This window comes from Kogia breviceps, chromosome 7, assembly GCF_026419965.1.
Source record: "Kogia breviceps isolate mKogBre1 chromosome 7, mKogBre1 haplotype 1, whole genome shotgun sequence".
NCBI lineage: Eukaryota > Metazoa > Chordata > Mammalia > Artiodactyla > Physeteridae > Kogia > Kogia breviceps.
In genome coordinates, this window is record NC_081316.1 from 32,094,559 (window position 1) to 32,382,916 (window position 288,358).

General features: G+C 35.7%; 1 long non-coding RNA gene across 2 annotated transcripts; it reads left to right on the top strand.

The window, feature by feature from the left end:
- Positions 1-21,966: 21,966 nt before the first annotated feature.
- On the top strand, positions 21,967-218,118 carry LOC136794574 (uncharacterized). Of its 2 annotated transcripts, none has more exons than XR_010841560.1 (3): positions 21,967-22,038; positions 102,852-102,931; positions 218,062-218,118. It is a non-coding gene; the product is annotated as an uncharacterized lncRNA (long non-coding RNA). The 2 variants fall into 2 exon arrangements; XR_010841561.1 differs by lacking the exon at positions 21,967-22,038 and adding an exon at positions 24,047-24,083.
- The last annotated feature ends 70,240 nt before the right edge of the window (positions 218,119-288,358 follow it).

Sequence of the window (288,358 nt, forward strand, 5' to 3'; positions counted from 1 at the left end):
GAGATCTACAGTGTAATCCAGGAATGGAGCCAAAGTCAAAAACAGAGGTGCTAAAGCTCAGGTCTGTGGTGAAAAGGGCAATTAACTCAGAGCCAAAGACTAAGAGCAGGTTGAAATAGAGGAATGGAAGTGGTCATGAAAGGTGAGAGGACACTGTGTCTTGCTGACTTCATGGCTTTGGGTAAATTGGCAATATCTGCTGCCTTGTGGGATCAGACAATTATGTCAATGTTCAGACCATTAAAAATTAGAAATTTTGCCTTGCCTATGTAACATCTGCTAAACAAAAAGCTTAAAACCATTAATATAAGTGCAGAGATCCATTTTTTAGCATTTAAGATCTATTTTTAAGAAATGTGCTTTATTGAGATAGGGCAGTCAAGTCAGGATGTACCTTTAATCTCTATAGACACAATGTTTTGTTTTGATATGCATTATAGTAAGAGGAGCCAGCATATGAACATAGAAATGTGGTCTTTGGCTCAAGAGATAATAACCATCCTTGCTTCCTGCCCAATCTGAGCATTTCACGTCTGTGTTTCAAAGCGAGATAGGCTTTGGCTCTGGGCCAAGACACTCCAAACCCTGTCACATTGGCTCTCTTCTCATTGTCACACTGTCATATACAAAAGAGGATCATGCTTAAATTTTTCAATGCCAACTGACTGATTCCATTCCTGACACAACATTCAATGCCATGACCTCCTATTCTATGGTGACAGAGAAGTGAAGAGTCAGCCAAAATGATTGCAAATAACCCATAGAAAGAGCCATTTTGTCTATATTCTTGTTTTAAAATCAAATTACTTATAACTTTTTTCACTGCCATCCAGGGAAAGTTTTCCTATTGTATTAGTTAAGTTCATGTATTAAAAATTATCACTTGAGTGTCATCTCTGTGTTGGTAACTATGCTAAGCACTGTGTATAAAGTATGCATTGATATATGAATATATTAAAATTAAAATCACTAATAGATTATATGAAGAAAACTATCAACTTGACGTTAGGGAATAATGGGGTGATGAAGGTAAGGGAACCAAGGACCCTGGCAAACAAATCCAGAGTGACAAATATGAAAAAAAATTGTGTGTGTGTATATATTTCCTATGTTTTATGTAGTCAGTACCCTTCTCCCCATATTCCACCACCCCTTTATCCTAGTTCTTTTAGATTTTTATCCTGTTTTAGACAACTTGACAAGATGAGGTCAATGCAAAGAAATTGCAAGTTTGTCTTATTTCTAACACATCCCTACAGACCATAGTAGCTGTTTCCATTACAGATGTTTTTACTTCTTATAAATATCACAAAATGTGAGATTGCTTAAACAGCCATTATAGCAATATATAATTTTGTCTTAATGATAAGTATTAGCTCCATCACACATGAGCAGAAAGCATACTACAAGGTACTCTGAAGGACCTAGTTATGGTCCTTACCCTCAAAATTCTGACCATTTACTGGAAAGCTTTATAAGTAGGAAAAAAAAATGAAGAATGATTTTAAAAAGTGTATTTCTGACTTCAGGTTTCTGATTCCCATCGAGAAGTTTGGAAATAGCTGTTCTGTCTAAATGACAAGTACAAAGCTGAACAGACTGAAAAAATCAACTCTTCTTGGATGCATAAGAGGTGAAGATACAGGTCAAACCATTGCCCCCAAAATTGGAGAGACAGGTGAACACAGGGAATCACAGCATACTAGAGCAGACTCACAAGTGAAAAACCTGTGGGAACCAGTACCAGAGTGGAAAAACCTGAAATGAAATTGACATTGCTGGAAGCTCAGTGTGGACAAGTCTGAGAGTTAAAAACCCCGGAGGACTTAATCATAGGGGTACACCACACTTTTGTGGGTTTTACCTGCAGGAGCTTGACCAGGTTTTCACCATAAATGTCAGAGAAAAATTCCCTCATCCTTCTAGCAATGAGAAAGGGAAATGAATCATTTTGAAACATGCCATAGCACTCTACTCTTCTTAACAAGGCCTGCACTCCAGGAGTTAACTGGAGCCTAAACTACTGGAGTATTACCAGAGACTGACTGGGAGAGGGGAATATTCAATTCCAGCTCACTCTAGCCATCCTGTTCCACCTAAGAAAAAAAAAAAAAACTCTGAGAAACATTTGGAAAGGTCGGAGTCCAGAGGCATAAGCTCACTAAGACTGAGAGTTAATCATAGGACTACAAAACACTTCCCCTCCCCAACACCTTGTCACCATGTTACTAAAGGCCTATTTACAGCAGTTCCTTTAACCTGGTACATCATGCCTGGTTATGAAGAAAAACATGCTAGGCACACTAAAAGACACACGCACACACACAAAAAGGAATAGAGCAAGCACCAGAACCACATGACAGTGATGTTGGAATTATCAGACTGTGAACTTAAAACAATTAACATGTTAAGGACTTTAATGGATAAGTAGAAGCACTCAAGGATAGATAGGCAATGTCAGCAGAGAGATGGAAATTCTAAGAAATAACCAAAGAGAGATGTTAGACATGAAAATCACTGTAACCAAAATTAAGAATGCCTTTGTTGGGCTTATGAATAGACCGGGCATGGCTGAGGAAAGAATCTCCAAGCTAGAGGGTATGTTAATAGAATCTTTGAAACTAAAAAGAAAAGAGAACAAAGTCTGGAAAAAAGAGAAAAAAAAGGAACATCAAAGGACTGTGGTTCAGCTCCAAAGGGCACAACATACATGTAATGAGAATACCAGAAAAAGAAGAAAGAAAGGAACACTAAGTATTTGAAACAAAAATAACTGAGAATTTTCCCAAATTAATGTCAGACACAAAACCACAGATCTAGGAAGCTCAGAGAACATGAAGCATGATGCATGCCAAAAGCTACACCAAGGCATATTATTTTCAAACTACAGAAAATTGAAAGTAAGGGAAAAATCTTGAAAGAAGCCAGAGGTGAAAAATCACCTTACCTCTGAAGAACAGAAATAAGAATTACATCCAACTTCTCAGAAGCCATGCAAGCAGGAAGATAGTGTAGTGACATATTTAAAGTTTTGAGAGAAAAAAACAAAAAAAACCTAAAATCCTGTACCATGAAATTGATCCTTCAAAAGTGAAGGAAAAGTAGACATTCTCAGAAAAACAAAATTTGAGGAATTTGTTGCCAGTAGACCTGCCTCACAAAAAATGTTAAAGAAGTTCTTTAGAGGGAGGAAAATATCATAGCTCAGGAAGTCTGATCTACGTAAAGAAGAGCATCAAAGAAAGAATAAGCAAAGGTAAAATAAAAACATCTTAATTTTCTTATCCATGGTTGATCTAATAGATAGCACTTTGTCTAAAATAATAATACTAACAATGTATTCAATTTCATATATGCTTATATATAAATGAAATGATAGCAATGGTACAAGGAATAGGAGTTAGGATTATTTTGTTATTTTAAGGTGTTCACACTACCTATGAAGCAGTATAGTGTTATTTGAAAGTGCACTTGGGTCAACTGTAAATGTGCAAACTCTATGGCAACCATTAAAAAAAGTAAAAAAGAAAAAAGTTTTAACTGATATGAAAAGATAGAAAATGGAATCATATAAAATGCTCACGTAAAATCACAAAAAGCAGCAATTAAGCTCATGGAGGGCAAGTATACCTTGGCCATCCTGCAAAAGCTACAGGAAGTCCACTTGGTGGTGTGCATGAATTCCAACTTCACACATGACCAGTCTCACCACCAGCATCTTGTGGAGACTCACCATCCATTTACAGGGTTCATGCCATACACTAACATGTAATACAAATAGTGATGGAGATAATACTGTTGCCAGAAAAATGGGTTCAGGAAGACAGTCATGTCGCAGGTCTCAAGTGAGTCCCTGAGACTGGCCATCAGGTAAGGGTCCTTGGCTTCATGCAGGAAAGAATTCAGCAGTGAGCCATAATAAAGTGCAAACAGGTTTGTTTAGAGAGATACACACTCCATATATTGAGTGTGGGCCATCTCAGAAGGCAAGAGGCAGTGCCGAAATATACGGTGGTTAGTTTTATAGGCTGGGTGATTTCATAGGCTAATGAGTGGAAGGAATATTATAATTATCTTCAAGAAGGGTCGGAGATTTCTAGGAATTGGGGCACCACCCACTTTTTGGCCTTTTTGGTCATCCTCAGAACTGTCATGGTGCCTATGGTGTGTCATATAACATGCTGACGTATTACAGTGAATGTGCAATGAGGCTCAGGTCCACTGGAAGTCGAATCTTCCTCCTTCTTGGGCCTATTGGTTCTAACCAGTTTTTGTTGTATCCTGTTCTTAATGGTTGTGTCATTCTTTTAATGGTTGTGCCCTGCCCCCCTCTTTCCTGTCTCAATACTAGCTGTGGAAAGACTTTATACTGTAATGTAAGAAATATACTCCAAGCGTTGAGTATCGTTGTACTTCTACCATTGGAAATGGCAGAAAAATGGGAAAAGAGAAAGTACCTCTATTTTTAATATTTATCCATATTTTCTTTTTTTAAAAAAATCTGCCTTTTCTCTGAAAACACTAAATCTGGAGCGTTTTGGCTTAATGAAACTCAAACAGAAGTGTGGCATAATAACCTCATTTTCAGTTTGTAAAAATAATGGTTTGGTGCTATGATCAAAGCCACCTACCCAACTCCTCACAGATGGAGAGGAGGTACATCCTGACTCCAAGTAGTTAGTTGACTTAAAAGGAGGAACAAAGTTTTGATTTAATTTGATCTGTTAATTTTGAGTGAAGCAGCTTTGGTACTGAGTCCAAGCTTGCTCTGCTTGCCACACGACAGGCCAGTAAATCAGGAGACGAGGTATTGAGGCAAGGAATATGACTTTATTTGGAAAGCTGGCAGACTGAGAAGATGACAGGACTAGGGTCCCCAAAAAACCATATCATCTGGGTCTGGATGTCACTTTCTTTTATAGAATCAGAGAGGGAGAGGCAGTGAGGAAGTGAAGTAAAAAGGCCATTTATCTTGCTAAACATCTGGCATGGCCTTCACTGGGGAAGGAATGTGTTAATTTCTTCTTTTCTGCAGCCATTCACAGGTGAGTAGGGTCAGATTGTCTCCCTGTGAGCTGAACAAAGGCACTTTAGTTTAACATTCAGGCACAGGGGCAGGGTTCCCTGAGGCAGACCATTTTGTATGATTATAATAACAAAAGCAATGAGAAGCAAAGGTTAAAGTCAAAGAACATGGAGTCAAAACTGGCTCTTCCCTGTTACAGCTTTATAATCTTATGGGTATGTTACATTTGCCTCCAACTCAAAATTTATTTGCTGAAGTCTATCATTACATTAACATATGTATATAATTTTAATGAACCTGAATGTGTGGGAATTTTCTGATTTCTAGGCTTGAGTGATTTACTATAAGTATACCATTTGTTGAAATGAAAATTAGTGTTTATTATTTCACTTGGCATATCACAGAAAAATGTAGGAAGTGTTCAGATGGGTTTGCTTATAGGATTACTCATTTCTCAAAAATGATATCAGAAAAATACAATTGTAGGGGCTTCCCTGGTGGCGCAGTGGTTGAGAATCCTCCTGCTGATGCAGGGGACACGGGTTCATGCCCCGGTCAGGGAAGATCCCACATGCTGTGGAGCGGCTGGGCCCGTAAGCCATGGCCGCTGAGCCTGCGCGTCCGGAGCCTGTGCTCTGCAACAGGAGAGGCCACAACAGTGAGAGGCCCGCGTACCGGAAAAAAAAAAAAAAAAGAAAAATACAATTGTTTCAGATAAAAGTCCAATCAATGTTAGTTAATATGTTCTAGAAAATTCTCTGTATATATTTGCATCAAAAACTTGCTTAGATTTATGTTGTGTGCTTATTTTTAACTCTTTCAATACTAGCAAAAATAGTTATAAATTTTGGCCTTAATCTCTATGCAGTCATCTCACACATAATATTAGAAATAACCTGAATAGTATAAATGAATGAGTATAGAGCCACCAGACAGATTAATTTTTCTTTACACACAAAAAGGTAACTGCTTTAAATAAAAAGTTCTAGCTGGGAAGTCCTCAGAGTTGGATAATTATAACGGTGTTATAGTGTGCTTAATTGACTGAGGTCTGTGACAAAGTCACATCTTTAATCTCTCTGTTCTTCAGTTTTCTTAGTCATGTTTTCATGGTGTTGTTATGAACATTAAATAAAAATAATAAAAGTAAATGCAGAAATAGAACAGGTGAAGTCTCCAGGAACCAAACCCCATCACAATGTCAACTGGAAAATCTAGTGTGCAGACTCTGTTACTCCTCCACCTTCAGCCATCAATTTTTTTTTTTTTCTCATAGTTGATCATCCCGGTTAGAAAATACATGCATTTGCATGACAGAAGTGGTGACATTTAAAATGTAGTAAATAACATTTCAGTGGTTAATTTCTCAATGGTTGTCATAGTGCTTAGAATTTTGAGGATAATTCCTTCCTGCTTGCTTCCCTCACTCCCTTCCATCCTTTCTTCCTCCCTTCCATCCATCCTTCCTTTCTACCTTCCTTCCTTCCTTCCCTCCCTCCCTCACATATTTAATAGATTATATGGAGCTCTACTAGAGTCCTTCCAAAACCATAAGGATAAAGAAACATTTTATGAATTATCTAGTCCTATACCTTCACTTGACCTATAAAGTGTCTGTGGGTCAATGCAATTGCCCATGGTTACACTGTCACTTTGTGGCTGAGTTTGAGAATAAATTTATTCACTTCTAGTTCATTTCTCACTTGGAAGGTTGGTTTATCTTTGCATCAGGAGGGATAAGATCTCTTCCAAGATTCAAAATCCAAATTATAAACACATTCTAAAATTACAGCCACCTCCTATCCCCTTAAACACTCAAGTTAAGATGAAAACACAAATGAACAGTTTGGCTTACCATACCATACATTGAGAAAGTGAGATCTTTTATATTGAGAAAATGAGTTGCTTGCCTTACATGATCTTACATTTTCAACTTTGTTCATATCATCACTTTATGTCCTAATTCACTTTCTTAGACATCCTTAACTAGTTTCAATTTATACTTATTCAAACTGAGAGAAATAAAAGATGAACCAATTAGTCAAAATCTTGTAGCCAAACATTCTTTCTTTCATAAAACTTCAGTCTTGCAAATATTAAACATTTAGGACTAATATGCCCTAAAACTTCTACATCATGTATAATTGTACTGGAAACAAATCTAATATATAAATTTAATTATATTTCTATGTCTTGATTCATCAAGAATCTCTGGTAATATATATAAATTTTAAGGGATCTCTGACATGCTAACCACCCACAGCTTATTCATATGTCTAGTGTTTCTCTGTTTTTTTTTTTCTATGAAAATCAACTGTAGTAACCTCAGGGAGAGTTGCCTGATTTACCAAATAGAAGTACAGAAAACCCAGTTAAGTTTGAATTTCAGATAAACAATAAATAATTTGGGGTCATACTTAAACTAAAATATTATTCTTTATCTGATATTCAGATTTAACTAGGCACCCTATATTTTACCTAAAAACCCATTTCCTATGGGCCCCTAAAAAGTAAGTCTGTAGTAAACTTGACTCATGTTGCAAATATGACCTTCTCAAGACATGGAATCTGGGTAATAATTGGGATGTCCCAATTTACCTACTCAAGAGACTTTTTCAAAGAGGGATTTTGGAAGTTCCTGCCCAAACATACATATAGGATCAAAGAATCTGCGTAGAAGATGATCTGAATATTTTAAGAGTGAAAGGGCTGACTTGTTATTCCCTTGAATGTATTATTAATTTAAAGTGGAGAGGGATATGACTTGATCAGAGATAAGATCCTCTTTTCAATTCTAGAGGGAAGCTTTAAGATGGAATAAGGAAACGTACACAGATATTTTTTTTCTGATCAAATGTTTGTATAGAATATTACAACTATTCCAGGAAAAAACAACTTCAAGTTTATTTTTCAGCTTCAGCATAAACTGCATATAATACACATATAGTATAAATTTAGACTTTTAACGTGTATACATGAAATTTTCACATAAGAAAGTAAAGAACATATTTACCATCTCCATAATTTTCTCCATGTTCCCTCCAACCCTCTTGCTTCCCACAGAGCTGATCTCTTTTTATCACTAAGGATTAGTTTATAATTTGCTAGAATTGTGTGTAAATGGAATAATAGGGCAATGCATTCTCTGTCTCTGTCTCTCTCTCTCTTTTTCTGGTCTCTCTTTTCTTACACAGTATTATACTCATGTTCATACTGGTATCAATAGTTCACTTATTTGTATTTCTGAATAGTGTTCCATTATATGGATATACCACAAATTTGTGTATCTTTTCAACTGTTGATGTTGCAAGTTAAGCTATAGATATTCATGTACAAGTATTTATGTAAATATTACTTTCATTTATTTTAGTAAATATTTAGGTGTGGAATGGCGAGTCATTTGCTAGGTATACATTTAATTTTCTTAAGAAGTTGCCAATATTTTCCAAAGTGGTTGCACCATTTAATATTACTGGCAGCAAGTTTTAGTGTTTCTGGTGCTCTACTGGATATACAGGTGGGTGAAAAAACAATGTTTAATTATCTGAGCCAAGAGTTTTTTACATGTGAATACAAAACACTTTGCACATTTTAATATACACTAAATTTTTTAGGAATGAGATAGTCATGTAAGTCAGCAAAAGTTACTATATTTGTAACTTTACTAAGAGTTGTCCTTCATTTTAGAAAATCTTGTTTTGAATTGCTAGTACAATATGTCAATATCAATGCGTTACTATGTTACAGCATTATTTCTGTGACCTTCATGGTACGTATACATTTCAGTAAAGATACCTGACTGCATCATTATGTTTTTCGTGCAATTGTGCCCAAATATCTGTGTACTCAAATGCATATTATTTTTATCTTAAATCATGTTCCTTTTATCTCTCTTATATACTGCAGTTAGGAAATTTTATATATTTAAAAATTATGAGCAAAAATAAATTTTATTTTATATTAATTTTATTTCACAATAGCTGTGTTAAGCTGAATAACAGCCTTCCCAAAATGTTCAAGTACTAAACACAGAACTTGTGACTATGTTATCTTACATGGCAAAAGGGACTTTGCAAATTTAATTAAGTTAAGGGTCTTAAAATTGGGATATTATTTTAGAATTTCTGGGTTTGCCCAGTGAAATCACAGGGGTCCTTATAAGAGGGAGGCAGGAGGATCAGTAACTATTAGGAGATTTAACAATACGAGTGTGAAGTTGGAGTGATGTGAGGAAGGGACCATGAACCCAAGAATGCAGGTGACTCCAAGAAACTGGAAAAGGCACTGGAATGGATTCTCCACTCAGAGCCTCCACAAGGAATCAGCCTTGTCAGTACGTTAGCTCAGTGTGACTAGTTTTGGACTTCTAATCTCCAGAACTTGAAAATAATAAATTTGTATTATTTTAAGCCACTAACTTTGTAGAAATTTGTTACAGTAGAATAGAAATATAATAAAGGGATCATTTAAAATTGTGGAGAAACTACATCCTCAGTGAGTTAAGAATTATTGCTTTAGGTTTACTGTGGAGACTTACTGTGGCATATAAAATATGTAAGAAGTGTGTTGTAGAGAGAGATCAAACTGGCAGGCTTGTCAATGTTGGGTTGGAAGGTGAGGGTAAGACCAGAGGTAGGGACCACTTGGGAACATGATGGAATGATGCAGATGAGAGCTATTAGAGATCGAAAGAGAATGACAGCTGTGGGAAAGGAGAGCAAGGGATAGATCCCTATTGTATTTAGTAGGTAGAATTGAGAGGCTTAGTGATTTATTAGACAACTTTAGAGCTCAAGTTTAAGAAGGCAAATAATAAGGGAAAATAAGTTAAATGGGGGCCAGCAAGAGTCCCTCTAATCCTTTAATGATTCTAGACTTTTCCAAGTAACTACAATATTTTGACTTCTGTTTCCATATAATTAATGAATTTCTAGTCAAGCTTTATGGATTCACTACATGTTTCACCTTTTCTTTGGCTACATTTTTGAGTCTCTAATACAATTAAGAATTTATTCTGCCCCTAATGAACAAGTTCATTCTGGGACTCCCTATAGTGCACACTGTAATTCTTCCTTATGTGTATGACGTTTTTGATTGAACTGGGAGCATATCAAGGGCAGGAGTCTTGGAGTGTTTGCCTTTGTTTCACCTACTCCAAATTATAGCTAGCATATAGCTAATTCACAGATAGACTTGACTTACTTAAGCTTACTGCTAAAGGTATTGATCCTGCCCGGTGCCCAGAAAGAAATATTTTTTTGTTTATTAATTCTGAAATACTTACCTTAGTATGTTTTTAAAAGTAATGATTGACTATCTCAACATGTTTTCTTGAAATTTAAACATGATGTCAGAAATCATGTTGTGATGAACTGTATTAATTTACTTATAACCAAACTGAAATTCCACAAGGTCAGGATCTTTATCTCCTTCGTTCATTGGTGATTCCCAAGCATCTGTAACAAGACCCGTTGGATACACAGAAGGCACTTAATAAATATTAGTTGAAGGGATAAATTATAAGGGAATCTGAGGAATGCCTCTGTATCTTGTCACTTATAGTACCTGAAACTTTTTCTGTTACTGTGCATTTCTTTTTCTGGATACACATTCACTATATTTGATTTAAACTATGTCATTGCATCTAGCATTGAGGTGTCTAACTAGATCAATTTATCTGAAGACTATTCTTGAAATTTCTACATTTTGTGTCAGTTTCTTTTTCCTAAAGCAAAAATGTGTTTTTATAAATTATACTTTCCATAAACTTTTTGCATAATTATGCCTATTTGGGCTAATCTTCCCTTTCTTTGGACATCTTTTTATAACTCACATTTGAAATTTATCAATATTTATGAGTGCCAACTAGGTTTCAAGCATAAATATTTCATTTAATTTTCAAATAATCTTAGGGGCTAATTTTTACATTGTATCAATAAAGAGTCTGAGATATTACCTTTCTTGACAGAAATTATACAAATAGTAAATGGCACAATTGAGATTTGAACTTGGTTGTCTATGTCTACCAAATGCCAGTTCTTTTCTCCATACCCCAGTGTCTTCCTCTTCCTCCTCTTCCTCCTTCTTCTTTTTATTCTACCCACCCTCACTTCTCCTCCTCCTCCTCCTCCTCCTTCTATTCATGCTTGGAATTAAATCTTTTATGTTCCAAAAGAATAAAATAGAAGGAAATGGGCTTAAGTTGCAGAAACAATGGTCTAGGTTAAACAGAGAATCAAGTATTTTGATGAGAAAGGTAAATAAATAAGGAAATATAATATTGAAGAGAGTGTGTAATCTTATTTCCTCAAGATGTCATAGAGCCCCATTACATAAGCATCCTTAGGAAAGAATTTAGCAACAAATAATATGTCATCTTTCCTTTGTGCCCAATACTTCCTCATTCTGAATAGATAAAACCCATATCATAACTTATCTCCAACAAACTTTATTTTGTACCTGCTAGACATCAGTTCCTGTGAAATATACAGGTGTGATTCCTTGCCTAATTACAGTCAAATCCAGCAGAAAAAGCATAAAATGTTTTATATATAGTGTGATTTAAAACAAAAAAAGAAACATTTGCAGATATAGTATTTGTATCCATGTGAAGAAGTGGTGACTCTCTAGAGGGAGAGGCTAAGGAAAAGTCTGACTAGAGAGACATCTCTGTTTAAATCCTTTTAGGATTCTCTTTGTCGTTGCCCACTGATCCTCCTGTGTCCTACAGGGTTGCTCTTCCTAAACAGGCTTAGATGCATCACAAACCAAATCTTCTCAGCCTATTATAAGTCATCAGTGAGTCTTGTGGGCTATAATTCTTAGTCTTCCTTTTTTCCTTTTCTGCCTCCCAGTTTTAGAAGTGTGTATATCAGCATTTGGCTTAAATGGTTGCCATGCAGTCCTCAATAGAAGTAGAGAGGTGTGAATAATGTTTCTTTAGCATCTTTTTATCTTTTTATTTCAGTTCTTTATATCCACCATTCTGGAAAAGATTCAATATAAAAATATCCAGCTGTAACATTTTTAATATTCATTCTTCTTCTAAGGAAAATGAGATTTAATTATGCTTATAGTTACTGCCATTGTATTCCCCAGTTTATTTCTAGACAATATTTTTTTACCATTCCTAGCCTGATTTGGAAAATACAATTTATTTCCCAAAAGATGTTTAAAAAAATTCTGGATATACCTTCTTTGGTACAATTAATAATACTCAAGAGTTTTGGGAAAATGGAGAATGCCTCTTTCATTACAGTTCTTTTTACCCATCTCTCCCTCCTTTATCTATAGACCTTCAATTAGGCTTTTGAGAAGGCAGTGGTGTATTGCCCACTAGCTCCAGGGTAGACAGAGGAAGACACAGGTATATGTAGGCAGTGCAGCGAAAGCGCGTAAAAGAAGAGCTGGTCTTTCCTGTTCAAAAACCAGAAGTAACATCTCTGTAAACTTTTAGAAATGCAATGTCAAATTCCTCCTAGGTGACAAATTGTGCAAAGTGTGATGAGAAACCGACTCATGCTAGTTATTTATCATTATTTATTCACACGATAAAGAAGGAAGCTCTGGGTTAAAGAGCCAGTATCTCCAAAAGTTTTTTTGTTTTTTGTTTTTTTCTGTTTTCCTGGTGATACTTAAGACCAGGGAAGGGGATTTCTCTGTCAGCCTCGGCTACCAGGACAGTTTTTAGAATAGGGAGAGAGGGAGAAATAAACAATAAACATATTTAAATTCAACAGTGTCCACCCAGCCATACTTTAGAAAAATGCTTTCTCAGCTTTGATTAAAAGCAACTTCCTAAGCACTCTCATTTTGAAGCTCTAGAATTCATTATTAAAAAATTCGAAGAATTTCACTTTTTTTCGTACTGAATTCATAATTTCCTGAAAGATTAAAACTCCCCTGAAATTAAAAATAACGAGCACCCATAATGCAGGAATGAGAACATTGTCAGTTTCCCATTGTCATGAACAGATTTAGGAAGCTTTCTTCTTACATTAAAATAAAAATGCCTTTATAATCCAAGGACATAATGCAAGGTTTTTTGTGTTTATTCTTGCCTTCCACTGTAATCACTTCACCTCTGTTCTGGTTCAGATCATCAATCACATGGTTTATTGCCCTGACTCCCACCTGTCCCCTTTGCTTCTGATTGCTTGTCTTACTTCCATCTCACTGCCATACTGTTTGTGTCCTTTTAAAAGTAACCATATGTATTACTCAGGGTTCTCCAGAGAAATAGAATAGATAGGATATATGTATGATTATATATTGCATATGTAATGTAGAAAATAAGCACAGTTATTTTCTTATAAAAATTCCTTATAATCTCTCTCTATATATATGATTATATATCATATATATTACATATACAATATATAAAATAAAAATACAATTTCACATAAAAAGAGATTTATTATAAGAAATTGACTCACACAATTATGGAGTCTGGCAAGCTCAAAATCTGCAGAGCTGATGTATCACATAAGGTCCAAAGGCCAGCAGGCTGCTGTAGAACCAGAAAGAACTGATGTAGTGGTTCAAAGGCCATTAGGCAGAAGAATTTTCTCTTACTCAGGAGAGGGTTCTTTTGTTCTGTTGAGGCCTTTTACTGATTGAATGAGGCCCATGCATTTTATAGCAAGCAATGTACTTCTCTCAGCCTACCGATTTAAATGTTAAGCTCATCCCAAAACACCCTTGCAGCAACACCCAGAATAATGTTAGGTCAAATATCTGGACACTCCGTGGCCCAGTCAAGTTGACATATAAAATTAACATCACACCATGTAATTCAGCTATCAGCAAACTTCTTGTAAACAGTCAAATAGTAAATATTTCAGGCTTTGCAGGTGATAATATCTCTCATACAACTATTCCACTCTGCTGTTGAAAGCAGCCATATACAGTATCTTAAACAAATAGGGCTTCCCTGGTGGCACAGTGGTCGCGAGTCCACCTGCCGATGCAGGGGACACGAGTTCGTGCCCCAGTCCAGGAAGATCCCACACGCCGTGGAGCGGCTGGGCCCATGAGCCATGGCCGCTGAGCCTGTGCTTCCAGAGCCTGGGCTCCGCAATGGGAGAGACCACAACAGTGAGGCCCGCATACCACAAAAAAACCCAAAAAAACAAATAGACATGACTATGTTCCAATAAAACTTTATTTATAAAAGTAAGAGCAGACCAGATTTATCCACGGTCATTAGTTTACTGACCTCTGATATAATTTATGTACTAACTACACTGTAATCTCTCAACTTGGAAACTATGGCTAACTCCTCAGTAACTGTAGTACCAAGTCCTTTATAATTTGGTCCCAACCAACCCTCCTAAACTTTAATATCTTATGTTCAGTCCATATACTTTGTACCCCATTCATACCTCTCTTAATTTATGACTTACAGGCCTAATGTTCTAAGTTCATTTTGTTCTCTCAGTTTCAAATGTCCAATAAACAAATTATTTTTCCAGAAGAAATCATTTCTGAAGCAGCTAGTCAAAATTCTGTTTAGGTAGAAAATGTTTTTCTTAATCACCAAGTTGAGTTGTTGAGGAAGTGTTACTCTCCCATCTTGGTTGAGGAAGAGTGTCCTTAAATTTTAGATTATATAGTCTGTATTTATTTTTTAATGTTTGCAACCAACACTTATAGACTTGATATTTAATGCCTTTTACATAAGCATTTTTATATTGTTAGTCTGCATGTTTAGTTATTTATCTTTTTTAAAAAAATGTAAATAGATCCGTTGTAATTGCTGTGTAAGTGACTGATTCACAAGCTTTCTTCAGAAAGCTATCTTCTGGGACTTCCCTGATGGTGCAGTGGTTAACAATCTGCCTGCCAATGCAGGGGACACGAGTTCAAGCCCTGGTCTGGGAAGATCCCACATGCCGTGAAGCAACTAAACCCGTGTGCCACAATTACTGAGCCCTCGTGTCACAACCACCACATTCTATAAACTAAACCATCTTCTCCTTTGCTGTGCAAAAGCTTTTAAGCTTCATTAGGTCCCATTTGTTTACTTTTGGTTTTATTTCCATTTCTCTATGAGCTGGGTCAAAAAGGATCTTTCTGTGATTTATGTCATACAGTCTTCTGCCTAAGTTTTCCTCTAAGAGTTTGAAAATGTCTGGCCTTACATGTAGGTCCTTAACCCATTTTGAGTTTATTTTTGTGTATGGTGTTAGGGAGTGTTCTAATTTCATACTTTTACATGTACCTGTCCAGTTTTCCCAGCAACACTTATTGAAGAGGCTGTCTTTTCTCCACTGTATATCCTTCCCTCCTTTATCAAAGATAAGATGACCGACCATATGTGTGTGGGTTTATCTCTGGGCTTTCTATCCTGTTCCATTGATCTATATTTCTATTTTTGTGCCAGTACTATACTGTCTTGATTACTGTAGGCTCATAGTATAGTCTGAAGTCAGGGAGCCTGATTCCTCTAGCTCCATTTTTCGTTCTCAAGATTGCTTTGGCTATTCGGGGTCTTTTGTGTTTCCATACAAATTGTGAAATTCTTTGTTCTAGTTCTCTGAAAAATGCCAGTGGTAGTTTGATAGGGGTTGCATTGAATCTGTAGATTGCTTTGGGTACTAGAGTCATTTTCACAACGTTGATTCTTCCAATCCAAGAACATGGTATATCTCTCCATCTATTTGTATCATCTTTAATTTCTTTCATCAGTGTCTTATAATTTTCTGCATACAGGTCTTTTGTCTCCTTAGGTAGGTTTATTCCTAGATATTTTATTCTTTTTGTTGCAGTGGTAAATGGGAGTGTTTTCTTAATTTGACTATCAGATGTTTCATCATTAGTGTATAAGAATGCCAGAGATTTCTGTGCATTAATTTTGTATCCTGCTACTTTACCAAATTCATTGATTAGCTCTAGTACTTTTCTGGTAGCATCTTTAGGATTCTCTATGTATAGTATCATGTCATCTGCAAACAGTGACAGCTTTACTTCTTCTTTTCTGATTTGGATTCCTTTTATTTCTTTTTCTTCTCTGATTGCTGTGGCTAGAACTTCCAAAACTATGTTGAATAAGAGTGGTGAGAGTGGGCAACCTTGTCTTGTTCCTGATCTTAGTGGAAATGGTTTCAGTTTTTCACCATTGAGAACGATGCTGGCTGTGGATTTGTCATATATGGCCTTTATTATGTTGTGGAAAGTTCCCTCTATGCCTACTTTCTGCATGGTTTTTATCATAAATGGGTGTTGAATTTTATCAAAAGCTTTCTCTGCATCTATTGAGATGTTCGTATGGTTTTTCTCCTTCAGTTTGTTCATATGGTGTATCACGTTGATTGATTTGCATTTATTGAAGAATCCTTGCATTCCTGGAATAAAACCCATTTGTTCGTGGTGTATGATCCTTTTAATGTGCTGTTGGATTCTGTTTGCTAGTATTTTGTTGAGGATTTTTGCATCTATGTTCATCAGTGATATTGGCCTGTAGTTTTCTTTCTTTGTGACGTCTCTGTCTGGTTTTGGTATCAGGGTGATGGTGGCCTCATAGAATGAGTTTGGGAGTGTTCCTCCCTCTGCTATCTTTTGGAAGAGTTTGAGAAGGATAGGTGTTAGCTCTTCTCTAAATGTTTGATAGAATTTGCCTGTGAAGACATCTGGTCCTGGGCTTTTGTTTCTTGGAAGATTTTTAATCACAGTTTCAATTTCAGTGTTTGTGATTAGTCTGTTCATATTTTCTATTTCTTCCTGGTTCAGTCTCGGCAGGTTGTGCCTTTCTAAGAATTTGTCCATTTCTTCCAGGTTGTCCATTTTATTGGCATAGAGTTGCTTTTAGTAATCTCTAATAATCTTTTGTATTTCTACAGTGTCTGTTGTTACATCTCCCTTTTCATTTCTAATTCTATTGATTTGAGTCTTCTCCCTTTTTTTCTTGATGAGTCTGGCTAAAGGTTTATCAATTTTGTTTATCTTCTCAAGGAACCAGCTTTTAGTTTCATTGATCTTAGCTATTGTTTCCTTCATTACTTTTTCATTTATTTCTGATCTGATCTTTATGATTTCTTTCCTTTTGCTAACTTTGGGTTTTTTTTGTTCTTCTTTCTCTAATTGCTTTGGTTGTAAGGTTAGGTTGTTTGAGATGTTTCTTGTTTCTTGAGGTAGGATTGTATTGGTATAAACGTCCCTCTTAGAACTGCTTTTTTTTTTTTTTTTTTTTTTTTTTTTTGTTTTTTTGTTTTTTTGTTTTTTTTTTTTGTTTTTTTGTGGTACGCGGGCCTCTCACTGTTGTGGCCTCTCCCGTTGCGGAGCACGGGCTCCGGACGCGCAGGCTCAGCGGCCATGGCTCACGGGCCCAGCCGCTCTGCGGCATGTGGGATCTTCCCGGACCGGGGCACGAACCCGCGTCCCCTGCATCGGCAGGCGGACTCTCAACCACTGCGCCACCAGGGAAGCCCCTAGAACTGCTTTTGATGCATCCCATAGATTTGGGGTCATTGTTTTTTAATTGTCATCTGTTTCTAGGTATTTTTTTATTTCCTCTTTTATTTCTTCAGTGATCTCTTGGTTATTAAGTAGCATATTGTTTAGCCTCCATGTGTTTGTATTTTTTACAGATTTTTTCCTGTAATTGATATCTAGTTTCCTAGAGTTGTGGTGAGAAAAGATACTTGATACGATTGCAATTTTCTTAAATTTACCAATGCTTGATTTGTGACCCAACATATGATCTATCCTGGAGAATGTTCCTTGAGCACTTGAGAAGAAAGTGTATTCTGGTTTTTTTTGGGTGGAATGTCCTATAAATATCAATTAAGTCCTTCTTCTTGAACGTGTCATTTAAAGCTTGTGTTTCCTTATTTATTTACATTTTGCAGGATCTGTTAATTGGTGAAAGTGCAGTGTTAAAATTCCCCTACTATGATTGTGTTACTGTCAATTTCCCCTTTTATGGCTGTTAGCATTTGCCTTATGTATTAACATGCTCCTATGGTAGGTGCATAAATATTTACAATTGTTATGTGTTCTTCTTGGATTGATCCCTTGATCATTATGTAGTGTCCTTCTTTGTCTCTTGTAATTGTCTTTGTTTTAAAGTCTATTTTGTCTGATATGAGAATTGCTGCTCCAGCTTTCTTTTGATTTCTATTTGCATGGAATATCTTTTCCGTCCCCTAACTTTTAGTTTGTATGTGTTGCTAGATCTGAAATGGGACTTTTGTAGACAGCATATATACGGATCTTGTTTTTGTATCCAATCAGCCAGTCTATGTCTTTTGGTTGGAGGATTTAATCCATTTACATTTAAGGTAGTTGTCGATATGTATGTTCCTATTACCATTTTCTTAATTGTTTTGGGTTTGTTATTGTAGATCTTTTCCTTTTCTTGTATTTCCTGCCTAGAGAATTTCCTTTAACATTTGTCTTAAATCTGGTTTAGTGGTGCTGAATTCTCTTAGCTTTTGCTTGTCTGTAACGGTTTCAATTTCTCCATCAAATCTGAATGAGATCCTTGCTGGGTAGAGTAATCTTGATTGTAGGTTTTGCTGCTTCATCACTTTATTTATTTATTTATTTATTTTGTGGTACGCGGGCCTCTCACTGTTGTGGCCTCTCCCATTGCGGAGCACAGGCTCCGGACGCACAGGCTCAGCGGCCATGGCTCACGGGCCCAGCTGCTCTGCGGCATGTGGGATCTTCCCGGACCGGAGCACGAACCCGTGTCCCCTGCATCGGCAGGCGGATTCTCAACCACTGCGCCACCAGGGAAGCCCTGCTTCATCACTTTAAATTATCCTGCCACTCCCTTCTGGCTTACAGAGTTTCTGCTGAAATATCAGCTGTTAACCTTATGGGGATTCCCTTGTACGTTATTTGTTGTTTTTCCTTTGCTCCTTTTAATATTTTTTTCTTGGTATTTAATTTTTGATAGTTTGAATTATATGTGTCTTGGCGTGTTTCTCCTTTGATTTATCCTGTATGGGACTCTTTGTGCTTCCTGGGCTTGATTGACTATTTCCTTTCCCATATTAGGGAAGTTTTCAACTATAATTTCTTAAAATATTTTCTCTGTCCTTTCCTTTTTCTCTTTTTTTCTGGAACCCCTATAATTCGAATGTTGGTGCATTTAATTTTGTTCCAGAGGTCTCTGAGACTGTCCTCAATTCTTTTCATTCTTTTTTCTTTATTCTGCTCTGCAGTAGTTATTTCCACTATTTTATCGTCCAGGTCACTTATCCGTTCTTCTGCCTTAGTCACTCTGCTATTGATTTCTTCTAGAGAATTTTTAATTTCATTTATTTTGTTGTTCATCATTGTTAGTTTGCTGTTTAGTTCTTCTAGGTCCTTGTTAAATGTTTCTTGTATTTTCTCCATTCTATTTCCAAGATATTGGATCATGTTTACTATCATTACTCTGGATTCTTTTTCAGGCAGACTGCCTATTTCCTCTTCATTTGTTTGGTCTGGTGGGGTTTTACCTTTCACCTTCATCTGCTGTGTGTTTCTCTGTCTTCTCATTTTGCTTAACGTACTGTGTTTGGGGTCTTGTTTTCGCAGGCTGCAGGTTCGTAGTTCCCGTTGTTTTTGGTGTCTGCCCCCAGTGGCTAAGGTTGGTTCAATTGGTTGTGTAGGCTTCCTGGTGGAGGGGACTGGTGCCTGTGTTCTGTTGGATGAGGCTGGATCTTGTCTTTCTGTTGCATAGGACCGCACCCAGTGGTATGTTTTGGGGTGTCTGTGACTTTATTATGATTTTCAGCAGCCTCTCTTCTAATGGATGTGGTTGTGTTCCCATCTTGCTAGTTGTTTGTCATAGGGTGTGCAGCACTATAGCTTGCTGGTTGTTGAGTGGAGCTGGGTCTTAGCATTGAGATGGAGTTTTCTGGGAGAGCTTTCACCATTTGCTATTACATGGAGCCGGGAGGTCTCTGGTGGACCAAAGACCTGAACTCGGCTCTCCCACCTCAGAGGCACAGGCCTGACAGACAGCTGGAGCACCAAGACCCTGTCAGCCACATGGCTCCAGACTCTGGAACTCCACACTCCAGAAGCCTTCCTTTCCTCATGCTGCTGAAAGAGTTGTTCTTAATGAATATCTGTTATTACATGCATGAAAGAATTTTTGTGTGTAGGGAGGGGCTGTCATTTGACCAGTATGTTGTGGCACATGAATGGCTGCAGCAATAGTCCCCAACCTAAAATCCTGTAAATAGAAATCTTGGTTATGTGATTCCATTGTGCTGATTAGTTAGGACTTGAGATTTTTCAGAGAGAATTGGTCAGCCATAGCCAGGGAGATTGTGAGAAAATAAGTCAACATATGAGATTTATTTATTTGTACCATTGCCTAGTTAGCAAAATGTCTAAAATGGTTAAACATTCTAGGCTTATATGGTTCTCCTTCTACCACTCTACCCAAAGGACAGAAACACTTTGTAAAATCCAGATGGCATGTTTTTTTTCCCCTAAGGAAGAGTGTTAAGCTGTGATCAGTACACTAGTGTAGTGATATATAAATCCTTTTCATTGTTAGAATTAATTCATATATTTCTCCTAAAATGGAATGAATTGTGATAACTACAGAGTTAACAGATAAACTGGCAACTTAGGGACTCCAGCTGTTTGATAGATAAGCACTAGCAGTTTTCAACAAGCTCCTGGAAGAGGGACATTTGTCATTTCTTTCTTTCCAAATTTTTGCACCTAAATAATTAATTAAGACCCACCTATTATCCTTGATTCTAAGTAGATAGGACTCATTTCAACATCCCTCACACAAAATTCATGAAACATAGCTCCTTATATTATTGGTGTGTCCACTGCCTCTGACTTTACTTTGAAAATGGGGGCTATTTCTGAAATGCACAGTTTTTATGAAAAAATAGAATAAATATATAAATGGAAAAATATCTAGTAATCATAAACATGCTGATTAAAACTATACACATGTGTATTTTTAATATACATATGTCTATGTACATATATGCATATACCTAAAACATACACATAGTTTTAAATGTGTGTGTGTGTATATATAGATGTGCGTGTGTGTGTGTGTGTGTGTGTGTGTGTGGTATATATATGATTAGCAAATATTTTTATATAGGTCAACATTCATTCATCTTGGTGAGTTTCTCAGCTGGGTGAGTTATCCTTCTTGTTGGTTTCCTGTGTAATTCTTTTATAAATTAATTAATTTTTTATTGAGATATAGTTGATTTGCAACATTGTATTAATTTCAGGTGTACAACATAAAGATTCAAAATTTTTATAGATTATATTCCATTTATAGTTATTATAAAATATTGGCTATATATTCTGTGCTGTACAATATATATATCTATAATGTATCCTTGTAGCTTACCTGTTTTATACATAGAAGTTTGTACCTCTTAATCTTCTACCCCTTTCTTGTCCCTCCCTGACTTCTCTCTCCCAACTAGGTGGGATAAATCTTTATTCCACCATTTGTATTAATTTCTCAGGTTTCAGATATGACTCTGGTTAGAAACAACAAACACTGACTTGGCCAACTTAAACACAGGTACCTTATTGCCAGAACTTTGGGAGTTCACATTACCAAAGAGACAATGAGAGAAAAAAGGTCTGAGAATGGACTAGAAAGAGCAACCCCACAAGGCCAGGGAGCCTGTGGGTAAGAGTAGTTTTGTAGCAGAGTACCCTACTTTAGTGAACATACCCAGCCATTTTTAATCACTTAATCCTCAGTTTAAGATTCAAATTCTAGGGAGGGAGACTCTCATATCTTGAATCCCCCTTTTGAGTAGGGCTTGGCATGTGATGCACCAAACTGTGTGGGATGCTCCACTTTATGTATCCTGGGGAAGAGGATACCCTCCAGAAGTAAATTAGTTGCTGGTTGGAAGGGAGAAGGAACAATGAGAAGAGATGTCCGTTTATTGTTTTTGTGAGTTCCTTGGGCTCAGTAATCATGTTTGTTCTTGTCTTTGTTTATAGGTTCCTAACATAATGCTGTCACAGACTGGAAGCTTAATAAATATTTTCTGACTCCTAGTGCCCAAGTAAGTAAAATTGACACATTTTGATAGCATAATTATAAACATTAAAAATCCACTTTCCTAAGCAACTAGTTTCCATTCTCCTCTTTATCCTAATAGTGTATCTTAAAATATGATCACAGAAGAAAAGCAATTTATTGAAAAATTATTAAGCTCAAATTATGCACTAGATTCAGCACATACAATAGTAAAAACAAACCAAAAAAAAGGCAAAATGTCTTCACTGTAGGGCCTCCCAGCTTATCCAGAGTGTGAGTCATGTAGACCAATGACCTGTGATGCTCGTCATCATAGACGCTGGTGCCAAGAAGACTGATACTCATCACAACATTAGCTAAAACAAACCCAAACCCAAACCCAAATCCAAACCCAAAACAGCCCAAATTTCCCATCACAGAGAAATGATTTTATAAATTTTCTTAAGTGTCCTCAATGGAGTATTATTCAGACACTAAGTATAAATATGAAGCTTATATGGCAACCTGGAGACATTAAAAACAAAATATAAAGTAGTATGGGTGATACATAATTGTGACTATGAAAATATGAATGTATATGACTGTATAAAAAACGTGGAGACAACACAGAGAAATGAAAACTGTTGTTGCTAGAAAAATAGATGAGTTTTATTTTTTCAGTTTCCTTTAGGCTGTTATAATATGGTTATATAATAAATAAATATGGTTACATAGGGAAAAGTTAGGACTATTTATTCAGTTTTCTCACTATTCAACAACAGCAAAATACTCTAAAATTGCTCCCTTACCTGATAATGGGATTTAATTCTATTATCTAACTATAGCTGTGATTTCTGCTCTGAATGCTTGGGGAGACTGTCATTCTGTGTTAGTCTTTATTTATTCTTCATGAATTCTTGTTGGCTTTGCTTCCTGGGAGCAACTGTACTTTAGGGGCTATGGAAAGAAATATGTCAGTGACTCAGTAGATTTTAGTTAGAATAAATAGCTGCTTTTGACCCTTGCTAATATGTTTTTTTAATTATTATTTTTATTACTCTCCAATATCACATCTCTACGTAGGAGTCCCAAGTGTTTTAAACTCTCTTTATCCAAACTGAAAACCTCATCCTCACTCAAAATCTTCTCTTTCCCCTGGGTACTCTATTTGTGTAGAATTCTCCAAAGTGTACAGGTTCTAACATTTGCTCCAAACGTAAGATCAGTGACCAGTTTCTGTAGATTTTGACATTGCCACTGTAGCCATATTAGTTCAGCCCTTTATTAACAGCTACCGTTTTAACAGTGCCTGACTGTTTTGCTCAACCTATTTTTTCTGTTCTAATTCTGCTTACACACCACTGCTACATCCTTCCGAAAGGGTCCAAATAAAATCACATCTCTGCTTTAAAATCTCTGAAAGGCTTCCCATGCCTTACTTACATAAGTACACATTCTATAGCTCAAACTCCTGTCCACTTTTGTAGAATTATCTTTCATGACTATCCTTCCTCTACCCTATAAACTAACCAAACTAGCCGACTTCCTATTCCTGGATCCCATAACTGACTCCACTATCTCTGTATCTTTGTCCATGTTTGTTTTTTTTCCCCCCTTTACTTGGAATGCCTTCCCATACTAGCCCTAATCCAATTACTACCTATCATTAAAAAAAAAAAAACATTAACAATTACCCATTTTATAATTTTTTGTTACTATTTAAGGTAAATGTGATCTCCTTTCTTTCAGTCCAAATTGAACTCTGCTGTGTCACTTTTTATAGTACTTAATCTGCTTTACTATAATCTAAATAGTGATTAGACTGTGCACACTCTGAGCACAAATACAGCACCTTTTTCATCCTTGTGTCCATGTGCAACAACTAGCACAGAGCCATGGCTTGCTTTTTATCTTGAATTAGAGGAGGACACCAAAATTGTTGACAACAATTCATAGGATTAGAGGATATAAATTTTTATTTCCAGTTTAACTACTTTTTTTTGTTTGTTTCACGGGAAAGATACCAATGGGTCATACATAAGGAAGAAAAGGAAAGAAAGATGAATGAGAGAGGGTACATCCTTCTAAAATGTAAGTTAAACTTTAATAAGTTTAGAAAAAGAGTCATAGCTTTCCCTGTGTGTGTGCGCGTGCGCGCACACTCTAAACCAATCAGTCTGGATATGTCAATTGAAGAAATATATTAGTGAAATATGGTGCTTTATTTTCTCTTCTGTCTCTGAATATTTTGACCAATTCATTTTTAATGATTTTCTTAAGAGACCTTATTTTTTATTTTATTACAGACATCAATTTTATAGCCAGTATCCCTGCTAAGGTATGTAGTTGCTTGTAAAAAGTGTCATTTTTGCATGGAATGCAGCACAGTTGAACAAGCCTGGGTAGATTTTCATGTCAGTGGGTCTGATTCACATTCTGATTCTACCCTCTAATGTCCACTCCAAACAAAATTTTAGACACAAGCATGTTAGGATTCACTGAATTGATTTTTCTTTAGGCTTCAGTAACTTTACTCACTGAAGTTATAATTAAACCAGCTCTGCTCAAGGAACAGAAGCACTAAACTGAGTAGCCATTCTTTCTCATTAGCTCTAAACTCTTTCTCTCACCAATGCAAAGTTTTTTCTCCTTATAACTCCAGGGTTGATCTTCACCCAAGGTCGAATCCTTCCTATGTTCAGTACAGTCATCTCTTTTTATCTTAACCTAGACAACAAAATATTTATTTCGAAGTATTTTAATTCTAGACTGTACTATACCTGTCCTTTCTGCAGAATCAATTGCAGGCTCCCTTCTGTTCACTTGTCATCTCATTTTTACGTTTTTACAGCCTAATATGGATTATCTCCCCCTGATTCTTGGACATGTTTCTCCTACTTACTGCTGGGTGAAAAAAAAAAAAAAAGATTAGATGACTTTTTTACATAGCAGTTAAAATTCATTTTTAATAATATTAAAAGCTAAGATTGACTAAGCATCTAATATATGCCAGATTCTGGCATATTTTACTATTCCTGTATTGAGTCTTCACAGTTAACCTAGAAGGTAGGTACTACCCTAACTTTAAGAAGGAGAAAATTGGGAGAGGTTAAGAAAGTTGCCTGAGGAGACCAAGCCAATAGGTCCCAGAACCAGGATGCATATACCAGAAGCCTATTGTAAAACCTGAGCTCTTAGTCATCACAAGCTTTTTGCATTCTATTTTGTTTGGGAATGCTAAGTCAGTTGGGATGGGTGGGGTGGGGTTGGCAAGATGTTCGGTCCCTTTAACACTTAGGATGTGATGAGATTTGTAATTCTCTTCTATGAAAGGGATGTTTCTCCCCCACTTTTTTCTATTAAGATTAAACAAGATCATCAGGGAAAATATTTCGAAACTTTACAGATGTTAATAATTGGTATTTCAACTTTGTAATCTCAAATCAGTGTTACATCCATCTTCAGCCTCCACAACCCTACCGCTTCCTGGGGCACCAGAGGGAAACTACACAAACAAATCCTCTTTTCCAGCAGCCAGGTTTTCATAGGTGCCAATAATAAGGAAGAATCGTCTACATTTATCTTTTTCTAGACCCCTCAATTTCATGTTCTCATCCCTACTGCCACTTGTCTTTGAGGTATTTCACTCTACATAAGGGGAGAAGAGATCTTACAGACAAAAGCCACATCAGTACATTATGTAGTCACAGACTTTTAGATCAGGAGCAAACCTAAAATAGGACTACTTAACTTCTGTAATGCTTAAGAGAAACTTCGACTGTTTTATAAATAAAGATCCAGAGAATTGGCAGGGTTAGTGGATTGACTGAGGGCACACAGTAGATTATTGGCAGTACCAATCTTAAAACCCGGGGGTTTTGAGCCCCAAACCAGTGCCTGCTGGACTTTGTCATGAGCTGTTCCTGAATAAAGCTCCAGCAAAGTGCAAGCTAAAAAAGAAATTTGGTAGCAATTAGTTGAACAGAGTCCAACTATGTTCTCCTGTTTCTTTCTTATGAAAAACAAGTGCTTCGTGGAGAAAAGCCTTTTAATAGACTAAGTATTTGAAATTTGATTATTTGTTTTACTCCTGTCCCTCATGCCACTCTGTACTGATTCTCCCAAGCCTAGGCATTGTGAGACAATGAGAAAAGGGCGAGTTCCATGGAAGAAAATTTAACAGTGCTACATTAGTAACTTGGCTGGACTTTCTGACTGCTCACTGCTCAGCCATTGCCTTAATGAAAATGAATCGATGATGGAATCAATAGTTTTCCTTTCTCCCTCTATAAAGAAAGTGAGCCCCTAGAATCACAAGCTTCTGAAGTGGCCTCTTTCTTTCTCTCCTGTTTCATCCCCCCACTTTTTAAAGTCTTCAATTTTGAGATTAAATGGGTCTCGGGAAATTTGCAATACACTTTTCAATAAAAATAAATAAATAAATAAATAAATAAATAAAAGCATATACCAGAAAGACACAATTATGGGATTTTTCTTTGGAATATATCCAATGTTTTGTAGCTATTTTTCTTTTTTTTAAGTTTTTTTTGACATGTACCATTTTAAAAATCTTTATTGAATTTGTTACAATATTGTTTCTGTTTTATGTGTTGGTTTTTTGGCGGTGAGGTATGTGGTATCGTAGCTCCCCGACCAGGGATTGAACCCATACCCTCTGCATTGGAAGGTGAAGTCTCAACCACTGGACCAACAAGGAAGTCCCGTGTTGTGGCTATTTTTAAATTAGGATTGTTGGATTGGTTTCTGGGAAATCATGAGTTTTCTCTAATGATGTATGCATTTTCCCGTATGTATATTTGCTGGTCATCTGGTCCACTGCTGATTGCATGCAATTTACAAGTTATCCATGGCCTCTCAAAGTAAAAACAAAACCAAAATGTAAACAGTAATTAAAGATGAATATTATATCATTATACTACACATAGAAATATGACTGTACTTGCAGAATGTCAGTGGGGCTAGTGCATTCTTTTGTTGAAGGAAAGCCTATACCAGAAACTAAATTATATTAAAATGTTTAGCTTCATGAACATGGAACTAGTGCAAGAAGTTTTGGGTAATTTCAATAGCTTATGTCAAGTTGCAATTATCATAGGACTGGACCTGCCAAGGGACTAAGGATATGTTCTTCCAGCAAGGATGACATACTCTTATCTAGACAGAGCTGAAGAATTGTTTCTTGATGATGATTATGATGATGACAAACGATTCTTAAAAGATGCATTTTTAAATAACATTTTGTATTTTCTATAGACTATCATTGTAGGTGGTAAATCACAGCTTGGAAAGATATTGAAGCACCAGGATGAGTGTGAACTTTAGTGTGTATCACAATGATCTGGACAAAATAGTCTCTCTGTGTATGAAGAATTTATGTGAACCCTTACTATGTCTTATTCTTGGGTCTACAACAGTTGAAAAATACATGATCTTACTTTTTGACGAGAAGAAAATTTAATGTAAAGTCTTACTATCCAGGAGATGGTAGATTGATTTTTTACAGACTTTATGTATATTTTTTTAAGGGAGAGAAATAGAAGTCATGTACTCAAGCAGTATTTAATATTTGATCTGTCTTTCAAAAGATACATTAATGACCATGTTAGCAAGTATGGAGCGTCAAGAAATTTAAGACTTAGGGAAAAAGAATTCAACATACCTTAGAGTGTTAGATGCATCATGGAATTCCTGGGAAGAAGAGAGTTTGGAAGTGAGTTGTAGAGGGCATTGAATAGTGAACTATGGAGTTTATACTTAGGGAGACAATGGGAGTTGTTAAAGTTTGCTTTATGCCCTATTTTCCTGGAAATAATAGAAAAAAATCACCAAATATGTTTCCTATGAGAGGAAATATTTGAAAAGCTCTATGTGTTCTGCTATTGATTTATTTAAATGATTTAAAGTCTCTGCTTTTCTTGTGCAAAATGGAACTTGCTAAAATCATGGAGTTTTGTTTTAATTTTCAAGTTTCTCACTCTCTTCTGTCCAGCATACATTCCTCTCTTTGGTCACTTGCCACCCATTGCCAATTCCCACAAGCCACCCAGATCATTTTAGTAACCTGCACTAATTGAAAGCTCTCTCTCTCTAACCACCCCTTCCAACTGAAGGGTTATGACACCAGTGCGATCTACTTTCAAGAAGCTATACTTTTTAGTGTAGGTAGTTTTTTGAAATGAAAGGTTGCAAAGTAAATATATTCAAGTGCAAAATGAATAATGCAAATGAGCAAAATGAACCAGGTTCATTGAATCTGCAACGTTAGATCAGCAGTCCTTATTGCTAACTGCAATGTCCTGTCACCCGGGGAGCTTTAAAAAGTTCCTGAGGAGATTTTAATGTGTAAAAAAGATTAAGAGCCACTATAAATCAATATGTGCACAGAAGAATCCCTGGAGAGTTTTGTGGTTTTTTTTGTTTGTTTGTTCATGAATATTCCTAATCATTGGCAAGAAATAATAAATGAAAGTAAGAGCTATGTGGATCCCAGGAACCTTTATTTTAAATAAAAAACACTCCCCATCTCCCACCCCCCCCACACACACACCCGTAATGATTTAGAGGCAGGTGGTTTGTGGACCACAGTTTGAGACGTATAGATAAACAAATCTCTTCTAGTAGAATAAGCATCAGGAAGTGTTCTACTTCTTCTACCAAGATATTTTACATCTTAAAGAGGGTGAAGCCTTCTTCCTTCTTAACTGTGGGTTTTCTGGTGAAGATTATAGACTTGGTTATGGTTTTTGATTATGGGTGGGTAGGATTTATCCCTGTAACCAACCTTTATCCATTATATAACTACTATATACATGGCCAGTTGTGTAATGTGGTTGTGAAATTCATCAAAAAGCTGACAGGGTATACCATTCATTTATACCTTTACCATAAGAATCATTGATCAATAGACTAGTGACTTGAGAAACAAAATGCAGTTTGGAGTGAGGATGGTACTTTCAACACAGGAGTCACAGTTGACCTTCTTGTTTTATATAATGCCCAGCATAGCACTATAGTCATATGGTCATTAATTTAATAATAACCACATTTAGAAAGAGAAGTCACAAGGCATTTGGGGCAGGGGAAGAATTATTTATTTATCATGTGTCTGCATATTACTGGGCATTTGCTGCTCAAGTTACATAGATCCCTTTATGTCATGATAACCTTTAAAATTTTTATTATTTTAATTTTAGATGCAAGGAAAATCATGCTCAGAGAAGTTGAGCACTGTGCCCAAGGTCATCTGTTCAGTGTTAGTTATCTATTCATACATAACACTTTCCTTCAAAAATAGAAGCTTAAAAAATCATTTCTAGGCTTCTGTGCGTGGAGGGGGTGGGGCAGGAATCGGAGCAGCTGCAGCTTATTTGCATGGTTCTGGCTCTGAGTTTTTCCCAAAGCTGCAATCAAGGTGTCAACTAATTTGCAGTCATTTTAAGCTTGACTGGGTCTGGAGGATCCACTTCCCAGCTCACATCATGGCTGTTGGCAGGAGATTTAATTTCCTTGGCACGTGGTTCTGATGAAATGGCTTTTCCTGGAGTGTGAGATGCAAGGAAGAGAGAGCAAACCCAAGATAAAATTCACAGTTTTTTATAACCAAATCTTAGGAGGAACATAACATCTTTTCTTCCATATTCTATTCAATGGAAGAGAGTTTTATCTACATTCAAGAGGAGGGAATTGAAAGGTTCACCTCTTAAGGAGAAGAATATCAAAGAATGTATGGACATATGTCAAAAATATTAAATTATTAACAGAAAGAGCTAACATAACTTAATATTATTTTATGCGTTGGGAGTGGGTTGTCAAAAAAAGTCCCATTGTTCCTTGTAAAATAACATCAGAATGATAAAAATATCTAACAATGTTCTATTTAGGTAACAGAAGCATTTCATGTGTTACTAATTGGAGGCGGACACAATTCATTTGTTCAACATAATTGGTTGGAGCTGTATTGTCAATAGTGTTGAGTTCTGGGGATACAGTGTAGTAGAGGAGACTAATGTAATATGAAGTGAAGTAGGTAATAGTAATGTTATGACAGGAAAGATCAAAGCACATGTGGGGGCACAGGAGAACTGGCCAATATTATGGGATGGGGCAGATTGGGGGAGGGACTAGGAAAGTCATTCAAGTGGAACTAATCCTTAAAAGAAGTAATAAATTAGGAGAAATTGTATGCAGAATGCACTTTAGTGCAAATGCACTCCCCCAAAAGAAGGAGAAGCTTCCAAACAAGGGAATAGCTTTCATGGGAGAGGATTCAGCTTGGGCAGAAAACCCAGAGAATCGGGGATAAATAAAATGCACTCCCCCAAAAGAAGGAGAAGCTTCCAAACAAGGGAATAGCTTTCGTGGGAGAGGATTCAGCTTGGGCAGAAAACCCAGAGAACCGGGGATAAATAAAATGGTCTGCCAGGTCCAGGGAACTCCTGGAGGTGTGTTAAGGTTGTAGATGGCAGGGGACAGGTAATGAGGTCCTAAAAAAGATAAGACCAGAAGTTAGGGAAATGCATGGAATACCTTGCTTCCCAGTGAGGAGTTTGGCTTTTATTCTAGACCAGTGTTTTCAATTTTAGTAAGGTATGTCCCGCCACCACAATTTTTGCCAAGTCTCTGAACTGTCTGTACTATTATTTATGCAGTATTTTAAACTACAGTCTAAAATCTTACCTCAATATGTTTACTTTACAATAGAACATTTTGAATTGTATATACAAATTTTATTTATGTTTTTATATTGCACATTAAATACAAAAATTATGTTGACAATTGAGTAGGATAGAGAAGGGGCTTTGGAAACTTTTAAGCAGATGAGCAGTATGATAAGATTTGTGTTTCATAGCAATCACTCCCAGACCTGTGTGGAAGGTGTATAGGAGGGGTACACATAGGACACAGCTTTCCAGTTGCATGTACCTTGAAATGTGCTGGCCCATGACTGTTTTCCTGAGGCAGAGTCCTGCTTAAACAAATCTCCTCCTTCTGCCTGAGGATCATAAGAGTCTCAAGCTAAGCAGCACAGAGTATAAGTAAATCTTGAACCAGAGAACCCTGCTGTTCCCTTCTATGAATTCCCAGTAGAAATAAGCTAATTCTGCCATATTCGTCTAGCCCATAAGAAGAAAGTGGAAACCTTGTTTGGAGTTATGCAAACTGTTTCTTCTTGGTTTGTCTCAATTTATCCAGAATACTCTGATTAGTGATAAACACTGGCAAGTGTATTGGCTTCTTTCAAACAGAGTGAAGTAAGCCAGAAAGAGAAAAACAAATATTGTATATTAACGCATATATGTGGAATCTAGAAAAATGGTACGGATAAACCTATTTGCAAGGCAGGAATAGAGACGCAGATGTAGAGAACGGACATGTGGACCCGGGGGGGAAGGGGAGAGTGGGGCAAATTGGGAGATTAGGTTTGACTGACATATATACACTACCATGTGTAAAATAGAGAGCTAATGGAAACCTGTTGTATAGCACAGGGAGCTCAGCTCGGAGCTCTGTGATGACCTAGATGAGTCGGGGTGGGGAGGGAGGTCCAAGAGGGAGGGGATATATGTATATGTATAGCTGATTCACTTCATTGTACAGCAGAAACTAACGCAACATTGTCAAGCAATTTGACTCCAATAAAAAGAAAAATATCCATTATGGCTGTTATTAGTTATTAACTTCATCTCAAAAAAGCTTGCCTAGCAATATTAATATTTAAGATACCTGAGCCATGGTGAAAGTTCCTAGGTTGCTATTAAAAACATGCTTAGTCTTAGATGTATTCATGGGTTCCTATAACTTCTGGAAGCCTGGCAGAGCCATTCAGAAAATGTCTTAGCTGTGGTTCTCTTTAATAGTTAGAGAAAACTTGAAATGGATCAACAAAGGCTTAAGGGAATGTCAGATTTTCAGTTTGGGATATGTTGAAATTACTTTAAAACGGATGGATAGTCTCAGCAATATTGCTTAAATGACAGCACTGAAGTGGCAAAGAGAAAGAAAAGGATGTAAGTGTTCCAACCCATTCTCCTTCAGCTTGTGAATGTGCCTCATATTGTTTAATAGTGTAGCAAAAATTAAAGAAATGATGCAGTCCTTTTTTAACTTAGGGATTGAGTTTTAGTGCTTGATTTAAATGGGTTTTGCAATGTTGCCAACTCTTAGAGGTAAAAACATTTCTTACTTTTTTTTTTTTTTTTTTAATGTACTGAGGAAATGAAAAGCAGCAATGGCTTTTAATTAGCCCTGGGGCCTCATGCACAGTTTCCTATGTTACACTTGCTTACACATTTCTGACCAGGGGGAGTTTATTTAACAGCATGGCATTGTCTAGGAACAATGGGAGGAGAGGGTATGTAGAAAATAAGTCCTAGAGCAGAGCAGAGAAACTTCTGCCAGCTTTTTAAAAATTAAAACTGAATTTGGCAATAATTTGTGAAATCCCTGTTTGCTGTTACTCCATGTTTGTTGTGTAGCATTTGCAGGCTTAGATGAATTGTTGGCAGATATTTGATTTTTAAAAAATCTCTTAGCCATTCATTTCCTGCTATATTGATCACAGACACCACATACCATTGTCTCTCTGGCTAAAATGCATCAATGCATCAAGCCATCTGGGAAGACAGGCTTCTTAACACAGCATTCTACTTACATGGTAGTTTTCAAGCCTTGTCTCCAGATATTGCAGACACGAGGGATAGTTTTGAGGTCTTTGGACCAACTGGCCGCTTTCTTCCATCAAGTATCAATCTTCACATCTACCCTCCTGTAACATATGGTTTAGAGAATGCAGTGATGTGATTGCATTCTTATGATCTTATGGATATCTTAAAAATAGTACTCATATTCATTTGGGGGAATAAAAGCAAAGCGAAATGTAGGCACCATTCTAAGGTAATTGTGAAAAGTGCAAATGTACAAACCCATAGATTAATCTGATCCATTATTCCTTGACTCATTCAACCAAGATACACATTGGCTTCTTCCTCTCTGCCACGAACGGTACTTAGTTTATTCAAATATTATAGCTGATGTCATCATCTACTTTACGTATTTGTATAAGTCTTTATTTGCTCAACTACCTATATAAGGTTTCTCTACTTGAAGTAGATTACAGAAATTTGAAAACATGAGCTATAGGAATCTGTGTATTCACTTCAGCGCCTACCAATAAATGTCCTTGCCCTTGTAGACACTCAATAATATTTGTTGAATGAAATTGCATCATTTTCAGCCTAGAGAGATCAGAGATTTCAACAAACTGAGCACTTTCACTTTACGAATGAGGAAATTAAAGTTCAGAGGAGTGTGACCTTTCTGGAATCACCTGGACAGTCAGTGAATAATCCTTATTAGAACCCACATGAACTGCTACCCCCCAGTCTAACACACAGTTGTCTCTCAGCTGGATTCAAAGTCATTTTTATGATTTAGCATCTTATTCTCCATCTTGAACCTTCCTTCCTCCTCACTATTATCTTTCCATTTCTGACTTTTGTTAATAATTATACGGTATTAAAGCAGTAGTTTTTAATGCATGTATAAAAGGTGGTATTGTTAAATACTGCTTTAATATGCAGAAGTACCCTAAGCAGTAGAAGACTTAATTCCAGTTTTTCCCTTTGAAATAAATTGTGCTTGTTTTCAACTGCTGATCCTTTCCATCTCAAATGAACAGAGAGAACTGGAGAATTTTTTGTCTTGTTTTGTTTTATTTTTTATCATGTCAGAGATCGTCCTTGCTGCTAGAATTTCTGATTGCCCAATTATGCATTTGAGTTAATTATGCTGAGTTTTAAAAATTTACTGGGACAAGGTCATAGTATTTCTAACTGGTCTCTTTTGCAATGTGTAACAAAGTGATTAATACCAATAGTAGGGATAGGGAAACGAGCAGGAAAAACAGAATCGAACCTCAAGTGGTACCAAGAATAACTGTAAACCACTCCACTTTATTTTAAAAAACTATTAATTCAGTTACAGGGCCCTTTGACATAGGCCCTTCTAATTACAAATGTTATTTTGTTTAAAAAAATTATGTTAGAGACAAAATGCCCCAGGCAATTGAGTTGATTTTATTCAGGCTGTTGCAATAGGGAGAACCTGCTAACCAAAGATGGGGGTGTCTCAGCTGGGTGGTTTGCCTTAAACTTTCATGGGGACAGGTAACAAATCGCAGGTGCTGTGATTAAAGCTGTGATTGTTTTACAATCAGAGGACATCTCATTCAGTTAGCTAAATAGGACATGCTTATCTCCGTGTTAGCTAGCGCCAGGGGGACAGAGTTCTCACTGTAATTGCTCATGAGACAAAGAGTGGGAAGGTAGCTGGGCATGAAAGCAGAAGGGTCTGTGTCTCGCCTTGTTTGGAAGTTCAGGCAAAAGGGGAAAGGTCTGTGTTCATCCTTGTCATTTCTAAATGGGATGTTTATGTTGAAGAGAAAGATGTGCATGAATCGAAATAGAAACCTTCCAGCCTTCGTGGGTAGAGTTTACCTTGAGGAAGATTTATTATTCTTCCACTCTCCTCCCCATCTCCTCAAGACATTAATATCAGATTAGCCCACTCAATCATTTTAAGAAATCTGTATTAGTTTCTTGTGGTTGTTGTAACAAATAACTACAGATTTGGTGGCTTAAAACAACGAAAGTTGATTCTTTCACAATTCTGGAAGCCATTGTCTGAAATCAGTATCACTGGGCCAAAATCAAGGTGTTAGAGGTCAGCCCTCCCTCTGGAGGCTCTGGGGGAGAATCTGTTCCTTGCCTTTTCCAGCTTCTGGTGGCTTTTTCCATTCCTTGGCTTGTGGCCTCATCCCTTCAGTCTCTAAGGCCAACATCTTGAAATCTCTCTCTGCTTCATCTTCCCGCTGCTTTCTTTGTGTGGGCACGCGTGCATGTGCCAGATCCCCTTTTGCCTCCTGCTTGGTGGTTACCAGAGGCAGTAGAGGTAGGGGCGTGGGCAGGAGGGTGAAGATTGGGTGAAGGTGGTCAGAAGGTACCAGTTATAAGATATATAAGTTCTGAGAATGTGATGTACAACGTGCAACATAATGACCATAGTTAACAATACCATTTTGTATATTGGAAAGCTGCTAAAGTAATAGATCCTAAAAGTTCTCATCACAAGGGGAAAAAAAGTTATAACAATGTGAGGTGATGGATGTTAATTAAGCTTACTGTGGTAATCATTATGCAATATATACATATATCAAATACTTATGTTGTACACCTTAAACTTATACAATGTTGTATGTCAGTAATATCTCAATAAAACTGGGTGAAATTTTTTAAAAAAATATTTATGATTATATTTTGAGCCTACTTGGATAATCCAGGCTTATCTCCATATTTCAAGCTCCTTAATCACATCTGCAGAGACCGTTTTTCCATAAAAGATAACACTTAAAGTTCCAAGGTTTAGGGCCTCATACCTTTGGGGTCCATCATTTAGCCTATTACAGACTCATGCATTTATTTCTCCAAATTTATAAGGCTAATAAGTGGTAAATGAATTCTAACCTCGGATGGGCACTTTGCTCTTTGCTTACTGTTAATTCAAGAAAGAAGCCAAGAGATTCCTTTACATTTTTGAGCACAAACTATAAATTTTCCAGAGTTTTGTTATATCCATTATTTCATTTTACTTTTTTTTTTTTTTTTTTTTCAGTACACGGGCCTCTCACTGTTGTGGCCTCTGTGGAGCACAGGTTCCAGACGTGCAGGCTCAGCGGCCATGGCTCACGGGCCCAGCCGCTCCGCGGCATGTGGGATCTTCCCGGACGGGGGCAAGAGCCCGTGTCCCCTGCATTGGCAGGCGAACTCTCAACCACTGCGCCACCAGGGAAGCCCTCATTTTACTTTTGTATCAGCATTTAGAGAATGATTAGTAGTATTCTTATTTTACAAATGAATAATAAAAGACAAATCAGTGCTTTCCAAGCACTGGTGCACAGATCACTGACTCACAGATAAATGCGATGATGTTCTCAATTGTCCAGAGACGTAAAAAATGACATGGAAAATGAAACAAATAATACACATTAGTGACATTCCCATGAATCAATCTCTTTCTCTCCTCCCTCCACCACCACCACTTTAACTTAAAGAATGGTTATTTATTTTGAAATTGGATCCTTTCAGTACTTTGGTTGTTAAAATGCCTTTTCTTTTCTAAAATAGTGTTGAAATATTCTTTGTTGGTTTGTTTTAATGTCAACACTTTATGTTGGCAATTTACATTTTGTTAATATGACTTAATTTTATTCTTCCATTAAATATCACAATCCAGAAACACTATGTCCATTAACTTACCACATTATCACAGCTAGTGGTACAGCTAGTATATAGTGGCATTATGATTCAAATTCATTTACATGGCTCCAAAGCCTGTTTGCTCCCACTGCAAAGGAGTCCTGCTGATTACTGGGGACAAGGAAGTGTGACATCTCCATTCCCCACCACATGTTATTGTGTGTTGTTTTCAAGGAAAGAAGTAAGTAATTAACAAGCAGGGTCTAACTAATCTACAGTTTTGTTGTTTCCTTGCCTATGTCGTGTTATGTTATCACATTTTGGCAGTTTGCAGTTCATTGTCAAAGAGAACAGAAATAAACCGATTATTCTGGTGGTGTTCGTGAAGATATGTATGTAATAAAGAGGAAGTGTAGTCATTTTAATAAAGATGTTCATGGCTCATCCCATTTCATAATTTACAGGCTCAACGGTGCCCTTCCCTAGGTCTCCTGTATAACTGAATGGGCGAGCTACATATTGAAGCAGCTGAATTAGTGCATGATTTCCTAATCAAACTGCATATTTCATTACTTGAATTTCCAGACAGGTAGATTGCTAATGAAGTTGAATTTTTGAATAACTGAGTTGATAGAAGTAGTTTGAAGAACTGTACTTACTCTTTGTACTATTTTGTGTGATTCTTGAGCTTGAATATTTTAATGTTTTGCTTTTTTTAATACAGAAAGTAGTTCCTTTGTATAACCCATCACCTCATATACCTCATCACATCTATGTCCATGCTTCATAAGGTCAAATCATATTGTTCATCCTATAGTAACAAAGAATAGTGGGATCTGAAAATCTCCTTTTCTTTAAGAAGTTACTTGGGAGTTCAGTTTGACAAAAGATATAGGAGGACACTGTTTCCATGCATTATTCCTGTTGAAAAATTATATTTAGGAAAATATATGAACCTGTGCCTTGCCCTTTAGGCCAACTCTATAAAAACAAGTAATTGCATTATACCTGGTCATACAAGTAGGTTATAGATGAACCATGCTTCCATTTTAAAAAGGAAGAAATAGAGTGATACGTAAGAAGGCATTTATGTTATTTCAAGTCCAATTGAAATGCCAAAACAAATTGGAAGAAAGAAGGAGAAGAAGAAGAAGAAGAGAGAGAAAGAGAGAGATGGGGGATGGGAGGTGGAAAAGGAGGCTGAACTTCAATATTATCAAATATCTAATATTATAAGCATCTATGCTTATATCACTTAAAACAATAAAAGTTATATATTTTTATTCTGATTTTTACTCATGATAAAAACTGAAATCCAAAGCAGTTAATTGTCTAAGGTCATGCAGCAAGAAAGCAGCAGGTCTGAAATTTGAACCCTGATCTAGCTGATGCCCATATTTTACCCTCACACCTACCTCACCTTGTTCTGTATTTTTCCCAAGATACTGCAAAAGTAGGCACTTTTCAGGAGGGAATGGCACAGTCTTTGGAATCGGATAGCATCATTCAGATCATTATTAGGTATCAGTATGGTACAACCAGTGTAAACATTCTTAAGCTGTTTAAGCCAGTTAAGCATTTTAGTTTCCTTCTCTGCTCAGTGGGGAGGAAAAGAGCAGAGTTAGATAACAGGGCAAGATGAGTATAAGGTCTGCTAATTTGAGAAAAAATAACTATAATGGTGTTATGGGCAGAGTGTAGGGTGTTGATGTTCCCTCAAAATTCCTATGTTGAAGTCCCAACTCTCAGAATAGGACTGTATTGGAGATAGGGTCTTTAAAGAGGTATTTAAGGTTAAGTGAGGTTATTAGGGTGGCCCCTAGTCCTTAAAAAGAAATTAGGACACAGACATGCACAAAAGACCATCTGAAGACTGATCCAATAGGGAGAGGCTTTAAAAGAAATAAACATGTCTTGATCTTGGATGACCAGACTCTAGAACTGTGACAAAACAAATTTCTGTTGTTTAAGCCACCAAGTCTGGTACTTTGTTATGGTAGCCCTAAAAATTAATACAAATTGTTTAACTTTAATCAAGTGACAACTTGGACACATCAGTTTCTTTATCTCTTTTTTTCAGTTTTACTACTATATAATTGACAAAATTGTAAAATATTTAAAGTATACAATGTGATCATTTGATGTATATATATATTGTGAAAGGATTTCACCCCCATTGAGTTAATTAACACACACCTTATCTCACGTATTTTTTTCTTTTTTCTTTTTTTTCGGTGAGAACATTTAAGTTCTATTCTTTTAGCAAATTTCAATTATATAATACCTGTTATCAACTATAGTCAACAGGTTAGACATTATATCCTCAGACCTTATTGATCTTATAAAAAGTCTTGCATTTGAAGTTAGTCCTTTTTTTCATTGTAAGGGTGGAAATGACTCTCCTTCTAACTCTCCATATATATCACTGGGCAGATGCCAACCTTTTCCATAGTGGATTTTTATAAGGTGTTTTCCAAAACTCTGGAACAGGGAGGCAGAGAGGAAAGGCTCTGGGATTAGATTAAGAAGAGATTAATAATGTCATGGAATGAATCACATTCAAACTATATTTGAAGAGAATTCTTCATATCAAAAGAGAAATTACCTCGAGGTCCAATGAGAAATTTTGAGTTCTAGTACTTTTTCCCAGCTCAGGCTTGTTTTTGTTTCTTATTTAAATATTGTGAATATAAGTAATGATTATAGCTATTTTAATTTGTTGTATGAATCATACTATGAAAAATAAATATAGAAACAAAAAATGGTATTTTCTTCTCATTTTCTATTCTTATGCCACAGAAAATCCAGAATTCTGGATGTTAAGAACATAATAAGAGTAGTATCTGCCAAAATTATAACCTGACTACAGTTAAACAGCCTCAAATAAACCAAACAGATAGGAATACTTACCTTACAGATGGATCTTGCTTATAGTATGAAAGTAGACTAAAGGGCGATTGGGAGAAAGGAGTATGTGTATGTGTGTCTGTTAGCATGGTGGGGGGAGGTCGACAGTAGAGAGCTAATAGATAAATATCTAGGGTAGAAAAACATGTCTTTGCTTTCTTCTGTAAAGAAGACAGTAATCTTTCCCCCTAGGAGCCTTCCTCTGTTTGGAACCCTGGAGGCTGCCATTACTAAGGATATTGGAGATGGTTGAAATGTTACGTTATTAGAAGGTGTTTCTGGGAAGCACTTGTATAGTTGAAGTATCGCTTGCATCTTCCAGAGTCTTAGGACAAATCTCAACACTACAGAAAATCTATGATTTGGAGCTTATTAATGATCTGTAATTAACTTTTGTCTCTATAAATTTGTGAGTGAATATATTAGTCTAGAAGAGTTGTAAAACCATAAGGTTTGAGGATATATCCACTTGTATATAAAGATTATTTATTCTTCAAACTTCCCTCTCAGTAGGCATTCCAAATAATGTGGGACACAGGTTTTTTTTGCATGTCATTTTGCAGTTTATACTATTAGCATAAAGCACTCTAATGTAGTTCTTGATCCATCAGAATAAAATGGCTAGTTCTTTTTCCTTTTTTTTAATTTATTTATTTTTTTTTTTTGCGGTACGCGGGCCTCTCACTGTTGTGGCCTCTCCCGTTGCGGAGCACAGGCTCCGGACGCGCAGGCTCAGCGGCCATGGCTCACGGGCCCAGCCGCTCCGCGGCACGTGGGATCCTCCCGGACTGGGGCACGAACCCTCGTCCCCTGCATCAGCAGGCGGACTCCCAACCACTGCGCCACCAGGGAAGCCCTCTAAATAGTGTTGAATGTGTTTGTTCCTCTCCATTCCCACCACTGTCACCCCAGGCTAAGCCACTGTCATCTCTTCTCAGGTTCTTGTAATAGCCTCTCCTACCATGTCTCCTGTGCCCGTTATTATTCCTCCTTCAATCCACTTTCCACAGCACAGATTCTTTGCTATCAGTAGTTCCTCATGTCTTTTCTTCTAAGAGTAAAAATCTTTAACCTTGCTTCACAGGCCTCCCTGCCTGCCCTGACTTCCCTCTCGGTGATCTATTCACAATAACATTACTTGTTTTTCAATTCTCTCAAGCTTTTTCCCACCTCAGGATTTTATTTCATGTTGTTTTCTCTGCCTGGATCATTCTTTGCCAGTACGTCTCACATACTACTTAAATTTCGCTTTCTCCCAGAAGACCCTTTGACCCTATATTCTAGAAAGCAAATTTATTATATTGAATATAATCTGGATGTTTCCTCAACTTCTTCAGCTACCTTGCTCAAGTTGTAACTAATGAATTAGTTACTTTTAGAATGATGTCTAATTTCTGTAGTCCTATCTCTACCACAAAATCCATAAGGGCAGAAATTATATCTCTTTTATCCACTACTCTATCACAATGAAAAACATAGCATCTAGAAAGTAAAAAGTGTTCCAAAAATAACAAAATTAACATAGCAAGTCATTTCCAGGTTATGAAAGCATTATGAGTAGGTACTAGCTGTGTTTACTAGCTGTGTAAGATTGTATTAATCTGGTTCTTTCCTCCCCTATCCCTGCTTTTTATAAATATACTATAGGAACAACTCTCCTTTCAGGAGAAAGCAGTTACCACAAAGGAACAGTTGGGTGATCTGTCAAGAATAACACTTTTTTATAATTGCTTTTTTCATATGCAGGCAACTTCCTTGAAATGCACAGTGTTTAGAGAATACATTGATTGAGAATGAAGCAGGTAAAATATCTTCACTCAATGCAAGTGTTTATAGAGAATAATGGGTGAATGTTTTCCATAGATACAGGATGAGATACAAGCTTGGGCATAAATGTAGGACAGACATTCTAGACTTCAGATTTTCATGGGGGCTGAACTTGTCAGGTAAGATATGCGCTTTAAGGAGAATGCTCATGTTATTGTTCAGTTTCCCTTCAGCACAGAACTTTGTTTTTCATTCTGTTTCTGTTCTATACAAATATAGAGTTTGTGTTTCTATGTCAAACTTCAGGCTATCACTTATCACCATGTCAAATGGGGAGAAATCTGAAGAGACTGACACAATGGTCATTAGATTTCTTAGAGAAAAGGTGAATGTCTGATTACTTTCAAAGATGCTTCTGGCTTCTAACAAATGACAAAGCAGAGCATTAACAGCTGCAGGCAACAGAGAGATCACTCATCTGATTCTAGCTTCTGTTTACTTGCCAGTAAGGATAAGTGGGTTTAAATTTTGACATACCACCCATGTCACTGGTAGAACCGGCTCACTGAATTGGTAGGGTGCCTTACTAAATACTTTATCTTTTAGGAATCTCTTGGTTCAGTGGCCCGATGTAGTCTTATCAATTACACATGTCTCTGAGCACTGGTTCTTTCCTTCAGTAGATTGGTATATTGTCCAATAGAGGTGGTATATTCAGAGATTTAAAACTCTATAGAAAACTTATGGTAATAGAATTGCAGCTACTACTGATTTTGTTATAGATGCTTTTTGAAGAATTTGAGAAGTTTAAATTTTTACAGAACAAAAGAAATGTCATGAGTTTTATGGCATAGCATAATCTAATGAAATGTCTCATAGTCTGTCAATTTTACACACTTAAATTGTGTTTATGGCTCTATATAATGTGTGTGTGTGATTCTAGAAGGTGATGACATAATCTGTACTACAGTACTGTTTATGAGGGTAGTAAAAACCTGGAAAAACATCAGAGCATATAAATGCTATAGGAAGAGAAGAGTTTGATTTTATGGTGGAGGGGTAAGGACCAAAAAAGGTGATAAGACAGAGTTCTATATTTATAGAAGGCACCTGAGCTATGAATGCAAATGTGCACAAGAGCGTTTCCAGCCAGAAGGTTCTGAGTCCTTGACTGCAGCTCCTCTTAAAGACTGTAATGCATTGGCTATGTACCAAGTCTGATGTAGAGAGGGCAGCTTTCTCCAATGATGCCTGCCAGGTAAAGCCTTTATAATCACCTGTGTAGTGCAAGCTTGAAATGTCCTGCATAGGTTTTTGGCCAGGAGCCATACTCCTCTTTGCCTGTTTTTGAAAATAGGAACATCAAATACCTAAAATAAAATGGGGTCCTTTCTCCAAGAACAATTCTACACTAAGAAAATGGAGAAAGAGGAAAGAGCAAGTGAAAGAATAGATCATTTAGCTGAGTGGATAAAATCAGATGCCTGTACATCTCTTTTGAGTTTTGCTTAGTGGAAGTTCAGGGGGAAAAAAAAGTAGATAACCACAATTATAAATAGTTTGTCTGGCATGTGAAGGAAAGATTGTAGCACTTTTTTTTCAAAGTTTTAATGTCATGGTATGGTGGTGTTTTACAGCAATGTTAATTAATAATTTCATTTCTTGACTGAGAGTTGGGGCTCTTTAATTCTGACACTGACAATTGAAAAGGCAATAAATAGACAGCCATTTTTTGAAGAGTAGGATGAGCTATGCTTTTGGAAATGGACATATTTAGAATAGTCTGGAGGGGAAGAAACAGGAACCAGGGGGACCATTTAGGATGCCATGTATATCGTTCAGGTAAAGATGATGTTGACCTGAAGTAGAACAGTTACAATAGAAGTGGATAGTAATACAGGGATACAGGGTATATTTTGGAACTTAATGCATATGCTAACTTAATTGATCCAAGAATGAAAGATAAAACAAATAAAGGGAGGTAACACAACAAGAGATCTGATCTTAGACTTGAGTTGGTTTCATGATTCTAACACTTAATAGTTGTGTGACCATGATGAATAAGTCATATGCTTTTCTTAATTTTAGTTTCTTCATCCATAAAAGTGAATGATTATAACAAAATGCTTCTAGGTTTGTTGTGAAGTTTAAATGTATCATAAGAGAGGCTTAGTCAATACTATTGTGTGTGTGTGTGTGTGTGTGTGTGTGTGTGTGTGTGTGTGTGTGGTGTAATATAGCTATGGATATTTCAATGGGATTATTAATCTTTTTTTAAGGAAAGGTGATTATATCTAAATTCTGATTTTCTGCACAATACAAACAACCATAGGACAATAGATCATGAAATTATATTCATTGTATATTCTACAGCCAAATCACAAATGACGGGACTCAGATCTTCAAGAACAGATCTTCAAGTGAAGTACATTATACTTACTAGGGAGAATTCTTAGTATTAAATATACACTTTGTGCTTACAAAAGTATTCTGGCAAATTGAATCCTCAAGTGTTCAATACTAAGATGATTTAAGGTGAAAATAGTCCATTATAGATGAAGATACAAAAATAAAGATGCATTAAAAATAAACATTGGGCACTGCACGTGGCCAACAAAATTATTTTGCCTATCAGCAAAATATGTCCTTCTATTAAGAAAATTGTCTCTTACAGATGCTGTGGATTACTGTATTGATGCAATACAATACATGCAATTATTGTATTGATCAGCAGACCTGTAGGACTAATCCAACTATGTAAATTAAAAATAAGTAATCATTTTGTATAAGTAAACATGACATGCATTTTCACATTGACCTCTGTTGAGAATGTGATCTCTTCATAGGATTACTTTTTTGCGGAGACAGCCCTGCTTTATTGGTGAAAACACTGTGCTACATGTGTAACAAAGAATTATGAACATTGCTGACTATTCCTCAAGTCTCCAGTCCCTTCAGTTAGTGCCACAGTTATAATTTAAATATAATCATGAACAACTTATTTACACTGCTGTCTAAATGACTGATATTCAGTCAACATTCATCTTATTAGTACAGAACTAAGATTATAAATTAATTGATTGTGAAGATGAGAAATGGGTGAAGATATAGATGAAACAAGAATGGCAGAATGTTGATAGCTGTTGAAGGTGATGGATATTGTGTTGACTTTTTACAGACGTAGAATTCCTGATGAGAAAAAGTAAAAAAAAAGAAAAAAAAAAGTATTGACTCTGGAGTCAGATAGATCTGTGTTTCACTTCTGGGTTTGTTGGTGACTAGTTCTGTGACCTTGGACACATTTCAGTCTTTCTAACCCTCAATTTCTTTATCTGTAAAATGAGGATAATCCTTCATAAAGTGTTGCTATAAGAACAAGTGGAGAATGTCTTTCACAGTTAAGTATAGTTCAGAGCCACCATTTTCCAATATGGTGTTTTCTTGTGTGTAAATTACAAAAGGTTTCCTTCTTCAAGATATATATTTTCCTGCTATCTTTCAGGGAAAAAAATTCTATATAAAAATTTATAGTACTGTGGCGTGAATAGTGCCTCTAGTGTCGTGTGGTACACACCTGTACAACTTTATGCAGTGGCACTCAGTTCTGACACATACTAAAGGCAGAATAGACAGTTGCTATAATTATCCGAAGCCATAGGACAATGATAGGAGGTTATGAACTTGGAATTTCAGATAAGTGAATGTACAGGAGAGAAGATTCTCATTAGGGCGCAGTATACCCTCACTCCTACCCTAACCTGATCAATTTTCTACTTTTTTAAGTAGTAAATGACCTAGTTAAATCTTGCTTGTTTTTTCGGAAATTAGAAGAATATGTTCAACTTTTGCCTATTACTTTCTTTAACTTCCAGGAAACTGTGAGGTGGCTTCTTAGTGATGAACACTGTAATCATGGCCTGTCCCAGGGAAGGGGTCTGGCAGCATGTTCAGTGTTTTCCTTAGAATTTTGTCCCTAATAGTCCTACTTTGCATCATGTCTGCTTTGTAAACTGCTTCAAATAGTTTTGATTTGGAGAAAATGGAATATGAATCCAAAATAAACACATTCATAAATACAAATTATATTTGAAATGGAAAATGGGGGAAGCTTCACATTTTCTGGAATTGCTGAGCAGAACACTTTATGAGTTATAGGACTGTGCTGAGAAGAATGCTAATGAGGTACAAGGACTCAAACTTAATTCCATGTTACTCCTGTATTTCTGAAGTTAGGATTCAAGGACAGAAGTGTTTCCCACTAAATGTTATTAAATGAATGACATTATCTTTGATATAATTATATATGTGCTTTGCAACTGCACCGACTAAAGGAACAAATGTTAACAAAACAAAATGCAGGGGAGCATTTACTTTTTACTGATTTTTAGATGCATTTAGAAAGTTGATAATTAAATTAGCTATTTTCTTAACATTAACTTTAGGTACAGTAATGTACCTCTATACATAAATCATTATTATTTTTATTTACATTGCTTTTTATTAGTTAGATATCACCTACTGAAATTAATTTTGATTGATTCCAATGATTAATTCATTGTTTCACATTTTACCACGAAGTCTTTAATGTTACCTTCAGATTTCTTCATAGTCTGTAACTAATGAGTTAAAGTCATTAATCAATTTGGTCTTAATGTCACTGATACGGCTATAATTATATATAATAATTATGTTAGTGAATCAACTAGAAGTGTACTTTTTAGCACAGAGTATAGCACTACAAACTGTCTATTTTACTATACATATGATATGTTTTCAATCTAATCAAATAGTGTTAAAACTATTATTTATAAACAATTACTATGTAGCAAAGAAATTTATATATGTTTTTGCTTATTTAATCCTAACAACATCCCCATGAGGTAGAGATCATTACTTTCCTCAATTTATGAATGAGATAACCAAGGCAAGAAATGAACTAGTAGCTCCGCTAAACTAGTAAGTGACAAGAGCCAGGATTCCAAATCCAGCCTTTACCATCAAATCCTCTGCTCCTAACATCACACTGTGTTGCCCAGTAGGTAACATGCCACTAACATGGGAAACCATCCACAATCTTATGTAAGTGGTGGCAGAACCTTTGGGACATTACGGCTTTTCTGTCTTCCATAGCAGAGAGCTGTTTCACATTAATATTATCGTTGTATCTCTATACATGAGAAAAAGTGTTAAGGACAAAATTAACCCAAGCCCTCTCTCGTTAACCAAATTAGGTAACTTAGTCTCAAGTCAGAATAATAATGGATGAGAGTAGGGACAAGACTTAGAGTCTTATTTAAACTGTAGTACTTCACAGGGATAACTCAATTTTTATGCTCCTTCACCCATGCCTCCACCCACTAGCAATAAAGCGAGGTGCCTGAACCTCAGGAAGGGGAGGTGGAGAAAAGAGAGAACATGTGTAGCTTTTAGAAGCTCCACAAGTGACCAAGATGCAGACTTTTGACAGGCCAATTGAGTGCCCCTATTTATATTCTTATTTGCTCAGTCGTATAATAAAAGGCAGAACCAAAGTGGAATAAGGTTGACATAGCAACAGTCTTCAAGGAGTGCACTGACTGTTCTGTCTTTGGAGTTACTAGAATGCTGATGCTGTTGATGGGCAGTAATTTAAATATATATCTTTCAAATACAGAAGAGATGGTTTAACCCAACATTATTTAAAATCATCATAAAGGACCATGAGAATAGCTGAATCTACATTTTAGAATGTCAGTCAATGAAACATGTATTTTATATATACTCGCCATGAGAGAACTGATATAAGATGCTTCCTCACAATGGAATTGGTGAAACTCACACGGGAATATGGCAAAGGCAAATAGCTAGGAGGTAGCATCCAGATTCTTTCGTCTAAAACTTGTCCAAATTCTAAGTCAGCCATTAACCACCTGATTCTTGCATCATTTTGCTTTTTTTTTTTTTTTTTTTTTTTTTTTTTTTTTGCAGTACGCGGGCCTCTCACTGTTGTGGCCTCTCGCGTTGTGGAGCACAGCCTCCGGACGCGCAGGCTCAGCGGCCATGGCTCACGGGCCCAGCCGCTTCGCGGCATGTGGGTTCCTCCCGGACCGGGGCACGAACCCGGGTCCCCTGCATCGGCAGGCGGACTCTCAACCACTGCGCCACCAGGGAAGCCCCCATCACTTTGCTTTTAAGTGGCTATTTTTTGTACTAGACATTCAACTCATTATTAAGACATGTTAATCTCTTTGTCTAGAATAGCTCATTAGGTGTGTTCTTGTTCTACTTACTCTAGCTCATATGAGATATTGTACAGCTTTGTGTAAGTCTGGAACTTAGGAGAGTTTTCTCAAAAAAGGTCCACAGGAGATTCCTGAAGTTCCACATCTGCGGTTCCCCAGAGTCAGAGTTGTAATAAAGGAAAACTTTTAGCAGGGGTTTATAAGTACCTTAAATTTCAAAGAAACAATTTATTCTACTACTTTATGTATTATAGGTACACTCCCTCTTCTCTGCTGCAACTACCCATGATTTGGTTGTACAATCATTTCTTGTACGTTCGTACACACAGTAATAATTGCAAATCGACACAATGGTCTTGGTTATTTTACTGTCTCTAATTTACTTTCAAACACTTTAGTATAAGCACTGTAATGTATATGTGTGTTAGTTCCAATCGGTTCTTCAGGGCAGTTAGTATCTGAAGCTGTTTAATCAGTCATACATTCTCTAAGATGAAATAGTTAAAAGTGCTTCGATTAGGACTATATGATCCTCACTTGACTATTCTTTAATTACTAAGTGATATTAGAAATAATGTTTTCTTAGGGAAAAGGCTGGTAGTCAAGATTTGTGGATTATTTTGCCCTAGTAAAACTCCGATGTCCTTAACTGCCTTACTATCAGAGTACAACTCCAAGCTTTGGGCTCAGATTTGGTCCCGGATCCCTATACCTAAGAGATGATTCTTCACTGATTGGACCAAAAATTTTGCTAAACTTGACACTGTAATATCATTATATGTACCTAAAAGGAACCTTTCAACAGACTTTTTGATTTCTGTGAGAACAAGAACTGAGACTTCACCTCTTTTACAGGAAGAGGATGTGGAACTCTTGTGTATATATGTCTGTGTATGTATGTGTACCCTCTTGCTGTTAAATGTCTCCATGTGCAACAAAATTCAGGCAGAGGTTTAAATCTCATCAAAACATACAACATGGTAGTGATTCTGTGGTGATAGAAAAATAAGAAGTCACTGATCTCTATCAAAAAGAACCCGACAGTTCAGTTCACACCAGTAACAGAAAAGAAGTGCTGTATCTGGATGTCCTGTGCTTCTTTCAACACATCTAGCAATTTTATTTGGGTATTGAAAATCTTAACACTCTTTTAACAGAGGTTAAAATGATGAAAATATTTGATCTATTCTCAAGCTGTCAGCATTCTCACATTCAAATTTACGCCCTCCTTCCCATGGTAGCTTTCTACTTCCTCTCCTTCCTTTCCCTGTCTGATGGGAATTTTCCTTCTACCAAATTCTACCATCTTCTCTACATTATTCTTTTTTTATTTTTAACATAATTATTGGAGTATAGTTGCTTTACAATGGGATGTTAGTTTCTGCTTTACAACAAAGTGAATCAGTTATACATATACATATGTTCCCATATCTCTTCCCTCTTTCATCTCCCTCCATCCCACCCTTCCTATCCCACCCCTCTAGGTGGTCACAAACCACCTAGCTGATCTGCCTATGCCATGTGGCTGCTTCCCACTAGATATCCACCCTACGTTTGGTAGTGTATATATGTCCACGCCACTATCTCACTTTGTCACAACTTACCCTTCCCCCTCCCCATATCCTCAAGTGCATGCTCTAGTAGGGCTGTGTCTTTATTCCCATCCTACCCCTAGGCTCTTCATGACATTCTTTTTTTTCTTAAATTCCATATAAATGTGTTAGCATACAGTATTTGTTTTTCTCCTTCTGACTTAATTCACTCTGTATGACAGACTCCAGGTGCATCCACCTCACTACAAATAACTCAATTTCGTTTCTTTTTATTGCTGAGTAATATTCCATTGTATATATGTGCCACATCTTCTTTATCCATTCATCTGTTGATGGACACTTAGGTTGCTTCCATGTCCTGGCTATAGTGAATAGAGCTGCAATGAACATTTTGGTACATGACTCTTTTTGAATTATGGTTTTCTCAGGGTATATGCACAGTAGTGGGATTGCTGGGTCATATGGTAGTTCTATTTGTAGTTTTTTTTTTTTTTTTTTTGCGGTACGCGGGCCTCTCACTGTTGTGGCCTCTCCCGTTGTGGAGCACAGGCTCCGGACGTGCCGGCTCAGCAGCCACGACTCACGGGCCCAGCCGCTCCGCGGCATGTGGGATCTTCCCGGACCGGGGCACGAACCCGCGTCCCCTGCATCGGCAGGCGGACTCTCAACCACTGCGCCACCAGGGAAGCCCCTCTATTTGTAGTTTTTTAAGGGACCTCCATACTGTTCTCCATAGTGGCTGTGTCAATTTACATTCCCAACAACAGTGCAAGAGTGTTCCCTTTTCTCCACACCCTCTCCAGCATTTATTGTTTCTAGAGTTTTTGATGATGGCCATTCTGACCGGTGTGAGATGATATCTCATTGTACTTTCGATTTGCATTTCTCTAAAGATTAATGATGTTGTGCATTCTTTCATGTGCTTGTTGGGAATCTGTATACCTTCTTTGGAGAAATGTCTATTTAGGTCTTCTGCCCATTTTTGGATTGGGTTGTTTGTTTTTTTGTTATTGAGCTGCATGAGCTGCTTGTAAATTTTGGAGATTAATCGCCCGCCTCTGCAGGAGACCCTCCAACACTAACAGGTAGGTCTGGTTCAGTCTCCTATGGGATCACTGCTCCTTCCGCTGGGTCCCGGTGCACACACTACTTTGTGTGTGCCCTCCAAGAGTGGAGTCTCTGTTTCCCCTAGTCCTGTCAAAGTCCTGCAATCAAATCCAGCCTTCAAAGTCTGATTCTCTAGGAATTCCTCCTCCTCTTGCCAGAGCCCAAGGTTGGGATGCCTGACATGGTGCTCAGAACCTTCCCTCCAGTGTCTGGACTTCTGTGCTGTAAGTGTTCTCCAGTTTGTGAGTAACCACCCAGCAGTTATGGGATTTGATTTTATTGTGATTGAGCCCCTCCTACCATCTCATTGTGGCTTCTCCTTTGTCTTTGGATGTCCATTATCTGTTTTGGTGAGTTCCAGTGTCTTCCTGTCCATGATTGTTCAGCAGTTACTTGTGATTCCGGCTCTCTCACAAGAGGGTGTGAGGGCATGTCCTTCGACTCCACCATCTTCCCCATATCTTCTTACATATCTTCAAACATATCTTACCAAAATTGTTTTAATATCCCCATAATGTTACTGCTTCTGTTTTGTCCTGAAACTATTCTCCACAGATCAGCCAGAGTAAACATTAATTATTGTAGAACTTATCATGTCATTTTGTTCTTACAAACCTTCAACAGTTTTCATTGCAATATAATTGACTGACATTTCTACCATGGCCTAAAAGATCCAACATGCAGCAGGTCTGATTTTTATCTATATTTTAATTTGAGTGGTCAATACATAATGCCACTTTTTTTTTCTTCAGCTGAGATTCAAAACAATTTGGAGAGAGACTAGGTAAATACAAAAGAAATTACAGTATCACCTTTATTATTGCTAATGCCTAGATTTTCATGGATGGCTTGAATCTGTTAGCCAAGTGAGTTTACATATATTTTTATTCCAAAATTAGGCTTAACCACTTCATAATGTGCTGTTATATAATGGCAGGTCAAACACATAGAAAGCTGTAGTGTGAAATTTTTAGCATGGAGGAGCATAGGAAATGGTGCACTTCTTCAGAACAATCTTTAGAGAAAAAGAGAAAGGAAGGAGTTGGTTCACATCTGTTCCTTTGTCCTGTTGCAATGCAAGAGTATAATTATTCCATAATAATTCCACTATTATTCCATTATATGACTGTCTACTTTCTTTACTGCTCCAGTGACCTTCTTTAAATTCCTTGAACACATCCTTTTCCTTTCTAGACCATGACTCAATAGGCTGTTCTCTCTGCCTTCTTCATCTAGTCATCTCCTATTCATCCTTCATATCTCAACAGGCCTCCCATTCATGTCATGTATATGCCATGAATGCCATATACTTTCTTAACACACTGTATTTTTTCCTTCTGTAACTTATCATAGTTTGAATTTTTTTTTTTTTTTTTTTTTTGGTGGTACGCGGGCCTCTCACTGTCGTGGTCTCTCCCGTTGCGGAGCACAGGCTCCGGACGTGCAGGCTCCGGACGCGCAGGCTCAGCGGCCGTGGCTCACGGGCCCAGCCGCTCCACGGCATGTGGGATCATCCCGGACCGGGGCACGAACCAGTGTGTCCCCTGCATCGGCAGGCGGACTCTCAACCACTGAGCCACCAGGGAAGCCCCATAGTTTGAATTTTTGTACTTGCATAGCTATTTAATTACAATATGTGTATCTTCTAATACATTCTAGGTTTTTTATGATCAAGGATAATGACATTTGCTGTATATTTTACTGCAGAACCTATCAGAGCTTGGCAAAGAGTAACTAGACCAAGTGTTCAATAAATATTTGTTGAATAGAGTAAGGACTAAATTAATACTCCTGTATTAATTTGCATTTGTTTAACTAGTTGCAAAGTTTTCAGATTGATATTGTATTAAACACTCTGGGAATATTAACTGGTTTCTTATAAGTAGATTTTTGATTTAGATATGCTAATAATAAACGAGACTAGTGTCTTTCAGACCCTTTGATCTCCGGGGCATATGGTTTGAGTGTATCGTAATTGCAAGCTAGCTACTTCAAGGTTCAATAATTCAATCAAAGCTCTTATTTCTTCACATTTACAAAGCTCCAAGAGTGTCTCTTCAGATTTTCTGTCTCCATTTACTATCCTCTCCAATGTATCTTTTAACTCATTCTCAGATTAATTATAAGGGTCTTATTTTTTTTAATTTTTCTTTTATATTGGTCTGTAACTGATTTACAATGTTGTGTTAGTTTTAGGTGTACAGCAGTTATACATATACATATCTCTTCTTTTACAAGTTCTTTTCATGTTTAGGTTATTACAGAATATTGAGCAGAGTTCCCTGTACAGTAAGTCTCTATCTGTTATCTATTTTAACTATAGTTGTGTGTATATGTCAATCCCAAACTCCAATTTATTCCTACCCCCCACCCACACTTTTCTCCTTTGGTGAACATAAGTTTGTTTTCTAAGTCTGTGAGTCTGTTTCTGTTTTGTGAATAAGTTCATTTGTATCTTTTTTTTGAGATTCTGCATATAAGCAATATCATATGAGATTTGTCTTTCTCTGTCTAACTTACTTCACTTAGTATGATAACCTCTAATCCCTTCCATGTTGCTGCAAATAACATTGTTTCATTCTTTGTAATGGCTGAGTGATATTGCACTGTATATATGTACCACATCTTCTTTATCCATTCCTCTGTCAATGGACATTTAGGTTTCTTCCATGTCCTGGCTATTGTAAACAGTGCTGCAATGAACATTGGGATGAACGTATCCTTTCAAACCATGTTTTTCTCTGGATATATTCCCCAGGAGTCGGATTGCTGGATCATATGGTAGCTTTATTTTTAGTTTTTTAAGGAACCTCCATGGTCTTCTTCATAGTGGCTGTACCGATTTACATTCCCACCTACAGTGCAGGAGGGTTCCCTTTTCTCCATACCCTCTCCAGCATTTATTGTTTGTAGACTTTTTGGTGATGTCCATTCTGACTGGTATGAGGTGATTTCTCATTGTAGGTTTGATTTGCATTTCTCTAATAATTAGTGATGTTGAGCAGTTTTTCATGTGCCTCTTGGCCATCTGTATGTCTTCTTTGTAGAAATGTCTATTTAGGTCTTCTGCCCATTTTTTGATTGGGTTGTTTGGGTGTTGTTGTTGTTGTTGTTGTTTTTCTTTTAATTGAGCACATGAGCTGTTTGTAAATTTTGGAGATTAATCTCTTGTCAGTCATATCATTTGCAAATATTTTCTCCCATTCTGTGGGTTGTCTTTTAATAACAGAATTGACAGCACCAAAAGATAATAACAATGCTATAAACATGTTGAAAGCCTATATATTAGTTTTAAAAAATACTTTCAAAACCTGAATTTTACTTCATCCTCACCGAAATCATAGGAGGTAAGTAATATACCAGGCTTAATGTAGAGTTAAGAAAAATATCATTTCAAAAAGTTAAGTAATTAAATGAAGATGACACAGCTAATAAGTGATGGCTCTGGGTTTCAGGTTCATACCTATCATGTTAAAATTAATTGATATTTCCACAATGGCAATGGACAGATTGAATATCCACTCAGAAATTAGCCTGTAGTCCCAAACTGAATTGTGATTGATCTTCTTTGAAGCATTCAATGACTATCTCATTTCAGTCCACCACAGCACACCCTGCTACAACCACATATTTTGGTCTCAGTCTATTTTGTCAACATCATCAGCACCCATCTTTAAACTTTATCATGAATATATTTATTTCTCTTTCCTTAAACTATCCCCTACAGTACTGATTGTTTTCCTCTGTCATAAAATCCATTTAGCCAGGGAGGATAATTCAACAGTTGCTGTATCCCACTGCCTGCCTTTAGCTCTCTCTCTCAGATATACAGGTAGATACACATGCACTTGCAAATTTCTTGTCTTAAACGAAGAGCAACTTTTATATTCATTTGAAGCCTCTTCTCCTAGTGACTTCTCAGACTTTTACTTGTTTATATTATTTTTTCTATATTCATCACATGTAACAATATAAAAATCCAGTTCCTGCTATCAAAGATGTTATACTTTTGTTGAAAAGACAGGCATGTACAGAGAATTAAATAATGCAAGGAATAACCAAAGAGTGGTAGAAATAATAAGAGATAGAGTTAGAATTTAAGAATAGTGATAGTGATAATAATAATGGTGACCCCTAAGATATACTGAGCAGTTAGTAAACAGGATACACACTGTCCTATATGCTTTGCATAAAAGTCTCATAAAACTTTATCAGAAAGCTTCTGAGAGTCAACATTTCAGGTGAGACAAGAGAAGTTGAGTAACTTGCTCACATCACACAGCTAGTGATAAATGAAGTCAATATTTCAGTACAGATCTGTCTGACTCCTGAGGTTGATTGAATGAGTTAGAACAGAGGAAACTCTGAGCCAATTTTTAAATCACATTGTTTCTGCTGGAAACTACCCTGCAGGAGGTAGAACCTAAGATTACCCTGAAAGTCATTTAAATTTTAGATTGATGGAGAGAAAAAAGAAATCAATCTAATGCAGCATTAGGGAAGGAAATATATTACCTCTGTATCTTAGTAGTTATCAGTCTTACCTTGGCAAGTATTTTCAGAGATTGTTGAAAATGTGAGAAGAGAATTTGACTTTAAATATTTGCATAATATTCACTGTTCCTAATCATGATTTGAAAGGAGGACAGAATGTATTTGAAAGATATTAGGCTCTTCAGGTTGATTCGGAACATACCATCTAGAAAAGCTTCAGGAGAAGTGAAAGAATCTGGAAACATTCCTTTCTTTGTCACTCATTGAATAAATGCAAAAAGGTAAATAAACTTTTCAGTTTAGTGTAATGCAGGAAGCCTCATATTTGGTACTGAAATATTGATCCTTCTTTCAGGACAGATTCATTTCCACATCTTGTGTATAATCCCATCCAATGCAGATAAAAATGTTTGTGGCAAACACTAAAAATAAGTCAGATTACTGAATAATATCATGACTTGTTCACAAAATACTATTGCAATAAGTATCAAGACATAAGTAATAAGACAGCTTGTGAAAGACAAGAAATGATAAAGCTTTGGAGTCCAAACCCTGACATTCAGTATGTCAGTGATTGGTTTCCAGTACTAATACAATACAGGAGGCAGCCCAGATGGACTGACGGAAGGAAACCTAGTAACAGTCAGCATCTGCTTCAGGTCTGTTTATAGAAGGGGATATATCACTTCTATGGCTGTCTCAAAAAATAAACCTATAGAACATTCCACCCAAAAGTGGCAGAATACAATTTCTTCTCAAGTGCACACAGAACATTCTCCAGGATGGATCACATCTTGGGTCACAAATCAAGCCTTGGAAAATTTTAAAAAACTGAAATCGTATCAAGCATCTTTTCTGACCACAATGCTATGAGATTGGAAATCAATTACAGGAAAAATACTGTAAAAAACACAAATACACAGAGGCTAATCAGTGTGCTACTAAATAACCAAGAGATCACTGAAGAAATCAAAGAAGAAATTAATAAAAAACAAAAAGCAAATGACAACGGAAACACGACGACCCCAAACCTATGGGATACAGCAAAAGCAATTCTAAGAGGGAAGTTTATAACAATTCAATCTCACCTCAAAAAACAAGAAAAATCTCAAATAAACTATCTAACCCTACACTAAAAACAACTAGAGAAAGATGGACAAAGAAAACCCAAAGTCAGTAGAAGGAAAGAAAGCATAAAGATCAGAGCAGAAATAAATGAAATAGAAATGAAGAAAACAATAGCAAAGATCGATAAAACTAAAAGCTGGTTCTTTGAGCAGAAAAACAAAATTGATAAACCATCAGCCAGACTCATCAAAGAAAAAAAAGGGAGAGGACACAAATCAATAAAATTGGAAAAAAAAAAAAAAGGAGAAATCACAACTGACACTGCAGAAATACAAAGGATTATAAGAGACTACTACAAGCAACTATATGCCAATAAAATGGACAACCATGAAGAAATGGACAAATTCTTGGAAAGGTACAATTTTCTAATACTGAACCAGGAAGAATTAGAAAGTATAAACAAACCCATCACAAGTAATGAAATTGAAAACATAATTAAAAATCTTCCAACAAACAAAAGTCCAGGACCAAATGGCTTCACAGGTGAATTCTAGCAAACATTTAGAGAAGAGCTAACACTGATCCTTCTCAAAGTCTTCTGAAAAATTGCAGAGGAAGGAACACTCCCAAGTTTATTCTATGAAGCCACCATCACCCTGATACCAAAACCAGAAAAAGATACCACAAAAAAAGAAAATTATAGACCAATGTCACTGATCAATATAGATGCAAAAATCCTGAACAAAATACTGACAAAAAGAATCCAACAACACATTAAAAGGATTATACACCATGATTAAGTGGGATTTACCTCAGGGATGCAAGGATTCATCAATATATGCAAATCAATCAATGTGACACATAATTTTAACAAATTAAGGAATAAAAACCATGTGATCATCTCAATAGATGCAGAAAAAGCTTTTGACAAAATTCAACACCATTTATGATAAAAACTCTCTAGAAAATGGGCATAGAAAGAACCTACCTCAACATAATAAAGGCCATATATGACAAACCCACAGCAAGCATCATACTCAATGGTGAAAAACTGAAAGCATTTCCACTAAGATCAGGAACAAGACAAGGATGTCCACTCTTGCCACTGCTAATCAACATAGTTTTGGAAGTCCTAGCCACGGCAATCAGAGAAGAAAAATAAATAAAAGGAATACAAATTGGAAAAGAAGTAAAATTGCCATTGTTTGCAGATGACATGATACTATATATAGATAATCCTAAACATGCCACCAGAAAACTACTAGAACTAATCAATGAATTTGGTAAGGTGGCAGGATACAAAATTAATGCACAGAAATCTCTGGCATTCCTATACACCAACAATGAAAAACCAGAAAGAGAAATTAAAGAAATTATTCCATTTACCATCGCAACAAAAAGAATAAAATACCTAGGAATAAAGCTGCCTAAGGAGGTAAAAGACTTGTACTCAGAAAACTATAAAACCCTGATGAAAGAAATCAAAATGACATAAACAGATGGAGAAATATACCATGCTCTTGGATTGGAAGAATCAATATTGTGAAAATGACTACAGTAAGCAAAGCAATCTACAGATTCAATGCAGTCCCTGTCAAGCTACCAATGGCATTCTTCACAAAATTAGAGCAAAAAATTTAACAATTTGTATGGAAACACAAAAGACCCCAAATAGCCAAAGCAATCTTGAGAAAGAAAAACAGAGCTGGAGGAATCAGGCTCCCAGACTTCAAACTATACCACAAAGCTACAGTAATCAAGACAGTATGGTACTGGCACAAAAACAGAAATATAGATCAATGATACAGGATAGAATGCCCAGAGATAAACCTATGCACATATGGTCACCTAATTTATGACAAAGGAGGCAAGGACATACAGTGGAGAAAAGACAGTCTCTTCAATAAGTTGTGCTTGGAAAACTGGATAGCTACATGTAAAAGAAAGAAATTAGGGCTTCCCTGGTGGCGCAGTGGTTGAGAATCCGCCTGCCAATGCAGGGGACACAGGTTCATGCCCTGGGCTGGGAAGATCCCACATGCCGCGGAGCGGCTGGGCCCGTGAGCCATGGCCACTGAGCCCGCGCGTCCGGAGCCTGTGCTCCGCAATGGGAGAGGCCACAACAGTGAGAGACCACTAAAAAAAAAAAAAAAAAAAAAAAAAATGAAATTAGAATACTTCCTAACACCATACACAAAAACAAACTCAAAATAGATTAAAGACCTAAATTTAAGGCCAGACACTATAAAAATCTTAGAGGAAAACATAGGAAAAACACTCTTTGATATAAACCACAGCAAGATCTTTTTTTGACCCACCTCCTAGAATAATGATAATAAAATAAAAAATAAACAAATGGGACTTAATGAAACTTAAAAGCTTTTGCACAGCAAAGGAAACCATAAACAAGACAACCCTCAGAATGTGAGAAAATATTTGCAAATGAAAGAACAAAGGATTGATCTCCAAAATATAAAAACAGCTCATGGAGCTCAGTATCAAGAAAACAAACAATCCAATTAAAAAATAGGCAGAAGACCTAAATAGACATTTCACCAAAGAAGACATACAGATAGCCAAGAGGCACATAATAAGATGCTCAACATCACTAATTATTAGAGAAATGCAAATAAAAACTACGATAAGGTATCACCTCATACTGGTCAGAAAGGCCATTATTAAAAAATCTAGAAAAAATAAATGCTGGAAAGGGTGTGGTGTAAAGGGAACTCTCCTGCACTGTTGGTGGGAGTGTAAATTGATACAGCCACTTTGTAAAACAGCATGAAGGTTCCTTAAAAAACTAAAGATAGAATTACCATATGACCCAGCAATCCCACTACTGGGCATATACCCTGAGAAAACCATAATTCAGAAAGAACCATGTACCACAATGTTCACTGCAGCACTATTTTACAATAACCAGGAAATGGAACCAACCTAAATGTCCATCGACAGATGAATGGATAAAGAAGATGTGGCACATATATACAGTGGAATATTACTCAGCCATAAAAAGAAATGAAATTGAGTTATTTGTAGTGAAGTGGATGGACCCAGAATCTGTCATACAGAGTGAAGTAAGTCAGAAAGAGAAAAACAAATAACGTATGCTAACACATATATATGGAATCTAAAAAAAAAATTGGTTCTGATGAACCTAGTTGCAGGGCAGGAATAAAGGTGTAGACATAGAGAATAGACTTGAGGACACAGGGTTGGGGGTGGGGGGAAGCTCGAGTGAAGTGAGTGTAGCATTGACATATATACACTACCGAGTGTAAAATAGTTAGCTAGTGGGAAGCAGCAGCATAGCACAGGGAGATCAGCTCGGTGCTTTGTGATGACCTAGAGGGGTGGGATAGGGAGGGTGGGAGTGAGACTCAAGAGGGAGGGGATATGGGGACATATGTATGCATATGGCTGATTCACTTTAGTGTACAACAGGAACTAAAACAATATTGTGAAGCAATTATACTCTAATAAAGATCTTTTAAAAAAAAGCCCCTTAAAATCAATAAAATAAAATAAAATAAACCTATTTTCATGGTGGCTTCTTGGAATTACCTATGATGGAGATCTTAAAAAAAGAAAGATAGTTTGGCAAAACCAAATACTGTGTTGCTGTGTTTTTGGGTTTTGGTTTTCGTAAAGAAAAAGAAAAACTGAAGTTGTTCTCTAAAATAAGTTACAGTATGAATTCTCTTTTTTTATATGTATGTATGTGTTTATTTAGCTGCACCGGGTCTTAGTTGCAGCAGTCGGGATCTTCATAGCTGCATGGAGGATCTTTAGTTACAGCATGAGGGATCTTTAGTTTTGCATGTACACATACACATACCTTCACATCTGGGGTTCCTACAGGGAGGTAACTGTCTTAGTCATCTTTGTAATATGGCACAATGTTGCTCCACAATGGTACACATGTTCTAAGTACTCACTAAACATGAAATGAATTAAATTATTTTCCCAGTGAAGAATGAAGACCCATACAGAGAAAGATTGGTGGTCACATCGACAGGCCTAGATGTCTCAAATTGTTCTACAGAAGAGAAAACATGGAACAGTTGCAATGGTCCTCATCTAGTCCAGATTCCTGAAACAAACCTTTCTTTCCTCGACTACGACATTTCAGTTTGTTTGGCCTCACTTGTGTGTTGGGCACACTTCTTGCGATAACATTAACTCTTTTAATCCTTATAACATTTCTATGATGTTCATGCTATGATAATCCACATTTGACAGATTAGTAAACCAGGGCACAGAGATGTAGGTAATTTGTTCCAATTTATACAACTAGTAAGGGGTGAAAGCTGTTCCATGAACCCAGATTATCTGGTCCAGAACTGTAGTCTTAAATTTTACTGTCCTAAATTCCAATCTCTGAAACTTTGGCTTGATCTAGGTCTGCCAGAAATGTTTTTCTTGTATCCTTCCCTAAAGTAATTCCCAGTCACTTTTCAAGGTTCTCTACGGGTGTAAGCTCTTTTTAGAAATATTTCCCTGAATTCTCCCACCCCAAGGTCCTCTGTGCTACTATGGAAATCAGTGTTAACAACCTGAATCACACTATAATTCAATTGCTTTTTCCTACTTTCTCTGTTTTTCCCACCTTGTTTGAGAACCTTAAGGGCAGAGATGTTATAATTCTCAGTAAGTATTTCCTGAATGTAAATAGTAATATGTGGAGATAACATGAGATAATCTGGTAAAACTGTTTTCTGAATCATAAAATACCATGCAAATATTACATATAATGATTATCCATTAATAAGGCACAAAGACAGCATTTTCTATATTGAAAAGAAAATAGGAAAACTTTGAAAGGAAAATAGTACAACAATGCAAGCATTGCTAATTTATGTCTGATAAAATAGAAAACATTAACTTTACTGAATAGCAGATATTACGTAAAGAGACTTTCTGCCAGTAAATATCATGATTTCATACCAGATGCTGATGAAGAAGAGTGACAATGCAGCCTAAATCCATTATACACTTTGTTGAATAGCAGAATAAGAAGGTGAGACAAGGCTTGCCACATCAGTGCCTTAATATATGCTGTGAAGATAGATATCTCTGTATTCCTGGGAGAATGCACAGTGAGAATGAAGGCAGGAGTGCCATAAAGGATCACAAGGCTCTCCTTCCAAAAACAAGTGAATTCATCACTGGCATCTTTGTCTAACGTGGAAGCAATAGTGGAGAGAGTCTGGAAGTCAGCTTAGAAGAAGATATAGTTGGTTTCCAGAGTCCAAGAGAAGCTCTTCTTACGATAGATTTGGCCCCTTGAGAAGGTTACTATCCACCTGTGGATAGTAATATCTACATCATCGGACTCTTGTGGAGATTTGAAGGTGATTATGTAGATTGAGCTGGACATCAGCAGATATATAATAGGCATTTAATAAATGTTAATTTTGTCTAATCTCCAAACCGTTGTTTTCCTCATATGTGTAGCGATCTACACTAATTAGTAGGCCAGGGTACAACACAGTTTTAACTATTGGGTTTTAAGTGATTGCAAATATAGGCCTTGTTTAAATTAGAGTTTCCTTTAAAACTCTTCTTAACTAATCCTATTTATATATGTAATCAAAATATAATTGATTACAACAGTTACCTGAGTTATGGTTGTATTATAATTACTCTCAGAAAGTGTATGAATCTACAGTGTGTCTAACCCTAATTCCTTAGTAATCAATATACTATAGCATTGTCCAAGAACAATAGAATTTAACGATTCACTGTTAGATATAACACACTTATCCCTAAGAACATCTATGACTGCAAATCATATAAAACATAGTAGTAAAGAAATAGACTGAGGAGGGCAGAGATTATTTTATAACTTCCATTTCCAATTTTAATAGGATATTTGAATTTCTATATAGCATAAACACTAGACTTAAACACAATTCAGCACTTATATCAAAAACAGTGCTGACTGCTTATAAAACAAAGTGTGGATTAGATAACATGCCTGAAGTGATGCATACTGTGGTTTAACCACGGCTCAAGGACTAGGAGTAGAGAGAGGAAGTTGAGAATTATAAAGCAGGACTTTTAATATGTATTCACTTTCACATTCATCATCACAGATAGCCAGGGAATATATTAATTTTTCCAATTTTTATAGATGAGGAAATAGGCTATAGAAGAATTATTGCACTGGGCCAAGCCACATGGAGATAAGGAAAGTCTCATGAAACTTTAGGGTCAGTAAAATGTTCATAATGATAACACTTAGTGTCTGTGAAGTGCCAGACACCGTCCTAGAGGTTCAAGATATAAAAGTCAGGGAGGCAAACAAAGTTGTTGATTGCACAGAGTTTTTTTTTCCTCCCCTGGGGAAGATGGGCCATAAAGAAGTCATCCAATAAATAACTAGCATAACTTTCAGAATGATAGGTGCTGTGGCATAAATAAATCTGGAAGAGGGGATAGGTCATGATGAGGGAAGCACTCATATTTTATATAGTTTAGCCATGAAAGCTTTTCTGAGATGTGAAATTTAAGCGCTACCCAAGGGATGTGACGCAGAAAGTCCTGAGAAGCCCTAAGGGCAGATGTTCTAGGTTGAGGCCCTTGGTAGAGATGAGCTCAACATATTCCAAGAATTGCAAGACAGGGGTAATGGGACCAGAAGGACCAAGGGTGGGGGGTGGAGATGATAGGCATTGAAGTCAGAGAAGGAAGCAGCAGCCAAATAATGCATGGCCTTGTAGGAACTTTGAATACTTTTAGCTCTGATTTGTGTTTTTAAAGGATGGAAAAATTATTGGATATCATAATTCCTAGATATCTCAGATTTCAGTAAGTCTTACATTGATCATTATATAATTCCTGGCCCCTAAAAGAAAGAGATGACATACTCCAAAACAAGTGTTTACTGAATGGAGGGTTTACCGAGGGTTGAATAGGGTTAAGAGCGCCCCAGTATATTCAGTGGTTTCAGATATAGTCTTTGCTCCTACCAGTAATTTCTGTTATATAATCATTATTAAGAACCTGGGCCAGTATAGTGACTCTCTTTTCTGCCTCACAGTTTAATGGCCTAAGGAGTCCACATGAAGATGAGAATGTTATATGGCTGTATTCCCACACTGAGGCAATTTCCCATTTGGGTACAAGGCTTCTCAACTTACTGAACCAAAAGATAAAGGGACAGGAAGCAAAAATTTCTCAAGGGAATTATTAAGTGAAATAGTGTCAAGAGCCACTCTCATTTTTAATCCCCGGATGCATGTGATGCATCTACAAGGGAGACTTCACCTTATGTTACTTACTGGTCTAGAGCATGTACTATACCCTTTACGTGTGAACTACGTGTCTACAGAGTGTTTTCTCCTAGCGGTTGCTCTAACTAAACTTTCAACACGTTTTTCTATGGTTCTATCTAAAGAGCTTCTTCCTGATGATGGGATTGAGATTGGAAAGCTAATGCCAGCCAGGACTTTAAATCTCAAGTGAGTGCATTCCTGTTGACCAAAAAAAAAAAAAAAAAAAAAAAAATCATACATGTGTTCATGATCCTTCTGATTCAAATTGGCAAGATCTTGTAACTTTTCTGTTGTATAGGCTAACTCCTCTTGGGCCAGGCTTTGTTTTTTGTGCCAGCCCTGTTGGCAGCTACCTCTCAGTATGTGCTTAGAGGTCATGAGAGAAGGTAGAAATATGTTCTCTTTAGCAAGAAAGTTCTGTGTGATTTAGATGTTCAAGTCCTTTTCCTTGGCTACATCAGATCAGGTGTTCCCATCCTATATCTCAGAGTCTCAGTCTTTCCCCTACACTATTGGAAAATTGGATGGGGAATTCCCTGGTGGTCCAGTGGTTGAGACTCCTCTCATTCAGTGCCAAGGGCCCAGGTTCAATCCCTTGCAGGGAACTAAGATCCCACAAGCTGTGCAGTGTTGCCCCCTCCCCCCCAAAAAAAAGGATGAATTGAAGACAGTGGATTTGGCAACTTTACAACCCATATATTCAGACCCAGAGATTGTTCCACAATCATTAAAACTGGTAAGTAGTTTTTTTCTCTCCTGTCCTGAATTGGGCATTAAAAGCATATACTTTGTCCATTTTACTGTGTAGCCTCTAGTTTTCTCAGAAGTAGCATCTTAAGCCACACTTTTTCTTTATTCTTCATTGTCATTCTAAGTTATCAAAGATACTCTAACTCTCACATCTTACACTCCATTTGCACTACTTTGCGTACCCTATCCTGTAAATTGTATAATCATGGTGTCATTGCAAGTCATATGCTATCAGGGTCCCATTCTCACCAGAGTATTCAGGCATTTGTCAAATATATGAAAAATCCAATCCCATATTCCCATTTTGAGAATTTCTTTCTTGGGTCCCCTCCTGGTATCATTGTATCAGGGTCCCAGCAAGAAAATAAGTGCAGGCTCAAAAGCGGTTATTAAATACCATTTAATAGAAGGACTATTATGAGAATATGGACAGTTTTAAGGAAAACTACCAAGGATTGATGAAGCACCCTGGGCTAGCAGCTGAGTTAAGCAATTACTACCTATGATTTTAAGGGGACAGAGGTGAGAGTTACTAGCAGAACCTGAGAGCAATCCAGCTGTAGATCCGAACCACCAGTCAAGAGAGGAAATTTTAACAGAGGAAATTATTCACTGCCAGACTAGAGCCCTGAAAGCAGAGAGCCTGTCTTTTTATCCCACTCTTCAGTCTCTTTCTACTACTTATCATTGGTCAAAACCAAATAGAAATCGGAGAGCAAAGAAATCATTTAGATAATACGTCTGGGACACCGTTTTTGTTCATGATATCTGGCGGTGTCTATGAAAAGAATACATTGGCCTTGCATGTGAAGCTTCAGCTACTGAGAACCAGGCTAAACAATTCTCGTTTACTCTCAAACTCTGAAACTTTTAGGTGTCTCAGTCCAGGAATCCACAGATTTACATGCACCCTGTGAGAGCTGTGCTGCAGTATAGTAGGTAAGCTTTAGAGTCATTTGTCAGGGACTGTGTTTTGTTATTGATTTCTTGAAAAACAATCAGGCAAGATGGGAATTAAAATTGCACCAATTTACTGAAATTGCTGTGGCTTTGGTAACTCCTCTATAGGCTGCAATTTGAAATGAACTGTCAGAGACAGTGTTCCATAGAATCCCTTATTATGCCAGTCTCTTTTCATGCTATCTATAATATAATTGAATAATGATAAAAAGAACAGGTTTGGGTATAATTCACTTTAGCAAATACATTCTAATCTATCATGGATAATTATTAACTGGTTGGAAAATTAAATATGATTCTCAAAAGGCATTCCCAAGAAAGTTTCTATAATTTAGTAAGGTGATTTTTTAAAAATCCAACATCATTTATTCAATATCTATTATATGTCTAACAGTGTTAAAAGCTGTCTCAAAGAACTGGGTAATTATTACATACTTCCTTTTAAAGGTTAATTAACTGACCCCCTGACACAGGATAAAGATACAGCAACTCATACTGTTGGTGTGGGGCACTGGACATCAAAATAGGTCTTTTTTTTTCATTAAAAACTCTATCACTTCCAATTTGATATTGTCTCCAAGGTCAAAACCTGTGTTTCTGTATAACACAAATCGGTTTTTGTTAATATATAGAGTAACTTTAAATTTTAAGTTATATATCTATTTTAAATACATATTAAAGAAATATAAGTAGATGAGTCAAAAATTTGAACCAATTTAAAGAAATATATTAAACAAACAGATAGTATGGAGATAACAGTATGAATGTGGTATGTAAATGAATAAAGTTTGGGAAATATTACCTTATAAAAAGCTACTTACAAGGGTAATAAAGATTACAGTAGGATGCATAGGGTGGAACATATTAGGAAAAATTGGTGTCTTTGGGGGTTTAGCATCTAACTGTACTAGGTGCAAACATGATGTCAGTAGTAGCCTACCAAATGATTAACAATTATTAGATGTTAAGTCTACTTTTTAGTAGATTTGAAATGCTAATTTCACAACCACATATAAATGAAATACATCATTATTCTAGATTGTGGAGAACAGTATTCTTGGAATCACCCAAAAGATTTTCTCTTCCTAGTTCCATTAAATTAAACAGTGAAGTTCAGACTTGAGAGGCACAGTAAAAAGAGATTTCAATAGGGAGAAGGAGTGTAACAGACATTTTTCAATCCATGATATTCTAATCCTTACAGCATCGTTGTGACTCTGGCCTAATAACTTTTTCATTCCTGTTTTGCCATGAAAGAAAATGTGGCTAAAGTAATATGTTTTGGAGTCAAAGAGACTTACATTACAGTCTTGGATCCATCACTTACTAGGCATGTGACCTTGGGCAGATTATTTAACCCCATTGACACTTAGCTTTCTCATTGGTGTAATCAAAATGCAGTTATGTTACTAAAATTCAAAGATATTCAAACATGCTACTTAGATTCTGAGATATTCTGAATAGAGACTTCATTAATTACAATAATTTATAGTTATAATGGATTAATAACATCATTAATAATAATAGGAACTGTCTCACTGAATACACAAGGATATAGAAGCTATGAAACACACGGGCTGCTGACATGTCCCCTTCACAAATAAACCAGTGATGCTGCTTCTTGTGATCATCTGCCTCTTCCTGTCAAGGAAGAGTGACCATATAAGGCTGCAAATGCTCAACACAACTGCTTCTCTCCCTGAGGCTGAGGGGACTGAGGTGACTTCTGTGGCTCTTGGGGAGATTCTCTGCAACTTAAGTTACCTTTTTTTCAAGGTTGATTTCATCCAGTACTTCTGTACATCACTGACATCAAAGAGAAATTTGGGGTTATGTGGCCACGTTCTTGCATGCACATTGAACTTGCCTTCTTCCTGGTTCCGAAGTGAGAAAGAAGAGTCACTGGTGAGCTGAACTCATTCATGAAGAAAGCAGGGCCTGTGTTGTGTTGGACTTGTCTGGTTAATAGGTGGAATTTGGAAGTGGATGCCTGATTTCTAGTACTGGTTTTGCCATGTACAGGCTAGGTAGCTTTGATTATGCTTTGGTCTCCTTCATCCTGATAGAGAGTTTATGATAATGTCCACCTTATATGGTTGTTGTGTGGATTAAATGAGATAGTTCATGTCAAGTGCTCGGCATAGTGCCTGGTAAGGAGCACACCAAGTTTAGCTATAACTTCTGTTGCTTACTTGCTCCTGTGATCTTGGGCAAGATAACTTTTCTGAGCCTCTACCTTTCCTGTGTCAAGAACCTGGGATGTTTAAATAGACTCCAGACTCCCCTGGGGGGTTAGTTCATAACCTTGACGGTCCCTTAAAGTTTTTAGGGAGCTTATAAAAATGTAATAGTAAAAGTCTGATTTAAAAGCATTACATTTAAATTAGCACTCAAATTATATACTAGAAATAATTAAAAAGTAAATAATTCCTTGTTAGGCTACACTGTGAGGTGATCTTTATTTATGATACTGTATCTAAATACAAAAATCTCAAAACTGAAGTAGAAAAGTGAACATACCTAAGCATAGCATTAGTGATGAGATGCTTCATATTCCAGGTATAACTCAGGTAAAGTCTCTTAAGGATAAGGTACAAGAAAGTTGTATCAAAGTTGAAGAAGTGGCAGATGTCCATAAAATCCCCTCAGGGGAGAAGCTGATCCAAATGTATCAGTTTGGCTTGGAATCTTTCTCATAAGGGAGAAGGCTGGGCATTTGTTTGGAAGTCTGTGTGTCTTTGGCCCAAGGCACAGCTTGAGCAGTCATCACATAGAACAGGTGAGACTGCTTTCATTCATTAGTCAAGTGCCTCAGGGCTCCATTTTTTTTTTTTTTTTTTTTTTTTTGCGGTATGCGGGCCTCTCACCGTTGTGGCCTCTCCCGTTGCGGAGCACAGGCTCCGGACGCACAGGCCCAGCGGCCATGGCTCACGGGCTCAGTCGCTCCGCGGCACGTGGGATCCTCCCGGACCAGGGCACGAACCCGCGTCCCCTGCATCGGCAGGAGGACTCCCAACCACTGCGCCACCAGGGAAGCCCCAGGGCTCCATTTTGAAGTATATTTTGTACTGATCACCTTAGACATGCCCAGGGGCAAGGTGGGAACCGTAAAATTATACAGGATCAACTTTAGGCCCGCTTCCATTTATCAGAAATGAAAGACATCCCAGGTCAGTACATCCAGTAAGGGATATATAAGACTTGGTCTATTTCAATGACGGGGCCAAAAGACCACTGGTGGCTTAGAGGGCCTATCTCTGGAAGGTCTTGGTGAGTCCATCTTCCTGGGGTTGGTTAAAAACAACAATTTCTTTTCTTTTTTTAAAAAATTTTTAAACTTTTATTGGAGTATAGTTGATTTACAATGTTGTGTTAGTTTCAGGTGTACAGCAAAGTGAATCTGTTCTACATATACATATTGTATATCGACTCTTTTTTAGGTTCTTTTCCCATATAGGCCATTACAGAATATTGAGTAGAGTTCCCTGTGCTATACAGTAGGTCCTTATTAATTATCTGTTTTATATATATATTAGTGTGTATATGCCAATCCCAATCTTTCAATTTATCCCTTCCCCTCAAAACACCAATTTCTGAAACATTACCAGTTTCTGTCTGTCTTGTCTTTGTACACATCAGAAGCTTGTAATTCATACTAATCTCCTGTCAAGCCTCTTTCTATAGCATGACTAGGTGCAGAGGGTCTATGGATTTATCATTGAGAATAAACTTCTGTGGTTTACAGGCTCCCTTTGTTTTCTGGCAGAAAAAAAGAAAACATCCTTTGGGATTTATTTTCAGTCATGTAACTTAAATATTGAAAACAAAATTAAACGTATTGAATTTTAAATGCAGTTTAAAATATTTGAATGTATTTACTTAATTGTATGTGAAAGGCATAACTATTATTCTAAAGCTCTTAAAAGTGAAGGTTAAAGTGACAACACAGCAGCAATAAGCACAGCTGGTACTTAGATATTGATTTCTAAATGCCATTTTTCAATAAAAGGAAGCAGTGTTATTTGGCGAAACAGATGCTTCCATGGCTGGGAGAGAAAAAAATAGAGGCTATTTTTCAGCCACTTTCATATGTTGCCATCGTATTTCGAACTTCTGTCTTTTATTTTATACCAGCGATGCTATTAAAGAGATGTTATTAACTTTCAGAAGGGATGAATTATCATTATCCTGTGTGAAGAAATTGTCTTCTCTAGGGTGTATGCCCTGTACCATAAGCCTTCATTGTAATAAAGACTTCTTTAACAAATCTTACAACTAAGGTGCCTCTTTGCAACAATACTTCCATTTTTTGAGTCTTAATTTGATTAACACTCATCTTACTTGAGTACCTAGTGTGATTGTTTATACTTTGTAATGATGCTGCTTCTGAAAGTAATTTAAAAATTTGAGTAAGTTTAGAAGTTTACAGAGTATTTATTCATTATTTCCTCAGTAAGTCAGTTTAATGTTCACTCTTCCATTACCTTGTCACTGGAATAAAGAATATGGGTGTTTGAGAGCTGACTTGCATGTAAAAATTTTAGTTTTAAACATCATTTTGCTAAAATTTAGCATTGTGATGCTTTCTAAAAAAAATATTTTGCAAATACTATGTCACTGCAAAATTTCCAAGACTGTATAGAAAAAAATTACAATTGGACAAAGACTGGCAATTATTTTGTAAAGAATCTGTAAATTACATGTAAATGTCTCCTAACATTCAAGAATTTTTTAAAATAAAAACTTATTTTTACCTAAACAAAAAATCTTGTAACGTCAGAAAGTAAGGACGTGCCCAAAAAACAGAATATAGAGGCTTATTATGAAAGGGACTGAACTTAATGACTTACTTCTAAATAATACAGTGTGGTAGGAGGAAAAAATGTAACTTTACAGTGGAGAAACCTTACAAGCGCTGTCTCGGCCAGGTAAGCAAGGCTAACGTCATCATGAGAAGCCATGCTGATACCCATAACCTTGATGTGATGTGGTAAGAGTGACACTTCACCTTTGTGGTCTTCCTCGAAAACCACACAGCCCAAGTCTAATCATGAAAATTACATGTCAGACAAATCCCAACTGAGGGACATTCTACAGAATACCTGACCAGAACTTCTGCAAATTGTTATCGAGGTCATCAAAAGTAAGGAAATTCTGTGAATGTCATCAAAAGAAAAAAAAGATTAAGAAGACATGATGATTAAATGCAATGTGGCATCCTGGTCTGAATCCTGGAATAGGAAAAGGTAAAACTAGTAAAATGTAAATAAAATCAGAAATTTAGTTCAGAGCAATGGACCGATGTTGATTTCTTAGTTTTGATAAGTGTACCATGGTGATGTAGGATATTAACAATAGTAGAAACTGGGTGAAGAATATTTGGAACTCTCTACTATTGCAATTTTTCCATTAAAAATGATTCCAAAATCTCTGTTAAAGGAGGATGGTTAAAATATACTTGACTGTGAAATATAAAGGCACATATACATTTATCAACAAACATTCACCATTCACAGAATATTGTAACTATGTACTTTTCCTGAGAAATTTACAAGGGGGAAAAAAAACCTTCAGACAACCAAGATGACAAGGGACACAGAAATAGAGACTGGTGTTCAGCATTAAATATCTACCTGTTCAGATAACTTAGAAATTCTAATATGAGTTTACACATGGTGCTTTTGAACCTGTATATATGTGTGCATGTATATAAATGCATATATGTATATCTACATGCATGTATAAATATAAGAAAGTATACAAATCCTTCTTGACTTATGATGCAGTTACATATGATAAACCTATCATAAGTTGAAACCTTCACAGTAATACACCTCACATACTGAACATCACAGCTTAGCCTAGCCTACCTTAAACGTGCTCAAAACACATTAGCCTACAGTTGGGCAAAATCGTCTAACACAAAGACTATTTTATAAACAGTGTTGAATATGTTATGTAATTTATTGAATACAGTACTGAAAATGAAAGAATGGTTGTATGGGTACAGAATGGTTCTACGTGTATTGGTTGTTTACCAAACTTCATATGGAAGTTCCCTTGCTTATAAAAACTGCCTGCCACCTAACAGTCCTGAAAGGTCTCTCTCTTTCTTTGGTCTCTCCTTGCCCTCCAAGTGCAGGGGCCAGTTTCAGATTTCATCCAGGAAAACTACTGAGTTTGCAAACCACCAATAAGGATCTGATCTACTCAGACCTTATAATGAAGGTAAACCAGGCCATTCACTATAGTTTGTACATGTCTCAATAATTTTGTTATCATCGCCCTTGCTTTATCATAATTTTATTTTTTTAGAGCCTTTCTTCATGACCCATGGAGTTTAATACCTCTTTCTCCAGCTCCTTTCTCCTTCACTGAACGTAAATGAACCAGAACAGGAGCTCTCCTTAAAGTTCAGATTCCTTGGCATTGTGTGTAACACAGCTCCCCTGGTGGCCCTAGAAGAACTCAGATCCAAAGGCCCTGAGCAACAGGTGTGTCACCACAGAGATTCCAGTAAACAGCTTTTCGTGTAGGGAGTGGATAGTGTATAAGACAAAGTGCTGAGATTGTGAGAGCTCAGAAATGGTGCCTAGGTCTAAACAGACCCCTCTCTAGAGCTTATGCTGAAGCATGCTAAAAGGAAGAAGCCCAATGATGGAACAGGGCTAGGGAGCTGTCTCTCATCCTCAAGACTTCTCTCTGTGTGGTTTTAAAGCCCAGAAACCTGGACGTTTACCTTGCACCTGAGTCAGCCAGGCCCGTCTCCTCATCAGTTCCTGTCAAAATGGGACACTTGCAGCCGCTGACCCCTCTCTTGTTGCTCTAGCCCTGGAAGTTCCTCTCATGAGCTCCCCTGCATCCCCACCCTAGTCCCAGTGTCTCCAGTTGCCACTGGCTGCTGGGAGCCCGTTGTTTTCTTAAATTCACGGAGCCCTGGGATCTGCAAGGAATCTGAGAAACCAAGCAGAAATCTTCTGTGAGCAGTGTTATGTGCACTGTGTGGCGGGCACACTCCAGCTCCACCCTGTAGATTCCTTCCCTGTGCCTCCAAAGTCTCACTCTGAGATTCCTTGGTGAAGATCAACCTATAAACAAAGATTGTGAAACTGACACTGCATCCTCTGCAACCACCGCTGCTCAGACAAGACACCCCAATGATGAGGGTAAGAATCACAGTAAAAGGAAGCCCAAGGTGAAGAGCAGAGGGGATGGGTGAGCCACAGAGCTAAGGCCAGTTTATTCTCCCACTCTATGAAATGTTGTTTCACATTTAAAAAAAAAACTTTGGGGCTTCCCTGGTGGCGCAGTGGTTGAGAGTCCGCCTGCCGATGCAGGGGACACGGGTTCGTGCCCCAGTCCGGGAAGATCCCACATGCCGTGGAGCGGCTGGGCCCGTGAGCCATGGCCACGGAGCCTGCGCGTCCGGAGCCTGTGCTCCGCAACGGGAGAGGCCACAACAGTGAGAGGCCCGCGAAACACACACACACACACACACACACACACACACACACACACACACACACACACACACAACTTTGTTCAAACATCCAATACCTCTGTACTTCTTCACTCTCATTTGCTAGCATCACTCATGTTTAAATGAGAAAACAGAAGCAATCAGATGAAAATGCTCCATTTTTCTGTTACCAGAATCTGTGACTATTTACTCTGGCACTCATCACGTTAAAACACATAAACTTTACCTGCATTTCTTAAAAGTCAACGGCTTCACTTAACTTTCTGGATCTACCCCTACTTCCTACTCAAGGACATCCCTCCTGCAACTAACCTCTTTCTTCCTGCTTTCTTAGATTTGTCCTCCTTGACCAGATCATTTCCTACAAAAGAAAAATATTCTGAGAAGGTAACCACTGTTTACAAATGAAACTTTATTGAGGTATAATTTTACATGCAATGAAATGCATGAATCTTAAAATGCCTTCACTGTTTAAGCTCGCTTTTTCTCCCCGCCTCCTCCCCGCCTCCTCCCCGCCTCCTCCCCCACCCCCTCCCCCACCCCTCCCCCACCCCCACCATTTAATTGCACAGCTTCACTTAGCCCCGTTGTTTTACAGGAACTTGTAGTCAGCTCCTGCCCTGTGATAGACAGCTGGCGCTGGTTGGGACCGCCCGCCCTAAATTTGGGCGGGCGCAGGTGTCTGATGAATAGCCTTTTAACTTCAGAGCTCCGGAAAGCCCACCCTCCCAGTTTGCTAAGGGAGTCCATTTGCGCCTGCGTAGAACACTGATTACCGTACCTTTTCCCCTACTTCCAAACCTTTCCCCACACCTAAGACCACCCTGAGTATCCCATAAAAACCCTAGCCCCCTCGCCTTGAGGAGGTGAGTTTGAGGCTTGTTCTCTGATCTCCCGGCTCGGCTACGTTGTGAATGAGCTCGTTCTCTCCCGCAAACCTCGCTGGCGTCTCAGCGTTTGGCTCGCGTGTTGGACAAATGGACCTGGTTCGGTAATACTATCTTTTCATTTTTTTTTTCTTCTTTCTGGAGCCTCTACAAAGTGTCTGTATTAACATTCTAATGCTAGTACAAACAGCAGCTTAAAACAGGTATTATTATATAGTACTGTAGGCCAGAAGTCTGACTAGGGTCTCATTGGCTGAAATCAAAATGGCAAGGAGGCCATGTTCCTTTCTGGAGATTCTTAGGGGAAAAATCCATTCCCTTCGTTCATTTTGTTGGAAGAATTGAGTTCCATGTGCTTCTAGGGCAGAGGGCCTGTATCCTTGCTGGCTGTCAGCTCAGGGCTGACCTTTAGCTTCTAAAGATCACCTGTGTTTCTTGGCTCTTGGCAACTCTCCCTCCATCTTCAAAGCCAGCAAAGGAAGATAGAATGTCTCACATTTGGAATCTCTGCTACCTCCTTTTCAATCATTTCATCTCTCTTGCCCCAGCCAGAAATAATCCTCTCATTTTAGGGATACCTGGGAATAAATTGGGCCCACCTGGGTGATCCAAACTAATTACCTTAATCACATGTAAAAAATGCTATTGAGAGTTTAAAGTAACCTATTCACAGATTCCAGGGATTAAAGTGTGCCTATTTTTGGATGGCCATTATTCTAAGTATCCCAGTGACCCAAAACACAGAGGCCCCTTCAAGTTTAGTCAACAAAGGAAGAAAATCCAAGTTCCTGGTAGTGGGATTCTCAAGGTATAAAATTAATTTAACAAGGGTCTAATGGCACTTAACATAAAAGCAGAGATTTCATAATTTTAAAATGCTAGTTTATGCCACTCAAACTATTTATATATGATATACAACCTTTAAATTCTTCTCATCAAGTGTAAGCAAATTGACTCTGTTAGAAGCACATGGGTTTCTCATTAAGAGAAACTGGGAGCTGCGATTTAGGGCTTTTAAGAAGATAGAGAGATGAGGGGGTGACTAGCAGGTTTAGCAACCTGCTATTCCCATAATCACTACGTGGAATATTGTTGGAAAAAGAAGTCAAGAAGTGCTTCTATAGTATTCTCTCCAGCAAGTAATAAAACCTGGACTACTGAAGCATCATGTTGAGGGAAGTGAGATTTATACCTTTAATTATAATAGCAGATGATTGTAACATGTGAAGCTGTGCCCAGTGCTTTGTCACACCTCAGAAACATGGTAAAGTTATAGTTCTAGGGCTTTGAGAGAATTAAGCTTATGGATAAATTTTGCTTGGACAACAGCAAATGTCAATGAGTACTGGATGTACTCAAACTCTGTCTTCAATGTGATTGACAAAATTGGAAACTTTTGCTGTTTGAAACTGTTTGTGCTTTAAATAAAATCAGGCTGGAGACTATAATAAGTCAGAATAAATAAAATAGATTTAGCTCCCTTTCTGTACTAGTTGAGATCCAAGAAAAAGTAAATTGCTCAACAATCTTCCTCAAATCTTAGAGGTTAAAAGCATATACGAATATAGTACAAAGTAGAACTTAGCAATGTCAGGGAGAGGTAAAAACTGATCTATAGGTTCAGAGGAAGGAATCATTTTAAAAGTGGGAAAACGGGAGGTAAGGAAGACTTCTGGCAAGAAGGAGCATTTGAGCTGTAGTCTAAAAAAGGATAGGTCTTTGATTATGTAAGCAAATGTGAAGAGGCAGGAGACTTTAGAGCAGGTAGGGGTAATTCTTTCAGTATAGCAAGAATGAATTGTCTGAGAGTAGATTAGTGCTATGTTTTGCATAGAGCCCAGAGTATCATATTCATATTGGTCCTTAATTTATTAATATTCACAATGATGTAGAAGGAGAGCTACAAGATAATTTAAGGGAAAACATTTTTTTTCTATGTGCTTCTACCTAGGCATTTTGCTAGGGCATCTCACATAAACCTAGTTAATATAATCCTGTTTAAATTTTGACCTTACGTACAACAAAACTCATCTCAGTCAGGCTGATCAGTGTGCCCAAGGTTGCATACCTGGTGTTAACCTATAATAGTAATAGAACATTATATGTTGAGACACAGTGCATATCAGTATGGTGATAGACCAGTAGTTCCCACACCTATGTGTTTATTAGGATCACCTGGAGATGTCCGTAAATCTCTAAATCCCAGATCACACCGCTAGAATTGTTAAGCCTTGATGCCTGGTGATGAATACAGGCATAAATAGTTTTCAGAAGTCTCAGAATGATTCCGCTTTGCAACCAAGCTTGAAAACAAAGTGTACTACATGATCTCCTTTGAGCCTCACACAACCCCAGGATATAAATTGTACCATCATCCGCATTTTACAGATAAGGAAACAGATGCCTAAGTTATGCCAGGTGTCTAAAGCCTCACATTAGAAATGATGGAGCCAGTACTTGACCACAGGTGTTTTATCTCGAGCCATTTCAGTGCTTTGCGGTGATAGTCACAGAGCACACTTTTGTTTCTCTTACAAAGCAAGAGATCTTTAGCTTTCTCATCATGCCATTTGCAGTGATGCTGACTTCTGTGCAGTAGAGAAAATATCTTGCTGAAGAAATTTAGTTTTTGAAGACTAAAGTGCTCCAACATGAGTATTAGTGTTGTGGTGGTAGTTTATTTTAAGCTGGCAGTTTCTTGATACCTATTTCCACGATTTCTGGAGTTTTCTTATCCAGAAGTGCTTTTGTTAGAGAATACCTAGGAAATTGTCTCAAATGTTAGCTCAGATTTTTAACTGATTTGGAAAGAGGCTTCATCATCACCCAATCATATATAAAGTACCGATAAATTTCAATCCCTTAAAAGTTCTGGTGCCATATAGACAGCAGCACAGGAGAACTAACTGTAGTAATTGTAGACAAAAAGGAGAAGTTTTGATTATTCAATGGAGCTTTAGTAATCTCTTTTCACCCTTACCCAGCACATCACAGAATGTGAATGGTATAGTGAAAGATCATTTGAATCTGGGTTCAAATGCTGTTGTGGTTTTTTTTTTTTTCTGGGTGACTAAACCTCATTTTTATCATCTTTTAAAAGTGGATAATCCCTTACCAATAGGTCATTCTGAGAGTGAAATGAAATAAACATTCATAACACCTGTTACGTGGAAGGTGCTTGATAACATGTTACAGTTAATTTTTATAATAATTATTTTATATCACCAGTTTAGATTACTAGGTACTATTTTTGTCCCCTTTTCTCTTTAATTTCCCTTGCCACTACTTCATGGATGGGGAGGGAATGCTGGGAGGGGCAGTAGTAAGAATCAAAATAAACCAAATCCTTCCATGCGAGTTACTTTCCAAAACTAGAATTTGCATACTGGCTCCTTGATAAATGTATTCCCTTGATTTTAGAGCACAATCTCAGTCTGAACATGTATTAAAATATCAAAAGTTGACATAAATCTAGATGTTGACAAAATACCCTGAGTTCCTGGAAAAGGCCTTTTAGGAAGTCATACAAATTTTCTAAGTCCCCGAGATAGCTTCATCTGGAAAGATTTCAGGAACCAAAGCTGCAGTTGTTAGTGTGCATTTGTACTTAAGGTGAGATTCCAGATGAGTCAGACTGGATTTCTGGGATCCTCATTTTATACATACCCTTGTACTGTCATTGTACAGTACAGTACATTGTACTCTGTAGTAGGTAGTGCCCACCTGAGCATTTTTGACCTGTGCACCAGAGAGGTGACACAATCAATGAAAGAGCTTACCTAAATTAGACTTGTTTGGGATGGTTGGAGTAGATTCTCAAAATCAAATGCCTCCATCATTCCCAAAGACAACATCAGAATGATTAAACCTTGTAGGGTTCTTATTATTTTGTGAATAAAAGCCTTGTATGAATTACTACTTAGCAGTGGACACTCATGGATTAATTCAATACAATTAGTTAAGTGTCATGTGTCAGTAACAATGCTGGCTGCTGGAGATTCAATACCCTGGTGAGGTTAGATGATAAGATCAGTTTAAATAAAAGTGGTATTGCAGAACTGTATATGATACACCTTCACAGCAGAGTATAACAGCCAGTGGAAATAGCAACAGGGAGAACATTTCAATTAAATATAAAAGTAGCTGTTTTTGAGAAGCACCTAGAAATAGAAGGAGTCACACGTAGAGGTAGTAAATTATATTATTATTATTATTTTTTTAACATACTTATTGGAGTATAACTGTTTTACAATGGTGTGTTAGTTTCTGCTTTACAACAAAGTGAATCAGTTATACATATACACATGTTCCCATATCTCTTCCCTCTTGCGTCTCCCTCCCTCCCACCCTCCCTATCCCACCCCTCTAGGTGGTCACAAAGCACAGAGCTGATCTCCCTGTGCTATGCGGCTGCTTCCCACTAGCTATCTATTTTATATTTATATATATATTATTGAATAAAGAAAAAAAATTCATTCATAGTTAAAGCACTGGGCTGTGAGGGGTAGGTAACATAAGGACTAGGTAATATAAACTTTCTTTCAACTCCAGGATCCAATGGCCATGAGAGACTACAGTGAAAGCTAATAGGAGCACCCTTGATATTTTAGTGAATTAAAAGCAAAGGAGGTGCATTTTGATTTTTGTTGGTCAGGCATGAGGCTGAGTCACATAGGGGAGAAAACCTTGAATTAAATAGACTTAGAATCCTTACTTTGCTTGTCCTTTGGACAAGTGGCTGTTATTCTGAGTGTTGGCTTCCTCATGCATATAATGTAGACTAATGTTCTCAAGTTTTAGGGTGAATTATAAATACGTGGTGAACTTGTAACGATGCCATGTACGTGTCTGCTGTCAGTGGTTTTCGTTTCACACTTTGAGAAATGTTGACCTTAATAAATTGTTGATTTGAGAGGTCACTAATAATAAATATTAAATACACAGTATTTTAACAAATATTAAAATCATAAGTGTCCTTATCAGTATATCAGTAACTTCTCAGAAAGCTGCTGTACAATTCCTAGACTTCTGAACTTCAAGAGCCATGGTTTGCCTCAGAGGCCATGCTTATCGTAAGATATCATCTTGGGTTCATTCCACATACTGTATGTATTTTCTGCAATCTGGTGGGGCCATTTAGAAAATGGCTTTTGGATTCTCTGGTAGTTTTTATTGAAAATAGACTTAGAAAACTTGAAATGGATCATGGAGAGCTCAGGGGCATATTGAATCTTCAGTTTGGGATATGTTTAAATTACTTTAAAATGACTGGTTATTTTCAGCAGCTTTTCTTAAAGGATAGTATTGGAGTCACATAGAGAAAATAAAGGCTATACCTGCTCCATCCCATTTTCCTGCAGCTTGAAATTGTGCTTCGTATTGTTTAACAGAATGGTACAAATTAAAGAAATTGCACATTTTATTTTAATTTTCATTTAGGGGTTAAGACTTAGTGCTCAATATAAACATGTTTTCAACTCCTGAAGGTAACCAATATTCATTTTGTCATAATGGGCTGAGGGAAAGGAAAGAAAAAATGACCCTGGGAGGCTTTGCTTGGTTTCCTGCAATTTTGTTCACATGCACATTCCTTACCAGGGGAGTTAGTCCACAGCAAGTCATTGCCTAGGGACAGTAACAAAAGAAAAATGTGTAAAAGTGAAGTCCTGGAGCAAAGAGAAAATTATGCCAGGGCTTACAAATTAAACGTGATTTTCTTCAGGGATTTGTGAAGCCCTCATTTGCCCTATTCCCAATAGTTATCATGTGTGTCACCACTGCAGGCTTTGAATTTTTTTTTTTTTTTTTTTCCGGTATGCGGGCCTCTCACTGTCGTGGCCTCTCCCGTTGCGGAGCACAGGCTCCGGACGCGCAGGCTCCGTGGCCATGGCTCACGGGCCCAGCCGCTCCGCGGCATGTGGGATCCTCCCAGACAGGGGCACGAATCCGTGTCCCCTGCATCGGCAGGCAGACTCTCAACCACTGCACCACCAGCGAAGCCCCAGGCTTTGAATTTTTGACATAAGCTTTTTAATTTTTTCTAAGCCAATTTGACCCAGAGAACACACTTAGAAACATCGCTCTGGCTGCATTACATCAATCTGAAGAGGTTACTTCATATAAAACCTTTCCATTACCGTGGTATTTTTTTTAAAAAGAAGCAGTCGTGCCTCTAAATGTTGCAGAGGAGGTAAGTAGTTTTCACATTTTTGAAAACCAGTAGCTATCCTGTATAATACCTGACCTTGGAGCATGTGATAATGTGACACATTTTATTTGCTTACCATAAATCTTGTGGACTTATAAAGATTGGGGTCAATTTGTTGATATGGAGAATATGAAGAGAAACTATGCTAGGTAAGGAAGTCACCAAGTCAATGATATGCAAATACAGATATCCTTAATTCTGTGACCTACGCTTAGAAAATGTTAGCTCTTTCTTCTGGATCCTCATAGGATTTGGATTATACTTATTATTTAGCCTCTTTCACAGATGAATCTGCATTTCTATTGTGTAAGATGTATTTTGGGCAATAGATTACAAGCAATTTGAGAAAAGGAACAATAAAAACCTTTGTATTTCCTTCAGCACTTTGCAAAATACATTATCAGGAGCTTAATGATATTTGTCCAATAAAAATATACAATTTTCAAGATACATTGAACTGTATATTTCAATAAATGTAACTTGTTCACTGTATACATGAAGGAACTAAGTTTCAGAGAGGGAGTGTGACTTGTCCAGAGATGCTGTCAGTTAGGGGACATCAGTTTCAGGAGGACTTACTCTTAGTCCAGCACACTTACCATCAGCCAAATCAACTAGAATGAGAAGCATTGCCTTAATTAGACATACTCTGTTTCAGTTAACTTCTTTTTCTCTTCTATTATTGAATTTCTGATTTAAAAAAATCAAAATAGTGATAAATCTGCACTTTCTAATAAGACAGCCATTAGGTACACAATAGTAATATTTCAGAAACATGGGCTCAAAATATTGCCTTTCCAAGCAAATGGTTCTTAACTACATGGTTTTTAAATGAAAATAATGCTTGTTTTTTAACCTCCAACCTCTCTTGATTCCTAGCTAATGCTATATGTTTGCCTCGTAGCACTGCCTTATGTGCATCCCACACATTTTGATATGCTATGTTATTTTCATTTAACTCTAAATATTTTCTAATCTTCCTTATGATTTATTTGACCTATGGTATACTTAAAAGGGTGTTGTTTAATTTCCAAATATGCGGCCTTTCCCAGATATTTTTCCATTTTTAAGTTCTAACTTGATTCTGTTGTGGTAAAAGAACATATTTGTGTGACTTCAGTTGCTTAACACATTGTAACTATTTTATGGCACAGAATAAGATATAGTTTATCTTGGTAAAGGTTTTATATAAAGGTGAAAAAAATGCATATTTTGCTATTGTTGGTTGTAGTATTCTGTAAATATCAATTAGATAAATTTGGTTGATCATATTTTTCAAACTTTCTATGCCCTTACTGATTTTCTTTCTATTCTAAAAATTACTGAGCATGTAATGTTTACATCTCCAAATATCATTGTGCATATTTCTATTTATCTAATTTCTCAGCTTCCATTTGAATATTGAAGTTTTGTTAAGTACATAAACATAGTCTCTTGATGGATTGACCCTTTTATCACTGTAAGCTGATAAAATCTGGTCATAAAATCTCTGATTTTTTTCACCATGCCTTCTGAGCAGAGAATTAAACTCAGATTTGTATTTTCTTTTAAGATCCCAGTGATGTCAGAATTGGCAATTCGGCCACCAATCCTGCCCTAATTCATTGGCTTCATAAAAGATCGGCAGACTCAGTACCACCTGTGACAAAGACTTGCCTTCATTATGCATTTTATTCTAGATCATCATAGGCTGATTATTTGGGTGACCATTTACCAGTCTTTTGCCATATCATGAAGATGGCCAATTGTATCCGTATTCTACCAATGCCGATATCTTAACCAAGCAGGTTTAACTGGTCAAATAACTGATCTCCTATTTTCATCTTTGTGGGTCTGCAGTTCTGCTTTCAAATACTGTATCAGTTAGAATTGAAAGAACAAAACAGAAATCACTAAGGGCATTTTAAAAAGGAATAGGAACAAGAAGAAATTTGAAATAAAAAGAATTATACCCTATCGAAACCATTGAAATGTTAGAATTGTTCCATTCTGGACTCCTTAGAACAGTACCCATGAAAACACAGAACTGGCTCTGCAGACCTGGACCCTTTGTCACCGCCACAGTCTTTACCCAGAAATTTTTTGGGTCCCTCGCATTTCTTCTGGCTTCTTCTCAAATGTAGCTATATCAGTGAAGCCATCTCTGACCACCCAATATAACAACCCACCCAACATATTTCATATGCTATTATATTGTGTTATTTTCTCTATAGTAATTCTCATCTGACATTTATTGTACATTTCTTGACTGTTTCTTCCAGTAGAATATCATTCTATAATGGGAGACTTTTGTTCCCTGATATATCTTCCTACTTAGAATTGTGTGTATCATATTGTAGGTTCATAATATCTGTAGTGAATAGATGAATGAATGGATAAATGAAAATTTATTCCTTTATCCATGGTCTTCCTCCTACCTTAAATGTGTTTTCCTCGTCTACATCTTCCTAATTTCTAAGCATAATTAAACATTCAGCTTACATCAGACATCCTCATGGCTTCTTTACACAATTTCCCTCCTTCCAGAAATCCTCGTTGCTTTTGTAGTCCATACCAGATTATTTAGGATTCTGCCATATATTTAATACATGCAAACACTGTTAAAACCTTACAAGGTTTGTGGGGGCAAAGACTATCTCTTTGATTTATCGTAACATTCTGAGAACCTTATGTTTTAATGAGCATAGTTCAATGCCAACTAATATATAAATCGAGCAAGTATGCCCTATTTTTCAAGAGGTTTGGCTATGTTATCATGCCAACAATAAACACTTTTGATTACTTACCATATGCCAGCTCTAGTTCTCCAACCCTTATATTTACTATCCTATACAACCATGACAAGGTAAAATAATTTTATGTATGGGACAATTTATTGTCAAGAATTTATATGACTTTGCTGCCATTAATACACATGGTATGTTGGGAGAAAGGGAACCAGACCTGGCTTTACTGCTAATGAGTATTTGAAGCAAATTACTTCTCTGCCCTGGTCAGAGTTTCCTTGCATGCCAGCTGAAGGAATTGACAGGATTATCTCTAAGGCCCCTTCCTGTTCTAATCATCTATAAATCTGTGACTTAGAAAAATTGAAGCAATTCAAGGATGCTATTTACAAAAGTATAAAAAGTAGAATGTTAAGGAGGATAATTCCTCTGAGGAAATCAGAGATCCCCCAGGCTTCCCTAGCTCCATTGTCTACAGTTCTATGACTCTTAGATTCACTCTCATTTTTCACAAACTTCATAGTTTAAATAAATTATCTCATAACTGGATATATATTCGAAAATGAAAGCTTAAAAATCGTTCCTAAAGCACAGACTAAAAATCTCTCTCTGAAGGAAATTTTAGTCTGTCTAAAAATTAGATAGAGACTAAACAAAATAATATTACTAGGAAGAAATCTTTTTTATTAAACTTCATTGATGAATGTAAGAGTTGGGGTCCTGACAGAAAAGAGGTCACACTCAAAGATTTCATGAAGGGCAACTTGCTGAGGTATAAACAGGGTAAAGAATCCAACCAAAAAATGTAAGCCAGCCACAGATGAACCCTATCAAGAAATTGTTACCTCATCTAGGCTTAAAAAGCAAGAGGAGGAAGTAAGGGCAATCAAAATAAACCATGGAAGAGGTGCCATCTCACAGAGGTGGTACCTTAGAATATAGCCATTGTCAGACCCACAGCAAGGCAGGCAGACACTGGCAGTAGCAGGTGTGAGTATCAATATCCCAACTTTTTCCCAGCCCTGAACTCCTGAACCCTGTCATTGTCATCCTTTGGCCAGCCAAGGGGTATAGATGCTGTCTGTGGAGATATGTCTCCTAGATTATAGAGTGGGATAAAGAAGGTGTTGAAAAGGGGTGAGGTAACATGAGATCAGATTATCAAATCAGATTCACACAAATCAGATTGTATCTGGTGTTAGATTTTCCTGATGTTTGCATCCTTGAAATCAATCAAGAGACTTAGTCTAAACAGGAAAAGGTCTGGCACATTCAGGGACATCCTAGGTTCTTCTTTATTAATGAAATAACCTGGGTAACTTTTAGTTTATGGAGCATCTCTATTCTATACCTCAGATGGTCACTATTTTTTATGACACTTCTAAGGATGCCAAGCCCCGTAAATCCATGTATCCCAGGTTTGTTTCCCATAAACAATTGTAGTTAGGGACATCCTTCTAAGATAATTTCATAGATATGCACTCTCCTCCTAGAAAATATCATTCTGTTTAGCAGAAGGTCTTATACTCTTAAAAAGAGATTAGAATTGTGCACATTCCTTCCTTCTTTACCTGGGAGTGTCTCTTTGATAAGGAAGAGAGTATTGGAGAGATGGTATATATGTTTTTATACTGCTAGCTGAATTTAAATTTAAAAATGAGGCACCTTCAGTAATTTTCATAGAGGACAATGGGTAAAAGGAATTAAAAATTAACATAAAGCATAGCTGCTTCATTGGCAGCTACAAGGAGGCAGACTTAATGCTCCTTTTTTCTACCACCCATTTCATATTACGCTTACCCATTCCCAACAGCTCAGCATAGTTTTTATTTGTTTTCTCTGCTAGGAAACCCAAATATTCAATGGACGCATATCTTTACATGACCCTATTTCCCTATGTACGAGTCTGTCAAGGCTGCGATAACAAAATTGCATAGACTGGGTGGCTTAAGCAACACATTTATTTTTTCACAGTTCTGGAGACTAGAAATCCAAGATGAAGGTTCTGGGGGGTTCAGTTTCTAGTAAGGACTCTCTTCTTGGCTTGCAGATGGTCAGCAGTACACAGGGGAAACTCTGGTCATAATGTTGAATGAGGTATTCTGAACACGTCCATCCACACAAACACAATACTGTTTTTTCATATCTGCTACTATCTCATTAACCAAAACAAGTCAGAAGGGCATGTTTCAAGCTAAACAAGGAATGCACACACTTCCCATCATGAAGCCAGACAAGCCACGTGGTTGAGCCCATTAACTGTTAGGATGGAATATACTTTCCATAGAGTGTATTTATTTTGGGGAGTACTGAGTTAATCATTTTATGCAGGAATTTAATCTATCACATTTCCCAAGTCTAAATAAATGAGCTCTCTTTCTGTCTGAAAATTACAATTCCAGATCTCATCCTGTCCCACACCATAAGTGTGTGTGTGTGTGTGTGTGTGTGTGTGTGTATAGCCATAGTTCTCATCATGGTATTATCATGCCAGAGCTAATCTGCCATATTGCTCTAACCTGACATTAACCTGACACAAGTGCCAGCTGTCAATGCCTACTACTCCAAGATTTGTTTCACAAGGTTATGAGATTTTGTCTCTACTACTTTTTGTTCTCTTTTACCACAGTGGAAATATCTACTCTTCATTTGCTATGCATCTCCCTTTCTCTGTTTTTCTAACCGTTTTCTCTCATTTACATCTTGGTCTCTGCATAATTATTTCTACCCTTGTGTTTTGGAATATTGATTCCATAAGAGGTGAGGTATTATCTCATTAGCTTAAAACGATTATTATTTATTGAGAATTTTTTAATAAATTAGCCCCCTGAGGACAAAGGTAGTTTTTTAGACATTCATGGATGAATGAGTAATTTCATATATATTATGTGATCCTTGCTGGTTAATGAGGTTTTATTTATTGTGCAATTTTCATTTGCTGGGTGGGTTTTATATAGTTTGAAGACATGTATATCGCATTAATTATATCATTTAATTGTATATATTACATTGGAATGTTGATGTACTTCAGAAACCCGAAATTTATAGGCAGCAAAGGAATTGTACATGGTCAAAAGATTGCAAGTGGCACAAATGTTATTTGAAGGCAGAATTTATTATTCCAAGTACCATGTTTCTTTTAAGTAGCTTAGCTGCCATAGAGTTGACTAATGTTCCCCTAGATTTTGCATGTAATAAAACTTTATATATTTTTAAAAAGTTTGTTTGAAAGATACTTTAATTCTATTTCTGTACTGATTTGAAAATTTAGAGCACAATCTTGCAACCAATGAACTTTGTTCCATTGTGATTGAGGGTCATGTCAGAATGAAGCCATTAATCACTATATTTCCACACAGAGGAGCCTAAAATTGCTAGAGAGTGAAGGTTTAATAAGTGGGAGATCCTATAAATGTCACTCCGGATGTGAACCAATGAAGAGACAGGTAATAATTCAATAGTGTATTTTTAAAACTATATGTAGGCTGACTTTAAGAAATACATTCGTTTTTGGAATGATTTTTATGGAACCAATTTCTTTGAAAATTGCAGCTGAGAAAACGGTATGTGTGTGACACTAATTTATCCATTTTTAACTGGAAGCCATAAAAACAAATGTTATTTGGAAGAAAGACATTAAGAGAAAACTCTTCTTCAGAATAACTCAGCCTGCATTTGATAGGTAATTGAGGGGTTATCTCTTCGAATAAATCAAGAAAAATATGAATAAAATTTTGTGACTCTAATTTCAAACCTCATTTTTATTTAAGTTTAAAAAAAAAAAAAAAGGAGGGCTTCCCTGGTGGCGCAGTGGTTGAGAGTCCGCCTGCCGATGCAGGGGACACGGGTTCGTGCCCCGGTCTGGGAAGATCCCACGTGCCGCGGAGCGGCTGGGCCCTAGAGCCATGGCCACTGAGCCTGCGCGTCCGGAGCGCCTGTGCTCCGCAACGGGAGAGGCCCCAACAGTGAGAGGCCCGCGTACTGCCAAAAAAAAAAAAAAGGAAAAATACTCATGGCTCATGCTCTGCAGATTAAACATATCACTGGCTGAAGAAGTATGGCGTAGCACACACTAAAAATGGTAGAAAAGCATTACCATAATTAAAAGTGTTTTTATTCTGTGGGATATGAGAGATTAATGTTGCTATAGCCTAACTCAGCAAATTTCTTAACTCTGTGGTCCTCAGTTTCCTTGACAATAAAACTAATCAGTTGTTTGAATTAATATATAAGATGCCTTCTGGCTCTGAGAAGTTGTGACTATTTAGACAACCTAATTTTATTATTAGTGACAAGTAGCTTTCTCTCTGGCAAAATCATTATTGGTTATTAAAAATAAAATGCTAATATTATACTTCTTGGCCTAAATAATTTTCCTCATAAAGAAAATATTCAGACAGGTCTTCTTTAAAATAGAAAAAATTAATTGGATGCTTTTTATATATATATGTATTTTTTATTATTCTTCAGGGGACTCTTATGAATGTCAAGTAGTTTGTTTTAAATAGGACATCAGTTGATTCTTCTTCAACAAGATGCTAAATCTTTTAAGTCTCTTTGCCCTGTGGCTCGTATACCATAAGCCATTAATAATAAAGTGGAGTTAAGAGAAACTTTGGTAAGGCAACTCCCAAATTAGTGACTGTTACTGATTTCCAAATTGCGTATTATTCCATCAAACTGCTGTGAAAATGGCATCCTATGGTTTTAGATAATATTTACATATCTGAAATACATTCATGAACACTGCTTTTCCAATAAAGCAAGCTATGAGTGTTTTATTGAAACTAAACTATAGAATCCCAGAGGTTTTCTATTCTAGTGCTCAAAAAATTTACCTGAATGAATGTAACAACTCATTTCTGAATGATAAAAGAATACTGCATAACTGTAAACTATTTCTTGATTTTTAAGGTAGAATTAGTCTTCATATTTTCCTCCCTAATCCATGTTTTTGTTTTTTTTAATTTTTTATAATTTCTAGAGATAATTCTCCTTTAATGGGGAAGTACATACTATGAAAAATAGTGTTTTAAAGATAAGCAAATTATCCGTTCTTTAGTGCAGGCAGTGGCTGAGATTGAAGCAAGTGAAATACTTCCTTCTAGGAATGGAATATGAAGTATTTATAGAAAATAGTGGGTAAATGTGCCTCTTAGAAGTGAGAGCTTAGAAATGAATGTAGAACAGAAACTCAAGACTTTGAATTTTCATGAACTGAAGTTGTCACGTAAAACAAGTGTATTTGGAAGAACACTCATGTTAGCCTTCTACCTATCTTCAACACAGAGCTCCTTTTTTTTGCATTCTGCAGCTGCTCTGTTTAGTTCTAGAATCCTTGGGTCTATCCTGACCTTTCAGGCAGTCATAACCAAATAGATTATCAGTGGTGTATATGCTTAATATATTCAGTTTCACCCTAAAAACAAAATATATTGCTGATTGCATGTTAACTTTAGAAAGGTTTTGATGTCTCACATTTAGACAAACCAGGCCAGGGGTATAGGGAACTTTAAGCTTAATTATAAAAGGCCAGTAGTCTTTGTGTTCATCTGGGAGTTTAAGGGTAAGTAGTATCACATAGAGGTGAGTTTAAGCTGGATATGGAAGGACAACTAGGAACAACTCTCTCTGAAATAGTTTGACATCCTGGCAATGGAACGTTATGTACCATGGAACTTGTGCATAAATATATGCTATGTTTTTGGAATGGTGAGTAGTTTAGAGAAATTAATTATCCACTCCATGCACTCACAGAAATATTCTGTCTCTGTCTCCCTCCTTCCCTCCCTCTTCCTCGCTTTTCCTCCTTTCTCTTCCCTCCTTTCTCTCACCACATTTAAGTAGGTAGATCTCTGGGATTAAGACTCTCCTTGGCTGCTGACTAGATTTGTTTCTTCCAAATTAGCATACAACATTATTATTATTTCTATATGTAAAGTGACTGAACTATAGGACAGTGATGAATTAAATAACTTTTATTTAAGACTTTGCACCCTGGAGCAAATGGGTTATTCTTAACCCCACTCTAAAAATTTCCACATTTAAAAGTTTTTTATTTTGTACTTTTTCTTCGTGTTTTTTATCCCTCTTATGTTGCTATTAGTTATATTGCAAAGACAATATTTTTCCAGTGTACATTCCTGACATAAAACTAAGTCAAATCCTGGCTCAATTGCTAATCAGCTGTAAGATTTTAGGGAACTTGGTTAACCTCTTTGGGCTTCAGTATCCTCATCTGTATAATGTGCTACTTTAGGTCTCAGTTCTATTCTGTAGCTGCATAAATGTGAGTGATAATTACCTCTGTTTTCTATTTAGAATAAATTGGCAGTCAAACAAAATGCTAGTACGCATCCATTATTGAAATTTAAGGTAGTAGAATTTAAGAGATTTATTACCACTTTTTGCATTCCCCTCTTGACATCATGTTAATATCTTTGAATATTAATGAAAATTGGAGTTCATGTTAAGACAGGTTATTATTTCACCTCATGGAACTATTGTAATGACAACAACTTCGAAGGAAGAAACAGTTGTTTCTTGAAAAGCTTGAGTTTACAAGTATTTAACATAAATTCTAAGTAAATCTTCTCCACTCTAAAAGGTAGGTGATATTACCCTCTCGAAATTTAGGAAAGTGTATTTTAAAATTAATTCCTTTCCTGAATCTCAAGGAACTGAAAGATATGTTTTGAACCCACTTCTGTATGGTGGCAAAGTTGGCCCATTTCATGCCACTGATCTGTGAAGTAAGAGTCAATTATGAATTGTTTTTGGTTCCTTCAGGAAGTTATGCTTTGAAAGCCCTTCTGATAGCCATTATTTTTTGGATAACTTACTTCTTTGTGTCTCATTTTCTTCATCTGTAAAAAGGAATATAAATTATATAATCATTATATAATTCACTTAATTCTGCTTACTTAAATCTAAAGCACTAAAGTGTTTTAGATTTGAATAATCAGAGGAAGAGGAAGGACGTTCTGGGCAAGGAAAACAGTAGATATAATCAAAAGCCTGGGAGAGGCCATTATTTTTTGGATATGTTACTTGTGTCTCATTTTCTTCATCTGCACAAAGGAATATAAATTACATAATCGTTATATAATTAACTTACAGATTTTTTGATATATAAAGGGTATAGATATTACTGTGGGGTCCTGGAATTGATTTGAGGATAGTATGGCCGGGAAGTCCCAGTCTTCCATCTTGGGGAAAAAAAAATATATGATTGTGGGCAAGAATTATTGACTGTAAATCTAGCACACTCAGTCAGAAGGGCTTGAGCTTGAGAGCAAGACTAGGTACTTAAGCAGTGATGAGAGTTAGTGAAGTCCATCTAATCTGTGTTCTGTTCATTCATTCATTCAACAACCAAATTCCTTTATACTTTCTGGGGAGAAGGTCCATTGGCTTCAGCACATTCTCAGTGGGGCTTTATAACTCCAAATTCATGTAGTGTTTAAGTCAGTTATCTAATTTTTTCCCAAATGGTTAGTCAGTTTTCTCAACACTATTTATTCAACAGTGCAATTGTGGTAGGCTAAGAAATTGCCCCCAATAAGGAAAGCTGGGGAGATCACCAAAGGAGACTTGCTTGGGCCCTCAGGTTTTCTCAAAGCCAGCACCTGCAAAGAGAGGGCTTTTACTGAAAACTCCTGGGCTGAGCAGACCCCATCTTGGAGGAAATAGCGTGGCACTTCCTGGCCAAACTATCCTGAAAACAATTGTAGGACCCCACAGTAATATCTATACCCTGTGGGGTCCCATTCATAAGTTTTTTACTTGCATGGTCTAAGCAAGCTCAATGATGCAAAAACTGGTAGTCAGCAGTAAGGATTCACTCAAAGTCACTGCCATTAACCATGAAGCCATAAAGTCTTCCAGGACACAGTATCCTTGAATCCAACCCTGCAGTGTTTTATGGTCTAAGCAAACTCAAAAATGCAAGAAATTGTAGTGAACAGTAAAGATAGTAATGATAAAATAAATCAGCCTCCACTGACACATGAATGCTTGGGAATATTAGCTAAATTTCTGTACCAAAAATCTTCTCCTCATAAAATTAACTCATTTTATATATCAAAAACTCTAAGATTTAAAAAATTTATATTTTCATGAGACAAAACAATTGTTTCCACAGTATCTATGGTTCTTGTTACTTAATGCTGTGTTTTACGTTCTGTCACATTTGATAGGCCATTGTTTGTTCTTTCAAGTTTAGGAAATTCACTATTTGTGGTTTTGGAAATGAGCTCATGAGTAATAATACACTATTTCTTATCTTGACTGTGTAAAAGGGATGGCCTAAGAATCAAGGACGACCATAAGACATATGCAGTGGTTCAGAGAAGGGGACTAAATAAATGTGAATTAAGAGGCATCTTCCCTCTCTGCTAGTGAACATGACCTTACATGAGTCTCAAAAATAATTTTTAGGGCTTCCCTGGTGGCGCAGTGGTTGAGAGTCCGCCTGCCGATGCAGGGGACGCGGGTTCGTGCCCCGGTCCGGGAAGATCCCACATGCCGCGGAGCGGCTGGGCCCGTGAGCCATGGCCACTGGGCTTGCGCGTCCGGAGCCTGTGCTCTGCAACGGGAGAGGCCACAACAGTGAGAGGCCCGCGTACCGCAAAAAAAAAAAAAAAAAAATATCCACTGTGGCTAGGGAATTTTCTCTTCTTGTCTAGTCTGGAATCTTCTTTATGAACTTCAGTCTTTGATTTTTTTCTTCATCCTCTATAAGTAGAATGTGTGTGTAAGACATTTTTAAGGATTGTATTTCCTTACGGTATGTGCTGATAAATTCTCATTGGTGCCTCCCTAGCTGTTTGCTTGACGCATACGATTTAACCTCAAACTGAGTATTCTGTTCTCTTTGCATTGAGTTCTAGTATTTCTGTAAATTGTGGCAAGAGGAAGGCTTATTTTATACTATCCCTGTTGATGTGAAGAATTGCAAAATGAATTGTAACCTGTAAATACAAGCCACTGCCCACCTACCTCTAAGCCCCAACTAAGAGTTTACCTGGATGCTCTGTCTCGCCTCATATGATAACATAAGTGCTCTTTACTCTCCCAAACAAGCTGTATTTTATTAACATTTTAATGCACAGTATCAAATAAGGTACATTGTGTCAGGAGGGATATGGAAATATGGATTTGTAAGAAACAAATGGAATTGATTAATTGGAGTCAACTAGGAAAATTAATTACTTAATGATGTGTCTGGCTTGTGCTGTACCCTTGTTTACTAGGTTATCTTTGAATAAATGTCATGAAATGATATTTACAGATTGTATGTGGAAATAACTCAAGACCAAGGATATTTATAACTTACGCCAGAAAGGATTTTCACTTACTTCTGCCCATGACTCTAGGTGACTCTAGGCACTAGCAATGCAGGATAACATTACTCCAGTTTTAAGAACTGAGCTTTTCTGAACCAATCTCTTGCCACTAGGTTGGACTGCATTCCTTGTAAGCGATAGTTTTTTTCTATCAGTTTTGCCCTAACTTCTGGGATTCAACCTCTTGTGTTTCACCTCAAACTGTGGGGAAGGAATGTAATCCAGGCTCCTGCACTGAGTTCAAAATTTTGTTCCCCTATATCCTTGAGACTGTCAGAAACAGTGCTGTCAGAAGAAATGCTCAGTCTTGAACTATCTTTCTCACACTGGCAAAGGAACACCCAGGACAAATGTAGCCTCAAATTCAATACCTGTCCTTCTGGATTTTTGTTCTTCTTTATCTTTTTTGTGGTAATTTCTCACTATTCTGTTACCTCTTTCTGTGACTAACTGAAGGTAGATAAGTAGGTAGATAGATACTATATACTCTATAGACACTACCATGTAAAACAGTTATGAAAAATACTGAAAATGTTTAAGTGTGATATCCATGGCCTTTTCCTTGATTCTCTGACTTCTAGTCAAATACCCCACCTTTTTTTTTTTTCCTGCTTTCTTGTTCTTGGGTCATTTTAAAGGTAAGTGTTAATGGGTAAAGAGAATTAAAATAAGCAAAAAAAAAAATCCTAGATAAAATTGCTAGATATATACAAATATATAATAATGTATATATGTAACAACTGATTTATGTATATATGCATGCATCTCTCTCTCTACATATATATATGCATATGTATGTATATATATAATCTTTTTGTTCTTTAGTCTACCTATCCAGTAATGTATTTTTTGTTTTATATACTTTTAAATTTATCTGCATTTTTTTTTTGCTTTGTTTCTTTACCTTTAACACATATTGTTACTTTAAAATGACCCAGGAGCAAGTAAGCACAAGTGTGTAGGCACTCTCTCTCTCTCTCTCTCTCTCTCTCTCTCTCTCTCTCTCTCTCACACACACACACACACACACACACACACATACACACACGGTATTTGACTAGAAGTCATAGGATGAAGGAAAAGGCCATGAATAATTATCCTTTAATGTTTTTAGTACTTGTCACAACTGTTTTAAGTGGTAGTTTTTATAGAGTGTTTTTAATTTCCCTCTTAACTATATTGTTGGTCCTATTATCCCGTAGAATTGTCAAAATACACTGGTCATGTGTGTGTATGGCCAGATGCTTTCATGGCTCAGGAAGCAAATTTAAGAAGTGTCACTTCAATTTGCAAAATATTCTCTGATGGGTTTTATGCAACATCCTTCTCGCTGCTTTGAAGATCATTTTTACTTGAAAATAATTTCTAAAGAAAGTAAGCTAGTAATAGTAAAAGAATATATTAGTACCCCATCCTACAAAGAATCTTCTGAAGCATATTCACTTATTTTCTATGTTCAAATGAACACTGAGAATTGAAAACTAGTCTTAAACATTAAAAATAATTGTTAGGTAAACTTCTTAAGTAAAAGCCTCTGAAAAAAACTTGTATTACAGTTTCTCTTTGCTCCGCCATCCTAGATTCACTGCCTTTCACCTTTGATGTGTCTTTAACATGCATTTTGCCTCTTTCTTGATTGTGTTTTTTGATCATCTTATCAGTGCAAAATAGATGTTGAGTGTTTATAAAAAAAAAAAAAAAAAGGCTAGATGGTCATCCATCAGGTGGATTAGAGGCAGGCTTTAAACATTTTATTAAAGGTAGACTGGATCATATCCATGGCCTCTTTCAATCATGAGATTCTATAATTTAGTGATTTTATTCTCATAAATAGCTCAGGATTTTAAAGAACTTTGATGTCTGCTTTTCATTAAGAGATTCCTGACTTCTTTGATTGCCATATTTCATCAATTAGTGTTTAGTTACTTAATTTTATTATTTTTAATTTTATTTACAATTCGTATTTATTGTCTCCATGTGTATGAGGTTCTTTTTCTTGAACCCAAGTTTGTGTGCCCAATACACAGTGAGCCCAAATAAACTGAAACATCAGAGTTTGGAGCAGAGAGAGGTTTATTGCAGGGCCAAACAACAAGAATGGGTGGCTCACGCTCAAAAGGAGAAGTTTTTAAAGGGAAGATGTTTTTAAAGGCAACATTTGGGGTGAGGGCTGCAGGGCACATGACTTTCTTCTGATAGTTGGTGGTGAAGTAACAGGGTGGTGTTCCAGGAATCTCAATTATCAGACTTCTGGTTCCACCCATTCTGGGGTCTCAGCATGTAGTTACTATCCTACACTTGGGTGGGACCCTTAGTTCCTGCAGACAAACTCAAAGATATATATCAGATTGTTATGTATTTCCCTTGAGGAGGAACTAAGACTCTATTTTATTGCTGAACTATTGTTTCCTGACTGCTTTTCCTTTGTTTCTACACTCCCTCACTTCCCTAATTAGTTAACTGCTTGTGCTTCAATCTGGATACTAAAACCCTTTTCTGCAAATGAGAAACAGGAGACAGGGAAAGTCTTCTCTGCCTGAGAGGGCCTCAAAGGGTCCTGCTCAGTTTCCTTTTGGAGAATAATGGTTATTACTAGTGACTACTTAAGCTAAAAATGTGAAAATTTGAAGGATGTTTGCAGCAGAGTAAATACGACTATTCTGAATTATCTTCGGCACTTATCCCAGCAACTTAAGGGTTTACATAGGAAGGGCTAAAGCCTTTGATTTATGGTCTGTCTGGACTCCTTTGGTGACCAACAGTCTCTTAGAAGTAAAAGATTCTGTGTTTTTTTTTTTTCCCCCTCATTATTTGCTTCCATACTCATCAGAATAATTTATAACTGATGCAAAAAATAAGTCTTATAAAATCATCTAATTGTTGTATCATGGGAGGGAAAAACATGTTTATGTACATGGTATGAAATAAAATTCATATTTTATGGCAAGACAAGAAAAATTTAAACATAAGAAATTTTCTCTGCCCTATGGCCTCCTCTCTCCCCGCTATTGTGCATTGTATATCTACATTATACATTGACCAAACCTCCCGCATTGGCAGAAATACCTGCTCAGTCTTAAAGAGCAACATTCTCCTAGTATCAACAAGACAACTCCTTAAAGATAACATTCCTTCTTGATCTTGTAAGGGGCCACTTAGATCTGGATTGTGCAAACTGTCAATAATACATCATTTAATGTACAGCCTTCTGTGTCAAAAAACTTATATAACTGTGCCTTGACTTCTGACTGGCAGTACAGTTCTCAGAGCTTTCTGGATGCTCTTCCTAGGTTATCATCCTCAAATTTGGCTTGAATAAAATTTTTCATTTCTTTCTTAGATTGACAGATTCTTTTGTTGACAGTGGTTACATTATTTGTAGCACAAGCAGAAATAATTTTATAAGGTAGCTTTCCTATAGAATTTTTTCATCTTTGGGGTTGACTTTAAGAGTCCAGTCCAGTCCAAGAAAAGTAATATTTGACTCAATAACCTTTCAAGCAGTGTTTAAACAGAGATCCAGTGGCTCATCTGTCTGAGACAGAATTCAAGCATATATTGGGATTGATGTTCTAAGTCTAAGGCCAGTCCAAGAATGAGAATTGCTAACTCATTAATTATCTGAAATCTCATGTTTTTCTCTCACAACTTATTTTGAATTGATAGCTCTAGAGATCACTTCTTTAAATCTCCTGGAGAGTATTGAATTTATTTACATTAAGAGTTTCCTGCCTTGTGTAATTATTGTCATTAATTCATTAATTAACATTTGTTAATTGCCTTAATGTTCACAGGACACCTAATTTTTTTTTTTAATAAAAGAAGCAAACTTTATTGAGCATTTTCTGTTTATCAAGGTCTGTGCTAAATGTTCCGCACACATTATTACAAGAAACTGTGAGGTAGACATGATATATAAATGACAGATAAAGAGCCTGAGTTTTAGGATGGTTAAGTGTCTTGTTCAAGATCTGGCCCAGCTGTCTAATTTCAAAGCCCTTACCTTAACAACTATACATTCTTCTCTCTCTGAAAAATGTATAATGAATAAAATGTCTCAGGTAGCAATATGGATTACAGCAAGAGCCCAAATGTTATCATTCCTTTGCCCCATATTTTCTTCTGTCACTGCATTTATTTTTAATTGGGGTATAGTTGCCTTATGTTGTGTTAGTTTCTGCTGTACAGCAAAGTGAATCAACTATATGTATATCTATATCCCCGTTTTTTTTGTATTTCCTTCCCATTTAGGTCACCATAGAACATTGAGCAGAGTTCTCTATGCTATACAGAAGTTTCTCATTTGTTATCTATTTTATACATAGTAGACACTTACCTAAATTTTTAATGTTTACTTGCTTAAATATGAAAGGTCTTTCTCTGGAAACAATTGCTTTCTTTTTCTTTTTTTCATAAATTGGAGTTGGCACTTGTAAGGGAGCAAAATTTGCCACGTCAAAATGTCTCTTTGACATGTGGATCATTTCAAGTTGAAAACAACCAAGACCCAAAAAACTCAGGAAGAAACTTTGACCTTACTTCTAACTGCCTGAAAGAATTTAGATAGAGGGCCTTTTCTGGAATAGAGCTTTCAACAGGGAGGGAATATTTGGGGAGGGAACTAGGCAGGGCCTAGAGATCAGAGTCCACTCTGTGTCCCATTTTCTCTGCTAGTCCCAGCAAACATTGGTTTACCAAACAGTTGCTTTTTCATCTCTATGTCAGTTGCCTTCCTCCCCCTTTGAAGTCCCAAACCACTACTCCCAACATCCTCTTTAGTCTTTAGCTGAAAGTGGTACTTAAGGTGAGGGTTTTGTCCTTTTAGTGAGTTACTTAGTTTTCCTGGGTTTCTCCCAGGTATACCTGTTATTAAGTTTTAGTTTGATTTTCTCCTGTTAATCTGTCTCATGTCAATTTATGTTTTAGACCAGCCAGAAGAACCTAGAAGGATAGAGGAAAATTTCTTCCTCTTCAACACACTTTCCCCAAATTGCTAAACATTTGTGTGTGTGACAGTATTTAATGTAGGTTTACTCACTGCATGTGTGTATTTGGAAACCTAGAAGATAAGGATCTTAAAAAGCAGGGATTTCGGGCTTCCTTGGTGGCGCAGTGGTTGAGAGTCCACCTGTCGATGCAGGAGACGCGGGTTCGTGCCCTGGTCCGGGAGGATCCCACGTGCCGCGGAGCGGCTGGGCCCGTGAGCCATGGCCGCTGGGCCTGCGCGTCCGGAGCCTGTGCTCCGCAACGGGAGAGGCCACAGCAGTGAGAGGCTCGCATACCGCAAAAAAAAAAAAAAAAAAGCAGGGATTTCTCAGTTATGTGAATGTAGGGTGGGCATGTCTCTTTAACTTGCTATTAAGCAATGATTGAAATTTTATCAACTTACCTGTTTGACAAAAACTTAATGAACACCTCTGTTCTGGTTTCTTGGAATTATTTAGAACAGAGTTAGTTAGTGAGCACAGTAAAGATCCATGACCTCAGGAAGTTTCTACTCTTCACCAAAAAGAAAAAATCGGGCTGCAAATAAGAGAAGAGTTCATTTGGTATCTTAGGAGTTGCAATTCAGGAGACACAGATTTGAGTAGCAACTTAAATGTGCTCTGAGGAAAATAGAAAATAGTGGGGGATTACAAAGACCACAGACGAAGACATTCTAGAGAAGTTACATAGGTTGTTTTACACAGCTGTGGCTGGTGCTGGCAGGCATTCAGTTACTTGTCAGCAACTGATTGCTTGCTAGCCTGCAGTTTCCAGGGAGTGAAGAAAATGAGTTCCAGGTGGCCTGTGGATGGCCTGGTGCAAAGTTCATATTGCATTTGGGAGTGGATGTGTGTAAGTGCTACGTCCCCAGTGGCCTCCTGATTCCATTGTAGATTCTTTTGACATAAGTGACTCCATTTTATTGTTCATAGTCCACACTATCCTAGTGAATTTCATGGATTATAGGGGGAAAGAAACGTCAAAGTCACTTAAACATTTATACATTTTTTTTTCTAGTGAGAAATTGTAATCTAAGTAGGGATTTTGCAATGTTTAGGAATACAGACAGAATCCTGTGGGAAGCTCTTAGGTTTAGCACATTAGATTTCAAGATTCTTGCCTCTAATAACCAAGTAAGATTGAAACAGTCCAGCATCTGTGTATTATGGCAATTTCTAGAGGATTATTTATATTGTATGAAAATAACCAAAGAATTTATAAGAATATTTGAATCCACATTTTGTATTAATATATATATATGTATAGATATAATGGTATTCAAATAATGTATAACAAACTAAAATGACAGCAGCACATAGTGGCCTCTGCTATGTCTCCAGCATGTCTTGTTATGGATAGAGAGTTAATTTTGGTTCAGTCTAAACCTGTGTCTGTGTACCTGACACACACAGACTGTGTAGTCTTGTCTCTTATGTTCTGCTCTGTATTCGAAGGCCTGCTCCTCGCTTTAGGGATCTTACTGCTGACAGTTCTCGCTATTTATTACCCCTGGAAATATTACCATGTTGCTGCAGTTTCTGCCTTATACCAGAAAAGTAATCTCCTTAAGTTCCAGAAACTGCATTTTCTCTACGGGATCAGATGTTTCTGTTCTGGTGCTAGTTGATTCCATTTTCTTGGTCCACACAATGGGATTAAATGTCCCTTTTTGTCTAGAAGCACCCCTTTTGCTTAGAGCTATAATTAAAAAGGTACCCCTTTTTGTTCAATAAGGTGAATGGTCTCTCAGGTAGTAGTATTTCTGTACCGAGTTATTTAGCCATTATTCTCCAAAGTGTGTTCCTCTATGCACTAGGCCTGTGCAGCATTTGTATAGGAGTTCTTTGATAGAATCATTTCGGGAGACACTGTATGGCATCTCTTCCTCCTGAGACTCACAGTGTATTAATGCATTAAAGGTTCTAGGAGTCATGCAAAAACAAAACAGTAACAACAAACTCAAAAATCTTTGTTGTCCCAACCAATTTTTCCAGAATTAATTAAGCAGAATACATTTTTTTTTTTTTTTTTTTTTTTTTTGCGGTACACGGGCCTCTCACCGTTGTGGCCTCTCACCGTTGTGGCCTCTCCCGTTGCGCAGCGCAGGCTCAGCGCCCACGGCTCACGGGCCCAGCTGCTCCGCGGCATGTGGGATCTTCCCGCACCGGGGCACAAACCCGTGTCCCCTGCATCAGCAAGTGGACTCTCAACCACTGCGCCACCAGGGAAGCCCAGAATACATTTTTAATGTGACATGAATGACATCTCAAACACTTTCAGTGGAATGGACTTTCGAAAATGCCCATGACTGATATTTTGTGTGTCATAGAGTCATTTCACTTTTTTTGATGCTTGTCATTTCTTTTTCAACCCAGGTACCTTTCATAGTTTTATTTTGATTTCAGGCAAGTTATGATTTTGCTTATTACTTGCTATTGGAATTTATTCTTGGATAAAAATATTTAGAAACAGTGGTAATATTTATCCTGAAGATATAAAGTCACTTAATTTTAATTCATTACATTAATAGCTGTCAGATACAGAATCATTTCTCCTTAAGTATCTCAAAGGTCGTATGAAGATGATATTGGAAGTGAGGAACCAGTGCATTATTGGTCCAGCAAGAAACAAAAGGTTATGTGTATATAAAGATTTTTTTAAAGTCTAGTCATGACAAGGCATAAATTCTATAATTTAGAATTGATTATAAGACATGACTGGTCATATTCTTAATATTTTATTCAAATAGACATAATGATTCATAATCTGGAAAGCTGACAAAAGAAATCCTGTAGTCCCAGGCTTCACAAAGCTTAAGTCTAATTTGAATGTTTTCAAACAAAAGTCGACATACAGTGATATATAATAGTAGCCACAGAAGTTAAAGGCTTTATTGTAAATATAGTAATTCTCAAGATATTGCTTCCAGATTTACTATTTTGGTAGTGTGTGGTGTCTGTGGATGAATTAAATATGATTTCTGTCCTCAGAGAGCAATTAATACCCTAAGATATGGTAGAACAAGGCAGATACACAACTATAAGTAATACTATGGGACTAACATTTATTTAGTATTTACTTTGGATTGGTATTTACATTTTCATTTAATCCTCACAACAAATCATCAAAGTCTGTAAGTGGCATATACTGCTACTAAGCCAGACATAAGTTCCTTCTTCCAGTATTTCCAATCTTGTGATGTATCAGGATTAGTCATAGCCAGTCAAGACAATCATGATCTGTGATTTCTGAGCCTTCCTGAAGCCAGGGGCTGTTTCACGTGTTTCACTTCTGGACAGTAATAACTAAGAGGAAATCTTCTGGGTAGTAGGGAGAATTTTAGAAAACTTCTGCTTTTCTATTAAAGGGAAGTCCAAACAGACAAACTTGGCACTGTCTCTCCTTTTCTGCTTCCTGCCTTGAACCCTAATAATAAAATGTGGAGTGGCAGACATTGAAACCACAAACAGGATAAAATTCAGCACACTAGGGCTTCCCTGGTGGCGCAGTGGTTGAGAATCCGCCTGCTAATGCAGGGATCACGGGTTCGTGCCCTGGTTCGGGAAGATCCCACATGCCGCGGAGCGGCTGGGCCCGTGAGCCATGGCCGCTGAGCCTGCGCGTCCGGAGCCTGTGTTCCGCAACGGGAGAGGCCACAACAGTGAGAGGCCCGTGTACCACAAAAAAAAAAAAAAAAAAAAAAAAAAGTCAGCATACTAAGGATGATAGGGTAGGAACACAAAAACAGTTTGAATTTCTGCTTGTACTAAAAAGAGGCTTAATCAACAGGTGCAGTGCCTTATATCTGGATTTCTTGTGAGAAAATTGACCTCTGTTTGCTTACATCAGTGATAGCTTCTCGTTACATGCAGCTGAACGTATTTCTAATTAATATGTTTTTGTAGGAGGGTAAAGGGAGAACTAAGGTCTAGAGACACTAAGTGACTCAAGGTGACACGAAAATAAGTGAGGGAGCTAAGATTTGATCTGACTCTAAAATCCATACTTATCCCATCACATATACTGTATTTTAAGAGGATATAACAACAGTTCATCCAGGAGATCAAAGAGGATTTCACGGAAATAGAATGGCAAGATCATCCCATGGGAAAATTCCACTGCTAATATTGAGAAAATTGTTGTCATTAGAAGACATTACTGAGGTCCAGTATTATCCAGAAATCTGGGACACTTAAAAAAAAAAAGTATTACTAAAGATTAGGGATTAGGTAAAGAAGTGCTCAAGCTTGGTGTACTTCGATCTCTTTAAATTTATTTTGCCAAAATTAAAAATTTTCTTTGCTTAGTGAATACTCTTATCTAAGCTGCTTTAAAATGATGGGTGAAAAATCATCTCCTATCTATGAAGACAACTGGACATCTCTTCGGACACTATCTCTCTGACTTCTCTGCAGCCAGTGAATGATTTGCTGACAATTTGTGTGAACTTGTCCCTGAGCGAAGCTTGTTGAGGCTGAGCACTGGTGTGTCGCTGACTGTGCTCAATGAAGGCCATTTTATCCTGTGTCTGTTCATATTGTCTGACTTGGTTAACCAGATGAGCAAAATAAATTGTGAAGCAAAGTAAAGCAGTCTGCAATAGCTAGAGAATAGATTGTGTAACCTCAGGTCATTCCCATCATGGATGTGTGTGGATCTGTGATTTTTCTTTGAGTTTAAAAGGGCTCTGTTGATGTAATTGTTGAAAACCTTATTTTGTTTGAGTCAGCTTTCTACAATTCTCAGCAAGCCTTTCAAGGTTTTTGTTTTTTAATTTTTTTTGTTTTTTTTCCCTCTCCCGTTCCCTTTCATTAAGATTGTTCATTGTATTTGTATTTACCATTCTTCCTTGACTTACGGTGTGGTGTGGTTACATCTCAATAAACCCATTGTAAGTTGGGAATATTGTGAGTCAAAAATGCATTTAATGCACCTAACCTAGTAGCCTAGCCTACTTTAAATATGCTCAGAATACATACATTAGCTTAAGTCATCTAACACAAAGCCTACTTTATAATAAAATGTTTAATATCTCATGAAATGTATTGAATACTTACTGAAAGTGAAAAACAGAATGGTTGAATGGGTGCAAAATGGTTCTAAGTGTATCACTTAGTTACCCTTATGATTGCACAGCTGACTGGGAATTTTGGTTCTCTACTGCTACCCACCATCACAAGATGGGACCACATATTGATAGCCCAAGAAAAGATCAAAATTCAGAGTTTGGTTTCTACAGAATGCTTATTGCTTTTGCTCTACCCTGAAGTCAGAAAATCATAACTCGAACCATTGTAAGTCAGGGACTGTCTCTAGTTACCTTCTGGATATCTGAGATTATTTTTCATATTTTTTTTTACTAAAAAACTTATTCATTGGCACTAAAAAGAAATGAGCTATCAAGGCATGAAAAACACACAGAAACCCTAAATACATATTACTAAGTAAAAGTAATTTGAAAAGGACACATACTGTTTGATTCCAACTCTATGACACTTTTGAAAATGCAAAACTTTGGAAACATTGAAAAGATCAGTGATTTCTAGGGGTGGGAAGGGTGCAATAGGCAGAGCACAGGATTTTTAGCTCAGTGAAGATATGCTGCATGATATTATGATGATGGACATATGTCATTATACATTTCTCCAAACCCATAGGATGTACAATACCAAGAGTGAACCTTAAGGTAAACTATGAACTTTGGGTGATTATGATGTGTCAGTGTAGGTTCATACTTGTTTTTAAAAAAGTCACCATTCTAGTGAGTGATTTTGATGATGGGGGAGACTTTGCATGTGTGGAGGCAAGGGGTATCTGGGAAATCTCTACACCTCCCTGTCAATTTTGTTGTAAACCTAACATTACTCTATATAAGGTCTTAATTTTTTTAAGTCAATACAAAATTTGAAAAAAATTCAAGGAATTGAATGTTATAACGTCTCTCTTCACCAATACTTGTGTTTGGGAGGGTTTGAAACATTTTTTATGCAATAAAAAATTGGACGCAGCTTTCAATTCAGTAAAATAGCCTAAAATAGAAAATTTTAAGTGTAATCTTAGGAGCTTCAAAATGTAAATTAGAAAATAGACTTGAGGATTGATAGAATTTTCATCCATAGGTCATTTGATTTTATAGTTATAGAATGGGCTTCAAGTATATTTTCTATAGCTACCATTTATGGAGTGTTTGTAACAGACAATATATTGTTTTCCCACCCAACACCTGCCAGCACCGCCTTGTGCATATAAGAGATTCAGCTAAATTTAGGCAGTTGCTGTCTATGCATAACCAGGGCTGGGAAAGTCACTGTATCACAATCAATCTGCCTCTCATAACTTTGAATTTGTTCCAAACGAACTGTGACTTGGGATGATCTGAAATCCCCTTTCAATTAATCAAATAGGTTGAGTTGTACTTAAGTTGTTAAAAATGCAGGGTACCTGTTTTATACATTAATATAGGGATACATACATACTATCTGTACAGAAGCTTGTAGCTTCTTCATTTCTTAGAAGTAAATAAATTTTTTAGCCAATATTTTTGTCTGGTCAAAGTCCTCTCCTTTCAGTGTGTGCTGATGCTCTTCTGGATAGCTTACAATTTTCCCACATCGACTCTGAAGGATTTGCAATATCCTTATTTATATTTCTCTGCGAATTGCACAAAATCTGATATTTGCAAATGCTCAAAATTTACTTTCGGATCTGTCTTGATCAGTTAGTTTCTATAAATGCTTTGCTTCTCTGTAATGCATTTAACAAGATGCTAACTTTTCCATTCACCTAGAAGTGATTTCTTAATCTTCATGATCAAGCCATTTTGTCTCTGTTTCCTTCTGCAGTCCTCATTCTATTCTCTGAGGCTCTTCGATGGAAAAGTGGGCCATGTCCTGGTATATTTGAGAGAGTCGCATCTGGATTGGTATGTATTCCAGAAATTTTGCTCCTTTTGCTTTATTGTCATGACTAACTCTATATAACACCATTCAGTGCTAGTTTTTAGCGGAAACTCAGCAGCACTTCTTTTAACCATTCACACTAAATCCTCAAGCTTCAACTTTTGCCCTGAGGACAAGGGTTGTTTGGTAGCTATTTGTTAAATGTGTGAAAGAACAGGTATGTGAGCATAGCATCTGTTGACTAGGTAAGAGAAGTTTAATATCAGTAACTCTAAAAAACGTAAGGAAGAGTTTTGAATGTTCACTGTTTCCTAAAAAATATACTGGAGACATAAGCTAACATGCATGTGATTTGATTTCTGACACTTGTGAACTATTCAAGAAAGCTTTTACCTGGCCAGGAAGATTTCAGACTGGCTCCTCCATTTTCTTAGGAGAATTAATTGCATGATTCTCAATGCAGTGAACTATCATTAGTTTACTACTGCATAGCAACACCATTCACATCCTCATGAACAGGCTTGAACAATGTTCCATTGTTTCCAAAGGCTTTCTAAGGGCTAAGTTGAAAGAACAGATCAAATAAGCCCCTGAAAGGACATTGAGGAAGATGAGGGAAATAAGAGGTCATTTTTGGTAGCTGTCTATTCATGCAGAACTTTCTTGGGTCAGAACATTAATTGATTCACTACAATACAAATCTGTTTCTCAGCCTTCAGGATTAAGGATATTTTTCCTCAGTCATTTCAAAGTATTTGAATCAAGGGAACATGACAATGGGAGAACAAAGGAGTCAGTGTTTTTTTCTCTTCAGTAACTGAAATGTTTGAGTTCTTTAAAAATCTGGAAATCCCACTAACAACCAGAATATCATTTTATAAATATACTATAAGAAGGTAGAATGTTTTACCTGGATTCTGAGAAAGCCATATGAGCCATTCCTACTCCACAGCACACCAATGTCCTTTGGATTTCAATATCCCAATCCCAGGGATGCTTTGCTTTGATGAAAATTTCATGAAACCTCTCTTTTGATGAAAATTTTAATGCATAAATATGGCATACAGTTTATTTGGTCATAGCCTGGACCTAATTATTATTAATGGTTATGATCAAGCTATAACTTATTATATTTTACCTTCTTTGTATTATAGCTTCATATATGTATAACTATGTTTTCCTTGGCTTATAGCCAAATTAATGCATTTTGCTGTTATGCCTCTTCATTATTCTGTGGGTGTGGGTTAGGTTAATTTCCATTGACATCTGCTCACATCTAGTTTAAACTTTAGTGATAAGTATAACTTAGTTATGACTGGAAATCACATATATGTGTTGCTTTAATGAATTAGCCTTTTGGGAACCAGGCTCCCTTTTATATACTTGAGTCAATTATGGAGTTCACATCTCAGTCTACTGAAGATAAGTAAGATAGTATTACTTAAAATTTGTATTCAATATATTAATATAAGATACCTCATGGGGTGTATGTTATTTTTAGATAAAATATGTATGAGTATTTGAGAGGGCAGTGACTTTAACTGATAAAGATCAAAACGCAGGAGTGTTTCATGTATTATTCAGAAAATGCGGATGTTGTCTTGGAAGCAAAGGAGGCCGCTGAACCATTCTGACATGCTTATATTTTAGAAAGGGCACATAGCAGAAATATAGAGTAAAATTTGGAAGTGATGAGAGGAGAAAGCAAAGGGAAGAGAAAGACGGGTAAGCGTCTATTGCAATGATCTGGTGAATAACTAATGTGAACACAAAATCACAGCATAGAGGGAATCCTGGGCCAAGTTTGGAAGGGGTGTATTAAGATTCTCTAGAGAAACAGGACCAAAAGGATGTATATAGGAAGATATTAATTCAAAAGTATTGGCTCATACAGTTATGGAGGCTGAGAAGTTCCACCATCTGCCATCTGCAAACTGGAGATCCTGGAAGGCTGGTGGTGTAACTTAGTCCAAGTCCAAAGGCCCAAGAAACAGGGGAGCCAATGATGTAGATTATATTCTGGGTGTCTGAAGTCCTGAGAACCAGGAGCACTGAGAGCAGAAGATAGGTATTCCAGCTCAAGCAATGAGGCAGAAAAAGCTGAATTTTCATCTTCTGCCTGTTTGTTCTATTCAGGCCCTTATTGGATTGGATTGTGTCCACCCACATTGGGGATGGCAAACCACTTTACTGAGTCTATGGATTCCAGTGTTAATTTCACCCAGAAACACCCTTAGACAAACCCAGAAATAAGGTTTTGCCAAATATCTGGGTACCCCATTATCTAGTCAAGTGGACACATAAAAATAACCATCACAAGTGGGAAACTGATGAGTAAGGAATTGCTGGTGACAGAAGTGACTGGGAAACTTGAGGCAAATTATTTTTAATAATCAACTACATTTTTTTCTATTTTCTCTGATTCACATAATCTCATAATTCCATTATGAGATTGGAATGATATTGGAATATTGGAATTCCAATATGAGATGGAATGGCATTCCATCATTATCCATTGCTATCTGTATAAAATATGCAATGCACCACTGCCTTGAGTTATTGGCATTTGGGTTGACATGGAGAAGAGAGAAGAGACTCTCCATGAGTCAAGATGGAATACTTCTAAGAAGTCAAAAGGAGTAGGACATTTGAAGTGGGAGTTGACCAAGAGACTCTTGGAGAGTTCACAGAACTATGGGTGAGGTCTTGGATTTATCATTATATATGGGAGGAGCTCCCCTTAGCTTTCTATATTTTTCCCTAAATATTAGGGAGATAGTGATCCCCAAATCCTAGCTAACATGTGGACATAGAAACTAGAGCTATTTAAGTTACAATTTTAAGAATAATTTGAAAGAATTTTTCATGAAAAAGCTTTGTACAAACTATGAGATTCTCAAAATAATGTGTGTAATATGTTGGGAATCAGACATGAGTTCCAGTTCTGTGATGCTTGTTCAGTGTAGAACTTGGGACAAATTAGACTGTCTCATTTTACATATCTTTTATATTCCAAAGTGTTATGATTATAAACACTGCAAAATGGTTACTTCCTAAAAGCTCTGAGAACACAGAAGATGAACATGATATGTGTCCTTCTTTCTTTATATAATTCCCTACTATGTCTCTAAACCTGGCTAAGTGTGCATTAAACCTCTGGCAGAAAGACAGTGACTCTGGAGCTATGATCTGGAAGGATAACCAGATGAAAATAATTATAGTGATCATTTACTGAGCAGCTATTGAATGCTAATTATTAATTTTGATAGCATTAAACTTCCCATAAACCTTATAGAGTAGGATTTGTTATTCTCTTCTTTTAGATGGAAAAATTGAGTTCTAACAGTATTTTAAAAAATGATCAAGGGAAGCTTCCACAATGTCCAGGGAATACTCCAAACTCTGTACATATTTCTGTTTGCCTCATCAACATGTCATTAGTTTCACCAGTTTTGTAGTACTCAGTCATGAAATGATATGACTAGATGTCTCATCCTGTAGTTTCATTAAACAACAAGGGGCTCCTTTTCACATGTAACAAGAAAATATAGACTCTATGTCTTATCAATTATAATTGTCAGAGTCAATATTGTCTATATTAAATGTAATGACAGTCTCCACCATCAATAGTAAATCCTTTTCTATACCCTAGGCATTGAGAGTTACTAATAAATTAACATTGTCCTAAAGTTATATGTCTTTCTGTATATTAGGAAGATGTGTTGTCCTAAAGTTATAAAGTGTTGCCTGAATAGCTTGGCAAACATGATAGATATTCACTATCAGAAAGGTTAGCTTTAGAGAAAGAGGCTTTCTGTATGGCGATGGGATCTTTCATAATAGAATAAATTTCTCATCACCTTTTTCAGCCCTCGATCCCTCTTCTGACTCTTGCAAATATAAACAATGTGCAAAATGACATAAGGGCACATATGTAACAGGGGAAAGAAATGAAAGGAAATTCCATGTGAAATATATGTTCTGTCACTCATTTTTGTCTCCCCTTGCTCAGAGATAATTTACTTGAGTATTTTACCAAACCAAAAATTAGCAACAACAAAAAAATACACATTAAAGTTTATTTGGCTTTATTGATGACTTCTGGGGATACTTTTCTGGTACTGCCTGACATGAAAATGGCCAGAGGAAGATGTTAACAGGTACCTACATTTTAAAGAACTATTGAGATGTATATATCTCTTCAATAATAGAGGCCAAAGGGAGCATCTTTAGCTTTGTAATGTAACTGAGAGTCAGGAGAAATAGTTCTCATTCTTAGCATATTAAATACTGATTAAGATGTTAATTCACAGGAAATACAGTCGAAGTTTCTTTAATAGTAGGAATATGAATACCTAATTAAGAAAAAAAAAAGAGATGAAGGTGAAGAGTTCAGAAAACAGATGTTCCTTGCAGTACATTTCTGTTTTGATTTAGGTACTGAATATGAGGAAAACACCCACACAGAAGGGAGAGCTAGCATTATTTCTTAAAAGCCCAGGTTTGCACCCAATCTCCACCACCATTTTATTCCCACCCTAAGAAGTCCAAATACCAAGCAGCCCCGCCCTCAGTTTAATGGCAGTCAATGGTCAAGTGACCTTTACTTTGGGAGGATGAGCCATTTATGGATGAAAACAAACTTGATTATTACTTAGAGAAGGTTGGAGAATCCCAACCCTATTAAGGAAGGCTCTAGTGGTAGGAAGAGGCCAGCTCAAGAAGGACTGTGAAAGCCATAGTAAGAGGTTCTGGATTTTATTCCAGGGGCAATCGACTTTATTTAGTAGGCATTGGGGAGTCAGACTTCTTGAGCAGGAGTGTGACATGATAAGAACTATACCTTAGAAAGAATAATCGTTGGTTATTTTTAGGACAGTTGGAAGGGGAAGAAAACAGAAGCAAGGACACCATTTCGGAGGCCATGTATATGGTTCAGGGAAGGATGATGTTGACCTGAACTAGAACAGTTACTATAGGAATGGATGTTAGCACATAGGTGAAAGATTACATTTTGGAACTTGATTCTATATTACTTGGATAGTTGATTTGGGCCAAGAATGAAAGAAAACAAATTTGAGGAGGTAACCTAAAAAGGGCTCTGGGGGGAAAAATACCTCTCTGATTTTAGAAAGACTTGGGTTGGTTATCTGACTCTGGGTGTACTAGCTGTGTGATCTTGAATAGGTTATGTACCTTTCTGAATTTTGTTTTCCTCAGAACAATGGTTATAAAGCCCAATTACTTGGTTTGGTGTGATATTTAAATGTATTCCCAAGTATATACATTCTGCAGCCACATTACTGTGGTTGAGAATTAGATATTTGAGATGCAGAAAAACTGGATTAAATCTCTTAGGGGACATTTTCCAGGTTTTCAATGTATACTTTATGCTTAGAGAAGGAATGGAGTCCTCAATTGAGGACTCAGCAGACTTTAGAAGAAAATGGTCAGTAATGGATGTAAGATATGAAACTGTAGACTTATTCACAAATGAACATTTGGGAACTCCAGTCTGGCATCAAAAATTATTTGAAATTATTTTATCTACCAGCATATCCTTGAATTAAAATAATTTGCCATTTCAGCTCAGTAGGAATGATTTTTATATGTAATTTAGCAATAAGTACCTTTGTTTTATAAGAAAATGAGTCATGCATTCTCAAATTGATCCCTATTAAGGTTGTAATCTTTTCTGAAATTTTTATTTGAAAAAAATTTCTGTTGATATATCTCCACTTTGTTATTGGAGATGCAGTGCCACATGTTTGACAGAGCATCAACGATTGTCATTACAATGATTGTATAAGACTTGTAATATATTTTAAATTTACTCAAATAAAATAATAGTAAAGCTATAATTTCCAAAGGGATCACTATATACCAATAATGACATACAGTATCTCATTTCATCCATAGTAGTCCCATGTGGCAGACTTTATCCTTAATTTACAGATAAGGGAACAGAGGTATGAAGAGTAATTTTTTCCCATGTCACATAGCTGGTAAGTTAAAGAACCCAGATTTCAATCCAAAGGTCTTCAACACCAAAGTTGATGCCAGTTTCCTCAAATTGAAGAATGCTGTTGCCTTGTAGTTAAGGTATCATCGATCTAAAGAATAAAATCATTTACAACCTCATGTAGTTGGAGCAAAACATTTTTCTGAGTAAGGATTACCTACTCCTGCAGATATATAACTTTTAATAATATTATTGTCTTTACATTATAGAAAAATAAAAATTGTCTTAAGGAAAAAAAAATCACATGAAAGCTGTAGGGTAAGAGCTCATACTTGCATAATCTAAAGTTTTCTACATGGACACTGAGATTCTAATGATCATCTCACCCTTGCCTCCACCCTACTAGGGATGGAGTGATGTACTTGATCCTTGGGAAGGGGAGGAAAGAAGACAAGACATGTGCAGTTCTAAAAAGCTCCACAGGCAATGGAGATTAAACTCTCTTCACTGGCCAGTTGGAGGCCACTGTTGTAATCTTATTTTCATGGTCTTATAATGAGACAAACCAAAGAGGAATATTGCTGATGGAGTAACACTCTGCAAGGGGTGAGTTGAATTGGGTGAAGCGGTGTTGACTGTTCTGTCACTGGAGGCATCAGAATATTGGTGATCAGCAATTTAAATATAAATCTTCAACTGTATTAAAACAGGGTTTTTAATTCAGTATTATGTAAAATCTCTAGACTGAACTAGGAGAATAATAAGCCCCTCTATAGAACTTGAGTTAATGCAAGCATATATTTAAATGATATGAACATAGATACACACACACATGTATATGTAAAAGGGGAGAAAAAAGAGACTACATTTTAAGTGCAGTAAAGTTCTGAAATTACCATCTTGTGCCTTCTCCTTAGGAAATTGGTGGGGCTGTCGGGGGATGAGGTTAAGGGAAAAAGCAAAAGCTGATCATACACTTATTATTTCTCCTCTAACTTTTCCTTAATTCCATGCATCCTCAGTCTCCTGATTTTTATATCATATTGTATTGAAGTGTCTATACATTTTATTAGGCCTTTTATATTATAAATAAATTTCAATCTGTTTGGTAGCACAGCATGGTCTTCATCATATGTTTATATTGATGATATTATGTTTATATATACATATTCTGCTTCCGTTTAATTACTGCATTGCTTTGTATGAAGCTGAAACTTAGGCCATATGGTGGTCATGTGCTGATACCACCACTTCTAAAGGTAGTCCTTATCTAATGGCTAATCAACCCAAGCCTCTAAGCGACTTAGCCAAAGTACACTGTCAAGAGCTGAGGGAAGTGCACATGAAACTGGATTCTGAGGATGATAGACCAACTAAGGTGAAGCATAGATTTAGATAAAATAAATTTTATCTATATAGGAGTACTCACATGGATTACAGACTTCAGCACCATGAACCCTGGGAGATGATAGAGATATGATGCTATGGTGGCTCCAAAAAATGTAGAGAAAGCAATGGCCCACACTAATGAGGCAAAAATGTCAAATTGTCATGGTAGACGGTGGAAGAAAAGATTAAAATGCTCATAGAAATGGGCTTCTTAAATTTGATATTATGTTAAGAAAAGCCACCAGAGGCCTGTGTTCCATGGGAAGGCTCAGAGGATCCTCCTTATACCAGTAAGAAATGTGTGGTTAGGGACATCAGGATCAACAAGAGGGCAGTGGTTGGGATGGTAAGGAGGGCAGAAAACTGGAACTCCCGAAATGACCAAAGGTGCTTATGAGACAAGCAAGCAGAGCTCAGGGGAGATTTGCATTGTGCTTTTACCTTATACTGCCCTTTCTCCTTTTCTCCCTCATGTCTTCAACATTCATTTCAAGTTCTTTCTACTTCATGAAGACCAGTCTGTATTCAACTACTTATCCTCTGTAATTCCTGTGTCATTATTCACAATATGTCAGATCTTTGCCACTATCTCCTGACATTTAGATAGCATTTAATATAAAGTTTGTTCACTTCATGGATTCAAGGATGTGGTTAGCTGACATTTGCTGTATCTTTTATTTATTTTTTCATAAATAAGGATTCTAGGCAAGAGCTCAGTTGGGTGCAAATGAGGAAGAAGAAACTTTTAAGGAGGAGCAGTTACATGAACACAGTCATCATATATGTAATATTAAAACCTGGGAAAACTGGAATTGTTGCTATCTGCTGACCCACCAAGCAAAATCTGACCCAGAACAGAGATCCTAGGCTTGTTTTTGATGTCTGGATATAGGATGCTGAATTCCTACCATAGCACTGTCTCCCCAGGGCTTATAAATCCAACCTGCTTATAAGTTCAACCCTCTGGGACACCAAATTCTAAAGTTTTCCACGTTTCCTTAGGGAGGAGAAGGAAATAAATCCCCAACTATAATGCCTACTTTTTGCTGTAAGGAGAATAAGAAAGGATGCTACTTGGGATATTATTACCCTTAACACACAGATCTATGGTAGTCAGAGCAATGAACATAGACTAGTTCTCATGACACTTGAGGTCTAGTCTCTAGTATGTCACTGACTGGATCGCCTAAGTGAGTAAATTCTCCTCTCTTGGTCTGTGATTCCTCTTTAAAATAACAGGATTGGTCCAGATACATTGCATCACACTAGATCAAACTTAGTATGGCCTCAAGTTGATTAACAGAACATAGGCCCATGACTTTATACTTCTGAGAGTACTCAAAAGAGATCATGGAAACCAGCAGTTTCCTGCTATAGAACTAGCTTTCAACTTTTCTGTTTCTCATACCCTTCAGAATGGTAGATATTGCAACACAGAAGGAAGAAGAAAAGGATTGTGTGGTGGGAAATTTACCTATTTCTCTAAAATTTAAAAAAATCTTAAAAAGTCTATAGCAAAGGGCAAAATATTAAAAGTACTACATCTTGGTCATGGTTTTATTATTTTCTGAAATTATATGTTTGGTATACTTTTAAATTAAAAGATTATTTTAGCGTAATTGCCAAAATGTGACCTACAGTCACATCAGAGAGGAATTTTATCTAAATGTATTTCTGAAATCACTCCAGTGGTCCACATAGGTGAAGAGATGAAGCTTTGTAGTTTATGGTGACAAGACTTGTGATCAGATTACAAAAAAAAAGATCAGAGATCATCAGACTAGATAAAATCTAAACCAAAGATAAATGCAGAGGTATATTAATATCACACAAAGTATACTTCAAATTAAAGCATATTCTTTATGATAAAAAGATACGTATCAAATGATAAGGTCAATTCAATGTGAGATAGAACAACCTTACATGAACATGAACTTAATGAAAGAGCTGTAATAGAGGTGAAGCAAAACTCAACTAACTGAAGGGAGAAACAAATATTCCATTTTAGTTGGAGACTGCAAACTCCTTTCTCAGTACTGAAGGAAAAGTATACAGAATTCAGTATGAATAGAAAAGAAAGTAGAAAACCTTATAAAGCAACTTGACCTAGTTGAAAATTATAGAACTTCCACACAAAAACAGCAGAATACACATTCTTTAAAAATAGTAATGATACATTTATTAAAATATATATTCTGAGCTATATAACAAATCTCAACAAGTTTAAAATAATTGAAATCATAAGAAGTGTATTATATGGCTCTTATATTAGCAATCATTAGCAGTCACAAACTGGAAAAACATCTGTATGGGTTATGGTTTTAGCTTTTCTGTACTTGTGTCTGATATATTTCTTAAGCGTAAAATGTTGAAGCATAACTGACAAAAAATAACCCATAACACCTCAGGAAGTAATTCCATTTAACTATATTTTTCCAGTCATCCCGGGGTTCCACACTGTCACTTATATTAGAGTAATAATTTTTTAAGAACCTTTCAATAAACAAATTTGTCACCCAATTTTCCCAGACTTTATGGACCTCAAGATCCCTTTGTAAATGGCATTCAAGATGTCTTTTGTTAGAAAGTTTTTAGAAAAGCTAGTCAGGACAAATAATTTTTTGTTGTCAAGAGAGATCTATCTTGCAAGTTGTTTGTGTCCTTCTGTTCCAAGAATTCCTTTCACAATATCCATCTTATAACACACAGTCTATGATTATGTGTGCTTCATCTACTAGGATTTCATCTTGATCAAAAATATTAGCAATCCAATGGCAATTCATAATCAGTTTGAAGATCTCTAGGGAAATATCTTTTAAAAAAATTTATAATTCTTCCATTGTGTGTCAGGTAGAGGATGTTTTTCTTTAAAGGTCAGAAGAAGTGTATATAAAGAATATCTTAGAAGTATGAACTACAAAGTCTTGGTAGACCTTCTATACAGCAAATAAGAAATCAAAGGCTATGAGTTCATCAAAACAACTTTGGGAAATCTAGTCAGTCAACCTGATATTCTGTTTAAAGATGCCAAACATAAATTATGTTGAGTGTTCAGACATACCTGCCCACTTGGTTTGACATTTTATTCAGAAACAGGTTGAAGACATTTATGAAGAATTTACTCAGTAATTAAAAAAAAAATGGTACCAGGTCTCATTAAGCTTGTATTACAATCTAATTTTGGATTTTTCAATAAATGGTAACATGATGAACAGTGACAGTTGAATTAAAATGAAAAAAAAAAGTAAATGTACTAATTGCTAAGGTGTTAATATCAGGTTCCCTTGGTTGTGAAACATAACAAAAAGTGAATTTAAAGGAGTTCCTGCTCTCAAATAACATATAAATGAATAGTACTAGGAAAAACAACTATATCTAATATTTTAGAACTAGTATTTATTAAATATTCCCCTTGATATATAGGTACTTCCATACATTCTCATTTAATTTTCTCAGCAATTCTGCAAAATACTTAGGAGTATCCAATTAGGGACCTGCACAATACCCGCTTCCCTCTCCAATCTGTCTTTTTTATGTCTTGGATCATGATTGGTCTGAGTCTACCATGAGTCATATTTCCTGATTTTTCAGTCGTCTTACTTCTAGACATGGCTATGTGGCCAGATTCTGGCCAGTGATGTGTAAGTGCAAGTCAATTTCCATTGCTCTTAAAGCCACGATCTTGTAGAAATTATTTACAGTTTTTCCCAACATATAATGTTCAGATTAAAGACAGGAGTTATTCTTAGGAATACAGAAGAGCTGCGTATATTTGAGAAAAGCAACATTTCTAAAAATACCAATTAATCCTTTATTTAACTGAATTTTGAGCGTTTACCAATTTACAGATTAAAAACTTACAAATAGAACTAGATTTTAAGAATTAAAATATTAAGAATTCTAGCACAGAATAATGTAGAACAAGAATTGTGAGAAAGCCAAGAGAACATCTGTAAAAACTAGAAGAATGGGAACATAGAGCAGGCATAAAGGTTCAATTCTCTTGACAATACTGGCAAAATACTTTAATTGCCACTTCAGAATGAAGAAATTGAATATTACTGCACTCACAAATATACTCCCTAGTATCCATAGTTTATACATATGTGTTTAAAATATATACTGTACACCAATAACTTGTAACCAACTCGATTAAGGTCATTATTGACATTACAGATAGCCCTATGTTATGATTAAGTTAGAATAAAATCCTAATTATCAGGATCAGTAACTGTGATATGGTCAGTTCCCAGTGAAAAAAGGCAGGAAGGGTCTCCTTGCACTGGAATTCTTATGTGTGAGTGTATATCGGTATGTGTGTGTGCACATGTACATGTTGCCGGATGTACAACACCGTGTCAGTTACAGAGTAAGCAGTCAACATATGGTGCTATAAAACCATGTTTGCAGCTCAAACGCAGTGCATGCCAGACAGACCTTGTACATACAGAGGTGTTTGTGTTTGTGTAGAGGAGTCCCTGTTGCTTAAGGCACACATTTTATGGGATTTTTGTTATACCAGATTGAGCAGACTAAAACAGATTACTAATACATTTTTTACCTCCCCTGGAGCCAAATTGCTTACATTTTAGGGTAGAGACTATTCCTCTTCCCCCGAGAGATTTATTCACATTCCAAGCTCTCTCTCCTTTTCTATGAAGAGGAAGAAGGAGAGATGGATTAACTCCTGTATAAGCTTTGAGGTTCATGATTTTGGGATGGTTCGCCTATATGTGCAAGGTCTGTATGGTACACACGGTGTTATGACAAGGAGGAAATGGGACATGGGACCTGGCACTAAGGTATTCTGTACACAAATAGCTGATCTGCCTCTGATCCAGAAACTTCATATTTACTGTCAGGAAAACATAAAGTAATATGGCTATTATGTAATAATGAATTTGGCTAGTCTTTGTCCCAGGCTCTTGAGAGGTAACTGCTATATATACCCTTGTAATTTCTTGAGTAACAAGAATGTTTCTGCTCCTATGTAACATGAGCTGTTCAAAAACCAAAAAGACTATATAATTAAAAATAAAAGCATAGTCTTCTGGACAAACTAAAGTAACAGACTGTATTTAAGCTCCCAACTGAAGCAATAATAACAACAACAAAACATACAGAATAAGTGAAACAATAGTTTTCATGATACTGGACATCAGTGATCCCTAAGAGGTAGGAAACAAATGAATAAATCTCTAAAAAAAATTTTCATGTTTCTCTCTGGAGAAAATTTCCAGATCAGTGTTTAGGAAATGGGAGCCCAGGTATGGTCAGTGGACTCCCTGAATTGAGACTGTGGAGCTGAAAGTCCAGATGGGTGCAGAACAAGTGGATTACAGAGGGCACAGGGAAATTTTTGGAGTGGCACGTATGCTCATTTTCTTGATTGTGGTGATAGATTCATGGACATATACATATGTCAAGATGTTTAGTTGTATACTTTTTATGTACAATAAATTGTGTATAAATTAAACCTCAATAAAAATGTTAACAAAAAATGAAAGGATATTCCCTTTCAGTGACTGAGATGACCTTAAAAATGAACTCTCCTTTCCTAGTATTGAAGCGCTTAAGAAGGATGGTTAGTCATTACATCATTGTTTGATGTACATGGCACTATGCAAGTGGGTAGTTTTTAGTTATCTTCAAAAGCCATGTGAACTATTCCTACCCTACAGTATAACGTTTGCACTCGTGTACTCCCATCCGGACTGCATGCAATTTTTACTCATAAAATATCAAGAAGATAAAATAAGTTATATCACTTGATAAAATGAGCATAGATATTACTAGATTGCTATTAACTTGTCATTAGTTATAAATAGGTAATGACAGTTTTTTGTTAGTTTAATACATTTAAAAATAATCATTATCGTAACCAGTTTGACACATTTAACTGTCATTATATTTCCTTGTTATATATTATGAACAGCTGCTCTCATCCTAACTTAGCAATTAACTCTAATAACTCATTTATGACTGTGTGTACTTTGCTCCTTGGTATTAAAAGAAGAATTCTGTTTACATTTCTATAATGAAATATTCCTTTTGGAATCCATGCATTTTTGTTATGGCCAAGCTCTGCTGCTGCCTCTGTTGTAGGTCAGAGGCAGGCACAGAGCCCAAGTCCTAAGTACTGCAAAGAATCTATGATGCACTTACTTAAAATTCTGTGGCCAATATATAACATAACTCATAAGAAATTTTTTTAGGTTTAGATAAAAGTATTAACTGAAAGAAACTTAATTTTGATAGGGGAGTTACTGGGATTGAAATAGTTATCATAAGCAGAATTATTCAGGATTGTTTTTGTGTGTTAGGCAAGATATAGATTTTATTCTGAAAGCAATGAGGAACATCGAAACACTTTGAACAAGAATTATATGAACAGACTTGCATGATAGAATGTACTTCCTTGCAGCATTGTGTAGTCAGTATTTACTAGTATGAGGAGAGTAGGGGAATTACAATCATAGTAATAAGGGAGTCCTAGGAGATATGTTGGAAAAAGTTAACAAATGAGAAATTTTCATGACAGGAGTGTCTTTAGGATGAACATACACACACTCATATATCTGTGCCTATATAACTACATAAATTCTTGTTGATCTGTTATATACTTTTATGAAAATGATTTAATAATATATCCCAATTCCATCATGATTGCAAACATTCAGTAAAATACACTATGCACAAATCTGTTGAGTTGATGAGCTTTGGGGGATCATTAAAGAAGCCCATATTTGCATTGATATTAGACAGAGAAAAGAGAATATGGGGAGTAGTTGAGAAAAAAAATAATTCCCCAAATTCAAAAAGAGCACAGAATTAGAGTGAGATTTATCCAATGGATTCTCTTTGGGAACTTACAGAAAGACCTGGAATTAACAATAAATGTGGAAGTAGTTCTCCACAGCTTTGTTCTATCTAAAAAATAAAGGAGGGGCTTCCCTGGTGGCGCAGTGGTTGAGAGTCCGCCTGCTGATGCAGGAGACACGGGTTCGTGCCCTGGTCCGGGAAGATCCCACATGCCGCGGAGCAGCTAAGCCCGTGAGCCATGGCCGCTAGGCCTGCGCGTCCGGAGCCTGTGCTCCGCAACGGGAGAGGCCACAACAGTGAGAGGCCCGCATATCGCAAAAAAAATAAAAAATAAAAAAAATAAAGGAAAAGATGATCTCAAAATGTTGGAGAACTTAAACACAAGAAAATTGGGGCTATATAATTTTTTTACAGAATTAATTAATTTAAAATTAAGGCTGTACTGAATACAATTTTAATGATGTAATAAAGTATATGAAAACACTAAGTACAAGTTGACATAATCAACATTTGAGTAGGCAGTGTAACAGTTGATAAATCAGAAAGTATTTATTCTAGTTACGTTTCCTGAGTTTGCTCGGTTTTGACTCGGCGGAAAAAACAATTTAGAATCTGAGTTTCATTTTACATTTCTATAATATCACTTTGTTGAAAATTCCTTACATAAAGAAAGATATATTATTTGTTCTGCTTTCTCCAACTAATTGCCAAATTTGTCTCCAGAGCTCTCCTTAGTTTGCCTGGAGTCACTGATAGGAAAAACAAACAAAAATCAAAACACCTTGATCTTTTGATTTAAAACAGTCTCTTAAAAAAAGTCCAGCTGAATGGTGACTATTTACTGAGCACTTATGAAAAGGTGACATTAATCAGTTTTAGCTTAATTGTTGACATAAATTTCTAGATTATCCTTTCTTTTTAATCATTTTATATAAGAGAAAAATAACTGTAATAGGGAGTATTCAAGAGATGATCAGGGAAGTAGCTTGTTTACAGCATATGCCATAGAAAGCAATTAGAAGGACATGTTTCATCCATAGAGTAAATGAAAAAATTATCTTGCCAAAAGAGTCCCTCTGTACTCTGTTGGCTCTGTTAAGGCCAGAGGAACTTGTGTTCCTAGGAGCTCTCGATTGCCTTCTAGATGTTTGTCAGCATTTTTATTCTAAGGCAGCAGCTTGAAATAGTGTGACAACAACTCTTAAGGGAATTGTATGCACACTTTCCAAAAATCTAAAATGTAATGCCACTTCTCAGGTGTCCTGGGACCTTTCCCAACTGTTAGTTTTATATATCTGCTTGCCTCAATTACTACTCTATTAGGTACAGCAGTTTTGTAGCACTGAGCCATGAAATAGTATGACGAGTTATTCCAGACCGTTGCTTCACTAAAGGACAAGGGGCCCCAGTATGTAATGTTACTAGAAAACTATAGAAAATAAGTCTATTTAATGATTATGAGTAAGATCAATCTTGTCTGATATTAAATTTAATGAAAAGCAATTCCCACCATCACTAGTAGATCATCTGGGTTTTCTTACTGATTTAGTTGAATTTGCTTAAAGGGCTTTTGGCATCATTGCATAGATTGCTGACTTTTTACATTACTCCAGTGACTCACAATTCAAAGTTTTGATATGCACAGACTGTTTAGATCAGCTCTCAGAAGGCAGGCGAAGTATTTCTAAGCCAGCTTAGTGAGAGATTCACAAAAAATTGTCCTTGCCATTATGAGAAATTCTTCATTGGGTTTTATATGGTTCAGAGAGTTATGAAGGCTTCTAACATTTTGATTGTAAGGTAATACCTCAAGCATAATAAATATTCCAAATTAAAAATAGTAGTAATGGCATATTCAGTGGGCAAAGTCATTGCCCATTAAAGACAAGGCTAATGGTATTTCTTTAATTATTGATTTATTACCACTCTTCTTTCTAAAAGTTTTTGAGGAAGTTGTCATAAAAGTTATGTGGAGTAGTATTGATGAGATGGAAATAAAACAAAATGACACAGAGGATATATGGGTGTTGTTGATCCAAAAATGGCTGGGCTGATATGATAACTGCAGTTTGGCCTTACATTTACCTCTGCTAAGCTACTTGGCAGTCAGAGCTGGATAGATGGATGGATAGATATAGACTAATAAAGTTTTCATATTTTCATTTTACTCATAATGGCTGGCATTATCTAGATATTTAACATTGCCTGGATATTGTGAGAAATAATCATCCTCATTTAATTCTCATGACAAATGTGATATCCTATGCAGTACTTTGTGTGGTTCAAAAGAAGCCTCCTCTCCCTCAATACACTTTACTACCACGTGCCCATAAATTGTTATAATAAAGTGAATGGTGCCTCCTAGAGTTGTGTCCTATACAACCTGCACAGCAATTGGCCACCCCCAAATGGCTGGCAAAAAGTAGGTGCTCAGTACATGGTTATGACAACAGTGTCCCATTTATAAAGCCTTCAAAGTGGGAAGAATTTCAGACTAGTCTGTGGAAGGCAGGTGAGTTTGGGTGGTAAGTCCATATCCTCCATGCTAAACCTGCTCTAATCAATTTTTGGCTTTTCTCTACCTAAAATTACTCAGACAATATGAGTTAGTTAAGCAGTACAAACAATATACTACAATTCCACCTATTTTTCTTTATCATCCTGGAAAGTGTGAGGTGGGTTCCCTGTGCTAAGCTGTCATGAATTTCCCCTGGGAGAAGGTACTAGCCACTTAGACAATCCTCCTGACTTTTTAGCTCAATTTCAATAATCTTTGTGGATTTATATCCCTAATTGCCCTATCTTACATTTTGTTTTCCCTGTAAGCTGCTCCAAATTATTTTGATTTGGAGAAAATTAGGTGTAAATACTAAACATATATGTAATCATAATTACACATTATGTTCGAAGTAGAGAATGAATTTAGCCTCCTATTTTCCAGAGTTAATGAACAGAGGCATGGTTTATGAATTGTGAGACTGCATGAAAGCTAATGAGGTAGTGAGACCCGGTAAACTTTATTTAATCTTCCTTCTATAATTTGGTTGCCCTGATTTCCTCTACATGTTACAAAATGACTGACTGCTTAATATTATCATATCTCTGCTTTGAAGTTACACTAACTAAAGGCATACATTTTACAAATTCAAGAACATGGTTGAAAATATTTTATTCGGTTTTTGACACTATGTTTAATTTACGCTAATGCATATTTTAGAAAATAATTTTAAATGTTGCTGTTTTTATTTGCATAGCACCAGAAAGTCATTTATCTTCATGAAATTAAGTCCGTTATTTTATTAATGTTGAATATTACAAGTTAACTACCTCTTAATGAAATAAATTTAGGTTAATTGAAATGCTTTATTTATTGTTCAGCATTTTACTACCAAGTCGTAAAGATGATCAGCTTTAATAAGTTGTACCATAACATTTCTCAATAGTCTATGGTCAAAATAAGCAGAGATTACGTTATACAGACATCACAGTTATGATGGAAAATAAAGTATATGTATATTTAAAACAAAGTATTCATATTAGAAAATAAAATACTTACTGAACATGTTTTCAATTTAGTCAAATAAGTAATAATAAAACTATTTTTCACAAGGTATTGTAATTACTGTGTTTTAAGCAATTTACACATACTATCTCATTTATTCCTAATGACAACCTTATAAAGTAGGCATTATTATTATCCTCAATTTACAGATGAGGAAATCAGACACAAATAGAACAATGTTGCTGCTTTGATAGGCAGTAGATGAAACTTACGTTTAACAACACCAAAAGCTCAATGTTACATGATCATTGGAACAGGGAATTAAGAATAATTGAATCCCCCAATATGGAATTAGAATTAATACAAACCTATAAAAGCATATACAATGATCATATATATGCTTATATTATATACCTTTGCATTAATTCAAACACAAGCATGCATGTTTGTATGTGTATATGTTCATAAGTGTGTAGAGAGACCTTCAATTTTAAATATACTGTTTAGTAAGTCCTCATATTAATATCAAGTGCCATCTCACTGGGTAATCGCTGAGACCATTATGCAGCTGTAACAACGAAAGAAAATAGCACAGATCTAAAGCTACCCATATCCCTTACTTTTCTAATGCATCATAATCTTGTATCATCCATTGATCTTCAGACACATACTTTTGCATTGAAAATGGCTATTTTTTATCCTCGAGTGTCTATATTGTTTATAAAGAGATCTCAGTCTCTCTGTGTTTAGTAGCTCAGTCAAGGTTTCTGTTGGCTCTTATATTGATTTGTCTAGTCTGGTCCCTATTAGCTACTGTGCAGGTTCAATAAAGCATAAACTTAGTAGAATCTACTCTTCTTCAAAAATGCCTATCACGCACCTGGAGCACCTACTGTGCAGCTCAGCAGCTCTGGGAGAGGTAACAGAGGCTAACTCTTAGCAGGAGGATCACGTCTAAATAGAATTATCTCCATAAAATGATCTTATTTTGTGCAGAAGTTATTGATACTATTACTTTGTCTGTTATAATAAGGCTCCCATCCTTCTCACTGCAACAGCCTAGGATTTTATACAGTATTTCTTATTTCCAGTCTTTCATGTGAAATAAAATTTTAAGTGATAACACTAATTTGTTAATTGTGTTGTTTGTAATTTGCTTTAAGCCACTTCAGTATAAGTGAGGTGAGATACCTGTGTTTGTTAGTTCTCACGTCCGCCTTGGGACAGTAAATTTTGGAAGCTTCTCTAATCAGCAATGTAGTCTCCAGTGGTGCTGTTCTACAAATGTTTTAATATGGTTATGTGATCTTCACTAGACTGTTTGCTAATTATAAGTGATGATAGACATTTGTGCATTGATGAACCAAATGGTATTAAGATACGGGAATTAGTTTGAAACATTGTATACTCTGATATTATTAAGAATATAAAAATCTGGTGAGCGTAGTAGCCAGTTCTCCCAAGTGGAGCTCTTAACCTAGGATTCCAATTTGGTCCTGCGTCCCACCACCTGTGCAGAGCTGTGCAATCCAATTTGATAGAAGCTAGCCACATTCAGTCACTTAAATACAAATGAAATAAAATTAACATTTTAGTACCTGTCGCTTAGTTTATATGGTTTTAGAGGCTGTCTGCTGCATCCACCCAAAACAACCCACAGTGTTGAAGTTCAAATTGGCTTATATCAGTTTATAACAGACACAAATAATAGACTGCATCTCTGGAATCCTTATTGTAAGCTAAAAGGTGCTGAGCACTTTGTTTGAATTAACATTTGATCTTTACAACAAATTTATGAGGTAATTCATATTTTATCTCCATTCTTCAGCACATTGTTTGAATTAACATTTGATCTTTACAACAAATTTATGAGATAATTCATATTTTATTTCCATTCTTCTGATGAGGAGAGTGAGGCACAGAAATATGCATATATATATGCACATACAACTGTAATTAGTACACAGATAGAACTTTATATTATAATTTCATATAAACATTACAAAAGCTTTTCCCTCGTGGTTCTCTATTTTTTATAGTAACTATAATTTAATACATATGCAATGTCAGTTGTGTTGAGGTGTGATTTTAATACTATTGTTCAATTTTTCATCATCTTTTTAAAAATAATAAATGATTCACTAATGAGCCTTTCTGTGCCTTAAACTTTCTGCTCCTGTTGAGCTATACTTGTTGAATAAATTCCCCAAGACAGATTATGAAATAATTAGAACTATTGCCACATATTACCTTGTTCTTTCAAAAAGTTTACACTACTTGCCAATGCAAAAAGTAGCATAGTGCTGCTCCAATTTTACTGCATCTTGTAGCAATGGGTACAATAATTATAATGTTTACAGTTTTTTAGTATAAAAATAATGCCCCCATATGCATTTTTACAGTTTTTTGATCTGACATGTACTGTTATAAACATTGTCATTCTTAAAGGTGAACATTTTAACTGTCCGTGTTTAGTATCTGCCTTTCTCATGTTAACTGAACATTTTGCGTTCATTTAACTTTCTAAATTTAACACCAAGTGTGGGAGATTAAAGGTAGACATTTTCTCTGTATTTGACAATTACAAACTATTTGTAAGAGTTTTTAAAAATAGGTTCACTTGGTATTTCCATGTGCAGCATTGCTGCACCTATTTGAATAAATAACACATCATGACAGAATGCCAGACATTTGAAAGATCTGTGGGAATGTTGGAGTATAAAATTCCTAGAGCATGTTGAGTGCTTCCATGATTCCAGAAGCTCTTCTGATAGAGTTGCCTTATTAACTGTGCTTAAAATGTTTAAAAGGCAGTAAAAGTGAAAGGGTAAAATTTAAACACTACCATTAGCCGTTTGTCTAATGCCTTACTTTTAGCACATGTTACAAGAGTGAAACTGGATCACAAATTCTTTGCTAACTTTCAGTAAACTTTGTTGAACTTTTGTGGTACAGAAGATACTCATCCAACACATAAAATCTAGGACAATGCAACCTTTAATAGTCTTTCTACATCTTAGAATTTATGATTCTGTCATTTCACTTTTTATTACTTAGACGGTCTTACAATGCTGAAAGTGGGGATGGAGTAAGGAGTTGTACAACCTTCAATTTAAAGGAGGTTGAATGCTGTATTCTCTCTGTAAGATCAAAATGGTTAGGATCTGGAAAGCAGAGTATATAGTCCCAAAATTTTTAACTTGATATATAAAAACTCCTTCAATCTTTTTCTGTTGTATTCTATTGCTCTTGCTCTGGCTCTATAGTAATTATTACTCAGGAGAATAAACACTCTTCATAAAACAAGTCTCATTTTATTTTAATAATCTTAATATTTATTTGAATGTCATGTGAGGATTCCTCACTCAAAACCCTGGCTATATAATTAAGGATCTTAATGATCCAATAAAGCCAATACATGGTTCTGTCCTTTAGGCCAGGGGTCCCCAACCCCCTGAGCCGAGGACCGCTATGGGTCCTCGGCCTCTTAGGAACCGGGCCACACAGCAGGAGGTGAGCGACCTCCCATTGCTCACATTACCCCTGAACCATCCCATCCTCCCCCGTCCCTGCCCCATCCATGGAAAAATTGTCTTCCACGAAACTGGTCCCTGGTGCCAAAAAGGTTGGGGACTGCTGCTTTAGGCTGAAATGAGGCAGGATGTGAAGCCCAGGCATTGGCTCATGCCAGAATTGGTAAGTAAGGCTTTTATGCCTGATAGTAAGGGCTATGCCTGAAAGAAAGAGATAAATAACTAGACGTCAGGCTTCTTAGAGCAGTGATGTTCTTGCACCTTTTTATAGCCCAGGCTAATTAGCTCAGGCCTGGGACATGGCTGGTTACCATATTTAGAGCTTTAACTAGAGGATCATTAAGCAGAATTAATAAGTTCTATGTCCCATTGACATGTGAAATGTAGAAGCAGAGAAAGTGTAAATTATGAGAGAGAACAGTTGTGGAACCTGTGATACCCAAAGTATGTATGGGGGAAGAGGTAGAGAGAAACAGAAAAATAATTTGAATTAGAGAAGACAAAATTATTCAGAAACAGACTGGATGACTATATGTTGAATTATTAATAGTTATCTTAATGGTATAATTGCTTGTTTCTTTTATTTCTCTTTCCTGTTTTTGTTTCATATATAAAATATGTGTAATATATCTATAGGGAAACATTATATTACCATATGCTCTATGATCTAAACCCTCATTTTCTCTCTCTTTTCATCACTACTCCTTTACCTAATCACTTCTAGCCAAGCCTGCTAAACTGATATTCAGTCACTTCCACAAATACGCTAAGGACTCTTCCATCTCAAGGTATTTGCCTTATTCTTACTCTTCCTTTTATCTGGATTACAGTTTCCCCAGTTCTCCATGTGACTGGATCTTCTTTGTCCTAAAGATCAGGACATGCACAGAAACCACATCTTGCTGAGAAACCACATCTAAAGAATCCCACTATGTCCCCTCCCAACTCCAGGCATTACCTACTAAGTCACTGATGTATTTTCTTCATGGCACCTGTCAATGCTGAATATTAATTTATTTGTTTATTATCCTCTACTCAGTACCAGAAGGAAACTCCTTGAAGCAGGGACCTTGTCTAACTTGTACATTAATATGTCCCACACCTAGAACAATATCTGGTACCCAGTAAATGTTCAACTAGTCATTGCTAGATAAAAAATGAACAAGTATATGTGTTTATTGTCATTTTAATATTCTCAAGTAGAGAATTACAGATATATCAAGATACAAACTTGGCAATTGAGGAAAATGGATCTGGTGTTTCTTTAACTAGCATCCTCTAACTTGGCTATCTAAATTAACCAAATTGACTTAATAGTTATTTATGTAACTATATTTCAAATAAATTTTATTCTTCCTTGGCAGAGTTGTGGTGAGGGTGGATAGGGGAGGAACGGTATTGTCCTTACCCAGGCTGGAGTGAAATTCATCTAGAGAATTGGCACTTTTGATTGCTGTGCATAGGCTTGGAAGGTAGAATCTGGAAATAGCTTCTAAATAAAAGTAACAATGAAAATAATAGTTTCCTGTGCCATTAGTGAACAAACTACTATATGCTAGGCATCTTGAATAGCTTATCCTTGTGGCAAACATGATCCCAATCTTACATCAAATCTCAGTGGGAGGCATCAGTGGTTACCTCCTAGAGAGGACAGATTGCTGTAGGGCTAAGCCCGTGCAAGCTTTCTGTTAAGGTTGACATGGAACTAGGAATATTTGATGAATTAAAAGCCAGGATCCTTCACCTACCTTGTTTTTTGAAGGTTATAATAGGATGTGCTATGATAGCAAAATTATGCCTTTTTCCTTCATTTGTCTCAAATATATGTGAGGCCATTTACCCTCATATAAATCATTTAGAAGCAACGGAAATTCCTTTTGCTCTCTTTGATAAAACCTTTTTTCCTCTAAGCAAACATCAGCAGAAAACAGTGTGCTTTCTCTCCCTTGTGGTGCAATCTGAATCTACTTAGTCGGCTAAAGATAAGCATCCCTCTAAAGCACAGGCCACACGGGAGGAAAAAGATTGATTAACATTGTGGAAGAAAACTATTATCTCTTCTAAAACTTCACCTTCCCTGTTTAACACCCACACTGAGTCTTCATTTATTTAATATAATTCTTAGCATGGAATGGAGCCCACCACTAAAATTTTAAGTAATTGGATCAACAAGGACCTGGTATATATAGATAAATTCTTTCCAGTGGTCTACAAATCTAACATGGCAAACCCCTTACTACTTTGTCCACATTTTCTACTGAGTAACCCCTCTTGGAATCTGTCCTGGACACACTGCCTTCCTTGCTGCCTTTTGAATATACTAGGTATGCTTTGTTTTAAGCCTTTACTCTGTTGTTCCCCTCTGCCAGGAACGCTTTTGCCCAGACATCCATCCCGCTCTCTCGCCAGTGTTCTTCAAGTCTGAGCTCAAATTTAAACTTTTCAATGATGCCCTTCTCTGACTACCCATTTTAAGTTGCAACTGAACCCTGCCCCTTAACTTACTCTACTTTTATTTTTCCATAGCATTTATTGTGTTCTAATATATACTGTAGCTTATCATTTTTATTGTTTATTGTGTATAAACAATAAACCCCCTTGCTAGAATGTAAGCTCCATTAGTACCCGGATTCTATTTTTTTTTTTTTTTTTAGTACGTGGATTCTTATGTACTTTGTTCATTGATGTATCTAAACTCTGAAAACACTGCAAGGTTCACAGTAGGCTCTCAATTAATATTTGTTGAATGATGGAAGTACTGGATAGCTTTCCTTTCCACCAAACAGCAAGTACTAACCAGATAATTAGCTAATTGTTGCATCCTGAAAGTCCTTCAGACAAGGATAAGAGGTATACAAGGAAAAATCCACAACAGTGGTGTCTAAGATCAAGAGAGTATTCTTTCACTGAAAAATGGCAGTAGCTTCTGGACTGAAAAAGAGACTATAATCCCATTGCTGAAATGGTTCCTTCTTGCAAAGGCACAAAGTGGAAATGAAAACTGTAAGAGCAATTTAATCTGAACCTCTTTTGTGTTTCTTCTCCCACAGGTTGATTGTTTTAAGGAAACTAACACAAGAGCACAAAACATGAATTTATTATGTATCAATATCATGGGAAAATACAGTGTTGGTGTTTCAACACTGACTCTCCACAGCGTACACACACACATGCATACACACTCAATCTCCACCTCCGGGATTTCATTGGAAATTACTTAATGAACTAATTAGAAAACTGGTAGTCTTAGAGTAGTTACATTTATGCATTTGACCTATTAAAAGAATGTTAATTCAGGAGGTATGTAAACAATAAAATCCCTTTCTACAAGCTACACATTATAAATAAGGGTAAGAAGGTCTGAGATAATGGAAAGATTAATATTCTGACTACCTTGTTCTGAGATAAGGGAAAGGTTGATATTCTAACTACCTTGATGCTTGCAATCATTGTCTCAACCCAATGTGAATTCCATGTTTGCTTTTCCTCCTCTGCTTCTAAGATTTGTAAGCTAAATTTTATTCTCAGATTCCTTCGTATGGCATGATCTCCTTCACACATTCTGAAACGTATAGCTAGCTCAGTGGCCATCAGTCTGTTTTGCTGAGGAAGGAAAATACAACACTTATGGTCGCTTTTTCTGTTTTGTTTGTGTGTGTGTGTATGTGTAAGTGCCTGTTTTTCCCTCCCTTTCTCCCTTCCTTCCTTCTTCCTTTTTTCTTTCTTTACTTCTCTCTTCCTTTCTGTCTCTCTTCCTTTCTCTTCTCTCTTTACCTTCCTACCTTCCTTTCTTTCTCTCTTCCTTTTTCTCTGTTTCACGTGCTCTCTCTCCCTCTCTTCCTCCCTCCTTCTTCCCTTCCTTCCTTCCTTTCATAGAGTAACTTTTAGTTTCACTGAGACTTCTCTTCACAGTGACAAGATTCCTGATCCTGTTTTTGGCCCAATGGCTTATACCCTCTATATAACAAATACATGTAATAATTCAATTCCTGCCTTTGATAATCTTTTAAAAATAGTTACAGAAATAAGGTTCAAATGTATGCATAATTAAATAAGCCAGAAAGATCCAGAGAATGATGTACGTGATCTAGGCAGAATTTAAGCACTGTGATAATCATGATGACTATAGTACAAATAGAGTATTTAAAGTGAACTATACACTCTCCTATGTGCTTTACATGTAGTTCTCTTAACCTTATGAAAAATGTGTTGAGAGAATTCTCCTTGTTCATATGAGGAAACTGAGATTAAAAAATGTTAAAATAAACGTGCCAAAATTACACAGCTAATGACAGATGAACTCAAGGTTTCAGTCCAGGTCTGTCTGCCTCTAGAACCAAATCCATAAATCACATTACTTCTGATGAGAACTAAAATGATCAGAATAGCTCCTTGTCAGGATAGAAATTGAGTAGGCCTTGCAAGTCATTAAGATTTAGGTTAGTGGAGAGGACAAGAAGGAAAAATAGCAACTCTGGCTCAGTGATAGTAAATTTATCACCACTGTAACGTAGCATGATCATGCAGCTTTCCCTTGTTTAGCAATTGTAGGGAACTGCACACGAAGTTATTTGAAAGTTTGGCTATAAATAAATATCTCTGCTTCAATATTTATTTCTGCTCATCACGGATTGGATGAAGACAATGAATTTGACAGATATTTGGTTTTCCAGGATGATTCAAATGCTGGAAAACCCACATGATTATTGAAAAAAAATGGAAGGGGTAGCTGATTCCTTTTTCTTGGCCTCATTGTATAAAAAGAAAAAAGAAAAATTAATTCACCCTGTCCAGCCAAATACATGTAACCTTATTTCAGTGCCTGAAGGAGTCATCATTCTGTCAGGCCAGCTGCATTTCTATATGCTGTTCATAATCACGACCCATACAAACAAACAATTTTTGATGGAGAAACTGAAGAAGCAACTCAAGTTAATGAAAGGTGTAGTCATGTGCAAAACAATAAGTTTAAAAGATGAGCTATGAAGAGCTGATAAAAGATTATAGACATAATAAAGTTTTGGAAGAGAAACCCCGGCATTCCAGGAAACACTGATTTGTTGGCATGAGTAACAGTGTGAAGGCAGTGACTCAGATGAAGCACTCAGGAGGAAAATCAGCAGAGCCATCAGCACTGACCCAGGTCCATTCATTAGCACAGATTATGCACTCCTTCCCTACCACAGAAAGTAAATCCATTTCAAGTTGGCTTTGCATTAACAAAGATGAGGATTTTGCTTAGCTATGTTCTCATAAATTGAGATAAACCCTGCATGCTATTGTTTTTTAAGAGAAAAAGAAATTGTTTTCCTTGAAGAAGGTAGCTGCTCCAAGCCATAGGACCATTCAGCCTGGTTCACTCTATGGTGAATATAAGGAGAAAGTTCATACCTTGCATTATGGATAGTTTAGAACATACTGGAATCCCACATCCCATCCAAAAACATACATCTGAGTTCCTTGAGGGCAGTAAATGTCTTAGTGGCTTTGTAGTGGTAATCCTAATAGCCAAACACACTGGTGTATACATTGTAGATGATCCATAATATGAAATGAATTAAAGTAGTTCCTTTTGAAGAATGTTGACCTCACCAAAAGGAGTGGGTGGTCTTTGACAGACTTAAAAAAAAAAACACAAAAACTCTTAGCTTTTGACACAGAGGAAAAAAACCCTGAGAGATGGAACAGCCCTTACCCTTCTCAGCCAAGTAGTCATGCTTTACAGAGTTGCTATTAATGATTTTATATTATCAGTGAATATTGTGTTTTTGAATGATGACATTGTCTCCTAGGCTTTTATGCCCCAGATCTTATCTGTGCAGTTTGTACCCCCCCCCCCTCGTTGTCTTTAACAATAAAGGATTCATTTAGATTCACCAAAATGTCACAATTATCACAGAACATTTTCCAAGTGCTAACACCTTTCCTTTTGAAAACTCAAGAAGACATTCTTCAGTTCTTTGTTTTTATAATATGTTTTACTTTAGATTAGTCTATGGTTATATTGTGTGTTGTCTCTCAAATACCTTGAGGATAAATAGAGATAATATCAATATAATAAAAACAAAACACAGGAGATAAAGGTGGAAATGCATGTAGATAGCAGAAAAATATACTAGTAAGAAAATAAGTAAGTAAAACTATTTTAACTGAGTGTCGGAGGCCAAAGCATTCCCAGCATATTAAAATGTCCTCTGGAAAAAGCAATTATAAACGGAGCTAATATAGAAATACTATTTTGAGGAGAATGCTTGGAATGGCTGCCCTCTGTTCCCATAAGTTTCCCTTGGATGGATACTGTCATGTAGAAATACATTTACATTGCATTTCTATCTTGGATGTGTGAATTCTTATATTCTCAAAACTACAAAATGGAGCAGATGAGTTACTGCAAAAATACTGTAAGATATAAAAGAAATGAAGACATATGATACACTTCTCTTATACTCTCACAGTTCCTGGCATAGTCTTGGGCGTTTTATGATAAACTGGAAACTCTAGCATTGAGAAATTCCTCCATTACCTTGTATCGTCCAGGTCAGCAGTCATCTTAAATATTTGCTGTGTAGTTATATGTGCCTTGGAACTTCAATACAAATAAATGCCATTCAGATATATTTGGGTTGAATGATATTCTAGAAATAAATGAGTCCAGGGATGATAGGTAGATACGGAGACAGATTCTCTAATTGATTTATTGAGCTTCCTGGAATACTATATTGAAATGGACTCTGTTAGGCTTAGGAAAACAGAATTTTGGGAAAGTTTAATGATGTCTCCTAAGGACATAGAAGAGAATATTTGTAACCTTTGCCCCAGATATTTGTTGTCACATATTCCATCGAAAAATTAATATAAAATTCACATAACATACAATTCACCATTTTAACTTTGCACATTTTAAAGTGTACAATTAAGTGGCTTTTAGTATGTTTGCAGTGCTGTGTAATCATCATCAGTATCTAATTCCAGAACATTTTCATCATCCTTAAAGAAACCCCATGCCTCTCAACTCCTCCCTTATTCCCATCCTCTGGAAACCACTAATCTACTTCCTGTCTCAATGGATTTGCCTATTCTAGACGTTTCATATAACTGACATCACAATATGTTTTCTTTTATGTATTGTTTCTTCCACTTAGCATAATATATTTCCAAGGTGCATCCACGTAGTAGCATATATCAGTATTTAATTTCTTCTTAATTGAACAGATATATCACATTTTTTGTCCATTCATACATGATTCAGTTTTATATTAACCAAGTAATATCCTTTGAGAAAAGATCATCTTTTTTGTAATTGTAACTATAACTTTTTATAATTATTTAATTAATGTACTTTGGTGGTATTTTAGTTGCTTTGATACTCGTATTTAACCCTTGATTTTTCATGGTAATGGAAAAGGCCTTTCACATAAATCACCTCAAATTAAAAAAAAAAAATTAGATGAACATGTGAATTAACCTCAGAGTCACTACATATTTTTTATGCCCTATTTGAGCTATGTTCAAAATTTGACATTAATGGATAAAAAATAAAACTATGGCTAAGTCTTCTCAGAGTGGCCAAAGAGGAAACAAATGAATATCCAGTTAATATAAAATAGAAATCATCTGCTATTAGAAATATCTTGTATATCTTATTAATATTTAAGGACTCAGTGCCATGGCTTAATGGAAAGAATACAGATTTTGGGGTCAGGCAGATATGGGTTTGAATGCTAGTTCCACTGTTTCATAATTATGTATTACTTGGCATGTTATTTTAAGTTCCTCATCTGTAAAATGTGGATAATAATAATCCCCCAAACAGGGATAGAGCAAAGATTAAAGGAGTTAATATATGTAAAGTAACTAGTACATGGCAAACAGGAGCTCAAGAAATATTAATTCCCTTCCTTTTGAAAACATTGCTTCTGCTTCATAATTAATAATCTAGTGTTATCTGAATGAACTACACAATCATTCCCTCCCTGCTTTTAATGCATGTTATTTCATTTTATCAGGAAACCTTTCTTCCGTTTCCATTGCTTTTCACTCATTTCTTTTTTAATCTTCAGAAGAAAAAACTGACAAAAACAAAAACTTTAATCACTTCTAGAGTTACTGGCATATTCCCTATTTGACTTCCCATACTCCTTGTGTTTTTTAAGGTCAAGGAATTTATCAGAATTCACAGTGAAGGCTGGTGCAGTTTTTAGCTACTTTGATATTCATATTTAGCTACTGAAAGCCCCACCAAGCTATAATCTCTTTGCAGAAGGTAACATGTTAAGTTTGAAGCTATGAAGACTCTGATACTTTACCCTACTTGCAATTTTCAAGCTAACAATTAGCCTGTCAGAGTGTATAGTGTATGCATGTGTGTGAGGTATATATGCATGCATATTATGTATGTATATACACACATACACACATATATATATATATACACATATATATGTATATACATTCTTATATATACTTATATACAAGAAACTTCTGTATCAAAGAACACACAATTTACTCACAGAGCATCTTGTGTTTCCTACCATTTCTCCACTCCCAATTTCCCCAGGGTGACCCATGGAGGGCCAGAGGTACCACAGGAGAGGAACTTGTAAATTATAAAACTCAGTAGCTTACTTAGGGCACTGGCACATCTGCCTTTCCTCTCCTCCAGAGAAAGAGATATCTTTGCCTTGGAACATAAAGCCTCTCTGGGAAGAGAAAGCTTTTCTATCTGGGAAGGAAGCAAATGACTCCAGGGGGAATATGAATTTAAGTCCCTCCAGAGCAATATATTATCTCTAACTTCCAAGGCATGTTTGTTATTCACTCATAAAGCCCAGACTGTGCAGAAATATGAAAATGTTCATGCAGCTTTGTCTCAACATAACCATGTCTGTCTGAAATTTGCATTTCCATTTCCAAAATGCTTGCTAGAAGAATGAATTAATTTATGGTGTTTTCTTATTCCATGATTCTCTGCTTTTCAGCTCTTCTAACTGATTTTAAGAATTCCTCTTGTGAACATTTTCTTTCCCTACTAGAGTGTAAATCCCTTGTAGCCTGAGCTGTACCTTATAGTTCTTTTGGAATTCATAGTGTTAATAATAGTGCTAGCTGCGAGGAAATTACACAGTAATACCTGGTGGCTGTCCATTTATTCCAGTTAGTCAACATAAAGAGGGAAAAAAAAATCTATGTTTTTGTTATTTTTATGTATATGATTTGATGATATGTTCTTAGAAGGTATATAACTCTTTTATTATCTGTGGTGTTAATCTACATGGTGTGTCAAAGCATCTCCATGATACAGTGCAGACGTCTGTCTGAATAGGAGTTTGATTCCATTACTTAAAATTAGTGACTTTTCAAACATGTTTTAAAACCGTAGCTCCCATTGAGTTAACACTTACTCTGTGCCTGGCCCTGTATCAGGCACCTTCGGTTTAAAGTAGTTGTTCTATTATTCTTTTTGGAATTTACTCAAAGAGATTAGTTAGGCAGCCCGACTAGAGGACAGTATAGGTACTCCATTCTTCTCGTACTCATGAACTTATTTATTCGTTTAAAGGAGATACAGTCTCTTATGCTACTGAGTGTATTTACAGCTTTGAAACGATGCCACACAAATTTGTAATTGCTCGCTGTGAAGGATAGTAGGGCAGTTCGCCATTATCAACTACTGTGGCATATAATTTTTCCCAGACACAGTATAAACTCTTTCCCATTCCAGAACAGGATGCATGGTGCTAAAATTCTGGAAACTAATATGTCTAGACATTGTGTCTAATCCAGTGTACAATGAGAATATAAACAGGAATATAAACAGCTTGGCATGTGAATCCTTGATTGCTTTTGCTTCTTTTCCCCTTCAAGATAGGATTGATGTTTGCATGTGTGATTATTTGTCACTCTTCTGTGCCTGTTGTCTTCAAAGTTTGAGTTTCTAGGCAGTACTGAATAGTCCATGCCAAAATTTTGTGACTGTTTTGGCTATTCTCTTTTATTTTCACTGACGTCAAGGTTTTTTCACTGACTTATTTCTGTCTTTGGAAATGCTAGGTTACTTTCAAAATAGACCATAGTAGGAATGCTTTGGGACATAAAATAACTCCTCTGTTAAATTAAAAATTTATTGTGTTTGATGATTATGATAGATCAAGATGGCAGAAAAATTATTTGACATCCCTAAGAGATAGGGCTTAATTCTTCTCTCCTTGCATCTCTACATTTGTTTAGTGCTGGAAGTGACATTATGTGCACTTCAAGCTAGGTCAAAAGAAGCTTGCCCCCAAGGAAAGTTGCAGTGTTAATCATTTAATGTACCAAGAAATGTATTTCATAATTTCTTATAGGCAAAATACTTCATTATTAAACCAATAGTAAACTAAGCTTGAAATAATTGCTCTAAAGTTTAAAAAAAATCTATACTAAAAATAAAACATATTTACTATGCTATCTACCTCAGTTGTCATATGGCCTTTCTCTGGTATTTAGATCACTATGAAATATGGGAAAAAATTGAAAGATGATAAAAGAAGTATATTCATTGTGGCTCTTTAGGAAAAAAATTTGGGATATATACTCTGGGAAGAGTATTCATCTCAAAAATAACAAATAATCTAAAAGCAGCCTCATTTTATTTATTTATTTATTTATTTATTTATTTTATTTTTTTTTTAAGCAGCCTCATGTTAAAAAAAGATACATACTTTATTACATCAACTCCAGTAGTATCAATACATGTGCTAGGATTTTTTTTTTGATCATTGCTGAGATTATTTTGCTGGGAACTCTTGCAATATTATCTTTTTGTGAAAAAAAAAATAAACCACATTGTATGAGAAAGCAAAGACTAAATAAGAAAAGCTAAAAATCTTGCACAGTTCAGATAGCACAATTCAAATTTAGTTCAAGATTCAATATAATTTATCTAATTTAAGAAGCTTCCTTTTCACTACATCTTGAAGCTTCAATAATTACCATCTAATTTGTTAACTGCTACAATTTCTGTTTTCACTGATTACAAATTGAAACCAATTTAATAATGTTAACTTTGAAAGTCATCATAATTAATGCTATTTATTGATGAACTACAGATATTTATGGTAGCTACAACACAAGGTTGGAAAAAAAATTCTGTGGGTGATCAAATCTGCCATTGTTTTAACCCTGAATCCTGTTACTAATCTGTGTGTCTTAAAATTGTGTAATGGTGAAATAAATTTATTATTCACTGTTAAAAATAAGTGTTTCCTAAGAAAAATCATACCAGAAAGACAAAGGGAGATTAGAAGGACAAGTAGGTTCTATTGCTTTCACTTTCAGTTTTAAGAGAAGATTTAAATTTTATGTAGCATAAATTAGACCAAAGATAATTGATATTTATATTCAAAGCAGTAAGGTTTCTGATTAAAAAAATGTGAATTAATAAAATTTCTGGAGCTATACATCCTATGGTTTAATTAAAGATTGGGGTTCAAGGAGATGGGACTGAGAAAATTGAAAATAAAAAAAGAAACTAATATACAACAGTATATTAAAAGGATCATACACTATGAGCAAGTGGGATTTATTCCTGGGTTACAAGGATGTTGTAATATATGCAAATCAATAAATATGATATACCACATTGATAGAATGAAAGATGAAATCATATCATCTCAATACATAATGAAAAATAATTTGACAAATTCAACATCCTTTCATGATAAAAACTCTCAACAAATGGAACATAGAAGGAGCATACTTAAACATAATAAAGACCAGATATGACCAGCTTATAGCTGACATCATACTCAAAAGTAAAAAGTTGAAAGCTTTTGCTCTAAGATCAGAAACAAGAAAAGTGTGACCACTGTCACCACCCCTTTTCAACCCTGTACTGGAAGTCCAGTCTGAGCTGGAGCATAGTACGGGAGATCCCAGCATTAATCAGAACATCAGAGAACACACATTCTTCTCTCCAAAAAAATATCCTGCTCCCAACCACCAGTATTATCCTTAATAAAATTTAAGATATCACATGAACAATAAAGTGCAGACTACTATCGTTTATGAATCCCCAACACAAAAGTCCTTAACTAAATTTTAGCAAATCAAATCTGCCAAGACCCAGCAATATATAAATAGAATAATATTCATGACCAAGTGAGGTTATCCCAGGGAATAACAACAATAAAAAAATGTGTTAATGTTCAAATATCAAAGAAACTCACGTTAAAAATATTATATATATTACAATAGATACTATAATAATTATTATAATAGATATGTAACTTTAATAAGGTGAGTTACTTTGAGGTTCATTTATATACACATATATATACAATCTATATATACAAGTATATAATTTCAATATTTGTATACAAAGTCTCTGACAAAATTTACTATCCTTTAATGATAAAAACTCTCAGTAATGAAGGAATGAAAGAGAACGTCTTCAACCTGATAAAAAGCATCTTTGGAAAATCTGTATCTAACATCACACTGAATACTCAAAGACTGCTTTTGCCTAAGATTGGGAATATAGCAATTATGTTTTCCCTCATCACTTTTATTCAACATTGTATTAGAGGTCCCAGTCAGTTCAATAAATCTAGAAAAATAAATAAAAGGCATACAGATTGAAATGAAGGAAGTATAACTATTTATTTATAGATAGCATTACTGTCATGAAGGAAACTTTGCAATATATGCTAGAACTAATGGGTTATAGAATTCAAGTTCAATATACAAAAATAAATTATATACCTATATAATTTCATTGGATAATCATACATAGAGATCAAAATACCCTTCACAACATAAAAAATATGAAGTCCTTTGGGGTCAGTATTAGAAAAAAAAAAGTTGTCCAAGATCTTTACACTGAAAATACAAGCTTTTGCTTGGTTAATTATGGAGTGCCTGAATGAATGCAGATTTATGCCATGCTCAAGCAATAGAAACATTTAATATTATTAAAATATCAATATTAGGGAGAGACTGTGGAATACAATGGAATATTATTCAGTGATTAAAAGAAATGATCTATCAAGCCATGGAAAAACATGGAAGAACCTTACTTACATATTGCTAAGTGAAAGGAGCCAATATGAAAATGTTCAATTAAAAATTAAAAATGAGGGCTTCCCTGGTGGCGCAGTGGTTGAGAATCCGCCTGCCGATGCGGGAGACACGGGTTCGTGCCCTGGTCCGGGAAGATCCCACATGCTGCGGAGCAACTAAGCCCGTGAGCCATGGCCGCTAGGCCTGCGCGTCCGGAGCCTGTGCTCCGCAACGGGAGAGGCCACAGCAGTGAGAGGCCCGCATACCACAAAAAAAAAAAAAAAAAAAAAATTAAAAATGTTCTACAAAAAAACAACCCAATCAAAAAATAAGCAGAAGACCTATATAGACATTTCTCCAAAGAAGACATATGGAAGGCCAAAAGGCACATTAAAAGATGTTCAATATCGATACTTAATTAGAGAAATGCAAATCAGAACTACATTGAGTTATCATTTCACACCTGTCAGAGTGACCATCATTAAAAAGTCTACAAATAATAAATGCTGGAGAGAGAAAAGGAATCCCTCCTATGCTGTTGTTGGGACTGTAAATTGGTGCAGCCACTATGGAAAACAGTGTGGAGCTTCCTTAAAAAACTAAACAGTAGAGTACCATATGATCCAGCAATCCCACTCCTGGGCATGTATCCAGAGAAAACTAATTTGAAAAGATACATGCACCCCAATGTTCATAACAGCACTACTTACAATAGCTAAGACATGGAAGCAACCTAAATGTCTATTGACAGATGAATGAATAAAGAAGATGTGGTACATATATCCAATGGAATATTACTCAGCCATTAAAAAGAATGAAATAATGTCATTTGCAGCAACATGCATGGACCTAGAGGTTATCATACTAAATGAAGTAAGACAGGGAAAGACAGATACGATATAATATCACTTATATATTGAATCTAAAATAGGATACATATATCCTTATTTACAAAATAGAAACAGACTCACAGAGGTAGAAAACAAACTTATGATTATACCTAAGGGGAAAGGGTGGGGATGAGATAAATTAGGTGTTTGGGATAAGCAGAAAAAAGAATTAAGAAGGTTCTATATGGTTCCAAATATATGATATTCTGGAAAAGGCAAAAACAACAGCGGTTTTTGGTATCTTCTAACAAATTCCCTCTTTTGACTAAGCCAAAAATAAATAAATTTGGCATATAAATATAATAAGCATTAATATTTCATTTAACTTAGTTTTATTTATTTTTGTTATTTTTCAGGTGAAAGCAGATAAGTACACTAGAGAGAGACTTGACTTGGGGACTGAATAGAAAGAACAAAGATACAGACTTTAATTAAATATAAAAATAAATGTTCTTTTACTAAGAAGAGTCCAATGAGGGAAATTCATATCAAAGTAGTAGGTATCTAAACAAACATGAGCTTGGTGACATCACCATGTGAAAGCTGTAGAGAAGAATACAACCTAGTATATGTAATTATTTTTGATTTGCAGTGAATTTGAATCATGTGCACAGCAAGATAGACTGAGAATTAGTCCAATGGACCACGCAGTATCCATATCCAATGAATTATTGCTTTCTCTACATAATATTCTTGTTTTATTAGGTTTCATTTTTCCATCTGTTAGAATTCACCACCTTTTAAAAACATTGATAGGTTTTACTGGTATTGGGAATTTTAACTTACAAGGTTTTCTGACATTCTCTCCATTTCTTCCCAATACCAAGAATTGAGTCTATATAAAACATAATTCCAGAAAATTTAGAGTATTAACTTTGGTGAAAATTAGACATATACTATTAATCAGATAACAGAAAGAAAATCAAGTGGTAAAAAAGAATTAGCAATGTTTGTAGAGTAATATAAGTAAAAATATGTGAATCCTGTTTTCACACTTTTACCTGGTAATCTTGGATGTGCCATCTCACCATTGGGAGCCTCAGCTTTCTCATATTGTAAAAGGAGGATAGCAAAACTAGTCTGGAGAACATATGAAAGATAAGGAAAGCTCTTTACACACTCTTCAATGTACACTATTCTTAAGCATTCTTATTCTTAAGTAGACCAACAGCAATATTAATAAACCTATGGCTACCATGAGATTGTCACAACTGTTGTTCTTCAGTGTGAAATACACTCAAACAGTATCTTGAATACTTGAACAATGGTTTACTTTAAAACCATGAATGGTAGTTGGACGACAGGTGCTTCTATAAGTATTTGTGGTGTTTGCTTACTGAAACCTCTGTTTTCATCCAGCATATTGCACTAGTTATTTAAATCTTTGCCAGCACAGTAGGCGATTATATATTATTCAGACCTTGGCCCAAGTTTGCTGCCTGGAAGTATTTTGGCCTAATAGAGTAATAATGGCTCAAAAGTATGACCAAATCCCCTTCCCATTGCAACTCTTATTCTCCTGCTCTCAATATTTTAGGAAATTCTGATGGCGTTTTTATTTCTCTTGACCACCTCTGGCTCTGATTCTTTGTTTCTACTGTAATTCTTATTCTCTGCTCCGCTACTTCCCACCTCTGTCACTTCTAAAGGATGACAATTCAGACAACGTGAAGGTGACTGAACTGATGCATTAAGTCTTTTCACCATCAATTTTCCTGTAACCCCAAAGTTATAACATTATGAGTTTAGTACTGGCTAGTTTTCCATGATAGTTTTCCATAGTTCATGTCATTTACTCTTGTAAATATCAGTGAGTGATGTTTTTGTGATGCATACTAAATTCTCCATTTTAGAGAGGGGGAAACTGAGGATCAGAATGGTTATGAAATATGATCATGTTAGGAAATAAGCAAAGATGTCCTACAGAATAGATTCCAACCTCTGATCTCCTTAATCTAGACCAGAAATGCTGTTCTTCCCCTATTTAAGTTCGTTATTTGACTTCTTCTTCAGTAAGTATGCTCATCCATTTTCTGGTAAAATGTTTTGTCCTTCCTTGTTATTTCTAATTTTATTCTCTCACTTTCTTTAATTTTCTTTTTGCAGATCTACAGGTAATAGTATTTCCTCTATTTTATATCCTTTTTCAGGCTGTATTGTTATTCTGAATGACATAAACACCAACCGAAATATAATTATAAATATTTCAAGTGTCAGCACACTGAAAAATTTTGATATCAGTAATTTCAGTTTCCTCTGTTTCCCACCAATTACAGTGTATAGCCAAAATCAAAACATTTTGCCAGTTAGTACCAGGCTTTCCTTTGCTTTAATTTTCCTATAGTTGAAGATGCTTGTAATTCTGAAAGATAGCACTTCTTAATAATGGTGCAAATGAAAATTGCAAATCTCACTTTAATTTGGTAAATTGTGGTAACAATTTAGGATATCTCATTTTCCACCCATTGTTGACCCACTTGAAAATGATGACAATTTATCCACAGTAGAAGCTAGTGCTGTGCTAAGAGGGAGCAATTATTAGAATTTTGTATCAACCACACATGCAGAATTTCCAAATTGTCAGCAAAATCATGTGCAAATTATCAACAGGATAAAATTAGCAGACCCGATAGAGATAAGCATAATTACTTCTACTCAGCATAAACATCTCGTTGAATAAAAAATGCAAGTTTATATTTTGGACTTTTGGAAAACAAGCACAAGGGTATATTTTTTCTTTTACTATAATATGTTTCAACCATTTTATTATTGGCCGAAGATGATCACTGTGTGTATTTACATGTTTGGTTATTTATAAGAAAATTAGGTTCAGTTTTGAGTATGTAAAGCAATACATTTCTCCCAAGGTTCAAACTATTTCAAATCATTCTTTGCCTTTTGCAGGTTAGCTGCCTTTGAGCTTAGTGGCTTCAGTATAGAATGTTTTATTTCTGTTTCAACTTTTCTTTTAATTGGAACCTCAGCTCATGTCCTAATAAATCCTACGATTTTAGTTATTTCACAGAGAAGTAATGTGGGATTGGCTGTATAACAGTGTGAGCTGATCTTAAAGTTTGAAGGGTGTGCTTTGGAATTTTGCTTTCAAATCTACAAAAGGCAAAGACCACATCAAACTTCACAGAACTCAACATTCGTAATTCTCCTGTGGTCCCTGCTTCACCCAGTACCATCATTTCTCATCCTCTCAATCCATCCTTCCTATTAGAGTAGAATGTGAGATTTGATATTACTCATATGTTATTAAAGCTAAGGAATGTGTCCGTTCACTTCACAGATGTTGAACGAGCATTATCTATATGCCAGAAAAACGCAGATGAACACGTTATTCCTTGTGAGAATTCCAGTGTATTATTCTCCTGGGGATCTTGTTAAAATGCAGATCCAGATTCAGTAGGGTTGGCATATGGTCTGGTATTCTACATTAGTAAGAAGCCCCCAAGGAGTAATAGTGCTGCTGGTCTGATCAGGAACCAAACTGTGAGTCACAAGATTCCAGGAAAGTGAGAAAGAGTAAAAACAAAGTAAGTGAAATAAATATTTTTCCAGAGAGTTTTAAGTGTACAAATAAAAACAAATAAGGAAATGACTATAGAATTTCAGGAGTAGGGTTTCTAATTTTAAATAGGGTAGTCAAGGAAGTCTCCACTGAGAAGGTGATATTTGAGTATAATCCTAAAAATTTTAGGTGTAAGAAGCAGATATTTGGTGGGGAGAGCCTTCCAGGCAGAATAAATGAAAAATAAAACGAAAAATGCTGGGCTTCGCTGGTGGCGCAGTGGTTGAGAAACCACCTGACGATGCAGGGGACGCGGGTTCGTGCCCCAGTCCGGGAGGATTCCACATGCCGCGGAGCGGCTGGGCGCGTGAGCCATGGCCACTGAGCCTGTGCGTCCGGAGCCTGTGCTCCGCAATGGGAGAGGCCACAGCAGTGAGAGTCCCAAAGTTTTGTGTAGCAACATGAATAATGTGTTGAGGCCGGCAAGGTAGAATGTGGCCCACGTAGAATGAGTACCAGAAGTTGGGAGAAGAAGTCAGAAAGCTAACAAGGAGCCAGATAATAGCGTTTTGTAGGCCTTTTAGTAATGACTTTGACTTTTATTCTGAGTGCTATAATGGGCTTTGAGGATCATTCTTATTACCCTTTTGAGAAATAAACACACACCCACGTTAAATGCAGAAGCAGTGAGGTCATTTAGGAGGCTAGGGCAGTAAGCAAGATGAAGACGGTGGTGGTTTGTATGAAATGTTAGCTGTAAATGTGATGGGCGATAGATATATTTTGATGGTAAAAATGTCACTGATGGACTGATATAGTAACTTAGAGGGGGGAAAAGAGGAGTTAAAAATGACTTCCCTGGCGGTGCAGTGGTTAAGACTCCGAGCTCCCATTGCAGGGGGCCCAGGTTCGATCCCTGGTCAGGGAACTAGATCCCACATGCAGCAGCTAAGTTCCCATATCACAACTAAGGAGTCCGCCTGCCACAACTAAGACCCAGCGCAACCAAATAAATAGCAATAATTTTAAAAATGATTCAAAATGCTTTGGCCTGGGCAGCTGAAAGGAAGGAGATGCCATTATGTGAGCAGGGAAGATCAAATGCATTGTAGAGTTAGGGAGGACATGAAGAGTTCAGTTTTGGAAATGTTAAGATCAAGATGGCTATTAGACATTTAAGTTGATTTGAATAAGCAACTGGATATAGGAGTCTGGAGTTCAGGCTGGAGATACACGTCTTCGTCAGTCTATATATGGAATTTGAAGGCAAGAGCCTGGATAAGATCACTATTAAAGTTAGTATAGATGAAAGGAATTCCATTGTTAAGACCTCAGAAATATGAGAAGGACCAGTAAAAGGGAATGAGAAGAAGTGATACTGGTAGGACAAAAGAACAAAGAGAACATGGTGGCTTGGAAGCCAGAAAGTTAGTGTTTCAAGAAGGATAAAAGGATTAACTGAGTCATTAACTGATGATGAGATTATGATCAGATATAGCAAAGTGGACCACACTGAGGATCTTGAGAATTGTTATTTTGATAGAGCAGCTGTCTTGATTAAAATGGATCAAACATTAAATGGGCAAAGACACATTATAGACAGCTCTTTGAGGAAAGTGGGTTTTTTGTTTGTCATAAAGAAAGAGATAGAGGGTGAGAGGAGGATTTATTCAAGGATGTGAGAAACCACATCTAGTATGTGTGCGAAGCAAATAACAAATAGAAGAGAATTGATGATACAGGCAAAGGAAAGTGTAACTACCAAAGCAATACCCTTTCATAGGCAAGAGGGCATGGGATCCACTGCACAAGTGATGTGACTGGCTCTGCTAGGAGCACAAAATGTTTACCTACAGCAGAAGACTAGGCAGAAGACGTGGGTAAAGGTGCAAGTCTGTGGGTAGATGTGGTGAATCAAGGTGACAAGCAGAGAATGAAGATGGAGAGGTGATATTTAGGGGTGTTGGGAGAGAGGAGTACATAAGAAATAATGCCTAGCAGGCCAATGGAGTTCAAGAATTAGGAAAATATAGGGTAATCGTGTAAAGAAATTGTGGGCCCACTTGATGTTGGAGATCAAGAATGTAAACTGAAACCAGAAGATATGTTTGTGTTTCCCCCAGCTATGTTATGCTGATTAGGGATGCCCAGATTCTACCTTGGCTTTACTTTGATGTCTCAAAATAAGTCATAGGCTCAGGGAATAGTGGCAAATATGTAACAGTACCTCATTCTGTTATTACGTAGGCTTGCTCCATAAATCCCAGGGCAGAACTCTGTAGCAGTACAGATGTGAGCATGGCTAAAATTCTCAGTGCACTCTTCATAGTCCTAAACCTATATACAAACAGTAATAACTTATTAACCTCCACTGATCCCCTGCTAAAAGCTCCTGAAGCAATTAGTGCTTTCACATGGGTGTTTGATAAAAAGAAAGAATGAGTAGCCATAGGCAGCCAAGCATGTTCAGGAGGCAAGACCTAGTTTAATTTATAATTTCAGTCCTAAGAGGAAGAAGATTGTTGGAAAGAGAGCAAAGTGACAGGGCTTTTTCTCATACTGGTAAATGCCAAGGGACATCTTACTCATCCTAGTTAATGAAAGGAAGAGATGGAAAAGAGAGAGAGAAATAGCAAAGAGTCACGTTGCCTTTTATGTGGAGAGAAGGTTTTTGTTTTCTTCCTTGTATTTTATTCCTTATACTACTACATCAGCCACATGTAGGAGGAAACTCAAGTTAATTACAGTGTGTTCAGTTTTTCATTACATTTTTAACACACATAATGTTTAATGAATATGGCAGATAGGTGTCCTATAAGCTGAGCAATTTGGTTATTTTTTCCATCCAGAGTCTCTCACTTGTTTTTCTATTTAAAACTGTACCTTTAACCAGACCATGACATGCACATAAAGAGGTAGTCCCAGTGCTTACTGTGCTTGATATTCAAGGCCCCTTCAGGGACAGAAGTATGGATCTACTGACTATATGCTTCCCTTTATACCTTATCTGTTAGTCCTGTCTCTTTAGATCATGATTTATCATCTTTTTCCAAACAAGCACTTGTCCCTCAGATCTAACAACATATTTGGTTTCTGTGGTTATGACTCTGGGCCTTTATTCTTTAACCCACTTTTGTATTCATCCTTCCTTTACTTCCGGTTCACCTATTTCAATTATAACACTGAGGACCCAGGCTCAGTATCAGTACATCAGGCCATTATCCCTTCTAGGTCTTCCCATATACATCATACAAAGAGAAATTAGACACCTATAAAAATATACTGAAAATTTAAGCATATTCAACACTTCAACTTGCTTTAACTCCCATATCCAGTAGGTTGCCGGGTTCTATCACTTCACCCTCTACAATAGCTCTTGTAGCAATTCCCTCCTATTTAAAGACCCAGTGTCAAAGTGGTGGCACTGAGTATTCACTGCTATGGACTGTGATGCTAACCTCTTAAATAGCATCCTCATTTTTAACTTTATTCCCATTCAAGCCATTGATCTGGAGAGCTGTCAGACTGCTCTTCCTAAAACACTGCTTTTTTTTTCAGGGGCTCTCAACTTACTGAATATATCGAATATATTATGTTACAGAACATACAGGAAATATGTCTGAATTTGCATTCAGAATATTTTACCGTCTTTTCCTATTCTGCCTTTCTGGTTATCTTCATTTTCATACAAGAAATTAAGGACTCAATAGCACTGAACTCCATTCTAAATATAAATTTTATTTTCCTTCATTATTAAATCTTCTGGCACTAACATTTAGAATACTCTCCACTCTACTATGTTTACTTCCAAAGATCCTATCTCATTCTTCCATAACGTGTTCCATGAGAGCATCACATATGAGAATTAATGAATGGAAGAATTAATTTTTTTCCTTGTTCCTCAACCCAAAGCTTTTTGTTTCTCTGTTACAAAAATCATCAAATCTTACTTTGAATTATCCTTAAGTGTATACCATAATATTACATCTGTAATATTGCAGGTTTTTGAATGCCAGAAAAGCTTAATCATTTATATTTGTAAGCCTTTCAGGATTAGGAAATATTTGGCAAGTGGCAAATTATATAAAATTATTGTTAATTCAAAAATCATACATAACTTCCTCTTTTCAATATGATGATTTCAGTACTTTTAATTAGCCATCCAGTTGTATGCATCTAGAAAACCAGACAGAATTCCTGAAGCAACTGTGTTTATGTATTAGACAACTGACAGTGCAGAGCCATTATCCCTGAGAGAATGGGAACAAGAATGGTAATCTCCATCATTGCCCTGTTTTTTGGCTTCAAGACATTTATTGAACCACAGTGCGGGAATGTGGAATTCAAACAAATATATTGTATTTTTGAGCTGTGAAAGGAGAGATCAAAGATTAAGTAGTCCAGAATGAATGGAAATTGCATGTAGAATACTGAAAGGGTTCTACTAGCAAAAATAACTCCATAAATTAGTATAAAGACTACTTTAAACTGCCTGAATATTAAGCTGAGCATACATAAGGTGGAACACGTGAGAGTGAACAAAGAACAAGCTTAGAGGGGAAAATGCTCAGTACAGGTAATGATTCCCAGAGCTCCTATAGCGTTGAGAAATATTAAAGTCCTAACGAATCTTAATGGTGAGATTTCGTGGAAAATTCTGGGTATTCAGGATTTGAATAAAGACCACACCTTAGGAGTGAGAAAATTCTAACCTGAGAATATAGACTACTCTAGCCCAATAATAAAAAACCTTAAAAGCAAGTCTTGATTTCCACAATAAGGGGTTAATTTCTACTTAACACCTCAGTCCCTTCACATAGGCTGGAAAGCAGGAAAACAAAAATTCACACAACAAAAATAAGCCTTAAAAAAAAAAAAAAAAAAAAAAAAAAGCCTTGAAAGGACCAAACTATTCTGCCAGGGAGCTGGCAGAATAATGCCCCAAACTCTCTTAAGGAAGACAACAAAATCTAGACGCTCAAAAATGTAGCATTTATAATGTCCAGGATAAAATAAAACATCACTGGGCATACAAAGCATCAGGAAAATGGTATACTTAATGACAGAGATAATGCAATTAGAGGAAAAAGAATCTGGTAAAGATATGAAAATATGTGCAAATATGTAAAGGAAAACATTAACATAATGAAGAGAGAAATAGTAACACAAAAGGACAAGTAACATTTCTATAAGTTAAAATAGAATGTCTGAAGTAAAAATTTTGCTAAATGATACTTATACCAAATTAGACTCTAGGAAAAAAAATGAATAAATTTGAAGACAATAGAAATGATATTTAAAGTGATTTGCAGAATAAGAAAAAAAATAGTGGGATAAATGAAGGACAGAAAAGATATTTGAGTGAATGGCCAGAGAAAATCCATCTTTTCTGAGTAATATTAAACATGGTCTAAAAAACTCAGTGAATCCAAACCAGAATAAAGAGACAACCACAAAATAGAAATCTCACAACCAAAATTTTAGATCAATAATAGAAAATTTTTTTTTCTATTAAACGAAAATAAGAATGAAGAATAAAGAATAACTTATTAGAAAAAACATCTAAAACACATTGAAAATCCTAACAAAATGAGTGAAAACATAGTCTACTTTGAATTCTATATCAAGTGAAAATATTTTCTAAATCAACAGCAAAATGGTTTATATTCCAACAACAAAAGCTAAGAGAATTTTTACAAGCACATCTACAATAGAAGCCATGTCAACCAACCAACCAACCAACAAACAAAAAAACCCAATGGTGTTCAACAGAAAGAAAAGTCCATATATAAAATTGGATCTACAAAAAGAATGTAGAAATGCCATTAAAAGGTGATTCTGCAACTTTGTGATATTTTTTTAAGTCATGTTTCTCTGAGTGTTTAAAACTCAAATTTGCTAGGACTTTCTCATGCCAAGATCCTTTGACAGAAAATAGTCTGTCACCTGATCTTAGTGTTGGTGGTTAAGCAACTGTCTGGTGCAACTTCACCACTGACAAAGTCTCTTTAAACTCCAGGAGTCCAGCACAGCTGTGCCCCTTATGCGTAGATGGGTCCCTGTCTCACTCTGGGCTTCAGTTTTTGTATCAGTACCAGAGCAGAGGAGCTTCAAAGGTCCTGCACAATCTAAGGAGAAGAAACATGCTCCCAATCACCACACCACAGCAATAGGGAAGGTGGAGGAACGAGTAGACACATTGATAGATTGCGATAAGTTGTACACAAAATTGTATGTAAATTACTTCAATAATGTTAAAATAATAATGGTAATATTATAAAAATAATTATCATTATCTACCCTATTCTCAAAGAGCTGAGGGATGCAAATAGAAATGCATTTTAGGATAGAAATTGAAGCTGCTATTGTGGTGGTTGATTTTACTATTTCAGAACCAACTTTCAGTTGTCCTGTTGGCTCAAATGATCTAGCTGAACTATGAATCAGATGCTAATCCTTTCCCACTTAATGTCCTTCAGTGTTCTGTTCCTACCTGGTACTCATTTCTCAATATCATAGCCTTAGCCTTCTTCTCTATTCTAAACTGCCTCCATGTACTTCTACAGTGCAAAGTTATGTGTTCTTCCTTAAATATACCATTGCTTTCGACTGCATTGTGAGACCTGCTTCTTCTTAAACATACTTTAGATTCCTCATCTGTGTCTTAGTACCTACTCTTCATTCTACAAATTTGGCAACACCCTCTGAATTTATTTCCTCTATGTATCAATCCCAAATTTCCCACAGCTCACTAGAAATAACTGTTTCCTAATACAGTGTAAAATTACTGGTTCCCCTTTTGTTTGACTCCTTCCTTCACAGACCCTGGTCTTAATGTACCCATTTGTAATAAATAGCTTAGGCAACCCATTTAAAAAAATGTTCTTAAAAAAAAAAAAAAAAAAAAGCATAGTTATCTAGGTTAGCAACTCTGGGCACCAGAATCTTGATATACATGTCAGCTTAACCTGCCTAGATACATACATCTAATAGTATCTAGAGATGTTTATAACTCTTGATATTTATGTTGGTTCCAAGTGAATTTGTAAAAATCATTGATTACAATTTTGGTGTGAGGTTATGTGCAAAACATTAGCAATGATAAACTTGACAGTTACAAAGATGTTACTGTAAGAAGGATGTAGTTGACCTTTATGACCTCATTGCCAGGTTCTAGTAAAGTCTCTTCGCTGGCCATGGAAAATGATTTCTGTTCAGAATGCTGTGAAGTTCTCTTGGCGTTGTACTTGTCCCTCTAATTTTCTTCTGTATCCCATGGGTTCTTACATAAAGTTGACTCTGGGCTAGAATGTTGTTTTTCCACTTGAGGACCCCTAAAGGATATTAGTGAGACTGCACAGCTAGAAGTCTTTTTTTTTTTTTTTTTTTTTTTAAAGAACTCGATCTCAAATAAATGACTTGTAAGAAACCCAGCTCCCTTTTATTTATTTATTTTTCTCTTGTTCATCAAGAGTAGATTCAAGATCTCTCATCTGAACAACTTTTCTGGAAGATTTGCCTGTCTTATACGTTTTGTCTACCATGATCATATACCACATCAAGGAGTATGAGAGGTTTAAAGCCTGCTTCCTCTTTCTCTTCTGAAAAGACTCTCTATGGCTCCTTCTTTCCAACTTGCAAATCGATCACAGACTCTTTTTATAAGGGGGAAACATTTATAAGTTGTCCTGCCTCATACCAGCTGGGCCTTTTCATTAGTCAAAACCTGCATCCTTGCCTGAAGCTGATATGCCTGGGGCTTGCTTGGTCCATATGAATTAATCATAAATTGGAGGGAGAGCTTTCTGTACTCTCTTCAAGCATGTTTATTTTTCTTATTTAAAACTCCCACAGTATATCTGAGCTAGGAAGCTTCTCCCTAGAGGCATGACCAATGTATATCAAGTTTTCTCTGTTATTCTAATTTTCTAGGATTTTTCCCTTTATGGCAATGACAACTCATTAAATGGACCAAAAAAAGTGGACTTAATGTTTATACAGTTGTAAAACTTTTCATCGATTTGAATTCACACACAATTCGTATTTTAAAAAATTCTTTTTCATACCATTCATTTCAATTTGGGATTCAAAAACCCTGGTCATTATAATTAGAGGATATATTTTCCAGTATGCTTATACATCAAAAAGAGGCTAATATTTTTGGGCACTTGCTTCCTGATGAAAGTACAGTTTTGGCACAGTACTGCAATTCATTCTTAAATTTCAGATTGGTTTGGTTGCCAAAATATACAGGATCATTCCTTGAGCATAAAAGACACTGTAGTTGTGCTAATTGTAATTAAAGTCAAAGAATGACTGTTCTTCCTGTTTAGAATCTCAAAAAGAGGTGGCATTATGTCACTGACTAGACAACATTGGCAAAAAAAACAGGTATAAGGACACTGACGTATGATTTTAATTAGATGAGTCACACCAAATTTCCTGTAATTCAAGGGATAAAGTCTGCTTTTTTTGGAGACACTCTATAAAGACTTGGTTAAATGACAGTATGAAGTTCCACTTGGGCTGGAGCTTATGCTCATGTGTTAATTTGATAGGAATGCCATAACAAAGTACCACAGACTGGGTGGTTTAAACAACAAAAATTTATTTTCTCAAGAGAGGCTGGAAGTCCGAGATCAGGGTGTCAGCAGGGTTGGTTTCCTCTGAGTACCTCTCTCCTTAGCTTGTAGATGACCATCTTTTCTTTGTCTTCACATGGTCTTTCCTCTGTGAATGTCTGTGTCCTAATCTCTTCTTATATAGGTACCAGTCATGTTGGATTAAGACCCACTCATCTGGCTTCATTTTGCCATAATTACCTGTTTAAAGGCCCTATCTTCAAATATAGCGGCATGCTGAGGTACTAGGAAATAGACTTCAAGATATGATTTTTTTAAGACACAACTTAGCCCCTAGAAGTCCTATCTGGGGCCCCTAACAGTCCTATCTTTTGCCTAGTAGTTGAGCTAAGGGACTTCTCTCAGTCATCCAGCACCTCTGTAGCACCTCTTTCATAGCAATGACCTGTAGAGTTCAGAGCTTCATGAAACCTCAAATCTACCTAAATTGTATCTGAGTGAGGCTTCTGTCACATAGCATTTGACTTCTTGTCAGAAAGGACAATTCCTGGGCAGGGTGAACTTCATCATCAATGCTGCCACTTACTTGCTAATGAGGAGACATGAGTTGGCTATCTAGGGAGCTATAACAATATCATAATGATGAAATGCTCTTTTCTTAAAATTTAATTTAATGTATTTATTATGCAGCAGGTTTTTATTAGTTCCATACGTTTGTTCTGTACATCCGTGTCTCTATTTCTGCCTTGCAAACCGCTTCATCTGTACCATTATTCTAGATTCCACATACATGTGCTAATATATGGTATTTGTTTTTCTTTTTCTGACTTACTTCACTCTGTATGACAGTCTCTAGGTCCACCATGTCTCTACAAATGACCCAATTTCATTCCTTTTTATGGCTGAGTAATATTCATTGTATATATGTACCACATCTTCTTTACCCATTCATCTCTTGATGACCACTTAGGTTGCTTCCATGATCTGGCTATTGTAAATACTGCTGCAGTGAACACTGGGGTGCATGTGTCTTTTTGAATTATGGTTTTCTCTGGGTATATGCCCAGTAGTGGGATTGCTTGGTCATATGGGAACTCTATTTTTAGTTTTTTAAGGAACCTTCATATTGTTCCCCATAGTGGCTGTATCAATTTACATTCCCACCAACAGTGCAAGAGGGTTCCCTTTTTTTTCCACACCCTCTCCAGTATTTGTTGTTTGTAGATTTTCTTATGATGCCTATTCTAACTTGTGCAAGGTGATACCTCATTGTAGTTTTGATTTGCATTTCTCTAATAATCAGTGATATTGAGCATCTTATCATGTGCCACTTGGCCACCTGTGTGTCTATGGAGAAATGTCTATTGAAGCCTTCTGCCCTTTTTTGGATTGGGTTGTTTGTTTTTTTATTGAGCTGCATGAGCTGTTTATATATTTTGGAGGTTAATCCTCCATCTGTTGATTTGTTTGTAAATATTTTCTCCCATTCTAAGGGTTGTCTTTTCATCTTGTTTATACTTTCCTTTGCTGTGCAAAAGCTTTTAAGTTTCATTAGATCCCATTTGTTTATTTTTGTTTTTATTTCCATTACTCTAGGAGGTGGGTCAAAAAAAGACCTTGCTGTGATTTATGTCAAAGAGTGTTCTTCTTATGTTTTCTTCTAAGAGTGTTCTAGTGTCCGGTCTTACATTTAGGTCTTTAATCCATTTTGAGTTTATTTTTGTGTATGGTGTTAGGGAGTGTTCTAACTTCATTTTTTCAAATGTAGCTGTCCAGTTTTCCCAGCACCACTTATTGAAGAGACTGTCTTTTCTCCATTGTATATCCTTGCCTCCTTTATCATAAATTAGTTGACAGTAGGTGCATGGGTTTATCTCTGGGCTTTCTATCTTTTTTTTTTTTTTTTTTTTTTTGGGCTTTCTATCTTGTTCCACTGATCTATATTTCTGTTTTTGTGCCAGCACCATATTGTCTTGATTACTGTAGCTTTGTAGTATAGTCTGAAGTCAGGGAGTCCGATTCCTCCAGCTCTGTTTTTCTTTCTCAAGATTGATTTGGCTATTCAGGGTCTTTTGTGTCTCCATACAAATTTTAAGATTTTTTTGTTCTAGTTCTCTAAAAAATGACATTGGTAATTTGATAGGGATTGCATTGTTTTTGTAGATTGCTTTGGATAATTTAGTAATTTTTACATTGTTGATTATTGTAATCCAAGACATGGTGTATCTCTCCATCTGTTTGTGTCATCTTAAATTTCTTTCATCAGTTTCTTATAGTTTTCTGAGTACAGTTCTTTTGTCTCCTTAGGTAGGTTTATTCCTAAGTATTTTATTCTTTTCATTGCAGTGGTGAATGGGATTGTTTCCTTAATTTCTCTTTCTGATCTTTCATTGTTAGTGTATAGGAATGCCAGAGATTTCTGTACATTAATTTTATATCCTGCACCTTTACCAAGTTCATTGATTAGCTCTAGTAGTTTTCTGGTGGCATCTTGAGGATTTTCTATGTATAGTATCATACATACAGTGACAGTTTTACTTCTTCTTTTCCAATTTGTATTCCTTTCATTTCTTTTTCTTCTCTGATTGTTGCGGCTAGAACTTCCAGACGTATGTTGAATAATAGTTGTGAGAGTGGACATCCTTGTGTTGTTCCTGATCATAGAGGAAATGCTTTCTGATTTTCACCATTGAGAATGATGTTTGCTGTGGGTTTGTCATATATGGCCTTTATTATGTCGAGGTAGGTTCCCTCTATGCCCACTTTCTGGAGAGTTTTTATCATAAATGGGTGTTGAATTTTGTCAAAAGTTTTTTATTTATCTATTGAGATGATCATATGGTTTTTATTCTTCAGTTTGTTAATATGGTGTATTACATCCTTGAGATAAATACCACTTGATCATGGTGTATGATTCTTTACTCTGTTGTTGGATTCTGTTTGCTAGTATTCTGTTGAGGATTTTTCATCTATATTAATCAGTGATATTGGACTGTAACTTTCTTTTTTTGTGGTATCTCTGTCTGGTTTAGGTATCAGGGTGATGGTGGCCTTGTAGAATGAGTTTGGGAGTGTTCCTTCCTCTGCAGTTTTTTGGAAGAGTTTGAGAAGCATGGGTGTTAGCTCTCCTCTAAAATGTTTGATAGAATTCACATGTGAAGCCAGCTGGTCCTGGACTTTCATTTGTTGGAAGATTTTTTAATCACCATTTCAATTTCATTACTTCTGATTGGTCTGTTCATATTTTCTATTTCTTCCTGGTTCACTCTTGATAGGTTATACCTTTCTAAGAATTTGTCCATTTCTTCCAGGTTGTCCATTTCTTTGGCATAGAGTTGCTTGTAGTAGTCTCTTAGGATGCTTTGTATTTCTTTGGTGTCTGTTGTAACTTCTCCTTTTTCATTTCTAATTTTATTGATTTGAGTCCTCTCCTTCTTTTTCCTGATGATCTGGCTAAGGGTTTATCAATTTTGTTCATCTTCTCAAAGAACCAGCTTTTAGTTTTATTGATCTTTGCTATTGTTTTCTTTGTTTCTACTTCATTTATTTCTGCTCTGATCTTTATGATTTCTTTCCTACTAATTTTGGGTTTTGTTTGTTCTTCTTTCTCTAGTTCCTTTAGTTGTAAGGTTAGATTTTTTATTTGAGATTTTTCTTGTTTCTTGAGGTAGGATTGTATTGCTATAAACTTCCTTCTTAGAACTGCTTTTGCTGCATCCCATAGGTTTGGATCCTCATGTGTTCGTTGTCATTTGTCTCTAGGTATCTTTTGATTTCCTCTCTGATTTTGTCAATGATCTCTGGTTGTTTAGTAACATATTGTTTAGCCTCCATGTGTTTGTGTTTTTACATTTTTCCCCCATAATTGATTTCTAATCTCATGGCATTGTGGTCAGAAAAGATGCTTGATATAGTTTCATTTATCCAGATTTACTGAGGCTTGATTTGTGACCCAAGATGTGATCTATCCTGGAGAGTGTTCCATGTGCACTTGAGAAGAAAATATAATCTGCTCTTTTCATGTGGAATGTCCTATAAATATCAGTTAAATCTATCTAGTCTATTATGTCATTTAAAGCTTGTGTTTCCTTATTAATTTTCTGACTGCATGATCTGTCAGTTGGTGTAAGTGACGTTTTAAAATACCCCAATATTTTTGTGTTACTGTTGATTTCCTCTTTTATAGCTGTTAGCAGTTGCCTTATGTATTGAGGTGCTCCCATGTTGGGTGCATATATATTTAGAATTGTTATATCTTCTTCTTGGATTGATCCTTGATTATTATGTAGTGTCCTTACTTGTCTCTTGTAACATTCTTTATTTTAAAGTGTATTTTATCTGATATGAGTCTTGCTACTCCAGCTTTCTTTTGATTTCCAATTGCATGGAATATCTTTTTCCATCCCCTCACTTTCAATCTGTATGTGTCCCTAGGTCTGAAGTGGGTCTCTTCTAGACAGCATATATGTGGGTCTTGTTTTTATGTCCTTTCAGCAAACTATGTCTTTTGGTTGGAGCATTTAATCCATTCACATTTAAGATGATTATCGATATGTATGTTCCTATTACCATTTTCTTAATTGTTATGGGTTTGTTTTTGTAGGTTCTTTTTCTTCTCCTGTGTTTTCCATTTAGAGACGTTCCTTTAGCATTTGTTGTACAGCTGGTTTGGTGGTGCTGAATTCTCTTAGCTTTTGTTTGTCTGTAAAGCTTTTGATTTCTCTGTCAAATGTGAATGAGATCCTTGCTGGGTAGATTAATCTTGGTTGTAGGTTCTTCCCTTTCATCACTGTAAATATATCATGCCACTCCCTCCTGGCTTGTAGAGTTTCTACTGAGAAATCAGCTGTTAACCTTATGGGAGTTATTTTGTATGTTATTTGTCATTTTTCCCTTGTTGCTTTTAATAATATTTCTTTGTCTTTATTTTTTGCTATTTGAAAACCATGTGTCTTGGCATGTTTCTCCTTGGGTTTATCCTGCTTGTGACTCTCTGCAGTTCCTTGACTAGGGTGGCTATTTGCTTTCCCATGTTAGGGAGCTTTTTTTTTTTTTTTTTTTTGCAGTACATGGTCCTCTCACTGTTGTGGCCTCTCCCATTGCAGAGCACAGGCTCCGGACGTGCAGGCTCAGCAGCCATGGATCACGGGCCCAGCCGCTCCGCGGCATGTGGGATCCTCCCAGACCAGGGCACGAACCCATGTCCCCTGCATCGGCAGGCAGACTCTCAACAACTGTGCCACCAGGGAAACCCATGGGGGCTTTTTGATTATAATCTCTTCAGATATTTTCTCTGGTCCTTTCTCTCTCTCTCTTCTCATTCTGGGACCCATATAATGCAAATGTTGTTGTGTTTAATGTTGTCCCAGAGGTCTCTTAGGCTGTCTTCATTTCTTTTCATTCTTTTTTCTTTATTCTGTTCTGTGACATTCAATGCCATCGTTCTGTCTTCCAGGTCACTTATCCGTTCTTCAGCCTTAGTTATTCTGCTGTTGATTCCTTCTAGTGTATTTTTCATTTCAGTTACTTTATTGTTCATCTCTGTTTGTTCTTTAATTCTTCTAGGTGTTTGCTCTTTAATTCTTCTAGGTCTTTGTTAAACATTTCTTGCATCTTCTTCATCTTTGCTTCCATTCTCTTCCCTAGGTCCTGGGTCATCTTCACTATCATTATTCTGAATTTTTTTTCTGGAAAGTTGCCTATCTCCACTTACTTTAATTGTTTTTCTGGGGTTTCAACTTGTTTCTTCATCTGGTACATAATCCTCTGCCTTTTCATTTTGTCTATCTTTCTGTGAATGTGGTTTTCGTTCCACAGGCTGCAGAATTGTAGTTCTTCTTGCTTCTGCTGTCTATGCTTTGACATGCTATTTTGATTCTAGCAGACATTTGTCTGACACCAAAATTCCCATCAGCACTCACAGACAAAAGAAAAAGTCTCTCTGTGAATGCCATTTAGATTGCCAACCTTATTGTCTTTTGTAATTACCTAAGAGTTTCATTGTTTACCCATGTTCTTGGCCAGGTTCTAAAGTCTGTGAGTGTAGCTGTATGTCTTTGAAAAAATGCAGGCAGTAATCCATCCCACGATTGCTTAATCAAGCCTGGAATCACAGTCCATATTCAGGAACTGTTTGTAAATTGGACTTGAAAATTGGCTATAATTGTCATCTCAAAATCCTAGGAGAGTATTCCCCAACCTGAACCAGAATTTTCAAGAATTTCACGAGATAAAAACGGAATCCCTGAATATGCATCTTTACATAGCTCCTCAGGAAAACATTCTTTCTCACTAAAGTCAAAGAATTTTATTACAGGATTTTATAATGTTAGGTGAGCCACCTATATCAGGATGCTGAAAGTTATTTCAGATTCCGCTGTCTCCTATCATAACCCTAAATCCAATCAGTACTAAATCCAGTGAGTTCTGCTTGCTTCATAATTATTTACCTGGCTTCTTTCTTTTTCATTTATGGCCATTGCCATAATTCAGACTCTACTGATATTTAGTTGGATTCTATCATAATGGTCCCATTGGTCTTCGTTCTTCTCATCTAAATGTTCTATTAGACTACTTTCCACATAGGACCCAGAATGATCCTTCTAAGGGCAAATCAAACGTGACCCAAGATCAAGACCCTGCAGGGACTCTCCCTGGTCTTCATGCTAATTCCAACCTTGTTTCAGTGCACAGAAAATCTGTCAAAATCTGTCCCTTACTTATATCTCTACCATTCTTATCTTCTCTGGGGTAAGTAAATACTATTTAGAATTCAATTTTAGTTTTTCTGTTTACTTTTTAGCCATAACTGTTTGCATTCTTTTATTTTACTTAATTTGTTTTATTTTAATGGTTGTTCTAGTAACTAAAATATATTTCCTTAAATTTTGGAAACCTACCTAAAGTTAATACAGTACCACCTTATCTTAAATGTAAAATCCCTGGGCTTCCCTGGTGGCGCAATGGGTGAGAATCTGCCTGCTAATGCAGAGGACATGGGTTCAAGCCCTGGTCTGGGAGGATCCCACATGCCGCAGAGCAACTGGGCCTGTGAGCCACAACTGCTGAGCCTGCCCATCTGGAGCCTGCGCTCTGCAACAAGAGAGGCTGCAATAGTGAGAGGCCTGCACACCGCGATGAAGAGTGGCCCCCGCTTGCCACAACTAGAGAAAGCCCTTGCCCAGAAACAAAGACCCAATGCAGCAAAAATAAATTAATTAATTAATAAACTCCTACCCCCAACATCAAAAAAATCTTTAAAAAAAGAAATGTAAAATCCTTGAAAATGCATAGTTCCACTCATACATTCCCTGTTCTTTGCAGCATATTTGTTATATGCATTAACAGCTACATATGCTATAAACACCCACAATTCAATGTCAGAATTGCCCTTTAATTAATTGTATGTTATTTTAAATAAATTAACAGGAAAATAATCTTATATTTACACATATATTTACCATTTCAACACTTTTCATTTATTCCTGAAGATCTGAGTTTCCATCTTATATAATTTCCTTGAGAAACTTTCTGTATTATTTTGTGTAGTGCAGGCTTGCCACCGTCTGGTTCTCTTAGTTTTATTTATGGCCTATCATAATTTGAAGGATATTTTCATTGTATAAAGAGATATACATTGACTGTATATATTAATATATATGTTGGTGTGTGTATATGCATACATGTATATACATATATGCTTATATATCTATTTTCAACATCTTAAAGATATCTTTTTACTGTGAATTATACTTGAAATAAAACTGTATTGTTGTGTAACAAATTTCTTCCCTATTCCCCTGATTGCTGTTTTGTAAAGAATAAGATAGAAAACCAAAAAAACTTTAGGGAGATATGCATGTATTTCAAATTTTGAGCATCAAATGATGTTTACTTTAAGCTAATTATTTGATTAACTAGTATCAGAGGAATGGTTTAGTAACAGTATGGTTCATACAGAGATAATGACAGAAAGCTTTATCTACATTTCTTTCCAACATAAAATCAATAATCTTTCTTAGTTACTCCCTTTGATGAGTTTCCTGGATTAAAATAATAATATTAACAAAATAAAGATCAAAAGGATATTTTAAATGTGTTATCAGTGGCAGTAAAAGTAAAAATATTGTTCTTGCTTTCTATTAAATGCTCCATTAGCAAACCACCATTTTGAATTTGAAATTGGTGTTTGCTTCATGAGTTAATTATGACATTTCTCCCATTTTAGATGCAAACTCAATTAGCTTGTTGCTAAAATCAAAAGGAATGGTGAGTTCCTTCAAATAATGTTAGTTGTTCCCTTTTACACATCCATTAAATGCATCATACTTAGGTGTGATACTCTCTATACTTTTTTTTTCAAAGTCCGTTTGGCTTTCAGAAATAAATAATGGAAGTGTGTGTGTGTGTGTGTGTGTGTGTGTGTGTGTATACTGTATCTATCCACCTATGTCTATAACTATATCATCTCTATCTACCTCTCCATCTATCTAATCTCCACCTTCTTACTGCTCCTGTCGGCTTTCATCCCTGGAATTTTTTTGTGACCTAGAAGAAAAGTGTTTTCTTTAGAATTTTAAAGACAATAGATATCATGCATGAAGTCTTTAAGAACACTTATTAATGAATATCTGCATTTGTTTTCTGGAAAATGCAAAAGAGAATTATGCTTTTGAAAGCCTGGAGTCATCAACAAGAAATTTTTGGAATATTTTATAGATTTTTTTTTTTTCAAAATAAGATTTTATGAAGAGTAAAGCTGAAGAGAGGACTGGGGAAGAAGAGCCTTGGGAAAAGTCAGTATAGGAATAGAAGCTTATAACTGAATTCATCAAGTTTCTCAAATGAGAACATACAGAAAAATCAGGTAAGAGCTCCAGTAAAATTTATTTCAACTTACAAAGTAAGGTATCTGTGTTTGTGGAGATAGCGTGTAGAGTTTAGTTAAAAGCATGTCTCTGTTCCAGTAAGCATTGAATTGATCATTCTCATATTCATTTCACTGAATGCAGGAGATGAGGAAGTTTCTAATTCTGTTAGTTTTAATGTGAAAAAAAGTGATAAAACATAATTTTAAATTACACTTAAGTAACAGACTTAAGCTGTCTGTGGTGAGGAGGAATGTTTCCTTTGAGATCATATAACAAAAGAAAAAATATGCTCTGGAATAAGCATTCTTAGTTTTTGATACTATAACATTTTCAAAAATTATTTATAGATATTATATAGTTACTTCTGATCTCATATCACAGGTCAGAACTGTGAAGTAGGGAGCTTATAGAAAGTCCTTCTCTTTGCTAGTTTCATTTTAACTTAATTGAACAAAAACAGAAGGATTAAATGATCTGTAGGCCAACATTAAAATGCATAGTCCTGGGTATTAAAATAGGGCAGAGTCAGGGCAGATTGTCACAGATGATTGCTACCCCTGTCTAGACAGGATGATTTTGAACGTTTTAGATAGGCCTGTGGCTCTGGAATGCCAGAGTGTCATAGGCAAACTGTTTGTTTTAGTTGTTAAAAATAGAGCACTGTTTAAAATTTAGAACTATTTATTTAAAAACCTCAAAAGGGCTGTTAAATCTGTATGTAAGATGTTGTGTTTCTCATGAGCATGTCATCCAAGTAGAGCCTGCCAGAACAAAACATCAAAGGAGAGTGTGTGTTGCCAAATTAAATCATGGTGTCAAAATATGAAACCAACTTAACCTGCAATACTTGAGGAAAATAGTGTGTAAAGTAAGACCCAGTGAAATCACCTGGACAAGATATTGTCTATAAAGTTGAGTGTACCTTATTCATAAAGGTAACTCATCATTTGAAGTACCAGAATTTTATTTTGAGACTAAACTTACTAAACTGATTTAGTGGTGTTGAAATGCTGAAGTCAGGGTGAGATTTGCTCATAGCATTACTATAAGAATACAATTCTTATTACTATAAGAATTGTTCATAGCATTACTTATAGGACTCAGATTTTGTCACAATTGGAGAGTTTGGAAGAATCCTTCACCCCCCATGTTTTGTCATTTGTCTCTTTTGTAAACATTGTCCCCTTCCCACCACTTCCCATAGGTAAGAAGTGCACATCCTCATCCTTCGAAGCTAGGGCCTGTGAATTCTGACATCTTGAGTATGTTGCATGAAAAACAACAAACAAGATACTAAAGTAACTCTAATTTCATTAATAAACATTCATCGAGCACTCATACTTTCTCAAGTACTTTGATAAACCTCTCAGATAGGGAATGAATAAATGTTTTTTGCTTGAAGGAGCTCTATGTCTGGTTCAGGAAACATGCTATGCAAACAAATAAAATACAACCCAAAACAAATACAAGCAAGAGTGGGGTTCTGAAGCAGGATGGGGATCAATAGTTAGACTGGAAGACATTTTACCTGAGTTTGTTTTTAAAATGAAAATGGAAAATTTCCAAGAAAACAAGGAGAAAAGATGTTCCAAGATGAGGAATCTCCATAAACAAAAAAATGTTCAATCGATCATGAGTATTAGATGGAAGAGAAAGGGATAGAAAAATCTAGGATGACATCAGTTTCAGACTTGGGTATTGTGTGCATAATTGAGCAATAAGATAGGGAGAATTAGAGGAGGAACAGTTATGGGAGGGAAGGGCAGAAAAATGGGTAACATGATGAGAGCCATTTAGGGATTAAACAAAGTGAAGAACATAGCTTGTATCATTCACTTTCATGGCAAAAAACAGATGGCATACTCAAATTTGGGTAATTTGTGGCCAATGCATGATAAAGGAACAACTTACACAGGGGTGGGTAGGTTGTAGATAAGCTACAAGCAACAGTGAAGTACAAAGTGGATCCTAACAGCAGGTCATGGTCACCACCCCTATGGGTAAAGGCTGGCAGCAATTATCTGAACACGGAGACAGATCTTTGTGGAGAAAACCATCTGAAAGGTTTTATGATCTTTGCTCAAAGGATGATCAAGCTTTGATCAAGCTTTCCCAGGCAGCCCTGCAGGAAGGAACCTGGGGAAACAAATACACTGGGCTTATTTCTTTTCTCTCTTTTCTATCTATTATTAGCATTCTCCGTTGGTCAAACCCAAACAGAAACCAGAAGCCAGGGGGTCACTGATATTTTCATATTGTTCAACTACCTTAGACACAGGATAGAGAAAAAAAAAATGGTTAGTGTTTATTTGGAGAGACTAGCAGAAGATTTCCAGTACATGTGTCAACTTATACCTTCAAGATTTGCTGTCTAAAGTGGTTGAAAATAAATACCGTTTCCCAAGCAACTACTTTTCTCATAAAATAAATTTCTTTTGCTATTTATTTAATAATACTAGCAATAGGATATATATATATATATATATATATCTTCATAAGTTATAAAAGTCATATATATGTGTGTTTTGTTCACATATACGAACCAACTCCCTGAAATTCCCATTGTGTCTCTTGAGCCCATGTAGGGTCAATTTATTTTCTTCCAGTGAAATAGTTGTTAGATCTGTTCCATCTTTTCCAAGCTGCAAACACTCCATTAGCTATAAACACTCCATTTAGTGTGACCTAGGTAAAATGTAATTACTATTGACTAGGTTCTAATTTTTCCAAGGAATATTAAAAGTAATATGTCGAGAAAAATTATGAAATTATCTTGTTTAGGAACAGTCCCAGATATCAATGCAATACACAGAGGGCAGTTTGCCTGCTATGAATGCCAAGTGTATGAAAATTGTTTTCAAATATTGTCAGTTACCAAGTGCCATAAGCATTTCTGTGACTTATGATGCTATGTAGAGAAGAAGCAATCATTTGTCAGAATTTCTCGTCTAGAGAAATTTTACTATGAAAATACAGTTTCACAAGATGACTCTAGGAACAAATACTAGAAATTTCTATCAACATGATATTTATGGATCATGGAAGCATTTTGCAATTTCTTGAAACTATAGTATGGTAATTGTGTGAATTATTCTTTTTGGTACTACTCAGTAAAGTTTTTAAAAAGGCTATAAAAGGCAAAAGAAATACGCTTTCGACAGAGTGAACCACTTTTGAGAAACTTATATTTCTTACAAATACTTGCTAAAAGTGGCAAGTCATTTCTGAAGGGCTAAGAATGACATAAGATAATGTTCAGTTACTCCATAGTAATGTTAATAAATTATGCTGGAGCTTTAAAGTATAGGGTTGATGGGCCTGAGGACACTGTGTCAGGAGGGAGTTGAGAAGGAAACTTACTTAACTAAATAGTGAAGGTTGAAATCTTTTTTTTTTTTTTAAACATCTTTATTGGAGTATAACTGTTTTACAATGGTGTGTTAGTTTCTGCTTTACAACAAAGTGAATCAGTTATACATATACATATGTTCCCATATCTCTTCCCTCTTGCATCTCCCTCCCTCCCACCCTCCCTATCCCACCCCTCTAGGTGGTCACAAAGCACAGAGCTGATCTCCCTGTGCTATGCAGCTGCTTCCCACTAGCTATCTATTTTACATTTGGTAGTGTATATATGTCCATGTCACTCTCTCACTTCGTCACAACTTACCCTTCCCCCTCCACATATCCTCAAGTCCATGCTCTAGTAGGTCTGTGTTTTATTTCCGTCCTACCACTAATCTCTTCATGACATTTTTTTCTTAGATTCCATATATATGTGTTAGCATACGGTATTTGTCTTTCTCTGCCTGACTTACTTCACTCTGTAGGACAGACTCCAGGTCTATCCACCTCATTACAAATAACTCAGTTTCATTTCTTTTTATGGCTGAGTAATATTCCATTGTATGTATGTGCCACATCTTCTTTATCCATTCATCTGTTGATGGACATTTAGGTTGCTTCCATGTCCTGGCTATTGTAAATAGAGCTGCAATGAACATTTTGGTACATGACTCTTTTTGAATTATGGTTTTCTCAGGGTATATGCCCAGCAGTGGGATTGCGGGGTTGTATGGTAGTTCTATTTGTAGTTTTTTAAGGAACCTCCATACTGTTCTCCATAGTGGCTGTATCAATTTACATTCCCACCAGCAGTGCAGGAGTGTTCTCTTTTCTCCACACCCTCTCCAGCATTTATTGTTTCTAGAGTTTTTGATGTTGGCCATTCTGAGAGGTGTGAGATGATATCTCATTGTAGTTTTGATTTGCATTTCTCTAATGATTAATGATGTTGAGCATTCTTTCATGTGTTTGTTGGCGATCTGTATATCTTCTTTGGAGAAATGTCTATTTAGTTCTTCTGCCCATTTTTGGATTGGGTTGCTTGTTTTTTTGTTATTGAGCTGCATGAGTTGCTTATAAATTTGGGGGGTTAACCCTTTGTCAGTTGCTTCATTTGCAAATATTTTCTCCCATTCTGAGGGTTGTCTTTTGGTCTTGTTTATAGTATCATTTGCTGTGCAAAAGCTTTTAAGTTTCATTAGATCCCATTTGTTTATTTTTGTTTTTATTTACATTTCTCTAGGAGGTGGATCAAAAAGGATCTTGCTGTGATTTATGTCATAGAGTGTTCTGCCTATGTTTTCCTCTAAGAGTTTGATAGTGTCTGGCCTTACATTTAGGTCTTTAACCCATTTTGAGTTTGTTTTTATGTATGGTGTTAGGGAGTGTTCTAATTTCATACTTTTACATGTAGCTGTCCAGTTTTCCCAACACCACTTATTGAAGAGTCTGTCTTTTCTCCACTGTATATCCTTACCTCCTTTATCAAAGATAAGGTGACCATATGTGTGTGGGTTTATCTCTGGGCTTTCTATCCTGTTCCATTGATCTATATTTCTGTTTTTGTGCCAGTACCGTACTGTCTTGATTACTGTAGCTTTGTAGTATAGTCTGAAGTCAGGGAACCTGATTCCTTCAGCTCCATTTTTTTCCTCAAGATTGCTTTGGCTATTCGGGGTCTTTTGTGTTTCCATACAAATTGTGAAATTTTTCGTTCTAGTTCTCTAAAAAATGCCAGTGGTAATTTGATAGGGATTGCATTGAATCTGTAGATTGCTTTGGGTAGTAGAGTCATTTTCACAATGTTGATTCTTCCAATCCAAGAACATGGTATATTTCTCCACCTATGTGTATCATCTTTAATTTCTTTCATCAGTGTCTTATAGTTTTCTGCATACAGGTCTTTTGTCTCCTTGGTTGAAATCTTGAGTTATTACAGACTCGTTGAATACCCAAACTGTTCTGTTCCTTTTGGATAGGATATTCATGACAATTATATTTTGAAAGGAATTACTAGATTTTTTGAAATCACAAGAAATAAATCCCATAATTTTTTTAATTGTATAATAAACAGTATAGTATAATAAGAGATGTATTGAACTGAAATTCAAAAGAGTTTAAATTCTGATTCTTAAGCCAGGAAGGACTGTGACTTTGGAAAAGTCATAAAATCTCTCTGGACTGCATTGCTGATATATAAATTATTCTGGGTGGACATTATTTTAAAAATTATATCATCACTTTTACTTTTAATATTGATTAATATTGACTTTATAACTTGGTCCCGAAAAAGACCAGTTCATTCATAAAAGTTGTAAAACAAACAAAAAAAATACCCAAAGGATGATGCAGTCCTTGTTTTTTGTCTTTCTTTTATTACACTTATCATTAGCTAGAAAGTATTTCACAGTAAAGGGTCTAAGTGAATTTAAACTTTTAACGAGCAGAGTACACAATTTAAAAAAAAAAAAAATTTATTTATATTTTTGGCTGCATTGGGTCTTCGTTGCTGCTTGCGGGCTTTCTCTAGTTGTGGCGAGCAGGGGCTACTCTTCTTTGTGGTGCACGGGCTTCTCATTGTGGTGGCTTCTCGATGCAGAGCACGGGCTCTAGGTGTGTTGGCTTCAGTAGCTGTGGCACGCAGGCTCAGCAGTGGTGGCTCATGGGCTCTAGAGCGCAGGCTCAGTAATTGCAGTGCACAGGCTTAGTTGCTCCCTGGCATGTGGGATCTTCCCGGACCAGGGCTTGAACGCATGTCCCCTGCATTGTCAGGCAGATTCTTAACCACTGTGCCACCAGGGAAGTTCCAGAGTACACAATTCTTTTGAAAAGTATACAATAAAATATGCTAAAATGTACTTACTAAGCTAATCAGAGACTCCTGGTTTAGTGGGATCTAGACAGTATACTCCTAAATGCTAGTTCATATACTCGCTTCACAAAAATTTCCATGGATGTTTTAGAACAAAGAAATTCCTAAGCCTTAACTGAGACACATAGAATAAGCCATGTCTGATGCAATCAGAATTTAAGTATAAAAACTACCTCAGATAATTCTCATGTGCAGACATATTAGAGAATCAACTTTCTAGACCACCACTACCACCAGCTTCATCACCACCACCACTCTGTGTGTTCTTAATAACAGTGTTCTTAATTGGGGAGGTGCAGACACTCGTTAGAATATAAACACTAAATGTAGCAAAAAAATAATAAAATAATAATTAGAGGGATTGCAAATCAAAGTTTCCATGGTCCCTGAGGCTACCTAGTGCATCGAAGTCCTAACCTCTATAAAGCATTAAAAAAAATAAAATTAAATTTTAAAAACCCTTAATGTCAGTTGGTCTGCTCCTGTTTTCAAGCAAACATGGAGTTTCAGTGTTTGGATTGGAATATACTAGAAGAACTCAAATTCTAGTATTCTCTGGGAAGAATGTAAAGAAAAAAAATGAGAAATGATGTTTTCTGACTGGTAAGAAGACAAAGATGTAGCAATAGACCATTATATGATTAGGTCACATGCTAGTGTTGGGTAAATTTTAAGAAATATAATGAATGTGTTTACAGCATAAAGGTAAAAGTACATCTTCCTGAAACAAACATTATGTAGCCAGATCAAGGATACAGTTTCCTATAGCAGAAATGTTTTACTAGTGTTACTTCACGATATACATTAAATTTTTATATGTTGAGTAATAAATAAAACTCTTTAGTTAAGATTAACTCTCACAGCAACAAGAAAATAGTAAACATTTACAGATTTAACCTTAAAAAGACCTTCACCCTCACTGGCTGAATTCCAAAATTGTTTTTTACTTTTGTGATCATCAGAATGAAAGGATATACTCTACCATTCTCTTTATTGAAAGTCCTAAAGTAAAAACACTAGAAAACAGATGAAAAAGGTAAAGCTTTACCACTGCTTGAGTAGGAGGATCAGTTCAAAGTGAGGGTATCTTGACTTCTGGCAGTAAGCAGATACTTTATATGTTACAAGCATTAGGACGATCATGAGAAAAGAATACTAAGAAACAGAAATGTGATGTGGGCCAAAGGGAAATATGTCCCTGAGGTTAGTTATAATTGATCTGTTTTCACAAGGAGATGCATAAGAGTAAGGAAAACTGGGAAATTGTGTTCTGCAATTTCACATTTGGAAAGAAAAATATTTGGCTTAGGATCAAGGCATGTTATTTTTGGTCATACAAGGATTGCAGAAATCCTTGACTCTTAACTCTTGAGAATTTTTCTGGGAAATGTAGTAACTAGTTGATTAATTCAGTAAGATAATTTCCTCTTTCAGATTTTCCTTAATTACAGTGGTGATCTTTAGTTTCTAATAATGTTAACTTAGAATTAGTCAATGTTTTAATCTTATTCTTATTTCACAACAGTCATGCAAAATGACTATAAAATGGAAAGAGTAGGGGAAAATTAGCTACTAGATTCCACTTCATTGTACACTCATTAAAACATTCATAAATAAAAGACTGGAGTAAACAAAGATGAATTTATTTCAATAGTATTTTATTATTTTCAGTGTCTCCCTTAATTAAATTTATTCTTAAATATTTGTTCTTTTTAATGCTATAGAAAAGAGAATTTTTAATTTCAATTATTTTTATTTTTAATTGCTAGCATATAGAAATTCAATTTTGCATATTTATCTTGTATCATGGTAAGCAGTGTACTGAAATTTAAAAGGTCTAGTTTGTGTGTTTGTATTTCTTAAGATTTCCCTCAAAAAAGATCATGCCATTGTGAATGGAGATAATTGTGTTCCTTCCTTTCCAATCTGGATGCCTTTATTTCTGTATTGCTTTTTTCTTGCCTAATTGCCCTGAAATAATTTCTAGTATATTGTTGAATAGAAGTGATGGGAGCAGACACATTTGCCTTGCTCTTAATCCTAGGGGCAGGGGGCTGTATTCAATCTTTCACCATTAAGTATGATGTTAGCTGTGTTTTTCATAAATGCCCTTTTTAAGGTTAAGGAAGTTCCCTATTATTCCTAATTCTTGAGTGTTTTAATCAATGAAAAGTGTGCTGTATTTTGAAAAATGTTTTCTCTTTGTCTCTTAAGATGACCATGTACAAATCAAATATGTACATGTTTTATACATATATTTATATGTAATATATAATTTGATAATTTGTATATTATATACAATAATTTACATATTATATACACACAGAATAGATGTTTTAGTCTTTAATCTCTCTAAGTTGATGAAAATGAACTTTTGCTATTGAGAGTTGGAATTAATAGAAATATAAAATCACCCATAGATATATTTACTCTCTGCAGTACTTCTGAAAGTTTTCCCTCCACAAATACAAATACTCTGATACATTTTATCAAAAATTATATGATTCGTATGTAATTGTATATACGAATTATCAAGAGTATACCTGACAAGAATGAAGCACCTTTTCAATTAAGCATTGATGAGAACCAAATTTTCCACTTTAAATTTTACAAGTCTGATGATTGTAAGAGTTTACATAGGGTAGTGTTTTGCTCTGTAATTTTCAAACCTTGTATTGTCTTTACTACTCACACTCAGTGCTAAACACAGAGGATGTAGGGCACACTGGTACTGCGGTACCTCTGCGCCTGCACTTTTCTTTAACAAAGAGAAGTCACAACATAATGATTGGTTATAATACTATCATATGTTATTCCAATTCATATATGTCCTGTCATAACTAAGTAACAAGTTATGACACAGAGTTAAATGATTGAAAGGATTCATGGGACTCCATAGGGCCTAGACATGTGAGGATTTAATAAAGGTAAAAGGTACTAGCAGGAGAAAGTGTACAGGCAATAATATAGCGGTTCTAAGATGTCCAGGCATAGTCCCTAAGTGTCCTTTATGGGTCTCATAAGACATACATTGTTTTTAGATTATGAACAGCCAAGGTATATGGAAGACATCATGCTTTCAGGGGAATCAATGTATGAGTTTGCTTAAGGGGCTCTTATATCCTGCTGGTCATATAGTTAAATTCAGGCTGTGTAAGTACATATATATATATGATAAACAATGTAGACAAGCTAGTACAGGGTCCTTCCAAGGAGATTTTGCATTTTCAACACCAGGTTAAAATTCATTAACTAACGTATTTCATCCCTATCTTGGCCTAGGTTCGGTGTTAGATTTCCAAACATCCCTGGAGATCAGCGGAGCTACCTTAGTTCAGTGGCATGTTAAACGTATTCTTATATAACTATATGTTAAAATTATGGCTAACTATAAAATGCACTCCCTTTAACCCAAATTAAATGAACACTCCAACTCTAAACTCAACTTTCCCTCAATTGGATTCCCAAAATACCTGTGGCTACTCTATAATCAACTAATAGGATGAGAAATATGATACAGAGGAAGTTGGAATTGAAACAGAAAGAGATTTAATTATATTAAAATTATCTTAAGCTAGTGGGAAGCAGCCGCATGGCACAGGGAGATCAGCTAGGTGGTTTGTGACCCCCTAGAGGGGTGGGATAGGGAGGGTGGGAGGGAGGGAGACGCAAGAGGGAAGAGATATGAGAACATATGTATATATATATAACTGATTCACTTTGTTGTAAAGCAGAAACTAACACACCATTGTAGAGCAATTATACTCTAATAAAGATGTTAAAAAATAAAATTTAATTTAATTTTAAAAAATTATCTTAACATTGCTTTTTTTTTTCTTTTTTCAAAATTTTACTCATGGTCATCTTACAAAGGTGACCATATGAACACGTTACTAAGGCCTATCGGAGCAGGTCCATGTGCTTAAGCAACCTCAAAGCTTAAATACTTTTAGAGTCACAGGAAATTGTACTCTGCCAAGTTAATTTATTAAAATACAGAAAATGTAGATGTAAAATTGGTTGTCAGAAATCACTGGTTCTCAAGACCATGTGTCATGTTCCTTTACAGAGTAAGGAGTCCATACTTGTCTTATTACTTCTTAACCTCTTCACTTCCAGTCTGCTGCTATGTTGAGGGAAATATTCCTTTCTTTGAATGCGAATATCCCTGATCATGTATCTGGCTCAAGTGTTCAGCCAGGCTCAGAGCTCCTGTAGATAATCTGGTCATCACAGTCATCATCATAATTATCACCCTCCCCAACACCATGACTATTTAAAAACAGACAAACTTGTTATGTTGAGCAATTTAGTTCTCCATTGACTAGAAGTTCTTTACCCCCAAAAGCCCAGGATTTTCGTTTATTATTTTTGCATAACAAAACATGCCAAATTAAATTATTTTGTTCAGTTTCTTTGCAACACTTAGGAGTCCCTGTGGTCCCTCTCTTCCTTCTCCAACAATCCAGTGAGAAAGGACAAAATCAGCTCTAAAATAAGTTTCTCCCTGTTTATGGCCTTTGAAGCTTCAGAAATAATGTATATGAGTAACCTTTGATGCTGTATGCAGTGAAGTGATTGTCCAAAGGGAGCTATAAATCATTAGAGATTGAGTTTATAGGAGCTAAGTCTGATGTAATTAAGGAAATTTTTTGGGTAATAGTAAGATTTGAGTTGGAGCTGATATGCACGGTTTCATATGTCAGTGAGAGACAAGACTGGAAAGTATACTGGAGCCAAATCCCTAAGGTTTTGAAAGCTAAACTTTTAAGTTTTGACTCTGTATTGACTCTGTATTGGACAGTAGCAGTTATGAAGGTTTCTGAGGAGAAACTAAACATAATAAGCGCTAAGACCAGGTGAAAGGGAATCAAAAGACAGTTAGCAAAGAGAGAAATGGAATGAGCTTGAATAGAAAGCATTCTGTTGACCTTCATGAGAATGTTGAAAAAGATATATGACGTAGGTACCTGAGTGAAAAGGTAAAATTTTAAGCTATTTAAGAGAGACACACATAACTGTCATGTCACATGAAGCTCCACTGAATTTTACATATTAATCTTACTGAAAAGAAGTATTAAACTTCTACCAACCTAATAATCACATTTGGATCTTTTCAATGCTTCACTGCAGATCTTCACTGCAGATAACAGATATTAGGAATATAATTATAACACATTTCCTATGCTTAACTTGGTTCAGGCTGCCATCATAAAATATAAAGTAGCAAATTACTTATTTTTAAAATGGGCATGTATTATATGCATGGATTTTTCAGTGAAATGTACATTATTGCAAAAGGACCATTGATATATGTGCTTATACTGAGTATCAGCGTGCATAAAATGAATAAATTCTAATGATATGTGTCTCTTCTTGATGAGTAGATCTAGAAATGAGATTTTCCTCAAAAAATTCCAGTCCCCCCTCCCCCAGGAATTTGGAAATAAAACCTAGCAAACATCTGGGTTTCCTGTCAAAGGCAAATAATCTATGCTTAGAATCATCAAATTCCCAGGATATTCAGATTTTGTTTTATAGTAGTGGCCTTAGATAGGACTGGTGAAGAAATGTGTATGTAGTTTATTTATTGAAATTGAACAAAGTCTATGACTTTTATCTGTTTCCTGGAAATGGACTCTACAATGGTATGTGCATGTACTTGTGATCGCAAGTGTTTCTAGAATAATACCTGTCAGGGAAGGAAAAAATTGGGATGTGGTACAGGAAAAATATAATTGTGAAGTGTATGCCACAAAGTCTTCAACTAATCTCGGGGAATATGACATTGGAATGGCCCTTCAGAATTGTACTGACTTACGAAAAAGGGATGCTGCCTTTGCATCTCCACCTTAACCACTCATTTGGATGAGGGCTACCTCCTGCTGTGGCACAGATTCTTGGGAGGTAGTTCTTTGGAATCATCTCCAAGCTTCCACTCTTACTGTGCTCTAATAGACGTAGCAGCCTATAGTCTTTGTCATATATATATTTTATTAGCTTCTCTCTTAAACTTAAAGTAATAAACAAAGCCATTAATAGAGTCTATATATTATCAGGCCATACTGTTTTATTTCTGTTCTTTGAATGTGTCAACTTCTTCCTAGCCATGAGGTCTTTGAACATGCTATTATTCTGCCTAAAAAATGTTGCAAAGCATAGTATAATCCAGAGAGAATTAAATTGAATCATACTTTAAGCCCACTTTAGCTGGTGTGGTAAAAAATGAAGTGCCACTGAATCGAGATAGCAGGGCCCTCTTGTTCTGAAATAATATCATCTGTTTTGGGTAATAAACTTTCTTTTAAAATATTGGGTTGGCCAAAGAGTAACATCTTATGGAAGACCCTGAATGAACATTTTGGCCAACCCAATATTAGTAGACTACATGTCTCATATTAAAATACATTTTAAAAAATTCTTAGGTCTAATTTTTTTTTTAGTGAAAACGTTCTCTTTAATTCACTAGAATACACTGTTAAACTTTGAATAAACAGGTTATAACCATTTGGCCTCTTTACATCAGATCTATTTAAGAGATTTCCTTTTCTCTGTTGAGGAGTTTTTCTTACTCTTTAAGTAATACATTTCATAGTCCCAAGTGAAATTGGCTACGTTTATTTTGTTATTACTTTATGGAAATAAATTATGTCTGCCAAAGGCAATGTTTCTAATCACTCTTTCCTAGATTAACTGCGGTCTGTATTTGTATTTTAACTCAAGCTGGTTGTAGTGGACAGGGTCTTTGTGTGCTTTCTCTGATTCCCTCAACCATCCCTTCCTGCTCTTGTTCTTATTCTTTCCCTTTGTGTTCCACCCACTCTGCTGTCCCTCTGCTTCCGATTCAGGGTATCAGATCTGACATACCATATCTTATACTAAAGAAGGCTTTTGATGCAAGCCTGAAGTGCAGAGGAGTTAATTCCCTATGGAGTGGACTTTGAACAGTGGCAGACAGGAAATGGGGATGAGCGAAGCAAATGCATTCCTCCTCTTCCCCTTTCCAGGTAGGAATGGTTTCTCTTTGTCGCCCACATGGAAAATTTCCATGGGCCAAGTGAACGCAGCTGCAGAACGGCCTGCTACGTGTCTTCCTGGGGTATCATGCACTGGTTGGCACCACGGTCATGTATCACATCGTTTTCCATTTGCTACACACCTGTTCTCCTTCATCCTCACTGTCCTGTATTTGTAATGGCCAGATAAAGTGTCAGGACTCTACTCGTTGATTTGGGCTCTGCTGTCTACTGGCTTGAATTTCTGATATGAAACATTGTCTTCTTCTCCTCTTCCTCCTTCTTCTTATTATTACTAGTATTGATGTACATTAGTTGCTGTATAAGTCTTAGATTAATTTTTGCAGGGACACTATAATATGAAGTGAGTCTATGTTAATTTTAATTAGCTAACACACATTTAGATTTACTTTACAAGCTTCTCTTTTAAAATAAAAGACATTGGTATAAATTATCAACTTGGAAGTTAACAAATGGTACATGTCTCCAATATGTGTCTTTTCTGAAGTTTTTTTTTTTTTTTTCAATTTTTTCCAGTTCTGGTATCTCACCTCAGTTAGACCCCATAAGAAAAAAAAACAGGGGAGATGTAAAATTGCAGTTAATAATTGAGGTCTGAATTATGACTCCCTCTTGTTTCCTGGGTGTCTTAAATAATCTATTTAAACACACACCCCACCCCTTGTGCTCTGTGTTAATTTAATTCTTTACACATTTTCTTACACAGGTATTTTTTGCCATGATAGTTTTACAGAAAATATATACATACTTGTCTGACTTTGGCTTTTTCCCCTCAATATGGAAATCATGATTTCTCATGGAAATCATTCCAAGGCCATCTGATATTTTAAAAATTGATTACATGGTATTGATATGACATATTGAGTCATTTCAGTATTGTTGCATTGACACTTTTATTTTTATGGTATAAATTCCCAGGAGTTAAACCACTGTATCCAATGATAGACCTTTTAACTAACATATATTTGTTATTAAAATACTAACACATTTCAATTTTTTTACCGTGTTTACTCAAGATATTTTCTTTAAGAGATAATACATTTAGAGTTTAAGTCTCTTTATACCTCCTCAGAGTCCTTTTCTAGATGCGACTTAAGAACCTGACAGTAGAGCACATCTTTTCCATTCATGTTTTATGCCTTTGTTCCACACATGTTTCTTCACAGGCAAATATTTTTTGGTGAATTGTTCCAATTTACATGAATATCACACTATACATATATTTCTGCACCTTGCAGTTTTCCTCAGTATCTTCTTAGAATATCCAACTTTAAATATCTATTTGATCTAATTCAGTCATTTTAACACCTATGTTGTATTCAGGGACTGTGTTTTTCTTTTGAATTTGTATTGTTTTGTAGCTTCTGTAAGAGGCCATACATAATGATGAATTATATCTACATTCAGAAGACAATAGACACTTAGTCAAACAACAATCTGTTATTCCTTGTTGTTCTTATGCAAATAGTGAGGTCATTTATCTGAAGCTGAGACAGAAAATATAGATTTCAAGAAAATAAAAATTATGAAATAGTTGTTTATTCTCAAAAAGTAGAGACGATGCTCACAGAGTCATAAAGTCATGCTGCTACAAGGGACTTGGGAATTTCTCTCTTCTTTCATGCAAATTTTTGAAATGGGGTTGAATGTGGTCTCCTTATCATAGGATCATGCTTTAATTTTTAAACAAGAGGGTACTCCCTCCTACATTCAGTTATTAACTCCTGACTTCCAACCCCCTTTTAAAATTTTCTTTCTTTGTTGCATGCATATTACTTTTTCTCTCCAAACTGAATGCCTCTTTGGCTTTTCAGTAAAAGTTAGTTTCTTCTGCCACTGTGTCCTGAGCAGCAAAGTTGGGTTTTGAGTGAGCTGGGGCTCTGGAGTCAGTCTAATTCTCTACTATCCAGATGTCTGACTTTGGGCAAGATACTTTACCTCCCTGTGTCTTGGTCTAATCAGGTATAAAATTGAATGTAAAAATAGTTTCTTCAAGGAGTATTATACGAATACTCTTTACCATCATTATGCTTAAGCAACTCAGGCAAGTAGAATAAACTTGGGACAGTCTTAGTTTCATAACCCAGTTTCGCCATTTACCACGTACTCTTTGACACTGGGTAAGTCATACTTTCTGTAATCTCAGTCCTTCAGCTTGTATCTAAGAGAATTAATGCATACTTAATATTTAAAATAACATACAAATGAATGAAGTACTGATATACACTACAGTATGGATGAATCTTGAAAATATTATGCTAAGTGAAAGAAGTTAGTCACAAAAGTACATGTACCGTGTGATTCCATTTACATGAATTGTCCAGAATGGGCAAAATCTATGTATAGAGAAAGTAGATTGGGGTTACCTAGGGCTGGGGGAGGCAGGGGAAATTGGAAGGTGATAGTTAAAGATCTGGCATTTCTTTTTGCTACAGTGAAAATGTTCTTGATTGTCATTGTACAGCTCTGTGAATATAGTGCAAAAAAATCTTGAATTTACACTGTAAATGTGTGAATGTATGGTGTGTCAATTATCTTTCAATAAAGCTGTTAAAACGCAGTAGAAAAAAATCAATAACCCGAAGTTTGGTTATTCAGAAAGACAAAAAGGAAATTGATAAATCATTATCTAGAAGCTAGATTAAGAACAAAATGAGGGAATATCCAAGTTACTAAAATAAGGCACGAAAAGACATACCATTACTGACCTTACAAAGATCAAATGGAGTAAAAGGAACAGCTTGAAATGGTATTGTTAAAAGGTCATTTATTTCCTGCATCTAAACTCTACCACAGATATTAGTCAAAGTGGAAGTCAGCCCTCCTGTTATTAACTACCCTTTAATTTAGTAGTTGGGTTTGATATAGGCAGAATGTATCTAGGAAAGAACTCTGGGTTTGAATGGTACTTAAGTTCCACTAGAGGTTCCTGCAACTTTGAGTAAGTTATCTACTGTATAGATACATAAAAAGGTATTATTTCTCTCTAAAGTAAAAATAATATCAGCCTTCTTAGAGATGTTGAGATAATTCACATGCAGAGTTATATTATTCAGTTTCTGTGAGCGACTGCTTCAATTGATAGGAAGTTTTATATGATAGAGCAGTATTTTGAATAAAGAAATTAATAGGTTTTGATGAGAAAAGGAATAAAGGGGAACAAGGAAAAATCAAAGTGACATGGATGAATAGGAAGTAGGTGAGACTGAATAATAACATCTAAGAAATAAATAGGAATATCACTAGGGAAGTAAATCTAAATTTTCTTTTGAAGAAGATGGGCCTTTGCAATTAGAGTTTGAATTTATGTTAGGGTATCTAAGTGAATTATTCCAGTAGTGGGAATTATAAGTAGGTATAAAGGAGACCTTGAGTTTTTAAAATTTATAATCCAGAACTTTATGCATAAAAGTAGATATTAAAATAATGTGATTTGGTGAGCTTTCCACTGAACTGAGTATAAAGAAATAAAGGCCAGTATCTCAGACTGAAATTTGAAGGTATGCTCAAATTTGAAAAGAAAAAGTAGGAAATGTTATCAAAGTTAGAGAAATAGAAAAAAAAAAAAAAAGAAAACATTATTTACTATAATTCAGAGAAACATTGAATTATTGAAATAATTGTACTAGGTTAAAGCAAGTGAAGCATATTAGGGAAATAAAATGTTGGAGGTATTTTAAATAGTAAACACAGAATGTCAAGAACAGAAGTTATATTGACAAGTGAGTTTAATAGAGAGTTGAATTAAAACAGGAAGTTACCCAGGTATACATGTAAGTTTAATTTTGTCATACATTCTTCTTATATCTAGGAACATTTTCAAATACTTCTCTGGCCATCTTATTGGCATTTGTGACCCCCATAAGCTACCATTCTTTTACTTGCTTCCTCTGCCAGCCATACTTGGGCTCCTTGCTGTTCCTCAGTCATTCCAGGTACTCTCCAGTTTCAGGGTGTTTGCACATGATATGTTCTGTGCCTAGAGTACTCTTCTACCTGGTACTTGGATGGCTAGTCCCTCATTTATTTTGAATTCCTTTTAAAATGTCACCTCTTTGGTGACATTTGGAGAATCCTTTAAAGAATCCTTTCCTAAAGCTCATGTAAAATTTCTCCTACTCTGATCACACTACCTATGCTCTTTTCTGCTTTATATTTTTCTTTATAACTCAATACTACCTGATGTCATAGAACTTCTTTTTGTATTTATTTACTCATACGTCCTCCTCTAGAATGAAACTCCTTAAATATCAGTGATTCTGTGTTTTCACCACTCTATGTCTGACATTAGAAAAGTATCTGGAACATGATTGGTGCTTATTATGGGTTGGACTGTGTCCCCACACAAAAGGTAATTCAGTCATGGCCCCCAGTACCTCAGAATGTGACCTCATTAAAATGACATTGAATTCCTGGATTCAGTAGGCCTGATGTGCATATGAAAAGGGGAAACTTGGACAGAGAGAGGGACACACAGGGGGAAAACGTTGTGAAGACCCATGGAGAATTCCATGTAAAGACAAAGGATCAGAGTGATAGTTCTACAAGCCAAAAAATAATAATAATAATAATAATAAAAGGGACAAAGATTGCAAACAAACTACCAGAAGCTAGGAAGAAATACAGAAATATTCCACTACAGGTTTTCATAAGAGTACTGGTCTGCCAACACCTTATTTCAGATTTCTAGCGTCCATAACTATGATACAGTAAGTTGCTGTTGTTTTATGTCACCCAGGTTGTTGTACTTTGTTAACAGTAGCCCTAGGAATCTAATACAATGTCTAATAAACATTTATCAATGAATGAATTTGAGTTCCATAGGCAGATTTTGGAAAACACTGACACAGTGCAAAATTTTGAAAATAATAAATCATTAAGAAAGAAAGAGATAAAAAGAGGAAGGAAAGGAGGGAGGGAGGAAGAGAGAAAAAGATAAATCTGTTTGTGATCCTATGAAAACATTTTGCTGGGTTATGAAGCTGAAGAATAAGAGGACCTTGTTAGCCTAAGACAGCTAAATGTTTTTCAGCAATCCAAAGTGTCTTGTGAATGAAGAGGAAAGGGCTTCTATTATTATTTCTTGTTATAATCCAGGAACTGATTTTGAGTTAATGTGACATATTCTATAGTACTCTCAGAGCATGGGGGGAAAAACAGTGTTTTTAAAAATGCCATTGGGAATTGATAGGAATTGCGTTGAATCTGTAGATCACTTTGAGTTGTATTGACATTTCAACGATATTAAATTTTCCAACCCACGAACATAGGATATCTTTCCATATGTTTGTATCTTGTTTAATTTTTTTCATCGATAGTTGTAGTTTTCAGCATACACACCTTTTACCTCCTTAGTTCAATTTATTCCTAGATATTTTATTCTTTTTGGTGCTATTGCTAATAGGTTATATTATTCATAATTTTCTTTTCAGATAACTTATTATTAGTTTATAGAATGTAACTGATTTTTGTATGTTGATTTTGTATTCTGCAACTTGAATTTGAAATAAATCCTGAATTTGTTTATTAGTTCTGTTTTATTTTAATGGAGTCTTTAGGATTTTCTATGTGTAAGATGCCTTTTATTCCTTTTTCCCGTATATTTGCTCTGACTAGGATTTCCAGTATTATGTTGAATAGAAGTGATAAGAGTGGGCATCCTTGCCTTGTTCCTGATATTAGAAGAAGGCACAAAAATGAACACCATTGTTTCTGATTTAATACTAACACCATGTGATTGAATTACCTCATTCATTTTAGAGGAGTTACTGTGTGTTAGGCTAATTACCTGTAAATGAGAATATAGGAAAATTATTCCTATAATTTGGGGTCTACTTAGACCCAAAACTAGTTCATTTGTACTTTATAATGAGTAAGCCAGTAGCTCCTTTCCAAGGGATGAAGAATATCTGAACTGATTCTTTAATATTTGATCCATTCATAGGATTATGTTTTATTAATGATCTATGTTACTATGCTTAGAAGGTAGGGAAGTTCAGGATGATATTGCTCTCTTGCTTCAATGTAGTAAATACTCCCGAGCAACGCCTCACCTTTGAGGTGGGCCTAGCAGTCCTCTGCTAACTTTCTTTCCCTTCCACTTTGGTAAACCCATAGGAACTGGCCTCTTGGCTTTACTTTCCTCATCTATGTGTCCAGGCATGTCAGTGGTCTCGAGGCTACTCTCATATTTATAGTCATAAATTCCCTTTCCAGCTTTGATCTTAAAACCAGAGGCAGCTTCATGGGCCTGAGTCCTATGCAATCACATAGGGTCCACTTTCTCAGAAGGGCCCCATAATTGGTTTTATGCTCTGATATGGCTGGCTTGAAATTTGTAATAATTTTATCTTTGAACTTGTGTTTTGTAAGTGAAGTGTAGTGGGAAATAGAGCATATGTGTGACCAGTGGATATATGCAGATAGATTGGGCAATAATAGCCATACTGGTGAACTCAAGCCCTCAGGCACTTACAATTGAAGATACAGCAGTAGAATTCATTAACAGGCATTTTGAATTACAGGTATTCCTCTACCTTTGATGAGGTTAGGTCCCAATAAACCCATCATAAGTTGAAAATATTGTAAGTTGAAAACGTATTTAATACACCTAACATACTGAATAGCTTAGCCTAGCCTACCTTAAATGTGCTCAGAACACTTAAATTAGCCTACAGCTGGGCCAAAGTATCTAACACAGAGCCTATTTTGTAATAAAGTATTGAATATCTCATGTAATTTGTTGAATGCCATACTGAAAGTGAAAAACAGAATGGTTCTTTGGGGTACATGATGGTTGTAGGTGTTACAGTTGTTTACCTTCATGGTCTCACGGCTGACTGGGAGCTGTAGCTTGCTGCCACCACCCACTATCACAAGCAAGTATGTACAAGAATTGCTAGCCATGGAAAATATCACAATTTAAAACCTGAAGTTTGGTTTCTATTTAATGCATATTGCTTTCGCACCATCATAAAGTCAAAAAATATTAAACTCAACCATTATAAATTGGGAACTATCTGTATATACAAATCATAAATCCAACTTTGGTTTCACAATTTATAGGAAATATTAGAAGGACCACTATAATGCCATAATATAAATGTAAAGTTTAAATTAAATACAAAAACACAAGAAACTGATTTGCATGAGGTAGTAAATATTTTTAGAAACAATATCCATGAGAATCATCAGGTGTAAATTGCACACAAGTTTATTTTGAAGTGTTATTTTGTTACTGACCAGGGTTCTTGGCCTCCTTAATCAAAAGAAATTGATGAGGCCAGACAAGAAATTCAGGAGGCTTTATTGAGGCCCCTGCTGCAGCAGGGGAGGAGCGAGAACAAGTAACAGGTTCCCTTGCTTGCTCACTCGCTCCTAGACGGGGGGCGAGCTTGTTCCTTATGGGGTGAGGGTAGGGGTGTAGCTAGGGGTCAGGCTGGAGGGGTTTGCCCACCCCTGTGGTGGTGGTGTGTGTAGGGGGCACGCACAGTAACCTGCCTTTGCTGCTGACACCCTGCTTTTGCTCTTGGCTCTTCAGATGTGGCAGTTGGGTTTTTTGGTCTTTTTTGTATCTTGTGCATAATTTGCCCCAGCTGTGCATGCATGCAGTTATTTTTAGTGCCTTATAGTTTATTTGTATTTCATTGCTTGAGGAGATGTTTGTCCAGGTGCAAGCACTGCAGCAAAGGGTTCCAGGTCACAGCCTGTCTCTCTTTTCAAATACATCAATTGAGAATAAGTTGTAAATTTTGATGACCAAAAAATGATTTTGCAGAAAGCCACCCATAAAAATATTATGATCAAAGTATCACATTAATAAAGTAGCATTATTTATCTTTTAAAATAAAAATGTGGCACCAAAAATATTTTTTCTGTAGTTTTGTAAGTTTATGTTGTTATTTATGTATCACTCTTATTATCCCTATTATGTTTTATTAGTAATAATGTGTTTGGAAAGGAAACACCTGTATATTTTAGTAGCTTTAATGGTACTTTTATTCCCCTCTTTTTAACAAGATGCCATGGATTTTCATTTTACATTGCACCCCCCAAATTGTGTGGCCAACCCTCCCTAAGCCTTAGGATGTAAGTCATTTATATCGAAGTCTGAAAGAGGACTTACTGGGCATATTATGAAATTTTCTCATTCTCCTATTGCTTTTTGTGGGATCCCACAGAATAAAATAGTAGTGATAGGTAGAATTCAAACTTGAAAACCTACCTTACTCTCATCCATAAGTTCATAGTTTTCACCTTAAGTTCATAGTTTACATTAAGGCTCACTCCTGGTGATATTCTACGGGTCTGGACAGATGTCTAATCAAATATATTTATCATTATAGTATTATACAGGGTATTTTCACTGCCCTAAAAGTCCTCTGTGCTCTATCTATTCATCCCCCAACCCCACCCCTGACAGCCATTGATCTTTTGATAGTCTCTTCAGTTTTGCCTTTACTATCATGTCGTATATTGTAGTTGGAATCATACAATATATAGCCTTTTCATATTGTCTGTTTTCACTTAGTAATATACATTTAAGTTTCCTCCATTTTATTTCATGGCTTGATAGCTCATTTCTGAGATGTAGTTTCAAATTCTAAATTTTCTTGCATTTATTATATATCATAGATCAGACATGGGCTAAGTATACAAAGATGAATCAGTTATGACTCCCACATGATGCAGTTCACAGTTCAGAAGGAAAGGCAGGTGAACAGACTGAGGATAAGAATGAAGGTAATAGGGCTTCCCTGGTGGCGCAGTGGTTGAGAGTCCGCCTGCCGAGGCAGGGGACACGAGTTCGTGCCCCGGTCTGGGAAGATCCCACATGCCGCGGAGCGGCTGGTCCCGTGAGCCATGGCCACTGAGCCTGCGCGTCCGGAGCCTGTGCTCCGCAATGGGAGGGGCCACAGCAGTGAGAGGCCTGCGTACCACAAAAAAAAAAAAAAAAAAAAAAAAAAAAAAAAAAAAAAAGAATGAAGGTAATAAAGTCCTGTGATAGAGGTAAGTACACAGTGTTATAGAGATGAGGAGGAGCACCCACTCCACAATGAGAGAAAGGAAGGGGAGCTCAGAAATAACATGGGGACTAAAACCTGAAAGATTAGAACTTCATTTAAGTCTGAAGAAGAGGAAAAACTAGGTACTAGGGAGAGATTGTTATGTTGTGGAGAGGCACAAATAAGTGAGAGATCATGCTGCATTCAGAGATTTAGAAGTATAATCACATTGATTAAAACGTAGGCGTTAGGTGAAGGAGTAGCACATCTACTAGGATAGTTGGGTAGGGGTGTGTTCATCTTCTGGTTATTTTTTCTTACCTACATTGTCTGAAGACCTGGTTCGTTCATATGTTCCCTGACCCTGAGCTGTTCCCATGGCCTCTGGGACTTTGTTTCTGCTTCAGAGACTCTGATTCTGGTTTTAGAACTAATTCCAACCTACTAACTATATTAGGCCTCAAGTGCTGTTCCTATCTGCTTACTTTGATTTCCCTGAAACTAAAGCATTTTTTTACCATCTTGACCTGACATTGACCAAGAAGTCCATAAAGGAAAAAGACTCAGCTTCTATTTTAATAAATGCATTAACTGAAGTTTAAACACTTCTGGGTCATCTGGCTATTTTATTTCCTTGGTTTAGATTTGAAAACTATGATTAGTTCAAGGTGCACAGACTTAAACTAATCATAGTTTTTGCTTCATGACACACTTGCAGCATTGATCCTTCATGATCCACTTTATTCATTTATTGAATTGGATAAGTATATAAGAGTAAAAATCATGACTGAATTGATTTGATTATGAAGAAACTGATGATTTGTACCAGACATCAGACAAAAAAGTTAAGCACAATGATATTTTGTGTTAAACACTTGTTTTGTTTTCCTTTCTTCAGAATGAGTAAACCCACACATTTGACTGGATGTTGTCAGAATGACACTTCAACCTTAGCTACAATGGCAAGCAATCTCAAAGACATTCTTCTATGTAATCATAATACCATTTTTCACACCTAACACTTAGTATTACATAATAATCAGTCTAACTCAGACTTCCCTAATTTTCTTCCAATTGTCCTTTTCAGGTACACACACACACACACACACACACACACACACACACACACACACACACACACACACACACACACACACACACACACACACACGGGACTAAGATCATCTGGGTAATCGATCCTTGCTCAAGGTCAGCAATGTGTTTGCCAAAATTTGGAGTCTGGCCCTGCTGTCATCTGAAGGCATTCTGGTTTTTTACCACAGCCTTAAGTGAAGTTCAATTAGTATGAATTAGACTTTGGGGCTGGCCAGTTCTTGACTGTCTCCAGTTTGAGTCTTAGGATTCCGAAGTAGAGAGTAAGTTACAAGCAGAATTTCTCCTTTGATTGTAGTGATATATACCACTTAAAATACTATCTGCTGACTTCTGTAAGGTAGAAAAAAAATCTGTGCATATGTAACAAAATTAAAACTTTTGTGTTTCCCAGTTAGGAGATCTTAAACCAGAGTTATTTTATTAAAAAAAAAAAAGAAAGAAAGAAAAGCAAAAGAACTCACTGCAAAACCAAATTCAAGCAACTTACTGAATCTGTAAAATGAAGGAGTAAAAAATAAAAACTTTCACTCTCCTATTCCAGCTAAATGACAGTTCTACTATGTTCTGGAGATGTCCATATGCAAAATATTTAAAAAGTGTACCTATCAGAGTCAAAGCTTTGACCATGGAAAGAGAGGATTCCCCTCTGAAAGATATTCTCTAAAAGAGTGGAAAAATTGGAGAACTGTATCACTTATTCAGAAAGTATGCCTACATTTATCTATTTAAAAATATACATCAGAAATGAAGCATTAAACCAAGGAAGTTGACGCATGCCTAAATTTCACTTTGGATTATTTCACTCAAATTGTGCCACTTCATATGTGCTGCCACTTTGGTGTTTGTGGAATATTACTTTTCTGTCACACTTCGCTAACTTTATTTTTCAAGGTCATGCACTTCTGAGAAGCCTAAGATGAGTCACTAACGAGCACAGATCAGCATTGCTTGACTTCTTCATGCAGGAAGGTTACATAGTGGTCAGAGGTATGGATACAAGTCACTGGCACAAATCCTCTGGCAGAGAGAAATCATTTTCCAGTTTAATTATGAAAGTGACCTGACATGCTTTATAGCATGGGGCAATTATTCTTCATAAAATAGAAGTGCTATAAATTCTGATCCTCTGTCTCTTTTTCGGAAAAGCATATTTTTTTTCTGTCTCCCAGCTTCTCTCAAACACATAAATGGTGTGGCTGAAAGGTTGCATGATCAGGTCTCTTTCTGAAAATGTCAGGATATCCCCTTCACTTTATATCAGTTACAGCACCTCTATATATTTCTAAATTTCTTCCAAATGATTCAATCACTCCCTTAGGTTGGACTGCACACCAGATTTCTACTCATCATTGGAAATGTCTGGTAAGAGCAGTGATGTATTTTGCTGAAGGGGAGTCATCAGTCACCATGTGTTCTAAATCAGCTCCTTGGTCAGACAAGGAAGTTAAGAGGAAAGTGATTGAAGGATAACATATATCTCTTGTTTCTGGAATTTTTAGCCCACTGTCTTAAAACAACAAACAAACAAGAAAAGAACCACACACACAGAAAGGCTTCTCCTTCTGCTAGTTTGCAACAGAATTTGTTGACTATCTAAACACCTGCTTATAAATATTTCTTTAGTGAGTTAAGTGACTTGGGGGTCATACATTTTGCCCTTAGCATTTCTAAAATGATGGTGAGAGGGAAACGTGTGAATGAATTAGTCTGAGTTATTTTCTGATTCAGTTAATTATGCATGAAACCAAAAATAAGAAACCCTGATCTTTATATGCTATAGAGAGAATGTGCCGTAGTATTCCATTCAAGTAGCTGTGAGGTAATTCATTGGTAAAATGCTAATGAGCAGAGACATGGTTCTCTGAAAAACGTTCAGTGTTTGTTGCTGGGCACAGTAATTAATTCCTTTGCTAAAGTCACTAGAGTAACTTTATCTCCTAATTCTGAAGCTTATAGCAGAATTTCCAAAATTTGAGGACAGTGTGACAAAACATTTCTCACAATAAATCTATCTCCCATTCACTGCCTCGTTATCATTGTAATTCATCATGATCAGAAAATTTGGCAGCAGTTGCTCTTGCAAATCAAGTGAGATTATTTATACATGGCAGCTGTTTCTTGGAATCCTTATATTGGAACAGTAAGCTGTTGGCGGGGTGGGGGGGTGACAGATTATTTGAAATAGTTACCATTGAAACAGAAGGGACAGGGGCAGGGCACAACCTTTGAAAGAATGACATAGTCCGGGGACATGACATAAACTGATTAGAACCAAATGGATCCAAGATGGCAGACAGGTCAACTTCCACTAGACCTTGAGCCTCAGTATACACTCACTGTAACACATCAGCAAGCTAAATGACACACTCACAGGTGCTATGACAGTTCCAAGGCAGACCATAAGAATCAAAAAGTGGGCAGTGGCCCAATTTCTGGAAATCCCTGCCCCTTCCCAAAATAGCTGGAATACTCCTCCCACTCCTTAGCCTATGAAATTACCCACCCCTATAGAAACTGACAACCCCATAGCCTGGTGCCTTTCTCACTTTCGGAGATGGCCCACACTCTGTCTGTGGAGTGTGTTTCTCTTTAAATAAATCCACTTCTTACCTATCACTTTCTCTCTCACTGAATTCGTTCTGCCAGGAGATATTAAGAACCTGAGCTTCATTAAATCCTGAAACCAGGTGTGTGATCTCAGTTGGAAGACCATGGGTTTTGGCCAGGTTCGAGTCCTGGCCACATGGGTTCAAGTCCCAATTTGAGGTGCACGGTTTCACCATCACAGTACTAGATCAACTAAAACCTCACTTAAAACAGAAACAAAAATAAAAATAATGTAAATAACAATATCCAATAAAAATTGGTAACTATCTTTAAAGCAGAGCAGAGGTAAAGATATTCTTCTGTTTCTCATGACCTCGGACCTCTTTTGGGTTTATTTTATTGTGCAAATTTAGTAGGATGAAGTGGCCTTCAACTATAGTGACCAATGTCTGTCATGTCAGTATTTGTTTTCCTTTCTTTTTTAATAGCCACTGTATTTAATATTAGAATTCATTTTGAAAATACATGACCCTGTGCACGTATTGAGTTAGAAAATGATTTATTTGCATGTACAGTGTGGTGATTCAGAGAAAAAGCACACTCTCAACCCATGATCACAGGAGACATGCTTTTAATCACTTTATCTTTTTTCTGGTGTATCATTAAAAGGCATGTTTTATCAACTAGGACTAAGTTTTCTAAGGGAGCTATTTTAAAATGGAAAGCTTCAGAAAGCAGTAGAGGCAAATTAAACCACATTAGCTAGTAAACATGGATGCCTGTCACAAGTCTCTTCTCCCTGAACATATATAGTGTTGCTGTGGCTTTTTATAGTACATAGAATGTCTATGGGACTGCCATACGGGGAATGAAAAAGGTTTATCTCTTCTATGATCTATCTCTTTTGGCCGTTTATTAATTTTTAGCAGGTGAGTGCCTCAGCATACATTCCCTTGCTTAATTTATTGATTTTCTGTGCTAGAAAATTACTCCTAACTCTCGTGTTTTATAGTATTATTGGGGAGAATGCCTCTCACTGCAGAAACCTATCTCCTCTTACTATGCTGATAGAGAAAGAGGGTTGGCTCCTAAACTAATCTTCCCCCAACATTGCTCTATTGTGGATTTTAATCATGAACAGAGAGATACAAAATAGAAAAATATTTCTACTTAACTATGGCATCATGGCTAGTCTGGTCCTTTATGGCATTGTAAACTTCAAAGTTCTTCTCAGGAATGTAATCTTCAAGTCATGAATGACTATAAATAATCTAGCTCACATAAATTATATAAATTTTGGAAATTTAATTTAAAATAGACATAGCATTTTTTAAAATCCCATAACACTATACATGTATAGGTTCTTCTAGTAAGAATGTTCCAGACTCTCTTGAGGTTTTTTTGTTGTTTTTTTTTAATTCTAGCCTTTATCTGTTTACACTGACAGTTTGTTGGGAAATATAATTGTAGATTCATATAGAAGCCAACTAGGTGTGAAATAGTAGAGAAGAGTATTTTATCTCTACCCTCTGGAAATTAAAGAAATGGATATTTTCAAATTTATTGTGGTGAAATTAATATGTAATAAATGCATCCATTTCAAGTGTGTAGTAATAACTTTTCAAAAGTATGTACAGTCAAGTAACCATCAAAGTCAAGAAATAGAATATTTCCATTACTCCCCAAAAGTTTCCATTAGCTTTTTTCCACTTAGAATCTCTACTTCCAGTCCTAAGCAACTGCTGCTCTCCTTAGTGTCACTATAGTTTTTACAGCAGTCTCTTTCAATGGATTCATATCGTATCTCCATTATGTCTGGCTTATTTCACTTCAGCATGATATTTTGAGATTCATCCATGTTTCTGTGTGTAGCAGTAAATTTTCATATCGACTTCTGAGTAGAATTCCACTATATATTACAGTTTGTTTATTCTTTAATTGGAATACATTTACCTTGTTTCCAGTTTTAGAGTTATGAATGCAGCCAGTATAGTTATGTACAATTATTTGAGTTGATATATTTTAATTGGTCTAAAATATTGATTCCTCTGGGCTAAAAATCCATAAGTATGATTTACAGGTTGTACATTAAGTATGTGGTTAACTTTTTAAGAAACTGCAATACTCTTTTCAAAGTGTTTCTGTAACCGAAAGTAGAGTCTGGCTGCTCACTGCTCAAAAGCCAATAAAGAGTCAAGGTTGATGGAAAGGAAAGTTTGCTTTATTTTGGATGACAGCAATGGGACCCCTGTCCAAAGGCCGACTTCCCCCCACTGACAGTCAGTGGGCAAGAGCTTTCATAGACGGAGGGAGGGGCCTACATGCAGAAACAGCACGGTCAGATCTGACAGTCGTCTTGAAATTGGTCATGTGGTGGTCTGACCAATGTCATCTTGATTGTTTTATGTACAGTTAATCTTCACTTCCAGGGTCGGTTTGTTCCCATTTCTTTGAGGCCAGCTCTAGGAATGGTGGCAGCTTATATCATGGCTACAGTCTGGTCATCATGTAGTTAACTTCTTCCACCTGGCGGGGGTTTCAGTATCTATAAGATAGCTCCCAGATGTGGCTCAGAATATTACCTATAGCTCTTGAGAAGGAACTAAAGGTCCTTGACTTTGCTTAATGACTAATCTATTATTATTTAGTCTTGTTGGACAGCTTGTCTTTGCTTCTGCATTTTCTCATTTCTCCTATTAAACTTATGCTTTTGCTAAAGTTTTTCCACAGACAAAAGACAGGCTGAGGACGTGGGGGGCAAGGACCATAGGGTCCTGCTCTGTTTCATGTCTACCATTGTATAGTCCCAATAGCAATGTGTATACACTCCAGTTAGTTCACATCATTGCCAACACATAATACTGTCATCCTCCTAAATTTTATCCATTTTAATTAATGTGTAGGAGAATCACATTGTGGTTTTCATTTAGATTTTCCTGATAATTAATGATTTGCACATCTTTTCATGTGCTTATTGGCCATTTATTATGCCTTATGTGAGGTATATATGCAAATATATTGACCATTATGAGTGACTATTTTTTGTTGTTATTGTATTGAGAGGATTCTTTGAATATTTCAGTAAAACATTTTGATTGAATATACACCTGTTAAAATTTCTCCAATAGTTGGCTTGCCTTTTAATTTTCTTAATAGTATCTTTAGAAGGGCAGAAGTTTTCAAATTAAATGGAATTAAGTTTATCACTTAAATTTATGCACTTTTTTTGTGTACTAAGAAATAGTTTCTTATACTAGGGTTGCCAACAACTTCTTATATATTTTGTTTAAAGGCTTGTTGTTCTAGGTTTCACATTTAGATCTATGATATATTTAGAGTTGAATTTTCTGTGTGGTGTAAAGCAAAGTTCTAGGTTATTTAAAATTGTTTTGAGGTGTGGATCTATAATTGCTCCAACAAAATATTTTTAGAAGATTCATTTTTCTGTATTGGGTTAAGTTGTCTGCCTTTTTAAAGGATCAACTGAATACTGAGATATGGAACCTGTATTCTGTTCTGCTGGTCTATATGTCGGTTCTTATGCCTATACAACAACACTGTCATGATTTCTTTAGCTTTATAGTAATTCTTGAAATTAGGTACTGTGATTACTCTATCTTTATTCTTCTTGTAAAACATCAATATTCTTAATCTTTTATAATTCCAAAAATTTAGGATCATCTTATTAATTTTTACAAAAATACTTAGGATTTTGATAGGGATTTCATTGAGTCTATAGATCAATTTTTGCAAGAATTAACACCTTCCCAAATTTGAACCTCCCAATTGATACACCTAGTATGTCTTTCCATTTATTTAGCTATTCTTTAATTTTCTCAGCAGTGTTTTGTAGTTGTCAGTGTATAGATCTTGTACATATTTTGTTACACTTTAATGTATTTTTGATGCTATTGTAAATGGTATTTTAAAAATTAATATTAGCTGTTGTTAGCATGTAGACATAAATTTCAGTATATTGCTCTTGTATTTTATAACGCTGTTGAACTCAGTTGTTAGTTCTAGTAGCATTTTTGGGAGCTCCTCCTGTAGCATTCTCTACATACATGATTATGTCTTCTGCTTGTGAATGCAGTGTTATTTCTTCACTTAAATCTGTGTGTCTGAGGTAGACAGCTTCTGAAATTGCTCTTGATAATCCCTGCCTTGTGGCATTCACCCCCTGTGTAATGCCCTCTGTGAGAATGGGCAGGACCTAACGACTCAATTCTAATGACTAGAATATGACAAAGTAATGAGATATCACTTCTGATATTAAGTTACCAAAGGCAGGCTTTGCTCACCCTCTCCTTCTCTCACCTGCTCTCTTATGAGATAAATAGCTTAATAGAGAGATGTCACATGGTGAGGCGCTGAGCGTGACTTTGCCCAACAGACAGCAAGCAAAAGAGGCTACAAGTACAATAGTCTGCAAGGAACTGAGTCCTGACAAGGAGCACATAAGATTAGAAGAGACTCCTTCCCCAGTGAAAGTGAAACCTTGAGATGACTGAATGCCCCACTGGTACATTGAGTGCAACTTTGTGAACAAGCCAGAGACAGGCTCGATTTCCTAGAACAGCATTTTTAAAAGACAGATTACAATTCCCTTGTACATAATGTAAACAGTAAAGATATGGGTTGTACAGTAAAATAGATTGTTGTGCTCACAGAAAAACATAAATCAAAAAAGTAGCAAAACAAGGATGAGGCATCTGAAAATAAACAGAGAAAGGATTCTGGCATATGTACAATTAAGAGAATCCCTGTATCTTTAAAGAAATTACAAACATTCATTTAAATACCCGGTTATTTTCTTATCACCCACGATCACAGGGCTAGTGAGTGGCAGACCCTGGGTTAGGTCTAGGCTGGTCTGATGGACATACCCCTCCGAGACATCAAGTTTGGCCTGACTGCTGGCTCCAGTTTTGCCTTTATCTAATGAATGACCATGGACAAGTTATTGACCTCACTGAGTCAGTTTTCTCTGTGTATGACTACAGGCTCCAAATCCCTTTCCATAAATACAGTTGCTGTGAGAATGCCAACCAAATGAGATAAGGCCTTTGTAAGTATTTTAAAAACTCTAAAACAATCTGAAAATATAAAGATTATTAAAATTAAAATGCATTTTTAAAATTTATTTATTTATTTATTTATTTATTTATTTATTTAGTTTCTGTGGTACGCGGGCCTCTCACTGCTGTGGCCTCTCCCGTTGCAGAGCACAGGCTGCGGACACGCAGGCTCAGCGGCCATGGCTCACAGGCCCAGCCGCTCCACGGCACGCGGGATCCTCCTGGACCGGGGCACGAACCCATGTCCCCTGCATCGGCAGGCGGACTCTCAACCGCTGTGCCACCAGGGAAGCCCAGGCCCGCGTACCACAAAAAAAAATAAAATAAATTAAAAATAAATAAATAAAAAATAAAAAGAGTATACTGTTCCTCAAAATGATAATGACCGTAAATGACAAACCCACAGCTAACATAATACTCAAGTGGTAAAAATTGAAAACTATCCTTCTAAAATCAGGAACAAAACAAGGATGCCCACTCTCACCACTCTTATTTAACACAGTAGTAGAAGTCCTAGCAATTAGGCAAGAAAAAGAAATAAAAGGCATCCAAGTTGGAAAAGAAAAAGTAAAACCATCACTATTTGTGGGTGACATGATTTTGTATATAGAAAACCCAAAGACTCCACCCAAACTATTCTAAACAATAAACACATACAGTAAATTTGCAGGGCAAGAAATCAACATACAAAATTCTGTTGTGTTTCTGTATACTAATGATGAGGTATTAAGTGGGCCAAAAAGTACCTTCAGTTTTTTAAGTAAAAATAAAAGACACATTTTTCATTTTCACCAAGAACTTTATTGAACAACATATTCACCCTTTTGTTCCACTACCTTCTGCCATTTTTCAGGCAACTTCATAATTCCATCTTCCCAAAACTTTTAATCTTTTTGAGCAAAAAACTATTCCAGGTGCCTTTTATAGTTTTCCAGGGAATTGAAATTTTTTCTCTTAAGAGAATTTTGTCAAGACCAAAATAAATGGAAATCTGAAGGTGCAATGTCTGGTGAATATGACAGATGAATCAGAACTTCCCAGCCAAGCTGTAACAGTTTTTGCCTGGTCTTCAAACAACATGTGGTCTTGTGTTACCCTGATGGAAGATTATGCATTTTCTGTTGACTAATTCTGGACGCTTTTCATCAAGTGCCACTTTCATTTGGTCTAATTGGGAACAGTACTTGTTGGAATTAGTCATTTGATTTTCCAGAAGGAGCTCATAATAGAGGACTCCCTTCCAATCCCACCATATTGACAACATCACCTTCTTTGGATGAAGACTGGGCTTTGGTGTGGTTGGTGGTGGTTCATTTTGCTTACCCCGCTATCTCTTCCATTCCACATTGTTGTACGGTGTCCACTTTTCATCGCCCATCACAATTTGTTTTAAAAACAGAACATTTTCATTACATTTCAGTAGAGAATTGCATGTGGAAATATGGTTAGGAAGGTTTTTTGGCTTAACTTTTGTGGAACCCAGACATCAAAGTGATTCACATAACCAAGCTGGTGCAAATGATTTTCAGTGCTTGATTTGGGTATTTTGAGTATGTTGGCTATCTCCTGCATAGTATAACATTGATTGTTCTCAATTATTGTTTCAATTTGATCACTATGAACCTCAGCTCTTCTACCCGACCATGGAGCATCATCCAGTGAGAAATCTCCAGCATGAAACTTTGCAAACAACTTTTGACATGCTCGATCAGTCACAGCACCTTCTCCATACACTGCACATATCTTTTTGTGCATTTCAGTTGCGTTTTTACTGTTCTTGAAGTAATAAAGCATAATATGCCAAAAATGTTGCTTTTTGTCTTCCATTTTCAATATTAAAATGGCTACACAAAAATTCACCAATTTTGATGCCTTTTTTAAAAATGCACGCTGATATGAGAGCTGTCACATAGAGTCTAACAAAGTTGTTTCAAACGAAGTTAAAGACAACTAAGTGCTACTAGAGCCATCTTATGGGGAAAAAAATGAACAAACTTTTGGCCCACCCATTAGAAGAAAGAGAAATTAATAAAACAATCTCATTTATAACATAACATAAAATACCTAGATTTAACTAAGGAAGTGAAAGACCTATATACACTAAAAAATATAAAACATTTTTGAAAGAAATTGAAGAAACAAATAAGTGGAAATCTATCCAGTACTCATGGATTGGAAGAATTAACATTGTCCAAAAGTCCATATTATCTAAAACAACCTACAGAGTCAGTGCAGTCCCTATCAAAATCCCAAGCATATTTTTTCACATAAATAGAACAAAAATTCTAAAATTTATATGGAACCATGAAAGACCCTGAATAACCAAAGAAATCTTGAGGAACAAGAACAAAGCTGACGGTATCACACTCCCTGATTTCAAACTATATTACAAATCTGTAATATTCAAAAAAGTATGGTATTGGTGAAAAATAGATACATAGATCAATTGAACAGCATCAATAGCTAAGAAATAAACCTGCACGTATGTGGACAATTAATTTACGACAAAGGAACAAAGATCATACAGTGGAGAAAGGACAGTGTCTTCAATAAATGGTGTTGGGAAAACTCAACAGTCATGTGCAAAAAAGTGAAACTAGACCACTATCTCATACCATACACAAAAATCAACTCAAAATAGATTAAAGGTTTGAATCTAAGACCTGAAGCCATAAAATTCCTGGAAGAAAACATAGGCAGTATGGTCTTTGACATTAGCCTTAGCAATATCTTTCTAGATTTGTCTTTTCAGGCAAGGGAAACAAAAGAAAAAATAAACAAGTGGAACTTCATCAAAATGAAAAGCTTCTGCACAGCAAAGAAAACCAACCAAATGAAAAGACAACCTACTGAATGGGAGAAGTTATTTGTGAATCACATGTCCAATAAGGAATTAGTATCCAAAATTTATAAAGAACTCATATAATACAACAACAACAACAAAAACCCAATTAAAAATGTACAAAGAAGCTGAACAGTTTTACAAAGAAGACATACAGATGGATAGCAGGCACATGAAAAGATGTTCATCATCAGTAATCATGAGGGAAATACAAATCAAAACCACAATGAATATTACTTTATATCTGTTAGAATGGCTGTTATCAAAAATACAGGAAATAAATGTTAGTGAGAATGTGGAGAAAAGAGAACACTCATACACTGTTAATGGGAATGTAAATCAGTGCAGCCTCTGGAAAACAGTATGGAGATTCCTCAAAAAATTAAAAATAGAACTACCATATGATCCAGCTATCCCACTTCTGGGTGTTTATCAAAAGAATACAAAAACATTAATTTGAAAAGATATGTGTACTCCTATGTTCCTTGCAGCATTATTTACAATAGCCAAAATATGGAAATAACATTACTTCCCATCAATGGATGAATAAATAAAGAAGATATTTATAGTATATACATGTAACACTACACAGCCATAGAAAAGATGAAATCTTGCCATTTGCAACAACAACACAGATGGATCTTGAGGGTATTATGCTAAGTCAAATTAGAGAAAGACAAATGTATGAAACCATATGATTTCAATCATATATGGAATATAAAAAAAAAATAAATGAACAAACCAAACAAGAATAAACATAGATACAGAGAACAGAGCAGTGGTTACCAGAGGGGGTGGGACAGCAGGGAGAGTGAAATGCATAAAGGGGATCAACTGTATATTGATGGATGGAAACTTAATTTTTGTTGGCGATCACATTATAGGGTATACAGAAGTAGAACTATAATTTACACATGAAACATATTATAAACCATGTTACTTCAATAAAAAATAAATTTTAAAAAGAGCATATTGAGTTTTTGAAAAATTTGAAAGTCAGTAAGTTATATGTCAAAAAGGTGAAGATGCTATACTGAATTAAGGTGTACTTGGTATCAATGTAGTATTTAATCTTGAATCTATAACACAACCGAGATGATTTGTCTCTGATAATACTTAAAATAACTAAATATATAATTACCTTGAGTTTCTAATGGTGTATTCCTAATGTTAATACTTTATATTGCTAATTTATATTTGTATCTGTACTTTAGAGAAAAAAAATCACATTTAATTTTAAAGTACATATTTGGTACCAGATACATAGAGAATTTTCTCATATTTTATATGAATAAGAAATAAGTTATTAGATAAGGAATGAATCACTGTACCTCTGGCATTGTCATTAGACAAACCCCGCTGGACAAATAAGACTACAGGTCTACAGAAAGGCAGAGAAAGCAACTTTTAGTTCTTAGAATCAATGAAACATACCGAATATGTGCATTTATGCACAAGTGTGTGCCTGTGATAGTTAGGCAGCACTGCGTCTGATGGTAAATGGAGCACGAGGTTCATTGAGCTGGTTGCATTTTAATTTTCATCATTTTTCTCTATGTCTATTTTTTCCAAACATAGAACATAGGAGATGAAAGATGTGAAACAATTTGTCATCCAGTGGTTGCAACCATGTTCTTCAGAGGTCTAGGGATCCAGGCAAATACCTCAGTGTCCTCTATTGGTGGATAGAGTCAGAGTTAGTGAGGAGCGTCCAGCACCTGAGGCTGGAGTTCTCCACCTCCAACCCGAGAAGATTAGCACTCCCCTCTTTACAGAGTAGACTCCCACATAAGGTTTCCTCTGAAGAAAGAAAAAAGAAAAATCCATATTTTAAACTATTGAGGTCTTACCCCTCCTTTAACAGATAAGAAAATGTTAAGGCCAGAAAGGTCTAGAATTCATTTAAGGTCACATACGTAGTAAGACTCACTGCTACTCCTCAACACACATATTTTCAAATTCCTTCTCTCTTCCTCCTCCCTCTCGTTTATTCCTTGCTGTGGAAATAAAGTTGAAGAAAACAATTCAAAAAATAATTATAGAGAATCCCTTCTATACCAGAGATACTCACCAAATATCATCCAAAGCTTGGATAATTCCAGCTGAAGTGCCTTCTCTGAAAGTTTTCTAATGGCTTCCTTATTATGAAGGATTTTAAGGCTGGGTCAGAGCTGATGAAGAAAGTGTGCTTTGACAGATTAACAATGTCTACCATTGCTTTAGGAATGAGAGCACACAGCCACTGAAGCCCTGAACCTGGTGGTATTGATTATTGCTGCTGTAACAGATGATCAAAAACTTAGTGGTTTCAAACAATATCCATGTATTATCTCATACTTCTGAAGGTCAGAAGTCTAGGTATAGCGTGACACAGCTTGGGGCTCTGTCATAAGATGTTTTACAGGAGTGATATCAAAGAGGCAGCAGGGTAGCATTCCTTTTAGGTTGTTGATAGAATTCAATTCCATGCAGAGATCCCTGTTTGCTTTCTGGCTGTTTCCAGGGAGACTCTCTTAACTCTTTGGCCACCTGTATTCCTCGTCATGTTTCCTTCTTCATTTCCAAGGCAGCCTCAGTGCACTGAGTTCTCTCCCTTTGAATCTCTTTGACCTCTCCTTCTGCCTCACGTCTTCTGCCTCCAGAAAGAGAAAAGTCTGTTCACAAGGGCTCATGTGATTAGGTTGGATGCGCCCAGATAATCCAGAATAACCTCCCTTTTTAAAATTAGTAACCTTAATTACATCTTCAAGCTCTCTTTTGCCACATAACAAAACATATTTATAGGTTACAAGGATTAGGCTGTGGGTGTCTTTGGGAGGTCATTCTGTATACCACACCAGTTCCTCAGAGAGTCCTTTATTAAAAGCAGGTATTTGTTTGGAAATCAAAGCACATACTTTTCAATCATATTTATTTACTAAAGGTGTTTATAAATCAGCCGTTATGAAAAATACATTTTAACTCATAAATCCCCAGCGTATTTAAACAAACATTTAAAGAACTGTTATAAAGAAGAATATATCATAATCTTGATCTCTTAGGTATGAAGGATATTGGCATAATATATCCTCTTCAAAGAACATTAACCTGGAAGAAATAATAAATTTATAACATGCAAAGATCATTATCTAACTCATCTCAGTTGAATCAGTTATGTACTGAGGCTAATAATTTTGAAGAAATAAAAGGAAGAATTTCAGTTAACAGTAGTCTCTTTAGGTAAGAAGGCAAGCAATCATCAATGTCTTTGAATTTCCATCTTCTTACAATCTCACCTTTGGATAAAGGAATCAATTTGACATGGATGATATGGAGGGAGACCAAGCCCTTTAAGTAAAAAATAACTAGGATGCTAAGAATCCATAAAATCAGTATGAGTTTACAAGATGATGCTATCTTCCTCCTTCCTTCTCCATATGCAATTGTTAGGCTGTATTAATGGTGGTAGAATATGTAGTATAAATGAGGAGATAATTCTCAATTCTTCATTGGTCAAACTACACCTAGAATGTTGTATTCAATATTGGAAATCATGCTTTGTAGAAATAAACATCATGGATTTTAGAATAGAGCTTCCAACATGTTAAGGTAGATCAAATACGGCATTTGAGGAATGGTTAAAATAATTGGAGAAGGGCTTCCCTGGTTGTGCAGTGGTTGGGAGTCTGCCTGCCGATGCAGGGGACATGGGTTCGTGCCCCGGTCCGGGAAGATTCCACATGCCACGGAGGGGCTGGGCCCGTGAACCATGGCCGCTGAGCCTGTGCGTCCAGAGCCTGTGCTCTGCAACGGGAGAGGCCACAACAGTGAGAGGCCAGCATACCACAAAAAAAAAAATTGGAGAAGATAAGAATAAAGATCTAGTCCTATTTGCAATTATTTAAAAGACTTTCCTGAAATAAAAAACAAAAACAAAGGGACTGAATATTTTCTGAGTGACTTTAAAGGGAAGATTTTTGACTAATTAGGTGGAAGTAACAGAGAAGCATGTCTGCCTTAATAAAGGTAAGGGATAACTTCGTTACTTTGGGAGCTGTTTAACACTGAAAAAGCTACCCCAGAGAGTGATTTCCTAGTAACTGGAGATGTTCAAGGAGACCTCGATGAATATTTGGAGGTCATGCTCTAGAGAGAGCAGCAGTGCTTCTCAAACTTTAGTGCACATACCAACCATCTGGGGACCTTGTTAAAACTGTAATGTCTGAATCAGTAGATCCAGGTTAGGCATAAGAGTCTGCATTTCTAAGAAGTCCCAGGTAATGCAGATTGCTGCTTCTCTCCAGACCCCTCTTTGTACAGCAATTTTGTAGAAGGATTACATGCACAGTATAGCAGAATGCATTAGTGATCTAAGAATCCTCTCATCCCCGATACCTTATTAAATCCTGTTGGGCATATGAGAAACATGATTGTTCTGTTGGTTGGGGAATTTCTATAATCCTTTCCACTTTGGCAAGAGAAATAGGCAAACTTTCACAAAAGTCAGAGAAAGTGAGATTATCTTGACTAAGAGGAGGACATCTGGGACTTGGTATACATTTCTCCTCAGCGTATATTATTTCTGTCTCTTATATTGAGGTTTTTGACAGCAAATGATGATCAGAAATTGTTTTCTCATTCCTTTAGAGGTATCATTTCATTTGTATAACTGTTCCTTGGCCTTATTTAGTATGCTTGAAGTAGAACTCTTAATTGAGGTGTTTATATTTGGATCATGTTTAAATGTCAAATGAGTTTTGGCAAATTCCATGTGGCAAGCAAAAACATTCAACTTCCAAAGCCTTTTGTTCTTAGTTTATACTTTCTATGGTTTCGCTGTAAAGGAAGGGCTGTTAAAACTTTAGTCACTGACTCTAAGCAGAAGCATGGTGACTGAATTCTATAAATCTCTGATCAGAAATGTCTAAGCACTTTATCTGCATTAGCACATGGATTATAAACCATATGTAGTTTTCCCATAATTAAATATTTTCTCTAAAATGCAATGCATTTTCTGCTACATTAACAAAGTTCCATTCAGAGAAGGTAGTGATGGGGCTTCCCTGATTGTGCAGTGGTTGGGAGTTTGCCTGCCGATGCAGGGGACATGGGTTCGTGCCCTGGTCCGGGAAGATTCCACATGCCACGGAGCGGCTGGGCCCGTGAGCCATGGCCACGGAGCCTGCGCGTCCGGAGCCTGTGCTCCACAACGGGAGAGGCCACAAAACAGTGAGAGGCCTGCGTACCGCAAAAAATAACAACAACAAACAAAGAAGGTGGTGATGGTTTCACTGCTACATGATTGATTCTAGTTACTTGTTTTGGCATTGGATGGGGGCTATCAAAGGGAAAAAAGTTAAGATTTTCCCGTAATTTTCAAAACCTGTCGCAAAACAGATAAAACAACCAATTATTCTCCCCTCCTCTTTATACTCTAATTTGAAGCCTTGTAGCTTCAAATTAGAATAAAATTGTTATTAGTATAGTTCAAATTTTAGCTCCTAGTACTATCATCAGGCTAAGAACGCCACTAAAAGTCAAAGAAAGAATCTGCACCCATCAGTTTGAGAAGGCTGAAAGGAAAATAAGGAAAGTACTAAGAAATGTTCTAATTCTTAGTATTGGTTTCCAGTGTGTCTACTAATCATTAGTAAGTATGAGTACATGATTTAATAGATTTGTTACAGATTATATAGAAAATCATGATAAATTGGTTTAAGGAGCTAGGCTTCAAGCTTTGTGCTCTGATTAATGGAAACCATTCTTTTAGGATGATAAAAGGGACAGTCGGTTTAGGGGAGCTTAAGTTGACAGATTTTATTTACCATATTGGGAGAAAATGAAACTGTATTTACTTTGCATTTAGATGCCAATCATTGAAAAATCAATTCCTATAAATAAATAGTTTCTATCTTCCTGTCTGCTTTAAAAGGAGACTGTTACAAAACCTCTTTAGAAGAAGAATCTTGGTATAGGTCCACATTTCAGAGGCCCAAAATGGTCTATCAAAAACAGATTCATAGTTGAAGAAATTTAATTTTTGAACAGTTGGGAAAGTAACATTTCCACAGAACTCAACCAAGGTGGATGGGGCTGTCTAATTGATTTGGGACCATTGAGACATATATAAGTTGATCCTACTGTATAAGACTAAAGCAGGATATGGAGTTTTATATAGTTATATACATATGTATATGTATATACACACACACGTGTGTGTATGCATGTATGTGTGTATATATATACTTCAGATACGTATATTTTGTTGAGCATGGCTTTAGTACACAATGCTTATGTGACAGCAGTGTATTTGGAGATGGGGTGTGATAGGAAAATGATTTCCAGGAGAATATGGAGGCGGACTGTAGAGATGGAGGGGAGTTGGAACCAGATGCTCATTGTGGAGTCCAGCATGTAAGAGGGAGAGAGATAAGGAGAGGGGAGGAGGGAAGGAAAGAAGAAAGGAAGGGAGGGGGGGAGGGAGGGAGGGAGAGAGGGAGTCAGGGAGGGAAGGAAGGAAGGAAAGAAGGGGGGGAAGGAGGAAAGAAAGAATATCTGAAATTAGGATATTTCTACAGAAATTGTTCGAGGGTAATACCACTTGTATTTAGATTTATTTTTCATATGTCTATTGGAAAGAAAAAAAAGGACAAATTTAAACATCAGCTTTATTTTAAAGGGGTTCTGTACCCTTTTAAAGATGTTATTGTGTTAGAGAGAGATATTCACCATTAACATTAAATAAATTCATTTTGCTCAAAATAGCATCATTATAACTCTCCCAATTCCTATATTATCCTATTATTATTGCTATCTCAGTATCTCAGTGTTTTACTTTCTGTTTGTATTAAAATATCTTTTAGTGCAAGATCGTATCTATCTTATCTATATCCACATGCACTGCAAATTGTTATGGCTATTTTTATCAGATAAATATGAGATTGACTTGTAAAGGCCAATAGAAATTCTAGTTGGGAACTGAGTTGAGATTGAAATGAAAAAATAGATAATTTTATTCCTAGATTCTTTAATCTATTTTAATTTTGATTGACTAAGGAGCCAAGTATTCCAGATATGTGGAAATCTTAACTTGTTTCTCAACATTCTTCAATAGAAGCCCAAGTTCTTCTGTTCAAGGGTGTCAAAGCTCAGGTTAAAACAGCCTCAGATTTTATATACCCTTTTAATGCCTTCCACAGAATTTGGCTTTCCTGCATTGCTTTCAGAAACAGTTTTGAGTTCTGTTTTCTGTCTCCTGTTGAAATTCCTAATGCTTATAGTCTTATAAAGAATTCTGTGATTCCATCATTGTTAATGGGAAGAGACCCTGCAAAAACACACTGAGGATATGAGAGTCCAATGGTCACTCACTGAGCGGGATGACAGGAATGGTAAAGTGTTCAAATACATGCTTCTTAGCAGGTGTGACCACTTGCCTTTGCTATGGTTATGCAGGCTTTGTCATATGGAGAGAGGTATGGGTTGAGAGGTGTTTCTGGGGGGTTTTTTTGTTTTATTTTTAAGATAGTGGTATTAGCAAAGGTGTAATGAAAGTTTAGAGTTGATAAGTACACATTAAAACATATCTTCCATTAAAAATTTGAGCTCTTTTCAAGCATACCAACTTATAGACTAACTGTGCTAGGAGAGTATAATAATTTTCCAAATTCTCAATTTTACAAAGATTACTGATTCTAGAGTAGGGGGAATAAAAACAAGGAACTGTCAGATTGCCTCAGGTGTAAACATATATTATTTTAAAAACAATTTAAAAATCTAACAATATTGTTCTATGTGATTATGAATTCTTATTATATACTCTGTTCATTTTATACACCTCTTGGAGATAACAACCCCAAAGGCAGTATGTCCTGGTATTGAGTGACAATATCTTACCCTGTCTCTCTTCTCTTGTGCCCCCTGTGTGTATGTGTGTGTGTGACGTGTGTGTCTCCATACCTCTGTTCTTTATAGCTGATGCCATCCTTCCTGGGTTCCATGTTATACGACTACTATGGTTGCTTTTGTATTACTGATACAATGGCAGAATTGAGTAGTTACAAGAGGAAGTGCATGGCCTGCAAAGCTAACATTGTTCCCTATTAAGCTTTAAAAAAAATGTTTGCTGATCTTTGATATATGCTGTAAAACAGAACATTTTGAAGTAGGGAGAAAGATGGATTAGAAGGGTTTCCAAAATTCTATTCCCTATTGTAGCCATGGCAGACCTCATTTACTAATATGCAACAGTACAGATTTTACTGTCATACAGATGTGGACTCTTTTTTAAAACTTTGAGATCTGGAGCAAACAATCTTTAAAATTAATTTTTCTTATTTGCAAAGTAAGGCAAAGCCACCTACTTTATTAATTAGAATACATATATAAAACTTAAAGTGTAGCTTTCAATAAATAATAATTATTTTTCTCTCTTCCAAATGTTTTTCATTAAAATGTCCTCATAAGTAGAACTAATAAGAAGTCTTAACAGGAATTTATGTTTTTATTGCATCCAAATAGGTATTTTATGTTTCTTACTTGAGTATCTTGGTCCATAGAGTTCCCGTTGCTAGGATGCCTATCTTATTAGTAGACAACTGTCAAAATACATATCCCCACTTGTCCTTGTATATTTAACATAAAAGATACTCCTTTATATAACTTTTTTCACTTCCAATCCTTGAATAACTCCAGAAAATGTAGAATTTATGTCTTGTCATCACTATAGCTACTGATAGTATAAAACTGGAAATACAGTAGAAACAGAAATTCTAAATGAAAACTATTTCATGTACAAAGTTATCATTTTTCAAAATGTGTTTTAAGGTGAAATTAAATAGATTAGCTCTTGATAATCTATTTGTTAATTAATTGTTGTACTAAATGACTCCTCAGTTTGAAGAAAATTATCATGAACTAGTAGCCATTAGTTAAATAATTAGAATCAGAGTAAAAGTATCAAAGTAAACATTGAACTAATTTGTTCAAAGATGGACCCCATTGCATAATTTTTATGTCTATGTGTGATTAAGAAAATCCATTCAAGGAAGTATATGTGTGCATTACATATATGATTTGTCATGTATGTCAGAAAAATATCAGTTTCCCAATTACATTTGTCATCTAAAATATAAATCAAATCCAGAAAGTGGTAAAATTTTCTTCTGACTAATCAATAGTGTTATGAAGACCATGCACTAAAAATGAGGCCCTTGAATAATTGGAGAGTTAATAAAAACTTACTGAAAACCTACTTACTCCATTTTAGAAATAATTTTAACTGTTCCTGCTATTTAGTTTCTCAGGCTACAGAAAATTTGAGTTGTGGGGATTACAATTTTAGCAGGAAAAAATGAAAATTGATTATGAGAGATGAAAAAGAAAACTCAATGAGGACTTCCCTGGTGGCACAGTGGTTAAGAATCCACCTGCCAGTGCAGGGGACACAGGTTCGAGCCCTGGTCTGGGAAGATCCCACATGCCGTGGAGCAACTAAGCCCATGTGCCACAACTACTGAGCCTGCGCTCTCTAGAGCCCATGCTCTGCAACGAGAAGCCACTGCAATGAGAAGCCTGTGCACCGCAGCGAACACCCAATGTAGCCAAAACTTAAATAAATAAATAAAAATTAAAAAAAAAAAAACTCATTGATAGAAGGAAAAAGAGAGAGGAAGATGAGTGCGGGAGGGGGAGGGGAAGAAAAAAGTGAAAAAAAGAAATAGAATGGATTTATACAATGTGAAGCATTTTATGGCCATTTGAGCCTGTTGACCAATTTTTTTTTAATTGAATAAAGCAACCTAGGTATTTCTACCAATCCACTGAGAGCTTCCTACAGGTGACATTAAGTGACATGTTGGACCTTTCCATTCTTTCTAGTAGTGAAATGGAAGCTAAAATCAAGTGAATTTGCTAGCCTCTTTGTCCTGAGCTATTGCCAGCCTTTGCCACTTGTTAAATGCCATAAAGATCTTTGAGAACAAGCAGATGTTCTCTTGTATGAGAAATCAATTGCCCTTATGTAAATTTATTCAGTTCTTCCCTTTGCCCCTCGGGTAAATGATGGCCTGAAAGATTAGTATAAACCCATAGATTCTAAAACAATAATAGCAGCAGACAAATGTAAAAAAAATCAGAGCTCTGTGGATTAAGATGAATAGAATTTTAACAGTATTATTCAGAGTATATGCATTTTACCTTAGAAATTCATCCCCAAGAAATTTGAAATACACAGTGTTTGTCCTGCATCTATTCATAAGCTTTTGTATTATCTTCCACATCTAATGAAGACATTCACCCAGAGTCTCTACTAACATTTTATACTGCATTCATAGTAGAAAATATTTCAACTAGTGCATTTACTAAGCACTGTGGGAATGTGTCTCTGTTTTAAACCAGAGACTGTTAGCAAAAGATCACCCTATTTATTCCTTTACACATAAAAGCGAACTTTTACCTAAGAATTTGTAGCAAAGTAGGGGTTAGAAGGGAGAAAGCGAAGGTTAATTGTATTTCAGAATCAAAGGCAATATGGCAGCTGTTTGTGATTCTTTTATCACCTTTATTCCAGAACTTACTAAGAATTGCCTGTTATGTTGTGCATGTGGGATAGAGCAGAGAACAGGAAAGAGATAGTCGTCATTTCATAGGGTTGTCAGGTGAGGGGAAATGTAAACATTAGATCCTCATACAAGTCATCAGCTGGTTCATTATAACTGTGGTAAATGCTCTGAAAAATACACGTAGCCTTAAAATAATGAGGATGACTAATCTGTCTGGAATCAGGGAATTCTTTCCAAAGGAAGTGAAATTTAAGATAAGAGATACAGGTTAGATGGAGAAGAGTATACTGGCTAGAGTTAATAGATTGTATTAAAGTCTTGGGGTAGGAGGACAGTGTGGGAAGTTAACATCTACATGAGATTGTGGCTGTGCTTGAGTAACAGCTATGGAAATGGTGAGATACGGACAGATCCAATTTGAACTTCATATCCATGAAGAAAGAATTATCTATCTTCTATTCTCTACTGTGTCCCCATGCATAACACAGCAGCTAGCTTTCAGTAAGTGCTCAGTTCCATCTTATGAAAGTAGCACAAATGGTTGTCATTGTTGTGTCTCTTTAGTCTGTTCCTAAACAAATATGGCCAATGTTAATGTTTGACAATAATATTGTCATTGTCTGTTACATTACTGTATTTTTTATTTGTTTTTAAATATTTCACAAGACATTTAGCACTGCACTGTCATGCCTATGTGTTTGTCTGTATCTCCTATTAGCTAGGATGACCTCAAAATACTATCTGATGTGTAGTCCTCTGGCTCACCATAGACTGTATAATTGTTATGCCCACAACTATTCATTCTTAAAATAGCTGATGAAGAGCTCTCTGGAGAGTAATTACGGAGAAGTAACACATGATGCAAATTAATTGGGGGAAATTAATTCATGTAATTATCTTCCAGACAGAATAAAATAGGCATGTTTTTATTTTTCTTTACCTTCTTTGTTCATGTACATGCATGTTGAACACAGTTTTAAACAAAGTTACACATGTGTTCTCTTTTCATATTTTAGTTTGATATTATAAATTTTATATTAAAATTTACTGATCTCATATTATTCCATTTGGTTTCTGCATCGTAATTTATTTCTGTTATAATTACCCCTGCTATTACAATTGTCCTCCTCTTACCATTGTACCTGTTTTTTAACCTAAATAAACACTGGGTCTTATTGTTTCTTCTTTTACTCACAGGGCATTTCTGCAGCAGTTATCCTCTGTCTTTCTTGAATCATTAGTTTCTTTTTTCATTTAAAAGTCATTTTCTGTCAGTTGGGTCCCCAGAACTTAGACACTGAGACCAAGTTAGGAGTGAAAAACGTTTTTGGTGAGTGATTTCTATGAAAGACAAAAGTGAGAGAGAGCAGAATTGAACAAAGAAAGCCTTCAAAGTATGATGCAGGTTTGAGATCTGTGAAAAGAAAAGGAAGAGAAATCGGGAATGGGCAGGGAGATCCTTCATGTTAATGCTAATCTGCAATGTCTTGATCAATTCAACATGGATGTCCAGAGCAACGAATGCCTGTGAGAGAAGTCATGCAGGACACAGAAATGGACAGGCCATTCTCAGTCATTGACTCAGGCTGCCTGGCGTGACCATGGCATTGTTTTGAAAATGGAAATGGATACAGAATGCACTTCCATCTGGATGCTGTCAATTAACTGTACTCTTGTTGTATCACAGATTTTTTTCTTGAAGGGATATAAAAATAGCAGATGACCTTGAATGTTACAGCTTATCCTTTATGCTACATGAGTCAACTTGTCTATTAATGTTCAGGACTCAGTTCTTAGGAGTTTTCTGGGTCTTTCTTCCTGAGGAGATATTTAGAAGACAGAAAGTAGTGGGCTGAACTATAGGACCCTCACTGAAGTTGGTTTCTGGGCCATATTTGGTACCCATTCTCTTCTTCTGCTTTCCATTCTTAATTTCTCTTGCCATTGAGATGTTGGCTGGTTCCAGTGGATTGCTTGGTGTTATGGCCCAAATCCTTATTCTGGAAGAGTCTGAGGCCCTGTTAACCATACTTTTCTCAGGCCAGATTGTTATACCTACCATTCATAGTCCCAGTTGGACAAGGGATTACCAAGAGGTACCCAAGTAGATGACCTGTGTTCTACGCATCATCTTCTCTGACCCTACTATGTAATAGTAGCCCAAATTTCTTTTCTCATCCATGTTAACTACCCATGCAAAGATGGTGGCTGCTCTTCTTGCCTGCTGGTTCACTGACCAAAGGAATCTAAATTGCCCAGGCAGTAACCATAGATTCCTGCTCCTTGAGCCCAGAAAAGATAGATGTCAGCAACTTCAGAATGTATTTGTAGCTCATAGCTGTAGTAAAGAGAAAGGCTATTTCTCTCTTGAACTCTGTGTATTAAAAATTAAGGATGACTCCCATCTGTTGAGGTCACATACCCATCCTCAGTATGATTACTGGGACCACAGGGGTAAAGGTTCTCATAAACTAGTCTGGATTAGGTACCCACCTAATTAGTGAGTTAGGGCAGAAATAATTTTTCATGATAGATTGCTTTACCCAAATCATAAGGAATATTTAGGTTTATTTCTCCAAAGTTAATTCTGGACATAAACTCTAACCAAGAACCAATGAGTTAAAAAAAAATGTCCACTATAAGTATCTTAATGAATATTTTTCTCCTTCTGCATTATCTTATTATGAGACACCCTTCAGGGTATATTATACAAATAATATGCATATATTTATATATGCTAGCATGCTAATGTCTAAACAATATATTTTACAAGGTTATATGTCGTTAGAATGTACCAAATTTACTCTGATCTCATCATTAATAATCATTATTTCATATTTTTGAAGTAATATATGGAAAATAGTGCTTCATTATTTAATGCTTTGCATGTTTTAATTCTCAGTTTTGGTGAATATTGATTCATATATGTTTATCTTTCTTATTACATCTGTGTAAATTGTCTATTCATGTCCTTAATTTTTGTCTGTTGCAAGCTTTGTTGTATTTTTTATCCTGAAAATGAATAAACCTGTAATTATATTAACATGCTTGTCATTTTAAATGAAAAGAAAATCTTATTTTCACTTCTTTTGGTAATTTAATAATTAGTTACTTTTGATTCATTCATTTTGATTTATTAAAAAACTATCAACTGAGCTATGTTCTAGATATCTATATGGAACGAAAAGGCATGGTCCTTCTCTCCATGGAGTTTATTGTAAAATGTCATTTCAATCTTTTCAATAACCTCCCCTACTAGATCCAGTAAATATTAAAGGAAAGTATACCATAAATAAATAAGTTAAAGTCAAACATTCATTTTTATTTGCATACTCCAATTCTTTAATATGTTACCATGTGCTGTGAATCTCTTAAGAGTTATAGAAGGTAATGTTTCCAAAACATTTCTCCATGGAATAGTTCTTCCTGAAAGCATTAATTAGTGCTAGTATTCAAGAATATTACAATTTTTAAAAATTTTGTAGTAGAATATCTATCCAGCTATCTTTAAAAAGTATTATTTTCTAACCTACCTGAATCTTCTTTTGACATATGCATAAAGTGTAGCTCTAAAATGACTTTCCTCAGGTTACCTAGTTATACAATATAATTATTAAATATCATTTTCCTATTTATCTTTGAATCTATTTATTAATTTCACATATAAATTTGGGTATTTTGAGTATTTCTGTTCTAATCCATACACTACATTTCTCTTTTTGTGTCATGTGAAAATATTTTTGTTATTTCTCCTTTATTATTTAACTAAAAATTATACCGTGGCTGGTCTTCCATTTTAAACATTTTTGTATCTGTTTATTTTCATATTTTCTGACTTTATGTCACTATAGTTTCTATTTTATATTGTAATTTTTTGTTAGTCAATTAAAATGTCTTATTGTGATTGGATTTATATTGTTCTAAGTTGATTAAGGAAGCTGAAGAAATTCATAAACATCAGTATTTAACCATCTCCTCCAGGAACATGATTTACTTTTCCATTCCTTTACGTCTTTTAAAATACTTGTATTTTATTTTATATTGCCAATGATGACCAGTGCACTATTTGATAATATTTTATTTAAGCTTTTTCTATAAGTATACATAGGCGAGTCTTTATAAATTTTTAAAACATTATCTCTATTAGATATGGGGATACTTTTAATCATTCCAATATAAAATATCTCTTTACAAAAAAGAAATCCTTTACATTTTAACTCAATAACATTCACTTATTTTATTTTTGATGGCAAAATTAGATGTGTATGTAAATTAGACAGATTAAGGTTATTTGAGGGCATGATTATGTTTATAATTGATGAGTATGATTATAAAAATATTTACATACTTTAGTTAAATATACCAAATTATATGCACACTTTCTGTCTAGCCAATGTTTTTGAAATATCTTTCAAAAGTTTTTTAAGATATAAAAATATATTTTGGGCTTCCCTGGTGGCGCAGTGGTTGAGAATCCTCCTGCCAATGCAGACGACACGGGTTCGTGCCCCGGTCCGGGAAGATCCCACATGCCGCGGAGCGGCTGGGCCCGTGAGCCATGGCTGCTGAGCCTGCGCGTCCGGAGCCTGTGCTCCGCAACGGGAGAGGCCACAACAGTGAGACGCCCGCGTACCACACACACACACACAAATATATATATATATTTTTTTTCATTAAATTAAAGGAACTCTTTTTTTTCATTACCTTATGTGTTATTTAGGTTGAACATAAACCTTATTCAATTTTTTGGCTTTGAGTGAATTTTAAATGCTTTAAAAGCACTATCACAGTTCCCAAACAAAGAATAATATTTTGTTGTGGTATTAGATGTTTAAAACTCTGTACTACAGACAGCTTGGGATAATGGAAAGGTATTTAAATGCCTTGGATATAATGAAGTGAGCCAGCTTCTCTCAGTAAACTCACTTTGTGATCTGAAATTCTTTTGTCTTTCTGTATATAAAATTAAGACTTCTATGATTTATATCAGTTTACCACATAAGCAACATTATTTGGGGGGGATCCACTCCCAAATTCTCAGTTAATTTGACTTTCATGAAACTGAATCTCAATTGTTTGATGCTGAAGATGAGCCATATCTGTCCAATAAGGATTGCATCTCATTTGTCACAATTACTCATTCAGTAGTTACTGGGGTCCAAATTAGGCTAACCCAAAATGATGCTGGAAATGTTGCTAGAACTGTTGAGATAAGTTTTCACTTTTTACTGAGGTTATAAAGGTAATGAGAAATAAGTTTAGAAATAGTGCACATCCTTGCCACATTCTGGGTGAGTATGCCTGAGAATAAAGTCAATAATGAGGAAAACAATGAAGAGAAGCATGATTGAAAGGATAAAAATTAAAATATCCTCTGGATACCATTGGGACTCTGAATTTATCAGTGCCTGAAGCTGGTTATCCCCTTGGAATCTTTTATTACACATGCTCATTTTCTCTTCCTTTTCTGTATAAGCTAATGTGTGATGAGTATCACATGTAACACAGTGCTCCGATATAAAATACAGCCTCAAATTAGATAAAATTTAGAATTTAGTATTCTAAGAATGCTTCTAGATTCTTAAGTCATTATTTACAAAAAAAATAGTTTTAAAAGACTTATGAAGAATGACACTTTTTCACTGTAAACTTTACTTCTTTGGAAAGCTAACAATTCTTTGGATAAATAGATGTTGAATGGTTACTTATCAGAATAAATGACCATAATTTTCTGATGATAACGCCTCAAATCTTGATTTAGAGTTGTTGTAGTCAGTTCAGGCTGCTATAACAAATGACTATAGACTGAGTGACTTAACAACAAACATTTATTTTTCACAGTTCTGGAGGCTGAGAAGTCTAAGATCAAGAGGCTGTCAGATCCAGTGTCTGTTGAGGACTGCTTCCTGGCTTGTAAATAGCTGCTTTCTCCCTGTATCCTCACATGTCAAAGAGAGAGAAAGAGAAAGCAAACCTTCCTTTTTTTTCTTATAAGGTTTCCACCCTCATGACATATTTACCTCCCAATGGGTCCACCTCCTAATACATTGGTGGTTATAATTTCAACATATGAATTTGGGTTAGACACAAGCATTCAGTCCATAACAAGAGTTCAAGATAAATAATGTTTAACCAGAAAACAAACAAACTTGTTAAGGATCTCTTTGCTGACACAGTCCAATTATCTATCATATATTACCTGGCTTATTGCAATAATCTCCTAACTATTCTCTCCATTTCTATTTGTATTCCCTGATAGTCTTTTCTCAACACAATGTGTGAAGTAGCTGCTTTAGAATATGTCATGTCACACTCTGCTCAAAACATTCTCATGGTTCACCCAGAGCAAATTAATAATGCCCTAATATTGTCTTATATGACCCTCTATGATCTAATGCTCCAAGATCTCTCTGGTTTCATTTACTCTCACTGTCTCTCTACCCACCCTGCCATGGTGGACTCCTTGGTTTTCTGCAAATACACTAGATAGACTCCTCTCCTGGGTTCCTGCATTATTTTTCCTATAAATATATCCAGGCTTTCTCTCTTACCTTCTTTAATTTATTGCACAAATGTCACTTTCTCAGTGAGGATTTCCCTGACTACTGAATTTAAAATTGCAAAATCCCCTGGAATTACTATCTGTCTCTGCTTAATTTTCTCTATGTCACTTAGCGCCAATCAATATTTTGTAGGGTTATTTATTTATTTATTTATATTATTTCTTCCATCTCCATCCTCTGTCAGAAGCCAGCTCCTTGTGGCCATGAAGGCCAGATTTTAAAAATATCTATTTTGTTCATCAGTGAACACTTAGTCCTCAGAACTTGCAAGAATGCCTTGCAAATACTTGGAGTTGAGACATTTACTGAATTAAAGGATTAATAAATGTACTGGTTAATCAATGACAATAAATATCACATAATTGGGAACTTCCTTGGCAGTCCAGTGGTTAAGACTCCACACTTCCACTGCAGGGGGCACAAGTTCGATCCCTGGTTGGGGAACTAAGATCCCACAAGCTGTGTGCCATGGCCAAAAAAAAAAAAAAAACCTCACATACTTGGTAAATAAATATTTGTTGATACATAAGTGAATGAAATGATGAATAAACATAAATAAAAATAAAAGGATTTATTTTAGAGTTTTTCAGAGAAATAGAATCAATAGGACATGTAGAAATACATAGAAAGAAATTTATTATGAGAGATTGGCTTATTTAATTATGAAGGCCGAGAAGTCCCGTGGTCTGCCATCTGTAAGCTGGAGGCCCAGGAAAGCTGGTGGTACAGTTTCTGTCCAAAAATGAAGACCTGAGAACTGGGGAGATGATGATGTTAAGTTCCTGTCAGAGTCCAAAGGCCAGAGAACTAAAAGCATCAGTGTCCGATAGCAGGAGAAAATGCCAGTCAAACAAAGATTAAATTTATCCTTCGTTCTTCTTCTTCTTCTTTTTTTTTTTTTTCCTATTTAGATCCTCAGCAGATTGGATGATGCCCACCCACATTGGTGAGGGCAATCTTCTTTGCTCTCAGGCTACTAATTCAAATGCTAGTAATCTCTTCCAGTAACACCATCACAGACACACCCAGAAATAATGCTTTACCAGATATTGAGCAAGTCAAATTGACAGAAAATTAGCTGTCACATGGATAACTGAATTTCTGGTACACTCTGGCCATATTGAACAAAAAGCAGTATATTGTTTCACTACATAGATTTTTGCAGCTGAACAGCAGACTGATAATGCCATCCTATATTTATACCTCTCCTTGTAATTGTCAAAATAAATATCCTTAGTTCATAAAGTATCCTTATGAGATGGTCTGCCAGTTATCAGTTAATTCTTCAATTCAAATTTAATCTCCTTCGTCCGACTTTATACCAGAGCTGGACCTATAAACCCTTCTTCTTTGCCAGCTGGGACAGTATCATGCTTTTTCATGAGAGGGTACAGGATGAGCGCTGGAGGAGAAAAGTGCTTAGCATACTGGTACAGATGTGCTCCTCTCTTCTAGCTCCTGCATATTCAGCAGCCAGTGGTGTGTGAAACATCTAGTGGTAATCCCTTCCAGTGAATTTCAGTGGTACCCCAGTGGGCAGCTTCTCAAAGAGTTTCTCTGGCACCACAGTCAGTGGTTTCCTGCTTACCAGCTCCAGCCTGCAGCACTTCCGTAAACCTTTCCATTATTCAAGGGCACAGCCTACACAACAAGGTCTTAATTTGTTGTGTTGAGGATGGTCACCTTCCAAGTTTGTTTCTTTTGGGGACACTGTCTCAGCCATGGACATAGTGGCTGTTCCCTATATCTGTTATTCCTGTAATCTTTGCAGTTCTTTTTATCTCGTATGAATTATGAACTGTTACTACTTGATATGATTTTATATTATTTTTTCCCATTGAAATGATGAAGCAGTTCTGTGTCCTGATGACTGATACAAATAGGCATCAGATGTCTTATTTTACCAATGAGTGGCAGCTTAACCTTATGTGAGCCTTAGATTGCTCATCTGAATTATACAATATAATTACTTATCTCTCAAATCCACTTCAGACATTAAATTATATTACATATGTGATAGGGTTCTGTATTTGCAATGATATGCCCTTTTAATGTATTATCACTAAAATTATGACCATTATTTCAAATCCCTGATATATTTGTTTCTAGAAATCACAGACTCCCAAAGCCTATTTTCTGAACACTCCCTGTGTAATCAAGGTGTAGAATTAAAATCTGCCAGATTAAAGAGAAAATCCTTGCAAGGAGGAGCCTTTTCCATATCAGAGAGGGCACTTGTATTTAGGCTAGCTTTCATTTTACTTTCTTTACAACAACTGCAGTTTAGTCATCTTTCCATAACCTATATATAGTATGGTCCACCCAGTTCTCCCATGGCTCACAGAATGCATCCTATCCTATCCTATTTATATTTCAGTCTACTTCATAATCTATAGCCTTCATCATCCAAAAGTATAAAACTAAGTCACATGATACTACTGCTCACCATAATATATACACTAACTAAAGCCAATTAGCCAAAATACATAGACTAAAATAATTTCTGAACAATGTCCTATAATGAATAATTAGAGCATTTTGAAGTGCTCTTATGATGAAAATCTATTCATGGCCCTCAATTCTAGACAGTTTCTCTGTGCGGCTCATCAGTCACTCAATATATGAAGATTAAGAGGCTTTCTGCTCCGAACATGAGTTATTTCAACAAATAACATCATCTTTGAAAAAGTAGGCCAGTTATTCATAGGGATGGGGAACCCTCTTGAACACATTTCAGGTTAGATCACTGATTAAAGTTGTCTGAAGTAAGCAATTACATTTCTGTGCTAGGACCAATATCTTCTTTGAGCCATAGTTGCTTTTACTCTAAAATGTGTAGTTGTGGGACTTCCCTGGCAGTCCAGCGGTTAAGTCTCTGCACTTCCACTGCAGGGGGCATGGGTTCGATCCCTGGTCAGGGAACTAGGATCCCACATGCAGCACAGCATGGCAAAAAAATATAAAATGGGTAATTGTAAGAAAGAAATGAGATAATCTGTGCAGAATTAGATATATATATATATATATAATTCTAATTGAAAGAAAGCCTCATTTGTACACATATAATGTTAGGAAGTCATTTAACCTCCCCAAACCTCTTTTACCTTGTATGCAAATGGTGATAGTAAAAATGATTCTCTTCTTAGCATTGTTATAAATGCTTATTCAGTGAATGGGACATAGAAAACATACAGTATAAATTATCCATTACCGTTATTATTACTGTAAGTATGCTGAGATATGTCCTTTTTACTCCTTAGCACTGCAGACAGAAAAGGCATGGAATGTACTGTGGGACTGAATACACTTTGTTCTCCTTCTTGACTGGGTAGTATAGACTCTTTCTTTATGAAATAACTCCAGGAGTTCGGTGAAATCTGTCACTTGGTTGAGACGTGTCTTTGAGCTGTAAGACTTCAGTCAGCTACTCCCAATCTTGATTCTCTGGGTACCCCGGATTTGGGGGTAAATGGCAGTACCTCCCATGAGTTTTCTTTTGTTTATCATCTGTGACTTGATGATTTATCCACATTTACCTTCCAGGTGATTCTGCCAGATACTCTGCAAGATCTTGATTGCTGATAGCCATGAAAATGAATGAAGAAATATAGCTCACTTGAAAAACGTACATCATTATCATAACTCTGTTTTAATTTGCTCTGTTTGGTATGATTGTTTCATACAGGATTTCATATAGTATGATTGTTTTAAACATCAGGTTACCCCAACAGCCTATTGAATGCAGGCTGGAATTATTTCATATACTGTCTTTTTCTCCCAAATAATGTTAATTTTTACAACTTCCATTTAAAATTGAATAAGTTCGCACTGATGACATTTCCTCAGTTGCAATTTTCAAAATAACTGGTTTTATAAAGTTATTCCAAAAAAATAACTATAATTCATATGATCATCCCAATAGACAAATGATCTGACAAAATTAACTATAAATACAGGTTTTAAAATATAGTTTTAAATCATTACCGGCCCCCTTATTGGCTCACATCTGAATTGCCATTTATAACTTTACCATTTTTATAGAGCAGCCCACCACTATTAAACTTCTATTCTCAGGCAATTTCAGCTTCCTTTGTGTGGATTATAGTGATTAAAGGACCCTCAGTCTGACAGAATACTCAAGTTCATTAGCCTCAAGTTCTCTTCACTTTGCAAATAGAATTAAAATATCTTTAAAATGTTTTCCCTAAATTATAAAGGTTTATTGTATGCTAAACTTAGAGAAACAACAAACAACACTTCTGCAGATAGACAATTTTGTATTGTTCTACAAGGAAAATGAACCTTAAAATGTTCTACCTTCAGGGCATCATTCTGCCATCTGCCATTTGTAAATGTTAAAACCACAAGAATTAATTTGCTGTCTTGCATTTCAGTTTTGTTTATAAACAAAAACATATCAATATTATAATAGTTTGCAAGAAAGTAATGTAATTATGCAACACAATTGTAATCAAATAATAAAAATATTCCTGGCACATAAGCGTTATATAATATGCAATTTCCCTTGCAGCTTAGGATCACATTTTATGTAAACACCACTCATTCATCCAGCATGTATTAATGGCATCACTGTCAACTATGGACCAAATATTCTCTTTTAATTCATAAAATGATGCTCAATAATTGTTAATATTATAAGCTCAGATAATGTCTCAGGAATCTAAGATGTAATTTTAAGTTACTATTGGAAATAATTTTAAGAGATGGAAATATATTTTCATAAGAAGAGCTAGAGAAGAAATGCCTAGCAGAGTAGATATAAAGCTTTTACATTGAAGACATAGGAATAATATAAAATCAAGGCAAAGAAACCCTAAGCTTTGAATAGAATCCCTGCCTAATATGGGGTGGATGTAAACCATTTTCGTTCCTTCAAGTAGCTGAACGAACAAACATAGAAGGGGCTACTTTACTGGCTGGGACACTTGATTCTGATTACCAATGAGATATGGGGTTGCCACTCTGCAGTGGATGCATGGAGAATTATGTCTCAAATCTATTTATATCAGTGTACTTTTATTCCTAAATAATAATTGTTAATGAGAACTGTAGTTCTTATTGAAAAATAATTAGGATAGAGATTCATTCACTAATAATGATTGTACTGATTCATTCTCTTCAATGATGAAGTTATTTCTGTGAGAAATAGCTCTACAGAAAAATAATGAAATCAACCTGCTGAGTGTTAGAAGAGGTAAGGGTAAAATGAAATGGATGATGGAAAAAAGGAAGCTATGATGGTCTAATTCAGCCTAATGTCCTGCTAGAGAAGAAGAATTATAGCAGCTATGCTTTTGCTCTTGTTATTTAAAGTTTTTTCTTAAATCTTATATGAAGAGCATCCATGATACCTCACTTTACAACTTAAAATCCAGCTGAAAGTATGAATGAATTGGCATCATCCCTTCATGACTACAATGGTTCATAGGACTTTGTGCTTTCCCTGTTTGGTGGTAAGGAGTAATGTGAGTTTCTTCTTCCAAGTAAAGGACATGAATAGACACTTAAAGGCAAAAAATGATCGGGACTGTCTCTAACTTGCTCTAACTTTTATAACCTGTATCTTCTGGGCTTTGTCATTCTCGGAAGGCAGGTAGCGAATGGAAGGGACTGGCAGGATTATCAGAAAGTGGAGGGAGAGAAAAATGGGGTATTGAATCCTATGCCCTGTCTTGGCCATTCCCTTCTTGCTTTACTATGGATCTGATAGTGGCTGTGTTTGTGTTCTAAGCTACCAGCTAATATAGAATGGCTTTTTTCTCATCATTACCCTCCTGGCTGTCTTTAATGTTAGATTTAGATGTAGTAATGTTGTCTTCATGATGCTTGCTATCGTCCTCTTTACACTTGATTACACATACTGTGAGTGCCTAACTTTAACCCTTACTTTTGCTTATTCCACTGTAAGCAGTTTTTTCAGTAAATCGTATTCAGAGAAAACTTGTGAGTGTACATTCTGTTGCCTGCTGGGTACTTGACTATTATACCAGTCAGTGAAGTTGCACCTCAACACGTGTTGTCTTCCTAGTAATACTTTCTCCTTTAGCCTCTGTCCATTTCCACCTGGACTTAAGTTTTCGTCAGAAGGTAGTTGTAGTCTGTGCTATTGGTAAGACTGCATAACACAAAATTTATTTAAATAACCTCAGTTAAGAAAAGATTCACTTGGACTTCCCTGGTGGTGCAGTGGTTAAGAATCTGCCTGCCAATGCAGGGGCCCTGGTCCGGGAAGATCCCACATGCCGTGGAGCAACTAAGCTCATGCACCACAACTACTGAGCCTGTGCTTTAGAGCCCTCGAGCCACAACTACTGAAGCCCATGTGCCTAGAGCCCATGCTCTGCAACAAAGAGAAGCCACCACAATGAGAAGCCCACACACCGCAATGAAGAGTAGCCCTGCTCGCTGTAACTAGTGAAAGCCTGCAACAAAGACCCAACGCAGCCAAAAATTAAATTAATTAATTAATTTAAAAAGTAAAAAATTAAAAAAAGAAAAGATTCACTGAAAATGATGTGGCTAAATATTCTACCCTTGAAAAATAAAAATGAATCCAGGATTGATGACACCATAGACAATAGAGTATAGACAGTAGAATTACTTCAACCTCATGGACATTTCCCTTTCTCAGAGACATTTTTCTTCTTAAATAACCTTTTTACATATTTGCTGAACAGAATTATTGAGTTACTACAATCTCCTTAATGCATTGACTGATGATTAGAGTTGGAAGGAATCTTAGTGATCACTTAGTCCTTTCTTCATTCAGCTGACCCGTGAACCAAGGCCAAGAATGGAGAAGAGACTTGGCCAGCATCCCGTAGTTTACAACCACTAAAGTCAGGTGTGAGTCCTGGACTCCCTATGCAATGAGAACATCCATGGGAGATGAGATATATGGCTCTTATTTATAGATTGCCCTCATAATAGATGTGTTTTACAAATTTAAGTGTGCATTTTTATATATTGTATACATGTGTATGCATGGCAATATTTATGGATAGATTGGTAGGAATAGAAGTAGGGCTAGGAATATCTATAAAATTTAGAGCTAGATATGAAGATATAGATAGAGATATGCTTCTAGAATTAGGAGGTCTGCTAGTAAGGGGGGGGGTGTGCCTTAAAGTGTAAGTCTTCTGAAAAGGATGAAGGACTACCCCTGATCATTTCATTTATGATGATATTTCCCCAAATATCAGGGAAGCAACATGTAGTCCTGGTTCTGACAAGGCCCATAGGCTCTATCATTCTTTAAATCTTCCAGTTGGTTTCACCAAGAGGGAATAAGGCAACTGTGAATGGCCTGAAGGGATTGCAGCTCATTAATTACCACTCCTGCCCTATGATGTGGATTGAACATCAGAGTCCTCCCAGAGTTGCTGCCCAAGTTACACTTGGGAGGTGTTTTACAGAGGACAGGAGCTTTGAGCAAACTGCACCCATAGATTCCTTGTAAGGTGCTGGGACAGTAGATATCCTGAAGGATGAGCTCAGAAATAAAACATAGGAAGCTGAGGAAAAGCAGAGGGAAATGACATGGCAAGATTTGGGACTTGTTACAAATTGATTCTGATGAGAAAGTTGCTAAAAACAAAGTGCAAAATATGCAACTTCGTATTTTAAACCTTGCCCTTTTTATGGGAAAAAAATAAGACCTTGGAATTCAAGCCATGAATTTAGGTACAATTAAATGCAAAGAGTAAAATTAGTACTTAAACACATCTTCCTCTGGCAGCAGCATCTAACTCTTCCTTTAGAATGTGTGCCATAAATGCGATTGGATCCTAGCACAGGAGCAAGACACAGGGAAGTTGCTCAAAAAATGTATTGAAGGAATAATTACATTAGTGGAAGGCGGGTATCACATATACCACACACTGACAACAAAAGACTACCAATTATAGAAGGATCTCTCTGCAAAGATCCAGAAGATTCACCAGGATTTTGGAAGTGCCTCATAACCAGTATCATTATTCTATAGTGTTTCCTCTCCCACTGCTTCCTTCTGACCTTCCACAATCAGATAGTAAATAATAGACCAGTTTTACTAGAATTTCTTATTTCTTTTTTTTTTAAAGGAATGAAGTGGACTAACTGAAATAGAAGCGGTCATTCCGAGTTATTGAAAGGTACGGTTATTTCACTTTCTTTCTGATGTGACATATCCCCTGCCTCTGTGTGAACTGACCTGTCACCATCAGTACAGAAGATATTACTCAAGGTAGGCATGTAGTAATTCTAAATGTATTGCAGTTAGAGAAAATATTTTCAAAAATATGTTAAGTCAAAAGCAAAAAATCAATTTGTTTAGACTCTAGATACAGTAGATTTACTTGCTTGTGTGTTTTGTTCAATTACATTCTGTTGAATGAAGGCCATCACCAGATATGACACATTTGCAAACTTATTAAAAAGGGGAAATGCTGTGGAGAAAAGCTCAAATAAGTGTGTCTTTTTAAAGAAAATGTGATATGACAGAAATATGTAAATATGATATAAAGTAAACTTTAATCCACCATTATTTTTTTATAATAGCATAATAACATTTAACTTTCATATTAAATATATACCATTTCCTATGTATTGATAAATCTTAAGGATTACTTTGTAATAACCTAACTGCCTTTGAAGTCTGTTGAACATTCATACAATAGGCTTCTGTTGTATAGTAAGTATGTCAGGTTTTTGGTCTGATAGTTACAAAATTGCTCCCTGGTGGAGGACCATGACTAATAGTGGTAAGTAATCATCCATAATCCCAGAGAGAAATGCAAAACAAAACAAAACAATAAAACAAAAAAACAAAAGCTCACAGATAAATAGAGTAGTTCAGGGTGAGAAGTAATGTAAGCTTTAATTATATCTATATATTATTTTTGAACTGGTGGTGGATACATGAGTTTTAAAATTTATTATTCAGTGTTCTTTTCTATACAAAATATTTAAAATTAAAAATATCTTCAAATAAATTTAACATGGATTTATATCCGTACATAGTGGTGTGATCCAATCTCTTGGTTCCTGGACCTAATTCCAACATGGCAGGGGGCTTCCCACACAACATCAAGCTATTGTGGGATATCAGCAGGATGTCTGAGAATTCTACTTAATTCTGACACTATTTACCTAGACATAACATTGGATTCCAGTGGTTAGGGGTTCAATTCTACAAGGGTATCTTCACCCTGCAACTTTAGACTTCAGTTGGAAGCCCAGGTTGTCACCTGTGCTTCTGATTGACTGTTTATAAGTTGGAGGTTCCAAAGAACCCCCTCCTTCAACTTCAGACACCAGTTACACATCCAGGTTGTTACTTGTACTTCTGACCAACTGACTACAGATCAGATGTTCCCCCGACCTCCACCTTGGGTTCAGTTAATTTTCTAGAGCAGCTCATAGAACTCAGAGAAACATTGTACTTATTAGATTACTGGTTTATTACAAAATAATATAATTCAGAAACAGTCAGATAGAAGAGATGCATAGGGCAATGTATAGGCAAAGGACATGGAGCTTCCATGACCTCTTCAGGGTGAAACTTCCAGCACCTCCACTTATTCATCAACATGGAAACTCTCTGAACCCTGTCCTTTTGGATTTGTATGGAGGCTTCTTTGCATAGGCATGATTGAATAAATCACTGGTCATTGGCAATTAATTCAACTTCCAGCTCCTCTTCCCTCTTCTGAGGCCAAGGGATGAGACGGAAGTTCCCACCCTCCATCACAAGGCTGGTTCCCCTGGCAATCAGCCCCCATCCTTAGGTGACCTAAGGACATTCCAAAACTCACCTACAGACATAATAAATGACACCACTTAAGAGATTCCAAGGTTTTTAGAAACTGTGCTAGAAACTGGATGGACCAAATATGTATTTGTTATTATAAATCACAGTGTCACACCTCACAATTTCAAAATTCCATGTACGTGTTCTAAGTACTACTTTAATGCAGTATAAATAAGGTTATGATTTGGAGACCATCATTATATATTAAGGACAAAATACAATAATTTCCTTACCTCAAACAAATGAATTCTGGCAGTTATGGTAAAAAAGTTCCATGGATAGATTCACAGGAGTATTAAAAAGGTGTTATATCTCAAGGAATGCGAAGTTCAGGAAAATAATCTGCTCGGGGACACTGGTGACAATGCAGACCCAGATAAGACAGAAATATATGAAGATATTTTTTTCTCACAGAATATAAAAGTAAATCAAAAGCAAGGTGCTATTAATAATAAGTAAATAAATTAAAGCAGGAGATTATGATAAGGGAGCTTAACAAAGATTAATGGAACCAGAGAAAGCCTCCAGAAGGAAGTTATACTGATTGACAACTCATGGTATTCAATGCAGAAAAAGTGACATTGAACACAAGAACATGAGAATACGGAGCAGTCTAAAAAACACATCACTCTCCCCTCTAGAACACTTTTCCTTATTCTTTTTCAGAGTCATGTCTCAATGAATTGAAATATGCTAAACTTATTTGACCAGTCTCTTTGACCTGAGTCCATTGAACTGCATCCATTGTTTGATGTTCATCCACTGACTCATTATCTAATTTGCCAAGTAAAATGCCTCACATTATATAAAACTATAAAGGGTAGAGAAAGAATGAAGGGAGAGAAGTAAACAAAGATATGATACAGTAAACATGAAAGGGGGTAGAAAGAAAAAAAATATATGTATGGCAGACATATTCCTTGAAGGTTATCCATACAGGTAGTTTTATTTCAATGCCTATTCTTCACAAAGATAACTTGATCTCGGTAGTTGTGTGCTCCTTGTCCTAGTAAAGACATTAATCCACATCCTTATAGGAAGCCGATTTGAAGATAAGATAGACATAGAATAGTTTTATCTCCTGCTCATTTATTTTCAAAGAAGTTTTGACAACCATTTCCTTTCACAAGGTATGTGTCTCTTGAAGACTCTGAGAATGTTACTTCTTACTCACTCAACAACGTATTCATACTTGAAACACTAAATGAAATATTTTCCTTACATCTAGCCAGAAAACTCCTTGTTCAAATCAATACTCATATCTCTACCAAATTCATAACAGAGCATAATTTCTTAGCAGGTCCTGGGCATATGCAGTATATAATTGGAAAAGGTAACAGGATAATCGAATTACATGTTTTTTAAAACTTTATTTTCTTCAATATTTTCACCTGTGTTTTAAAATCACTTTATTGAGCTGTGATTTACAAGTAAAAAGCTATGCATACTTATTGCATACAACTTGATAAGTTTGGCGATAAGTATATACTCATTACCACAATCAAAGCCAAAGACATCTTCATCACCTCTCAGAGTCTCCTCTTGCCCCCACTGTTGTTATTCTTATTATTATGTGTATAGAAAGAACTCTAAACAAGATCTATCATCATAAAAATTTTAAATATGCAGTACAGTATTATTAACTGTAGGCACCATGATGTGAAGTGGATCTTCAGAATTAATTTATCTTGCATAAATGAAACTTTGTATCATTTGACCATCACCTCCCATTCCCTTTTCCCCACAGTTCTTGTCTATCACTATCTCTTCTCTGCTTTCAGTGTATTTTAGAGTCTACATGTAGTTAGATCATAATGTATTTTTGTCTTTGTTTGGCTTATTTCACTTAGCATAATGTTACAAATGGCAGGATTTCCTTCTTTTTAAAAGTTGAATAGTATTCCATTGTATGTCTATACAACATTTTCTTTATTCACCTGTTAATAAACATTCAGGTTGTTTCCATATCTTTGCTTTTGTGAATAATGTGCAGTGAACGTTAGATTGCAGGTATCTTTTTGAGATCCTGATTTCAATTCCTGTGGAAAAATTACCAGAAGTGGGATTGTTGGATCATATGATAGATTTATTTTAAATTTTTGATGAAACTCTACACTGTTTTCCACAATGACTATACCAAATTACATTTCCACCAACAGTGTACCAGGGTTCCCTTTTTGCTATATGCTCACCCACTCTTGTGGTCTTCTGTTTTTTTGAATGATAGCCATCCTAACAGATGTGAGGTCATATCTCAGTGTTGGTTTGATCTGCATTTTCCTGATGAATACAAACGTTGGACACCTTTTCTTTTACCTATTGGTCATTTGTATGTTTGTTTTTTTTTTTTTTGAGAAACATCTACCTGGATACTTTGCCCAATTTTTAATTGTATGTGACTGTGTTTGAGGTGTAGGAGTTCTTTTTTCTTTATTTATATATAAAAATAAATATATATATATGTGTGTGTGTATATATATATATATATATATAAAACTGAATCACTTCACAGCAGAAATTAACACAACATTGTAAATCAACTACACTTCAATAATAATTAAAAACAAAAAAACAAAAGACAAGAGACATGGTATTTTGGAGGCCTATTGGATTTTGGAGACAGTGACCCACATATGAGTGAGTTGCTCCAAGTAATTCACCTAATAACCCTAAGCTTGTCAGATCTGAGTGAAACTCAGTACTAAAAATTATTCTTCCACACGATTTCTTTTATCAAAACTTTGCTCTATTTGGCAAAAAACTATTCTCTTGGTGGATGGGACATTACCAGTAAAGATTAGCTAAATTATCTTCCCAGTTTGTCTCTTATCTGATAGTATATGATAGTTTTTTGGTTTTTTTCCCTAGTCTCTTTGTTTTTATATTTGATTTAGCCCACATCTCCAATCCCTGGTGTCCCTAAACCATACATCAAAATCTTTTTTATTTTTTTTTAAAGGCTCAGGAAAAGCTTTTGTCTCCCTTTTTAAAAAAAAATTAATTTTATTTATTTTTTTATACAGCAGGTTCTTGTTAGTTATCCGTTTTATACTTATTAGTGTATATATGTCAATCCAATCTCCCAATTCATCACACCACCACCAACCCCCCACCACTTTCCCCCGCTTGTTGTCCATACGTTTTTTTCTCTACATCTGTGTCTCAATTTCTGCCCTGCAAACTGCTTCATCTGTACCATTTTTCTAGGTTCCACATTTATGCATTAATATGCGATATTTGTTTTTCTCTTTCTGACTTACTTCACTCTCTATGACAGTCTCTAGATCCATCCACGTCTCTACAAATGACCCAATTTCGTTCCTTTTTTATGGCTGAGTAATATTCCATTGTATATATGTACCACATCTTCTTTATCCATTTGTCTGTCGATGGGCATTTAGGTTGCTTCCATGTCCTGGCTATTGTAAATAGTGCTGCAATGAACACTGGGGTGCATGTGTCTTTTTGAATTATGGTTTTCTCCAGGTATATGCCCAGTAGTGGGATTGCTGGGTTGTACTGTAGTTCTATTTTTAGTTTTTTAAGGAACCTCCATAGTGTTCTCCATAGTGGCTGTATCAAATTACATTCCCACCACCAGTCCAAGAGGGTTCCCTTCTCTCCACACCCTCTCCAGCATTTGTTGTTTATAGATTTTCTGATGATGCCCATTCTAACTGGTGTGAGGTGATATCTCATTGTAGTTTTGATTTGCATTTCTCTAATAATTAGTGATGTTGAGCAGCTTTTCATGTGCTTCTTGGCCATCTGTATGTCTTCTTTGGAGAAAAGTCTATTTAGGTCGTCTGTCCATTTTTGGAATGGGTTGTTTGTTTTTTTAATACTGAGCTGAATGAGCTATTTATATATTTTGGAGATTAATCCTTTGTCTGTTGATTCGTTTGCAGATATTTTCTCCCATTCTGAGGGTTGTCTTTTCATCTTCTTTGTAGTTTCCTTTGCTGTGCAAAAGATTTTAAGTTTCATTAGGTCACATTTGTTTATTTTTGGTTTTATTTCCATTACTCTAGGAGATGGGTCAAAAAAGATCTTGCTGTGATTTACGTCAAAGAGTCTTCTTCCAATGTTTTCCTCTAAGAGTTTTATAGTGTCTGGTCTTACATTTAGGTCTCTAATCCATTTTGAGTTTATTTTTTGTATGGTGTTAGGGAGTGTTCTAATTTCATTCTTTTACATGTAGCTGTCCAGTTTTCCCAGCAGCACTTATTGAAGAGACTGTCTTTTCTCCATTGTACGTCCTTGCCTCCTTTGTCATAGATTAGTTGACCATAGGTGCGTGGGTTTATCTCTGGGCTTTCTATCTTGTTACATCGATCTATATTTCTGTTTTTGTTCCAGTACCATATTGTCTTGATTACTGTAGCTTTGTATTAATAGGCTGAAGTCAGGGAGTCTGATTCCTCCAGCTCTGTTTTTTTCCCTCAAGACTATATGGCTATTCGGCGTCTTTTGTGTCTCCTTACAAATTTTAAGATTTTTTTTCCTAGTTCTGTAAAAAATGCCATTGGTAATTTGATAGGGATTGCATTGAATCTGTAGATTGCTTTGGGTAGTATAGTCATTCTCACAATATTGATTCTTCCAATCCAAGAACATGGTATATCTCTCCATCTGTTGTATCATCTTTAATTTCTTTCATCAGTGTCTTATAGTTTTCTGCATACAGATCTTTTGTCTCCCTAGGTAGGTTTATTCCTAGGTATTTTATTCTTTTTGTTGCAATGGTAAATGGGAGTGTTTCCTTAATTTCTCTTTCAGAGTTTTCATCATTAGTGTATAGGAATTAAAGAGATTTCTGTGCATTAATTTTGTATCCTGCACCTTTACCAAATTCATTGATTAGCTCTAGTAGTTTTCTGATGGCATCTTTAGGATTCTCTACGTATAGAACCATGTCATCTGCAGACAGTGACAGTTTTACTTCTTCTTTTCCAATTTGTATTCTTTTATTTCTTTTTCCTCTCTCATTGTTGTGGCTAGGACTTCCAAAACTATGTTGAATAATAGTGGTGAGAGTAGACATCCTTGCCTTCTTCCTGACCTTAGAGGACATGCTTTCAGTTTTTCACCATTGAGAATGATGTTTGCTGTGGGTTTGTCATATATGGCCATTATTATGTTGAGGTAGGTTCCCTCTATGCCCACTTTCTGGAGAGTTTTTATCACAAATGGGTGTTGAATTTTGTCAAAAGCTGTTTCTGCATCTGTTGAGATGATCATATGATTTTTCTTCTTCAGTTTGTTACTATGGTGTAACATATTGATTCATTTGCATATATTGAAGAATCCTTGCATCCCTAGGATAAATCCCACTTGATCATGATGTATGATCCTTTTAATGTGTTGTTGGATTCTGTTTGCTAGTATTTTGTTTAGGATTTTTGCATCTATATTCGTCAGTGATATTGGTCTGTAATTTTCTTTTTTTGTAGTATCTTTGTCTGGTTTTGGTATCAGGGTGATGGTGGCCTCATAAAATGAGTTTGGGAGTGTTCCTTCCTCTGCAGTTTTTTGGAAGAGTTTGAGAAGAATGGGTGTTAGCTCTTCTCTAAATGTTTGATAGAATTCACCTGTGAAACCATCTGGTCCTAGACTTTTGTTTGTTGGAAGATTTTTAATCACCATTTCAATTTCATTACTTGTGATTGGTCTATTCATATTTTCTATTTCTTCCTGTTTCAGTCTTGGTAGGCTATACCTTTCTAAGAATTTGTCCATTTCTTCCAGGTTGTCCATTTTATTGGCATAGAGTTGCTTGTAGTAGTCTCTCAGGATGCTTTGTATTTCTGCAGTGTCTGTTGTAAGTTCTCCTTTTTCATTTCTAATTTTATTGATTTGAGTCCTCTCCCTCTTTTTCTTGATGATTCAGGCTAATGGTTTATCAATTTTGTTCATCTTCTCAAAGAACCAGCTTTTATTTTTATAGATCTTTGCTATTGTTTTCTTTGTTTCTATTTCATTTATTTCTGCTCTAATCTTTATGATTTCTTTCCTTCTACTAACTGTGGCTTTTGTTTGTTCTTCGTTCTCTAGTTCCTTTAGGTGTAAGGTTAGATTGTTTATTTGAGATTTTTCTTGTTTCTTGAGGTAAGATTGTATTGCTATAAACGTCCCTCTTAGAACTGCTTTTGTGCATCCCATAGGTTTGGATCATTGTGTTTCCATTGTCATTTGCCTCTAGGTATTCTTTGTTTCCCTCTTTGATTTCTTCAATATCTCTTGGCTATTTAGTAATGTATTGTTTAGCATCCATGTGTTTGTGTTTTTTACGTTTTTTTCCCTGTAATTGCTTTCTAATCTCATAGTGTTGTGGTTAGAAAAGATGCTTGATATGATTTCAGCTTTCTTAAATTTACTGAGGCTTGATTTGTGACTCAAGATGTGATCTATCATGGAGAATGTTCCATGCGCACTTGAGAAGAAAGGTAATCTGCTGTTTTGGGATGGAATGTCCTATAAATGTAAATTAAATCTGTCTGGTCTGTTGTACCATTTAAAACTTCTGTTTCCTTATTAATTTTCTGTTTGGATGATCTGTCCGTTGGTGTAAGCGAGGTGTTAAATTCCCCCACTGTTATTGTGATACTTTCGATTTCCTCTTTTTTTTTTTTTTTTTTTTGCGGTATACAGGCCTCTCACTGTTGTGGCCTCTCCCATTGTGGAGCCCAGGCTCCAGATGTGCAGGCTCAGCAGCCATGGCTCACAGGCCCAGCCACTCCGCGGCATGTGGGATCTTCCCAGACCAGGGCATGAACCCGTGTCCCCTGCATTGGCAGGTGGACTCTCAAAACACTGCACCACAAGGAAAGCCCGATTTCCTCTTTTATAGGTGTTAGCAGTTGCCTTATGTATTGAGGTGCTCCTATGTTGGGTGCATATATATATTTATAACTTTTATATCTTCTTCTTGGATTGATCCTTTGATCATTATGTAGTGTTCTTCCTTTTCCTTGTAACATTCTTTATTTTAAAGTCTATTTTATCTGGTATGAGTATTGCTACTCCAGCTTTCTTTTGATTTCCATTTGCATGGAATATCTTTTTCCATCCCCTCACTTTCAGTCTGTATGTGTCCATACGTCTGAAGTGGGTCTCTTGTAGACAGCATATATGTGGGTCTTGTTTCTGTATCCACTCAATGAGCCTGTGTCTTTTTGTTGTAGCATTTAATCCATTCACCTTTAAGGTAATTATTGATATATATGTTCCTATTCCCATTTTCTTAATAGTTTTGGGTTTGTTTTTGTAGGTCCTTTTCTTCTTTTATGTTTCCCACTTAGAGAAGTTCCTTTAGCATTTGTTGTAGAGCTGGTTTGGTGGTGCTGAATTCTCTTAGCTTTTGCTTATCCATAAAGCTTTTGATTTCTCCATCTAATCTGAATGAGATCCTTGCTGGGTAGAGTAATCTTGGTTTTAGGTTCTTCCCTTTCATCACTTTACGTATGTCATGCCAATCCCTTCTGGTTTGTAGAGTTTATGCTGATAAATCAGTTGTTAATCTTATGGGAGTTCCCTTGTATGTTATTTGTCGTTTTTCCCTTGCTGCTTTCAATAATTTTTCTGTGCCTTTAATTTTTGCCAATTTGATTACTGTGTTTCTCCTTGGGTTTATCCTGTATGGGACCCTCTGCACACCCTGGACATGTGTGGCTATTTCCTTTCCCATGTTAGCAAAGTTTTTGGCTATAATCTCTTCAAATATTTTCTCTGGTCCTTTGTCTTTCCCTTCTCCTTCTGGGACACCTATAATGTGAATGTTGTTGTGCTTAATGTTGTCCCAGAGGTCTCTTAGGCTGTCTTCATATCTTTTCATTCTTTTTTCTTTATGCTGTTCCACGTCAGTGAATTCCACCATTCTGTCTTCCAGGTCACTTATCCATTCTTCTGCCTCAGTTATTGTGCTATTGATTCCTTCTAGTGTATTTTTCATTTCAGTTACTATATTTTTCATCTCTGTTTGTTTGTTCTTTAATTCTTCTAGGTCTTTGTTAAACATTTCTTACATCTTCTTAATCCTTGCCTCCATTCTTTTTCTGATGTCTTGGATCATCTTTACTATCATTATTCTGAATTCTTTTTCTGGAAGGTTGCCCTATCTCCACTTCATTTAATTTTTTTTCTGTGGTTTTATCTTGTTCCTTCATCTGGTACGTAGCCTTCTGCCTTTTCATCTTGTCTGTCTTTCTGTGAATGTGGTTTTTGTTCCACTGGCTGCAAGATTGTAGTTCTTCGTGCTTCTGCTGTCTGTCCTCTGGTGGCTCAAAATCTTAAAATGCCTAAAATGTATATGTCATGAATCAGTAACAACAAAATCCCATATATTCTTCCTTTCTTTCTTTCTTGTATTTTGCCCATTTTTACTAGGGTTTTAGCCAGCTCCAGAAACTGCAGGTCTGTTTTTATATTGTACTTAAATCTTTTAATTGAAGTATCTAAGACAAAACAGAACAAAGAAAAGCTACAACAATGGATTTTGGTTACTCAAAATCACCTTCTCTTTAAGAACCAGTAATTGACCCCAATAAAGAGAGCAGGAGAGCATTTCCTTTTTTGTTATTTAACCTTATTTTATTTATTCAGCAAATATTTATTGGGCACCTACTACACATCTTCAAGGCACTGAAAAAAGGCTAACTTCATATTCTACATGTGTTTGAAGCAAAAGGAATAGTTAATTCATGCCTATTAATTGTCTATTAATTGTACACTCAAATATTTGATGATGATTATTATTTTAAATTATTTTATCCAATGTGGATGGTATTTTTTTAGGATGGTTTCATGCCATCTAGAGAATTCAGCAACAGAGTTCTTGAGCTTGGATTTTCCTCTGGGAAAATTATATTTAATATTTCCCTTACAATAAAAAATTTAAATCCCACTTCAGCTCAAAGAAAAACATTCTCTGGATCACTGCAATTATATTTGACTAAATTATCATTTGTTGTGCTCTTTTGTGTGTGGGTTTCTAGGAGGATAGGAACAAATGCCTTTTTCAGACATTTTTAACATGTACATATCATGATTTATATGTAAACAATATGAACCACTGTGTTAAAATTTTTGAGAAAAATTTAATAATAATATGGATAATAAATACATTCATAAGGGATGAGTAAGATGGATATGAATTAAACTGATTTGCTGAAACTATTTCTTAATTGAAGCTTCAACTTTGACTTAATGTTAACCATAGTACTCAAAGTCAAGATAATTTTCAGGTTTTTTTTCAGTAAAATATAACCTAGTGTTTATGAGGTTGGAATGGAAAGACATGCCATATCCATGGATTGGAAGAATTAATAATGTTAAAATATCTGTACTACCCAAAGTAAGCTACAGATGAAGTACTACAGTCCCTATCAAAATCTCAATGGCAATTTTATAGAAATAGAAAAAAATCCTAATATTCATAGGAAACCATAAAACACCTCAAATAGCCAAACCAATTTTGAGCAAGAACAAAGCTGGAGGAATCACACTTGCTGATATTACAAAGGTAGAGTAATGTTGCAACATTGAGGAACCATGAAGACATTACACTAAATAAAATAAGCCAGTGACAAAAGCACAAATACTGCATCATTCCACTCAGATGACTTACCTAACGTAGTCAAACTCATAAACACAGGGAATAGAATGTTGGTTGCCAAGGCCTGAGAGGAGAGGAAAATGGAGAGTTACAGCCCACTTCAAGGGCTCTAGGGTTCCAATCATGAAGATGAAAAAATTCTAGAGATATGCTATACAACATGGTGCTTATAGTTAATAATACTGCACTGTATATTTGACATTTTGTAAGAGGGTAGATTCCATATAATGTGGGTTTTTTTTTTACCACAATAGAAAGAAAACAATGTATCTGGCACATAGTGAAACTGTGTGATAGCTAAAATTCTTAAGAGTAGTCTTAGTGTATTTTTTAAAATTAATTTATTTAATTTATTTATTTTTGGTTGCATTGAGTCTTTGTTGCTGTGCCTGGGCTTTCTCTAGCCCCTGGCGAGCAGGGGCTACTCTTCGTTGTGTTGCGTGGGCTTCTCATTGCAGTGGCTTCTCTTGTTGCAGAGCATGGGCTCTAGGCACGCGGGCTTCAGTAGTTGTGGCTCGCAGGCTCTAGAGCGCAGGCTCAGTAGTTGTGGCACACAGGCTTTTTTGCTCTGCGGCATGTGGGATCTTCCTGGACCAGGGATCGAACCCATGTCCCCTGTATTGGCAGGCGGATTCTTAACCACTGCGCCACCTGGGAAGCCCAGTCTTAGTGTATTTTAAAAGCCTGTGCCCAAGCGACTGTGGCTGAAGAGAACTGGGGCAGTGAGTGGCAGGAGATGAGGTCAGAGAAGTAGCCAGAAGCCAGATCCTGCAGTGCCTTATGTTGGCCTTGGGGGGATATTTGGACCTTAAGTGACTGGGAACCTCTGGAAGTATAAGAATAGAGGTACATTATCTGATTTTTCACTTTATTCTCTTGAGTTCTCTATCCCTTTATTTAAGATTTAATTCAGCGATTCATTTCAGAGTTACCCAAGTATATGGCCTCTCAGAAACCAGTTTCTAATGTTGAAACTAAAATCACTGTGGAATTTAGCTTTTTCTTTTTTTAAACTTTTAATTTTATATTGGGGTATAGTTGAGTAACAATGTTGTGTGAGTTTCAGGTGTACAGCAAAGTGATTCATTTACACATATACATGTATCTATTATTTTTCAAATTATTTTCCCATTTAGGTTGCTACATAATATTGAGCAGAGTTCCCTGAGCTATACAGTAGGTTTTTGCTGATTATTCATTTTAAATACAGCAGTGTGTACATGTGGCTTGTTCTTAAGGGATGCAGAATAGAACTTCTTCACTGAATTTCAGCCTGGCTATAGTGCTTAATCTTCCTTGTAGACACAGAAGAGCCTCTAGCAAACACTATATTATATTCAAGAAACTGTCCAATTTCAGGTGCTTTAATGACCTACCCAATGGCTGGGTCATCACAAATTATTGCTATATGATCCCTTTCACAACCATTGACACTGGCCTAATTGTTACCTCACAGTGCACTCTGAATTAGAGAAAGACAAATCCTTTGTTCATGAAGCTTATTTCCTCCTGTCAGAAAAATTATCTAAAACTTGGAAACAGGCAAACAGATTACTGAGTGCTTTTTTTAGTACAATTCTGGGCTTGCAACTCTGATAGAATTTATATTGATTAGGCTGCTTTATAACTGTGTAAGAATAGATATTAACCTGCAGATTTTTATCAGGTAGAGAGGCAAATAATTTCTTCCTGGAAGAATAGATAACCTCAGGGTTATGGTGTATGGCCCTGCTAGACATTAATTAGATTTCTATATAAACCAGCATCCTTAACCTGGTATTTATTTGTCAAATTTTCTGTACACACTTAGCTTCCCAAGCATTCTTTGAACTGGTCATAACATCTTACAGCTTTTATTCTTAATTAATGAATAGAATCTTTGAATGTGCATTCTACATGTATATGGAGAAATTATTTTTTTCCTTTTTGAAAATTATACTTTAACATCCTTTTTCATGATTTCCTTTTTCATGATCAAGGCTCTAGTTCCTTTTTATCCCCACCCCAACAGACATCCTCAGGTTTCTGCAGTACTTTATATACAGTGTCAAGTTCAAAGTCTTTTATTTTTAAGGGAAAAATTACAGTTCATTATGATTTACAAGCACATAGCAAAAAACCATGAAACCAGTAGCTTCCAGAAGGGGCCATTGCTATGGAGATCTCATTACAGATATCCTGCATGGAGGATGATTAGATGATTATTAGAATGATTATTATTTTCAGTGGCCAGTTACCACCTTTAATATTATGCATTCGGACAGGAAGAGGAATAAAGCCATAAAGTTGCCAATCTGAAGACTTGGTGACTGTCTGGCATGCTGTTTGCTATGCAGGAGGTGGATCAGAAGGGAGGGAGAAAACAAATTAGCTTCAACATTAACTGAAAAAACTGGCAGTCCTGGGTAATAAATACCTCTACTGTAAAGAATTTTTAGTCCACTGCAGTTTCCTTAGAGCAGGACAAATTTGGTTAACAAGGTAGACTTCATATAGAGGGAAAATACCTAAAAGAATATTATGTAGACAGTATGGCATATATAAGGCAGTGAGTCTTAAAATTGTGCATGAGTTCATTATGAGCACGTAATGAAAAAGCAGCTTCCTAGCATCTAGCTGGAGAAAATCTCTTTAAGTAAGTCTAGGGTGTGATCCAGAAATCTATATTTATATTACTAGCCTCTGACTATTTAAATGCTGGTGTCATACCTAACCCTTCAATAGTAGGGTGGGTTAAGACAACACTGGTTTTCTCACTTTAATCTCAGTTTTACTTTCATGTGTCCTGGAGTAAGTCACCTATATTCTTTGTGTGGGTAACATAAATAATATGGTTAGTCTATAATGTATCTATATCTGTCTTTCATCTATCTATCTACCAACCAATCAAGTAACCAACCAACCAATCTCCTGACCTATCCCTATTTCAAGTCCTTGCACCATTCCTATTAGGATAATTTATGCCTCTTCTTTAATTTCCTATGTATTCAGACTCTTTAATCTTGTCTAATTTCTTTAATATTCTATCTGGGATATTCTAGCGATTTTGAGGGGAAGATTAAAGTGCCAACACTCACATCACATGTCCATAAAATGTTACATACTTATCACAAGCACCCACTGCTTTTCTGAGCACTTCTTCAATATTCAAAAAAATAAATAAATAAACACCAACAAACAAAATCTACCCTCTATTGCCATTGGCATACAAATTTGAGTCCTTTAAATGTGTCAGTTTCTTATTATAGTGGATGCATCTAACCATTTTTTTAGATCTGAAGAATAGTTGTTGGTGCACACACATGCACATGCATGCACACACACAGAGTAAAATCTACTAGGAATACCAGTCATATCAAAATAGACCATTAATTACACCAGGAAAAATATATTTCCAGTTGTCCTCAGAAAAATGTTATATGATGTTAAGTGATGGAAGAAAGTTGCACCCCTAAGAAAACTGTTCAGTGTCTCATTCCGTGTATTTCCACTAACAAGATATTAAACTAAATCTAAAACTAGACTAGATTATATATACACCACAGCTTTACCTGTTATGCCATCAGTCACCTTAAATGTAATCCTTTTAGAACCATACTTAGAAGTTTGTAAAGCATTTTTATCTTTGTTATCTCATTTGGTCCTCTTAGCAATCCTATGAGGTAAGGAGGGGAGGTGTGGATCTTCTTATTTTATAGGCAAGGGTAATTAATTTCAGGGAGGATGCGTGACTTGTCTCAGTACACAAGGCTAATTAACCTGCAAGGGGCAGAACCAGAGTTTGGACTGAAAGTATACTAAATTAATTTCAGAGTGATTCTCACTATAGTGCCGTGACAAAGAAGTCATGGGACCAGTGAGAAAGTGAGCTTTCCGTTCATTTTTCCATCATTATTTGGTGACCCACTACTTTGTGCCAATTGGGAATATAGCCATAAACAAAAGAGATAAAGTCTTTGCTCTCAAGGAGAGTGTATTTTGGACAGCTAGCAAATCAACAAATCAATATAAAGTGTAATGTTAAGTAATAAATATTATGAAGATAAAGACAGACATGGAGATAACAAGTGATAGGATTGACAAGGTAGAGCACAGATGCTATTTTTTTTTTTTTTTTTTTTTTTTTTTTTTTTTTTTTTTTTTTTTGCGGTATGCGGGCCTCTCACTGTTGTGGCCTCTCCCGTTGCGGAGCACAGGCTCCGGACGCACAGGCTCAGCGGCCATGGCTCACGGGCTTAGTTGCTCCGCGGCATGTGGGATCTTCCCGGACCAGGGCACGAACCCGTGTCTCCTGCATCGGCAGGCGGATTCTCAACCACTGCGCCACCAGGGAAGCCCCACAGATGCTATTTTACATGGGATAGTCATTGTACACATCTCAGATAAGGTGATATTTGAATAGAGCCTGAAAAGGGGTGAGCTATTTGATATTGGAGGAATAGCAGCCATGGAAGAAAAAAAGAGCACAAAGACCCAGAGGCAAGATGTATTTGGGAGTTCCAGGCATAGCAGAGAGACCAGTGTGACTGGAGTCAAGTGAGCCATAGGTAGAGTAGCAAAAGATGAAGATATTTTATCAGTTAAATGGGAGACTATTGAAGAGTCTTAGTGGGGAGGGATGCTATGATTTGACATGTTTAAAAGAGTTATGACTTTTTGTGCTATAAAGAGAGGAAAAGGTGTAAAATGGAATGATAATTTAAGAGGCAAGTATAGTCATTCAAGAAACTTAAAAATGTTTAATTTTAAGATTTTAATGAATTTTGTGAGCTCCAAATCTTTCATGAGTAGTTCCATTCTACAGAGGCCCTGTCTCATTTATTTCTTTCAAAGAAATTTTAATGTGTGTCAGGGAAGGTTCTGTTCACAAGCAAACCTTTAAAAAGAGGTACTGGAGGGAGAAAAATTAAAGATGTCTGTTAGTTTTTAAAGCTTTGAAGTTAGGATAAAGAAATATTGAAAAGAAAAGTAAATGCTCAATTTCCAAAATGAGAATAAAAATCTTATTTGAAAAAGATATGGAAGGTACTAGAATCATTTCCACCATAAAATTTAAAATATGGTTCTTTTGTTTTATCAGTGTTTTAAAACTCTCCTGGATTTTTTTTCTATTAAGTGTCAAATAAAATTTGTAACTTTAAAATTTTACTCCTTTGTCCAAACAATTAAAAACAAAAAACTGTACATTTTTCTTCAAAATAGTATGTTAAAGAACAGAGAGTAAAATTAAACAAAAATAATACTGTAATTGCTAACTTTGAAATTTCATATTAAAACAAGAAGCATACACAACACTAATACTAATACTATCTTTTTACCAATATTTCAGAAATGAAAAGAAAATGACAATTCTTTTTTTTTTTTTTTTCTTTTTTGGCCATGCCAAAACATGTGGGATCTTAGTTCCCCGACTAGGGAAAAGCGGCATGTGGGATCTTAATTCCCCGACCAGGGATCAAACCCATGTGCCCTGCATTGATTGGAAGCATGGAATCTTAACAACTGGACCACCAGGGAAGTCCAACAATTCTTAAAACATAGGGAGAGAAAGAATTTCTTAGAAGAATCACTTTATTATCATGTTTCTCATTTTTTTGGTTGTTTTTTCTACATGTAGGATGTGGAAAATTTCAACACAAGCTACATTTACACATAGTTCAGTGTTTGAGAAACACATTTCTCCTCTACTGGTCTCCCAAACTCACTTACAAGTGAAAAAAAATGACACTTATTCTCAATGTTGACATCACAGTGAAATGAGATGATGCATGCAACCCAACTCAAGAAGCGAATGAAAATTGCTTGGAAATGTGAATTAATGACTGGCCCCTTCAGTGAGGTAAGGCAGTGTAATGGAAAGAGCTGTGTTAGGCTCTCTCAGGTTACAATTCCTTTCATACTTATTAGTTTATGATCTTGAGAAAGTTACATCATCCCACTGAAGTTCTGGTTTCTTAACTGAAAAGCAAGCATAATAATCATTTAAAGGGTTGTTAGGTTAAACAAAAAAATGTATATTGTTTCCTTATATGAAGATTTTTGCACATAGAAGATTGAGCAAAATTAAGCTCAATTAATTTTAGTCTTTTTCCTCCTATTCCTTCCCCAACATTCCATCAAAATCTCTCTCTTATAATAATAAATGTATGAGAGTGGAAATGACACCATGCATTTATTATACTTTTTACAGCCCCAGATATCAACATATTAACTACTGTCTACAAGGGTCTTGGAATTATCAAAGGGTTTGCTATTGTTTTTCTTTCAAGCACGTTGTATTTTGTTTTGTTTTTCTCATTGTTTTTCTTTTTATATTTCAACAGGGAAAGAAAAAATTTTCCTCATTAAGTTTTTTGTCTTCTTTAGAGATGTTCTCTCAGTGGATGCTTTTTTTCTTCCCATTTTGCCTTTGTTTTTTAGAGGGGCCTGCCAAAGAATCCTTAAGTTGGTTCTTTTGTATTTAATTTATTTTTAACTTTTTTTCTACCTCAAAAAATACAGACTGATAATTTTAAAATTTATTTGTTTCTGGTAATAAGGCAGATGTAGTGGTTTATCAATTTTTCATTGCCACTTCTTGTTGTAATTTAACTCTATTTGCTATTGCCTATTTGCCTATTGTTCTTTTCTTTTTTTTAAAATTAATTTTATTTATTTTTGGCTGTGTTGGGTCTTCGTTGCTGTGCGTGGGCTTTCTCTAGTTGTGGCGAGCGGGGGCTACTCTTTGTTGCAGTGCACGGTCTTCTCATTGAGGGGGCTTCTCTTGTTGCAGAGCATGGGCTCTAGGCGCATGGGCTCAGTAGTTGTGGCTCGAGGGCTCTAGAGCGCAGGCTTGGTAGTTGTCGTGCATAGACTTAACTGCTCTGCAGTACGTGGGGTCATCCTAGACCAGGGATGGAACCCGTGTCCACTGCATTGGCAGGTGCATTCTTAACCACTGCGCCACCAGGGAAGCCCCTCTGCCTATTGTTCTAATCCTGTTTTTGTATTTATTATTGTTCTACATTGCAAAAAAAAGACCAATTTAATCTCATGACTTTTCTCAAATACATTTAAATAACTCAGAATAATTAAGTTAAATAGATAAGCAAGCAACTAGAAGTTCTAGTAGGCAGGAAATATATATATGCTGGGGAAAAACAAACAGCAACAAATAACTCAGCAGCAGTCTCCTCAGTTCGTTTAATTGAGAATGGGAAAGGTTAGAGACTAGAAAGAAGAATAATATTTAGAATATTCTAAAGGGGAATAATTAGAATGAAGAACCATGTGGCTTAGAAACATGATTGCATTCTGAGCAAATATTTCAGTGACACTACTGCTTGTACCAAATGGAATTTTCACCCTCATTTATTAAAACACTGTTTAAATACTTTATTCCTATTCAGAAAAAGTCAGAAATTGGCAAAAAATGAGAAGAATAAGAAGAAAAAGTCACTAGATTGAATACTAGATGCTTGACCAAACAGTCAGTTGAGTTGTGGAGCCTACAGTGTAAGTGTTAGACTCACAGACAGTGTAAAACATGGATTGTAATACAGATTAACCAAGAGCTCTCCAGGTAACCCCAGGCAAATCATACTTCTTCTTTGAAACTTAATTTTCTTATCTGTAAAGTGAAAGAGTAAATACTAAATGTGTTACAATCTACAGTGCTATCTTATAAATTATAAAATTATATTCAACAAATATTATTGAATATATGCTAAAGGCAAACATTTTGCTAGATGATAAAGTTAATACAAAATTTCCATGCCAACTAATGACAAATTGCTGATAATCTAATGCAAGAAGTCTTATAAAAGTAACTAAGAAAACCTTATACAAGTATGCCCAGAGGCTATGATACTGATATAAACCAAGTGCTCTGAAGACACCATTATGAGTTTGGTGGTGGGGTTTAGAGTGTAAGCAGTCACAGTGTTATAAATTAGACTGAGCTTTGTATTTGTACATAACTGACTTGACCATCTCTCTATCATATATTTTAGCATACCTTATATATTTTACATTTTATTTCCTCTAATTAACAAATAATCCCTCATTTCTGATGAGAAAATAAAATTAGAATAACATTATGACACACTCTAAATTCAGGTGTTATATGACAGATATCCAAAGTGCAAGCAGCCAATTGATCCAAAAGACCTTAGAAGCTATACATCAGCTCTGCAATAGCTGGCGGCAAGACCGTTTCTTAAAAAATTCCACAGTAGCCAGAATGCTGTGTGTAGAATCAAACCATTCAGACTGTCTGATGAGTTGTTTCCCAAAGTAATGATAGTATGTGGTCTTTGGCCAAAACAGGAAGGTGTGAAAGTCATATAGAATTTCTTCTTCTTCTTCTTCTTTTTTTTTTTAAACCAAGTGTCTGCTAACAACTTATTTGAGCTGGCAAATGTCACACAATAAACATGGCATAATAGCATAATAGTAAACAAGAATTTTGCAGATCTCTGCCAAAATTCAGTTTTAACTTGAAAAGGCTGACACAAGTTTCCCTTCTCTGCTCTAGGACCTACTGCTTTCGACAGATTCTCTCTTCTCATTGTCCCTAAACAACATCATCCTGCTGAATAAACTCCCCCTGGTCAGGGATGGGCAAGCAAGTATAACAACAAAACCAAACAGGGCTCCCAAGGCTAAGCAAAAGCCATTGTTGCATTTCATTTCCTCAGTGCATTAAGAAAAATTAAATGTATTTTACCTCTAGGAGATGGAAGCATTACAAGACCCATTTAAATTGAGCATTAAGTCTTATTCCCTCAGTTAAAATAAAATGCACACTTTAATTGTAGATATGCTATGAAACAATGTGAGATACATTTATGAGCCGTAGGACATGGGATGGGGGATGGGATATTCTTTTCTCCCTTCATTTGGCTTCAGTGTTATCATTTAAGCAAAACTACTGAGAATAACAACTCATTAAAAAATAATTTAAACATACCTCAAACTGAAAATGTAATATTTCCTTGAGCTCTTTATGATCCAGTTCAAATTTTCTGAGTCTATTAAAGAGAATCAAAGGACCAGGGCTAATTCCTATATTCCTTGAAAAGAGTACAGGCAGCAAATGGAACCTGCGAAGATATCTGAGAATGAATATGATTCCTGACCCCAACCCTGACCAACCTGTCCATGGTTCACAAATCTTTAATACTAAAATTCCTGACCAAGACTTTTGTGAGAAAGAACTAATTGTGAGATATATATAGATATCATATATATATATAATATAGATATATACATATCTATGATTATAATAAACATGAAAGGCATGAATGTCAATGTTTCTTAAAGCATGAGCATAAAACATTAATCAAAGAGTAACCTAAGTCTATTTCATAAAATGTTTTAGATTCCTAAGCCCAACCCCTGACCTACCACATTCTAATAAGACAAAAATGGAAACTTGTGTATACACTTTTTAAAAACATGTATGTCATGGGATTCTTAAGTACCATAAAGTTTAAGATCTGTTGTTTTTACATTTTATAGACAAGGAGAAATTCAGAGTATTGAAGCCACTTCCTCAAGGTAATATAATTAAGAATCAGCAAAAGCAGGATTAAAAATATATTTCCTCTTGAGTTCAAGGCCAAGTGTTCTCCCCTGTATGGTTCAGTGTCAGATGTGACCGACAGTGGTTCGATGACTTGCTTTGCTCCATTCAGAGAAATCAGGTGTGCTTATCTCCCATGAGCAAGGACCTAGTATAGTCACCAGACCATAGATAGCTCACAGAGCCATTTTGTTTGATGGGTTTTTCTTTTCCTTAGTCAAAGATATTTGCCTCATATTGAACCTCGGTAAATGTATGTGTTTTTTGGTTTTGTTTTGTTTCTAAAATTAGAGTAAACAGGATAGCTGAGTGATCTTGAGGAAAGACAGTTGTGATTGTTATAATTTGAAATAGGGACTAGATTTGTACTGTGCTTCTGTTCAGAATCATAAACAGCCATTTTTCCACTGAGATCTCTGATGGCCATAGACTCTTGGAGTTCAGATGGTCTCTTTAACAGTACCTAGTTCTTTCCCCTTTCAACAATGCCTCAGTGCTTGAAAATATCCCTTAGCACCATATATATATATATATATATATATATATATATATATATATATATATATATGTATGATTACATTCAGACTCTCCATGTACCCTCCAAAGAGTAACAGGAAATATAAGAAAATAAAATGGGTAAAATGTTAAGATCATATTATAAAATTCTGATTGTAAAAATGTAGAGACTAGCAATTAGCAAGTACCTAACGTGACAGGGCCTGGGCACATTCATTTAACTTCTCACTGTTCAGTGGCCTATTGGATATATCCCTGGACACACTTAAAAGATAAAGAAACTGAGTCTTGGTTATCCAGCAAAAAAAAAAAAAAAGCGTTTGAACCCAGATTTTTTTTTTCTGCTTTTCAAACCCTTATTCTTCCACTATATGATTTCCATTGAGTATTTTTATAACTTCACTACTGTGAGTTAACATAGAGCAAGTGGAATTATAAGAAAACCTCTTTTATTCATCCACTCTGAGTCTCCCTGCCTGGAATCTCTGTGGTCCCTGTTACTTTGTCATGAGCAGAGCTGCAGATCCCTTGCCTTGTAGGGAAAAGCATGCCGGGTTTTGTGATCACTGCAGGAAGTGGTAAAAAGACTGCAGAAACAGACTCCCTGTGTTTAACTCCCAGCACTGTCATTTCTAATACGAGGCTTTAGGCACATTACTTAATCTCTCTAAGTGTCTATTTCCCCATACTATATCCTGGGGTTGTTGTGAGGTCCAAAGGAGAGTGTTTGTATAAAATAAAATGCTGAATAGAATAACGCCACAGCATGTGGTGCTATATTGTTTGTAGTACAGTTGTTATTACACTAAGCGTCAGACATGTGACCTTGGGCACATTGCTTAACCCCTCTTAGCTTGAGTTTTCTTGAATCTTAGAAAAATAAAATAACATTTCTTTCATGCTTGTAAAGGGGAATTAAATTGGATGACTTATGTAATAAGATGTCTAGCAAAATACCAGGAAAAGAGCAAACACTTTTTATTATAAATGCTACTTTTCCCCTGTGTTACAGATGGCTGTGGAGCTATCCTCTTCCTACCCTATTATGGTTTTTTATTAATGTGAGGGCTGATCTGAGTATGTTGTTCTTTTGTGCTCAATACAAAACAAGTAGGTTAGTTGCGACCCTGTTCAGGAGGTACTATCTTCACTCCAAACTCGGTGTTAGTTCTTAAAGTGATAAAAGGTGATTCTTCTGGTGAGGTTATGTAAGATTAGTATCTTACATCAACTTTTTGATCAGTCTTACAACCTACCAATAGAACATAACTGACATGTTACATAATAAATGAAGAGTCTGGGATCAATCCCACTTACCCACTATCAAATCATAATCTAAAAACCATAGTCTCAGAAATCATAGTCTATCATCTCTACCAACAAACTCACAATTTATGAGGTTTATTAGGGCTTTAACCTTTTTAAAAATGTAAATATATCACGGCAGGGGAATTTGGAGCACCAAGTATCGAATATCGACACAACTCTAGGAGAGATATGTTTGTCTAAAACTGTGTCTTACATATTGGCCAGCAAGCCCTGTGCATCAGAATCACTCCTGGGATGTGCGATGTTTGTGGGGCGGAGTTGTGCTAGAATGACCATTTCTGAGTATCACATATTTCATTTAGAATTTGCTGAGAAAGTACCTGGGTAATCTGCATTTAAAACCTTTTCAGGGCTTCCCTGGTGGCGCAGTGGTTGAGAGTCTGCCTGCCGATGCAGGGGACGCGGGTTCGTGCCCCGGTCCGGGAAGATCCCACATGCTGCGGAGCAGCTGGGCCCGTGAGCCGTGGCCGCTGAGCCTGTGCGTCCGGAGCCTGTGCGTCCGGAGCCTGTGCTCCGCAACGGGAGAGGCCACAACAGTGAGAGGCCCGCGTACCGCAAAAAAAAAAAAAAAAAAAAAAAAACCTTTTCAGGTGATTCTTATGCTTATTTACATTTAAGAACAATTGATTATTTTAGCCTTGTCTGCACATCTGTTCTCCTAGAACAGATGAAAACTTTAAAAAAAGATAAATAATATGCCCTGATTCTGCTCATGGAGATTCAGATTTAATTGTTCTGGGATCACTGCTGGACATCAGTATATTGTTTAAAAAAAAAAAAAAACCCAGGTGATGTTAATATATAACCAGAGATAAGGACTACTGACTCAGCCTTGGAAACATATTCAACTCCAGTCTCACCAATACATTCCTTCTTACACCAGCTCGTTTCACTAAGTTTCATTGCTCACTTGGCCCTTAAATGTATTTGATCTTGAAGTCTCTGAATTTTGAACATTTCCACACTAGAATGTGTAGATTTTTGGAAGTAGATACATGCAGTTTACTTGGGCAGGGTTAGAGAGAGCACTTCCAAATGGTACCCATGGAGTCAAGGTTTCTGAAATGACCCAGAGTACGACTGTATAGCTTGGTGATGAGAAAAGAGACTAGAGAGGAAAGGACATCTGACAGGGAAAGTGAATGAATTGGGAAGAAAATTACAAATATGAGTAGGCACCACCCTTTCTACATAAAGCTGAAATTGAAAGTCATTCGAGATAGCAGACAGCAAATAGATTCTAAGGTGTCTTTTATCAGAATCACACTTAATGATCTTATACATTTTTAGAAGTTTCATAAAAATGAGAGAAAACACCAACACATTTTCCCTAAATAAAACCAGCTACATAATTTGTGGGGCCTGTGCTAAATTAAAATATGGGGCCTCCTTATATAAAAAGCAGGAAAAAAGGGCTATTAAATGTATTGAACATAAAGTTTGTTTCTAAAACAAAAGTGCTCCTTTTGTTCTATGATCTCACTCAACATGGTGACTTTTATTGTTTTTTGTTTGATTTGATGATTTTATAAACCTTTTAAATGTAGAAATAATTATAAATCTACATACAGTGGAAAAAAGAAAGTGGAAGTATTTTCCTGCTTAGAATGATTCCTATTCCCCTTTGAACCTAAGTGGTTTGATTAAGAGGTGCTAAGAACACAATTTACTTTACACTTAATGTTCATATGACCTAAGTGAATAAGGAAAAGTCCCTATGTGGGAGTTCTATATTTTCTGGAAATTGTTTCTGTGTTTAGAGATACAGGAGAAGAGTAATCTTCTATTTGTTGGCACTCTTTAGTCACCCTCCAGCCCCTCAAAGACAGCACATGGTTGTGACTTGGTTATTACACTCCTGCATTCTTTTTCCCCCAAATTCTATGTTGGGTCACACTGTGCTGGATGCAAAAAAAGAAATACAGGTTGCAACTGGTTGTAATCATTTTGAAGACTAAGACTAAGAAACAATCCAGAAAGATCCCATGTATCCTTTACACAGTAATCCCCAATGATGACGTCTTGCAAAACTACAATAAACTATCACAAGTACATTAAAGTGACACAAAACATTTCCATCATAATAAGGGTCTCTCATGTTGGCCTTTTACAGTCATTTGCACTTTCTTCCCAAACTCACCCTTTCTAGTACTGATACTTAACTCCTCGCAATAACTAACTGGTACCTCATTTTATAATCTTATCATTTCATGAATGTTATATAAGTGGAATCACAAAGTAAGTAATCTTTTGGGAGTGGTTTTTTTCCCCCCTCAGCAAATTTCTCTGGTGGTCCATTCATATTGGGTAGCAATAGCTCATTCCTACTTAGTGTTGAATGGTGATCCATGTTATGGATGTATCAGTTTCTTTAACCATGTATCTGTTGAAAGACACCTGGGCTGTCTCCGGTTTGGGGCAATTTTGAATAGAGTTGCTGTGAACATCCATGGATAGGATTTTGTGTGAGCATAAGTCTTCATTTCTCTGGATGAATGCCCAGGAGTGTGACTGATTGATTGTATGGTAATTGTGTGTATAGTTCTTTGTGTGCATGTGTGTGTGTGTAGTTCTTAAAGAAACTATAAAACTGTTTTCCAAAGTGTTTGTTATTTTACATTCCCACCAACATTATATGTGATCAGTTTCTCCATATCCCTGCCAGAATTTTGTGTGTCACTATGCTGCTGTTTTGTTTGTTTGGTTTTAATTTTTATTTTTTACCTGAGCCATTGCAGTAGGTGTGCAGGTGTCATTGTGGTTTTAATTTGTATTTCATCAGTGGCTAAAGATGTTAAGCATCATTTTATATGCTTATTTGCCATCTCTGTATCCTCTTTAGTGAAAGGGCTGTCCTTATACCCATTTTCAAATTGGATGGTTTATACTTTTACAGTTCAGTTTTGAGAGTTCTATGTATAATCGAGTTAGTACTCTTTAAGCAAATGTTTTGGGTTTGCAAATATTTTAGTTTGAAAATATTTTCTCTCAGACTTAGCTTGTCTTTTCATCCTCTCTTAACAAGGTCTTTCAGAGAGCAAAAGTTTTTAATTTAGGTAAAGTTCAATTCATCAGTTTTTCTTTTTATGGACTGTACTTTAGGTGTCAAGCATATGGACACTACATAATTGAAATCCCAAAGATGTTTTTCTGGTTTTTATTATAATGAGTGGTTTTTGAACAGTGGATATTTTGGTGATTATGAGACTCTGGATCTTATTTAAACCTTCTGTTTTAGCTGGCTTCTTCCCACATTCATCATTTCCTCATTTTTTTCCAGGTCAGAGTAAAAGTCCAGGTTCTGGGAGTGGGAGAGGGACAAATTAGAAGTATGGGATTATTAACGTATACAAACGACTATATATAAAATAGATAAGCAGCAAGGATTTACTGTATTGCACAAGGACTATACCCAAAATCTTGTAATAACCTGTAATGGAATATAATCTGCAAAATAACTGAATCACTATGCTGTATACCTGAAACTAACACAATATTATAAATCAAGTATACTTCAGTAAAAGCAAACAAACAAACAAAAATGTCCAGATTCTCCACTTAGTCTTTGTTGACACCTGATATGGGGAGGAGTTCCTTGATAGTAGAGTAGTGACAGTTCAGGCTCTCTGCTGTCAGGTCTCTACTGATACCACTCTGACTGGGAGGTGTAGAAGTACCTAGATATTACTCCCCACATGACACCATGGAGGGGGTGGACTTATCATTATGAGGTTTGAAAGTCCTGAATCTTCACTAAGTCATTTCCAACATCACCCCAGCTGGGAGGAGAGGATCACTTCATTATTCCTAGGTGGGCTGGAAGTCTAGGCTCTCTGTTAAACCTTTGTTAACATGAAGGGGAGGGGGACTCGATCATTTTCTGTGGTGTTTGGCTAGAATAGAGAGATAACTGTCTAAATTTTTCTGTCTTGCAATTTGAATAGAAAGGGCTGGTGTGATATTGTGATTTATAATAAATACATATTTTGTCTTTATCTTATTTCTGGCATAGAGCTCTTAAAACCTTTCACGTTTCTTAATAAGAGAGCAAAGCGTGCCCCTCTCTCAGATTAATCAAACCCGCAGAAGGGGTCATGGGAACCTCTTATTTATGACCAGTTGGTCAGAAGTGTTAGTAAAACCTGGGTTTGTGATTGGTATCTGAAGTGGAAGACAGTCTTGTGGGACAGAGCCCTTAACTTGTGGAATTTGACGCCATCTCCAGGTGTATAATGTCAGATTTGAGTTGAATTGCAACACACCCAGCTGTGTTGGAGAGTTGCTCGGTGGTGTGGGTAAAAAACAAACACGCACACATATTGGGATTGGGTGCAGAACCCTTAAGTAGCTTTTTTTGAGACCTTCCCTCCTTCCTTCCTTCCTTCTTTCCTTCCTTCCTTCCTTCCTTCCTTCCTTCCTTCCTTCCTTCCTCTCTTCCTTCCTCTCTTCCCTTCCTTCCCTCCTATTCCTTCCCTCCTTCCTGTCCTTTCTTTCTTTCCTTTTTTTTTTTTCTTTCTTTCACACTTTGGCATTTCCAGGTTGCTGGCTTTTTTCAATTCCAAGTCTGTGATACATAAATGGTAAAGAAAACCCCTGGAACTCATCGCTATCATTTCCTGGGGCTAGTAGTCTCCAGCTCTTCTGGCTTTTCTCTAAGATTTCACTCTTCTTATACTTTCTTTATATATAATGTTTAAGGACTTTAATTGTACTCAATGGTAGATAAGGAAAAGCACATTTACTCCTCCTCTCCTTCTTCCTTCTTCCCATGTTTGTTTGTTTTCATTTACTACTTAAGGTTGGGCTAATTAAATAAAAGTTTAAATTATTTGCATGAATTTTATTGTTTTGATTTTTGCCAGTTTTACATGCAAATATCAAAACATTTAACTTATATGCAACATCACCAATATCACACATTTCCTATTTTGTAGCTTGCACATGCATATGTATCTTATTGTTATCAGAATGAAATGCTGGACAAAACTAACTCAACTGTTTTTACTTTCATTCAGTTCTTGATATATGCACATTCTACTAACAAACTCTACTTTTGGTTTACCAATGGGGAAGGAAAGATAGAAGGGAAAAGCTACTATGGCTTGCTTTATCTTTCCCTTTCATTCTGTATCATCATTTTCAGCCTAAATGATTGGCTAATACAGAGTGTAACCCCATAAGAAAGGCTATGATAGGATTTCCTGGTTGTTTATATTTCTTAGAACAGATTTATTTTCATTTTGTTTTTGATGCTTGTTCTAGATTAAATGGAAAGTGTGCCTCTTGGGGCTGTCTGTGCCCCTTCTTAGTCACAGATTTAACATACTTATCTTGTACTCACTAATTCTGGCTGGACTTTTCATGTTAAGTGCCATGAAGCCCTTTTTAACATTAATTTTACATCTTTAGAGTCAAACATGGTGGTACTTGAGTTTTCTTCCCATGCTGGACTCAACCTGGAAGATCTCATTATTTCCAGCATTGCACTATAAGGACTTGAGAAAAGAAAATTAGAAGAAAAGCAAAAAAATAGAATTAGTTTCAACATCTAGATATATATGGTTGATGTAAAATATCATATAATTGCAACATTGCAAACAAAGATTGAAGTGAAAGTACATATTTTTATATATCAGAGACACTGAATGATGCACGTTATACAGTTCTTAACTTTGAAATTATATAATTTTGTTCAAATTTGAACTGCTGGTGTTCAATGAAAGTATATCCCAAATGAGATTATTGCATTATTTTTATAAATTTATTTTACCTCAGAGTCCTCTGTTCTTTGTCATTTTGTAACCCCAAAATGCTTAAGACATAGTAAGTGTTCAAATATATATCTTAAAATTAAGGATAGAATAATTTGTATTATTTCACGGAGATATACATAGGGAATCACACTCATGCTTATGCTTCACTAACAAACCAACCTGTGATTTACAACACATTTCCTTTAATGAATCTTAAAGAAAAATATTGCAACATTGTTCCACTTTTCCAAGTGAGAATATGTTATTACTAATGGATAGAAACATCCTGATTGTCTTGGCAGGTCTAGCCTTATGGTGAACATGTTTCTATAAGACTTGTACAGATTGACACAACACTTCGAGATTTCCCCAAATTGCTAGCTCATCCCATGCGTTAAAAAAAAAAAGAGAAAAACAACCTTTTTATAATAATAGGATAAATTCAAAAGAAAGAATACATTAGCTCTGCAAACCCTTTTTGGTTCATGTACAGTTAATTGTCAAGTATAAATTAACAACATGCTATTTTCCTTAAGTAAGTGGTCTATTATTTGAATATTTTTTAATAAAAAAAATAGTGAACCATATCCCCAGAAAACTCATGTGTGCACAAATGCACAACTAGAGGAAACTCATGAACCCCCCGAAAGTTGTTTTCTCCATTTTCGTCAAGAAAATGTGTTTAAGTCTCAATGCTAGGATTTTGGCTGAATTAAGTATTTATATCTCTCCTCCCTGGAGTGATGAAAGAGCAAATAACACTGATCATTAATGTAGTTAATTTAAAATAAATGGATCTATTCCAAAAGAGCATCATGCATTCTACCTCCATGGAACAGCCTTTAATTTAATGAAAAGAACATTGCAAAATTCCTTAGACCCTACTATCTGTGATTAATCAATTTCAACATTCAGGACTTTAGTAGTTGGAAGTAGAATATGGAGTCATAATAAACACTGTTTTAGAAGTTTCTGATTCTGGGTCTTCATCGTCTGTCTGAAGATAGAGAAAGTATTGACTTGTCTACTACAGTTTATTATCCATTCAAGCCCTGACTCATCAGAAGAGTTACGAAGTCCAGGACTGGAACTGGTGTTGCAGAGCCAGTTTGTTTTTACCGTAAAGTTCATTTCATTTCTTGTTTCACCAGTATCGGGCTTGGAAGAGTAAGCTCAGAGTAGGATATGGGTCCACTCTCAAATGTTTAGCGTAATAGAGAAGTCTTCCTATAAAATATAATCTCAGAACTTCTGTCTCTAAATGCTTTGAAACTTCTTTTCCACTGGCTGTCTGTCTGGGGCTACTCTTCAGAAGGAGCTGGTAGCACTGTGTTCTGCAGGCAATGGACTGGGGCTCAAAACTCCTGGTTGTACTATGAGCTCTTCCAGTCATTCACTGTGTGCCTTCAAGCAGGTTGCTTTCTCTGCCAGTCCTGTTTCCTCATTTATAAAATAAACTGTTTGGACTAATGAAGTCCAGAATTTACTTTATCATCATATAGGTTGCATTTGACCTCCATCACATCTCCTTCCGATCAGTATGGCCAAGACTGTGTAATGTGTGGATTTGGCTTTTGTCTGTGGTATTCCACCATTCACACACACTGAAATTTCTCAAAAGTACGTGGCAGCAGGGATGAGAACATAAGCCTCAGAGGTTCCGGTGTTGGACTTTCCAGTCTGGTAGCCAGTTATATGTGGTTATTTTTCAATTTTATGAGTGCAACTGAGGAAATGAATTTTAAATTTTGTTTAATTTTAATTAATTTAAATTTAAAACTGCTACTCGGTTCATTTGTTAGAAAACTTATGCATCTTTGGAGCGACTTGGGTAGATACCCAAGTCTTTGGGTATCTTTTGCCTTTTGTCAAATTTAAATTTTATGAAATCTAAATACAGATCAAGTACATAGATAAACATTTAGCATTCGAATTGAGATATTCTGTTAGTCTAACATAAACACAAGATTTTGGTGACTCAGAACAAAAAAGAAGGTAAACTATCTCATTAATAATTTTTATATTGACTATATGCTGACATGGTAATATTTTGGATATTGGGTTAAATAAAAGTATAGCATTAAAATTAACTTAAGCCAGTTTAGTTTTAGGGTTGTCATCTTTTTTTAAATGTCTTTTTTGGCTACTATTAAATTTGAAGTTACAGTTGTGGGTCTCTTCATCTTTCTCTCGGATAGTGTTGTTCCAAGGAAAGGCAAATGTAGATGATCCTTGTATATCTGGTTCTGGGGATATTTGGATTTGATAACTAACCATGAAGATTTGTTTGTTCTTAGTTTTCCTCTTTTCCTTAAGTATTTCCACATGGCAGGGATTTGCAATGTTGGAGAGGATGAAGGTTGGCATCAAAACTGATTTAAGATTCCACAGTTACAGTATCAATTATTGATATTCATAAAGTTTAGGAATGGTTTTCTTTGGGTGATCTAATCTTTTCCTGAATAAAACACGGGAGAAAATATCACTATTTCCTGTATATAGATGAGAAGGATGAGTCTCGAAATCCTAGTCCCCAAGCGATGTTATAGAATCCAATCTAGAGACCCTCAGTTACCCCTTATATTTGATTGTTGAAGTGACCTCACATCTTTCCAAACCTACTTATTCTGAGTGCTCCACAGTAATCCCCAACTATAATGAAAGTCAACTAAAACTGATGACTAAATGTTAAGGCTTTGTTATAGCTTCTGGGGTTTGAATCTGGGTCTATGACTTACTAGGTCGATAGGCAAATATCCATATTTTTAACCTCTCTCCTAGTTAATTTCTTTTCATTTTTTAAATTGTGGTGATGAAAACACACATAATATAAAATCTACCTCTTAACAAATGTTTAAGCATAGAGTGCTGTACTCTTAACTAAATGTACGTGTTGTACAGCAAATTTCTAGAAATTCATCTTTCATGACTGAACCTCTATACCCATTGAACAACAACTCCTCATTTCCCCTTCCCTACAGTCCCTGGAAACCACCATTCTACTCTCTGCTCCTATAAGTTTGACTACATTAGTACCTCATCTAATTGAAATCGTGGTATTTGTCTTTCTGTGACTGGCTTATTTCACTTACCATAATGTCTTCAAGTTTCATCTATATTATAACGTATGACAGAACTCCTTTTAAAAGTTGGGATTATAGTAGTACACACTGTCTAGATTAATTTTAAAGGCAAAATGAAGACAACACAAACCCTGCAATATATTAAGGGATCATTTTATTTTAGTTTTTAATAATTTTAATAATAACTTCTAAGCAATGTGAAAAACAACTACTGAATAGGGTTGAACATGGAAAAAAAGAAGAAAGTTCATGCTAAGAATCAGAGGGTGTACCCTCAGTCTTTAACAAAATAACAAGAATGCCTAATTTCTCTCTCAACTTGAATAAACTTTAGACAGTCTTCTTTCTAATTGTAGGACCCTGACTTCCTTTTTCTTAAAGCATTTACTTTAGAAAATGTTTGAGTTATTTCCCTGCCCCTTTCAGACATATGTAAAACTTTTTAAAAACCTCTTGTCAGTTTTAAGACCCAGGGGTGGCTCTCTTAAGGACCTGAGAGGCATCCCTTTGAATTACAAGCATCCAGGAAGATATCACCCCTATCTCAGGGACCCTGTGGGATAGTAGGAGCCTAAATTTGATAGGCACCAATTAGCAAACACAGATGGCTTAATCACAGAGAACATTAGCAAACTCAGGAATAACTCAATGTGCTCCACACATTCCACTGATAGACCTCTCCCAAAGTTCTCTAGTACTTTTCTACCAGCTCAGCTCTCTCACCTTTATTTCGGCTGAGTTGAGTTCCAACTTTAGCTCTGGCTTCTATCCTCTATTGTAATAACCTTGAATAAAGTTTTCCTTACCTATTTAACCTTGTCTGGTGCAACTTTAGCTTTAACAAACAATATATCTTAGTATGTAAACATTCTTATAATACCTCTAATAAAATTTAAAATCAAGGGCCGTTATTAAAAAAAACCTAAGAAAAATAATTCCTAACAAAACCTCAGAGAAACAAACAAGAGAATTACATTATTTTACTAAAAGATTATAAATTAGCTCACTCAAACTTATTGGTTTGTAGTTAAAAATTAACTAAATAAAAGATATTCCTATTTTACTAGAGTTTTCACAAGTTAATTTAATCATGGACTCTAAAAGGTCACTAAATCTGCTCCTCTCCTTATTACCTTTTTTTGGATTATTTTCTTCCTTCTACAGGGCCCTGCTTTTTAAAAATCTCATATACATGTATATTACCTCTAAATTGATAGAAAATTACGTTGAAAATAAAAGTTTCTTCTCTCTAATCATATTAAAATTTTCAACATTTTTGGAGTTGGCCCTTAATTAAAGACAACAAAGATAGCAGGGTACCTGAGATAATGCTGTTAGGAATACAAAAGTGAGTAAGGTTTGTCTTTGTTCTCAGTGTACACACTGTAATTATTTGCAGCAATAACTATACTGCAAATGGGATTCAGATATGAAAGGGAATACAAGCATATTTGTATTTGGAATGAAGAAATATATATAACATTCTTTTTGGTTAGTAACAAAAATATATTTTATGATTAAGAGAGAGGGAATTTTGAATGATTATGTGAAGAAAAAGGAAAAACATTGCATTAAAGGAAACAGCATAAGCAAAGATGTGCTGTTTTAATTAAAGTGATCCAGGAACAAGAAGGTCAGCCAGTTTTGATTCACTATAGGGAAAATAGGGTAGTCATGGAAGATAATGCTACAAGGGTAAACAGGGAGTTCAAAAATTGAACTACACAATGTGTACTTAATTGAAAAATCAATCCATAGGAGTTCTTATAGTTTTCAAAGCAGGGGTATAACATGATTAGAGCCCTTGTCAAAATGATGCATCAGCAGTATGTAGGCAGAATTGGAACATAAACCAATTCAGGGTGAAAAAATTTTTAAAAGAGCTTTAAAACAAAAAAGCAAACTTGTTACTGCCTGACTTCTGACTTCAATACTTAGAATAAAACTATAGTAATCAAGACAGTGTGGTATTAGCTAAAGAACAGACCAGTGGAACAAAATAGAAAACCTAGATATAGGCCTTTGTAAGTATAGTCAACTGTATTCTAGATCAAATGATCTTTGACAAAAAAAGCAAAGGCAGTACAATGGGAAAAAAACGATAGTCTTTTCAACAAATGGTGCTGTAACAACTGAACATCCACACACAAAAATAAATCTAAGCAAAGGCCCTATACCCTTCACAAAAATTAAACCAAAATGAATCATAGACCTAAGTGTAAAATTCAAAACTATAAAAGTTCTAGAATATAACATAGGAGAAAACCTAGATGAACTTAGGTATAGTGATGACTTTTAAGATGTAACACCAAAGTCATGATCTGTGACATAAAAAATAGATGGGCAGAAGTTCACTAAAATTAACACCTTTTTCTCTGCAAAAGATACTGTCAAGAGAATGAGAAGATAAGCCACAGAGTGAGAGTGAATATTTGCAAAAGACACATCTGACTTTGTGTCATCCAAAATACACAATAAAATTTTTAAATTTGACAGTAAAACAATGAAAAACCTGATATAAAAAATCAGCAAAAGTCTTGAACAGACATCTCACCAAAGAAGATATATAGATGGGAAATAAGCATATGAAAAGATGTTCAACATATGTCATTAGGTAACAGTGACATATATATTAGAATGGCTAAATATCTAAAACACAGTAACAAGTGCTGGCAAGGATGTGGAGCAACAGGAATTCTCATTAATTGCTGGTGGGAATGCAAAGTGGTAAAACCACGTTGGAAGACAGTTTGGCAGTTTCTTACATATCTAAACATATACTTACCATATGATTACACAACAGTCATGCCCCTTGGTATATATTCAAAGGTAAATATCAACTGAAATACTACTCAGAAGAGTTGAAACTTATACGTACGCAAAATCCTGCTCATAGAGGTTTATAGTGACTTTATTCATAATTGCCCAAACTTGTAAGCATCTAACTTGTCCTTCAGTAGATGAATGAATAAACAAACTCTGGTAGATCCAGATGATGGAATATTATCCAGTGATAAACAGAAATGAGTGATTAAGCCATGAAAAAACATGGAGGAATCTTAAATACATATTACTAAGTAGAAGAAACCAATCTGAACAGTCTGCATACTAGATGATTCTTAGTATATTACGTCCTGGAAAATGCAAAACTATGAAAACAGTAAAAAAATCAGTGCTTGCCAAGGGTTAGCTGGGAGAGAAGGATGAATAGGCAGAGCACAGAGGATCTTTAGAGCAATGAAACTATTCTATATGACACAACAGTGGTAGATACACATCATGCCGTATATTTGTCACAACCCATAGAGCGGTCTGCCTCTGTTTTCCTCTAAGAGTTTTATAGTGCCTGGCCTTACATTTAGGTCTTTAATCCATTTTGAGTTTATTCTTGTGTATGGTGTTAGGGAGTATTCTAATTTCATTCTTTCACATGTAGCTGTCCAGTTTTCCCAGCACCACTTATTGAAGAGACTGTCTTTTCTCCATTGTATATTCTTGCCTCCTTTGTCATAGATTAGATGACCATAGGTGCGTAGATTTATCTCTGGGCTTTCTATCCTATTCCATTGATCTGTATTTCCGTTTCTGTGCCAGTACATACTGTCTTGATTACTGTAGCTTTGTACCCAAAATATATAAACAGCTCATGCAGCTCAATATAAAAATAACAACCCAATCAAAAAATGGGTGGAAGACCTAAATAGACATTTCTCCAGGAAGACATGTAGATGGCAAAGAGGAACATGAAAAGATGCTCAAGATCACTAATTATTAGAGAAATGCAAATCAAAACTACAATGAGGTGTCACCTCACACCAGTCAGAATGGCCATCATTAAAAAATCTACAAACAGTAAATGCTAGAGAGGGTGTGGAGAAAAGGGAACCCTCTCGCACTGTTGGTGGGAATGTAAATTGATAAAACCACTATGGAGAACAGTATGGAGGTTCCTTAAAACACTAAAAATAGAACTTCCATATTCCCCAGCAATCCTACTACTGAGCGTATACCCAGAGAAAACCATAAACCATAAGCACTGGGCTTCCCTGATGGCGCAGTGGGTAAGAACCCCCCTGCCAATGCAGGGAACACGGGTTCGAGCCCTGGTCTGGGAAGATCCCACATGCCATGAACAACTAAGCCCGCGCACCACAACTACTGAGCCTGTGCTCTAGAGCCCACAAGCCACAACTACTGAGCCTGTGTGCCACAACTACCAAAGCCCACGCACCTAGAGCCTGTGCTCCACAACAAGAGAAGCCACTGCAATGAGAAGCCCGTGCACCGCAACGAAGAGTAGACCCCACTCGCCACAACTAGAGAAAGCTCATGCTCAGCACAAGACCCACTGCAACCAAAAAAAAAAAAAAAAAACCATAAACACTATTTACAATAGCCAGGTCATGGAAGCAACCTAAATGCCTATCGACAGATTAATGGATAAAGAAGATGTGGTACGTATATACAATGGAATATTACTCAGACATTAAAAAGAATGAAACTGGGTCATTTGTAGAGATGTGGATAGACCTAGAGACAGTCATACAGAGTGAAATAAGTCAGAAAAACAAATATCATATATTAACGCATATATGTGGAATCTAGAAAAATGGTACAGATGAACTATTTGCAAAGCAGAAATAGAAACACAGACATAGAGAACAAACGTATGGACAGCAAGGGGGAAAAGGGGAGTGGGATGAATTGGGAGATTGGGATTGACATATACACACTACTATGTATAAAATAGATAACTAATGAGAACCTACAGTATAGCACAGGGAACTCTACTCAGTGGTCTGTGGTGACCTAAATGGGAAGAAAATCCAAAAAAGAGAGGATATATGTATACATATAGCCGATTCACTTTGCTGTACAGCAGAAACTAACACAACATTGTGAAGCAACTATACCCCAATTTAAAAAAATGCACAACACCAAGAATGAACTGCAAAGTAAACCATGGACTTCCGGTAATAATGATGTTGTCTATGTATGCCCATCAATTGTAACAAATGTACCACTGTAGTGTGGGATGTTGATAGTGGAGGAGGCTGTTCATCTGTTGGAACAGAGCATATATGGGAACTTTCTGGATTTTCAACTATATTGCAACTATTTCTGGATTTTCTATAAACCTAAAACTGCTCTAAAAAATAAAGGCTATTAGACAAACTGACAACCTTTGGGGTAATAGGGAAATGTACTAAAGTGGCAATGGAAATGAGGTAAAATCTATGAAAAATGAGAACTAATCTTACATTGGAAATTTTAAAGAGGTTAGAAACTGCAGAATTCAGAGAATATACAGAAATATATAACATAAGAAAAAGGAATGACTTAGAAAGAGTTTGATTTCAGTTTGAATAAAAACAGCTTAAAACTTTGGAATGCCTCAATGGAGATAAACTATGGAAGAGCTGCAAAAACCAAAACCCTAGCAAGAGTCAAAAACAGTCATTTACTTTGGCTAAAATGAATATCCAACATCTTTTTCTCTCATAGCTCCAGACTACAGGTGCTCCCAGAGAGCAAAGCCAATAAAAACTCAGGAGGATTAAACAAACCCTAGCTTGAACAGCAGTTTTGCGAGGCATTCAGACCAAAAATTACAGTTACCAAAGGGTAAATTAAAGAACAGCATTAAAGCATAGTGATGACAAAAGAACAATTCTATTGTATTTTGTTTTTTTGTGTGTGAGAAACCTGAAAAAACAATCCCAATTCTCTTCTCTAAATTCTATTTATTGTCTAACAGTATTGGAATAGCATTAAAGTAAATTGAAAAACTCATCTATTATTGTAGCAATAGCTGTTTTCATTTCTTGGTAGTGACACCAGGTCTTTGGCGACCTCTATATGCATGCAAATTTATAAATTTTCTTTACATACTGGTTTTCAGTGTATTTCAAAACATGAAATATATACATATATTCAATTTCATATATATCCAGTTTCATTTAAATGATTATGATTAGAGAACCATTAATATCAATACATTATTATTGTCTATACATTATAATATACCCTTAGTCTTGAACTAATCTCCTTTTTTCCTTTTTCTTTTTTCTTATCAAGAATACTGTATTACATTTCGTAGTCATATCTCCTTAGGCTTTTAACAAACTTTCATGTTTTTGATGATCTTGATAATTTTGAGGTATATTAGTCAAGTATTTTGTAGAATACCCATCAGTTGAATGTTGACTTTTTTGTCCCATGATGAGACTGAAGTTATGGGTTTGGAGGAGGAAGAACACAGAAGTAAAGTGCCATTATCACCATATCATATCAAGAGCATGTACTCTCAGCATGGCATCCTTAATGCTAATCTTGACCACCTGGCACAGAGGGTGTTTGGTTTCTCCATGATAAAGTTACTCTTTCCATATTTTTTCCCTTTCAAAGGAAGTTACTACATGCATCTCACATTTAAGGAGAGGGATTTCCTGCTCCCTCCTTAAGTGCTGAATACCAACATAAATTATTTAGAATTTGTTTGCAAAAGAGATTTGTCTCCTCTCCATCATTTATGTATTCATTCAGTTATTTGTTTATATTAGTATCAACTCATGGAAATTTACTTTATACATTGCATTATAATCCAGTTCTATTTTATTTAGATTATTGCTCCACTTGTTCCAGCTTTGGCCATTTAGAGCTCTTTCAGGTGGTTCCTGTGTCCTTTTGACATATAATCATTTTTTTGATCACTTTGTTTTGTGGCACTACAAGATGTTGAGGCTCATCTTGTGTATTTCTTATCCCATTCAGCCCTAGAATTGGCTGTTTCTTCAAGGAGCCCTTGTCCCTTTTATTGGGTAATGGTACTAGAAACAAAGACCTGGGGACTAGGTTTGTTCCTTGCTCCTAGAGTATGATATTTCTGGGAGCTCTCAGCGGACAGAATAAGGGAAAATATATATGTGTATACTAATTAATGTATATACATACATCTATAAGTATTTTTATATATGGTTAATATGCGTCTACATTAAGGTAAACATGAGTCCATAATGATGTCTCCAACTCTCTTCCATTACCGTGTATATCCTTCTAGCCTTCTCGCCTTCCTTATCTGTAACTTCTCACTCCAACAGTGAGAAACTTGGCTCCCATCATTCATCATCCATTTATTAATTGTTCAATTCCAGTATACATCTATAATGGTTTCAGAAGTGTTCGTATGTATGCCTAGGGAAAACAATTTTATTACGTAGAGTGTGGTGCTAATGCATAGTTACTTTTCACTTTAGTCTTACAGATTCTATTCATTTCTAAAGTTGCTTATGGCAACACCATTTTTCCTCTACCCCCTTTAATAAGATTGCTTTATATATTTGTGAATACGGTTAGATTGTTCTGCTACATTCTGCATTCCATCCTGGGATCATCCAGCCTCATAAATTATTACCATCATTTTAAAATTTGCATATATTAAGTATGGTTTTCTGTTTGTGCTGTTCTATGAGTTTTAGCAAATGTATAGTGTCACATATTCACCATTCAAGTATCATATACAACAGTTTCACTACTTCCCAAAAGAACCCTTGTATTTCACCTATTCAACACTCCTGCTGACCCCCGCTAAATCCCTGGCAACCACTGGTCTGTTTACCTTCTCTATAGTTTTGCCATTTTAAAAATGCCGTATCCTTCTCTTATGGGGATGGTTTCAGCTTTGACTGTGGAATTAGAGGCAAGAGATATTCCCTACACAATACCTGGTAGCCTAACAGCACCAATAAAGCAAATGCTTTTATACCCATTATATACATGATAATGAGGCTCAGGGATATAAAATGTTACAGAAGCTAAAATAATATGACACAATAGACTATATGAAAATTTCTTACATAAAAGGTATTAGTATATCTACAATATACTCATGAAAAGTTTTATCATACATGTAATAAGCCTGTTTCATGTTGTATCTAGTGTGGGAATTCAGCATAGACAATGGAATAATTCTAGAAGCTATTAAACACATTCCAAAGGAAATTGTATAGCAGAAGACACTAACACATTACAAAAATGTAAAAGACTTCAAAAATACATTGATGCTTTTAAATTTTCTTAAATGTCAATGTTCATTGAAAAGAAATAAAGAAGAAAATAAATGGTATTTTGGAGGTATTGGATGTTGAATCAAAGCTGAGATGCTCAATAACTGCGCAAACCATTTATTGTCATATTCATCAGCATTGTGAGAACTACTCTTAGCAGATGACAACAGAAGAGTTGCTCCTTAGAAGTCTGGAGAGAGATTAGGGTGATAAATTCTGTCCCAAGTAAGCTTGTTATATACCTCTATTCTTATCAGGGCAATGAGGTGTTATATAGAGGGTATGAGAGGACAGAATATAAGGTGATATACTGATAGTAAATGTGCACAGCATACTGAAAATGCTGTTAAGCATATTAACCACATAATCTATAGGCATTCTATATGAATGCCTTTTGATAATCAAATATAAAACATTTGCTACTAATTAGTAATCTTCTATCAGATATGTATACATATAAAATGTTCTATCAGATATATATATGTATGTATCTCTTAGAAGTACAAAAATAGCCAGTTAGATCTTTCAAATCCTTGTGTGTTATACTCGACTCAAAATAATCTTTAAATTTTTATCATAGTTAAATTAAACATTTAAAAAGAGAATCAAATATAATGCCTACATTTAAGCTTAATTTCAGTTTCATCCAATTAATGGTTTCTTCAATTACTCAAGAAGAAGGCAGACTGAACTCCTTCAGTGGGAACTGAAATGTCAAATTGTATATATTTTTAAGTCTAAAGCCAAGGAACGACACATACTTCTTTGAGCATTCTTGAAAAAAATGAAGGATTGGCTTTGGTCATTGTAAAGTCAAATATTTAGTTCACTAGAGCCAATTAATGGTTTTCCAGAGGCTATATCCTGAGTTGTATTTCTGCCAAAGAATAGCTCAAGAAAAACTAAAATTGGAGAAATGCACTTCTAGTAATTTTTACACACACACACCTACAAACACACACAAACACACACAAATAATGAATGGACACACTCTTTACTCCATCACTTCCCACTCCTTAGCCACACACTTCAAACTGTGTAGTGTTTCATATTTTTCTTTAGCTTCTCTGCTAGAAAGCAAAAGCTTTGATGGTGAATTTAGGTCTAACCAGAATCCATGATCAATACATATTTGTATCAAATATATTTATGGCAATAGTTTTTGATCTTTTGTTTCTCATACTTCATTCAAGAATTTACCGCACTCCTTTAGTTCTAATTCTGTTGCGCTTCTGTTCATAAACTTTAAAATATTGATCTTGTTAAGAGTCTCCCTGATTCTTCCAAATCATAACTTTGCAATTTTCCTTTTTTGTACTTACTCCTATTTCTCCAGACAATTATTAGTTGTTGATAATTCTGGAGTCAGACAGACAAAGATTTAAATCTTGTCTCTGCTATTTACCAGGTCTGTACTCCCAAGTTACATAATTTCTCTTCAGGTTTTTTTGGTTTTAACTTGTTAAATAAGGTTAATAAAGTCTGTAAAAATGTTGTTGTGAGGATCAACCATCACAGCCTGTATTTTTAGCCCAGTTACTGTCAAATGCTAAGATATTAATTGTTACTCTTGATACTGTTTTTCATATTATTATTAATAATCAGACTTCAGAATTCCACACTGCCCATAGTTGACCAGCCTGGTTCTCCACAGTGGACCTGACATTGTTACTTAACAGTGAAGCAAAGTAAGGGAGAGTGTCTTATCCAGTGCAGGCAGACCCCTAATATCCTTTCAATGTGGCCTTGTTTATTGAATAAAATAGTAATGAATGAAAAACAGTAATGTAGCCTAGCATGTTATCTGCACGGAAAAGAATGAATTGTCAATTTAGGAAATTATGTGGAAGTATGTGAAATTGAGGAATTATATGATGACCTAAACTAGTGGTATAGTTTGTATTCTATGAAAGAATTTTTTACCCTGAATTATCTTTATAATATTCTGTTTCCCATTTCATTAGAATAGCTATAATGTTTTACCAATATCTGAATAGAACTGAACTTTAGGTAAAAGTTGTTTTGTAGTCAGAGCCTTATTTAACAAAGTTATACATGAGAATATAAAACTAATTTCAAAAACTGACCAGTAATAGTAAAGACTAGAACAAGAGACAGAGCTTGACTTTGAATTACAGTTAGAATCTTCCTGTTATTTTAACATCAATAAAAGTATTTTTTGCTTTTAAAGTGTAGTACCATTTATTTTTAGGTGTTCCAGTTTCAATTGTATCTAGTAGAAATTAAAATGAACCTCATAAAACCATTTTCTTACTAGAAGTGTAAGAATACTTATCAAACTTTTGAGAAACTAGCTTTGGCTTTCAAATCAGTGATAACAGTTTAAATATTTTCTACTACATAATGAAACTGTGCCAACCTTTTAGTATTGGGAAAGAAAATGAACTGAAATTGTTTCAAATGGTGCTTGCTGAGATACAGGTTTCCATGATAACTGAATAATGTGTCAGGGAAAACAAATTCTCTTAGGACAAAAGTGTTATTTGTGAGTGACTCTAAAGGGAAATGACGCATTCTGTGTTAACATGTGACAAAATTTGGAGGGGGCAGTGAGTTGATTTTAGTAACAAAGAGGAGAAAGAACATACAAACACATCATTTAACACTATTTCTTGATTTCCTATAAAATCTTATAGGATGTCATTTAAAACTCATCTATTGTAAGACTCTAATAGTGAATAATTTTATTAAAATTATGTCCTTCAAATAACAGAATTTAAAAAAATATTTAAAAGTTAAAATTGCATATAAAACTTCAATCCAGATATTTTTTTTAAATCACTTTTTCTCTTCCCAAATTTTGTTTGATGGTATATATGATTTGCTATCATTCATGTACTCTTTAGAAAGAATCAAATTTCTGTTGGGTAATTAATATTGGAGCATTTTCCAAGCTCTCCAATATTTTGTTTTCAATATTACATTTAACGGCTGCTTAATAATGCAGTGTATGAATATAAATTTTCATTTAATCTGCATTCTTTTAATTAAGTGATATTTTTCAACACCATAATGTTATTATGAATAGTTTTGCAAACAAATCTTTGTGCACTTCACTTACTCTAATGTGTTAGCACTTCTATATTTGAAAAGCTAGTAATAGAATATTCTGAGACTATGCATAATACAGCTGTTTCCTGGTGTTCTTAATTAAGAATGTCACATTTCCTCCTTTTGCCTCAGTATCTACCATAATTTTCTCATCAACAAGAAGCTTTCAAGACAATGATTTATAAATGCACTCTGTGACAAATGTAGAAAGAGAATAAAAACAATGTGAAAATTAGAGAAAAGCAATGGAATTCTATGTAGGCATTAAATAGATGATTAGGTTAAAACTCTTTAATGACATGTAAGTATATTTTAGCGTATTTTTAGATATTAAATACTGTTATTTTTAAAGGTGCATGTGATAAAAATTATTTCAAATGTGCATACTTAAAATCAGTCATCTCTCTCTAAATGCTGGTATTATGAATACTTATCAGTATTTTACAAAAGTTAAAACATAAAAATTTAGTCTGTATATTTGAAAAATTTCCAGGAAGAGGCACATTTTGTCAAGTACTAACTTAAAAGCATTTCCTCTAGAAAATGTGGCTCTTAAATATAAATGCTTCTTTTTTCATATATTATACATGTCAATACTTTCATTAGAAAACTGATCATCTGCAGCATTTGTTATTCAAAAACTATCATTTTGTCAATTTCATATCTTATTTTGTTCCTACTTATCATTAAATAGGTGACCCGCAATGTATAGTGACGTTTAAAAATATTTCCTCTGATATCACATCCTCCTTTAAAAGCACCAATAATTTCCTATGGCTAAGGTCTTCTCGCCTGCCTCCTTTTCCCAGAGGGGTCTTCTTTCAACTCCTAGAGTATATGTGCTTTTTCCTGAAGCAAGACTTTCTCGGGTATGAGAGTGCTCAGTAAATATTGGCTGTGAGAGCATATGAAGCAACAAATTCACTTAATTTTCATTCTTGTTTTTTGTTAGAATTTCTATAACGTATTAAGTGATGTGCACATAAGACTATGAGGAAAAAGCATTTTGATGCCCTAGACTGGTTTCAGAAGACTGGATTTAGGTTTTCATTTTTTTTGTTGTTGTTGAGAATATGGTGTAATAACAGATACTCTGTCTTGTTGTGATAACATTAAAAATGTATGCATTGTAAAATATTTTTAACCATAAAGATCATATAAACTAAATTTATTATTATTCTTACTGCTACTGTTTCTATTATTGTTGTTGTGGATGGTATGTTTGTTGTTATTATTGTTGTAGGTTCTTTGTTCACCAAAAGATTTTTTTTAAATGATATTAGAAAGCTTGAAAAGCAAAATATGGCAATAAAAACTAAGAATACAGGTTTCAGTTAATTTAAACTGATAAGTTATTCATTTGGGAATCTCATTAGTGATGCTCTTCAAATACTTCAGTAAATTTTATACACTGGAGTTAAGTTTACAGGTAAAATGAGACATCTAATTCTAAAGCATAATTAACTTATAATTTTTAAAATGTATCTGCCATTAATTTTCCTTTCCACTGTCCTTCCCTTTTGTCCACTTTGTTACTGAACTATCAGTATTTCAGGCTCAGCCATCTCAAATGTCTGCCACATTCCAGGTCCTAGATATATAAAGATACAAAATAACCTAGTTTCCTACTTAAAAAGTTTAGGCAGTTTGAACTACACAAAGGATTTCACTAGCTGTATAATATTATTATAGATAAAGAGAAATATTTAAAAATTATTTCCCAATGTGAACAAAAAATTCCTATGTAGTTTATATGTCTGAAAAAATTACAAATAAATCATAGTTGTCCAATATATTAAATATATTATGCTATTTGATAAAATATGCAATAATATTGATCATGTTCAAAAATACTTGCTACTATCTTGTAATAATTGAGGTTCTCTTAAAGAAAATCATACATACATACACACATGCACGCAGGGTAGTGTCTTCTCTTAACCTACAATAGGTACAGTATACATCCAATTTATAATTGCATGAGTATCACTTCTTCATAAAAAATTGATGCAACTGTCTGCAAAAGGGCAGAGTTGCTGATAAGGTTATAATTGATGGGAATAACTTCTTAGTTTAGGGAACACAGCCAATGGATTTTAAGAATCTTTTGAAGATTCAGAGTGTTTTTGCTTTTATAAATGGGAGATAAGAGATGGCTGCATACAGGATATGATACTTTAAAGCCAGCACTGTGAAAGACCCCAAAAAGCTCTGCCGTGATTTCACAAAATCTTGAATAATTCAGTCACCATTATACAGTGGTGAAGAACAAGGTTCTAATTCTTTGAAATCATTAAGATTTAACCATCACTATATTGGGGATGAATCAGTAATGCAAATTCCCTGGAATTTTCTCAGCATGATCCAAACAACTAATTAATCTCAACACATACAGAAGGCTCTTGTTTCCTATGGTTTTGAGAAGTTCTTTTGGTGAAAGTTGGAATTATTTTGATTTGTTTTTTTGCTTTAATTTTAATGGTTCAAACTCCATTTAGACTTCTACTCCATTTAGACTTATACAGTGAATATTTTCACATAAATCATTATGTAACATACTGTTCACACCTAGAGGTTTGAAACTAATAATGATTTTAATTAAAAATTAACTGAGTTATGAAATGAGACTATTGGTCTATAAGCATGTTTTTCTAATTAATTCTTTGAATTTCTGGATTTATACAGGGGTGTCAGTGATCCCCCAAGAGGGAAGACAAGGTTGAGTAGAGAGGGAATATGCAGCCACTTATCACCTGCAAGAAAGGAGAGAGTTCTGCTCTTTACCTATGTTCAAATATTAGACTTCTTGCTTAGAATTTATTTGAAAAATAAAAAAATAAAAATTTGTCCCGCTATAAAAAACACAAAAATCCCTTTTAACTTTGATTTTAAGATATGCCTTTTTATTTACAGCTACTAAGTGGCAGAACTGAGATTCAAACCAGGCAGTATAGCTTCAGAGTCTGCTGTTATTAGCTAGGCATGCTGCATTCCAGAAACTGTGCTAGAAATGTAACATGTAATCTCATTGCATTATGTTCAATGTTTTTGAATCATAACCCATGTTTCATAGAAAATGAATGAAAACTTTGATAAATTGTGCAAAATGTCACACACCCAGGGATGAAGGAGCAGAAAACAAGATGTGAATAGTCTGTCAAACTCTACAGTCTTCACTCTTATGCATGTTGTTTGGCACTAAGTTTCTTACACTAATGTTAAGTTCTTTAGTCTCATAGCAGAAAAGACATTTGAGAGCAAATTCCAAAGCCATTCTCCAGGGTTTGATGTATAAAAGAGAGTCTAGAGTAGTGAGGGTGCCCTCATCAATACAGCTTGCAAGTGCCTTGCAGCACAGCAGTAAGTCAGCATCAGGCAAAACTCAAAGAGCAGTGTTAACATCTCTCTAACACAAAATTATTTACATAGATCTGATTAGAAACCATTCCTATCTTTAGAGGCTTGACTCAAGAAGGTAGTGAATTCCAGGTGTGTTTAATCTCAGAATGTATTCTGTTCAGAATTTTAAGGTGTTCATATTTTACCTTACTAAAATTATATTGAATTAATTTTTAAATTTAGTCTGTATCACTCTTTGGTATCATCATACTTTTTTTTTTTTTTTTGGCTACCTGTTGTTTGAGTGCACTTTGCATTAATATCACTTCTTATCTATTCTAATGTCCTAATGTTCACTCTTGTAGAACAAGCGTGCATCCTCATTCTTGTTTTTCAGCATTTGAAGACAAAGTAGAAGCTGGACAAATTAGCAGAAATGAGAAATGCTATAGGAAAGATTTGAATTATACAGTTAGAGTGTTTGGTATGGGGTGAGAGTCATATGGAGATCTTCAGTGTTTTGTCATCAAGGTCCAAGACTCCCCTAAATGCACTTTTTTACTGAGAAAATACAGGTCATTGGTATCTCCGTTTTTTGTTTGTGTCTTTGACTGACTTTTACATCAAAAGTTACAAGATCTTTATTCTTTCTTTTCAAATTGTCTCTCTTCTCAAATGCTGGTGTGTCTCCTTTCATTGTCTAGCTGCTGTATTTGGGCTCATGGCCATATTCCTTATTGCTTCCTATGGAACTTTGCACCAATTATTACCTATCTCTCGCACACAGAATTTCAATATCTCCTTCATTTGCTTCCACTCTCTCTAATTAAAAATGTGTTCCCACCATTTACCTAAAAATTGGAGCTTCCCTTGATCTGTCTGCCCTTATCTTCACTACCAAATTTCCTAGAAGAATGAACCATTTTTACCTCCTCACCCTTGCAAATTCCTGCCAATATTAACACACTTGTATTTCTCAAATCCAATTCCATTTCTCTTTTTAGCTACCACTCTCCCTCTATTGATCACCCAGAATATAGCAATCTTCTTTTCATTTTCCCTGCCTCCAGCTTCCTGCCTTCTGAGCTTTTCCTCTATTTAACCACTTGAGGTATCTTTCTAAAACTTTAATCTTGTCAGCGTTTCCCTTGCTTAAGTTCTTTTTTTTTTTTTTTTTTTTACATCTTTACTGGAGTATAATTGTTTTACAATAGTGTGTTAGTTTTCCCTCTACAACAAACTAAATCAGTTATACATACACACATGCTCCCACATCTCCTCCCTCTTGCATCACCCTCTCTCCCACCCTCCCTATCCCACACCCCCAGGCGGTCACACAGCACAGAGGTGATCTCCCTGTGCTATGCAGCAGCTTCCCACCAGCTATCTAATTTACATTTGATAGTGTATATATGTCCCTGCCACTCCCCCACTTCGTCACAGCCCACCCCTCCCCCTCCCCATATCCTCAAGTCCATGCTCGAGTAAGTCTGTGTTTTATTCCCGTCCTACCACTAACCTCTTCATGACATTTTTTTCCCTTAGAGTCCATATATATGTGTTAGCATACGGTATTTGTTTTTCTCCTTCTGACTTACTTCACTCTGTATGACAGACTCCAGGTCCATCCACCTCATTATAAATAAATCAGTTTCATTTCTTTTTATGGCTGAGTAATATTCCATTGTATATATGTGCCACATCTTCTTTATCCATTCATCTGTTGATGGACACTTAGGTTGCTTCCATGTCCTGGCTATTGTAAATAGAGCTGCAATGAACATTTTGGTACATGAGTCTTTCTGAATTATAGTTTTCTCAGGGTATATTCCCAGTAGTGGGATTGCTGGGTCGTATGGTAGTTCTATTTGTAGTTTTTTAAGGAACCTCCATACTGTTCTCCATAGCGGCTGTATCAATTTACATTCCCACCAGCAGTGCAAGAGGGTTCCCTTTTCTCCACACCCTCTCCAGCATTTATTGTTTCTAGAGTTTTTGATGATGGCCAATCTGACCGGTGTGAGATGATATCTCATTGTAGTTTTGATTTGCATTTCTCTAATGATTAATGAGGTTGAGCATTCTTTCATGTGTTTGTTACCCTTGCTTAAGTTCTTTCACTGACTTTCTAGTGCCTTCTTGATATGGCCTAAATAATAGGTTGATAGATAAGCCCTGGAGAGGAAAAAATAAATCACATCAAATGTTCTTTCCACATGCTATAAAGAAATAGAATTTTATATTTGGCATTTTATGCTTAGTGATTTTTATGGGAGAAAAAGAAACATAAGGAAAGTAGGTCAATAATTTTTATCTCCAAAGCAAAATATGCCCTTACACTTAATAAGTCTATGGCTTGGTTCATTATCAGTCAGACCCTATGGGGAAGTCTTTCTGATTTATGCCTAGGTAACTGTTAAACAAAAAATAATCTGCAACAACTTTATAATTACTTGTATCTGTTGCTTCAGGGACACCAAGGAAGCCATTACTTACTGGGAGGGATTCCCTAACAATTATAATGACAGTATCTTAAAAGGAATTGGAACAAGATTGGTATTATTATATGACAGTCATAAGAATTCAATAGTGATATTTACTCTGAATATATATATATATATATATATATATATATATATTACTTATTGGAATTAGGTACAGTAAAATTTCCACCAAAAAATAATGTTTATTTCTCTCTACATATATTTTTAATTTGGTAAAAAACTAGGTAATTTTCTCTTCAGATTGTTACAAAAGCCTTTGAAAAGTGACCAAAGCTTATATCCCAGGGAATCTAGGTCTATAAGTAATGTTCTTATTTGATAGTCCCCAAGGTAAATGAAAGAGTGAACATTTATTAGCATATGATTTCAAACCATTCTTGGACACCAAGCAATGTAGCAGTGTTCAAAAGTCATAAGGCTAGCTTCAGTCAATGTATTGATATCTGTTAGTTCAATGATATTATGATTTAAACATGCAAATGTTTAACCTACAACCTAAAAGAAAATAACTGAAAAAAAACTAAACCCCCCTCAAAATTATGCACATATCAATGTGCACATATTGATGTGAAAAACAAAGAATTTTAGGATTAAAAATGTTTGTTGTGTTTAAAATGCTCTATCTACTAAGATGTAGGTATATAAGACATCAAGGCCTACCAAAAATAAATAAATATTTAGACATAAATACCTTGCAGAAGTTTTTTATTCCTATGCATTCATTGTCATCCTCAAAATTATCTTGTTCATATCTTGGGAAGATATGTATTTAAATTTATATGTTTAAATAAATAGCATGTAAATAATATAATTACATAAAGTGTAGATCCTTTGAGGAGTGGAAGGACTAGCTAATAGCAAACAACTGATCAGAAGGTGAGCTATCAAATACTTATAACTGATATCTGGGCTTAGTGAGAGATTATCTGATCTAGTGGCAGGAAAATGGAGAGAATAAATCGTCTTATTATTAACGTCGCCTTTAATTCCCAGTTTGAGAATCTCCATTATTCACAATGTTGGCTGTAAATTAGAATACCTACGGGCTTTTAAAATCATTTCCCAGAATGCACTCCAGCTCAATTAAATCAGCATCTCTGGATATGGGACTTTGGCATTAGAATATTTATAGCTCCATGGTGATTAAAATGCGTGGCACAGATTGAGAATCACTGATCTGTTATGACTCCAGGTGCATCTTGAGAATTCTTGGAAAATTCTCTCCAACAGATTTTTGGCAAAGGAGAGAGAAATGCAAAAACTCCTTGCTCCAAACCTGCAGATGACAAGCAGAATGTAATTTGCACTCGGATGCCTTCAAGCTGCTGGATAGGGCTTGGTGCCCTGACGTGACTTTAGCATTCCTGACAAATTTGAAAAATTGGCAAATGGCCATTGTCCAATTAAACAGATTCAACAATCGTGGCCTTTAAATTGCAAAGTTTAAGTCTAAGCCAGTGAGTGGCATGGGAAGGAAGAAAACAGCCTGGCGTTGGGCGTTGGGGTGTTCTAATAACATTATGTCATTGCTTTTTAATCTGCATTTCTTGTCCAAATTGTTTTTCATTGTTATCTTTTATTTCTGCTTTATCTTATACCATTTGCTGTTATAATCCCTAAATTTAAATGTACTCTGAGGATTCTATTGTACTTTTAAGAAAACAATTCATACTTATTGTTTAGATATATTTTCACATGAACAATAAAATAAGGTAAGAACTTAATTTTGGAGGAAAATAATATCATCCAATCAAAGAACCTTCCTTATATCTTTCCATAGTATTACCCAAGTTTTCAGATATGATCATGATGCTGATTATATACATCTATCACTTGCTTTCTTGGTGCCAGTTTGATCACATTCAGATTGATTTTTCATAAGAACAGAATTTTGTGGCATTTTAACTTACTCCATTTTCATTCCCATTCTCTGCTCAGTGGTAGTTTTGAAAATAACAGCCTACATTCCCAGTACTGGAGGGAAAAAACAGAGCTTATTCTTAAGGAATTGTAAATTAACTGAATGAATAAATAAATGAGAGAGAAAAGACAAATCTCCTAAGTGAAATAACTTCAAGTAGTTCATGTAGATGCTCTTCCCTCAAAGAGGTAGAGTATAAGTTTTTTTTTTCTTCCTCTAGTATGGGCTGTGTATAACTTCTTTCCAAAAAGTACAGTACAGAAAAGGGATAAAAAGTAATTTTGCAATGGAAACCTAACAATAACTTCTTCAGCCACAGGATATCAAGGTCTGCATCAACAGACATAATCATGTCCATAGTATGCACCCTTGTTATGATGTAATAAAAATTACACTTTATCTCTGTGATCCTTCTCCCCAAAACTTATAACCTCAGTTTTATCATGAGGAAACATCAGACACATGTCAATAGAGGGACATCCTACAAAATATCTGACTAGTACCCCTTAAAGCTACCAGAGTCATCAAAAACATGGAAAGACTGAGAAATAGTCACAGCCAAGAGCAGCTTAAGAAGACACAAAGACTAAATGTAATGTAATAGTATGCTGGATAGGATCCTGGAATAGAAAAAGGACATTAGGTAAATACAAGGAAATGTGAGTAAAATATGTACTTTAATTAATAATAATCTATCAGTATGGATTCATTAATTGTGTCCATTGTACCATACTAATGTAATATGTTAATAATAGGGGAAACTGGTTTTAGAACATATGGGAACTTTCTGTACTGTCTTTGCAATTTTTCTGTAAGACCGTTTAAAAAATGAAACATATGTAAAATATACTAAGAAAATAGTTGACATATTTATTAGCTTATTGTAAATTAATTGATTAATTTTTTTAAGATAAGCCAAAAAAACACTTTTTAAAAATTTATGTCAAGCTGATGCCCATCACTTATCCTTTCTTCAGCACTTCCCTGTGTTCTGTCATGTTCTAGAAGCTCATGGAAGAGAACAGAGCTCTTTAGTGCTTAAATCATTTAACCACTCTGAGACTCATAGGAGATAACAGTTATTATGAAGGTTAAGTGAAATAAAATGATGCGTGGAGGACTTTGTGAACTCTTGAACCAGTAGACTAGCACAGCTCAACAATAACATGGAAAGTATTAAACATAAAACAGTTTTAAGGCAAAATATGTAAGTAAATAAATGTTTTAAAATATGTACTATTTATAATCACATGGAAGTCATTCTTTGTGTAGAACCCAATACACACATAAAATCACAATTACATTGTTCCTGGCTTATAATAGTCTCTCAGGCTGATCAAAATATGTGGGATTTAGAGGAACTGAAAACTAATGAATAATGTTCTTTCACTGTTGGGCTAATTATCTGGGATTTAGAGTTTAAGCTCTAAATATATTCCTTTGTAACCTCTTTATTAACTCCCCCAGTGATTTTTTTAAAGGACTGCTTCATTTATATTAGACTGATGCATCTCTCCCCAGTCTTCATAGTTTAGACAGACTACATCCTTAAAAAATTGTATTTAGGATATCAAAATGTTGATTCAACCATTCTTGCAGATGGTCATCAAACTGTTTTACTTTAGGCACCTACTGGAATTGAGTTTATAGTGATATTTCAATAACAGTCTAATTCTGGGTAGCCATAATCAGATAATTAATTATTTGACATCTCCAAAATAAATTTTTTTCTTTACCAAGCATGAGAAAAATCAAATATAAATTTTGGTTTACTCTGGGAAATGTAGTTAATTGGACACCCTGAGGAGGTGTTAAAAAGTCCAGAGGTCTTTCTCTTTTTTCATCCTTTATTTGCTCATTCATTCACAAAAAACCCATTCATAAGTCCATCTACTCACTCACTTCATTCTTTCTTCACCTTTTCACTGTTACTCACCTATCAACCCATTATACATACCTCCATCCATCTACCTACTCAACCATCACCAATTTCTGATTTGTACATTCATCCATTTGTCCAATTCTATGTCCGCTCATAAATTGATCTATCCATCCATTTTTCTGCCTACTTTTTATTAAAGCAAATTATAAGCTAGACATTAGGAAGGTGCCTGGGGTACAAAGAATAAATGCATTGAGCTTATTTATACAAGAGAGGAGAGATGTTTGATCTCCTGTAGTTAGAGAATTAAAAAATTTTTGTGTTTCCAAAGAATTCTGATCAAACTATAATTATTATCTTTCACTTACCTAAATCAAGATTCCTTAAATAAATTATTCTTTATTCTGGCTGCACAGAGAAACTATCCCAAGTATTTGTGAAAAATATACATACCCAGGCTTCAAACTAAATATCCCAAAGCAAAAATCCAGTAGCTTAGATGGGGCATCAGTGTTTTTAAATACCAGCATATAGATTTTGGTACACATCCAGCACTGAGAAAAATGGCTCAGAACAAGCATATGATATAATTTTCATTCAATACAGTATTTCCCCTGACACAGCCCAGTAGAACACTTAGATATTTTAAACATTTTTAGCATCCAATGTAAACCCTATATAATCCAAAGGGAGAGGAAAATTCAGTATTAACATACTGAAAATATGTAGTAAATATACTTTAAAATAAAAAAACAATTCCATTGGTATTAGTGAAGAGAAAAGCAATATGTTTTAGAACTAACATTTATCAAAGGAAAATAAGGGTTCGATTTCAGAATAGATCTTTCTCCTTATGGTTTCATGAGAAAACTCTCCCTTCATTTTCCAAGAGGGACTGATGATGAAGAAACACTTCCGGACCCACTCTTCATTTCTTACCCAGGGTAGAGGTAAATTTATGAGTGGTAGGCTGCCAAGAGTCTAAAATTCATTGGTCACCTTTTTCAATATATATCAGGGTTAAAGGTATTAAAACACTGTTTCCTCATGGTATTGTAGGAACAAATGGGACACGAGGATGGTCATGTCCAGGTCTCCACTGAGTCCCTGGGACAGGCCACCAAGTAAGGGTCTTTGGCTTTGTGAAGGAGATAATTAAAGAGCAAGCCATAGTAAAGTGAAAGGTTTATTTAGAGAGGTACACACTCTATAGACAGAGTATGGGCCATCTCAAAAGGTGAGAGCAGCCCTGAGGTGTGGGGCTGTTTAATTTTTATGGGCTCGGTAATTTCATAGGCTAATGAGTGGGAGGAATATTCTAGCTATCTTGGAGAAGGGGAGGATATTTCTATGAATTGGGGCACCAGCCAACTTTTGGCCTTTTATGGGCAGCCTTGGAACTGTTCTGTGCCTGTGGGTGTGTCATTTATCATGCTAATGTATTACAATGAGTGTATGAGGCTCAAGGTCTACTGGAAGTCGACTCTTCCACCATCTTGGGCCTAGTTGGTTCTAACTGGTTTTTGTGGTATTCTGTTCTTAATGGTTGTGTCATTTTAATGGTTGTGCCCTGTTCCATTTTCTTTCTCAGTGGCTTCTCTTTATATCCTCCTTTGGAATTTTCCTGTAACCCGCTAGTATTTTTTTCACACCTAACCTCTGAATGGTAAGTGTACCTGCATAAGGGCCCACTGTGTGCTTTCTAAAGTCAATTCTGGAGCTCATATCTCTTTCTGCTTCTGGGATCCTCTGCATGAAGGTGTAATCTTCTTTGTGTTATAGTTAGCCTGCTATTGCCTTGCAGACCCCTTTCCCTTATGCAAACATGAATTCAGAGAGTAGATTGGAAGTAAGCTGAGGAAGTATTAGAAAGCCCAAATTTGGCTGTAGCTCATAACCACATTCTCCAATTCACCAATAAAATTGATGTTAGACTTCCAAGTTCTTAGCACTTATGTCTATTTTTCAATTTGTTTAGACCATAAAGGTGGAAACAGTGGGATTAAATAGTATCCTTAGACAAACCCTCAACTTCTCTGTGTACTACATATATAGCTTATATTATTAATAGTTTTTGAAATAGAAGTTTATTCAGTTTATCAGCAGAGATACCTCTTTCACTTTTTCAAGTCATTTCTTAATTTGGAGTTACCTTGTACTTTCAAAGAGATCAGTTTGATGAGCATTTACTAAATCAGTCAGATATTAGCATTATTCTAATATCTTCTTCCCCTCTCATCTACCATGTCTAGTCCATGGACAAGTCCTGAATATTTACCTCTTAAATGTCCTTCACCTCTGCCATTCTTTTCCATATCTTCCCTTCCTCCATATCAGCATCAAAAACTAGTCCAGGTTACTCACATTTTCCATCAGGAGAGCTTGAGTAGCCTCTCAGTAACTTAACCAATGTTCTTTTATCTGTTTTATTCTCCTACTCTGGAAAAAAAAAAAAAAAAAGATGGGTATATTTTCATTTTCTCCAATACTGTTTTGCTTGTGAGCCCTTAAACAGATGTAATGAAATAACATTTAAAAATTTCACTTACCCAATGTTGAAGAAGAAAATCCTATTTTAAAAACCCTATAGAACTTAATTATCTGGGTTATATCAGCTCCTCTGGCTGTATCTCTCAACATCCTTTCCCCCTTTGTTAATGTTTTCCTTTGCTGTGCAGATGCTCTTTCATTTGATGTAGTCCACTTGTTTATTTTTGTTTTTGTTGCCTTTGCTTTTCATATCAAATCCAAGAAATCATCATCAATACCACAGATGTCAAGGAGCGTACCACTTAGGTTTTCTTCTATGACTTTTATGGTTTTAGGTCTTATGTTCAAGTGTTTAATCCATTTTGAGTTGATTTTTGTGTATGGTGTAAGATTGTGGTCCAGTTCAATTATTTTGCATGTGGCTGTCCAGTTTTCCCAAAAAAAGAGAAGATACTGTCCTTTCCCCATTGTATATTCTTAATTTCTTTGTTGTAAATTAATTGACCATATATGTATGGACTTATTTCTAGGCTCTCTATTCTGTTCTATTGATCTATATTTTTGTTTTTATTCCAATACCATACTGTTTTGATTTCTACATGTTTGTAATGTAGTTGTTTAGTATAGGTTTTTTGTGTGTGTGAGATAAATATTCCATCAACTGGGTATACTACAGCTTATTTATCTGTTCATCTGCTGAAGGACAACTTGGCTGTTTCTAAATTTTGGCAATAATGAATATGGCCACTATAAATATCTATGTGCAAATTTTTGAATGGACATGACTTTTCAACTCATTTGGGTGAATACCAAGGCATGTGACTGGTAGATTATATGGTAAGAGTATGTTAAGTTTTGTAAGAATGTGCCAAACTTTTAAAGTGCCTGTACCATTTTGTTTTACCATGAGCAATGAATAAGAGTTTCTGTTGCTCCATATCCTTGACAGCATTTGGTGTGTTCTGGATTTTGACTGTTCTAAAAGGTGTATTGTTGTTTTACTTTGCAGCTCCCTAGTGACACATGACATTGAGCATCTTTTTATATGCTTACTTAATGAGATAGCTGTTCAGATCTTTTGCCCGTTTGTTATTTTGGCAGTTCATTTTCTTATTTTTGAGTTTTAAGAGTTCTTTGTAAGTTTTGATAACAGTCCTTTATAAGATGTGTCTTTTGCAGATATTTACTCCCAGCCTGTGGCTTATAATCTTATTCTCCTGACAATGTCTTTTGCAGGGCAGAAATCTAATGTTAATCAAGTCCAGCTTATCAGTTATTTCTTTCATGGATAATGCCTTTTGTTGTATCTAAAAGTCATCATCATACTGAACGTCATCTAGATTTTCTTTTATTTTATCTTCTAGGAGTTTTGCAGTTTTGAATTGTATGTCTAGGATTGTGATCCATATTGAATTAACTTTTGTAAAGAAAAAAAGTCCTGTGTCTGGATTCATTTTTTACGGTTATGAAGTAGAATGAATTCATAACCAGTGCCATGGGATAACACAGCAATTATGGATTACTGTGCCAGAGTGATATGGACTTTAAGTCTTTACCTTGAGATAATGAAAGACTATGAAGCACTACTCTCTGTGAATTACCTCATGAATGCCATTTGTGCCCCTCATGTCTAAAATAGAAGTTTATAGGTCAAGCCTAGCTTGGATTTACCTGTGAAGTATTATGAAATAGGCAATTACTTTTCATTATATTTGTCTTCAGTAATATACAATAAATCTAAAATGCAATTTTGTTAAAAGTAAGCTGGAAAAAATTAAAGAAGTCAGCATTTGATTAGTACCTACTATGTACCAGGGTTTGTTTGTTTGGTTTTTTTTTTTGTACCAGGCTTTTGTTAAGTAATTTAACAACACTTTCTATTTTGACCCTCAAGATACTCCTTTAAGACAGCAGTGATTTTAATTCAGTTGGAGAAATAGACTTAAGTTAAGAAATTTGTTCTGGGCTGGGATGTTAAAGACAATTGGAAATGAGAATTTAATCTTTCAGATCTCTGTCTCCAGACACCAATCAAATGAAATCATGTTTATAAATTAATTTCTTGATATCTACATCCATTACTCTTCTTTAATAAGGAGGCTCATGTAAACCCTTTATCAGAAAAATAAAACCATAATGAAAACTTTATTTGTAAAAAGCTTTAATGCTCTCCTTTTTGATAGCCTAAGAAATAACGGAGCACATGAGTTTTGGACTCTATGTGTTCCAGAGGCTTTTTTGCCTTTATAATGTTTAATTAAAGTAAACAGAGAGCTTCCTTTCAGGTGAAATATATGGATTGTTTCCTTAAGGTAAATAAGGGGGCAAAACAAAAGGTCCTGGAAGATATTTGTATACATTCCAGAGACTGAAGAAGACCCCGAATGAAGAAGGTGTGATGCATTTACTGATTGAGAGAAAGATCATGTTTTAGACTCAGAAAAAAATGGTCAGAAAATTTATTGAGGAATGCATTCTTTCAAAAAAATAGAAAGCAAACCATTGTTACAGGAGAAAGGATTTTCACATCTTGGCTTAAAAGAATTTCCTGCATGTATGTAATAAAATATTTTGTAAGGTGCATTTACAAACATAATCACAATTGTTCCTGTCAAATAACTCTGAGTGGGATATGTTAATCTCATGCCCTGTTTACATCCAGGGATGTCGATGAACAACAAGGTTAAGAGAACTGACCAAGTCAAGTTATTAGGTAAGAAGGAGCTAGAAGAAACCCAAAGTTTAACCATATATTTATTCTACCACATAAACTATGTTTCCTAAACAAGGATCAAGGTAAAAATCTTCAGTAGAAAATGTTAAGTGTAGATGCAATTTAAAATACCTAAATAACATTAATCATGGAAACACCACATCTGACATTGTAATATAGTCTTTCTCAGAGCTTTTTTTTCTATTTCTGTATGCATTGCAGACCTGGACCCGTAGCAGGTGCTTCCTAATTGTGGTATGTAGATTTCCTGATTAATATCAGGAAGTACTAATTGCACAAAAAGCTTTAGGTGATTTATAAACACAGAGTTTCCATACATCATATAAAATATCCTAAGATAACCTAGAAGTAGCCTCAGGGAATCTTCATGCCTCTAGTTCTGGAGATGGGACAATGATTGGAGAATATGTTGGCTGAGATTTCCAAATGAAAGTTTGCAAAATTAGGAAGAAAAATAAAAATGGTGTCTTGGCAGTTGTAGTTTCCAGTCGGTTTTATCAATTTACAAATGCCTAAGTGTTATGAGTTCTGGGCACTAATATGATCTTCACACCCTCCCCAAATACTTCCACCTTGGACCTGCCTTCCCAGGTGATTATTACCTTTAAGTCCAACAGAGGTCTGTTCTTTACTTAAGACAAAACTGCTCATGGGAATGGAAACCACTTACACCAGGAATTTAAATTTCAATGGAGAGAGTGAGCATAGAGAACAGAATAGGTAGATAGAGAGTAAAAAGACAAAGAGGAGAACCTGGAGGGAGAAGACATGCTTTTCCCTCTTCACAGATAAGAGCTTGATTCATCGGTGGGGTTCCTGTTGGAATGTATAAGATCAGTTTTCACCTTATATTAGGTGGAGATTCTGTAACAGTCAGAACTTAGCAAGAAAAGGATAACCTTTCTTGAAGTGTAGCAAAACCCTTTCACTGAATGATTGCGTGTGAGGCAAGTGGGTGTTTTGGGAGGCTATAGAGGAAGTTCCTACATGTTGCAAGGGAATAGGCTAGATGGATTTTCAGGACCTTTTCAATTGGAGATCCTAAGTTTCTGAGAACTTCTATAAGAAATCGTGAAGGTACAGGAAGTCTCTTCTCAGAGGTTAGGCAAAGAATTGCATGTATTGGCCACTGGTACACTATTGCCACGGTGTAAAACTCACATTTTGGTCTTTTATGAGATGAGTAAGTACCCTTTGATAAACAATGTATTTTATGCAGTGCTGTCATCGAATTTCTTTTCTCCTTTTCCTCCTCCTTCCTTCCTTCTTTCCTCTTCCTCTGCTTCTCCTCCTCCTTTTCTTTGTTGTCTTCTCCTTCTTCCTCTCATTATCTTTCTCCTCCTCCTTTTAATTTCTCTTTGTAAAAGTCTTCATAGCTGTATCTGTTGCTGGAAGTTTCCACATAATTACTTTTAGAGGTGAATGTCTCTTTTTTTTTATCAATAGGTTTAAAAACACCCTGTACCAGAAGATCCATAACAAACGGAATAAAATAAACTAATGAATCCATAAAGTTGGATTCAAAATGATACATGCTAACAGCTTATAAAAATAAATATGCTTAAATGTGAAGTTATACATTATTTGGAGCATATCATTTGGGGTTATCTGATTTTTATTCTGCAGGAACTCCATGCCTTTCATTAGCTATGGACTATTTCACATCTTTCTAAGTTGTAGATAACTGATGCTGGTGCAAAAATAATTCCTGTCTGCGTAGATGTAAATACATTCTAGTATTTACATCTAGTCCAGTGGAGTTTTAATTGACTTGTGTACCCTACTGTGGAAGAAATCAGTTTTGCATCCATTTCTAAATTGATTTCAGTATTCTGATTTATAAATGGCTATGTTTTTTCATTTTCCTTAAACTGGTTTTAATATCTGCCTAGGCTCCTTTTTAATAAGGTAGTAAGTAAAATCTTTAACACATATTTATTTTATACCTGTAGGACAGTCATGATTTTATATGTTTTTTTCAAAATCGTTCTTTAACATATAGAAGGGAACAACTAAAGTGCCTAAAGGAATAATATTCAAAGAAAAAGTACAATTTGCTCCTGCTTTAGAAATTATAGACAGTATCACCATTAAGATAAAAACAAGGCATGTTTTTAAAAGTATGTAATGAATTAAATTAGTTTATATTTTCTTCAGTGACCCTTCTTTTATTTTACAATAAAATTTTATAACAAAATATGCTGCTTAGCATGCAGGTCCACATTGGAATTTTCTACATTTTAAATAGGGATAATGTGCTATTTATGAATGTAATAATTCCCTGGACAGTGATTCCACAGTGTCTAACTGCAACTCTAAAAAAGCCCATAATAGCGAACAATATTTTAGAACATGACATATAGTCTCTCAAAAAGTGTTGACCTTCCAAATCACTCAGAAGATTTAGAGGGTGCATTACAATTTAAGTTTTTTTTTTTTTTTTTTGCGGTATGCGGGCCTCTCACTGTTGTGGCCTCTCCCGTTGCGGAGCACAGGCTCCGGACGCACAGGCTCAGCGGCCATGGCTCACGGGCTTAGTTGCTCCGCGGCATGTGGGATCCTCCCGGACCAGGGCACGAACCCGTGTCTCCTGCATCGGCAGGCGGATTCTCAACCACTGCGCCACCAGGGAAGCCCTACAATTTAAGTTTTTAAAAAAGTAATTGCAAAGAAAGCATGTAGGGCCTGAAGAAATGGTTTACCAATTAAATGCTGAGTTACTTAGGATAGAGATGATGGTAATAAAGGCAATTCCCTGAACAGGAGTAGGAAAAAATGAACAGAAATTTGAACAAATGTATCTTTAAATCCTGGCTAAGAGAACTTCCTAAAGAGAATGACATTTGTCAGCTCGAAAGAACACTTCTCAATGCCTCATAGACAATAAAGCCTCAGTAAATATTTACTGAATAAACAAATGATTAAACTTGGAATTATAAGATTTAAGTTGAAGTTCTGTGACCTTATATAAATTTCTCAATCTTTGGGTTTATTTTTGTTCTTCTTGCCCTTAAAATATGATAGGTGGGCTATATTATCTCTAAATGCTCCTAGATAACCCAATCTTTAGGGTTTCTGTGTATTTAAGAAAAATCCTGAATTAGTATGGAGAAAAATTATGTCTGTATACACTCTGGATTGACATGGCATTTGATAAGCAACAGATATGTTTATATATGCATACCTAACAAACATACCCTAATCTATATATCTATCACTTTAACTGGTAAGTGATGAAAGATAATATTGGCCAATTGACTTTTAGGCTTTGAGCATGAAGTAATGAGATCCAAAGAGTTAACCTGGCATGTGTTTCCTAGTCATATGATATGTAATTCAAACTCTGACCAAAGATCTTTTAAAATAGTATGGTTGATTACAAAGATTGGAGGCAATAGGCAAGAGGTTATGTCTGAGCAAATGTATATCTCTGCAAATATTTGCCTGCTCTGTAGATAGAGCATTATACTTTCAAATAGAATATGCTAGTATTGGTAAGAAAATGCACCAAATTCTGGTTACCTATTAATATATTTCAATATTACTAAACATCTATCTCCAACAATGTATGCTTGGCATCTGGATTAGTATATTTTAAAGTGCTTATACAGATGTTTGGTTCTGTGTATTAATAGACATTAAACTATAAATTCATATTAGTCTTAAGTAGTTATAAAGGAAAATTAAGTCTGAAGAAAAAGATACCATTGCCATGCATTTCAGTATTTTACAGTATCAATATATGAAGCAATTAGAAAAAAATCAGAGATAATATATAATCTATGCTTTTATAAGGAAGAAAAAATATAAATCATTCATTAACTTAGGATCTAAAAATAAAAGAAGGCCATATTCTTTTCTCTAACACCAAAGAAATTCCTCTCCTGGGCAACCACTATCCTACCATCCACATGAGTATTGTGAGTTCCCTGTGAACAAATGAGAAAGACTAGGATACAGTTTATATCCAGATCTTTCTAACTCAAAACTTTCTAGTGATAGTCAGGAAATGCACAATCCATATCTGTATCATTACTAAGAATATGGCAAGTATAGGAAATGAAGGAGATTCCCTCTCTACAGAAACATGTAATGAAACTAGAAGAAATACTAAATTAACTTATATTTCAGAGCCATTCACCCTAGTATTTTATCTTATGGAGCATCAACCACCATTCTAAATTTTTAATATTCCTATTCATATCTTCAAGGACATTATTATTTTTGTCCGTGTTAGGTTTTATACTAAGAACTATTACTTTTGTACTATTATCAATTATCACCTTCTTATAGGGATGTTCTTTCAAAGATGGACACCTCTTCTCAGTAAATCAAATGTAAACAGAGAATTATACAATTCATTATCTATCTATCTATATCTATCATCTTATCTGTTTGCTTTCAGTCGAAAAATCTCCTTGTGGTCATGATTTTAAGAAACATACCACCCACTGTCAAAGAAATACTTCCTTTTGTTTGTTCTACATTTGATTCTTCAACACAGTTGGTCAATAAAAGTAATTTCACTTTACCAAAACCATTGTTAATAATTGTATAGATTCATACCATTTCCTTACTGTTTCCTTTCCTATTAAAACATTCTCTTCCTTTTGCCTGAAAAATGTATTGGCCTTCCTATGGAACTTTTCAGTTCATCTAATTGATTTTGGAGTAGAGACCTCAGAACTATTAAAGATTAGTACAGAGTTTTTTGTGTGTTTTTTCTGAAATGGGGCATTAGATTAACAACATTTTTGTGTGTCCAGAATGTCTTTTCAGGATCCTGGATATTCTGTTAGGATTTATGGCTACTTTATAAGATGGATATAAATCCAGGTCACAACATGCATTGGTGAATTTGTATTCCTGAGGTGGGAAAAAAATCACACTCACTATGAGTTACATTTCCCTACCAAATAAGTGGAGATCATGCAGACTGGATATATTCAGTTCAAAGGGAGAAGAAGATAATTAATTATTCTAGTTAATGTTGGAATAGCTAGGTTTATGTATTTATACATTTACATATGTATTTATTTATTTACTTATTTTTAAGAAGTGCTTGAAACCATTTTCTTGCCTGAGCAAGAAGAGAAAAGAAAATGTATTGGTTGACTAAGATTAATCATCAACCACAAATTCCTCTATCTGATAATTTATTATCTTGGCACAGACATGCAGAATTGACATAGAGAAGTTATAAAAATTTACTAGAATGTCAATGAAGTGACATATTTATTATTATAGACAACTGTTAAACAGATTGGTAAAGTATTTCAGACAACTTCGGCACTTCAGATAGGAAATGACAATGTAATCCTTTGATTAAACAGCCATTTCTTAGATATATGGCTTTAAAACATTTAGTGACGTCTAGACATTTACAATGTTTTCTCTTATAAAAATAATTAAAATTGTGTTCGAAAATATAAAATAATCTAACTGCTAGGAGTAGAAAAGAAAAATTATGTAAGATAAGTATCTGAGGTTTAAAAGAAAAAATGGCCTGAATATTGTTTTTAATCTGATTAAGGCTAGAAGAATAAAAATACAACTCACCTCTTCTGCATGGATGCCTCCCAGCTTGTTTCATGACAAAATTTACATTTCAGGCTTTTGCACGAAATTTAAAAATAAATAATGTCATTATTTCAAATCTGAGTATTTATATAAAGCTAAGTTAAAATTTTAATGTAGAAGTGTGGTGGTTTTATTCAATGAAAACTTTTGATTAATATCATCCTATTTATAAACAAGATGAAAATTTATATATAATAAATTTATAGCGTTTTTGTGAAAATATAACTAGTATAGCATTTATTCAGAATGCGAATACTCAGGAAATTTTGGAATTTTAATTACAAAACCCTTGACATTGAAAAATTCTTATTTATTCTTAGAACAATGTTGGGTTAAAGAATCAAGTGTTCAAGTGCCCACATTTAAATGTATATATTATATAAAACATATATAATATTTTTGTCTACTTTTTAGTCTGAGACAGTTTCTAATTTGTGAAAGCACCATAAATTTACTTATTAAAATATCCTGGATGTTGGACATGGTGCATCCTATTATAACCTCCCCAAGGCTCATCAAGAATTAGGTGTTTCTTGGAAGGCCTCAAACATTCTTTTTTTTTTTTTTTTTTTTCCTGCCGTCTTTATTTTTTAACTAAATACAAATGCTGTTGCAACTTCCAATGAGATAACTTTGGGGCTTTGCTTTCTCAAAGGCAGCAGAACTTAGAGGAAAGAACTTGGGCTTTAGAAGTGAGGCTGATCCAACTCTGAATCTAGGATCAGCCACTGACAGGGACTGATTCTCTCTGGGCCTCTCTTCGTTGGGGAGTATAATACCTAACTTTCTTGGCTGTCACAGAGACAAAATAAAACATGTATAAGAAGTTCTAGCATGTAAGAGGTAATCAATAAATAATAGGTTTAGCATATTTGTATTGAAAGCAAAGTCACACCCATGAAAATATTAAATATTCTGACACAAAACATAAAAAGATACTTTGACACATTGAATCATCTCCTAACTCCAGCTTGCCCTGTTTCTTCTTTTCTTTTTTTTATTTTTCACATCTTTTTTGGAGTATAAATGCTTCACAGTGTTGTGTTAGTTTCTGCTGTACAAACAAAGTGAATCAGGTATAGGTATACATATATCCCCATATCCCCTCCCTCTTGCATCTGCCTCCCACCCTCCTTATCCCATCCTTCTAGGTCGTCATAAAGCATTGAGTTGAACTCCTTGTGCTATGCAGCAGCTTGCCACTAGCCATCCATTTTACATTTGGTAGTGTATATATGTCAATGCTACTCTCTCACTTCATCCCAGCTTCCCTTTCCCCCACTGTGCCCTCTGTTCTCTATGTCTGCGTCTTTATTCCTGCGCTGCTACTAGGTTCATCAGTATCACTTTTTAAAAGTTCATATATATGCATTAACATATGGTATTTGTTTTCTCTTTCTAATTTATTTCACTCTGTTTGACTGTCTCTAGGTCCATCCACGTCTCTACAAATGACCCAGTTTCATTCCTTTTAATGTCTGAGTAATATTCCATTGTATATATGTATCACATCTTCTTTATCCATTCATCTGTCAATGGGCATTTAGGTTGCTTCCATGACCTGGCTATTGTAAATAGTGCTGCAATGAACTCTGGGTTGCATGTGTCTTTTTGAATTATGGTTTTCTCTGGGCATATGCCCAGCAGTGGAATTGCTGGGTCATATGGTAGTTAAATTTTTAGTTTTTTAAGGAACCTCCATACTGTTCTCCATAGTTGCTGTATCAGTTTACATTCCCACCAACAGTGCATGAGGGTTCCCTTTTCTCCACACCCTCTCCAGCATTTAGAGTTTGTAGATTTTTTGATGATAGCCATTCCGACTGGTGTGAGGTGATACCTCATTGTGGTTTTGATTTTCAGTTCTCTAACGATTAGTGATGTTGAGCATCTTTTCATGTATTTGTTGGCCATCTGTATATCTTCTTTGGAGATATGTCTAGTTAGGTCTTCTGCCCATTTTTGGATTGGGTTTTGTTTTTTTTTTTTTTTTTTTGATATGGAGCTGCATGAGCTGTTTGTATATTTTGGAAATTAATCCTTTGTCTGTTGATTCATTAGCAATTATTTTCTCCCATTCTGAGGGTTGTCTTTTCATCTCGTTTATGGTTTGCTCTGCTGTGCAAAAGCTTTTACCTTTCATTAGGTCCCATTCGTTAATTTTTGTTTTCATTTTCATTTCTCTAGGAGGTGGGTCCAAAAGGATCTTGCTGTGATTTATGTCATAGAGTGTTCTGCCTATGTTTTCCTCTGAGAGTTTTATAGTGTCTGGCCTTATATTTAGGTCTTCAATCCATTTTGAGTTTATTGTTGTGTATGGTGTTAGGGAGTGTTCTAATTTCATTCTTTTACATGCATCTGTCCATTTTTTCCAGCACCACTTACTGAAGAGGCTGTCTTTTCTCCATTGTGTATTCTTGCCTCCATTGTCAAAGATAAGGTGACCATATGTGTGTGGGTTTATCTCTGGGCTTTCTATCCTGTTCCATTGATCTATATTTCTGTTTTTGTGCCAGTACCATACTGTCTTGATTACTGTAGCTTTGTAGTGTAGTCTGAAGTCAAGGAGCCTGATTCCTCCAGCTCTGTTTTTCTTTCTGAAGATTGCTTTGTCTATTTGGGTTCTTTTGTGTTTCCATACAAATTGTAAAATTTATTGTTCTAGTTCTGTGAAAATTGCCAGTGGTAGTTTGATAGGGATTGCATTGAACCTGTAGATTGCTTTGGGTAGTATAGTCATTTTCACAATATTGATTCTTCCAATCTAGGAGCCTGGTATATCTCTCCATCTGTTTATGTTATCTTTGACTTCTTTCATCAGTGTTTTATAGTTTTCTGAGTACAGGTTTTGCCTCCTTAGGTAGGTTTATTCCCAGGTATTTTATTCTTTTTGTTGCAGTGGTAAATGGGAGTGTTTCCTTAATTTCTCTTTCTGATCTTTCGTTGTTAGTGTATAGGAATGCAAAAGATTTCTGTGCATTAATTTTGTATCCTGCAACTTTACCACATTCACTGATTAGTTCTAGTAGTTTTCTGGTGGCATCTTTAGGATTTTCTATATATAGTATCATGTCATCTGCAAACAGTGACTGTTTTACTTCTTCTTGTCCAGTTTGTATTCCTTTTATTTCTTTTTCTTCTCTGACTGCTGTGGCTAGGACTATAATATAACATAATACTATGTTGTATAACAGTGGTGAGAGTGGACATCTTTGTCTTGTTCCTGATCTTAGAGGAAATGCTTTCAGTTTTTCACCATTGTGAATGATGTTTGCTGTGGGTTTGTGGTATATGGCTTTTATCATGTTGAGATAGGTTTCCTCTATGCCCACTTTCTGGAGTGTTTTTTTTTTTTTTTTTTTTTTTTTTTTTTTTTTTTTTTTTTTTTTTACCATAAATGGGTGTTGAATTTTGTCAAAAGCGTTTTCTGCATCTATTGAGATGATCATATGTTTTTTATTCTTCAGTTTGTTAATATGGTGTATCACATTGATTGTTTTGTGTATATTGAAGAATCCTTGCATCCCTGGGATAAATTCCACTTGATCATGGTGTATGATCTTTTCAATGTGCTGTTGGATTCTGTTTGCTAGTATTTTGTTGAGGATTTTTGCATCTATGTTCATCAGTGATATTGGTCTATAATTTTCTTTTTCGTAGTATCTTTGTCTGGATTTGGTATCAGGGTGATGCCTCATAGAATGAGTTTGGGAGCATTCCTTCCTCCAAAATTTTTTGGAAGAGTTTGAGAAGTATAGGTGTTAACTCTTCTCTAAATGTTTGACACAGAATTCTGTGTGACACAGAATTCACCTGTGAAGCCATATCACACATTCTTGAGGCTCATGGAACATTTGTGTTTTATACTCAAGGGATTTCTTGATTCTTAGAGACCATGTTTTCAGTTCTCAGATGCATGTTCTCCCTGGTGTTGAGACTACTGAAGATCTGGTGATCCTCAGAATCTGGTACACCAGATCCAGATGTATAGACATATTCCTGGTCCTTTTAAGTTTTGCAACCTATATTAGCCATGTCTTCTTAACTATGTGAGTCTAAACCAACATCAATATTAATTCTATATGTCACATTACACTTAGACCCATACTACATTTATACTGTTAGAGTCATGGATATAACTTTCTTCTCTAGTAAATGGAAGTAATTGGAAGTATAGAACTTTATATAACCCACAGGCTTTAGACCTGATACTGGGTTTATAGAATTAAAAAGCATGACATTAAATATACATCTTATGTAGGATGAAGAGAGGTGAAGAAGCTTCAGAAGAAAATTTGAAGCTAGCAGAGGTTGGTTCATGAGGTTTAAGGAAAGAAGCTGATATTTAAGGTGAGGGTTTTGGTCAGTCATTTTGGTGAGTTAATCAGTTTACCTGGGTCTCTGTCATGTATACATGTTATTCAACTTCTGTTTGATTTTCTCCTGTTTACCTTTCTCTTGTCAGTTTAATTCTTAGATGAGAACCTAGAAGGGCAGAGAAAAATTTCTTCTTCCCCAACAGTATGGATCACAATTAAAATACAGTATCTGCAGTGCAAATCATATAGATATTAAAAACAATAAAGCAGACTTATAGATAACACTCCTGAAAGTTGCCTGAATTTCTTTCTCATATAAAAATTACAGAAAGAAATATGTGGACTCTGATTTCATTTCTCAAAAAAATAATTAATAATTAATATTTATATATATATGTGTGTGTGTGACTGCAAGATATTTGATAAAGATGAGAATCATACTACTGGTTGTAAAATGATTACAAATCATTAAAAATCACTGTAAAATATGGTGTTAAAATGTGGAATTAAAACCCTTTCTATAATATTAATTCAAATATATAATAATTGAAGAAACATCAAATAAATTGATTTTCAATGAAAATCTTTATGTGATTAAGTGATATGATTGTGACTTATTTTCTTCATGATTGTTGTACATTTAATAAAAGTAATATTTCAGTATAGTGTTCATAATTTAAACCACCTTTTCAATATAGTTTTTATAATAAGAAAATAGATAATAGCTAAAATGATTTGTTAGTACTTTTAGAAGTATATAAAAATAAAAACATTTCATATGAAGTGTTAAAACTTGAATTCTGTTATTATTACTGTTTATATTTAGATCCTGTTTCCACCCACACCCAAGCTTAAAGCTTAATCTCTGTCTGGTTTTTCTCTTCATATCCAGTGCCAGAAACAATATTCTAATTGTCATTGGTGCTGACGAAAGACTTGTTACTGAAGACTATCCTAACGCTAAAGAAAGAGGTGGAAATTCAGTGCTTCTGAGGAGCACTATTTTGTCATCTTATCTCTTTTGACAAAAGCTTGACATCTTTAATCTGTATCTTGAAAACACCTAAAGCATCTACTATATTGGTCTTCATTTTACTTCCAGAGGAGAGGAAGGAAAACACTTTGTCTGTAAATATGATGCAATAATTTAAGTCATGTTAATTTCTGTACTGACACTCATGAAAACTGCAGTGGGTTTACAAAACACTGCACTGTATTCCTCCAGCCAAGTGTCAGCTTGAACCAAACAGTACTGTGGTGATGGCTCCTATTTTAGCACATCTCACTAGGCTGAGACACCCTTTAGCTTTACAGTCATATTGCCTTCAAACATATATAATCAGGAAAGATTCTCAGTGAATAGCACAAAGGAGATATTCAATAAATGTGCTGAATGTGTAAATTAAATACAGCATAATAGGTTGTGGCCTCAGTCGGAAGTCATTTTATTTAAAACACATATATGAGTCATGAGTATCCATATTACTTTGTTGTCAGGATGGAAAATAGTAAGCTGCCACCTGAGTCCAGACAAAGTCAAGAGGTTAAAAGGAAGCATTGGAGTGTTGATCTGTGAACATAACATTTTGGGAGTAGAATTTTAACAAAAGGTGTCATGTATGTCTGTGTTTTATTGGGTTGGCCAAAAAGGTTTGTTCTATTAGTGAATACATTGTTCAGTAAAATTCTTGGTGAAAATGAAAAAATGTGTCGTTTATTTTTACTTAAAACCGAACGAACTTTTTGTCCAGCCCAGTATTAAGTAGAAAAATACAAAGTACTAAACATATGCAACTTTTATTCAGGGCTCTATCATGAATGAAAATTCATATTTCATATGAGGGATTGGCATACCTTTTCTGTAAAGAGCCAAACAGTAAATATTTTAGGCTTTGAGTGTCATACATATCTGTCACAAGTACTCAACTCTGTTGTCATATACCAAAAGCTGTCGCAGAGAATACATTCCAAATTGGCAGAGCTATGTTCCAATAAATCCTTATTTACAAAAACAGGCAGCAGGCCAGATTTATCCATGGACCATAGGTCACCAACTTCTATCCTACACTATAATAATAGTGATATCATTGGGTATTATTGAGATTTGCAGTAACTTTTACACCTCCTTTAAATGTCCAAACAGTGTCTGACTTTTTGCGTGTGTGTTCTTAGATTTTCTGTTTAGAGTCTTGTTTTTCTCTGTTTAGGGACTATTAGTACCATAAATAAATACATACATGAAATATATAATATTTCATCTTACTATAAGTATATAATATAAAATATATAATATAAAATAATCAGTAAAATATATTTTATATTATTATAAATATATACAATAAAAATAAAGTAATAATCTATTAAATATAACTTTATATAATATAAAATATGTACAATTTTATTTCAATATCATTAAATATCTACATATTACAATCATAACCACAGGTACAATTTATCATTTTAGATTAAAAATTCAATTTATATGAGAAACTTATTTGTTTATGCCAGTCCATAAAGGGTCCCCAGTGCCTCAGTGTATTTAATTTATGTAAGCGTAGCCCCTATCATCTTCTTTAATTGTCCCTTTCTGCCTCAACACTATTACAATATCATCATTCATAAATCAGGTCTGCTTTATCGATTGTTTCAAATATTTGCTAGTAGTCAGTCACCATGTAATCAATACTTTTATAAATGGTGATTCCAATTGGTTATCACCATCAATTTAATGAAACCATGTGTAGGTATACCCTTCATAAAGATCACATAAACTATTTTCAGTTTGATCAATTACATGACGTTCAACTAAAACACTACTTGAA